This window comes from Brassica napus, chromosome A9, assembly GCF_020379485.1.
Source record: "Brassica napus cultivar Da-Ae chromosome A9, Da-Ae, whole genome shotgun sequence".
NCBI lineage: Eukaryota > Viridiplantae > Streptophyta > Magnoliopsida > Brassicales > Brassicaceae > Brassica > Brassica napus.
Genome location: NC_063442.1, coordinates 33198870 through 33461134, shown reverse-complemented (window position 1 = coordinate 33461134; position 262265 = coordinate 33198870). Strand labels below are relative to the sequence as shown.

Below are 262265 nucleotides of genomic sequence, written 5' to 3'. Positions count from 1 at the left end.
GAGGAGATCAGAGCATCCTATCCTTACCGTGAACAGATTCCAGCTACTTGATGCTGGCGTATGCTAACTTAAGCTTTAGGTTAAGATGTACCCTTGTGCCTCCTCATATATATAAGAGGCTAGCGATGTATTAGGGTTTCTTGAGTTGAATGAAATACCAAAGTTACAGTTTCATCTTCTTCCATTCTTGTGCGTTTCACATGGTATCAGAGCTCAGTTAGTAGATCCATGGCTGAAACTCAAGAATCTCTTTCGACTCTCAGTATTACACAATGTGTTACTCTGAAACTATCTTCTACAAATTATCTCTTGTGGAAAACTCAGTTCGAGTCATTCCTTTGTAGCCAGTCTCTTCTCGGGTTCATTAACGGGTCCTCTCCTCGACCATCACCAACGGTGTCTGTCAGAAACGGTGATGAAGTTACAGAGGAAGCAAACCCTGAGTTTGTCAAATGGCTCCGCAAAGACCAACTGGTTATGGCTTGGCTCTTTGGTTCTCTTACGGAAGAAGCTCTCGGTCTGTTTATGGGCTTCAGTCAGCTCAGGAAGTGTGGTTCAGTCTTGGGAAGAAGTACAATCGGGTGTCTGCTACGCGCAAGCTCGACCTTCAGAGGAAACTCCAAGATGAAGAAAAATCAGAGATCTATGGCAGAGTATCTTGGTGAAGTTAAGCGTGTTTGTGATCAACTAGACTCTATAGGATGTCCTGTCTCAGATCCAGAGAAGATTTATGCTGGGTTAAGTGGTCTTGGTAAAGAATATGAGTCCATTTGTACTGTTATTGAACACTCAATGGACTCAGTTCCTGAAATGTGCTATGAAGATGCAGTTTTTAAGTTGGTGAACTTTGATGAAAAGCTCAAAACTTTCAACCAAGCACCAGAAGTCTCTCCTCATGTGGCATTCAATACATACAGAGGGTACTCTCACAGAGGTCGTGGCTATTACAACAACCGTGGTAACCGTGGGAGAGGCTTCTCACACAACGGTGGTGCTGGATCATACTCTACTCGCGGTCGTGGCTTCCATCAACAGTTTACAGGCACTAGCTCCAACTCACGCCCTCAGTGTCAGATTTGTGGACGTTTTGGTCACACTGCTCCTCGGTGTTACAATCGCTTTGATCAGCACTATCAGTCTCCTGAGACTCTTCATACAGCTCTCACGTCTGTCAAGTTGTCTGATCAACAACAGCAAAGTGGTCAGGAATGGTATCCAGACTCTGGCGCCTCTGCACACATTACAAACAATGGATCACAACTGCAATCTTCGGAGCCTTATCTCGGTGATGATCAGGTGATAGTGGGAAATGGAGACTTCCTCCCAATCACTCATGTTGGTTCTGTGAATCTGCAAACTCCAACAGGTATTTTGCCTCTTCAAAATGTCTTAGTTTGTCCCGGTATAACAAAATCTTTGCTCTCTGTCTCGAAGCTCACTTCAGACTATCCTTGTGAGTTGACTTTTGATAATGAGTCTGTGTTTGTTAAGGACAAACTGACAAAGCAGGTTCTAACACAAGGCCACCGGGATAAGGATCTTTATGTGTTGAAGGATGCTCGGTTTCAAGCTTTCTATTCCAACAGGCAGCAAGCAACAAGTATGGGGATTTGGCATCACAGGCTAGGCCATCCTCATATGGACATTCTTCAACAACTCTCAAGAAATAAAGCCATTGTTTTCAATAAGTCCAGTGTGTCGTCTGTCTGTGAGTCTTGTCAGTTAGGGAAGAGTAGTAAGCTCCCCTTTATGTCTTCAGATTTTGTGTCGTCCGGTCCTCTACAACGAATTCATTGTGATTTGTGGGGACCAAGTCCAGTTGTGTCTACTCAAGGGTTCAAGTACTATGTTATTTTGATTGATAATCATACAAGATTTACTTGGTTCTATCCTCTGCGTCTTAAATCTGAATTCTTCTCAATATTTCAACGCTTTCAACAACTGGTCGAGACACAATTTCAGAGTAAAATCAGAGAGTTTCAGTGTGATGGAGGAGGTGAGTTCATCAGTAACCAGTTTTTGAGTCATCTTGCTGCGTCTGGAATCAAACAACTCATCTCATGTCCCCACACTCCACAGCACAATGGTCTTGCTGAGAGGAAACATCGTCATCTCACAGAGCTCGGCTTAACAATGATGTTTCATGGGAAGGTACCTCAACATCTTTGGGTTGAAGCGTTCTTCTCTGCAACGTTTCTGATAAACCTTCTTCCTTCTTCGGTGCTGCAAAACAACAAAAGCCCATATGAAATGATTCATCAAAAGCCGCCTACCTATACAGCTCTTAGAGTTTTTGGCTGTAAATGTTACCCCTCTCTGCGTCCGTACATGCAAAACAAGTTTGATCCTAAGTCTTTGTCTTGTGTATTTCTTGGGTACAATGAGAAATACAAAGGTTATAGATGTTTATATCCACCTACTGGCAAGATTTTCATCAGCAGACATGTCCTCTTTGATGAAAACTCTTTTCCTTTCGGTGATATATACAGTGATCATCACAAAGAAAGTTCTTCTCCTTTGATCAATGCCTGGAGAGATGCTTCTCTGCATCGTCAGACCTCAGTAACTCCATCCACTCCTCAAGAAGAAGTGATACCACCGAGATGTCGTCCACATACGGAAGTTCAGGATCCAGTTCTTCCGGAACCTGTCGTGCAAAAAGCAGTTATACTACCTCCACCTATTCCTTCCCCTGTTGTATCTGAGAGTGAGTCAGAGGACAATATCATTGACGATGCTCAGCTTCACGATGAGATTCAACAGCCTGTCCATCAGATGACAACACGAGCTCGTGCAGGAATCATAAAACCGAACCCGAAGTATGCTTTGTTTACAGTCAAAGATGTTGATGCTGAGCCGAAGTCTGTCAAATCTGCATTGAAACATCCTGGTTGGACAAAGGCAATGGGTACAGAGGTTGAAAATATGGTGGAGACCGAGACGTTTGAGCTTGTTCCTCCTACAGAAAATCAGAATCCACTTGGTTGTGGTTGGGTTTACAAGAAGAAGATCAATGCTGACGGTACAGTAAGATGTCTTAGAGCTCGTTTGGTCGCAAAAGGCAATCAACAAGAACAAGGGGTTGACTTTCTCGAGACGTTCAGTCCCGTTGTCAGAACAGCTACTATCCGAACAGTTCTTCATAGCCGTCACAAAACGTTGGTCACTGAGGCAACTGGATGTTCAAAATGCCTTCTTACATGGTGATCTTAAAGAGACAGTTTATATGAAGCAGCCACCAGGATTTGAAGATCCGGAACGACCTGATTATGTCTGGCACTTGAAGAAGGCAATTTACGGTCTTAAACAAGCTCCACGTGCTTGGTTTGACAAGTTCAGTGACTTTCTTCTAGCCTTTGGTTTTCAATGCAGCTTCCCTGATCCGTCTTTGTTCATTTACCACAAAGGATCTGATGTCATCTATCTGTTGTTATATGTTGATGACATGATTCTAACGGGTAACAATGAAGACTTACGGAACACTCTTCTGCTTCAACTTGGTAAACAGTTTCGCATGAAAGACATGGGGCCTTTGCATTACTTCCTTGGTATTCAGGTTCATCATTACACAGACGGTATGTTCTTGAACCAAGAGAAATATGCAGCTGATCTTCTAATCACTGCTGGCATGCGTGATTGTGCTCCCATGCCTACACCTTTACCCATGAAGCTTGAGAAAGTTCCTGATCAAGACGTTCTGTTCTCGGACCCGTCACACTTCAGAAGCCTCGCGGGAAAGCTCCAGTATCTTACTCTGACAAGGCCAGACATACAGTTTGCTGTGAACTTCATTTGTCAGAAGATGCACGCACCGAGTCAGTCAGACTTCAGTCTATTAAAACGTATACTGCGCTATGTCAAAGGCACTGTGGACATGGGCATATCTATCAAAGCTAACTCAGACTCTACTCTACTTTGCTACAGCGACAGTGACTGGGCTGGGTGCAAGGACACAAGACGCTCCACTGGAGGTTTCTGTACGTTGCTTGGTACTAACGTCATCTCTTGGTCCGCAAAGCGCCATGACACAGTTTCAAAATCATCTACTGAAGCAGAATATAGGACTATGTCTATTGCTGCATCTGAGATTGTCTGGTTACAGAACCTTCTGCGTATTATGGGGCTTCAACAACAACGAACTCCTCTCCTTCTCTGTGATAACTTATCTGCAGTCTGTCTCACGGCTAATCCTATGTTTCACAAACGTACAAAACATTTTGATATTGATTATCACTACGTGCGTGAGAGGGTTGCAGCTAAATCATTGGAAGTCAAGCACATTCCTGCTTCTCTCCAGCTTGCGGATGTCTTCACGAAATCTCTGAGTCAGGAACCGTTCTTCAAACTCCGCAGCAAACTTGGCGTGTCTTTACCACCCACTCCAAGTTTGAGGGGGTGTATTAGTCTATCTTCCTCAAAGACTCCAGCTGGTACAGAAGGTTTCGCAATGGCTTCTGGGCCGATTGAGAAACATGTTGACAGGCCCGCTAAGCCCACTGAAGTTTCGATACTAGCCGTTGATACAGTTCTGAGTAAAAGGAAGAACTTGAGTTCTTGTCGTCTTGTGTGTACGGAGAAGCCAGCTCAGAGGAGATCAGAGCATCCTATCCTTACCGTGAACAGATTCCAGCTACTTGATGCTGGCGTATGCTAACTTAAGCTTTAGGTTAAGATGTACCCTTGTGCCTCCTCATATATATAAGAGGCTAGCGATGTATTAGGGTTTCTTGAGTTGAATGAAATACCAAAGTTACAGTTTCATCTTCTTCCATTCTTGTGCGTTTCACACTATGTTGGTGTCTGGTTTTCACAAAATGGGAATGGTGAAACAAGTAGAGATACTTATGAAGGACGGTAAGGAACAAAAGATGTGATAATAAACCAATCACTCCTTTGCTGGAAGAGTGGGAAAAAATGGGAATCAAGTGAAGCCTTCACACTTGAGAGACCTTATCAGTTATCAAGAGTCTTTTTTTTTTTTTTTTGTCGTCTATCAAGAGTCTAAGTGACTCAAATTATAAGTTCACTAAAGCACTTGAGGTATCTTCAGGGCTTTGTGAAAAAGAGGTGATCAATCTTTTTTTTGTGATCAATCTTTTTCCAGAAGATATACTGAGAAAGTGTTGGGTTTGAAAGAAGCTGATAAGTTTTTCGAAAGAAACATCCCGGAGAAGATTAAGGGCTATGCTAGCTACACTCTTAAACACCTACACGAGATGTTACCAAAAGATTAACAAAGCAGAGGCTATCTTCGAGAAGATGGGAGAGCTAGGTGTCCTCTCCAAACTTTTCCTATTGAAGTTGATGGGTACGTAATTGATATCAAAACTGCTAACCTAATAAAAACTTTAAAAAATAGATATAAAGTAAAAAATTATCCAAACTGATAATATATCACAAAAGTTTCTAAAATCAGCTAAAATAATACCTGGTTTTAATTCTTTTCTTTCTTAAACCATTTTATTATTTCGCTTTCATTGAGTTTACAACTTTTTTTTATCAAAACGCTACTGACAACTCACAAGAGAAATCCAATTATATGAACTACATTTTGTTAAATTATCAGCAGTTAATATTTTTATCAACACTTTATATTATGTTTCGACACATGCTTTAAAAGATAATACAAACATAACCCTTATAGAAGCTAAACAAAATATGCTTAATGAAGCAAATCTAAAAGTAGGTGTAGTCTACAAATATTTAAAAAACAATTATAGTCATCAATTCTTTTTTTATTATCTAACAAAATTAAATAGTTTTTGATCTATTTTATTATCTAACAAAAATATTTAATATTAGTTATGTTCAGCAAAATAGTATTGTTACAAAAATTTATATCTAAATATTATACTATCACATATATATATTTTTAAAGAATAGCTAAAATTATTTCAAATACATATCTGCACATAATAAATATATAACAATCACACATTCAGTTTAAAACTTTTCTAAATAAAAAGCAAAGTTAATTACTATGCATATAAATTAATCTCTTGTGTCATTCAAATAAAAAATATAGGTAAAATGTACGATAAAAATATTTTACGATAGTATAATTGTGCTTTATATGTATTGAGAAATCTATCTAATAATACTTTTCTTAATAGTATATAATTATATGTAAACACAAATTTTAATATAAATATAAATAGATAGATATTAAATGGTAAACAAGCTAAAGACAATTTTATAGACAAACATAAGTCGAAAAAACAAAAAAAAAACATCATATTTTAAACATTTTCATAAAATAAAGTTTTATAAATTATTATATTTTGTAAATTTAAAATTTAAACTAAAATATTAAAATAGACTCGCTTGTACGAGGAATATAAAATCTAGTCTTCTATATATAATAATATAGGAGAGTTTTCTCTCCAATTAAAGTGTCCACGTCATCAACTTTTTTTTTCTTTTGAATGGGCTTTCAAAATACAAACGAGTTTAATAATTACTTAAGCCCATAAAATTTGTCAAAGCTCAAGGCTCAACAGTCTCTTGCTCCTTCCACCTTTAGATCTACCGTTTTAGTTAGGGAAAATATTCAGTCCACGTATCCAAATGGTGACCAAGGAAATAAGTGGGAATAGCTAATTCCTTAACATTCTTTACAATTTGCACCATTTACAAGGAATATTTGTTACCTATGATTCCTTAACATTCCTTAAGATTTAAAGAATAAAAAACTACAATTATTCCTTGACAAATTAAGAGAGGACTATATTTTCCTTTTATTTTATTTCCTTTTATTCTTTTTTTCCTATTCCTTCTATTCTTTTCATCAATCTCCCTCTCTAGCCCTTTCAGAAATTTCTCAGTCTAATCCTATAAACATATTCCCACATATGGCACAAATCATCACTCCATCTCCACAATTCTCATTCTTAGATTTGACACCTTTTATTTTCATTCATGAGAATCAAGAAAGAGGGAAACGAAAAATAAAATTATTCTAAGTAACTCTCCCTCTAAAAACTCTCTCTCTAAAAACTTCTCGAAAACAAAAGTCCCGATCTTGCCTCCGGCGGCCACTTTCTCTCTTCGCCGTCCGAGGGCTTCTCATCCCTTCTTCTCTTTTTTCCTTGTTTATAAAAGAGAAAATATAAAAAATATTTATAAAAAGGTTCACATTCCGTATTTTGCCCAGGACTATTATATTGGTTAAGATGACACTGCTTCTTCTTCCATAATCCTTTCGTCGAAAGGGCAGCAATACGAAAAGACAACCCCACTATAGTCTAGAGATATGTTTCTGAACTCTCTCTCGGTTTGCGAGTTTATACTTTTATTTTGCGAGTCAACGGGTTAAACATAAGCATATGGACTTTATATTAAAAACAGAACTCACATAGAATTGTACCTTTTCCCCTTTTCAATACTTCTTAAAATAAATAATAATAGTAATTCTTGCCTTTTCCTCTCTTTTAGGAAAATATTTACCAATATCCTTTTTTATTACCAATATCAATCTACTTTTACACACCAACCGTCGAGCAGGCTTCGATCCGAAAATCCGAATATCCGGAGGGGCCGAATCCGGATCTGATATAGGCACAGAAACCACACCTGAACCAAGGGCCAACCGTACAATTCAGCCAACCGAAGGACCAACAAAGATATATGTTCAGTCAAAACGGCGTATCTACGCAACCAGGAGGAGCCTTGAGACACAGATTGAGAGAGTCAATCAGCACCCACGCATTGAGAGAGTCAATCATCATCTATCCATCTTCCATCTTCAAACAACTATTCATCAATCACTCCATCCCTTTATCTTTTCAGTTTCTGTTATTATTTTAATTATTCATAAACTCATTGTTCTTCATTGTTTCCAGGTTAGATTGGACTAAAAGGAACAGCAAGTCAGCCCTCTTCACCATCGTTCCATCCGGTCTTCATCCTTACCGATAAGATCGACCCATCCCCCATCCAATCCATCGACCCAGCTTTCGTGCCTGCAACAGGATCCGAATAATAAAATGGTGGATTCGTCAAAGCCAAATCCGGATCCGGATATTTTAATTTTTAGTCCGGATATCCGGATCCGTAAGTTTTATTAATAACTATTTCAAAAATAATAATATCTATATATAAAAATTAATTTTATTTAATATATTTCATTTTTATAATAGTATATATAAATTTTATGTAAATTTTGTAATATTATACATAGAAATAATTAAAAACATTATATATTTTTTTATTTTAAAATTATTGTTAATATTTTATATATATTAATATTAATTTTTCTTTATTTTAAGGATCCAAATCCGGATCCAGATATCCGCCAGTTATTATAATTTTTAGAAAGATATCCGACACCCGGATATCCGAGAACCCCGGATCCGGATAAGGATAATAAAATTATGGATCCACCGGATAAGGATACGGATCTGGATACCTTAAAATTGTCCGGATATCTGATCCGTCCCAGGCCTATTCACACCTATAGTAAAAATATTCTAACACGGTTCCACTCTTAAAGTTAAGACTTTACACTAGAGGAATTGCCTAAATTTTTAGATGATAGTAGCATATTGTAATTGTAATCTACCTTTCCAGTCCTAGCTCTTCTATAACATTTCTGTAGCACATAAACAAAACTTTGAAATGATAATCCAATTTAAATACTTAATCATTTCTATGTTTTGTTGTTTGTGTTTTTCTTCGTATTTGATTAAAGTCTTGTTTGTAGACATGAAATAAATATCCGAATCTTTTCCTTGCTACTCAAGGCAAATTATTTAAGTTATGTCACTGAAGGTGCCTTAGACGACCTAAGTCATACTACACAATACAAAAAGAACTAACGCTGTGCTCATGAATTCTGGTTCAGCTCACGGTAACACCTAGTTTGTATATTACTATGCTTCCTTTATTCCCTTCTCTGTTTATGGTGGTTTCTTTTTCTTGCAGTGAAAACAATTTACCCTAATGTCAAGACAAATCAGAGTTTAAAGACTTGTCGTTATTATATATCTTTGTCGTGCTCACGTCATGGCAATGTCAAACCTAGACATCATCATCATCCCAAGAAGCCAATCTTTCCTTTCTCTTTGCTGTTTTGTCTCTGTTTTCTCAGCACAGAAAAAGACCAGAAGATAAGCCAGACCAAAAACCCTGAAGTTCATTTTCTATGAAAATTCTACACTTTCAAAAACTATATCCTACTGCAGGATTAATATGGAAATTTATTGATACGGTTTTGGAATAATGCTCAGAGCTTTGATGTCGTGTCGTTTTTTGGCTCTGTTTTAGAATATGAGAGTGAGTCTCCCTTAAGGAGACAATCCACGCTGTTTCCATATGTTCAAAACTGAAACGGTTTTGCGTTCCGACTTATGATGTTGATCTTATTTGGCACAGACAGACATCAGCTCTACCCCTGTAATGATTTTGAGAAGCTTATTGGTAAGGTGTTGGAGCATGATTACAAGGAACCTGCAGGTTCTCTTGGAGATTAAAGAGGTTAGAAACATACCAGATGGACAAAAAAAGAAAGCTCTTGGTTGTGTTTAGTAAAATCCACCCTGATTCTCTTTTCGATGCTGAGCAGATGGCATTGCATAGGTTTTAGGATCGGCTTGTCTGAGGAGCTGGATCAAACTGGAGGAAAATTATGCTCCTTGTCTTTTATCTCTAGAAGCGCTGCAAAGTTTCCACACTGGTAGCAATAGTTTGGTGCACTAAACACGGTCACCACATTCTTTTCCTGTTACCATAAGAAAAAAGTTAGAGAGATCAATGCCTTCGTTAGAGCCTTGAGCAATTGAGATGAACATACACACACCCTTCCACCAGTTAAAACCTTCCATGTGCTCTTTGATAGCATCATCAAGTGCTTCAAGAACAGCTTTTGGCCACAAAGTATTGTACTTTTCATGGTTGGCTTTCCTCTCTTTGCTCTTAATTAACGCAGCGTCTGTTCTAAGAATCCTAGACAATTGTCTCTTGGGATACTTATGGCATATTCAGATGTGTTTAGTTTTTGGAATCTTTATGTTGGTTCTTCTGATGGGAAGACAACCATACTTGGTTGAATATCAAATGGTCTGTCAGATTTAACATGGGGGTGGTCAGATGAGAACGTTTCTTGACCTGGCACTGAGACAAAAAAAAAAAAAACTTTAGGTTCTGAAAGCAGGAAGCATAGTTTCAAGAACCTGCTAGAGATGGTTCTTGCTGAAACTGTTCATCAGGATTAGGCTCAAAGCTGAAACGTCATGAAATGTTTTGTGTTGACCATTCAGACTCCCATGTGCAGAAGAGTGAGTTTTCAAACTTGTTGACTAATAAAAGTTGACTTTCTGAAACATTAATGGCCTCAGATTCAACACTATCTTCACCAGAAGGCAACTTTGACTGCCATTAACATTTTATTGATCTGAAGAAGACCATGAAGTTCTGGAGAAACAAGGGAAAAGAGAGGAGGAAACAATGGTTCTTGGACAACGGAAGCACTTTTCTCAAAGAGCTCATTGCTGGATGCAACGGTAAAACCAATCCTATCCGAAGCTTCTCTTCTGATCAGATCCTCAAGGCCACAAATGGATTTGATCCAAGCCGCTATGTAACGAGTGACCTTTACTACACTTGGTTCACCGGTAGCATTGAAGATAGATCTTACATGATCAAGATGTATCCTGAGGAGAAAGTCAGAGGGGATGGAGATGGAATTGGAGCTGTTTACAACGACATTGTCATATCTGCTCGTGCCAATCACATCAACTTCCTGAAGCTGTTGGGATGCTGTCTCGAGTTCCCTTGTCCAGTTCTGGTGTTTGAACACGCGGAGAATGGAGCTTTAGGACACCAAGGAGGTATAGGTTCCAAGGATACAAAGTTCTTACCTTAGGGATGTAAGACTAAAGGTGGCTAAGGAGATAGCCAGTGCGGTTACTTATCTACACACAGAGTTCCCTAGGATCATTGTACACAGAAACATAACTCCCATGAATGTTTTCTTGGACAAGAACTGGACAGCTAAGCTGTCGGATTTCTCCCTTGCTCTAACTCTCCCGGAGGTCTCAAATGGAAGACAAGTGATGGGATGGCCCGGATATTTAGATCCTTCTTTTTTTTTTTTTTTTTTTATTTAGATCCTTCTTATCTACATACGAGTATTGTTACAGAGTAGGCTGATGTTTATAGCTTTGGAATCTTTATGATGGTTCTTCTGATTGGAAGACATGGTATAGCTCCTCGGTCTGATGTGCGCTTCATCGATATACTATGTAAGAGGGTTGCAAGAGAAAGGAGAGTTTACTGAGACCATATACCGGGTTGGAGTGAGAGACATTGTGGAGGCTGAAAGATTTCAAGTTGACAAAATTGTTGAGCTTGCCTTCAGATGCTGCGAGAGGAGTGTGGAAAAGAGACCGAAGATGATTGATGTCGCCAAGGAGTTTAAACAGATTCAGAGATCACTATGTTGATACAGCAGCTGATCCTAGCTCTCAGGATTCAACATTAATTTATATATACGTATCTTTTTTGCTTGAAATATTCATTGAACTCTTGGGAGGAGACCTCTTGAAGTTGCAGCAATCTTCTTAAAGACATCCAGGAAGAAAGGTGGTTGAAGCATCTTCTTAAAGGAGCTTATGGTAATTGAAACCGTTCTGGCAATCTTAATTTTTCCAAGCATATAGTTTTAAAGAAGACATAGCTGGAGAGGCTTACAGTGGCATTGTCTTGTATGATCTAATGAACACGTTTCTGAAACTATTTTGGATGCTAATTGGAGTTTAGTATTCCTGTTTTAATATTGCATAACATGAAGTTCTGAATGAGAAAGCACCCAAGTTTTTTATACTCTTGTACTATGTTCTACCTTCTAGTTCTCAGTTAAGCTACATGCATGAACTTCTGATGACGTTTCAATGGTCGGACCGGTTCAACGGGGTTTTAAATTTTAATTTAAGTAATTATATATATATATCTATGTATAACTATAAAATTATTTTTATAAAATTTATATCATTGTTAGAATCTAAAAATGATATGAAAGTAAAATGAAAACTTTAGAAATAATATAAAATAAAATGAAAATAATTTAATTAGATAGATATTTAAAAAATAATATGAAATTTTTAAGAATTTTAAAAAAAAATTACAGTTTTTGAATTTTTTTTTTACTTGAGTTTGAGAAAATCAAATTTTAATATCGAACCGCGTCACTGATTTTAGCGAGTTTCACCGGTTTTTGACCGGATTTGCCGGTTTAACTCAAATTTGGTTTTTATTACAATTCGGAACCGGTTAAGACGGTCCGTTGGTCTGGTTTTCAAAACACTAGTGGAATGTAACCAACAACTTAAACAAGAGCGGTAACAAATTGGATCCGTGACTTAAAAGCACCAGTGTAGCACTAACTAAACATGGGGGAGGGGGAAGAAAAATCGTTGGACTTTTTTCTCTGTTGGAAGAAAATAAATCACAATTCATAGGATTTGCATTTTGGCTCTGATACAGTAATAGATTGATGAGAATATAGAATTAGAAAAAGTATTATTGACTCTCTTCATGAATCTCCTAATACAAATCCAGTGTCTCCCACCATCTCAAGTGATTGGAATTACAATTAAGATTATCTTTACATGAGAGATGAAGACAAGATCAGCATATGATTGAAAGTACATTTCACAAATAGGATTAATCATTGAGACATTACAAACCTATGTTTGTCTTTTTTGTAGCTTAGAACAACAAACAAGCGATGACAAAAAAAATGAAAAAAAGAGCAACAAACAAGCTCAACAAACTTAATTGTAGCAATAGCTTTTATAAGACTTATAAAGATCTTTTGTATTTATCAATACAATTTTAAAAGATTAAATAGTATATAATATATTTATATCTTAAGTATATATTTATCTTACACATGAATAATCATAATAATGTAATTTTGAAATATCTATTTAGTTATTAAGATATGTAGTTTTGTAGCTTAAATTTGGATAAAAATATCTTATCAATCTATACTATTATTTGCGAATTGATTTTTCGATTTTCACTTTAAAATCGTTGTTGCCCTTAATAAATAATTATATATTATATAATTAATAGAAATTCATATAATACATCCAAAAATATAATCTATACTATTATTTGCGAAGTGATTTTTCGATTTTCACTTTAAAATCGTTGTTACCCTTAATAAATAATTATATATTATATAATTAATAGAAATTCATATAATACATCCAAAAATATAAACTATATAAATGTTAATTAACATCATTATCTAAGAATATTATGTATTGTGTTATTATCCTAAAAAATATTTTCTATTATAAATCATTTTTTAAAATATATATATTTACTATCCATATAATGATAAATATTTGTAAAACGATTATGTATGCATATGCAGACGAAACACTCAATTACATTGAAGAAGTGTAGTTTTCAAAACAATATATATATACTAGGATTGGGGCGGGATTTTTGTTAAATATGTAACATAATTGTTGATTTTAGTTATTAAATCTAGTTGGTCATATTGGTATGTGAGATATATGTGTATTTTTCAAATTATAAACTATAAATATGATACTTTTCAAATTATCTAGTAAATGTGATATTTTTATTTCATAAAATATGATATTTTTACAAAAGAAAAAATTCCATAATAAATGGAAATAGTACAATTTCCGTTTTTTTTTTGTATAAAGTACATGTCTAATTCCTAGGGTTGACTCACCAAAAAACAGAGCCGACAAACAAAAGAATTGAGAAACAGATCTATCAATAATCAATAAGCTATGGTGGGATTGTCTTTTCGTATAGCTGCCGTGAAAGGTTTGAGGAAGAAGAAGATGAAACGGAATAGAAGAAAACTTTCCAAGCCCGATTCAAAACATGTCGCCGTCGTCATTCCGGAGCTCCCTGTGGATGTGTTGATGCAGATCCTGGCGAGATTGCCGGCGAATTTATTGATGAGGTTCAAGTGCGTCTCAAAGCTCTGGTCTTCCATGATCTCATCTCCTTATTTTGCTAATCTTTTCCGCAAAACTCCATCGCTCCTACGTCAACGGCGTTTGTATCTAGTGGACCAAGATGCCCAAGGCAACTACACATTGTGCTCAACATTGTCTGATAAATATCCTAGTAAAGTCTACCGATTCGACCATGTGACCATACCAGGAATGGGAGGACACGTGACCATACAGGGAATGGGAGGAGGGTGCTTCGTGAACGCTCTTAGGGGATTGATGTGTTCCAGAATAGGGACAAGAGTGCGGATCTGTAACCTCACAACGAAGCAGCAGGTGGAGTTGCCATTAGTTGTATCGAGCATCACAGGAGATGACTCCAGTATGTGGAACCACTTTGGATACGATTCTATTCAGGAGGAATACAAAGTGATTAGCCTAACTTGGGAGATGACACAAGAAAGAGTTGTGAGATCCGACCATCACGTGTTGGTACTTGGCCCTGGAGCTTCTTGGAGGAGAATCACCCAAAGTTTCCCACCTCATCGTCCTTACTCTCAAGGTATCTCTATTGACCGCCATTTGTATTATGGGGCCTGGACGGGTGATAATACATGTGTTGTTGTGAGTTTTGACATGCGGTCCGAGACGTTCAATTTGATTAAATTACCTGTTGAAGCTGGCATCGTCTGGGACACGCGTGCCACTAATCTCATGAATTATAGAGGAAAACTTGCTGTCTTTGACTACTCCTGTCTCGAGAGGCAAGATAGGATGGATCTGTGGGTTTTTGAAGACGATAGTCAATGTTGGACTAAGAAGACTTTTGCTCTGCCTATCTCAAACCTCTATATTGTCTCCGTGGGTGACTTGTTCGTCCAAGGTACCAGCCGTGAGGGTATGATTAGATGCTTCATACAGAATGACGCAGTAGTGTCACAAAATATGATTTACGATCTGGAGGCTGGTAACTTCATTGAAGGGTTTCTATCAGTCATATTACCCAGACGCCCGTCTTTGCCTACCAGTTATTTTTGGGATGATTTTGAGAGCATTATGTATTTGGAAGCCTAAGAGTTACCTCAGTTGGTTAATTTACATACTTTTTTATATAAATAATGATGATCTATAATCTTCATCATTTGCATTATGATATTACAAACCTATGTTTGTAGTTTAGAACAACTAGGTTCAACCAAAAAAGAAAACCAGTTTACTACTGGTTAACAACAACACATGCTGGACCAAAAAGGGGTGGTGGTTGCACACTTATTCCATCTCCATAAACCTGAGATAACTTGGTCGATATTTCTGTGAAGACCCTCATTCTTCCAAAGCCTTGAATGGGCATTGAGATATTTTGAATGAGAAGACCCTCCATCGTCCAAATCCTTGAGTCACTAAGTTCTTTGACTCTTCTTCTTAATTCTTTCACTATCACCCATCAGCTCATCCACAGCCTTTCTCACACTTTCTCTACTCACCATCACTCCTATCCCTTCTTCTTTCCCATATTGCATTGATATTTCTCTACTCCTATCTTTAACGCCCGCTTTGAATATCTCCACAACTAACTTCTCATTGTAAAATTGTTCAGCAAACAAAGGCCATGTCAATAATGGAGCTCCTGCAGTAACTCCTTCTCGAGGTCGAGTTCCATCCACAATGAGTCAAGAATCCTCCTATTGATGCGTGTGAGAGGATGGACACTTGTGGTGCCCAACCATTGATCACAAGTCCAATATCTTTAATCCTTTCTTCCAATCCACTATCTTGAGTCCACTTGGCTAGCTCTCCATATTTTCACCATTCTCTTATAACCCAAACGAAAGGCTTATTAGATTGCTCAAAAGCCTACTCTTACCTCCTTAAGCCGACCCAAGGTAAGATTTCATAGACTACCAAGGCAAACGTACAGCAGTACTGGACCATTTTCTTGCAAGTCAAGCCATTGAAGGCATTGGTATTTGGTATTGACCAATGGACACCTTGTCTCCTCTCTTAACTTTGCAAGTTGTTACACAGAGCAACAGGCCCTACGGACCGTACTTTTCCTCCTCTAGCTTTCTTATATTCTCTTACATATATAATAGACTTCTAACTCTTTGAATCTGTTCACAATAAGAGTCAATATCAGCGTCAATAATCTTGTATGTACCCTCTCGTATCTCCTTCAACAAGCTGCAGCACAGAGATTAATTAATTTGTGGTTTAGCTAGTGAACTCAAATCAAAAGATATCGACCAGGGAGATCATATGGCCTTGAGCCATAAAGGGTATTACGAAGAAGTGAACAAGATCATGAGAACACATTGTTGTGGTAGATATTAAAAGATTTGAAAGAGAAGAAAAACAAATGCTTTTTGGGATTGAAAATCAAGTAATATTTTTTAACAAATGATATATGTTATATAGCTACGATAGAGTTTATACCACCATTTGTTTGTCTTCCCTTAGTATTATCACAATTAATTATCGTCAACATGATACTATAAATGTATCTCTGATATCGATGTTTTCTTTGTTGTTGTTCAATTAATTTGACAAAATAATTTTATGGTTGATTTTCTTTTACTCAGCTATAATAGGATCGAAGCGGCAGTTACTTCTTCTTTTGACCCGTCTAGAGAGGCAACGTAAGCATATTACATTTTACGATTTGTGTTGTTATTCTTGCTAATTGTTCCAATCCAAACGAGAAACTAGTGTAGCATGATTACGATAACTCAAAGAGATTGCCTGCACCATGGATTCAGCGCGGTATAACTACTAAGTACCTTCTTTATAGACATTGTTTGTATCTACCAGATGGCTCTTGACACAGCTACTGAGGGAAACTTCAACACTAAGAATCTAGAAGAAAGTATGAGACTTATTGAAAACTTAGCAATAACAAAAACAACATCAACATGATCTATAAAGTGTTAATGTCAGCCCAGGATGCAGGAATATATAATAAAAAAATTAAGAAGGCCAATTTAAAATTAGATTTACACAATCATCAACAAAATTATTGCATATTTGTGAAGTGAAAACAATACTTCTTAAAACATCTTATTACTCCAAAACAGTAAAAAGGAGATTAGGCGAGCGATGGGGATGGTTACTTCGATCTAGGTCTTCAACGGCTTTGCGACGGTGGGATCCCGAAAATACGTGGGCAAAAAAATTCCGGATCGGCCACATCATATTGAAGGATTAAGATATTTAAGAATGCGGAAATGGATTTTGGTGAAAAGAGATATACTTTTAGTTCTTAAATTTTACTTATTTATTTATTATATCTATATAGAATAAGGATATAAGAGTCTTTTGTCACTTAATAAAGAATATATTTTTGAAAATATCATTTTAGTGATGATAAAAATGAATGATGATACCATGAAAGTGATAAACATGAAATTATCTCTATTTTATTTTAGTTGATGTTTAAAATTTATGCACAACGAGTAAAAATTTGTAATTTTTATATATTTTATCTTGGTTACATAAAAGTTGCATTATATAAAACTAGTTTAACCAACAAAAATAAAATAAAATTGTAATTGATCACAATTTTCAAATGACATTAATTACATATAGAATAATGAGACCATCTCTTATTTTGCAACAAAATATTTTCTTTAAACACCAAATAAATTGGAACAGAAGGATTATATTATTTTCAAAGTCACTTTTTCTAACAAACACTACAAGTCAATGTATTAAAGAGTCATAAAACGTGGAAAAAGATGAATACATAAACATATAAAACGGTAAATGCTTCTACATATCTTCTGTTTGATATAATTTCTTACAATACAAAAGCAAAAGATGATGTCTCCAAATTTTAAAATATATAACTGATTTTTTTCCATCTTAACAAGAATCCTCTTACATAATCTACTTCAAATTCTTCGAAGCTGTTCACAATAACACCATTAGAGTCAATATCAGCCTCAATTATCTTATCTCTACCCTCTTTCATATCTCCTTCAACAGGCTGCAGCACATAGATTAATTAATTTGTGGTTTAGCTAGTGAACTCAAATCAATAGAGTGTTCCTCAAGAAAGGCGGCTCTGGGGGAAGATGATATCGACCAGGGAGATCATATGGCCTTGAGGGTATTACGACGAAGTGAACAAGATCATCAGAACACGTTGTTGTTGGATCTTCTAATATTTGAAAGAGAAGAAAGCAAATGCTTTCGGGATTGAAAATCAAGTAATATGTTCTTAGTTCTTGCAACTAAATGTCCATTTGGATCTTGTGTGTTTAAGGAGAGTTAATATCTAAATTATGGAGTGTTATAGATATAGCTACTTCTTTTCGTTCATTTATTACCTCATTTTTTAAACCTTCTTGACAAACCAAAAGCTGGTCATGATCTGGTTTCTTTTGACGGGAGAAACTCAAAATGGAGAACGATATGATGGAGGTAGATATGAAGCATAAAAATGGAGAATCAGAGGGAAAATAGAAGATGGATAAAGGATCACGAGATACAATAATAAAACAGAAAAAACAATATATTTTTATAAGATATTGTATAGATAATAATATATCTTGTTGAGTTTGTTAATTTACTATTTAATTAATTATGATAACGGAACAATATACTACAACAGCTTTAAATATTCTGATTGGGCAATACAGTAATTTAATATATACATAAGTGTAGTTTTCAAAATATTTAAATGAGGGTATAGTTTAAATAGTTATTATTTATGTTTTAAATAGTTAAATCAAATATCAAAGTATTTATATATGTCAAATATTTTTTTATCAAAATATATACTTACTCTTGTGTTAATCATGCGGATATAAACTTCTTATGAATATTTATTAGTTGATGTTTTATTAATCTAAAACCAACATAATAAGTTATTATTTATGGTTTTAAATAGTTAAATCAAACATCAAAGTATTTATATATGTCAAATATTTTTAGTGCCAAATAAATCCACGTGCATTTTAGTGGAATCATCTAATTCCATCGAAGTATACTCAAACTTTAATTAATTGCCTTGATTCTAATTCAATTCAAATTCTGTATTCAATACCAGCCCCTACTTCAAATACTTTTTAATTCAGATTCGATTGTTCCAAGTTAAAGTTCGGATATTTAGGTTTAGATAAGTGATGTGTAAAGTGTAACACATAATTAAAAATTTATATCTAACCCATTTTTACACATCCATTTTACTTGTAAAAAAAAAACAAATCAAGGGCGATAACACATAGAATTAGCTCCCAAGTATGTGTAAGTGTAACACAGTTAAAAATTATGGATTATATCTAAGTTCTAAGATACAAAGAAAAGGATACACTAGCGAGCTTGAGTGGATTCAAGGTGAAGCAGCAAACTGAAGAAACTTAAAATCAAAACAGCTAGATATAAGCGAACTGTTTGGTTGATTTCATTATCGTGAATAGGAAGAAGTCCCTTGAATAGGCAGTTGCATTAACGCCATCAAAGAGACGATGGACAGAGACGAAGAGTGTAAAGTTTGAAGAACTGCTCTGTTTCTTCGGTGGAAATACTATTTATTAGGTATACAATGTATTAGATATTATATGGTTGAATAAAGTATGCACGTCGTCACGTTATAAGCGTCATAGGATTAATCTTTGTTAATCATATGACCAGTTCCGTCTTCTCCTAAGCCACATTTAAATTTTGGCATGTGATGACCTTTCGGGTTGTTTACGGTAGCCATCTTTCATTCGTTAAAACATTATAACGTTTCTAACTAAATGGTCTTAATATAATTTCTATATTTAAGCAGTTTTTTATATATACCCAAATCTTTGACAAATCTTGAATGTTTAATAAGTCTTTAATGTCATGATGTCACTGCACTTCCAAAAGTTATTATAGTTTAGGTTTGACGATTTTTTGAAATAATGCGTTCATACGCGTGCAGAGAAAACTTAAAGTATTTAACCGTATGTTATAGTTTTAGAGATTAGAGATCTGTTTTGTTTTTGGACATTATTCTTAGATGAGACATAACCCTTATGGGCTATTCTATCATAACCCACATTATTTTTCATGACCCTCTTTGAATGAAATATCTAATTTACCCTTAATGAATTTATTCTTTTTGTTTTATTTTTTTTATCTTTCCAACAATTAATTAAAACAAAATTAAAAGAAAAAAAAGAAATTGGTTCCTTTCAACTTCGCCGACTTCTGTTCATATCTTCTCCGGCAGCACGCGACGTCTCCGGTCATCGACTTTGACGGCAGCATGCAGTGTCTCCAGTGTTCTCTGTGAGTCGCGACCATCTTCTTCTTTTCAAACTTCAATTGCATGATGGTCTATTGCTCCAACCTCCACCAACGTTGTGTTCTATAACACGTAAGCAAGTTCCACCAACTCCACTAAGTCGCCATCATCGCCGTGACCTTAGACCCTCACCGCCGACTCCGCCAAGCTTTGAATTCAGTCAATCATAGATGGCGATGGATTGAGCAGATCTCAATCAACCATGGATGAGCGATTCAATCGAATCTGGTGGGGGAAACCAACTTTTCATTATTTGTGTTTTGGTCCTCAAATGTTTTATTTCTCTTCATTTTAGTCCCAAACTTTCTAATTGACAAGATTTTTTTCTGTTTTCAGATTGAACTTTTCAATTATGCACTTTAAACCATGTTAGCTACAAATGGACAAATAAATACAATATATATACACCTAAATACAATTTAAAATGATTAAAATAAGCTAAAACTAACTGCATAATAAAAAAATCATGAAATTACTAAGGAGTGGGTTATAGAAGATGGTAAACTGGTACAATTCATATAACTAAACATATACTGGTTTAATTAGTACAACTTCATAGTATATACAAGACATGTAATACTAGTAATACTGGTTTAACTTTTTCATTATAGAAATTTTAAATTTTTATTTGATTTTCCATATGAAAAAACAACAATAAACTGACCAAATTGGTGTGTTTATAATGGTATATCCTAACTATTTTAATTTTTTAATATTTTTTGACAATTATTACATTATTTCATAAGTTTCCATTTTTCACCTTATACGTTAAAGGTTTGTTTACTTGTTTGTCCACTATATTTTCTGAAAAACATACAACGAATGTATTTTAACAAAATTAACGATTCGATTATATGTGATATCAGATAGGTAAACATATAGTAGTAGTACAACTAGGGTATATTTACTTTTTATGTGGTACAACTAACTTTTTCAATTTCACTGCCAAAATACAATTATATACAAATTTGTTCAACCCAAAATTTGGTACAACTACGTATATATATTAAAAGAACGTAGTTATACCGGTTAAACCAATCATACATTTGTTATCGTAGTTATACTAGTTGTACTATTTATACTGATCGTATTAATCTACTTTTCTTTTAATTTTGTGTCTTTTAGGCTTTCATTTTCTTCAAGTAAATATATTTCTTTTGATAACATTAAAATATTTTCCAATTGTGTGTAATGCCTATAGAAAATAATATATAAAATCATTGCCACAGTAAAATATTAATAATACTACTAATGTAGTCGAACCAGTTGTACTATTATTGTTGTAATACTACTGCATGTTTCAGTTTTATTAGTTTTATATGGCTTTTCATAGGAAAATAACAATAGACTAGACAAGTTGGGAGGTCTTTGGAATGGTCCATCCTATTTATTTGAAATTTTACCGAATTGTTTTTGCAATTATTACACAATGGTATAAGTTTCCAAGATCTAGCTTATACTTTAAGGGTTTGTTTACTAGTTTGTTCACTATATTTTTTTAAAAACATACACCAAATATATTTTAAGAAAATTAATGATTCAATTGCATGTGCGCATATGTATTTAAGTAAATGAGAGCTGTACAACTGAAGTATATATATTTAATATGTGGCACAACTAAAATTTTCAAATTTTCAACCAAAATACAACTATGTACAAAGTTGTACAACCCAAAATCTGGTACAACTCTATATACGATTGTACAACTAGAATACTCGTACAACTACATGTTATTTCGTTTATCATGTTTTAGTTTGTTTATCATGTTTTAAATGTACTGCACATTCTAAACGTGATGGTTGTACCTTCCTTTGTCAAGTTGTACCAGTTGTACTAGGCAGAGTAATTTGGCCATACCTAACCTGGTTATACTAGTTAGGCTTTGCCAACCTCTTCGGCCTTGTCAAGGCCTCTCCATCCTCCGGTGAATCTTCAACATCTTTATTCACTTCCTCTGTAGCTTCCTTCTTAACCTTCTCGGCATTTGCTGCCATAACTTCAAGCTCGTTCTTACCCTCCTTTGTGGCCTTTTTATTAGTGTCAACCTTTTCCATCTGCTCAGGATCATTCTCGCCATCATTCTCGAGCTCATTCTCGCCTTCTTTTCAGATGTTGAACCAAGGTTTTAAAAATCGCTCTAGGCGGCGCCTAGGCCCCCGCCTAGGCGGCAACTCGGTCCTATCCGAAACGATTTTTTTCAAATCCAATTTTTGATTTATATGATTAAATTGGTTTAAACTGTTTTAAATCGGTTAAAATCGATATAAATTGTCTATATATGTTAAATTAAACAATAATATTATTACAAATCTATAAATTTGTCTACTTTCTTATGTTTGTATATTTTATAATTAAACTTAAAAATTAAAATATGTCACATAAATGTATAAAATATATAAAACAAATCAATAATTTGTTAACGCCTAAGCCCCGAATAATCCGCCTAGTCGCTAGTTCTCTATAAAGCGCCTAGTTACCGCCTAACGATTTTTAGAACATTGTGTTGAACTATGGGAGCTCGTGAAACCACTTCTTTTCAGATGCATCAGAATCTTTAATCAACTTAATGAAATGATGTTGATGACACCTTGAGGAGAGCTTATAGGGCTTCCCGTACTCGACCAGTTGGAAGTAAAACATGTGTGGTTTGATTGCTCCTCCAGCCATCTGCTCACCAAGCACAAAAAAATATAACATTAATATAATTGGAAAACTAAGGAGTTTTACTAGTAATACAAGTTATACTTATTACACAAGTGCTAGTTGTACGAGTAACACAAGTTATATATATGCAAGTTATACTATTAATACGAGTATTACAAGTTCTATTAGAGTTGTAGTTGTACGAGTATTGCAAGTATTATACTAAAATAGGTTATAGTTGTACGAGTTATACAAAAAATACATAGAACAGTTGTGCAAGTTATATTAGTTAGATATGTTCTACTTATAGCTATATATGTTATAGTTGTACGATATACAAGTAATACACAAAAAAGTATACAACTTATAATAATTACATATGTTCTACAAGTTATACATATAACAGTTGTACAATTATTATTAGTTAGATAAATAGTAATTGTACGAGTAAAAGAAGTTTTACAGTTACTAGATTTTTTAACCGCGCTACGCGCGGATAAGATATTATATGTATTTCTCAATTCTAAAAAATAATGTATAATATTGTATTATATTATTTTAAAAATATAAAATATGACTACATAACATAAATATATTTTTTAAATTTTCTTTGTGGAAATCATTATGTTGTTTGATTGTTGTACTTGATTCACATATTTGCATAGATATTTGTGATAGATGAATAACTATATTTTTATTATCAGTAAATAATATATATTTATTATATAATATAAGAAAAATAAAATTATTTACTTTTTAAACAAACTTGTCTCATGTTGGGGACTCGGTTATAGACATATCATATACGAATGAGACATTTTTACAGTTATCAATCTTCTTAACATTGAAAAAACAAATCTACATATCAAAACAATATCTCATACGATCTATTTGTGGAATAATTACTCTGAAGAAATTGAATTTAGGCATCAAAAAGGACTGAAAATGTATGTGCATATATGTTATCTAAGTCTGCTTCACAAAGTACTATTCATAGTTCATATATCATTAATGTCCATCCTATTTTTTGTCCACCATTTCTTAAACATCTTGAAATAACTGATGCTAATTAATAATAAACTTTTTGCTGGAAAAAAAATCAAATTTGTCTAATTATCGCTTAAATATTTTATTAATATGGTCTAAGAAGCTTTTAAGTGATATCATAGTTTAATTTATTAGTTTTTTTGTTAATTTTTAGAGGTTTTTGTATTTAAGATTTTTTTCCATATTAAGCTTCTGTTTCTTTCACAGAATTGATATATATATATCATAAAAATTACCATCAAATCAGTTTTACTTATTTATTATTTTGTTTTAACAAAAATACACTTTTTAAATAATTTAATTTAAAATAAAATAATATATTAATTTGCTGTATTTTAACAATTTCATTGATTTAATTAATTTGCTTTGGTGGATAACTTAAAAAGTTTTCATATGAATCGGGGAAAGTAAATTTATGTTGTTATAATATATTTATTTTGTGTATATATAATCTATATATAATTCTAGTGTAATAAAAAAAGAACATTATTTTTTTGTAACTTCAAAAATATACATTATTACAATTTAAAATGAATCAAAATTGAAGAAAATGGTAATTAAATATTTGTAAATCTAATTGTTTAGTTGGATTCTCATGAAAAAAAAATCGATTGGTTAAACAAATGTTTCAAAATTTGTTGTGGTATTGTTTTGTCTATAAATTATAAAATTTATTGAATTAATATATTTAATTATTGCATCCTTAAATAATATTTTATTAAGACATTAGAAAAATATGTTTTGAGTTGTTTTGTCAAATTGTACAAAAATCTATGCTTTTTCATATTTGTAACTTCAAAAAGATACATTATGATAATTTGAAATTAATCAAAATTGAATAAAATGGTAATTAAATATTTGTAAATCTGATTATTTTTTTATCTTGTTTAGTTGGATTCTCATGAAAAAAAATCGATAGGTTAAACAAATGTTTCAAAATTTGTTCTGTTATTGTTTTGTCTATAAATTACAAAATTTATTGAATTAATATATTTAATTATTGCACCCTTAAATAATATTTTATTAAGACATTAGAGAAGTATGTTATGAGTTGTTTTGTCAAAATTTTACAAAAATCTATGGTTTTTCATATTTGTCACGAAAATTTATATGTTAAACTTACTTTTACAAAATTCTTAACTTTGTCACGAAAACAAAAATCTATGCTTTTTCATACTTGTCAACGTTCTCACACTTTCTAAGAATATATTAGCTTAGTCACTTACTTATTTTTTTTTATAAAATAAAGTATCGGAGTCTTGAAAGTTGAATTCATATTATTGTAAATGTACATAAGAGTTTGTGATTATATACTTAGTGGTTCTTGTATATGTGTCCAAGAAAGTTTCAATGGCTTAGTGGTAACTGTCCTATATATATATCATACTAACCCGGGTTCGATCCTCACCTTCGCATTGTTTTTTTATTTTTTACGAAAAAAAATGAGATGACATGGCAATTTCGGGTTCTCTGATTGGTTGATTTTTCTATCCTATGTGGACACCCTCTCCATGGCTTATATCCCCCTTTTAGTATAGTATAGATAGTTAAATATGTCGTAGTTGTATGAGTAATATAAGTTATACATATAACAGTTGTACAAATAATACTAGTTATCATTTAATTGTACAAATAATACTAGTTGTACAAGTGATACATGTTTTACATATTCCAGTAGTATTAGAAATATGAGTAATACACGATTGACATGTTCTACTTAGAGTTACACTTTAAGTAGTTGTACCAGTTACAAAATTTTATATTTCATAGTTGTATTAGTAAATACTAGTTAAACTTATTTTAGTTGTAGTAGGCACACTTTTCGTAAGTACAACTAAATCTACTAGAATAACTATATACAATATATATCCTAGTTGTATCATATTACAAAAACTGAATTCAAGTTTATTTTTACATGTGTAGCATTATGTTCTTGAGATGTGCGAGCGTCCCCGTGATTCGACCTAGTTTCTTCGTTCCGAAGAAGGTGTCCCCCTCCTAGTGGAAGACCTGGAAAGAGGTGTAACCGGAGGGTCTTGTGTGTTCGCCATTGGAGGTACTTGTGACCCCGCCGCCTCTTCTGACTGTGTTGACTCACTGTCGGACTGAGTAGGAGAAGCAGCCGGAGTAGGGTCCGCCGGAGAAGGGTCCGCCGGATTAGGAGAAGCACCCGGATTGCGTCGCAGACTTTTAGGGTTATGGTTCCGCCACAGCCGCTTACTGGGTTGAGATGTCAAACCACCATCGTCTCCTCCGTGTTCTTCTACCAGAGATGGCCTATCTCACTTCTTCTTTGCTGGTTCGATGTTCTTCTTCGGCGGTGGAGATTCCTTCTTGTTATTAGTTCTTCTGATTGTAGGTGGCATCTTCGTGACAGAGAGATAAATCGAGAAGTCCGATTGAAATAGAGACAGAGTTCTGATCGTGAAGGTGTGGAGAAAATAGGGGAGTTGTCTTTCGTAGATGGAGGCTTTGTCTATTTGGTTAGGTTTTCAGTCGGGGTTGGGTCGGGTTAAGAGTCGGGTAGGATAGTAATGGCGCGGGTCGTAAATAAGTTGATGTCTTTTGGTTTTTTTGTTATTTGTACCTCTTTTGTATTTAAATTTTAATGTAATATTAATAGGAATTATGGTTGGGTCACGAGAGAATTTTTCAAAACCATGTGGGTCACTAGAGCATTTGATCCTTTTGTTTTTGCTAAAACCCGGTTATGGTTCTTATGTACAGAGCCAATACAATTCGTCATTTCGTTGAAAGGATTTGCAATCACTAGTGATCGTGATACCTAACCAAACACAACCAAGAACCTTTAAAGAAAATTTTCAAGAATAAACTCTAGGTGCCCAGTACAATCTTTCAACTGCTGTTGAACTATATTATTTATCTTGATAATTAAACTACCATCCAACACGACGAAGTTTTTCCATAACCGGCATGATAATCTATTTATTTATTTATGAGTTTATTCGACAAAATCAGCAAGACAGATCACATAACCAATACTTAATCTAAAGCATAGTAAAATCAAAAACTTTTGCATTATTTTTGTGCTTTCAACTATTTTTACGTCATTCTCTATTGTTAATGACAATAATAGAATTACTAATTGAGAAACAACACAACATATGTTTTAACATTTAGACCAAAATAAAAAACACAACATATGTATTCAGTAATCACATCATATGATATAAAAAGCCCTATAAAAAGCCACAAGACCAAAAAAAAATTACTCCTTGGCAATCACACATTGTATTTACACAAACAAAATATTTTTACACGTAAAAACCTACCTAAAAGTGAAGAATGGGATAATATTAGGGAAAATATAAACCATGGGAAGATAAGAAAAAAATTCAGAAAAATACACAAAACCCAATGAATAGTTTACATAGTTGGTACTTGGCTCCTTTTGTACAAAAAACTTCAAACAATTGCCGCCATCTTCAATTCCCTATTGAATTTAGCCTTGGAGGAGTGTCTCCGGCGATGCTCTTTGTTATTTCCCGACGGCTCCACCACATCCGCCGCGAATCTCACCTTCTTCTTCATCACAGCATTTTCCGGTAATACTAAAACAAAACGAATTGCCTCCAATTTATAAAACTGTTCATAATCAACTTTACAAAAGAAAATATAGAATAATATATTTAACGTACGGATTTCAAGTTTGAACTTGTCCAAGTAAAAAGGAGACGCTTGTGGAATTGACTCACTACGAACACCACGCTTCCTGAGACGGCAAAAACAGCCATGAAACCTAACGAAGTCTCCATATATTTATATCTCTCTCTACGGTTTATTCTGTTACTAATAAAATCGATCTTAATTCTCTGAGAATAAATAAACAATGATAAGTTTTTTTTTTGTTAAAGAAATAATGATACAAATGATAAGTTTGGTTGCATTAATTAGGGGAAGATGCTAGGAAGGAGAAGGGATCAGGAGACATGATCGGAGAAGATAGACGGAGAAGCAGAGAGGAAGAGAGAAACGGAAGAAGCATTGCGTAAAAAAAATTAACAAGAAGGACAGAGAGGATTGATCGAAGAATGGCGTTGTATAAAAAGAGAGTTTTTATTTTCTCTTTATTTTGGCCAACAAACAAACAACTCGTAATAAAATATGCATAAATCCAATTAATAATAATAAAATTGTGTGCTATTTTTATATTTTTTGTTTATTTGTTATAGTTTCTTCTATGAATTGAAAAAGCTTCACCAGTCACCACCTCTTCATATTTTTTGTGTCTTTCTCAATAGAATAGAACAATTTGAACTCTCTCACTTTTTTTCGTTTCTTGTTCTAAATGATGTCACAAAAATTCCAAAAATATAATACAGAGAATGTCAGGCACTTGATTGTTTCTATAATTTTGTTTTTGTTTTAAAATAGGGATTAGAACTTCCCCATTGCAAGGTTCTAAAGAAAACACTTTAAGAACCTGATGCAACTTTTTGGAGACACATATATCTATTTTTTAATAGTTAATTTTTTTATAGAAATTAAATTTAAATATAGAATCACAATACATTAAAAGATTTACCTTGTATTGCTGATAACCTTAGATAAACATCTTTATAGATTAGTATGCTTTAAGGCGGGGATCCTCAGAGCTAAAGATTTCGTGTATATTATTATTAGTACTATTATGTTTTTTTTTAATAGTTTTTTACAAATCAACTTGCTTTTTTGTCCCATTAGTGAAGTCACCTTTGTTTGCCTGTATGAAAAAAGATTGAAGGATAATAACTGCCAAGTTATCTTAGCAGAAAAAAAAAACTGCCAAGTTCTATATAGAATGATCGTTTTGTCAAATGGGAGAAGGATAGGAGGTTTGCTGTTCACAATAACACCATTAGAGTCAATATCAGCCTCAATTATCTTATCTCTACCCTCTTTCATATCTCCTTCAACAGGCTGCAGCACATAGATTAATTAATTTGCGGTTTAGCTAGTGAACTCAAATCAATAGAGTGTTCCTCAAGAAAGGCGGCCCTGGGGGAAGATGATATCGACCAGGGAGATCATATGGCCTTGAGGGTATTACGACGAAGTGAACAAGATCATCAGAACACATTGTTGTTGGATCTTCTAATATTTGAAAGAGAAGAAAGCAAATGCTTTCGGGATTGAAAATCAAGTAATATTTTTTTTACAAATGATATATATAAATATATAGGTACAACAGAGTTTATGGAGGTGATTGGTTGGAGCTAACTTTAGTTTTAACTTTTACCTACAGTTTTTAAAATTGTCGGTTTTAAAAACTACAAAAAATGAAAAATGGTTGTAAAAGTCTTAAGCAATATTTTCTCTGTTTCTAAAAGAATGTTACTTTAATATTTTTTTTGTTATATAAAAAAAAAACATACATATTAAATTTTACAGTAATTTTATTTACAGTTACAGTTCAACCAATCATTTATATCACCATTTGTTTGTTTATCTTTCTCTTGAATCAAAAACACAATAATTATTTATAAATCGCAGGTCAAATAAAGTCTGCTAAAATATTTTGGAAAAAAATGATTAGTATTATTACAATTAATTATCCTCAACATGATATGATTTCTTTGTTTTTGTTGACAAAAAATAATTGTATGGTTAATTTTCTTTTACTCAGCTATAATAGGATTGAAGCCGCAGTTACTGTCTAGAGAGGCAACGTAAGCATATTGCATTTTACGATTTGTGTTGTTATTCTTGCTAATTGTTCCAATCCAAACGAGAAACTAGTGTAGTCATGATTACGATAACTCAAAACGGCCCATTTATTTGAATTTGTCTTAGGAATGCATGAGAGTTTCATCATCCTCCTCTTGTTTCATTAAACTTATGAATCATAAGTCTTCTCTTTTGTAAGCTAATGTTTGGTTCAATATGAGGCATGTCTCATCATACTTTCTAAAACTTTATGGTTGTTCAACCATAGATTGTAAGTTTTTCATATGTTAGTTTGAAAGTTTTTTTACAAAAGAAAAAAACATTTAATTATAACCATAACAAAGTTGGATAAGTTAATCTGAGAATAGATGATGATATAATCATATAAACATATATAAGATGAGAAAAGCTTGCTTATAAATAATTATAGTGTTTTTGACTCAAGAGAAAGACAAGCAAATGTTTGATCATCTCATCATGTTTAAACAGAAATTAAACAAGCACAAAGCATAGTAGTTTGCTATCAAAGAAGATAGATCTAAACATGAAGAAGCAGAGAGAGAGAGATCAAAGATCAAAGCGGTGATGATTAACAGTAGGGGGAATTCGGATCAAGTTGCTCGCCAAAGTCTTCTTCTCGCCCTCGGTGAGAGGCATGATGAGCGACTTCACAAAGAGACTCACGGACACAGCATCTCCAAGGAGAAATCGATCAGTGACCCATGCCAATTGGAGAGGGGAAGCAGCAGCCAGAGCAGCAACCAGAGCAGCAGCAACTTCCTGTTAACAAAGACTCAGAGATCAACACATATACAAACAAGCCATTATAAGCATGGACAGGTCTCTAAAATGGAAATGGAAACCAAAATATTGGAAACTAAGTATAGGAAGGTCTCTAAATCAAGGCATAAATCCCAAAATATCCAATATTCAATAAGGAAACAAAATCTCAAAAAAAATATGTCAAACATCGGCGAATATGGAAAGAAAGATCGAGGAATAAATCCCAAAGATCTAACTAAATCAACGCATATATAAACAGATATCAGCGGATATGGTAAGAGATAATAAAAGACCTGAGATTCAGGATCCACACCAGATCTGATGAGATCGCATATGAAATTAAAGAAAGATCTGATGAGATCGCATATGGAAATATGGAAAGAGATCGAGAATACCTGAGCATCCATGATCGATGATGATGACAGAACTTGGCAGGGAAGCAAATATGGAAAGTAGGATGAAACGCCGATGAGATCACTGTAAGCAAGGTTTTATAGAGGGTTTAGGTGTGGGCCGAATAAGCCCAATAAAACGGGCTACTAACACTGATAAAGCACTCAAACCAGACTAAAAACCTCACCCATTCCGTTAGTTAATAAACATAAGCGCCGTTTCTTCTGATTGTAAGCTTTTTTTGAAGATTCCCATCCACTTGAAACTGCAAATATTTCTCATCCCTGCAAAAATTGTTTGAATAAGTTAAATGTCGGTTGGATACAGACCTGGCAAACATTTCTTACAGGACAGACGTGGAAGTTGGTTATATAGAAAAAAAAAAAAATAGATTTTAAGGATATGGACCTGATTCCATCACACAAGCAATTGACCCAGCTGCTGGCAAAAAGTCACAACACACCAGTGTTGGTGTTGCTTCCGAGTCCTGTAAACCTACGTGAAGAAAGCAAAACAGCCATTAACTATGGCCAAAAACATAACCAAATAAGAAGCAGGGAAACAGAGCCCAGACATTTTGGAATCAAGTGTCAGCAACGGAGAGAGAGAGAGAGAGAGAGAGAGAGAGAGAGAGCAAGAACATACCTTCAAACATTCAGGACAACAATTTCCCTAGACAAAAGAACCTTCCATAAGCATCACAACAATCTTTGTCTCGTTTCTGACATCTGATAACTAAGGAACCTTGTGTACCTTACACAATACAAATATTCTCATATCAGTCTCTTACAAAAGAGACAATACGTATGAATATAAGCTACAGCAAAAGGTATTTGATTATATAAAGCAGAACAAACCCACAAAGTTCAAAAAAGAAGAAGAGTTTACCTGTATCAAAATAGATATTTGATCCATGATCGTTGACTTACGGATCTAGAGAGCTCCTCCTCTGAATTATAAACTGGTGATATCATCTGTTAATTATCACATCAAACACAATTCAATTAATCTCAGTTCAATTCAATTAAGATCTGATCCGTATGTAATTCAATTATCTTTTACAAGATCTGATCTGAAAACAAGATCGGGTCTGTAAATCTCAAAGAAGAAGAACAGAGCAAAACTGATTCAAACACATATTTGCTCAGACCAAACATAGATTTATACATAACATGATGTCTACATACTTACCCTTGATTGAAAGGTTCAGCCTTTACAGATCCGGGATCGAAATATACATAATTGGCTCTGTTTTGTCTTTCGGAATAACAACTACTCACTCAAATCGAATTTGTAGCTACCACGGCCAAACAAACAAAAGAAAGAGACAGGATTGCCGGAAGATGAGAAATAATTACAGAAAACCATTGGAGAGATCACGAGATCGATGTCCCCGAGAGAGACAGAGATGGAGAAGATAACAATAATGAACAAGTCTTGCGGCGTTTCCGTTTCCAGATCTCCTCTACCCTTTTCTTATCTTTTACCCGACTTTTGAATTACTAATGGGCTTTCCATGGGCCTTTTTTCGTATGCCAGCACCTTATCTTTTTATCAAAACACGTCTATAATATCTATAGGGCCCAAAAGGTCAGTGTCTTAAAAGTTAAAACCCACAAACAATTTCTTTACCATTATATCCCTGTATATTATTGGAACATTTACTTCTTGTTTGACAAAAAAAATATTCAGATATCCGAAATATTTCAGGTTGAAACGGATTTAGTTCTGATTCTTTAGATACCAAAGTTTTGAACATGTTCGGATATTTAACCAATTTTAGTACTGTTTTGGTACTACTTTTTCTGATCGGAACAGATTCGATTCAATTTTTCGGATTCCGAATTTGTCCATAGCCCTAACTAATATAATTGTAAATCATATAGTTTTCTAAAAAACTATAAAGCTTTAATTTATAGAACTAAAAACTATTAAAACATTTCCAAAGTAGTTTATTATGAGTATACGTATCCCACATTTTAGAAATACCATCTTTAAAATTCATGTTTATTTTACGAACATACAAAATTTACATGATTAAATATATCATTATGTTATAAGTATTTTAAACACACATAATACTATACTCGATCAACCTTTATATTGCTTTCGTATGAAATTATTTTGAAAAAATAATCCTGCGCTTTTAAAGCGCGGATCAAAATCTAGTTTACTTCTTAAAACGCTCCTAATTCGTATATCCGTTTAGGTTCGGATCATGTTTTTTAAATTTTTGGGTATTTTGATGTTGGGATCTAAAACCCATTCAGATATCCTTTACATATTGGATCTAACTCAAATACTTTTAGTTCATATTCGATTATTCCAAATTAGGTTCAGATATTTAAGTTCGGATAAGTGATCTGTAAAGCATAACTCATAGTGATATGTAACACATAGTTATAACCGTTTCGGTTCGGATCATGTTTTTTTTTTTAAATTTTGGGTATTTTGATATTGGGATCTAAAACCCATTCGGATATCTTTTACATATTGGATCTAATTCAAATACTTTAGTTCAGATTCGATTATTTCGAATCAGGTTCAGATATTTAAGTTCGGATAAGTGATCTGTAAAATGTAACACATAGTGATATGTAACACATAGTTATATCCGTTTAGGTTCGGAGCATCTTTTTAAAAAAATTTGGGTATTTTGATATTGGGATCTAAAACCCCTTCGGATATCTTTTACATATTGGATCTAATTCAAATACTTTTAGTTCAGATTCGATTATTCCGAATCAGGTTCGGATATTTAAGTTCGGATAGTTCAGATTATGTTTTATATTCTAAGTTTCCAATAAAGAAGTTAGGTGTTTGACAAAAAAAAAAGTTAGGTTTTCCCTTTTCAGTTTTATATTTGTGATTTTTAGGTTTTGATGAAGATTTCATTATGCCACCTAAAGAAAATGAAATGAACGATGGTAGAAAAAACCAAAATTAGTTGATATGATTTGGTGTTAGTTTATTTTCGTTATTGACAATTTATTACAATAATCTTTTACTTTTGGTTTATTTTGAATTTGAAGTTTAATTTATTATTCACATTAGACATTTAAATATTTATATCTTGATTTTTTAAGATGTCATAACTCTTACTTTGTTACACAAAATATTAAATAGTCTAAACTATTTTTTGATATTTTGAATGTCAAATGAAAATAAAAATATAAAAACTAAATTAAGTATTTTCTAAATACTTTTTAAACATAAAATATATACATATTCCTATTATTTTATTTAAAAAAAACATTTAGAAAATATTAAACATTAGTTTTTATATAGTTATTTTCATAGCTAATATATTATTATATAATAAAATTTATTTATTTATTAATCCGCGGTTCACCTGCGGTCGACCCAGTGACCCAGTAAGTCGTCTGGTTCAGTGTCCGGATCGGATTTAAAAACATTGTTTCTAACTGATTGGTCTTAATATAATTTTTACATTTAAGAAGCTTTTTATAATATACCCCAAATCTTTGACAAATCATGATTGGTTGGACTGTAACAGTATAAAATTTACTTTAGAATTTAGTTTGTAGAATTTTTTGATTTAGCTTTAAAATTTTCTACAGCTAAAAAGATGAGGCTTTAGAAAATAAGATTTTTACAACCATTTTTTGTATGTTTTTGCTGTAACTTTAGTTTTTTAGTTGTATCTTTAAAAACTAAGATAAAGCATGATTGGTAATATTTAAGGTTGTAGATGAAAATTAAAGCTAAACTCACTTCCTACAACCCAACCAATCACTCTCTTGAATGTTTAGTAAGTCATTAATGTCATGCTGTCACTACACTTCCAAAAATTATTATAGTTTAGGTTTGACGATTTTCTGAAATATTGCGTTCATACGTTAATGCAGAGATAACTTAAAGTATTTAACCGGATGTTATAGTTGTACTGTTTTAGAGACTGGAGAACTGTTTTTTTTTCTGATAAAAACCAGTTATGGACCTTATGGTACTTATGTACAGAGCCTATAAACCATAACTTAACGTTCAAAACTAGTTCTAATACAATTCGTTGAAAGTATTTGCCATCACTTGACAGTGACAGTGATACATAACCAAACCAACCAAGAACCTTTAAAAGAAAATTACTAAGAATAAAACTATAAGTTTCCAGCACTATTTTTCAACTGTTGTTGAACTATATTATTCATCACCTTCCTTAATAATTAAACTACCATCCAACAACATGATTTTTTCCATAATCGGCATGATAAATAATATATTTGTTTAAGTTTATTTTACAAAATCAACAAGACAGATTATAACCAGTACTTAATCTAAAGCAAAGTAAAATAAAAAAAAAATTGGTTGTGTTTTAAATTATTTTATCACTATTTTTTTGATTATTTGTGTGCTTCTAACTCATTGTTGCTGACAATAATAGAATTAGTAAGAGATATCGCATCATATGTATCAGTATTCATATCATACATAAAAAGGCACACGACAAAAAAAAAGTAATTACTAATTAGCAATAAGCAATCACATTAGTATTTACACGAACAAAATATTAACAGGCAAAACCCCGAAAAGTGAAGAAAATAGGAAAAATATGGAATTTTGCAAAACACATTCAGCAGATAAAGAGAAAAAAAAAATCAGAAACTTAGTAATGAAAATTAAATCTCAAAACCCAATGAATAGTTTACATATTGACTAATTATGTACAAAAAACTTCAAATATTTGCCGCCATCTTCAATTCCCTATTGAGTTTAGCCTTGGAGGAGTGTCTCCGGCGATACTCTTTGTTATTCCCTGAAGGCTCCACCACATCCGCCGCGAATCTCACCTTCTTCTTCATCGCCGCATTCTCTGGTGATCCTAAAACAAAATGAATTGCCTCCAATTTATCAAACTGTTCATGATAAACTTCACAAAAGAAAATATAGAACATGAATTTGTTAACGTACGGATTTCAAGTTCGAACTTGTCCAAGTAATCGGAGAGGAGACGCTTGTGGAATTGACTCGCGACGAACACCACGCTTCCAGAGACGGCGAAAACAGCCATGAAACCTAACGAACTCTCCATATATATCTCTTTCTCTAAGGTTTATTCTGTTACTAATAAAATCGATCTTAATTCTCTGAGAATAAATAAACAATGATAAGTTTGGTTGCATTAATTAGGGGAAGATGCTAGGAAGGAGAAGGGATCAGGAGACATGATCGGAGAAGATAGACGGAGAAGCAGAGAGGAAGAGAGAAACGGAAGAAGCATTGCGTAAAAAAAAATTAACAAGAAGGACAGAGAGGATTGATCGAAGAATGGCGTTGTATAAAAAGAGAGTTTTTATTTTCTCTTTATTTTGGTCAACAAATAAACAACTCATAATAAAATATGCATAAATCCAATTAATAATAATAAAATTGTGTGCTATTTTTATATTTTTTGTTTATTTGTTATAGTTTCTTCTATGAATTGAAAAAGCTTCACCAGTCACCACCTCTTCATATTGTTTGGTGTCTTTCTCAATAGAATAGAACAATTTGAACTCTCTCACTTTTTTTGGTTTCTCGTTCTAAATGATTCACAAAAATTCCAAAAATATAACACAGAGAATGTCAGGCACTTGATTGTTTCTATATTTTTGTTTTTGTTTTAAAATAGGGATTAGAACTTCCCCATTGCAAGGTTCTGAAGAAGATACTTTAAGAACCTGATGCAACTTTTGGAGACACATATATCTATTTTTTATTAATTAATTTTTTATAGAAATTAAATTTAAATATAGAATCACAATACATTAAAAGATTACCTTTTATTGCTGATAACCTTAGATAAACATCTTTATAGATGAGTATGCTTTAAGGCGGGGATCCGCAGAGCTAAAGATTTCGTGTATATTATTATATAGTACTATTATGTTTTTTTTTAGTTTTTTTACAAATCAACTTGCTTTTTTGTCCCGTTAGTGAAGTCACCTTTGTTTGCCTGTATGAAAAAAAATTGAAGGATAATAACTGACAAGTTCTCTTAGCAAAAAAAAAAAACTGCCAAGTTCTATATAGAATGATCGTTTTGTCAAATGGGTGAAGGATAGGAGGTTTACTTTCAATATAATAAAAAATCAAATGATTTTTTCATAGGATAACATAAAAATAAATAGAGGTGATGGCGAGGTCGGGAAATAGATATGGCTCATTTTGAGATGTGGTTCCAACGACCTCTTCAACGGGTGTGGTGACATGTGGTGTTTGATCTGTTTTTTCATACAGTTTTAATTTTTTTTTTTCTTGAAAACTTTTCAGTTTTGGGGAAATGTATAATCCATAGAAAAAACATATATACAAATAATTAGAAGGTAGAATTGTGAATATTTAGATTATTACAAATAGTTTGGGTTGTTGAAAACACTGCCTACAAGAGTCAATTCGTGAACAAGAATGACCTTTGTTCTGCATGTTTCTCACATCGTCCATGGAGATGATGTGGATAGTGGTAAACCCATGCATGCACATTTTCATTTATGAACGCGAGAGAGGTGAGATCGCTCAAAGTATTGAAATAAAGACAAGGTTGAGATGACGTAATGAGAAATTTGGTTGCAGTTAACTTTTTGGGATGACATTGAGAAAATCATATGTTTGGAAACCTAATTATATTAAGTTGTTTGGTAATGCATTGGAAAATCAGTGGAAATATAAAAACACAAGCAAACTTAATTAATTTACAAAATAAATGCACAAGATAAAAAAAAAATAGTACTCCCTCTGTTTCATAAAAAATGTCATTTAGACACATCTCACGCTTAATAATACAATTCAGCGTAAAAAAAGACATATTTCACGCGGATTAAAAATGATTAAATATACTAATGTACTCCTATTTAATGTATAATTATTTAATTGAAAATAATTTAACTAAACATCTATTATTTATTTAAAAGGATAAAAATATATTTATTATGAAAATTCACATTAGAAATGCAGAATGAAACTTTACTGAAACAAGAAAAAATGTTAGAATGATTTTTTTTTATGAAACAAAGAGAATAAGAAATACACATGTTATAAATGTATTGTATCTAAATTAATGTTGGAGTATGGAGCTTCATCCTTCGAAGAGAGAAAAATGCTAAGAGATTGGAGGTAGCCACTCCGTGATTACAATATAATAATGTACTGTGAACTGGAATGGTCCGCATGTAGAAAATTTATTGATGATCATAATATATATTGAAAAGTTTCAATATTGTTAAGAGAATTTGCCATGTTTTAGCATTAACACCAATTGGTAGATTAGATCAAAAATAAATAAAAAGTATATAACGTGCAGCGAAAGACTCTATAATTGTGAGAAACTAAATCATCATAGTTGTTTTGTTTTTATTAATTAACTCTGACATAAGTAGAAATATATATTAACAAACTTACAAAGTGAACAAATTATAAATACCTTTTGCAACTACTTAAATTTAAGTTAGAGTGTCGAGCTTTATCCTGAAGAGAAATATATTATAGCTACAAAGCCAACTCGTGTCATCAAGGCCAATCTCTATAGAGATTTAGAAAAAAAGAAGTAGAAGGGATGAGAAGGTTTAGAAAAAAAGAAGTAGAAAAATAAAACGAAAAAAGGTTGAACGGCGCTTGAGGAGAAAAGCTGAACAAATGAGAATAGAAGATATTAGATCTAGGTTAAATTATAGTTATCGTCAGAAAATTGTAAGAATATGGTCAACAAAAATTGACCACTTTTTGACTATATTTTTGGTTAAAACATTCTAACCATTTTCTCACCACTTTTTTTTTATTTATCACAAAGTAGTTAGAATTTGGTCAGAACTATTTTTGACCATTTTTGATGGTCTGAAATGTGGTCAAAATACGATATATTTTGTGACCACTTTTTGACTATAGGTTTTGGTTAAAATATTCTGATCATTTTCTAACCATCTATCATAACTATCACAAAATGATCAGATTATGGTCACAATTATTTTTGACCATTTTGGCTGGTCATAAATATGGTCAGAATTTGATATGTTTTCTTGTAGTGCTATTTCGTCTCCGTTTACGTCATGCCTGATTTGTTCATATCGAACCTTGACAAGGAGCTTGTTTAGGCCTGGGAGATCGGGTGACCATTCGGGTTCGGTTTGGTTTCAATCGTTTTCGGGTTTATAAACTTTAGCCCTATTCGGATATTAAAAAAGTTCATTTCGGATTTTGTTACATAGATACACACTTCAGAACAGCCATAAGACAATCTTCAGTTGAGAACACAACATATTAAGATAGTCTTCAGTTCAAAACACAACATCTTAAACACACATTTCAAACCCCACATAAGACAATCTACAATACAATGATCAAATCTGAAAAGAAACAAAAGAGTAAGATGACTAATGAAGAAGTAACTTGAACCAGACATAAGACAACTTTTTGTTCACAAAAACACATGATTAAATCCAAACCTCGCAAACTCCAAACTGAAAACCCATTACTTGATTGCATAGAGGAGAACGATGTGTAATGCTCACCTCTGAGTGATTTTCTTGACATCTCTAACAAAGGAGACAATGACTTCCGGTGGTTTTGTATCTCCAGTTTGAGCAATCGCAGTTACTTATATAAATTTCAAATTCGCTGAACAGAAGGGAAGACAAATCGGAGAGGATCATGATTGGGAAAGGATATAGGGATAGCAAGATATTCGGGGAGCTTATATGAGATTTCGCACAACAATCTCAGTGTCAATTGAAATCGTAAAATGGGAAATATGAAATGATAAGAGGAAAAAGTAGCTCAAAGTTTGGATATCCATTTTACTTGATTGATTGGGTGGGTGGTATTTATCCGACCCGAACCGATACACATCATACCAAAATAATGAGACCAATCAGGTATGTCTCAAGATCTGAACCCGAGCTGAACCAATTTTATCGGACTGGGTTTGGTTCGGGTAATTGGGTTTGGATTATTTGCCTTGGCCTAAGCTGGTATGTGTAATAGTTGAATGACATGAAGTGTGACCAACCAATAGAAACTGGAACTTTATGTCAAAGACAAAAGGAGTATTAATCAATGCACTGGAGTTGCAAAACTCGTATGTATGTCAGATGATAAGTCTCATGATTTGATTATCTGAAACTGTATATGTATCTTAATTAGAGGTAAACATCTCACTGTAAGTAAAAGTTTAGAACATGTCTAAACGTAGATAAAGTTGGATAAGAACAATATTGTATTAGTTTGTCCAACAAAAAATTGTTTGTAATATTGAAATCATTCAAAATGAACCAAAAAGATCTTGACTTTGAATATAAAGCTGTATATAATTTACATTCACGAAGGAACCACCATCGAGCATGAAAATCATCACAGTTACTAAAGCTAAAGTTATGGCCTTCTTCAAAATCCATTAAGCTTGTCCATATTGCTAATCTAAGTTGTTTGCAATTTTAGATCAACATGTCTTCTAGTTCCACAATGAGACATTTTTACATGCGATGAAATGAAAATGTTTTTGCAATCACATGGTGCTACAACACCAAAATAATCAAATGTCATAAACTATTAGCATTAAAAAGTAAATGAAAATGGAAAAGATAAATTCAAACATTCTTCTTAATTTTTTAATTCACATTCTCAAAACCAATACTTTACATAATTTCAATATATCACATTCATAGCTATATCCAATTTTTGAAAAACTGATACAGTTTTTCTTCAACTATTGAGTTATAAATTTTTATCGAATTTTCCTTCAACTATTTGTATATAATTATTTATCTTTTCTTCCTAATCAACAAATGGAATCGAAATCGATCACATATGGAAGCGAAATCTCAAATCCAAATTAATGCATATGGAAATAAAAACCCAAATCCAAAATATGTAAATTAATTTAAACGAAATCTCATTGATCTAAATCGACACATATAGAAATGAAATCTCAAATCAAAATCAACACATATAAAAATGAAATATCATGAATCTTAATCATTCCATGCAAACATGAGATCTAAGGCTAAAGAAACAAACGACATATCCATTATAATCAAAATCAACACATATGAAAATGAAATCTCAAATCAAAACTGACGCATATGAAAATGAAATCTTAAATAAAAATCAAAGCATATGAAAATGAAATATCATATATCTAAATTAGTCCAATCAAACACAAGATCTAAGACAAAGGAAACAAAAGACACCATCGTTATAATCAAAATCAATGCATATGGAAATGAAATCTCAAATCGAAATTGAGGCATATGGAAATGATATCTCAAATCAAAATATGGAAATGAAACCTCATAGATCAAAATCGATGCATATGAAACTGAAATCTCCAATCAAAATCGACGCATATGGAAATGAAATCTCATAGATCTAAATTGTTGCATAAGAGTATGAAATCTTAAATCAAAATTGACACATATGTAAATGAAATATCATAAATCTAAATGAAAAATAAGATTCAAAATGTCTAGATTAAAAATAGTATATACAACCACCAGAAGAATCAAATGTTATAAACTATTATCATTAAAGTAATTGAGAATAGAAAAGATAAATTCAAACTTTCTTCTTAATTGTCTAGAAAAATTAATTTAAATTCACATTCTCAAAACTTCTACTTTACTTAATTTCAATATATCACATTCATAGTTTATCCAATTTTCAAAATTTTTGATTCAGTTTTTCTTCAGCTATTCAGTTATAAGTTAGCCAAATCAACAATTTAAACAATAAAACTCCACAAAGATATCACAACAACTAAAATGAGCACTACTTGTACATAATTATTTATCCATTTTCCAATCAACATATGAAAATGAACTCAAATTCAAATTGATGCATGTGAAAATGAAAACTCAAATAAAAATATGAAAACAAGTATATAAATGAAATCTCATAGATCTAAATCAACACATATGAAAATAGAATCTCAAATCAAAATCAACGCATATAAAAATAAAATATCATAAATCTAAACCATTCCAATCAAACATGAAATCTAAGGCTAAAGAAACAAAATTCACATCCATTATAATCAAAATCAATGCATAGGAAAATGATATATGGAATCAAATCGATGCATATATAAATAAATTCTTAAATCAAAATCGACCCATATGGAATTTAAATATCATAGATCTAAATCAGTTCAATCAAACACAAGATATAAGACCAAAGAATCAATAGACACAATCATTATAGACAAAATCAACTTAATGGAATCGGAACATCAAATTAAAATTGATGCATATGGAAAAGAAATTTCAAATTAAAATTTGGAAACCAATATGGAAATGAAACCTCATAGATCTAAGTCGATGCACATGAAGATAAAATCTTCAATTAAAACCGACGCATATGAAAATGAAATATCATAGGTTTAAATCAGTGCAATCAAACATAAGATCTAATACCATGAAAACATAAGACACAACCATTATCATCAAAACAAACGCATATAAAAAGAAAATCTCAAATAAAAATTGATGCACATGGAAATAAAATCTCAAATAAAAATATGGAACCAACTTGGAAAATAAATCACATAGATCTAAATTGATGCATATGAGTATGAAATCTCAAAACAAAATCGATACATATGTAAATAAAATATCATAAATCTAAATCAGTTCAATCAAACACGAGATCTACGACCAATGAAAAAAAAATACATATATTATAATCAAAAGAAACACATATGGAAATGAAATCTCAAATCATTATAGAAATGAAGTTCAACTTAAAAGCGGAAACAATTAAATATTTTCTTAAAATAGATTGGAAAGGTAATAGTTAATTATTATTTTTTGTTTTATAAACCAATTAACAATTGAAGTTTTATTGCATTAAAAAGAAAAATAGTATAATTCTTTCTGATCTTTGTGAGTTCTGATTTTACATAAACAATAATGAAGTTTGAACAATAATGTGAACTCTGACTGTATGTGATCATTTGACAAAAAATATGAAGTTTTAGTAATAAAAGATAAAAAAATTTGTTGCATATCATCCTTAAGAAGTGTGTGTATCAGTTAAACCAATTCGGTGTAAGAAAAGTAAAATCTATGACCATTACATGTATTGAGACCGGTTTGATGATAAAATCTTTCAAATCAAATCTCTCAAACCGAAGACACAACAACAAACCGGTTTGCATACAAGTAATAGTTAGACTTCTTCTCTTAAATAATGTTGACAATTGATTGGTTAACTAATAATAATAACTTGATAGTGATGAGCTAACAGAGAAGACATGTAAAACGACAAAGAAACTTGATAGTGGCGTACATTTGAGAGATCTTTCACTCTTTTTACTCTCAGTAGAACGACAAAAGAAACAACATTATAAAATTGATAACTAAACCAAATGGCAAGGCCGGCTTTATCCATCAGAACCTATTAAAATATCAGGGGTGATAATTGCTAAAATGTTCACTTTAGTTTAGTATCACATGATTTTTTTAATTTGACTTGAAGCCATTATGTTCGAAATCTATTTTCCTTTTCTCTTTTGATAATTATAACGCTCTTTTCTACGGGCTCCCTTCTTACTTAGATGAGGATTTCATATAAATTCTAATATCCCTAGACATTATTAAAATACAATTTATCTTTTTACCAAAAAAAAATTATGTTAACAAGAAATGTAATAACAATTAGCTTGAATTATAAATTGTGCATATTCCAGGGTTCATTGTGATTGATTTTAATATAAATATATGCATCTCCTATTAATTCATTTTCTGTTATTCTACTTCTTTTGCAAGTATTTGTATAAAAATTAGAAGCTTTTGAAATTCAAACAAACATAAAATTTATTATAGGGTTCTAATGCTCCATGAGACTATCAAAACTCGATAAAGTTTTACAAAGTGAAATTGACATTAAAGTGTTTTTATCATAAGTTTTGCATTTTTATATATTGTATATATCTTTGATTTGTACAAAAGACTCAGAAATAAATCAAAATTAGCCAAGTGAAACTGCAAATATAAAAATAAACACATAAAATGAGATAGAAATGATGTTTTAATTTGTTAAGTGCTTTAAGTTTTGTAAAAAGGATAGTTTTGAGTTTTAATAATATTTGGTACTATTTTGATTACATACTTAATATATCGTAAAAACAAAATCTAAGTATGGTTAAGGGGCAAATTTTTTTTGTCTGCTTTAGGTATCATTGAAATCCGGACAGGCACTGCCAAATGGGTTTATCGTCATGTCTCATTGGGTCTCCAATGAAGATCTCAACAGCTGAGTGTACTTATTATTACAAAATCACAGCAAAAGAAAAAAAAAATGAGAAAGAGAAGAGAATGTTTGTTTCCCAGGCCGAAGATACAAGAAGCAAAGATCAGTATCCCCAGTAGTCGTTACGGATTTCATCATCAAACTTCTTTTTGAGTTCTGGGTGCTTCTCAAAGTACTCATCTGCAGTCATAGTGCTGAGCTTTTTCTGATCACGCCAACACATAAAAGACAATGAATCATACATCAGAATCTTGAGTTGACAAAAATACACATCGAATTGAACTTTGTATAAGATAAATGGAGGTGCTTACGCTTATCTCCTGGACATCAACAATTTCTTTCTCCAGCCGTTCAGACTCCTTGAGCGATTTCTGTTCTGCTTCTTTCAGTTCCACCAGCTACATATATATCGAATGAAACAATGGCAGCCAAAAGAAACGACTAAGTTAAGACCCTTGTCAAAAACATTGTAAAACAATGGAGGGAGTTTCTAAGCTATTGCTCACCAAAGCATCGAACTTTGGCTTGTATTCAGGAGTAACAGTGTCCACGAACTTGGGAATCTCAACGCCTGCAGCAAACCAAAAAGAGTAAACAAAAAAAGAAATCAACTTATTCTCCCTCAAAATTTAATTTGATATACATATCCATAGTCCCAACCAACAGAAAAAGAAAAGAAACAACAATCACGAGTAATGAGAATTTCAATTCCAAGTTTTAATATGGAGCAAGTAAAAGTAATAAACTTGATCACTAATTGCACAAACTAGTTGAAACGAATTGGTTAAGTGTATTTGTATCATAACATATACTGTATCTGTAAGCCAGCATTCTGGTTTGAAGATGCGCATGACAAACAGAAGCTGCACTAAGTTTCAAAACCACAAATACGAGCAAAGAAATGCAGAGATAGGTTGTGTTGAAGAATACGATTAGGAGAAGAAACATACTGTCGTAAGCTTCCTTGTACATGTCAACAATGCCAGACCCAATACCCTTTCTGTAGAAATCCCAATCAATGGGTTCAGGCTCCTACAACGAATAAAACAAAAAAAAGACCAATAAGCCCACAAAACAAGAATCAGATAAAAAAATGGTATGATCAAGGTAACAAGATGCAAAAACCAATGATCAGAGCACAAGTAGAACTATAGCCCTATCAATAGAAAAAAAAATGGTCAGCATCAATGCTTTCCTTCACAAAGATTCAACCTTTCAATTGCAAATCAAATCCCAAGTTCTCTGATTAATGCGGAAACAGATCTTAAGCAAATATGCATTTCTCCAACATCTGATCCAGATTACTATTGTACGAATGAATTAGATGAGAAAGGGAATCAATCGGAAGAGCGAACCTGACTGAACTTGGTTTGGAGCTGAGTGTTAACCTCATCGAAAGCACGACGGAGGTTAGAGAACTCTCTTCGAGCCTCATCGGTCACAAGGACCTTCGCCATCCCTTCCCAATCAATCGTCCTCGAAGCTTTGAACGCCACATCCGCTACTTTCTTACCGGCTCCGCTCATTTTTTTGTTCACCCTGACGAAATGCTTGCGATGAGGAGGAGGAGGAGGTGGAAGATGTAAACGTCGTCCGATCCGACCAATGAAGGGGAAAGCCCTAGGATCGGATCACATGTCGTTTCAGTTTTCTTTATTTATAAGTTAATCCCTTATTTATTTATTTCTCATAAAACAACCCCATTAACTTTCAATAAATGCATTTGACTCTAGTCTCTTGGAACAAATTACAAACCTTTAATGGGTACTACTACTGCTACATAGTCTGAATTTGTTTTCTTTTTCTTTCTTTTATTGATGTGTGAAATCAAATTTCTTATGGCTGTAATAATCGTGAAATCATGCTCACAAGGAACTGAGACATTACTTTGACAATCATCATTTTTGCTTATATTTATTTAATTTGTCTTCTTCGTGAATAGAAAGTTACAACAACAACCAAATGTTTACCAAGATATGATTACTGTTTGAGATCAAACTGATCAAGGATAAATACAAGGTGAGTTTTTAAAAAAAAAATTCTCGAGTTTGCAGTTTCAAAATCAATATTGAGTATCTAATATGATGATATAAAATTTCAAGGAAAAGAATTGTGAGAATTGTTAAATGTATTTTGTGGTTGATTTACTAGCCTGTAAAATCATGGGAAATTAGAAAATGTTGAAAAAGAATGATAAATTTGCTACCTTGTGAGAAAATTAAAAGTGGACAAAATCATATCAAAAAGTTATAATGAAATTATATGAGTTGAACACAATGAATTCAACAATGGAATATGTCATTAAGAGTATGTGTATAACTCATAATATATTATGTGAGTTATACTAATAAAATCCATAACCAAACCACAAACTGAAGCATACTATCCAACCGAGGAAAGATTTCAAGTATTTTTTTGACAAACAATAGATATATCATAATTGTTTAGATAATCAAATGGTATACATATTTTAGGTAAAAACTGATTGCACAATTTTTGAGGATTGTTAATATTGTTGAAGCAATACGGATACCTTTGATATTACTATTGCATTAGCTTTGGAGGACCCTAAAACCGTATTACAGTCATAAGAGATCACAATCTAAATGGCAAAAACTAAATTGAACTACATAATTTAACGACGCAGAAAAATAGATATCAAACACATGGAAACAAAATCAACGCAGATCTAAATTTACAAACGAAATATAAGAGCAATCTATCACATACATGTGAACTACATGCCGTTTTTAGAATCAAATTGGCATGTAGTTTTATTATTATTTTCTTCGTTAATTTTGCTTTATATTTGGAGGGGAGAGAGAGTGTGAGGAAATGAAGAAAAAAACCCACACAGAAAAATACTCACACAGAAAAACTCAGACGCGAAAATAGATCTGCTCATTGAAGTTGATTTGCAAGTTCAAAAGGAAATCACAACTGAAGTGGAGCTGATCAAAAAGCGATACACAGTTTGAGATCTGATAATTCACTTTTTGTTTTTTTATCTTTTCAAATTTTTCTTTTGTGGAGATTTGATGTTCTTCAAGAGTTTTATCGACGAGAAATGTCCCTGGATTTCCCAGAGATGTGCTGCAGGCGATGTTGTGTTAGTAAGAGGAGAATCACTTCTTCAATCATCATCATCAAATCTCTTTGGTCTTTTGATTTTGAAATGATTCTTCTTCTCTGCTTGGATGTGCGGGTAAGTAGGATCCTTCGTGATTCATTCATAATGAGTCATGTTTACATTGCTGATCCCGAGGATGAGGACAATGCTTGGAGTCGACGGCGAAGATAAATGGTAAGATGATCGCACTTTTAAAATATATGGATTTTTATAGATATTTTCATGTTTCTTTTTCCTTTTTGGATGTGTGTCTTTTGCTTTAACATTGTTTCCTAATTTGCCTCGAAAGATTTTTAAATTTAAACCTATTTGTTATGATCATTGTTACACTTCTCCATTGTTATCCATTTGTCGATTTTCATTCAATGTGTATCATTCCATATTCAATAGGAGAAACAAAGATATGAGGATTCAACATGAGTTTAAGATACATATGTACATCATCAACCATGTACACACACGACCTTATATCTGAAAGAAGAATATGATTCAAGTCCTTGGCCACATAAGACTTAGTCAACTCAAGTGTTGACTTCCCTTCTTTTATTATTATTTCCCCTTGCATCTCAACAACTTATTCTTCTCGAGCCTGAGCAACCCCACCCGTGTATAGGTTCTAACATCATAATACTAATATTGTAGGACAGTATTTTTTTTCATTTAATTTTAAAATGTTTCAAAATTTGGTCAATCACAAAGAAACATGTGTCGTGATAGTTTCGAAAGGGTCTTTTAAAAGTTCTAAAATGTATACCAAACAAAGAGCACCTCTAATGTAGGTTTTTAAGACAAGTTTCCAAAATTAGAAATAATCAAAAAATGTAAAAAAGTAAGAAAAGTGTCATAACCTTATAAAAACCCACACATCCATGTGCCATTTTATATTAGTTCAAATTTAAAATAGTAAATAAAAATTAATTACTTAAATTAATTGCAATAAAATATTAAGGATTTGCTTTTTTAGATACTTAATGGAGTTCTAACTCTTGTGGATGCTCTTAGAAACTCAATAAGCTAATAATGTGTTATTCAACCCCAGTCTTCCTTTTATCCCTCTTATAGTTAGGAAAATAGCATTCTTTTATTTGAAAGGCATCACGCAAATAGTCCAATTCTTTCTTACCGGCTCCGCTCATTTTTGTTCACCTTGACGAAATGCTTGCGAAGAGGAGGAGGAAGAGGAAGAAGATGAAGTAAACGTCATCCAATCTGACCAATGAAGGGGATGGGATGCCCTAAAATTCCAAAAAGCCTTACAGGTCCTTTCATTTTTCTTTTCTTTATAATTTAGTCCCTTTTTAATTTAATTTTCATAAAAACGACCCAATTAACTTTCAATACATATGCCATTTGGCTCTCTTGGAACAAATTACAAATCTTAATGGTTAACCTTCCAAAAAAAATCTAAACATGAAACTTCCAGTTAATCTTGGTGAGAGAGGGAACACAAAATATATACTCAATCAACACCAAACAAGAAGATGCATTGGTTATTACTTGGATATGGAACCGACCAAAGATGAGGACTCTAAACAACTCCACAAGATTATTCAATCTGGTAAAGGGTTGCAAAGCCATTCAGTTTTTTTTTACTAGTTTGGGTATAATAGCATGATTTGGTTTAATTTATACCTCATGAGAGTATTTAAGTTGACCAAGATCGATTAGTAGCTATACTTGATGTGCATGCAGATATATATCCACAATCCCCAAGAACAGCTTGATTTGGCCTTGGACATCAAAATTCCAGCCAGAGTGCATTTGAAATCCTAACGACACGGAACATAACATCTAGGCTACAGACCAGTCGTCCTACATTGGTTAAGTCGAATAGTATTTGTTGCTTAATGTTTTAAGGAGACCCTTCAACTGATCAAGGTATCTAAAAAACGTTGTGGCAATGAAAAGTAGGAAAAAAATGAAACAAGTGCAAAAGCAGCACCATCTGTAAGAACAGGATGCAAGCACTTTGGTTGTAACCTGCCCTTTGGTCAGCATGTAAATTTCATGTTTGCTGACTTGGATAAACAAACTGTAAACATCACCACCTCCTTCATAAACTAATGCAAAATGAAAACTAATGAGTTTTTCAGAAAAAAACGTTTTAGTTTTGTGCGATAAGCAACTCATGACCTAGACAGCTACTATATATGCGCATATTTGTTCATACAAAATTATATAACCAATTTGAACCATCATTTTGGAGCCTAAGAGGGAATGACCTTGTCGCACCAAACTCTACTTTTAATAAGAGCAAAACGGCAAATGATATAAAAAAAAACAAATTAACTTTTCAGGTTTCCAAATACATAATGCTCTCAGTATCATCCCAAAAATTCGTCCTCAAGTAAGTCCCTATACTAGCTGATAATGGGTTAAACTTAAACCTTGAAGTTATCTTATTCCTCTCGAAATCATAGGTGAGAAAGAATACATGTTTATTAACCACGATCGATGCCTTGGCCAACCTAACCTCACCGCTGCGAGTGGTGGATTGCATCTTCAAGTGATTGTCACTAGCGAAATTCATTAGAGAAACAGGCAAAACTAGTGACTTCTTGTTTGACCAGATACTTTTCCCGCCATCCTCCAATGTCCAGAGGTCCACGGTACCATTAGTTGCAAGAAGCGATACGGAGTATTCAAAAACAGCTATTGTCCCACCGTAGTTCATGAGATTTGGGCTAGAGGTGGCGACGTCAAGGGGTAACTTGATCAAAGCGAACTCCTCTGACCTCAAATCAAAACTCATAACCACAGATGTATTCCTATCAATACAAGCTCCGTAATACAAGACACCGTTGATGGAGATACCTTGTGAGCAAGGACGATGAGGAGGAGGACTTTGAATGCGTCTCCATGAAACTCCAGGACCAAGTACCAGTACATGATGCTCGGATCTAACAACTCTCCCTTCTTCCTTGCTCTCCTCCCAAACTACGTTAAGCGCTTTGTACTCATCGTGAACAGGGTCGTGGCAAAAATAGTCCCACACGTTGTTATCATTAGGTTCAGGCATTATGGTGGGCAACTCCACGAGCTGCTTGGTGGTGAGGTTACAGATAAGCAATCTTCCCTGGACTCTGACACAAAGCAAGCCACGGAGAGCACTCACGAACTCGCCTCCCAGCATCCAGGGCATGTTTAGATCTCGTTTGACTAGAGAGACGTCTGAGTCAGGATTCGGATTCGGCGATGATGAGAGCAACGCAAACTCGGAATGGTTTTCCTTGTTGACAAGATGCATAAACAGACGCCGCTGTCGCCGAGTGTTGAGGAAAAGGTTGGTGAAACAGCGGGAGGAGATGAGGGAACACCAGTGCTTTGAGACGCACTTTAACCTCACCACCGATTTCGCCGGCAATCTCAACAAGATTTCTCTCAATAAATCTTCGGGGATCTGAAGAATCGTGACGGCAGGAGCTCTCCGGCACCTCCTACTGGCTCCTACTTGTAACTTCTTCTTCTTCAGCTCTTTCACGGTGGTTAGACGGAAAGACATCTCCATATTTGTTTCGGACAGATCTACTCTGACACAACCTAACTGAGATAAATATATATATATGTACTTGTCACACGTATCTAGGATCTCAAGGAATCTATTACGATTTATTCTATATAGTATAGTTTCCTATATCTAATCTATTAAAACAGAGTCCTATTTTTTATCTACTTAAAAATGTTGTCATTTAAATTTGGACCTATTCACAACTCATTAGAAATAAATATATATCCCTTATAGTTAGGTAATAACTATAATTAGGTTATACAATATATATCCAGTTTAACAAACCCTTATTCTTAAATTTGAATTTTCGACCGTTGAAACATTAAGACGAGTTGGTAGATATTCACAAACTCTACTCGAAAATCATGTAACAATATGGTTCTATTTCATCAGTTTCTTAACTTTATCTCCACGTCTGAGTCTGTAAAAAAATACATGAAATAATAATTGTGTAAACAAAGAGAATACGAAAAAAGCAAAACAAATTTATAAGAGAAAACAAAGCATTGCCTGACTAATATGTCTCCCGTCGTGCTTAACTCAAGACGTAATGAATTCCAGATGGACTGCAACTCTAAGAAGATTTTGTTGTGGGTTATGAAAGAGATTTCATTATGAATTTCATTCTTTATATGGTTTGCAAATACGTGATGCATATTAGAAAATTATTACATTTTTTTTTAAACTGGCCTAACTTTGAAGTCTTACTTCATACGAAATATACTAATGAGTAAAGGAAATGGAAGATTGATTAATTGTAATATTTCGCTAACAATATTAACAAACACAGCCAAATGATTTCCTAACATTATGCTAACAATATAAAATAAAACAACTAAACATTTTCCTAACAATATAGTATTAATCGTTTATAACAAAACAGAAATAATTCTCTAATCAATACTATTAAAACTGAAGGGCCTTTTTTGAAATCCACTTGGAGTTTTGAAATATTTACAGATCTCTGCCATTGAAATATTTTTAGTCTATGAATTTTTTTTACATATATTCACTACTCCTTTTAATTCAACAGGAACTATTTTTGATCTTTTTCCTTTTATTTTACTCAATTAACATATCTATTTATCTACACCAAAACTATATGACGTTAACAAATTCAACAACTCTAGAATACATATCAAAGTCCTTCCTTCGATCGTAGCCATCAAAAAAGATTAAATAAACTTTTTTGTTAACTTTATATGTTCAGAAAATTGTATATTGAAATTTAATTCATCATGTTCCATCAGCACTGACACTTGAACATTTAAATTCCTGTGTTCTCCTCACGAACTTTGGATTCTGCAGGTTTCAAAATTAAAACTTACAACTTTGGATTCTGCAGGTTTCAAAATTAAAACTTACATTATTCAATACAAATGTTTTATCTATTAATATGTAATTCAATGTTTTAATTACAATCATTAACTTCAACCATACATTTGTATTGCAATCGATAATAAACTTCAAGTATATATAACATTCGTGTTCATAGATTTGGAAGCTTCAATTTTTAGATGTACAGTATGAAGCTACAAACGAACCCCTAAACCCCAAATAATTATTTGTTTATTTTATTAATTAAATTATTAATTTTTACAAAATGTCAGTCATATGTAGGGATAACTATTGGGTTTAAATACCGGTATATTAAAAAAATGAATAATAAATCTCCAAATTTTGAGAATTAAACGGGATTAACAACTGTACAATATATTGTAGTTGCAAATATTTTTTCCAGATCAATAACCAAAAAAGGCGCAACATTTTAAACCAAACCTATATCGAAAATACTAAACTATAGATACCCAACCAATCGTTATAGTTCCATATCTTGAACATATCAATATTGTAGTTGCTAATCTTTTTTTCAAATCTTTAATTTTCCATAACTTGAAAAACCTAGATTCTCAAGCTATGATATTTTCCTAAACTAACGGCCTATATTTTCTAACTAAATTGAATAGGAATATCCTAAACCCTCACCCTTTACGTTTCCTATATATATTGGCCATCTAGCCTCAAAGCAAACACGCTGTTTTCTATTTTTTTCATAATAATGTCTTCCAAGCAAAAAACTGTTTACCTTGATGATATTAAACCATAGAAAACGGTGTGGCTTATCCAAGCGCCAAAATGGTGCATACCTGGAAACCATCCAATCCCAGGTTTGGTGAGACTTCAGAAATAATATTTGTAGACAAAAAGGTAAATACTTAGACATGTTAACATGTTTTTTGATTTTTTCGTGAGATCATGGACTAACATCTGTGGTAAAATAAATATGTTCTTCCAGGGATAAAAATTCAAGCTACATGTAGGAAGAACTATTTCAAGTCTTTGGGTGATGAATGCAATGTTGGCAAATGGAAGACTCTATTTATTTTATGGCATAGATTAATTTATTTTATTAATATATAAATATTAAATTAACTTTTTGATTTATATCAACTATTTAACTATTATACAAAGTAACTGTTAAATAATAAAATCTTGGGATAATTAAGATAAGAAATACTTTTTATCTAGAAAATAAGAATATTTTTTAAAAAAAAATTATTATATTTTACATATTTAATACAATCTATACAAAAAATACGTTTGTAAAGTATTTCTATTAAAACATTAAAACTTATTATTTTTAAATTTAATGGTTAAGATAAAAAACCATGTTATTCTATTTCTAGCAAAAGAACAATAATCATACTGTGTTTCTAAGTTACACTTTAAAACATAAATATTATATGTGTAAGATTATATTTATGCATAGTTTAAAATTCTAAAGGTATAGAAATCATAATTTATTTTGTGTTTTAGTTAACGATATAAAATCTATACTGCTAAACTAGAGATTTATGTTGTCATTAAGAGCATGACTGATTTCCCCGCTACCATCCGCAAACATAACTTTTACGGTTGTTAGCGGTTGTTGGTGTTTTGCAATAATCATTCAAACCGCTCTTAACAGCTTCAAACCGTTCTAAACCTCTTAAATTCAAAAGCTGGTTTCAGCTATCGTTTGCAGGAGTTGCGGGAAGTTAAATTTTTTTTCTTCTTTTCAAAAAATATAAATACAACAATAAAAATAAAAATTTAAAATTGAAATAATAGAAATACTAAAATATATCTATTATATTTTAATTTATATTATAAATTATTAAAATAAAAATCTTTTCTATAATTTTTTAAAAAATAAAAAATATAATTTTATAAATATAATTTTTATATTTATTATAATATTATGATGTTTAATATTTTTATAATTATATAAAATATAAATATTGTTAAAAGCACCAAGTTCTAACCGTAGTACCAATAGTATAATGTTCATGAATATCGCGTAAAACCGCAACCATCCGTCCAACCTCAACCATAACCCGTTGCGGTTACACCAGGCCTTAAGTCAAATATATGAACAGTTTTGTCAACTATGAATCTCGAAACATAATTACACATCTTACAATTTTATTTCCTAATACAATCGAAATAAACATGTTTTGATATGTTAACTTAACAGAAAACAAATCCCGCGCTTTCAAAGCGCGGGTCAAAATCTAGTTCTCTAGTTAAAGTTATGTATAGTTTCCTATTAGTAATAGGGAATCACATACTCTAATATTAATATAATATTTCCTTTTTCCTACCGGTTCACTTTTTGAATTTTCATTCTCAATAAATAATGCAATCTATGTATAAAAAACTGACAAAGAACATACAACTCCATCGTCAGGAACAATAGATACCATCTCCAGCTAGTTTTCTTGGTCAGCTCTTAGTTCATTGAAGGCATGATAATAACCAAACATTTGTCTTTATGATTTTTTTTAAAGGGTTGCAACAACATTCAGATTTTGACTACGTTGGATATATCATGATTGAGTTTATAACGTATGCATGAGAGTATTCAAGTTGAACAAGATCGACTGATAGCTCACACTTGATGTGCATGAAGATAATGTACATCATCAAGCCAGTAGAAAGCACTAATTAACATGAGGAGAAAGCATTAATAAAATTAAGAAATGTGTTCTTTGTATAAATGTTCTGCAATTGTTGTGTATATCAGAAATAAAACAAGCTTCTTGTCTCGTTTGGATTCTACTAATTAATGCTAAAAATAGATTTAGGTTTTGTTATTTGATTTGACTTCTTCCTTCCCTTTGTGACAGACACATTTGACAATAACCAGGACATTATTAAATGATGATAGGGGAAGCTTTCAGGGTTAATGTGAACTATGTTTCCATGATCTCTCTGCATGCATGAAGATGGAAGAGTTTGGGGCAAAGAAGAATGAGAATCAAGCTTTGGAAACAGATTTTGCAGAGAGACCAATGTGGCTGATGAAATGCCCTTCTCTCATCGCTTCTGCTCTCCAATCTCTTCCTTCTACGGACGATTCATACCTTCCCGTCGCCAAAGTCATCCTCTCCTTCGATCCTCTAGCTGCCGTCGACGAAGAAGAAACCAAAGTAATTTCCTGTTTTTTTTCTTGATCTCTCTCTCCCTCTCTAGATCTTCTCAGTCGTCTTCTAGGCTTGCGTTTGCTTTCTTGCGCGTCAAGCATGTGATTCTTTTGACTCGCGCAGTTCGTAATGGAATTAGCTAGGGCCGGATCTGGAAACATTCCAAAACGTTTTGGCTTGGATATGTCTAAGGATTTCATTCCCATGTCTGTTTTCTCTGAGTCTTCTTCACAAGGTAAGGATAACTTCTCCCTGTCCCTATGGCATGAATCTTTGGTAGTTAACACTAGTCAGATATTGACATTCTCTAATGATAGAATTCTCATATCTTTGTTTGTTGTATCGCATTTTTGGATCATTATCGCGTTATGGTTCAGCATTAGTCTGTTTATTTACCATCCAGAGATGAACCTGATTCTGTTTAAAGATCTTCTTTGGAATGTATAGGGAAAATGTCAGTAGAAGGGAAGATTAAAAACAAATTTCACATGAGTCCTCGTACCGAAAACATGGAGAGCTATGGCAAACTTTGCCGTGAAAGGGCTACCAAGTCTATGTGCAAAAACAAACAGATCCAGGTTTCTTTGAAAGAATGGTTTATACTACTGCATCTTTACAGAAATGATCATGTGTTTTATTTTGGACCAGGTCATTGATAACGCCACTGGAATGTATATGTGGCCAACACCGGGAACTGTAGCCCCCACGGGAACCTTTGTACTATCTTTACCCCTCTAACATTACCTAGTATTATTTCTCACTTACACCTAAGAAAATACAACTCATTGTTTTGTATCAGGAAAAGAAGAAAGTGACAACCAAGACAACAGAAATGAAGAGAACAAGAAGGGATCGAAGAGAGATGGAGGAGGTCATGTTTAATCTCTTTGAAAGACAATCTCACTGGACTCTGAGGAACCTCATTCAAGATACAGACCAACCAGAGGTAAACCTAATTAAAGGAAAAACACTTTTGTATAGTGCTTGATTGAGAGATTTCAAAAGAGAACAAATACAAAAAAAAATGAGGTTGTATTGCTTAATGAAATGTGTAACGGTATTGAATGTGCTTTGATGCAGCAATTCTTGAAAGATTTGCTTAGAGACCTTTGCATTTACAACAACAAAGGGAGCAACCAAGGAACATATGAGCTGAAGCCTGAGTACAAGAGATCCACACAAGAATAAGTATTGGTCAAAAGGCTTTGTTCAGGTTTTGGATGGTTAAACTTAACAAATTTAATTTCAAGTAAAGGCACAACCTGATGACTTTCTAAAACATTTCTCATAAATTTGATTTCAACTTTCACAAAATGTAAAAACAAAAAGTTGTGGGTTTACTTGTCCTTTTAAGAAATTTTAATCAACAAAGTAAAAAGATTAAGAAATGGATTCAAGGACTACCAAGAACCAAAACATTTGATATATGATTGAAGTCAAATAGTAAAATAATCAATGAGTTACTTAGGAGATCTTTAGTTGATTTGGTCGGCTGTATTATATTCATGAACTCATATAGTCAAGTCCTGTTTTGGTGGAAGGACTCCTTGCTTATAATACATATATCCCTTGACTATGTAATGTGATGAATCCGAGGTTTCAGGGATCAATGTGAGTTAAGAGGGATGGTGCATCATCTCAGTGCCACCTTTTGTGTGTTTTAACGCCGTCATGTGATTCATTAAATATTATTAAATGCAGTACTATCAGGTAATGCTTAAGATGGAAGCATGTTATCATCTCGTACGTTGACCATTAACTCCTCATAAGTTTTCTTGAAGTTGGGGAAATAGCTGACTTTTCTTAAACAAATAAAAATAATAAGAGAAGGGGGGTGGTGTGGTCGGCGCCGTCCCAAAGCTCTTCCAAGTACATAAAAATAGTATTCAATGGGAGACGATAGTAGTCTATATAAATAGAAAGATAGAGTGAGTTAGAGAAGCAGAAAGCTCAAGAAGAAAAAATGATTTCATTGTTGTTTCCACGGTCTCCTTTGTGCACAGTAGCCATACTATTCTACACATACGTGTGCATTCCTTTAGGGAAGTTGAAGAATCAGTGTGGAGATGTTAGATCGCATGATGATGATGATGAAGGTTACAACCTAACCAGTGTGATGTTTGGGGACAAGGAAAAGAAGGAGGAGGAAGAGATATGCTGCTCAATATGCCTTATGGATTATGAAGATGAGGATGCGGTGACACAACTTCCAAGATGTAATCATCTCTTCCATGTACATTGCATTGAACCTTGGCTTCTCCGTGGCAGTCTCACTTGCCCTCTTTGCAGATCTTTTGTATTCTCTCAAACTACTACTCCTACCCACAACAATGTTATTAATGTTCATTCCTCTTCCACCTTCCATCTCTCTCTTGTTTCTTTCTTCTTCTTGTTGTTTCTCCATCATCTGATTGAATACTTGTTGTAGCCTTCATTCTTTGTTAGCACACTCATTCTTTTATATATACATTTACAGTGTATTGTTTTGTCTTTATTACCAAACACAAAGACATAATCGCGTTGATGTCTCCATATGATGGTCATTTAAGAAATACTAAACAGAGACAACAGCAGCACTAGCTATTAGTTGTACACCACTCTCCTATGTTTCCATCCAGATGAGTTGTTACCTTGCGTGTGAACCAAACATTTTGGATGTGTGTCTAAAGCCCAATCAATGATAGGATTAGTAGAATCACTTTTTTGATGGAAAAAAACGGATCTCAGTCCTTAGTGTTGCTTCAAGCAGGTATTACTGTATGAGCCATATACATATATATAGATGCAGTATAGGACATGAGTTGCTTATGTCATTGCCTAGTAAGATTTTGCTTGCCATCAGTTATCTTTTTGACTGTGAATCTAAGAAATCTTAGAAGCAGATATAGCTTAAACGTGCAGCAAGGTGCAGGGGACCCACTTTATGTTGCGGAAGGACAGCCAAAATGCTTTGATCCAGATATTGTAGATGCTACTCCAACTGAAGATGGGTACAAATGTGCACATTCCAATAGATTTTCCACACTCCCTGTCCCCAAAAATTGAACAATATCGAGCTAACTACTTTGGTATGATGCAATATTGCATTGTATAAAACGATGCAAACTAGTGGTTCTTGTGGAGTATGGGGGTTGTGTACAGGCTGAAAACGTAATCAAGCTGTTCCTGGGAACCGTGGATATCATCTATTCATCTTCATGCATATCAAGTAGTAGAGCTACCAAGCCTGTTGAACACTCGTAAGGTATGATAAAGCCACTCTAGTCAAAATCAGAACTTCTTTGCAAAAGTGTCCAGCTATCTAAATCAGCTGATATTCATCGTGTTACCATCGTGCAGGTTTTAAAAGCAGTGGCGCCATTACCACCAATCCTCCAAAAAAAGGTAAGAGCAAAAACAATATCCTCCTGCAAGTTTAGTTGGATTAGTCTTCCACCAGACAACATTACATGTGATTCTTTAAAGGTTATCCTTCTTGGGAAACATACATAAGAGCTAAGCTAAGCACTCTTTCCATGTTATTATCAGCAACCTTACAAATACAAACATCAGCTAACTTTAAGTTAAAATCAAAAGAAAGAGAAAAAAAAATGCCTATATTGACTGACATTCTAAATTAAGAAGAAAAAAGACAATAAAGTGAGATTATGATACAGATAGGATGACACCAACAAAGAATATGCCAAACCTCCAAAACAAACTAATCATTGACCCTAAGAAAGCTTTTTTGATTCACGTTGCTGCTTCTGCTACACCATTTACCTCTCCTCCTATCTTACCTTTATCCTTACCACTCGAGACCTCTGCTCTATCTTCGATTTGCTTCCCAAAGCTCAGAATCCCACTGACATCCAGCTGAATCTCTTTGGTACTGACAACTTGCTGCTTCTGATGTGTGGTAAGTGCTTCGGGGTAACTTGCAACCAACTTGGCAGACTCTGGCAAAGATGTGAGCCCGGTTTGGATTCTGTTGCCATCCCAGAAACCATAGCTCGTAATAGGAACATTCTGAAGGTGCTGCTGATTAATGTACTGATGTCCTGTCTCATGGTCCCTGCTCAAGGTTGATGATGGCCTGATGCTTCCTCCTGGATTGTGTTTTTGCTTGCTTCCATTCTCATCAGCGGTTAGTACTGTGCCAAACAGCTTCACATCTCCATTCTTATCGAGCCTCTTTGTATCAGACAAACTAAATGAATGGCTCCTGCTGTGACCAGATCTTCCATCTTTTTGGAATACTGTCAGAGGCTTAGTAGCTGAGCTAGTACACTTTTTGAGTGAGAAAGCTTCACCTGTACGTTGAGCCTTCACAATCAAATCAGATTTTGACCTAATTATCCTGCTCGGATCTTGCGTGAATGATATCCACGGAATTTGACAAGATTCCGTACTGGTCGCATGTAATTGACCGTTCTGCTCAGGTTTGACATGGCCCAAAACCTGACTTCTCCTATCAAAATCCAGATTGACCTCAGAAAACTGCCAGCCCATGTTATTTGTTTGGACAACAAGAGGACTTGGCAACTCGGACTCTATATGGCAATTGGAATCTCCTTGTGGTACACTGACGCCTACAAGGTCTTCCTCAATTGGAACATGGTGCAGGCACTCGGGGTACCTGAAACTTGAAGGCGCAGCTTCAGCCTCAAGGCCGGAATTTCTGGTTCTGTTTGCAGCTTGCATCACTCCATCCTGCATCTTTGAACTTTGTTTAGGCACCACAGCACCTTCACATCCTGAGCCCTTCTCCACAATATTAGTGGAAAGAACGATTGACCCACAATACAAGGGGTCAGAAGATACAGCGATGGGTGTTAAGTTACCTTCAGCTATTTCCATTGACAGTTGACCATTGCTCTTAATTTTCTCCGCAGCTACATATGTCAAATTACCTTCATCAATGTCCTTTGAAGGTAGATCATTGCTGTTCATTTGGTCTGCAGCTTGACAGTGGCTCTCAACAGTGTTAATGTCTACCAAATCTCTGCAAGGTTCCGAATTGGTACCATCTTTCAAACGCAATAATGCCAGCCCATTCTCCTGTTCTGATCTACTAAGGCCGGCTTCCACATGTTCAAAGCCTGAATGGTTAGCTCCCTCCTGATTCATGTTAAGAGGTGAGGTAAGCGTATTCAAACCAATCTTGGCACTAACTCCATTATTGCATATGCCAGAGTTACTCTCCGTAGCACAAGGACCCTCCAAGTCGCTTCCACCACCCTCATTGGCATTATCAACACTTGCAGATGCGCTCACATTTCCAGATCCAGACTGTATACATTCCAGCCCAAGGCATTTCCGAACTTTGCTAAAGAAAACCCTACACTGATCCGGAGATCTGGTCCTGACAAACCTCGATAATGAAGCAAAATTCTTGCCAAATAAAGAGAAACCCTGTATAAAGGCAGATCTCTCAACATCGGTCCAATGAATAGGTCCCGTTTCCCCGCAGCTCTCTTCTGAACATGAGTCATCGTCTTCATTACTGTTCTCATTATGTGTAGCATGAGATATCCGAGGTTTTTTTGCAGCAGGAGCAAACTTTAGATGATCGTTACACCCCTCTCTAGACTTCACGGAAGTCCTTAAGCAGGAATTAATCTGCTCTGATGACAAAGGACCAACAGCTACAACATCTGCTCCAAGAGTTCTCTTACGAGGGAAATCGAAACTGTGGGAGTACCCTTCAGAGTAATTGCCATCGTGCTGCAACGAACTAGAACTGCTGCAACCTCTGAGGGTGATCCTTTTGGAAGAAGTCTGCCGGGTTGATGCAACCTTGCCTGCGTTTGCTGCTATAATGGAGACGGCACCTAAAATATCAAGAGAGGCAGCACCCATCTCACGTTTCCACTTTTTTGTTGGCGCCAACATGTAGGTGTGTTTCCCTTCTTTGCCAAAACTACGCTGCTTCTTTATTTTCGCAAAACAATCGGACTTGTGGTTTTTGTAGTAGTAATCGATACAGTCCGCAGTTGTCTTCTGAGTAAGAAATGAAGCAATTTTCTTGAAATCCTTCCCGTGCATTGCTAGCATACTAAGGAAGGTCTCTTTCTCCTCTGGGGTCCAAGGATTAATCATTGTTCTTTCCTTCTCAACGTCGCATGGATCTTCAATCAGCCCATTGCTAGAGATAAACCGCGACCTCACCCTTTCTTTCTCATCCAAAATCATCGCAGGCATTCTCAAAATGTCTCTAAGAGGCTTTAGACGGGTATTCTTTAGTAGCTTTTTCATGTAACTTACGAGCTCTGTCGTGGAGGCTACACTATCCCTTCTTTGAGCTGCACGTGAAGAGTAAACAGCTATTAGATTTCAAAATTCGATGAATCCAAAAAGTTTTACAAAGCAATCTTTTGGACTAGACCTCCTAGCTATACAAGCTAGGTGTTAATGTTAATATTACAGTGGAGACTATTAGAATAAACCCAGAATCTAACAAAAGTTAATCTAGCTTTACCGAATCAAACAAACTCGTTATTGTGGAATGACTTTGAACTTAGCTTCCAGATAAAAAATTATGTCCACTATTTGACAGCTCTGGCGCCCAGACAACGTATTGCACTGACAAAAAAATCCTCAAAGAGTTCTAGATGTTTTCTCTAAAAAACTCATGCTCCTCAAGTTTCTACAACTAAACATATATTTACCTCAGAAAAAGGAAAATCAAAGAGTAAATGATCTAAAGAACAGCATGACAAGACTGGCATCTTACAGTTAAAAGTTAAAAACCGAATTCTATCCAGACAAAGACAAAACCAGTGAAAGCTTAAACTACTAACAAAAAAAAAGCAGAGAGAAAAAGAGTTTAAGTACTTTACCTGAAGAAGAGAGCCTCAGGCGTACAGGTTGGGAAAGCTTCAGATGCCCACCATTTTTTGCATACGGAAATACTTCTGTTTTTTTGTTAGCCTTTGGTTGGTACTTTGCTGAAGTTAGTTGACGCAAATCTTTCTTCCATGCGAGCTGAAACGCTTTAAACTGAAGGAGCAAAATTTTCTCCCTAGCTCTCAAGAGCTCTATCCTATCCGCAATTTTTTCTTTGACATGAGAATCAAACTGCCTTTGACATCTGCCAGGGAATCTTGAGTCATCAAACGAACTGAAATCTCTTGGAAGCAATTTATTAAATACTTGAGATGATTCACTGGCATATATCTTATTGGTAGATAATAACTTAGCACAGAGCAAGTCTTCATCAGACACCATGCTATCATCAGCAGAAGAAAGGTCAATAGTTTCCTGATTGGAATCTGCCTTGGTAGACGGTATGGGCAATATATCTTCATTGCTTCCGACAGTGGCAAGAAACTGGGGTAGAGCACTAACTTCTCGACAACTATCTTCAAAGATTTCAACAGGATCCTTGGCCGAAACAGCCTGATGAACAGGATCTCTCACCAATGTTTCAGCCACAGAGGAAGCTACCGCTTTGAGACCCAATACACAAGAAGCTTCCTGCTGCACATTTTCATCTCCCTCGGAAAGGTCGGAACTGGGTCCAACAACACGGCACTGTCTTGCACTTTCAAGCTTTAGCGCCTTATGTTTGCTTTCAAGCAGATCAATTTCAGATTCAGCCATCTCCACAGCCTTCAAAATATCACCTTTCCAAGCAAGTAATTTCTTCATTGATGTCAACTGGACGGAACTGGAATCCCCTGTACCAGGATCATCAGTACCAAGCAATTCACTGAGCAAACAGCCAACTCGCTCCATTGAGATGTTATCAAGCTCCTCTATATTGATTGGAAGTCGTTCAAGGTGAATACTAGACACGGGGCTAGGTGAACGGCACACGTTACTGACATCACTAGCACCAATAGCAGCCTTCGCAGATGACTTATCTGCACATACAGAAACGAAATTAGGTGGGTATTACAATATCCTTGCAGATGATAAGGAGTGAATGTATAAAAAACATGTGGAAGACATGATAGAAAGAGAAAACGAAAATCATGTTTATAAAATATAAGGGAATATGGCAGAAGAGCTCAAGTAAAATCATAGAGATAACTCCAAGTAGCACACAGAGTGATGTATTATAAAATGTACCGTACCTGGTGATGAATTGCAAGCTACAGATGATGGAGTTGTAGGGGAACCATAATCTGGAGCATTGGCTGCTGTAGGACTTTTATCAGCAGTATTTTTGTTCAAAGAATGTATTTCCTCTGCACTGTTCTCCAACAAGTCTGTTCCATCCTCGGTTGTGTTAACATCAACTTTCTTATTCTCGTATTTCGCCAGGCCCTCACCCCACCCAAGACGTTGTTTCTTTCTAGAACTCATCTCCTCAGACACAGTAGTTTTGGGACATGCTGTAACATCTCCTGAAGAAGATTGAGTCACAGCAACAGTTTTAGGAAGGATTTTATGTTTTCCATCACTGGAATCAACAGCCCCCAAGCTTTTCAAGCTACTTGAGTGACTAAAACCTGAACTCTGAGACGCAAAACTCCCAGAACGGGTCCACACTGGAAGCTTCCCAATTGCTCCCAGAGAATTCTCCTTCCCATTTTCCCTGACACCGTCTAAATCACTAACTTCATGTAACTTAGTATCGTGCATGTCTTTCAGGAGAATCTGATTCCGAGTTCCCTCAATCCCTGCATTGAGGATTGGAGGATCTGATGCATTATCACCAGCTAACCTTCGACCGTGCATCAAACCATTGGATTGCTTTGCTGGAGAACACTCCTTATTTTCATAACTGTTCACCGAAGAAGGCCGATCCAACAAGCCAAGACCTTCAGAATGAGGATCTGAAGGAAGTGATTGCCTTTGATCCAAAAATTTCTGCTCGTTCTTAGATCTAACTGTCCGAGATGGGGTGCACAGCTCAATATCCATCTGCTGAGCGGAGTTGGCTTGTTCCCAAGAGTTCACCACAGTGGTATGAGTATCTGAAGCAGGTGGTGGCCTCTCCTCAACCGACCTCCGACCATTTCTAACACCACATGGCCTATCAAAAGCTCTATAAGATCCGTTGTTCATCTCCCATGTATTGGACCTCCAGTCCTTCTGGCTTAAAGGAACTCTATCATCCCTACAATTCCTGGTGTATCGCCAGTCTCCGCGTGGTGCTGATGGCCTGTAGTAGTCGTTCTCAAACATCCGGGCACTGGACCGAGAAGATGTGTAGCCATGACTAGACTCCTCCACAAACTGGTACCTTCCGCCCTGCTTACCATGAGCTGAAGAAAACATTACAAAGAAGTGAAAATTAGAAACTCCGCAAGAGCTATTCATCCACATATATAATACAAGTTTGAACTTTTACTGCTGAACAAAAGACATCAGAACCCATCATAGCACAGCAAGTGATAAAACTCTAGGAAACAAAACAGATTCCATTAAAACAAAACAAATCTACCAGGAAAAAAACCATAGATGTAATAAACCCACAAAAATAAGACCTTAGTGCTATACAAATCTATAACATGTCAAGCTAAAAAACAAACAACAATCCACGATTCTGGAAGCATCTACTGGTGGAAACACACGTCTTCTATGATAATGAGTCAGGAACAAAGTTATATCCTTGTCTCCTCTTTTCAGATTCCAAAGCAGACAATACCAATTCAATTGTAATAACAAAATCATCGTCCTACCAAATCTAAATCTAAAAAAATAAACAAAAACAAAAAACGAAGCAGGTGGATTATAAGCCCTAATAAGCGAGAAGATAAGGCTAGGAATCTTACAAGAAGGCCTGCGGAAGTCAGCAGATCCTCCCCACCGCGAAAACTCGCGGTGAGAAGAAGAAGAGGAAGAAGGAGAATCCCTCCACCTGAAAGGAGGAGGATCGAAAGGCGGCTCGGAGGGTCTCTCGTGCTTCCTCTGCCTCAGAAGATCCTTCCGATCCCAAGATGAGTGATCCTGCGGCGGCATCAAATTACCCACAACAATCGCATAGGACTTAACCTGTAACCCACTCCAGACCCCGTCACCAAACGAGATAAGATGGGAGCTTGAAATCAATCAATCAATGAAGGCCGCTTCAACTGGAAAGGGAAAAAAAAAAGCAAATCGGAGAAGCCGCAGTTAGAAATTAGGGTTTCGTCAAAGTTGAGAAGAGCGGAAAGAGAAACCTGGAAGGAGGCCGAGCTGTAATCACTAACTGAGAGAGATTCCACCGTGATGAGGAAGGAAAAAAGAAGAAGCTAAAGATAGAAAAAAAGCTTGCTTGAATTTCGGGTCGTAAGAGTAATTGGGGATTTTGTCAGGAGATTGATTGATTCTCTCTTCCAATTAGCTCCAGCAAGAAGATGAGATAGACAATTGAAGGGAGAGAGAGAAAGAATGAAAGAGAAAAATCCCCTTGTAACCTAAAGACGCTTACAAAACTCTATTTCATAATAATTTTTGGCGTCCGCAATTATGTTATTTTTAAAAAAAATGGAAAGTAAATCATGTGAGAAAGAAAATAAATATTATTTTTACTTAATTATATTCTTCTACCATCGTGTATCCCCAAAGACCAGTCTCTCGATTCAAACAAGTATTAAGTTCGCTATTCAAACAAATATTTGGTGGATATCCGTAATTTCATAAATACAAATATTTTATAAATATATATATTATATTTTAAACAAATTTAACCATTTTCTTTTTGAAAATTTTAAAATATTTTATGTCTTCTTATTTAATATATATATTAGTTATTTTATTGTTTAAAATAAAAATTAAACTATCAAAATATTTAATCAAATTTTGCATCAACAACTATAATAAATTTAATCATGTATATATTTCATCTTATATATGATTAAAATTCATTGATTAGAATGCAAATAGATTATCTGACATATTATCATAATATAGTTACTAGATTTTGATCCGCGCTTACAAAGCGCGAGTTTATTTTTTGAATTTAATAATTTTTAATAGAAATTTTTATATAAGATAGTTTATTTATAAGTTTGGCTATATTATTCGGAACCGAATAATCAACATGTATCAAATTGAAAAAATGAAACCAAACTTGAACCAAAATTTATAAATAACCGAACATATCATATATATCTACAACCAAAATAAATAGATACTTTAATTTTTAAAATACAAATTATATACCTACAAATGTTAATTATATGTAATTTCTAAATAACCAAATATCTTAAATATACTATTTATAAGCTGAATTATCCAATAAAAACAAATTACTCAAACATTTTTTTCAAATATTAAAAAAATATCTTAATAAATCCTCAACATTCAGCCTAATTTTCCACTAAAAGAAACCAAAACACCAATAAGTGGTATCCACAATCAAACCAGTAAACACAGTCACCATATAATCTAGTTTCAATTTAATAAAAATTCATTATTTAAAATCTTTTAAAATCTAAAACCAATATTAACTCGTGAATCTATACCAGATGACATGAAAAAAGTCTAAAATAACATGATAATATTTTTCAAAATTTGATTAAATTTCTCGTATAAATTTTACTAAGATATAAAATTGAATAAACTACATTTTTTATGTTATACATTCTAGTTTATAGGTTTTATAATGACTATATTAAGATTAAATTTTTGAGTTTTAGAAATAAAATTATTATTAAGTTGAGTATAGTTGAGTTACCTATAAATGTTAAAAATAAATAATGTATTTTATTTAAACATAAAAAACATTCTAATAATGCTATAATTTCCTGAGAAAATATTTATACAAAACTCTTTCTCCTAATAAACCCAGTTATAAAAGATTTTCATCACAAAAATAACCTAGGAAGGTTTTCAAAGAAAAAGTTATAGTTTTGAAATATAATTAAGCTTGTTGTTGTACTGTGAAGTATTTTTCTAATCATAATTGGAAGTTAATATGTTTTGACCGTCGAATGGTATCATGTTTTTAACTTTCTATTAACCGTACTTGCATCATGTTTTTATGTTAGTTTTGGTCATAAAACATTTAATATGAATTAAAAGTATGGTATTGTTCAGAATTTAATTACCAATAAATCCAAATGTTTTTATAGTAACTGTTTTTGTTGAAGAAAAATGATCGTGGATTGTATGATTATTAAATCAGTTATAAAATAATCTACTTTTTTAATAGGTTTAATGGCACAAAAGTAATATTTCAAGGAAAAACAGGGATAAAATATATCAATGATTCTGAATTAATAATATTGATGTATAAATCTTTGGTGTATTATAGTAAGTTGAGTATTAAATAAAAGCATTGGTTATTTTATAGTTAGAGAAATATAAGGTTGATTAGTGTATAATTATAGAAATATAAGGTGAGACCAAAAAAATAGTTAAGTTTAGTAAATAGGTCCAACAACTTTTTCTAAGTAGATTTTTTGGGACTCCTTCTCTTTTAATAGTATAGATTTAACCTGAAGATGTTCTGGATCTATGGAATGACTCAGACTAATCTTTAAGAAAATGTGTAGTTCACGGATAGACTTTCTTTTCGAATATACAAATGAACTCTAAAGTATGGATCTATATCTGTATGGTGTCTAAAGACATTATGAGGTAGTTCCTTCCAACATGATTCGAACTCGTAGCCTGAATGCAGAAAAAAGTCCGTCCTAACCATTGAAGTCATAATGTTCTAGACAATCATAATATAGTTAAGACCATAGAAATAGTATCTACCCACGGATACAGTTTTACACTGAACCTCCAGTTCATACTGCAATTTAAAATGATTTGTGTATTGTTAAGGGTTCTTACGGCGATATTGACATATATATGTATGTGTATGTAATAGTGATTTTTAGAGTTGTTGTCTGTGATACGAAGAATGCAATAACCATTGTAGTTAGTGGAAGAAAGACAACAAAGATGAAGATAGAAATGGAGGAGGCGGAAAGCTTAATTAAAATTGAACCAATTAAAATCGAACCGAAATTAAAATTGAACCAATTAAAATCGAACCGAAATAGGGAAAGTGGTTTGGACTTGGTAATACCAAATATACCGAATGGATGTCATTTTTGAAAACCGCGGTATATGGATATGGTTTGGTATATAAACCGATCAAACCGAATTAACCGATAATTTAAAATATAGTAGTATAATTATATGTAAAGTTTATAATATAATTAAGAATATATACATAATTTATTTTATTAATTTGATTTTTATATTGAAACGTTGTTTTTAGTAACTTAATATTTTGTTTTAAGTCAAAATTTATGTTTTATTTTTATCAAATATGAGTGTTTAGATTTAGTTATTTATAATATTATGGATTACTAATTTCTATTATGTAAAAACTATTATAATTATTAACTTAATATGTTTACTAAATATTTTAAATAGTAAAAACCAAAATATCTTCATGTTATATAAAAATTAATATCTAATAATATAAATAAAATCAATAAAATACTTTTTTTAAACAATTTTATGGTATTTTGATATAAAATCGAATAAACCGAAAACGACAGTATATAAACCAAACAAAAACCAAAGTAAATATGGTTTTAATATGGTAGCTATTTTTCATAAACCAAATATTGAAAAACCAAAATAATCGAACCGAAACCGAACCGATATCCGGATTGAACACTCCAAGACGGACCGGTTCATTTTTTATTAAAATGGTGAAACTAAACTATGATTAATATATTATGGATTGATCAGATTAGACATTAAACAAATTATGACACAAAAACTTTATTTTTTTCCACCGAACACATTTTTGAAAAAATTGAACAGTATTGTTTCCACAGTTAAATTATTTTAATATTTATCTTCCATATGGTTTTGAAAAGTTTCAGATCAACCATCGAATTGATACGTGTTATTTTAATGCTTTTAGTTGTTTGGTTAAGAAAAACTTACATTTTTGTAATTTAAAGTCGTTTTAAAAAATTCAAAATGTAACATATAAGAAAAAATCTAACATATAAATATATATATATAAGGTTTGATTATTTTTGTAATTTAAAGTCATTTAATTTTTTTTTAAATATAACGTATAAAGTTTCCTCGTTTATGTAATTTCAAAGTCATTTTAAAAAAATCAAAATATAACATATAAGAAAAATAAATCTAATTTTTTTATTGTATTGTTAATGTGATTGTTTAATCTTTTAAATAATATAAAATTAAACAAAAATGAAGAAGGATGAAAAAATTGTTATCAAATCTTTATTATTCATAGTCATTAATTGTTATATATATGTTAATAATATTAGGTATTTCTGTAATTTTCATCTAAGGAAAGAATCGACATTTCTTATACTTTGGGTTATATAATGTTGTTAGTATATTTTTAAACTATACTTTATATTAAATGCTTTAGAATTCTTTGAAATGAAATTTAGAAGGCATTTAGAAGTGTCACCTAGGATTGAAGTTTTTTAATTAATACAAAATTAAGGTTTTAATTTTTTTAATGCTTCTCAATTAATATATAGAGGATGTCACAAATCAAAACTCTTGTCTGATAAGTTTCAAAATAGCAAAATTGGATTTTAAAGCACAAATCCATCACTATAATTTTTACAATTAAAAAATACAAAGTGAAGTCTATGTTTTTTGTTTAATGAAAACATAAAAAAATTCATTAAATATAAAATATATGTTAATTGATTTTGTTAAATCGAGTTTATATTATTTAATTATATAGTATAATATTCTAAACACGTAGATAAAGATTATTTCCTCTGTAAAAAAATTTAAACTTTTTTTTACTCTACAGATTTTCAAAAGATTTTTTTTATTAGTGAATGCTAATGAATCGTATACTTTAAAAAAACATTAACTGAAAAATATTTAAACATATAAAATTTTATTGTTGATTTTTTTCAACAAATTTTATTGTTGATTATTATTGGAAACTACATAGAAAATAAATATTGTAGTTATTATAATATTTTTTATATTTTTATTATGCATAAAACTCTAGAAAAGCTTATTTTTAAACAGAATATTAATAATATATTACTTTGTCTAGATATTCTGTAAGACTTTTTTTAAGACTTATTTAATCATAAATTAGCTATCATCATCTTTATTAATTAATTTATCATTTAGAGCCAATGAGAACATAGAAACATACTTAAACAGGTAGAAATTAAAACCTTTCATTGTTGACTACTCAAGTTAATTTATTAGAGAGAGAGAAAGAGAGACGGCTTCTCACCGCAGGCTCTACGCAGCATAAAGTTATTGCAGACAAGTCTTCGAGATCGAAACTATAACAGAACTTTGGATCTTCTTCTTTTTGGTGATGGCTCATCAGGACAAGTTGGATCATCATCGGTAATACTTGTTCTCTTCTGTCCGTTTTTCCAAATTCAATCGTCTCTGTTTTGGTTCTTTACTTACAAGTTTGTCAACGACCATATTGACTTGAATCTTCTGCAATCGAATCACATTTTAAGAAACCTGGTTGATCCGCACCTCATTTGATCAGGTGTAATGATTCAGACGCACAAGATCCTACTTCAATGACCATTGAGTTTCTCCGTGCGCGTTTACTTGCTGAAAGAGCTGTTTCCAAGAGCGCAAGAGCTAAGCTTGATGGCCTCGCTGATAAAGTATATCTCTTTTCGCTATTTTTCATCATTCCTAGCCTTAATGTCATCCTCATGTTTTGATCTTTAGGTGGCAGAGCTGGAGGAACAGCTAAAGATTGTGTCTTTACAGAGAAAGAAGGCAGAACAAGCGACTGCTGATGTCCTCGCCATCCTTGCAGAAAATGGGTTTAATGATGTCTCTGACGGTTATGATTCAACCTCTGATCAAGAAAGCTACTCTCAGACGAGTTCAGGTAAGCGTTTTTTTTTTCTCAGTGTGAGTATAAAGTTTCTGAATTTGAGATGTAATTGTATAATTTATGTACGTTCTAGTGTCTGGCAAAAGTCTGTCATGGAAAGGGCGCAGGAGAGAAGCGGCAGCTTCTTCCGACAAGGCCAAGGAACCGCGTAATAGGAGACAGAGAGGTTTCGAGTCTGCTTATATTTGGCGTCCAAGACACCGCCAAGGAAGGTCTTGTCGACAAATAAAACGCAGCGAATCAAGGTCTGATGAATCTCTATTGTAAAAACTTGCTTTTTATATGTTGTGTGTTAAAGCAACAAACATTTCTTTAACCTTCCAGAACTGTATCTGAAGATCACAAGGGAGATGGAAATGCAATTGTTGATACTGAAGTGGTTCCCAACGCGAGTGAAGAGGCATCCAAAACTGTGGATGATGTTGCTGTTACGAAGGGGGACCAAATCTTTCAGAATGTTTTAGAGAAGAAAGACAGCATGGATATCAACTTGGAGAGAGCGTTGGCGAAACGTGCACAAGTTATAGGTTCTTTTGAAGATATGGAAGAGACTCAAAAGCAGTGGGAGAAAAACTTCACAGATAATAAATCATCTGCCCTGGTATATACCTTGCGTCTCAGAGCTTAGGCTGTGAACTTTACAAGATCTTGATATCTTATCTCTTCTCTAATCTCTTGCAGGATTCATGTGACGTAGGAAACCATTCAGATGTAACAGATGAAAGTAATGGAGAAAAAACACAAACTCAGCTTCAAGGTTCCACACTAGTAGCCAATGAAGCTGACCAAGGTTCGCCTGATCATTCAGTAACATCATCATCTGATAAGTGCTGCAAAAGTTGCGGAACCAAAGCTTTGGAACAAGATGCATTTCCTTCAGGAGACAAAGGAAAACAAATACCTGAGAGTCCTAAAAGTGAGTCTTCTCATTCACAGAGCTCTCAAGGTATCTCCCAGCACTCTTCATCAACTATTCAGCCAAACTCGAGAGGTAGCTCCTTTCGTAGTAATGCCACTACCTTCCAGAAAGTAGATTACCCTTTAGTTCCAGCGTCAAAGGAGAAGTCTGATAATTGTGAGACAGTGCTCACTGCGCTGCAGCAAGCTAAGCTGTCTCTGCAAGAGAAAGTCAATAGCCTACATACCAGAAAACCTGAGTATCAATCTGAAAGCTCATATCCTTCAACACCAGGTTCATACGCATTATCCATAGAGGCAGCACCTGGTTCCAAATCATCTCTCCCTGCTTCCAACACCGGGTCCATGGTAGAGTTTCCTGTTGGATGTGCTGGACTTTTCCGAGTACCCACTGATGTTTCACCTGATGCATCAACGAGGAACAGCATTCTAGCTTCTGCGAGTACTCAGAAAGCTCTGATTAGCCATACACCTGACACGAGTCCTCCTTTGTCAATGGATGAGCGTCCTTTGACTACCCCATACATTGGTGGACTAAAACTATATGCAGGCTTCAGGGAAGATACTCAAGAATCTAGACATTATAAAGCCAGACCAAGTGTTTCAGGCAGTGTCATCTCTGGTTTTGGAGGTAACCAACTATCATCCTCAACTAGCCTCAACTTAGATAGACAAGTGAGTACGTATACTCACATGACACCTACTCGAAGCTTGTATCCTGATTCAGTTCTGCGTAGTAGAGAGATGTATTCGACTCCTTATTACACACGTGCGGTTGGGTTTCCTCCTAGTGGTGGTTCAGGACCGGGTGACGGCTTGTTCAGGCGAGTATGATTCTGTTGTGTGTTTTGTGATCGAAGCTGCAATATCATATGTTGTACGTTAGTGTGTTGTATACAATGTGTGTAGAAACCAAACCAGCTTTGTGTTAAATTTGTTAGAAACAAAAGTCAAAACAAAATACTGTAAAGAATATGCAAAAGGTGTATGTATGTGAGTGATTCATAGCGTTATAAGTACACGACATTGATTGTTATTTTTAACTTCTGTTTTTTGTACTAGTTCTTCTCTTCTAATCATATCCTGAGTTGGTTTCGCTTATTACACTTATATCAAGCCTTAAATTGAGTGGACAAATCTAGCGGTTCAGACCAGGATGACCCAAACAACATCCTGAACGTGTTACCATCGAAAGTGTGGCATCTAGTAGAAGAATATAAGACAAGAAGATGACGTTTTATCAGTGGAAAAGAAAAAAAAAAAACTGCATTGGGAGAGGGGAAGTGTAGTGTCATTACAGAAGTAGAAGGAACTCAAGAAAGTCTTGAGTAGAGATACAATGGGAATATAAGAAAATCTGAAAGGGAGTTTTTGCTATACAGAACCAAAATGGGGTAGCAGATTCATTGTCTTCGTGCAAATATGACTAGCAGCCTTCATCATCAATCATCTTCGGGATGAGGAGCTTGATCATCATCATCCTCCTCCTCCTCCTTTTTGTCACTTGTGGCGTTCCTCTCATTCCATCTCGCCCAGGCCCACTTCAGGACCAGAAACCCTCCAAGTGCATATACCTGAAAATATAATTTAGAAGCAACCAAGTACTCAACTTTTTTTGCAGGCTATGAACAAAATCAGAACACAGATCAATGCATAAAACGAAGAAGACAAAAACAAGTGAGCACAAGTAGTCCGTAACTCATACAAGTGATGCAAACGTCGCTGTAATGCATGCTATAGATACATGATCAAAACAGAAACTGTATCATCTTCAACATTCAATGTAACACCACTGCCACTCAATGAAACCAATAAAAACGTTGGCAACAAGTGTCTGTCACTTGGGCAAATCGAGAAATCAACTGCTTTTACTTTTCAGACAAGAAGACAAGCAGACAGAAGTGCCTAAAGAGAGATTTTTGAAGGACTTTAATTTAACAATAGAAACAAACAAACATAGATAAATTAACAATTATCAACATCTGCAATAAACAGACCTGGTCCTACCATGGACTACACTTGCAATAAAACAGCACTTCCATGATTGTTCATCTAATAAATCCTTAAGAGTACAGCCATGTACAAAGCTCAAGTCTTCCATGATTGTTCATCTAAGAAAATCTCAAAATACCTGCCAAATGACGAGGGAGTTGGAAGTGCTTCCGGAACTAGGCTCGGCTTCAACCTTGAGTGGCTCTGCGCTCTTGGGAGGATTGTAAGGGAAAGAGACCGTCGAGTTCTGAGTCTCCTTGTCCTTGGAGACTCCTCCCGCGGGTTTAGGAGCACCATCGGCGCCGTTAACAGAAGCAGGAGACTTGGGTTGGAGAAAGGGGAACAAGTTAACGACGAAAGAAGGTAACTTCAGCTGAGGAGGAGAAGAATCGGAGCTACGCTGCTGCTGCTGTGGTTGTTCAGCCATAGTTGTTGAGGATCCACCGCTTAGGGTTCTGAATCGACGGATTTTTAAGGATACGAATCTTCTGGTGGTCACTTCTCCTCTTTCTTTTCTACGACGACGACACGTGCCGCACGTGTCCTTTCCAGTTTTGTTTTTATTATAAACTTAAATGGGCCTAAAGCCTGATCTTTAGTCGGAGACGAGTTGGCCCATTAGTAATACTTCGAGAATCATCGGTGTTTTCAGATTCAGACAAATCAATCAATCGGACCGTCCTCAATTTTTATGGGTTTTTAGTTTTTTAATATATATAAAAAAAAGAGAACTTTGTGATAAATTTTCAAAACCTGAGAAGCTCGATTCGAATCCGAGATTCACCAAAGTTGAGGCTTTTGGAATTGCCGAGTCCCTGAAACATCTTTGAACCCGGGAAAGTTTGCAGCTTTTCATGTATCATCCGACGAGAGGCGGTGTTCGCGGTGGTCGAGATCGTAAGTTTCCCTTTTTTTATCTTTGTTTCGGATCTTTGCTTCTCTTCTTACACGAGATTTTAGGGTTTTCGTGTATCTTCGAACTCAATTTCGTTCATCTTCTCTGCTGTTCTTTCTTGTGATATTCGTTTTGAGAACGATCTAGGGTTTGAAGATGTAAATTGGGTATAATCAAATTTCACATGAATTTGATTAGAAGCGTTGTCATAGTTCTAGTGAATTGGTTAGTTGTCGAACATGAGCTGCTTATGATGATGAATCAGTTAATTGTGAATGATGAAGACTTGTGTTACTAAGAGGTTACGTTTGTTTATGAAATGTGCAGAGTTTAGTTGGGATGAAGTGAAGGCTGATAAACATAGGGAGAACTATTTGGGTCACAGCGTCAAGGCCCCTGTTGGAAGATGGCAAAAAGGTTCGTCTTTTTCTCTTATTCCCTCCTTTTCTTGTTTCTTTGATTTTAACTTGTCATTTTGATCCTCTTGTTTGGCTTACGGAATACTAGTCTTGTCAACTGAAATCGTAATGGATAACTTGTTTGCTAGTTTCTGGTATCAGTGTTCTTATTGGTAGATATAGAACCATATGTATATGCAAGAAAGCCTTGTCGTAGCTCTTAACAGATTTGAAAGCCTTGAGTTGGTTATTATCATCTTATTAGCTCTTTCTGTGCCTTCTCTAGTTCTGTAAACTTAGCTGCCAATTAATATGTGGTGGAATCTAAAGCATCTCAACACTTCATGAGTTCAGAGGCGTATGTATATATGTATATGGTGGCTAAGATACATGGGGTTGTCTGCATGCAGCTCTTGTAGTCATGATTGAGCCAAACCGTTTTCTCTGCTTTTGTGTCTTTTTGTCACTTTGCATTCAGAAAGAATGTGGTGTTCTCCCTACAGTTTCATCGTAAAACTATTACTTTATTTTTTCTTTTGATAAAATTCAATGCCTTCTACCTTCTCTGTGAAGTATTTGTGCATATTTATTCATGGTTTCTTGTCCTTTCTAGCTAATAGTTTTTTGCATCTTCAATGTATAACTTTAAACTGACATTCCAATTCTCTGCGGACTGAACAGGTAAAGATCTTAACTGGTATGCTAGAGATAAGAAACAAGGGGGTTCCAACACGGATGCTATGAAAGAGGAGATTCAAAGAGTTAAGGAACAAGAGGAACAAGCCATGAGGGAGGCTCTGGGTTTAGCACCAAAGTCCTCTACAAGACCACAAGGCAATCGCCTTGACAAGCAAGAGTATACTGAACTTATCAAAAGGGGTTCAACAGCCGAGGACCTGGGTGCAGGGAAGGCTGATGCAGTTTGGGTTCACGGCATTGGCTATGCAAAGTTAGTTCCTCTTTGATCTTTTTGGTGTGTTTATGCTTTACTAGTAGTTTCCTCATCTCACATTTCTTTCTGCAACTCTTTACAGAGCACCACGTCCTTGGGAAGATCCTAGCACCCTTGCACCCTCTCAGACAGAAGACAAAGGGCCAGCACCTCTGCCAGCAGATGCACCAGTGATCAAAACTGTTGAAGATGTACCAAAAGATACTGAGAGGAGTCAAGAGAAGGATAAGCACGAGGAAAGGAAACCTGCGAAGAGAGATAGGGAAGAGAGACATGAAAGGCGTGATAAACATGAAAAGCGCGAGAAACGTGAGAGGCATGAAAAGCGACACAGTCGTGATTCAGATGACAGGAAGAAGCACAAGAAAGAGAAGAAGGATAGGAAGAGGAGGCATGACTCTGACTCCGATTGAGTTAAACTGTGCCGCTGTGTCTCTTGTTCTCTTACAGGGGAGAAGCTGTCTCTTCTGCAAGATTTAAAGATCTTTATCTCATTTCGTGTTCAAATGATGGAGTAAAGAACGAAACCTATCAATATGTTTGTCTGTTGAATATTGAACGAATTAATTTTTTTTTTTTAAATAAAAAAACTGATCTAATGTTTGTTAAATGACATGGATAAAGTGAGATCTGATCCTGTAACAAGCCCCAAACACATGTTTTTATCTCATTTGCGTGACTAATAATGATACACAACTTTGACAATACCACACTTCATACAATGTACTAGTAACCCAGTCTTCAAAGGAGAGATGCATCAAATAGCCTCGGAGAAACGTAAATCAGCAGGGCCAGGTCCCAATATTCCCTTTTGCTCGCTAATCTTCCCAAGTCCTTGGGATGAATCTTCTGAAGGTGCCCTTGTGTCAGTGACCATCGGAAATTCTCTCTGTAAATGGACCAAATACAATGAGGAGGGAGGGAGCTTAAGACTAAAGCAACTCTTGTGTCACAAACTAAATATGGATTTCTAAATATAACGTCTATACTAAAGCCAATACCCATACTCTTTTCTCAAGTGGAAGGGAAGGGAAGTTCAAATAAGTTGTATACTGTAAGTGAGATAAAGACACGAAAAAAGACGCTTGCCTCATCGTTATCATTAGAACTCTCAAAAGGTATTGGGGTCGATAGAGGAGGTTCAAGGTCTGGGTCAGGCTTCTGAAATATGAATGTTGCATAGAGCCCTGCGCCAAAAAAAAAAAGGGTAGATAAGTAGTAGCAGAGTATACAAAGTGGAGACTAGATAAGATAAGAAGATGAAAAGGTTACCTAACAAATCAAATGCCCGTGGAAGCAGTTTTCCCCTAGGGTCAACAAAGTTCGGGCCAGCATTCATCAGCAAGCTTGCAAATTGAGCTCTGACAGTAAGAGTTGAACAGCATCAGCAATGTAAATATGCCTTAGAAAGAAACAACTCAGTGATATGACTGAGAATATATAAGCATTGTCAGACTTTCAAACCTGTTATCATCATAAAAATCTGTTAAACTTTGAATCTCCACATATTCAAGACCAGCTTCCCTAGCTAACCTGAATAACAAATACAAAGAAAAAATTAGAAGACCGAGAATTGAAATATATATACAGATAGACGTCATTTGTAGATCAACTCGAAGCAATATGGCAAGTAGGATTGCAATGGAAATCTATTTTAACTAAAGAGTTAACAAGTACACAGTGTTGATATGGTAGTACCATATCATCCAACTGGTGTTACGTTTTGTTGAACAAAAAAGGTGAGATCATGGCGCTATGAGAACCCACCTGATTAAGCTTGGGAAGTGAACCAAGCAATGGTCTTCAGGAGGGTTGTCACCAGAAAATTTCAGCTGATACCTCTTTCCAAACAACGGAAACCTGAGTAGAAAAATACCAAACAGTCTCTAATTGCAAGAAAAGAAACTCTATGGCAAAATAATTCTATTTTTCTCAGAAAAAAATAGCTCACTTTTCTTCCTCTACTTCGAAAGTGATCATGTAACTTTCTGACCGAATGTAGTTAGGAAAGACATTAGGCTTTGTCCCTCCGCTCCTATTGTGGTATGCTTCCACATTCTTCTGGTACTTTGCCCTGTTTTACCAGAATGTTAAGAAGCTCAGTCCAACTGAACAAAACAATACATATGCAGTCCAATGTTGAAACTGACGAACTGAAAATTTTAATCTCAATTATCAGGATACATTAGGACAATCAAAAACTACATATTGGAGTGATCTAAAACAGTCTCATCCAACTCAGGCACTCAAAAAAACCTGGCAGTAAATAGAGATGCTTTCTCATGTAACTTATCATTCTAAACATCATTTGATATTACACACAACATACATCAGTAGAGAGAATTACAGGAGCTCAGCACCAGAACATGGGAAACTAGATGTTAATTAAAAATAAATCAGAACTCAAATGTAACAATAATTTTCATACCATATGGTAGAAGAGTCAGGAGTGATTCCAAAAAAGTAACCACCCGGTTTCAGTAAGCTTGCAACATTGGTTAGTAGTCTTCTCGCATTCTCCTCAGTTTCAAAGCATAACTAAATCAACAACATTTGTTAGACCATCACGTTCTTGCTAATGCTACATGTCCATAAGTTTTAAAAGCAAAACCTGAAGATGACGCCAACAGGAAACTAAATCAACCTCCCCAACTATCTTCTCTACCTTGATTTCAAGATCTTCCTGTTACACCACATGAAAGCAAAACAAAAAAAAAAAAACTAAGAAGTGTGCTCCATATTAGTATAAGATTTGTCAAATCCTCACCTTGGAAGGATCAGCTTCGAAGAACTCAACATTGTAACTCTTCCGATGACTCTCCCAAGCTTCTCGTACGCAAGATATCCCAGAAGACGATGTATCTAATCGTTAAAAAGTTGCAAAGCCCATTAGTACTCTTTGAGGAAGCTGTAAGTGATAATATATATATATAAGTACCGATTCCGATGTAGTGACCGATTAAGGCAGCTTCCCATTTCTCGGTGTCGGGAGCTTCGCCGCAGTACAGCTCGCAAACCTAGACAACGCAGAGAGAGAGAGAGAGAGAGACATAAAGGATGAGACTTTGTGAAAGGGATTGTGGTTAAAGAGTGGAGAAAGGATTCGTTTTTGTTACAGTGGTGTAAGGATGTGCGAAGATTTTGATTATGGCCGTCTTGGCGAAATCGAAGAGGCGGTGGTGACTCTGCTCCGGTTTCGAACCCGGGATGATGATGCCGCTCATTTCTTTCTTCTCCGGCCGAAATTTTGAAAAATTATGTATTTGGCAACTCATTTTTAGTTTCTTCGTTTTGCTTTATATACATTTTTCTTTTAACTGATTTACTTTTTTTTTTTATAACATCGATCTATATTAATTATGAAAAGATGATTCATTGGAGTATGTTTGATAAAAAGGATGGAACATAGAAATTATATATAAATGTATCGTGAGCTTTGATGTTTTTGCTTTGCCAATTTGTCTGCAGCCTTGTTTCCATCTCTTTGAAACTTCACAACTTTTGTGTCCATCTTATTTCTCTTATCCAATTGTAAGCTGAGAGATGCAATGATTTGTTATTGAGGATCCATAACCTTCTTATTATCACCTTCTATTATCATCTTTCGATGATCTTGTGTTGATCTTGTGTTCAACAGTGTTGCAATGCCAATAACATTCCTTGTAATTCGTTTTCTATCACACTTTGAACTTGTCTCCCAATTGCTTGCGCTGCTTCTCTATAAACTCCTTGATCATCACGCACTATCTAACCAGCTGTACTTGGAATATTGTGATTGACAAAAGACCCATCTACATTGCGTTTCACCCAATCAGGAGGTGGCCTTTTCCAGTTCGCTATTGCTTTTCTTCTGTATCTTGCATTTGATCATTTCGACATGTAAAAATTTTAGTTTCAACACTCTTACATTCTGCTGCATCTTGTTTCGCATTTGTAATCACCATTCTCCAAGCTATCTGTTTTCTCCGAAAAATCAGAATATTCCTACTCTTCCACAATCTCCATAATATCCATAAAGGTAAGTCTGTAAGTGTGTCAACTGTGAAGACAGACAGATTCTTAAGCATTTTTCAATCTTTTGTTCCAAAGAGGATTGCATACTATTTATTATTGCATTAGCTATCCCTGAAGCCCTCCATATTCCTTTTGCATACTCACACTCAAAGAAGAGATGTTCTGTTTCAATCTCTTGTCCACTTCTAGCGCATAATGCATCACGTATAACTAGACCCTGCCCTGTGAATGTCTAAACCAATTTAGGCTGCAAGCAAAAAAAATTTGTGGGCCTGTAAAAAAAATAAAAGGGTTAAATAGGGGGTATAAATGTTTGAACTTGTTGCCTTTAGCTTGACCTCACAAGCTTTAACCGACTGAGGTGCTGAAGATATCCCCTATATATTATTTGAGAAGCATTGCAACATTTGTTTGTAGACACGTGTCATCACTAGAATGATTCTTAGAATCCTTAAAAAAATAGGTTGGTCTATCTAAATATATAATAAGTTTTCTATTTTTTTTTTTTACAACAAAAGACTATGAAACTAAGAAGATTCCTGGTCTGAGAGCCACCTCGGGGGAATTGAATCAACATAAACCATAGCAGATGGCGAAGTCCTAGCACCTCGTGCCAACTTAATAAGTTTTCTATTAAACCACAATAAATACATTATTAATGTGCTTCATTATTTACTTAAATAAAATTACGGAATTGCCTAATGTGACTAAAGTATATATGACAATTAATGATTTTGAATAATACAGATTTGATAAAAATAAGTGTGTATTATAATTATATTTGTTTAATTTTAAGCAATTAAAATAAATTAAACAATCTTAGTAACCATATAATAAAAATTAAAAAAATTATTTATATATTATACTTTGAATTTTTAAAAATGAGTATAAGTTACTAAAACTGTTAAAAGTTTCACATTCAAATTTTGTGATCTATGATTTAAAACTTTTGTTATGATATGATACAAATAATTAAAAATAAAATAAGTTAAAAGTCTCATTTAATAAGTATCAAAAATAAAAGATATATAAATATATGTATCATTTTAAATTAAACTATATATCATATAAAAATACATAAATGTCTTAATTTTGAAATTTACTTTGAACATTTTTTTGATAAAAATTTTGAAAAAATGTTGACAACTTAATTTTTTAAAATATTATAAATTACTTAAACTATTAATCCAACAGTGAAAATTTTGTTATCACTAATTTAGACTTTTTTCTATAACAGATACAAATAATTAAAAAAAAACATTTGTAATGACTTTTTAATTATTCAATATATATTTATTATTTCATAATATGTTATAAACATATAATATATAAAATAATTTATATATATAATGTTTATTCCGTGCAAGGCGCGGGTCTTAACCTAGTTAGATATTGTTGGCCGAAATTATATATAACTTTTACAAGGCCGGAAGCATATGCTTCCATGATTTTTAACCCAAAATTTTAATTTTAATACATGTTAAACTTATACGTTAAAGCCGGCGATCAAATTGTGTTTATTTTAGTAAGAACAAAAATAAATGTGTTTATTTTAGTAAGAAAGTAAATGTGTTTATTTTAGTAAGGAAAAAAAATTCCACACTAGTTTTACTATAAATTATGACACGCACAACTGACAATTCGACTTGATAATGAAATTCTAGTCTAATAATTCTACATTCAGTTTGTCCCAAAAAATGTTATATATATTTCTACATCCAGTATATTTTTATGAAAACTCATGTCAAACGGTTTTTATGTAAAACTTTCGCTATTAATTTTTTTTCTTTTTTTTTTGGTAAGATTTAAGGTTTTGGGATCCATGGTAGTTTTCGCTATGAATTTCTACAATTTATTATCACATTTTTACAAATTCCGTAAACTTCTTATTATAGACATGATATACATTTACGCATATTTGTTTTGTTTTGTTTCTAACATGATTCACCATATATACAACTATGCATCACATTATATTTAGAATACTGAATGGTATATTTTACCTGTTTTGGTAGTGGTATGTGACTTGATTCGTAAATGTATATCTTATAAATCAAACTCAATGCATAAATGATATATGTATCAAGTTAGATATGAATCACATTAACGTTATATTCCAGTATACCACTCATGTTATGAGTGGTAGTAGACCTGGTCATCCCACCAGTTGAGTTCTTGACAGCTGGTAAAGAAATTATTTATTTTTCAGAGGACTGGCAAACAAAAATACCTCAGGATTCAAGAAAATACAAATCTATGAGAAGAATTGTAAACCAAAACCAATTTTTTTTGTTAGTTGTTAGTTAATTTTTTTCGCAATATTACCATGACTCTGCAAAAAATCCCAACAGAAATAAAAGAATCACTTCTCACAAGGAGGCCAAAAATATTCTACAAGACAGAAGTCCCATTTCCTAACCATTGTAGGAGACAAGGCTGGCATTGTAAGAACCGTCTGTGGTGTGGATCCTACAACATAAAGACAAATAAAATTAACGGAAGAATCTTGTATGACCGATTACATCTTCTGTCGCTATATTTAATTAAATGTAAGACGGAAGCACAAACATCAAAGGAAAGAGTGTTAAATGCAGTTCTGCATAGATCATATAACAATCTATGGATACCTGTTGATGAGAAGTTTTGAAAGCCAAATCGGAGCTAGAAGAAAATGAAAACAAAGTATGTGACAAACAGGAATAAATGGAAACAAGAAGATAAAAAAAGTTAACGAAGTGTAAAGTTTACAATGGACTTTGGAGGACTATTACTCATAGTTGTAATCATGTCTATCGAGGCAGACCTAATGTAAAACAGACAAAATCAGAGAAGAATAAACATTTATTCCCCCAATATTTTACAAAACATGGAAATAGAATTGGCAAGGATCACAAGTGGAAAAGAGGAACACCGAAACTTGGAGAGAAGACGAATGGAAGAGAATAAAGCGTACCGAGTGTGGAAGCCGGAGGCAGGAGTGAGAAGACGAGCTCTGAGAAGTGAAGAAGTGCGTGCGATCGCAGCGCGCCGGAGGAGCAGAAGCACCATGGCAGCACTTCGAGAGAGGATAGAGGCGACGGAATAGTAGAACTTTAATTTTGGTCAGATCGTTAGCGACGGCACGAATGATCGATCCTTCGTCACGCAAAAGAAGTAAAGGCTGTTCGTTTGGTTGCCGCAGGTATCGGCGGCAGCGGCAGCGTCAACATTCTGCGTCAACTCTTGTTCGTTTCGTTGACGCAGGAACCGGCGGCAGCGGCAGCGTCCGAACGCTGCGTCCTGCGGCTGACGCCGATAAAACCTGCGGTCGCGATATGATATGCGGCAGCGTCAGCGTCTGCGAAACGAACAACAACTGTCCTCATTGACGCTGTCGCCGCCGCTGACGCTGCCGCTGCCGCTGACGCCAAAACCTGCGACAACCAAACGAACAGGGCTGTATTCAGAATTCAGATACTGTCCGGATACAAAAAAAATCAATAACCGTTAACTAAACCGGAAAACCACATACAATCGTATTTTAAATGTTTGGTTTGAGTGGTGAACCGAAGATTGGAAACTTGGAAAACCTGATTTCGATTTTTCTTTTTTTTTTAAAACACGGTTGCGATCCATAAATTAATCACAGAACGAAAATATCTTCAGTGATCTGTCGTCGTAATTATCAACTTGATGATAAAAAAATCAAAATTTCGTTACTAATCAAATACTGTATTTATAAAATCAGACTCAGATCAAAACCTTATTGGGCCTTGTGCCTAACTCAAATATAAATACGATCCGCCCAAGCCCAACCAGATGGGCATTGGTTTGCAACTTTGCATAGTTATCTTAACGTTGAATATTAATGGCAACTGGCTATAAAGATCACGGAAGCACGACGATTGTGACACCTGAGTTGGTAATTAATTAAAATTAATTTGGCATCCGAAAAAAGGATCAAAAGGTATATCCTTTTTTTCCTACACCATCATCATCTGATCTGACTTTGTGTAATTATCTCAAAGCTAATTGCACGATTTTTAGTTCAAATCTCCGTCTCTCCTTCTTTATTTTTGTCAAATTTTGAGACTTTTTCATTCACACTATTAAAAAAACCAACAAAATCTGTCTGTCCAATTTGCAAAGTCAACTTCTGTTTTGTTTTTCTTCTTCTCGTGAAAAGGAGAGAAAAAAAAAAACAAATTTGTAAACTATATAATAAGGATCCCAATTGTCGTGGAAGAGAGATAGATAGATACCAATTAAATTTGGAAGAAAAGAAGAAGAAAGAGGAGATAATCAATCGAAGCGAATAGAATGGAGAAAGAAGAAGCGAGACAGGGTGAAAGTGGGCATGTGGTGTGCGGATCATGGATTCGTCGCCCCAAGAAAGTCAACTGGGCCATCATCGCCAGGGCTTCCAAACGCCGCGGCTCCTCCTCTCCTGCTCTCCTCAACATCTTCTCTTTCGATCCCATCACCACTTCCCTCTCCTCCTCCCCCTTGGTATATATATATTCATTCTCCTTTTACCACCGTTGTCAGTCTTTTGAAACAATTAGTCAAAGAGCTTCTTCCAAGTTTTGTCGTGGTTTGGGTGAGAATCTAGGTTGGTGTTCCTTTAGGGTCTTTAGAAATATAGGGTATGTAAGATGTTTGCTTCTGATTCTGAGAAAGCAATAGCCTTTTCGGTTTTGGTATTATTGACTAATGAAATCTAAACCCTTTTGCCTCTTTATTTGATCAAAGGCAATACATGAGCTTAAGGAGAGTGATGGTGATCCTGTGGCAATCTCGGTGCATCCTGGTGGTGATTATTTTGTTTGCTCTACCTCCAAAGGTGGTTGCAAGTACGTTTCTTTCTTGGCCCCTTCACCTCCACTAACTAACTGTTTGATCTATAAAAGATATTCTAGTGCCTCCCTCTCTTAATATTTAATGTTTCTAATTTATCCGCGCTGGTATTGTCAAACCTTAGGATAGCTTCTCCATCTTTGTCTTGAGGACTGATCGAACAACTAAAAATTATTACACGATGCTTGTAATACTATTCAGATGTCTCTGTAGTGATGCCTTAAATTTATTGAATCTTCACACCTTTTATAATTAATGGTTATTTTTCTACTTTCTAGACTTGCCTTTCTTGCATCCATCTTTTTCAACTGTATTCTTCCATCTTATTTCATCCATACTAGAGCTTGGGAATTCACTTCACCTCATTGTCTATACAAATTTATTGAATTTTAAATGGTTTTCAGGTTGTTTGAGATCGTTGGAGGAGCAATGTGTGTTACCATCTTAGCCAAAGAACTCCCTCCTCTTCAAAATGCTGGACTGCAGAAATGTATGGCCTTCAGCTTTGACGGGTCTAAATTAGCTACTGGAGGAGTGGTAAGGAGTGACCAATAATTGCTTTATCAGATCTTTTTTTCTCGCTGTTGCCACATGTTTCTGTAGTTTACTAGAAGCTGTTTTTTTTCCAGGATGGGTGTCTCAGAATCATGGAGTGGCCAAACCTAACTGTGATTTTGGATGAGCCAAAGGCACACAAATCCATCCGTGATATGGACTTTAGGTAATGACCGGAATCTTCTCTCTTATTATCCCTCCTTTTATATTCTTTTCAATTCAAAGCATAGTTGAACTAGTTATGCATGAAAATGGAGACTGTGAAACGAAGCCTGTTTTGTGCATCTCCCTCTCTCATTTATGCGTGTCTTTTGTTGTAGTCTGGACTCAGAGTTCTTAGCTACAACATCAACCGATGGATCAGCTAGAATTTGGAAAGCGGAAGATGGTTTTCCTTTGTCAACTTTGGAGCGTAGTGGGGTATGTGATGATGGGAGTTAGTGTTTGCATTTTGGTAATTCATATATGTATATATCCTGATTATGGTACTGTCATGTGTTGCAGGATGAAAACATTGAACTGTGCCGGTTCTCTAAAGATGGGACGAAACCTTTTCTGTTCTGTGCTGCTCAAAGAGGTATATTATATATCGACTCTTATGTAAACTATTAAAGCATTACTAGTGTTCTAAAGGTCAGAACAAGATAGTGAAAGTTTTGAACAATTGGAATCAGGTGATGTTCCTGTGGTCAATGTTTATGACATTAGTACATGGAAGAAGCTTGGGTTCAAGAAGCTGTCAAGGAAGAGTGCATCGACAATGGCAGTGAGCTTGGATGGAAAATATATTGCTTTGTGAGTGTTTTCTTCATCCCGGGTCTAGTTATTGCTTTTTCAGGCTTTTGATTGTTGTACAAAGGTTCATAATTTGCACCTTATATTTTTTTGTAGGGGTGGCAAAGATGGAGATATATCTGTCGCTGAAGTTAAAACAATGGAGATCTACCACTACAGTAAGAGGTTACATCTTGGTCAAGCCATTGCTTCACTTGAGTTCTGCCCTAGTGAAAGGTATGCATAGTGATATATATATATACCCTTAAAAGTCTCATCATTGGGGTTGAGACTAGCATTGTTTCTAATGTTTTTTATCTATCGACTCGGTGCTTAGGGTAATGCTGACAACATCGAGTGAATGGGGTGAGATGGTGACCAAACTCACTGTACCAAAGGAGTGGAAAGGTTTGCTTGCTCATCTCTCTCTCTCTCTGCAATACATATACCTTCTTGGTACATCTCTCTAAGACTCGTATCTTAATCTGTTGGATGTTGCAGAGTGGCAGATATATGCGCTGTTGTTTTGCTTGTTCATGGCGTCAGTGGTACTTGCGTACGTGTTCTTCGAGAATTCAGATTCGTTTTGGAAGTTGCCAATGGGGAAAGATCAAAGAAGACCAAAGATAAGTCTTTTTGGAGATTCATCCACTACGCCTGCTGAGGATCATAATAAGTGGAACTTGGACCTATAGATTGAAAGAGATTTATGTAACTCCACACGAGACGTTTCCTGTCTTTTTTTTTTTTTAAACTTCACTGCATGTTTTTAATCTTCTTCCTTTCCACAGCTCTAATGATTCTGATTTTTTCCTGACAGTAACTCTTTTATTTTATGCAATGAAAATTTCGTTTTGATGTGTTTTGCGTCTTGAATTGACTTTAGATTCAATGTTTAAATTGACTTATGTTGCTGATCACATTTGTAACAAGTGAAAAAACATTAAAGAAAAGAGTTGCAGTCTTTGCTCAAAAAAAAAAAAAAGAGTTGCAGTCCAGAAAATATCTGTTTGCACGTGACCCACATATAGGTCGGTAGCAATAAGAGACATGAGGACGTCATGTGAATGGTCCCTACTAGCAAGCTGTCCCTTTAAGCTTTTAGAGGCGATAAAATTAAAAATATCAAAAACAGTGATACATTCATTAGTTAGAAATATCTAAGAAAATATTCAGTGAGAATCATCCTCCAAGATCCTACAAAACAAAACTTAAAGGTAAGCTGGTGTGAAAGGTTGTGGACCCGGAACGACTTAAAGCCGTAAACATAAAATCTCAATCTAGAAACAAAATAAAGTACAGTTTAGCTGAAGTGTCCGTTTCTTTGCGGTCAGAAGTGTTACGGGTTAAAGAGGGTGTTTTCTTTGTTTTATGATTTAAAAGTAAAAAAAAGTTTGAGCTTCTTTGATGTTATTGTCCACCCCTTTACGTACGAAACAAAACAAAAAAGCGATTAGCTTTCCCCGAGCGTGGTGGGTCCTATATATCCTTTGTCTTGATCCCCTAAGTCACAAGCACTCACACTCGCAACGATTTTGGACCTGGAATTGAAATTAGACTCTTACCATCACAGATCTTTATCGACACTGAGTGAGTGAGCAAGCTTCACTTATCTGATACATTCTCTAAAAGATGAATTGCCTTCAGAATCTTCCTAGGTAATGTATTCACTCATTCTTCTTCTTGCTTTCCAGAAATTGTATATTTCCTGTTGTTCTTTTTGAGTTATTTGATTCGACTTTGTGTTGATGATCGTTACTGTTTTCAGATCTTTAGTCTCACCTTTGTTGGGCTTTGGGGGCAATCAGAGAGATCCTTCTTCGTCTTCTTTGAAGATGCTGGTACCACACTACTTCATCTATTGACTCGTTTGATTAATAAAGATTCATTCATTCTTCCTTTATTTTTAACTTTCTTGAAACTTGTTTTGCAGCTTCCCATCAGAGCCAATGATCCTAAATTGCGACTTGTTTTACAGGTAATTTACTGGCCACAGAATGTTTTGACATATTGTTTATTTACATGTGTTGATTGCTATGTTTGAAACTAGTGTAAACATATTCTGTTTTGTGTGTAGGCGGTATCAGATTCGAAATCGAGCACAGATATGAGTGGTGGTGTTTCCAAGGAGGAGGAAGAGAAATCTGATGAATATAGCCAAGACATGACTCAAAAAATGGGTGCTGGTATGCTTTTTACATTCTACTTTTATATATATATATGTATATGTATGTTCACCATGGAAACTCTAATGATTAGATTGTATTATGGTGTTATCATCTAGACTAGTTCTTCAAAGTGACCTTTCTTGTTCCTCTTAATCATGCACTTCAGTCACTGATTGGTTGCTATGCCTTTTCATCTCAGTATTAACCTACAGGCACGAGTTAGGAATGAACTACAACTTTCTTCGTCCAGATTTAATCTGTGGATCTTGCTTACAGGTTTCAATTTTTCATCCTTCCTTGTGTTAACTATTGAAATTTTGTGTTACTACTATCTTTACTATCTGCTCTGATCCGCTTTGTTTGCTTATAGACTCCTGAAGATGTTGACAAGCTCCGTAAGATCGGAGTTAAAACCATATTCTGCTTGCAACAAGATCCTGACTTGGAGTATCCTTCCAAATCCCCCTCTTTTTTATGTTCATTCTTATGTTTTTTTCAAATTTCGAGGAATAATATGTAGTGTGCCTTGACCAATGATACTTGCAGATATTTTGGAGTAGATATAAGGAGCATTCAAGCATATGCTAAGACATTTACTGACATTGAGCATATTCGCTGCGAGATAAGGTATAGCCTTTGGTAATGCAACTAGAGTATATGGGGAACTAAAGTTAGTCATCACTATTTGTCTCTACTGCTAAAACCTGGAAACCATTGTCATCCCATTACCATATGCATAAAACAATTCACACCATGAACACACTCAATCTTGACTTTGATGTAAATCTTTGGTGTAACAGAGACTTTGATGCATTTGATTTGAGAATGCGTCTTCCTGCTGTGCTTAGTACACTGTACAAAGCTGTTAAACGAAATGGAGGAGTTACATACGTTCACTGCACTGCTGGAATGGGAAGGGCTCCTGCTGTTGCGGTATGTTGCTGAAACCGCCACTTTGCTCTTATCTTTTTCCTCCCTTTTTCTCTGTAGCACAATGTTCATGGTGCTGTTGAATCTTCCAATGAAACAATGTTTTAGGACTGTTGCAGATAGTTGTTGTCGTAGTTATTGTGCTTCTTTGGTTGGATGATGAAGGAATGAACATGTGTTTACTTTTTGCTGACTAATACTGAGAAGTGGTATTGATTTCAATTACAGTTGACATACATGTTTTGGGTGCAAGGCTATAAACTTATGGAAGCTCATAAAATACTTATGGTAAGATGCTTATGGGTACTTCTGGTTTCTGTTTCCTACACATGATTTTTCCTGGTACCTTTATTGATTAGCCCAACATATTGAACTAGTGTTATTGACTGTGTTATATTATGTGCTCTAAACAAGTTGAGGCACATTTTGTAGTAATATCTACTTAGAAAATAGCACTCAAGACTACATATTGGGCTAGTTGATTAAATAGTATAGTATCACTAGACATCTTATTATTCAAAGAGGCACACCTAACACTGGTCTAAGCAAACTATCTCTGACAATTCATGGCAGAGCAAACGAACATGCTTTCCAAAGCTGGATGCTATCAGAAATGCAACAATTGACATTGTAAGTCAACAGTTCTTTATATGTCAGAATGCTTGCACATATGTTTGTAGCTTCTCAGTTTCATTTTCTAGCATAAGTTACAACACATATTGATTAGTTCATTGATTCCTGACTACTGTTTCCCGGGACATAAAAGCTTACAGGACTCAAGAAGAAGACTGTCACTTTGACACTGAAAGACAAGGGTTTCTCCACAGTAGAGATATCTGGCCTTGACATCGGATGGGGACAGGTGAATATAGCTCTTATTATAAGTCGAATCAAATATTTTCTTGATTCATTGATTTTAGAAGTATGGTAGATGATTGAAATCTAGCATATGCACATTTCTCATTTCTATGCTAAGAAAAGCCTATGATTGTTCAAACTACTTGAGAGAATGTATATAATGCATTCACCATCTGTGCAGAGGATACCTCTGACACTGGACAAGGGAACAGGATTCTGGAGCCTAAAGAGGGAATTGCCTGTGAGTTTTTTCTTAATGACCTAGAAAGCTTATTAGTGTCTACCTTTTTTGTATTAGCATTTTCTAACCATGGCTATAATTCTGAAATGCAGGAAGGACAGTTTGAATATAAATATATCATAGATGGGGAATGGACACACAATGAGCAAGAGCCGTTTACAGGACCTAACAAAGATGGTCATACCAATAACTACGCAAAAGTAAAATGTCTCTTTTCTCTTAACAAAGAGTTGAACAAGTTTTGATGATTGAGTTGATGCTGTGACGTTGCTGTTATAATGAAACAGGTAGTGTATGATCCGACTAGCGTGGATGGAGCAACTAGAGAGAGGTTGACGAGGGAAGACCCTGAGCTTCTTGAGGACGAACGCTTGAAACTAGTCCAGTTCTTGGAGACTTGTTCTGAGGCAGAGGTTTGAGTGTTGAGAGCATCCTTGTAACTCTGTGAATGTACCCCTTACTAGTAACAAATAAAATGCTTTATGTTGTTCATACATAAAGTTATGTTTATAGCAAAAGAAAAACATGAAGTTAGTTGTACCATGTTCAAGTATAATGTACTACATTTAAGACTTTAAATGTTTGTTTTTTTCAACTATATTCTTTCACCATGTGAAGCTTAGGGTAGTCCTTTTCAGAAATACATTTCTTAATCAGCACTGTTTAACATTTTGAGAATGTATTAAGACAGAAGTCTATGGATGATCATACTCTTAATTTGTAGAGATGAGCAAGATTGTGTAACACCAATGCTAAAGTCAATCTGTAGCACATAATGGCCGTATTGAGAGCAGCCTATCCTGTGTATCTATGATGCGTATAAATGATCAGAATGAAATGCTTTCATTTTTTCATCTTAGAAAGGATACAAAGATACAAAGATGATGATACTAAGCTCTACATGTTTGCATTACAAAAAGAGATTCTTTTCACGTTCTTGTGAGGGCGCAAGGACTCCTCTTCTTTCTCACACTATGCCTTATTCACCCGAATCTTCTGTCCTTCCAACAACTGAAAGTTCAAAACATTCAAAAAATAGATTCTACACACTACTCTGTGTTTATATAGGTGAAAAGATGAAGTAAACTTACAGAGTTGTTTAGAGCCAAAATGGCAGCTTCAACATCCTCTTGTGTAGAAAATGTCACAAACCCAAACCCAGAGGATTTGGAAGTGCCAGGCACTCTTGAAACCTTGGCACTGACTACTTTCCCTTTCTCAGAAAACAAATTCTCAAGCATCTGTTTAGTAACAGTCTTTGCCAGATTCCCTACATACACTTTATAAGGACTATCTACAAACGCCGAATCCTCAGACTGAAGCAATGACAAATCAGGAGACGATGATGACGCTATAGGTTTCTCCGTGATGTTAACCTTCACCTCACGCCCTTCAATGGTCTGACAAAAAGAACAAACCTTTCGTCATTTTTATTACAGAAGATGGTGAAAGAAGAGAAGAAGAAAGCTCACAGTGCCATTTAACTTGTCAATCACAGCATTGGCATCTTCAACTGATTTCATTGTAGCGAATCCAAACCTACGGCTTCTTCCTGAATACTTATCATACATCACCTGATGAGACAAATCAAAAGCATCAATCTTTAATGATAAAAACTATGAAAGAAACTGATGCAGCGACAAGAACCTGAACATTTTCAGCGGCGCCGTGTTCTTCGACGAGTTTTGAGAGCTGTTCGTTATCCACAGTTCTGGGTATGTTTCCGATGTAGACACGCCTTGAGGACTCTGCGTTAGGGTCTGAAGCGGGTTTTTCTTCAGTCTCCACCGCGTGGGGAATGAATCTCACCCTGGAGCTCTGTGCTCCCGCGGGAGAAGGAAACGGTTTGAGTGAGAGTACATTGGTTTGTCTGTGTGGAGAGGTGACGGATTGGGACGGGAATGAAAAGACTGTAGGTTTGATTGAAACAAGAGGTGTGAGGAACGTAGCCATTGTGTCGGAAGGAGAAGCAAGAACAAGAGAAGTGTTGTGCTTTCAGACCTTATCCTCTCTCTCAAGAACAAGAGAAGTAATGACTCAATTTAAACCTAATTAAAATTTGACAAATAAACAAAATTACCTAAAATCATGGAAATCATAACAAATAAGCTAAATATTTTTCCATGATTTTAGGATAAATCATTAGTTTAATTAATATTATTATTAATTTTTTTATTTTGATATCTATATATTTATCATGATATTTAAAATAATTAATAAACCCGAACCTATTTTACGTATATGTATACTAATAATTTTTAAAAGTACATTTTAATATATAATTATCATGATATTTAGGACATTTAATTAATAAATCAATGACAAATAAGCAAAACTGACTAAAATCATGGAAAACATGACAAATAAGCAAGATCAAAATAATTATATATCTACGTATTTTATAGTTATATTATCTAAATTAATAAATTATGGACTCAAATTAAATTATTAATAAAGTAATGACTCAATTTAAACCTAATTAAAATTTGACAAATAAGCAAAATTACCTAAAATCATGGAAATCATGACAAATAAGCTAAATCACTTCATAAATAATAGTATAGATATCGAAATTATCCAGAAAACTATAACCAAATTGGAAGCTTTGATTTGGGCAATGGAATGTACGAAGAACTTACGACAGTTTCAGGTTACGTTTGTAACGGATTGTTCTCAATTAGTGAAGATGGTTTCGGAACCAGCAGAATGGCCAGCTTTTGAAAGTTATTTGGAAGATATCAAGCTTCTTCGGAAAAGTTTCCTCAACTCATATATTGTTCATGTACCTCGGACGGAGAATCAACGGGCGGACAGCTTAGCACGTAGTGCTAGAAAGCAACCGTCTTTCGTCGTTCACATGGATGCATAGTTACCCAATTGGTTTACAGAGTCAATATGAGTCGGTAAATGTCTTGCTGTCAAAAAAAAAAAAAAAAACTATAACCAAATTGGATTTGAAATTTTCTTGGATATATAAACAGGTTCCTATATGTTATCCGAATTAAGTGGAAAACTAAAATAATTAACCAAATTTTACAGATATCCCAATATTATTCGTACTAGAGATTTGACCGCGCTACGCGCGGTTTATTTGTCTATAAATTTTAAATTTTTAATATTAAATATAACATAAAATATCAATTTATAAATAATTAATTTTACTTTTATGTTATATTATATCATTTATTTGTTTTGATATAATATTTGATAAATTCAGAAGAATTTTTTGTTTTAATATCATTAGTTTATATTTAATATATATTTTAGATAAGTCTCTATTAATCTATTAGTAACTGTGTCTAAATATTTATTAAAAGTTTAAATATTCTATATTAAATATTTTTTAAAAAAATTCTGTTATTTTATATATCATATATTTGTTTATATATATATCACCTGATTCAATTATTAAATTATTATTTGAAGAATAGGTAAATAACCTTAATTTCATATGTATATGGTCATTAAAATAATGTTCATAAAATATGTATCACTTTGAATATATAAATATATAAATTATTACTATAAATTGATTCAATAAATATATGAAATTTTGAAACAATAATATATTTTTAATATTATTTTTTGGCATTTATTATTATGTAAATAAGTATATTGTATAGTTGTAAAATTAATGATTTCATGTCTAGGTATAAATAAAAGTACTTGGATAGATTATGTGCACTACCCAAATGCAATTATTTTACTGGTATCGTGTAGAAAATATATAACCTTATCATATTGTTTGTATGTTAGAGTAGAAACATACTTACATTATTATTTTAGTCTATTAAATTAACTATTAAACAGCTTGAGATGGTGTTTTAATAGCAAGAAGAAAATTAGAAATGTTCTAAAAAATTGTAATGCCTTCTAAAATGCATGGATTGGTGATGCTCTAACCTAAATTTATCTTTAAACAAACTAATTTGGTATACCATTAGAAGTAAATGATGGAAAAATCTATGGTAAATATATGATGGACTGGAGGTAACAATTAAAAAGAAAATTTAGTTGTATTGTGATTTACTGAGCATGATTAAAAACCATAAACATATCTTAAACTGTATTTAGTTTAATACTAATGTACATGATGATTTGTTTCAGTGGTATATGCCACAAGCCACAAAGTTCCATTATCTATTTAGTTTCTTTAGTAAATACAAAAAAAACTCTGTTTTGGAAATCTTTCGGACATAATTTATGTTAATTTATTTTGATAAAAAAATTTAAAAACATTTAGAGTAGACATCAAAATAAGTTTTGAGATATTTTTAGTTCATTTTCTTTATTCATAAATATGATTCTTTAAAAAGTTAAACAGATTTAAGACAATGTTTTTCATTTAGGTAGTTAAACATTTTACCTTTTTATCTGAAAAATTATCATCTGAAATACACTCTAAGAATAGCTATGTTTGTTTCATCACTGCTGGTTCCAGCGGCAGCATTAAAAAAAATACGGCAATGGAGAAAAAAAAACAGAATTGAAAGTTAAAACAACGCCGATTGAATGCTAAAGAAATTATATTTATGAATGCTGAAATTTTTCGTCTCCCTTTCGTTTGTTGTTAGCTGCCACATCGACTGGAAAAAAATTCTATAATGCTTCACCAGCGTTGTATGTTGCCGTGAGGAAAGACTTAATTATCGGACGCTACCGCTGGACGCACTGGTGATGAAACGAACATGGCTTATATTGAAATAGGCTTAAGTTGTAGAAATTTTTACGCGCTACAGCTAACATATATATTTTAAAAACAATTGTGTATGTTTTTAGTATGTTTTGTTTTATATTTTATTGTTTTCTTTTTTATTTATCTCTTTTCTGTAAAATTAACTTAATAAGTTAATATTATCGTAAGCGTTTTTGCATCTAAATGTTAATTATTTTATTAATATTGAGATGGTAATGTTACTGCATGTAGGCATTTTTATAAACAATATGTATTATATTTGAGTCTGACTACAAAAGAAGAATAGTGCAACAAATATAGCGAATGAGAGGAATATATCTCTAGTTCGATTTATGTTTTATATTTTTAAGATGTTGATAATGATGTGCATTTAGTTATCATGTATGGTCGGGTCGGTCGTGTAATATTTTGTTTGGGCTTCTGATTTTTTTCAATTTTATGATTTTTAATAATATCTATGGATTTATCAAAACTGATTCATATATATATATATATATATGTAAATGTTTTTCTCTCTGTTTTTAAATTTTTTTTCTCTGTGTTTAAAAAAAAAGATATATAAGTAAATATTTTTAAAATATTTTCTCTCTCTATGATATATAAGTAAATGTTTTTTAAAAATATATATAAGTATATTTTCTCTCTTTAAGATATATAAGTAATTAAAAAAACATATATAAGTAAATGTTTTTAATAATCTTTTTCTCTCTGTTAGGAAGAAATGTTTTTTAGATTGTGTTGTCTCCTTTGTTTCGATCTTATTACAAATCCCACATTTACTTATATATCTTTTCCAATTTATTTATAAAGTGAATTGTTTAAAGATTTGTAGATTGCAAGTTGAACAGCAGCCTGTTGAACAAATGCATACTGAACTTCTGTAAAAAAAAAGGGTAAACTCTACGCAACGTAAAACGAAACACAATTGTAATGTAGTGATGCAGATGTGCATGGGCCCTCAAGTGCCAATGTTCAGTGAGGGACCCTTTTAAGTGCTGGCGTAGGGGTGGTTGGCCTTGTTTTCTTCATCACAACTCATCGCTGGGTTGGATGACTTACCATTACCCCCATTAGCCTAAAAGTTTTAACCACAAAGTGAGAGAGTTGTCGGTCCCGAGAGTTGTGTAGTTTTTAAGAAATTTAATTACCTCCCCGTAGTTGTCCATCAGCTCAGAAACTTCTCGCCCCATAGTTGTCCATCAGCTCAGAAACTTCTCGCCCAATAGTTGTGTTGTCCCCATTACCGTATACAAATATTTCCACTCTGTATCTGTGAATAAAGTTAGAGACGACATAGAGCTTAACGTTAACATACATGTGGAGATAGTATTAATACAAAAGTAAACCAAGGATACGTACGTTTAGATTATAACAATCGATCAGCTTCATATGGCCTACCACATCTTCAAATTTGAAAATAAACTAATATGAGTGACCTCTAAATAGGCTGGCAAAAGAAAACGACTGTGGAAAATCTTACTTAACTAATGGAATGTTGGAGTTACCGTATAAATCACCACTCATGTCGCAGTGAGCTTCAAAAACTTCAACTGAATATGGAACATGAACATCTGTGACTCTTTCAAGAGCTGACTCCCAATGCTTAAATAATTGTTATACTCAATGTAAATATTGATTTGAATTTGAGATGTTAAAATAGTTTACCTTGTAAATACTTGGTACATGAATAGAAAGTTGAGGCTATTGATATCCACAAAGCATTGTCGTCCCATGCTTCTTACTTTAACTTAGACCCTCAAATTTTCATAATAAATTTACTTCAAAATTAAGTGGATAAGTTCGTTTTAGACAAATAAGAACTTGACATGCGCTGTCCAAGAACAAAGTATGGCTTTATTAGTGCTGGGGAGATGAAATTATATATATTCTATAATGTATATTGATAAAATGACCAAGCAAATCACCTTTATCACAATAGACGTTTAGCTCTTTTCTGGTTATCATCTGAATCAATATATCTGGAAAAACTGTAGGAAAAGTAATCACATAGAGTTAAAATCAAACTAATTGATGAAACACATATATTACGAAAACATGATATCTTTGTAGGAGCGCGTTTCAAATTGCGCCAAAAATCGCATGGGATAAACGAAGCAGAAATAACAAAGTAACAACGAACCAGATCAGCCACGACGATGTCATCTCAGCAAACTTAAAATGCTTAGATTTGGGATTAAAAAGGTGAGGGATTTTTGCGATTTACCATTAGCTGGAGCTGTCGCAAATGATTTTCCCATTGTTGTTAGCCATGGATGCGCTGAGTTTTGATTGACGGCTTTGTGGAGTGGAAGAGCAGAGACGAAGATATGGCATCAATTTATATATAAGAAAAAACAGAGGGAGGTAAAACGAAACAATAAAGAAAAGATTAAATAGCTTCATTGATTAATCAAGAGGACCAAGCGGAAACGGAGCTACAGAGCAACCAGTGAAGATGAAGGGGAAGAGTCGAGAAAAGATCAGTTCTATGCTTCAGAAGAAATTAGGTTTATACGAAAATGGGCTTGAACTGGGATATTTTAAAATGTATAGACAGCCCAAAGGCATTAGACGGAAGTAGTAATGACGTGTTAAAACACTTGTCCCTGATTGGTTGATTTATTATGAGGACGTGGCATGCCTCTCCATTGAGTATATTAGCCTTTTAGTATAGTATAGATATCTCTTCTTCTTTTTTTTTTTGAACAAACATATAGTATAGATATCTCTAGAACTTAAAAACTAAAGACCAAAAAATTCAAAACGAAATGCCAAGGCCTTACAGTTCGGTCCGTTTTAAAAACGGCTTCGACGTTCGTGCTTTCAGTTCGCCCCTCATCGACCGTGGTTAATCAAACTTTATATAGTAGACTTATGAAACAGGAAGTCAAAATGTTGTTAAATCAAAAGCTTAAATCGTGAGCTTATTCTCTAGACGAACTAGAACTTCTGTGGGATAAGATTACATCCACATAAAAGTGAGGGTAAAATAATTTTTTTTAAAAAGAGACCAGACATAGCTGGAAGGGGGAGTTGCCCAAACCGTTGAAACATATAATGAAGAACAGAACAAATGTTTTGTGGTACACAAACAAGTCTTCTCCTCCTGCAATGGACTGACCAAGTGAATGACAAAACCAAACTCCACTACTTAGAATCGAGCACCGTTTCATTTCAAAGCTACTAAATTTTACTTTTTGGCTTTTTGCTTCTTCTTATCCAATGATGCTAAGCCAGCTCCCAACCCTGCAGGAGCCGCCACGTTCGTTGTTTTCCCGTTTCCAGAGGTTTCTTTCTTCTCTTCTACCTTTTTGGCCTCCCCATTTTCGCCACTTTTCTTAGAAGAAGCTGCAGTTCCTGGATTGATCAGTTGAGATAGCTGTTGCACTGGAACACCACTCTGGGGACGAACCAGTAGCCCCTTAGCAGAGACTGTCACTCTGACACTGAGAGACAAGGGGTTCTCCACGGTAGAAATATCTGGCCTTGACATCGGATGGGGACAGGTGAGTATGGCTCTTATTATAAGTCGAATCAAATATCTTCTTGATTCATTTAATTTTAAAAGTATAGTATATGATTGAAATCTAGCATATGCACATTTCTCATTTCTATGCAAACGAAAAGTCTGACTGTACAAACTCTACTTGAGAGAATGTATATAATGCATTCACCATCTGTGCAGAGGATACCTCTGACACTGGACAAGGGAACAGGATTCTGGAGCCTAAAGAGAGAATTGCCTGTGAGTTTTTTTCTTAATGAGCTAGAAAGCTCTTATTAGTGTCTACTTTTTTTGTATTAGCATTTTCTAACCATGGCTATAATTCTGAAATGCAGGAAGGACAGTTTGAATATAAATATATCATAGATGGGGAATGGACACACAATGAGCAAGAGCCGTTTACAGGACCTAACAAAGATGGTCATACCAATAACTACGCAAAAGTAAAATGTCTCTTTTCTCTTAACATAGACTTGAACAAGTTTTGATGATGGAGTTGATGCTGTGACATTGCTGTTATAATGAAACAGGTAGTGTATGATCCGACTAGCGTGGATGGAGCAACTAGAGAGAGGTTGACGAGGGAAGACCCTGAGCTTCTTGAGGACGAACGCTTGAAACTAGTCCAGTTCTTGGAGACTTGTTCTGAGGCAGAGGTTTGAGTGTTGAGAGCATCCTTGTAACTCTGTGAATGTACCCCTTACTAGTAACAAATAAAATGCTTTATGTTGTTCATACATAAAGTTATGTTTATAGCAAAAGAAAAACATGAAGTTAGTTGTACCATGTTCAAGTATAATGTATTACATTAAGACTTTAAATGTTTGTTTTTTTCAACTATATTCTTTCACAATGTGAAGCTTAAGGTAGTCCTTTTCAGAAACATCTTTGTTAATCAGCACTCTTAACATTTTGAGAATGTATTAAGACAGAAGTCTATGGATGATCATACTCATAAGTTGTAGAGATGAGCAAGATTGTGTAACACCAATGCTAAAGTCAATCTGTAGCACATAGTGGCCGTATTGATAGCAGCCTATCCTGTGTATCTATGATGCGTATAAATGATCAGAAAGAAATGCTTTCATTTTTTCATCTTAGAAAGGATACAAAGATACAAAGATGATGATACTAAGCTCTACATGTTTGCATTACAAAAAGAGATTCTTTTCACGTTCTTGTGATGGCACAAGGACTCCTCTTCTTTCTCACACTATGCCTTATTCACCCGAATCTTCTGTCCTTCCAACAACTGAAAGTTTAAAACATTCAAAAAATAGATTCTACACACTACTCTGTGTTTATATAGGTGAAAAGATGAAGTAAACTTACAGAGTTGTTTAGAGCCAAAATGGCAGCTTCAACATCCTCTTCTGTAGAAAATGTCACAAACCCAAACCCAGAGGATTTGGAAGTTCCAGGCACTCTTGAAACCTTGGCACTGACTACTTTCCCTTTCTCAGAAAACAAATTCTCAAGCATCTGTTTAGTAACAGTCTTTGCCAGATTCCCTACATACACTTTATAAGGACTATCTACAAACGCCGAATCCTCAGACTGAAGCAATGACAAATCAGGAGACGATGATGACGCTATAGGTTTCTCCGTGATGTTAACCTTCACCTCACGCCCTTCAATGGTCTGACAAAAAGAACAAACCTTTCGTCATTTTTATTACAGAAGATGGTGAAAGAAGAGAAGAAGAAAGCTCACAGTGCCATTTAACTTGTCAATCACAGCATTGGCATCTTCAACTGATTTCATTGTAGCGAATCCAAACCTACGGCTTCTTCCTGAATACTTATCATACATCACCTGATGAGACAAATCAAAAGCATCAATCTTTAATGATAAAAACTATGAAAGAAACTGATGCAGCGACAAGAACCTGAACATTTTCAGCGGCGCCGTGTTCTTCGACGAGTTTTGAGAGCTGTTCGTTATCCACAGTTCTGGGTATGTTTCCGATGTAGACACGCCTTGAGGACTCTGCGTTAGGGTCTGAAGCGGGTTTTTCTTCAGTCTCCACCGCGTGGGGAATGAATCTCACCCTGGAGCTCTGTGCTCCCGCGGGAGAAGGAAACGGTTTGAGTGAGAGTACATTGGTTTGTCTGTGTGGAGAGGTGACGGATTGGGACGGGAATGAAAAGACTGTAGGTTTGATTGAAACAAGAGGTGTGAGGAACGTAGCCATTGTGTCGGAAGGAGAAGCAAGAACAAGAGAAGTGTTGTGCTTTCAGACCTTATCCTCTCTCTCTCACTTCTTTCATCTCCTAAATCAATTGGGCCGAACCAAGCCTTCACATTGTGGGCCTACTAAACTAGCAAAATATACAGATCAAGATGATTTAATGGGCCTAAGTAGGCTTAGACACATTTATCCGAACTAAGATTAATCGGAAAAAAAACGAACTGAATTAGTGAATTTCATATATACTAGGTTAAGATCCGCGCCTTGCGCGGAATGAATATTATATATATAAATTATTTTATATATTATATGTTTATAACATATTATGAAATATAAATATATATTGAATAAAAAGTCATTATCTACTACTTATATAATTAAATTGATGCGAACATATAAATAAATTTTATAAATTGAAAAAATATTTTTTCTATTTGATATGATATATAATTAAATTTAAATGATAGTAATATATATGATATATTTTAATATTAATATTTATCAGATGATGCTTTTTGCTCATATTTTTTTTTTATCATTTGTATTTGTTATGGCAAAAAGTCTAAATTAGTGATAACAGAATTTGCACTGTGGAATTAATGGTTTAAGTAATTTATAATATTTAGAAAAATTAAGTTGTCAATATTTTTTCAAATTTTTTATCAAAAAAATTTTCAAAGTAAATTTCAAAATTAAGATATTTATGTATTTTTATATGGCATATAGTTTAATTTAAAATGATACATATATTTATATATCTTTTATTTTTGATACTTATTAAATGAGACTTTTTAACTTATATTATTTTTTAATTATTTGTATCATATCATAACAAAAGTTTTAAATCATAGATCACAAAATTTGAATCTGAAACTTTTAACAGTTTTAGTAATTTATACTCGTTTTTAAAAATTCAAAATATAATATATAAATATTTTTTTAAATTTTTATTATATGGTTACTACGATTGTTTAATTTATTTTAATAGCTTAAAATTAAACAAATATAATTATAATACACACTTATTTTTATCAAATCTTTATTATTCAAAATCATTAATTATCATATATACTTTAGTCACATTAGGCAATTATGTAATGTTATTTAAAGAAATAATGAAACACATTAATAATGTATTTATTGTGGTTTAATAAAAAGCTTATTATATATTTAGATGGACCAACCTATTTCTCTAAGGATTCTAAGAATCATTCTAGTGATGACATGTGGCTACAAAAAAATATTGCAATGCTTCTCAAATAATATATAGGGGATATATCTAAACAAATTCTATATCTATGAAACTCAAAGCATCAAAACCAATCTGAGAATTGAATAGACACCAAAATACAGTTTATATACCTAAAAGTATTAAATTTTATATAACCATATTCATAAATTGATTATCAAATGTTTTATTTTATTTAAAATATTTTAATTATCTTAATTACCTGTTATTTTATCCAAAAATTCGAATAACTCAAATTTTCTCTATAAAATCAGAACTATTAAAAAAATATACTAGGTGTTTTACCCGCACATGCGGGCATAATCATCTTACGAATAGTTATTATTTTATATCTTATTAATCCAAAAATTGGCATAATAAAACTCTAGATGGTGAACATTTTGAAGGAAAAATATTATGGTGAATTCTTTGTTTCTCAAAATTTATATCAGTTATGTTAAAATTTTAGTCAAATTATTGAAAGGTAGATCCCACTTTTTTCTTCTAAATTCCCCATGGAGGAATAAATTTATAAGAAAAAATTTTCCTATGCAATTTTGATAAGGAACAAATTGAACAAAAATTCATATTTTTTTCATTGCTTCAATTCTTCAAAAGAAATTTTATTTTGTTCATTTTTCTTCATTTTTCTAATGGTCACCAATTGAAGCTATAATGTTTTTGAAACTGTTTTTTAAATTTTTATTTTTAATTTTTTAGTATTCATTTTTTATTTTATAAAATTTTAAACCCTAATTCAAAAACCCCACCCCTTAACTCTAAACCCTAAGGTTTGGATTAATTAACCCAAGAGGTATAAGTGTATATTTACCTCTTTAATGAAACATAATTTTGTGCTTGAGCCTTGAGTGCTAGTTTGGGAACATAAACTTGGTTTGGTGCTAGCCTAGTCTTTTTCTCATTTTATTATTGATTTTATAATTAATTATTAATATAACATATAAATTTAATATTATTAAAATAAAATTCGTGTTTTATTATATATAAAATTCATTACGAGTTTTGTGAAAATTAATAAATACTCTGTTAAAAACTAATAATAAATCAATGAGCTATATAAAAGCTTAAAACCTAATAAATATGACAAATAAAAAAATAAGAATTTTAATACAACATATAGATTTAAATATTATTAAATAAAAATTCGTTTTTAATTATATCTTAAACCCATTATAGATATCAATACTATTATTTATGAAGTGATTTGGGTTATTTGTCATCTTATCCATGTTTTTAGCTAATTTGCTTACTTGTCATTTTTTCATGATTTTAGGATAAATCATTTGTTTAATTAATAATATTATTAATTTTTTTATTTTCATATCTATATATTTATCATGATATTTAAAATAATTAATAAACCCGAACCTATTTTACGGATATGTATACTAATATTTTTTAAAATTACATTTTAATATATAATTATCATGATATTTAGGACATTTAATTAATAAATCAATGACTAAGCTAACACATAATAAAAACATGACAAATAATCAAAACTGACTAAAATCATGGAAAACATGACAAATAAGCATTTTTCCATGATTTTAGGATAAATCATTAGTTTAATTAATATTATTTTTATTTTATTTTGATATCTATATATTTATCATGATATTTAAAATAATTAATAAACCCGAACCTATTTTACGGATATGTATACTAATATTTTTTAAAAGTACATTTTAATATATAATTATCATGATATTTAGGACATTTAATTAATAAATCAATGACTAAGCTAACACATAATAAAAACATGACAAATAAGCAAAACTGACTAAAATCATGGAAAACATGACAAATAAGCAAAATCAAAATAATTATATATCTACATATTTTATAGTTATATTATCTAAATTAATAAATTATGGACTCAACTTAAATTATTAATAAATTAATGACTCAATTTAAACTTAAATAAAACTTGACAAATAAGCAAAATTATCTAAAATCATGGAAATCATGACAAATAAGCTAAATCACTTCATAAATAAAGTGATTTGGGTTATTTGTCATCTTATCCATGTTTTTAGCTAATTTGCTTACTTGTCATTTTTTCCATGATTTTAGGATAAATCATTAGTTTAATTAATATTATTATTAATTTTTTTATTTTGATATCTATATATTTATCATGATATTTAAAATAATTAATAAACCCGAACCTATTTTACGGATATGTATACTAATATTTTTTAAAAGTACATTTTAATATATAATTATCATGATATTTAGGACATTTAATTAATAAATCAATGACTAAGTTAACACATAATAAAAACATGACAAATAAGCAAAACTGACTAAAATCATGGAAAACATGACAAATAAGCATTTTTCCATGATTTTAGGATAAATCATTAGTTTAATTAATATTACTATTATTTTTTTATTTTGATATCTATATATTTATCATGATATTTAAAATAATTAATAAACCCGAACCTACTTTACGGATATGTATACTAATTTTTTTTAAAGTACATTTTAATATATAATTATCATGATATTTATGACATTGAATTAATAAATCAATGACTAAGCTAACACATAATAAAAACATGACAAATAAGCAAAACTGACTAAAATCATGGAAAACATGACAAATAAGCAAAATCAAAATAATTATATATCTACATATTTTATAGTTATATTATCTAAATTAATAAATTATGGACTCAACTTAAATTATTAATAAAGTAATGACTCAATTTAAACCTAATTAAAACTTGACAAATAAGCAAAATTATCTAAAATCATGGAAATCATGACAAATAAACTAAATCACTTCATAAATAAAGTGATTTGGGTTATTTGTCATCTTATCCATGTTTTTAGCTAATTTGATTACTTGTCATTTTTCCATGATTTTAGGATAAATCATTAGTTTAATTAATATTTTTTTTTCATATCTATGTATTTATCATGATATTTAAAATAATTAATAAACCGAACCTATTTTACGGATATGTATACTAATATTTTTTAAAAGTACATTTTAATATATAATTATCATGATATTTAGGACATTTAATTAATAAATCAATGACTAAGCTAACACATAATAAAAACATGACAAATAAGCAAAACTGACTAAAATCATGGAAAACATGATAAATAAGCATTTTTCCATGATTTTAGGATAAATCATTAGTTTAATTAATATTATTATTAATTTTTTTATTTTGATATCTATATATTTATCATGATATTTTAAATAATTAATAAACCCGAACCTATTTTACGGATATGTATACTAATATTTTTTTAAAGTACATTTTAATATATAATTATCATGATATTTAGGACATTTAATTAATAAATCAATGACTAAGCTAACACATAATAAAAACATGACAAATAAGCAAAACTGACAAAAATTATGGAAAACATGACAAATAAGCAAAATCAAAATAATTATATATCTACATATTTTATAGTTATATTATCTAAATTAATAAATTATAGACTCAACTTAAATTATTAATAAAGTAATGACTCAATTTAAACCTAAATAAAACTTGACAAATAAGCAAAATTACCTAAAATCATAAAAATCATGACAAATAAGCTAAATCACTTCATAAATAATAGTATAGATATCGAAATTATCCGGAAAACTATAACCAAATTGGAAGCTTTGATTTGGGCAATGGAATGTATGAAGAATTTACGACAGTTTCAGGTTACGTTTGTAACGGATTGTTCTCAATTGGTGAAGATGGTTTCGGAACCAGCAGAATAGCCAGCTTTTGAAAGTTATCTGGAAGATATCAAGCTTCTTCAGAGAAGTTTCCTCAACTCAGATATTGTTCATGTACCTCGGACGGAGAATCAACGGACGGACAGCTTAGCACGTAGTGCTAGAAAGCAACCGTCTTTCGTCGTTCACATGGATGCAGAGTTACCCAATTGGTTTACAGAGTCAATATGAGTCTGTAAATGTCCTGCTGTCAAAAAAAAAAAAAACTATAACCAAATTGGATTTGAAATTTTCTTGGATATATAAACAGGTTCCTATATGTTATCCGAATTAAGTGGAAAACTAAAATAATTAACCAAATTTTAACTTAGGATACAAGTTAACTTAGGATACAAGTTATCTTTATCCTAGTTAAAGATAAACATATATAGAATAAAAGTGTTTTTCTAATGAGTTTAGGAACTAAGTCTCTTTATAAGAAGATGGTGAGTTGTGCCATGAACTTGTGAGTTTAGAGATTATTTGTGAGAGCTTAAGTTTTGAGTGATTTTCTTAAGCTAATAAAGTGAGAGTTCTATAATCTTTGAGTTCATCAGTTACTTGTGAGATCATACACAAACACATTACGCTAATAATTGGTATCAGAGCAAAAATTCTGAAACCGAAATCGAGAGATGGGAGATCTTTCAATCGTGACTACCAAAACAAAAGATGGATCTTCATCGATCAAGTGTCCAATGTTAAGTGCTGCAAATTACACAGTATGGACCATTCGTATGAAAATTCTTCTTAAAGTTCATAAGGTCTGGGAGATTGTGGAGACAGAGACATCCGATGATGAGAAGAATGATATGGCCATAGCTCTTATTTTTCAATCTATCCCGGAAGCATTGATATTACAAGTGGGAGAACTAGATACCGCGAAGAAGGTCTGGGATGCTATAAAAGCTCGTCACCTTGGAGCAGATAGAGTCAGGGAAGCCCGCCTGCAAACTCTCAAAGCAAAATTTGATCGCTTGAAGATGAAGGAAACCGAGTCTATCGATGACTTTGTCGGCAAGCTATCCGAAATATCATCTAAGTCTGCAGCGTTGGGGGAAAACCTTGATGAACCAAAGTTGGTTAAGAAATTCCTCTCGAGTTTGCCGCGGAAAAATACATACATATTGTGGCCTCGTTAGAGCAAGTTCTTGATCTCAATATAAACACTTTTGAGGATATAGTTGGACGTCTGAAAGCATACGAGGAACGGATTGCTGAAGATGAGACAGATGGTCAAGAGGATAAAAACAAACTAATGTTTGCAAATTCAGATAATCAACAATCAAATCGTGACTACGGCAGCAATGAGTACCGAAACAGAGGAGGTCGAGGAGGAAGATCGTTTGGTAGAGGTAGAGGTCGTGGTAGATACTATCGTGAGTTCGATATTTCTAAAATTGCATGCTTCAGGTGTGATAAGACCGGACACTTCGCCTCCAGCTGTCCCGACAGACTGCTGAAACTTCAAGAAGCGTATGAGAACAAAACGGATGAGACGCAAGAAGCTGACGGTCTACTTATGCATGAAGTTGTGTTCTTGAATGAAAAGAATGTGAAACCTATGGATTTTGAAGTTGGTTCTGATAGGATATGGTATTTAGACAATGGTGCTAGCAACCATATGACGGGAAAACGTGAATACTTTTAGACTATTGATGAAACAGTGACAGGGAAAGTGAGATTTGGAGATGATTCCCGAATAGACATCAAAGGGAAAGGCTCAATACTCTTCATAAGTCAAAACGGAGCAAAGAAAGTCCTCGCTGATGTCTACTATATACCAGATCTTAAGAGCAACATCATTAGTCTTGGGCAAGCAACTGCATCTGGCTGTGAAGTTAAGATGAGAGGAGGATATCTTACTCTCCATGATAAAGAAGGAAAGCTCATTGTGCAAGCTCAACGATCAGCAAATCGCCTTTACAAGGTGTTAATGGATATTGTCGACACAAAGTGCCTTAAATTAAGTACTCAAGAGGAGTCAAGCAGATGGCATGCCCGGTTGGGACATATTGGAGCAAGCGCAATGAAACTAATGATGAAGGAGCAACTTGTAGTAGGATTACCAAAGCTTTCTTTCGAGAGTGAGACATGTGAGTCATGTTTGCTTGGCAAACAAGCAAGGCACTCATTCCCAAAGTCAACAACATTTCGAGCCGAGAAGGCGTTGGAACTCGTACATGGAGACTATATGTGGTCAATACTCTTAAAGGAGAAAAGTGAAGCTTTCGAGAAGTTGAAGATGTTTAAAACCATGGTGGAAGGAGAGACAAAAGAAAGAATCAAAACGTTGAGAACCGACAGAGGAGGTGAATTCACATCAAACGAATTCAAAATCTACTGTGAAGCTTCAGTAATCAATCGACATCTTACAGCTCCATACTCTCCGCAGCAAAACGGTGTGGTAGAACGTCGTAACCGGACCTTAATGGAAATGACCAGAAGCATTCTTAAGGGGATGAAGGTTCCTAACTATCTGTGGGGAGAGGGGGTTAGACACTCGACCTATCTCATAAATAGAGTTGCAACCAAGGTGCTAAAGACTTCAACACCGTTTGAAGCTCTTAAGAAACGAAAGCCAAACATCGAACACTTGAAGATTTTCGGATGTATTGCATATGCCAAGGCTGAAACGCCACACCTGCGGAAGCTAGATAACAGGAGCAGAGCTCTAGTACACTTAGGCACGGAACCAGGGTCTAAGGCATACCGTCTATTTGATCCAGATAGCCGAAAGCTCGTGGTAAGCAGAGATATTGTCTTCGACGAGAGCAAAGGATGGGATTGGACTAGACCCACGAAAGATGCTTCAAGCGAACCTGGAAGCTTTAAGATATCGTTTGGAGAATATGGCAATAATGGTATGAGAGAAGATGATCACTCTGAAAGTACTCATGAGAATGAGACAGTCGATGAAGATGAGGAAGAAGGGGAAGAAGAGTCACAAGTGCCGATCGGAGAGGAAACAGAGAACGCTCAAACAGAGGTTAGACGATCAACACGCATCAGCAAGAGACCAGCCTATCTTGATGACTATATATATCTAGCAGAGATTGAAGGAGAAAAGCTGCTACTTCTTTTGAACGAAGAGCCATACGAGTTTGAAGATGCAATAGAAGAGAAAGTATGGAAGGATGTGTGTGATGATGAGATCTCATCTATAGAAAGAAACAGAACATGGGATTTAGTAGACCTTCCCGCAGGAGCCAAAGCCATAGGCTTGATGTGGATTTTTAAGGTGAAACGCAACTCAGATGGCACCATCAACAAACACAAGTCGAGACTGGTCGCAAAAGGTTACATACAGCGACATGGAATAGACTACGAAGAGGTTTTCGCACCAGTCGCTCGAATAGAGACAGTTCGATTCATCATTGCTTTGGCGGCTTCTAACAATTGGCAGGTGCATCACCTCGACGTAAAGACCGCGTTCTTACACGGAGATTTGAAAGAGAATGTATACGTAAGCCAAGCTAAGGGTTACATAGTTGAGGGAAGCGAAGAGAAGGTGTATAAACTAAAGAAGGCACTCTACGGGTTGAAGCAAGCTCCGCGAGCGTGGAACGAAAAGCTGAACAGAGTCCTTGAAGATCTTAAGTTCATCAAGTGTTCTACAGAACCGTCGCTGTATCGAATGAGGAAGGATGGACACTTGCTACTCGTGGCTGTTTATGTCGACGATCTACTCATAACCGGTTCAAAGTTTGAATTGATAGAAGGTTTTAAACAGAATATGGCGGCAAAGTTTGAGATGACAGACCTAGGTCTACTAACCTACTACCTTGGTATCGAGGTTCTGCAGTACGAGGGTGGTATCACAATAAAACAGGAAGCTTATGCAAAGAAAATCTTGGAAGAGACAAGTATGATTGAAGCAAATGCGACGCAAATTCCCATGGATGCAGGCCTGAAGCTGTCTAAAGCTCAAGACGAGTCTAGCGTGGATGAGAAGGACTTTCGTCGAGTCATAGGGTGCTTACGCTATCTAATACACACCCGACCAGATTTGGCATTCGCAGTAGGAGTGTTAAGCAGATATATGCACGAGCCAAAGGAGTCACACTTTGCAGCCTTAAAGCAGATATTACGGTATGTTAAGGGAACATACGCTTTTGGTCTAGACTTCAAACGCTCGAGCAACTCAACATTGATAGGCTATAGTGACAGTAGTCATAATGTGGATGCTGATGATGGACGGAGTACTACGGGTCACCTGTTTTATTTGAATGATTGTCCTATAACATGGTGCTCACAAAAGCAAGAAACAGTCGCCTTATCCTCCTGCGAAGCTGAATTCATGGCTGGAACTGAAGCAGCTAAACAAGCCATCTGGCTGCAGGAGTTACTTGCTGAAGTAATAGAGAAACCGATTGAGAGGGTGATGATTCGCATAGATAATAAATCTGCAATAGCCTTGACCAAGAATCCTGTGTTCCATGGGCGAAGTAAACACATTCATAAGCGATACCATTTCATTAGAGAGTGTATTGACAACAATCAGGTCGAAGTAGAGCACGTCGCCGGAAACCTCCAGAAAGCTGATATATTAACCAAAGCCTTGGAAAGATTAAAGTTTGCAGAGATGAGAGAGCTAGTGGGAGTGAAAGAGTTGAAAGATGGTGACTTCAAGTTTAAGAGGGTGAATGTTGGAGATAAACTTGAAGTTAACTTAGGATACAAGTTATCCTTATCCTAGTTAAAGATAAACATATATAGAATAAAAGTGTTTTCCTAATGAGTTTAGGAACTAAGTCTCAATATAAGAAGATGGTGAGTTGTGCCATGAACTTGTGAGTTTAGAGATTATTTGTGAGAGCTTAAGTTTTGAGTGATTTTCTTAAGCTAATAAAGTTAGAGTTCTATAATCTTTGAGTTCATCAGTTACTTGTGAGATCATACACAAACACATTACGCTAATATTCTCCACGGTAGAAATATCTGGCCTTTACATCGGATGGGGACAGGTGAGTATGGCTCCTATTTTAAGTCGAATCAAATATCTTCTTGATTCATTTGATTTTAAAAGTATAGTATATGGTTGAAATCTAGCATATGCACATTTCTCATTTCTATGCAAACGAAAAGTCTGACTGTACAAACTCTACTTGAGAGAATGTATATAATGCATTCACCATCTATGCAGAGGATACCTCTGACACTGGACAAGGGAACAGGATTCTGGAGCCTGAAGAGAGAATTGCCTGTTGTGGGAACCGAAATTCGCACTGTCGATTTCCGTTTAAATAAGGAAACTAGGAAAACCCTAATTTCCCAGAGGTCCCGGATCTCTGCGAGAGCCAACGACAAGTGATCGAATATATGCGGAAATCATGAAAAGATAACAAACGAGTTTATAGAAAACAGTAGATCTTATTTCGAGTCCGCGTAAGAGCGTTGCGATCATTACAAGAGAATACAAAGGCTTTGGCCGCAGGGGCCGTCAGCGAGTTACCTAGTTCTAGCAACATAAAACCCTAATCCTAGTTGAGTCGCAGCTCGATAACAAAGGACGAAAAAGATATCTAAAAGGCTTAGATTGATTTCGGACTGAACCTTGTTAAAGGCTGCCTACGTACCCCTTTCGAGGATCAAGCCGAACGTAGTTCAATTGATAGAGCTGGACAAGAGATCGAACTGCCTGGGCGAGTTCGTCTAGTAATTGAGTGCCAGTCATAGAAACCGAACTTGTCGAGAATAAGCCTGAAGTTTCTAAGTGCAGAGAATTCCGAATCTAAAAAGTTCTCCCTTCTGCTCCTCGCCTAGGACTCCTTATATACTAGCTCCAAGGTCGGTTTACGCTTTTACTCTTCTGCCCTTAAGCCTGAAACTAGTCCAGTTCTTGGAGACTTGTTCTGAGGCAGAGGTTTGAGTGTTGAGAGCATCCTTGTAACTCTGTGAATGTACCCCTTACTAGTAACAAATAAAATGCTTTATGTTGTTCATACATAAAGTTATGTTTATAGCAAAAGAAAAACATGAAGTTAGTTGTACCATGTTCAAGTATAATGTATTACATTAAGACTTTAAATGTTTGTTTTTTTCAACTATATTCTTTCACAATGTGAAGCTTAAGGTAGTCCTTTTCAGAAACATCTTTGTTAATCAGCACTCTTAACATTTTGAGAATGTATTAAGACAGAAGTCTATGGATGATCATACTCATAAGTTGTAGAGATGAGCAAGATTGTGTAACACCAATGCTAAAGTCAATCTGTAGCACATAGTGGCCGTATTGATAGCAGCCTATCCTGTGTATCTATGATGCGTATAAATGATCAGAAAGAAATGCTTTCATTTTTTCATCTTAGAAAGGATACAAAGATACAAAGATGATGATACTAAGCTCTACATGTTTGCATTACAAAAAGAGATTCTTTTCACGTTCTTGTGATGGCACAAGGACTCCTCTTCTTTCTCACACTATGCCTTATTCACCCGAATCTTCTGTCCTTCCAACAACTGAAAGTTTAAAACATTCAAAAAATAGATTCTACACACTACTCTGTGTTTATATAGGTGAAAAGATGAAGTAAACTTACAGAGTTGTTTAGAGCCAAAATGGCAGCTTCAACATCCTCTTCTGTAGAAAATGTCACAAACCCAAACCCAGAGGATTTGGAAGTTCCAGGCACTCTTGAAACCTTGGCACTGACTACTTTCCCTTTCTCAGAAAACAAATTCTCAAGCATCTGTTTAGTAACAGTCTTTGCCAGATTCCCTACATACACTTTATAAGGACTATCTACAAACGCCGAATCCTCAGACTGAAGCAATGACAAATCAGGAGACGATGATGACGCTATAGGTTTCTCCGTGATGTTAACCTTCACCTCACGCCCTTCAATGGTCTGACAAAAAGAACAAACCTTTCGTCATTTTTATTACAGAAGATGGTGAAAGAAGAGAAGAAGAAAGCTCACAGTGCCATTTAACTTGTCAATCACAGCATTGGCATCTTCAACTGATTTCATTGTAGCGAATCCAAACCTACGGCTTCTTCCTGAATACTTATCATACATCACCTGATGAGACAAATCAAAAGCATCAATCTTTAATGATAAAAACTATGAAAGAAACTGATGCAGCGACAAGAACCTGAACATTTTCAGCGGCGCCGTGTTCTTCGACGAGTTTTGAGAGCTGTTCGTTATCCACAGTTCTGGGTATGTTTCCGATGTAGACACGCCTTGAGGACTCTGCGTTAGGGTCTGAAGCGGGTTTTTCTTCAGTCTCCACCGCGTGGGGAATGAATCTCACCCTGGAGCTCTGTGCTCCCGCGGGAGAAGGAAACGGTTTGAGTGAGAGTACATTGGTTTGTCTGTGTGGAGAGGTGACGGATTGGGACGGGAATGAAAAGACTGTAGGTTTGATTGAAACAAGAGGTGTGAGGAACGTAGCCATTGTGTCGGAAGGAGAAGCAAGAACAAGAGAAGTGTTGTGCTTTCAGACCTTATCCTCTCTCTCAAGAACAAGAGAAGTAATGACTCAATTTAAACCTAATTAAAATTTGACAAATAAACAAAATTACCTAAAATCATGGAAATCATAACAAATAAGCTAAATATTTTTCCATGATTTTAGGATAAATCATTAGTTTAATTAATATTATTATTAATTTTTTTATTTTGATATCTATATATTTATCATGATATTTAAAATAATTAATAAACCCGAACCTATTTTACGTATATGTATACTAATAATTTTTAAAAGTACATTTTAATATATAATTATCATGATATTTAGGACATTTAATTAATAAATCAATGACAAATAAGCAAAACTGACTAAAATCATTTAATGGGCCTAAGTAGGCTTAGACACATTTATCCGAACTAAGATTAATCGGAAAAAAAACGAACTGAATTAGTGAATTTCATATATATATCTGAACAAATTATATATCTATGAAACCAAACTGAGAATTGTATAGACACCAAAATACAGTTTATATACCTAAAAGTATTAAATTTTATATGACCATATTCATAAATTGATTACCAAATGTTTTATTTTATTTAAAATATTTTAATTATCTTAATTACCTGTTATTTTATCCAAAAATTCGAATTACTCAAATTTTCTCTATAAAATCAGAACTATTATAAAAATATACTAGGTGTTTCGCCCGCACATGCGGACATAATCATCTTACGAATAGTTATTATTTTATATCTTATTAATCCAAAAATTGGCATAATAAAACTCTAGCTGGTGAACATGTTGAATGAAAAATATTATGGTGAATTCTTTGTTTCTCAAAATTTATATCAGTTATGTTGAAATTTTAGTCAAATTATTGAAAGGTAGATCCCACTTTTTTCTTCTAAATTCCCAGGGAGGAATAAATTTATAAGAAAAAATTTTCCTATGCAATTTTGATAAGGAACAAATTGAGCAAAAATTCATATTTTTTTTATTGTTTCAATTCTTCAAAAGAAATTTTATTTTTTTATTTTGTTTATTTTTCTTCATTTTTCTAGTGGTCACCAATTGAAGCTATAATGTTTCACGGATTAAACTTAAACTTGTTTAAAGTAAAATCAAGAAAATTTGTTTTGAACTCAGTCACAAGTTAAGCTATTATTTATGATTTTAAATAGTTAAATCAAACATGAAATTAGTTATATATGTCAAAAAAATGTTCATCAAACTATGTACTTATTATTGTGTTAAGAGTTTTAAAACACTCACTAGATTTTTACCCACGCTTGGAAAGCGCAGATTTGTTTACGAAATTAAATAATTTCGTTTAATTAAATTTCTGTATAAGTTTGTGTATAGGTTCGGGCACATTTATCCGAAACCGCGACCTGGATCGTACAAAAAAGAAAAAAAAAGTAAAGTAAAATAGAACTGAATATTATAAATAACCAAGCATATCATATATATCTGAAACCGAAATTTTAACACCGAACCGAGAATCAAATGGGTACCTGAATTTAAAAATTATCCAAATTATTAAATATTTTAATTTGTACACCCTTTTTAAACCCCAAATTATCATATAAAAATTATAAAATAAGTTAAATCTATTATTTACCGAAAATCTTGGTAAAAAATATAAGTATAATTGTTTTGATATTTTGGTTGATAGAAATAAGGAAAATGATGTATTAATGTCGTAATAAATAAACTTGTAGACTATAATTATATTCTGTTTATTGTTTTGATAATCGTATCTCTAGTATATTATTAACAAAAAAAAATCTTAGAATATATCTACTTAGCATATTCACAATATATTTGTCTTTTGTTAACATATTGTTACGATTTTAAAGTTTTAATTTTTAATTTTTAATTATCAACCAATCTTATGGTTTAAATAATATGTAACTGTTTCAATAATATGTATATGTGATGTAATGTTTTGATGTATTTGAATGTCAAAGTATGATTGTATAACAAACAATGTAATGAAGAATGTGTTATGATTGTGTCAAAACTATGGTGGTCTAGATATTTAACAAAGTCATGTTTTATTTTTGAATAAGTGACATTTGAATAAGAGTTTTGACATCTTGTATTTTTGCTTCAGGAAGAGAAGACATGTAATGTCAACATGAGACATCCAAGGAGCTTTTTCATTTAAAAAAAAAAAACAGTCCGATCAATGGCAAAATGGAGTGTAATGTTTCATAGTTCATAGGTCAGTAGAATGATATAATTTTTGTATATTAGGATAGATCAGTCACGTTATAATCTTAATGGGACATGTTTAGAAGTCGTTGGTGGCCAATAGGATTGATATAGTTTTGGTATAATGTTTTAGTAATCTGTAAATATATGGTGTAATGTTATTAATTTTTTTGTTAGAGTAAAAACGGGTATAGATATGTTATAATGTAGTTGATGTAATGTTACAAAAATATATGGTAAGACCAAAAAATTAAATCTAATAAAAGGGTGCAACACCTTTGCATAAGTAGGTTTTTTTTAAGAATGTTTTCCTTTTAATAGTATAGATATATTAGAAATAGTTTAGAAAATATTTTTATATAAATATTTTTGTTTGACTAATATTTAATTATAAATTATTTTATATCTTAAATTTTTAACTTGATAATAAAAAAATATTGTTTCAGATAGCAACACAATATATATAAGAATTCTCTTAACTTTTAAATATATTTTCACAATTTTATTTGGGCAATTATCAATAATAGCACTTTTTGAGTTTTTGTCTCACAAATAGCACTAGAAGGAGAAAGTCACAAAAATAACACTCATTAAAAATATCTCTAATACCATTGGTTTAAAATTAATAAACAAACAAAAATAAATAAAAACAAATAAAATAAAGAAAAAATGAAAAAATGAATTTTTTTTATAGTTTCAGATTATATGTTTTCAGATTCGAACTGTTTTGTAATTTTTCTTTTGAAACTTATTTTTTTCGAATTTGTTTTTTCAAATTTTCTTTTTATAATTCAAAAATACTTTTTGAAACTGTTTTTTAAATTTTTATTTTTAATTTTTTAGTATTCATTTTTTTATTTTATAAAATTTTAAACTCTAATTCCAAAACCCCACCCCTTAACTCTAAACCCTAAGGTTTGGATTAATTAACTTAAGAGGTATAAGTGTATATTTACCTCTTTAATGAAACATATTTTTTTGCTTGAGCCGTGAGTGCTAGTTTGGGAACACAAACTTGGTTTGGTGCTAGCCTAGTCTTTTTCTCATTTTATTATTGAGTTTATAATTAATTATTTAATATAACATATAAATTTAATATTATTAAAATAAAATTCGTGTTTTATTATATATAAAATTCATTACGAGTTTTGTGAAAATTAATAAATACTCTGTTAAAAACTAATAATAAATCAATGAGCTATATAAAAGTTTAAAACCTAATAAATATGACAAATAAGAAAATAAGAATTTTAATACAACATATAGATTTAAATATTATTAAATAAAAATTCGTTTTTAATTATATCTAAAATTCGTTACATATATCAATACTATTATTTATGAAGTGATTTGGGTTATTTGTCATCTTATCCATGTTTTTAGCTAATTTGCTTACTTGTCATTTTTTCCATGATTTTAGGATAAATCATTAGTTTAATTAATATTATTATTAATTTTTTTTTATTTTGATATCTATATATTTATCATGATATTTAAAATAATTAATAAACCCGAACCTATTTTACGGATATGTATACTAATATTTTTTTAAAGTACATTTTAATATATAATTATCATGATATTTAGGACATTTAATTAATAAATCAATGACTAAGCTAACACATAATAAAAACATGACAAATAAGCAAAACTGACTAAAATCATGGAAAACATGACAAATAAGCAAAATCAAAATAATTATATATCTACATATTTTATAGTTATATTATCTAAATTAATAAATTATGGACTCAACTTAAATTATTAATAAAGTAATGACTCAATTTAAACCTAATTAAAACTTGACAAATAAGAAAAATTACCTAAAATCATGGAAATCACGACAAATAAGTTAAATCACTTCATAAATAATAGTATAGATGTCGAAATTATCCAGAAAACTATAACCAAATTGGAAGCTTTGATTTGGGCAATGGAATGTACGAAAAACTTACGACAGTTTCAGGTTACGTTTGTAACGGATTGTTCTCAATTGGTGAAGATGGTTTCGGAACCAGCAGAATGGCCAGCTTTTGAAAGTTATCTGGAAGATATCAAGCTTCTTCGGAGAAGTTTCCTCAACTCAGATATTGTTCATGTACCTCGGACGGAGAATCAACGGGCGGACAGCTTAGCACGTAGTGCTAGAAAGCAACCGTCTTTCGTCGTTTCCATGGATGCAGAGTTACCCAATTGGTTTACAGAGTCAATATGAGTCTGTAAATGTCTTGCTGTAAAAAAAAAAAAAAAAATCTATAACCAAATTGGATTTGAATTTTCTTGGATATATAAACAGGTTCCTATATGTTATCCGAATTAAGTGGAAAACTAAAATAATTAACCAAATTTTACAGATATCCCAATATTATTCGTATATCTCTAGAACTTAAAAACTAAAGACCAAAAAATTCAAAACGAAATGCCAAGGCCTTACAGTTCGGTCTGTTTTAAAAACGGCTTTGACGTTCGTGCTTTCAGTTCGCCCCTCATCGACCGTGGTTAATCAAACTTTATATAGTAGACTTATGAAACAGGAAGTCAAAATGTTGTTAAATCAAAGCTTAAATCGTGAGCTTATTCTCTAGACGAACTAGAACTTCTGTGGGATAAGATTACATCCACATAAAAGTGAGGCTAAAATAATTTTTTTTAAAAAGAGACCAGACATAGCTGGAAGGGGGAGTTGCCCAAACCGTTGAAACATAAAATGAAGAACAGAACAAAAGTTTTGTGGTACACAAACAAGTCTTCTCCTCCTGCAATGGACTGACCAAGTGAATGACAAAACCAAACTCCACTACTTAGAATCGAGCACCGTTTCATTTCAAAGCTACTAAATTTTACTTTTTGGCTTTTTGCTTCTTCTTATCCAATGATGCTAAGCCAGCTCCCAACCCTGCAGGAGCCGCCACGTTCGTTGTTTTCCCGTTTCCAGAGGTTTCTTTCTTCTCTTCGACCTTTTTGGCCTCCCCATTTTCGCCACTTTTCTTAGAAGAAGCTGCAGTTCCTGGATTGATCAGTTGAGATAGCTGTTGCACTGGAACACCACTCTGGGGACGAACCAGTAGCCCCTTAGCAGCTGCCTTCTTCCTAACTTCAGCTGCAGCACGAGCCGCTCTTTCATCAAAACCTCTGCCCCGAGGTTGAGCCTCGTTCAGAGCATTAGCCCTCTCTGCCGCTGCTGCGTTTTGGAACGCCTGTATCAGGTCTGGACGTGACTGTTGCACCCCCGATCAGGAAAACGATTACATTACTATAAACAATTTTGTGATTTCCACCAAAAACACTCCAGAAACTTAAAGCTCCAAGTAAGATACCTTCAAGAGATCGATAGCCTTTTTCGTGTTGGCCGCATCGACTGCCTGTCCTTTCTGCTTTTGTGCAGTCTTCTGAACCTCACGCATCTCAAAAGTCTTCATCCAGTTTTGAGAGTCTTTTGTTCTGGAATCATTCTCTCCCAATTGTTTGACAAGTATATCATAGGTTTTCTTCTCATGCTGACCAAAACAAAAACAGTTTCTTAAGAAGATGAGACCAAAAAAAAAGAGAATTCAAAGCCTTAAAGAAGCTGTAATACCTGTTGTGAGAGCTTGAATAAACCCATGCTGTTGCACGCAATGGCAAGAGCGTGGTAGCATACTGCAGTCTGAATGTGTTCCGGACCAAGAAGCCTCTCGTTTTTCTTCAAAGCGTCTTGAAGATAGCGTAGAGCTGTGTCCATCTTGCCCATATCTTGATACATCATGGCAACATTTATAAATGTGGCTGCAACATCTGGATGATCAGGGCCAGATGAAAGGCCAAGTAAAAGCAAGGCACGGCCCATGTTCTGTAGAGCGAGCTCTGTCTGATTCAGCCCATGATAGAATAGAGCCATATTGCCATAGCTGCAGTTCAGATACCCCAAGTAAGTAAACATATATATCAAACCAGAGAAAAGAACTGCAAGTCCTAACTTTGAAATGTCAGTATACTTCTAATGAATTGTGAGGGAGAGAAACTATATTCAGTAACAGGCTTGTTCAAAACGTCTTTAGGATACTAAATATGGCTCGTCCAGAATATTTGACGCAGCAAATGCTGAAAGTCTTGTCATTTTTCAACTCGGTACAAGTTACAGTAATAAAATAAAAGGAAAATGGTTGTTACCTGTGAGCAGTATCAGGATGGTCCAAACCAAGGCAACGCTCATTTATGATTAGTTCCTTGTGTTGCTGCATTATGGCACCAGCCATATCTCCAGCATGGTACAAAACCATGGCAAGGTACCTGGAAAGCATAGAAAGACAAAAACCGTAAGGCAAAGATAACAAAAAACCGTAGATACTAGTCTAAATAAAAAAACAAATAGATGATCAGTGGACATCAGGCAGTAGAAGGATTACCTGCAGCAGTTTGCAACTTCCCTGTGCATTGGACCAGTCACCTGGAAATAAGATTAACTTGATCAGCAGTTTTAGAGTTAAAATATGTGGACAGTCTATAAGATGTATGGCCACTTTACCTGTTGAAGTATCGAAAACGCCTCTGAGAAAAACGTGTAGGACTCGCTAAGCATGCCCTACAAGAGATTAATCACTTTAGTAAGAGAAAAGCCCTTCATGATGTAACAGGATGAAACAGGATAAAACAATTAATTTGAAAAAGCATAACTATAACTACCTCAGCGAGTTGGACCTTCCCCATCTCAACGAGAGTTTTAGCCTCAGAGCATACAGGGACAGAATGCTTAACAACAGCACGAAGATCCAACACATCTGACGCATCAAAAGGCGAGGTAGAACCAAAGTCGTATTTACGAGCGGCAACACTGATGCCAACCTGTTAACCAAAATAAATAACGATTAATAACAATAATTAATTGACATTAGTAACAAAATTCTGAAGGAGCAAGTTATGTGTTTCTCTACTTACCTTCTGGCAAAGGTTACGGAGTACAGGTACATTTTTAGCTGTAGTTCTCGCCTGCTCGGGCAACTCAAACTGAAAATAAGCTCACATTAGCTTCAGGTGGTTATAGTAAGTAAGAAGTACAAGTAACTTGCTCAGAAGGGTGACAACACTTCAAATAGACAGTCGATAAAACAAGTTTAAACTGATAATGATTATTATACCTCAAACTTGGCTTTGGCAAACTCTTGAATGTCAGACCATAGAATGTTGGAATCAACCATCATATAAGATGCGAGACTTTTCTTTGCAGAAGCTTTTCCTTTCCCTCTTCCTTGACCCTGTCCAAATTTCAAAGGTCAGTATAGTACCTTATACCAATCAGAAACAATAAGTATGCTTTGTTAAATGAAACTGTATAGACTGCTCCAAAGAACGAAATAGCATAATTCAAGAAGAACAAACAAGGAACTATATAGATACACAGACTTTGATAGTGCACACGAACCTTCTTTTGATTTTTAGCATTCACGTTGTTGGTGCTAGCTTTTCCTCCAGTAACATTTCCGAAGAGACAATTTAAGAAATGTGAGACTGCTGCACCAATATCGTGATCCTCTATATCTCTTAGAATGTCCTGCAGAAGCATGTAACAACGTTAGCTAACGAGCTTGTCTCTTGTTCAACCATGTTTGTTTGTAGTGTCAATTTTACAGACTTTATAAACTACCTTGAGAATGTGCTTGGCAGATCTTACGGTAATTTCATTCAAACAAAGATCCCACAAATGAGGTAAATGCTTCACTCCATTAGCAATCTGATCATGTACAGCCATTGCTAATAACGTCAGCCATGGAGATAAATTTTACAAAACAACACTGGAGATGAACTTACCCTTCCAATGTAACGAACATTGACACCATGAGAATGGAGTGCTTCAGTCAAAGTTTGACCATCCATTGGGGAAACTTCAAGAGCGCAAAGATCTGCTATGAATTTTGGAAGCACCACATCCACAAGGTATGAACTAACTTTCTTCACATTTTCTTCATCAGCAGCTATCTCCTGGTTAACCCAAAAATAATAATTAATATTAAATCAGTTAAACAAATACAAGGAAAGATCTTGCCGCAGCACCTATAGCAACATAACATACCTCTTGCGTGCCACCTAATTTGAAGTCAGTGAAAACATTAGGGTTAAATGTTATTTCATCACATAGTTTGGAACTTTCAGATGATCTGGCTGCAGAATCGGCAGTGGTATCTTGCTTTTCTGCAACAGTTTTCTGTAGATAAAAACAAAGATATCAGCAATTACAGTGTCTTGTAAACTCAGTTACAGCTGTTCTCTGACATTTCTATTCACCGAGTTCAATTGTATTAGCAATGTATTCAGTATTGTCTACTACTACAAATGAAAATAGTTATTTTCATCATTGTTACAGAAGCCAATCCTACTTGGTATTTTGACTGTGTGCTTTCATTTCACAAACAGATGTAAGCCCATACCTCAGAAGTTGACGCTCCGTTTTCCTCTCCATGGCTCAATTCATCATCCGTCTTAGAAGTATCAACACTAACATCAGAAGGATCAGGAACAATATCCGTCCCTTCATCAGTCTTGGTTTTACGTTTTGATTGAGATTCAGCCTTCATCATGACATATGTACTGATCAATACCTCTAATAGTAAAATGAATGAAATATGTTTATAAGGAATGAAGAATATGTACCTGGCAAAATGAAGTGATAAGTTCTGGTCTTAGTACACAAAAGCGTGACTCTGGACCCGTGTAATTAGCATCCCGAGGCGTCACTCTCATTAAGTCCAGAAGATAATGTCTGTTGTCACTCCCAACAATCCCCTTGCACTCCACTGGTGCAGCTAACTTGAAGACATTCTCGGAAGCATCAATAACATCATGTTCCTTTATGTGAAGAAGTTTTGCAGCCTCAAGCACCTGCAGAAGGAATAATTCAGGAAAAAGAGTTATGTTAGAACAAAAGTGGTCGTATACTAAAGATGTGTAACAATATTGTACATATAGATAAATACTAGTCTAGAACTATCACACTAATGACTACAACATCCAACAACAAGATTACCTTAGCATGAAAATCTTCATTCCAGCATATTTTCTTGCCATTATCGACTGAACCATACAAAAGCGCATCTGATTTATCCCCTTGAAGGATACCTGGTAGAACACTCTAAAACACAGATATGAAAACACATTGCAAGCTGTTAAAATATACGGAAGCAAGATGAAGTAAAAAAGAATTGGCAGTTACAGCATTGGTACGTACCTGAGCAACAACCCGATGACCTCTGTAGTCAATAATGGCCATAGCCAGATTATATAACCCTGGTACATCTGCTTCTTGATACAACTTTGTGCCTTTCAAGTCGTTGTTTGCTGAGGCATAGGTTGCCTGCTCATTCTCTACAAGAGGAGCCTCACTACAGCAGTTAAGCTCTGCATTGTGTTCTCCATCGCATGTTCCTTCTTTGCAGGGAACCTTATCAGATGAGGGTATTTTCTCAGCCATATTACTTGAGGGACGTTTCTTGGATAGCTGTTCAATGTCCGCATCAACAGCAAAGCTGAAAAAGATATTGTTGTGCACATACCTACAACAAATGCAACATTGAGACGCTGATGCAAAATACATTGATGTAAACATCTAAACGATTCAAGTCATATTTCCATATTTTAGACAAAAGATAATCATTCAACTGACAAGATTGCATAGCAACAATGAGCTCAAACCATAAAGATACGGGTGACAATAGCGATCAGCGATAAAGACCAAAGGATGAACACTAACATGTGCAGACACTCTGGATCAGTTGGATTAATGGGTGGTATACATCGGCTGATTACACCAATTGCCCCGTTAAGAGCCGCATCGACAAAGTCAGAAGAAACCTTGTAAAGAGCTCTGTCACGTAAGATCCTGAAACGAAGGAATTAATCAATAAGAAGCAAACTACAAAAGGAACAGAGTGACATGTACCTCTCCTGAGGAGTAGCGTGAGGGAACTCCCTGCAGGATTGCAACTCTTCGTTCCAATCTCTTTGCATACCAATCAGCTCACTACCATAGGAAATGGTCAGTGCTTCTTCTGCTCTGGCAGCATCGCGCTTGTGATCTGAGCCAGATGCAAGAGCTTACGTCAGATATAACATTACCGAATCTTATTTCAACCGTATCTTTGTAAAAATGGGAAGAAAAGTCCATTGTGTTTTGAAATTCTAAATAAAAAGAACTTATCTTCTCATATATTAATAGTTGTAAAGCGCATGGTCTATATATAAAACAGAATGAGCATGCAGACAATAAACAACCAACAATTTGGACAACAAACTAAATATAACCAGTACCTTAGGATGCAGTAACAGATACAGAAAAGAAAGAGACTTCTAGGATCTATTGCATATAAGGAAACTAAGATCAAGGCAAAGCTTTCATTTAAATCCTAATCATTGCTGGCGTGCCATGTTAATATCTCAGAACCATAATCAGTGCATATATCAGGATATGTGGTGGAGAAACCGTCCTCTAAAAGAACCAGTCCAGCTGGCCTCAAAAAGACAGAGCCAAGCTACTTAACCAAATTACTATGCAGCACGAAAAAAATATACTGTAATATTCAAGTTCCGTATGTGCAAAGTTGATACGGACTAAGACAGCTTATAAATTCAAACTCACCGGGAACAGGATACGGTCTTAGCCATGAGTGTGGCGGCAAAAGCGATTGAACATTTTCAAAGGGATGTGCAGAGGCTTTCTTTTCCATGACCTCACGGAAAGCTTTGTAGTCAAAAGGAAAAAAAAAAGTACTTAGCAAACTGAATGATAAATATCAAGTCATAAAACGGGTAGTAAATAAACTAAGAAGAATTACATATATACTTATTCCCACCTTTTTTAAACTTAGAGCTAAGTTTTTGCAATAAACCAATGAGTGTAGCTGTTTCGAACCCAGATTTACTCGGCCTTGGGTCGAGAATATTGCCGCCGCTAGAATTAACGTAAAAGGCCTTTGTTGTGCCCGTGATACAGTATTTGTTACCTTCAAGCGTCACAACATCCAAATAGATTAAGTCTCCTACAAGCCTGTCATAAAACAAATTATTATTAGATACTTACAGCCTCTACATAAGTTAAAAGCAGAAGGTGCATACCTTCTGTGGCTTGGAGGAGGGTTGAAGGACGAGAAGACAATGCTCTCCACACATTTGATATCTTCCGTTGGAGAACTGATCAACTTCCTGAGCGAGGCAGGTACATCGTCCATGAAACCGAGGCAATCAAGCTCTGGGACGTTGGGTTTGTCTGATTCAGAAAAGAACCGTTCAGCGTGCATGAACAGCAAAATTATTAAGTCAAAACACTAAAAAGAAAAAGATTCAAATCAGAAACCTCCAGGATTCTGGGCTTTGTTCAGTGCTGCGTCATACTTCAAGGCAAGCGTAGTTGACAGGGAGTGGAGCGAAGAAAGCGAAAGGAGGTCTCTAGCTCGGTGAACGTGAGCCCTGATAGATCTATCATCGTACAACGCTGCGGAAAGAAACAAACAAATACAGTCAATTGTCAAGCAACTAGTTTTCAACTTAAAAGAAATACAAATTCTTAAAACATACCAGCAATCATTTCCAAGGAACAACCACCGGTTGTGATGTCAGCAACTTCAGAGATCTCATTGTAATCTTCAAGATGGTGAGTTTCATTCTCCTTGTTGCGGAGCAACAACTCGTAGCAAGTGAAGTAACATGTCTCCGGGGCATCAAGAAGGAACTGCCTTATATCCATCACTGAGTCTCCAGGGTTCAACTGAAAAAAAAAACAGATTAGACATATTCAGTAACTCACGCCAATATTATAAACAGAACAATAATAGTAAGTAAGGTAAAAAGAGAGAAACTTTGAACTCACTTGTAGCTCCATTTTACCGCCACTCTGTGTTTTGACAGAAACAGGATAAAGACGAAGTTCACCTGTGAAAGCAAAAGCATATTAAAAAAAAACTGAATGCAATTGAGAGATAAAATCAAACCAATGCTACCTAGAAAACGCAAAAAGAGCTAACCTTGTTTAGGTTGATCATCGTTACTTGCTGCTACTGCTTGTGAATCGCTATCGTCAGCGTTAGGAACCGGAGGAGGAACTTCATTGGCTTCAGGGACGGTAGCTTCAACAGCATTATCAACGGTTCCATTATCAGGAACAGGAGCAGGAGCAGCAGGAACATCGGATTGAGGAGCAGAGTCAGTGGGATTAGCAGCAGAGCTCTGAGCCGCAGCTCTCTTGGCCTTTGACTTGTTCGACTTCCCAGCCATTTCACCTAAAGAGAGAGATATCAATTATCTAGTGAATTAGCATAAGCACAAAGCAAAGGGTTGAATAAACATGCATATAAGAAGCAATAACGATTGAATTTGAGAATCTCATTCATTTTTACGGAAACAGAGATAAAGGAGCATCAGAATCGATAAAGGGTAAAAAAAGTCGCGGGTGCGAAATCAAAAAGGAGATATAGCAAAAAGGGTAACTAAAGGGGGTTTTAGTAGAGGATCTAAAGGAGTTAACTTGAGGGGGCAAAGAGAAATGGGATGACGGCGGCGGCGGAGACGACGGAGGAGAGATGAGGTTTAAGGAGGGTTGAAAGTGATAGAAGAGGCAGGCGGCTGATGATTTTTGCTGACTCTTTATTAGAAGCTTGAGTTGAGTTAGCTAGAGAGAGGAACCAGTGAGTCACTCTTTTTGGGCTTTTGCTTTTTGTTGGGCCTTCTATGGGCTTTTCTTTTAAACAGGGGAATGATGATTGCGTAGTTTATTGCTAATCATCTGTAATTAAGAACGTAAGTTAAGATTCCTCATTAACTACAGACGACAATAGCATATGGGTTTGATTTGATGGTACGAGGAACCGGTGGTCTCTCAGTTAGTACCGATACGGTTTCGATTTTTTGTTTCTTGGGTTGTGGTGGGCCAGCTGACTTAAGTATGTGGTAATGATGTCTTAATCCTTTCTGCTGTACAACTACTGGTTTTGTCACGTGTCTGTTACAGTCTGTAAAGGACTGCTTTTTACAGATAAAAAAGTCTACTTTCCACGTTTATGAATACTAAACTAACCTTTGGAACTTACATGCATCAATGCTTTATAAATAATAAAAGACATAGCACACTAGCCACATTATATTTATATCTCAGTATATCGTTCATCAATGACACAATAATTCATATTCCCACGTTGTGCTAACAAAAGTACAGCTTTCAGTTTTTATTCTACCCAAAGTTAACTATACTACCACCAGTGAATGTTGGTAAATGGATGTTGTAAAGCTTGACCGAAGATTAAAACTCTAAAGAGTGAGACACACACGCCGTAACCGTGAGGCTTATTTGGGTTGTGGGGTAGGAGAGAGGTGCTACACAGCATGATATGACACCCCTTCATAGTATAAAGAAGCATCATCAGCTCGTTGCATCATGCATCATCCCATTACACTATTATTGTTTACGTGATGAAAGCCATGAGACTTGGGTTAGCTATGGCACTGCTCATGACCATAACGGTTCTTACCATAGTCACTGCACAGCTCGAGGACCAGCAACCACCTCCACCGATGTTACCCGAGGAAGAAGTGGGAGGATGCAGCAGAACATTCTTCTCAGCACTGGTTCAGCTGATACCGTGTAGAGCAGCAGTGGCTCCTTTCAGTCCAATCCCACCGACCCAGTCATGTTGCTCTGCTGTTGTCACACTTGGTCGCCCTTGTCTTTGCCTCCTCGCCAATGGACCTCCACTCTCAGGCATTGACCGCTCCATGGCTCTTCAGCTTCCTCAGAGATGCTCTGCTAATTTCCCTCCTTGCGATATCATTAACTAGAAGTCTAGGACCAACCTATCATCTTTTCTTTCTTTTTTCTCTCATTTACCTTTCACTCTAATAAATACGCTGTTGAGAGTATTATTGTCCCAGACTTTAAAAAACATTAAAAAAAGATATACGAATAGAGATTTCAGTCAACTCCAATCCCAACTGATGGAGATCTTTTTGCAAACAAATCCAGTCCAAACAAACACTTCAATTTATCAGAGTAATATAAGAACTTGGAACATTATATTTTAATATAATAAGCAAATAACAGCTGGGGCTTGGTGGGGTGAGAGATAGCTCATGAGCTCATGATTGTCTGCAGCATATTGAATGGTTCTTAATAATAAGCTTTCCTCGGATTTCCCTGCAGAACAATTGAGATAAAAGGTGAGTAAAGTGCTATAACAAAAAAAAAAGAACTGAGCTAAAAGATAGGTGAAAGTACCAGTGGATTGGGTCTGTGTTTGTAACCCAGCATCATTCGCTTCTTGTACTGCTCGTATATATCATCCTCAGGGTTAACTTCTCCTGGAGCAGAAGCCCCAACTCCCAAGTTGTTAGTCTTTACATCGCCTGCCATTATCGGGTCTGCCATACCCTTTCTAGAGCTTCCTATACCTTCACCTGTAACCCACTCCTCCAATTTTTTTAACCTCCTTGTCTCCATAAGGGAACAAGATACAGAAAGAAACTAGGTCACAAGTTTACAGATAGAGCGAGGCAAGTAAGCACCTTCTTTCCAACCCATTTTTGACAAGAGCTTATGTCCGACATTATCTGCTTGGATCTTTGCCTTCTCAGCAGCCTCCTTTGTGGCTTTCAATGCAGCTACATCGTCACACTTTGCAAGGAATTTATCTAGCTCCTCCGGTGGGATATAATCACCCATGTGATGACCTCTCTTCCCGGAGTCCGTGGAGGGAATTGCTGAAATAAAACATGGTTGAGCGATAAGGCATTACAGCTGCCTCAAAATAAAAGAAACAGAAATTGGATTCATTCTCACCAGATGAGCCTTGAAGAGAAGCTGGCGGGGGCATTTCATCTTTTGACTGCCTAGGACGTCTCATCTTCTCTTCTTGAGCAGCCTTCTTCATGTAAAACTCCATCATTGAAATAGGGTCTGCAGCTTTCGGCGCACTAAAAGAGTCGCCTGCGATGTAGACAAAATTCAACCCACAGTTAAAGCTAGATGTTCAATAAAAAGAGATAACCTAGGCAGACAAAAAGGCTAAGTGACATACTGTTGTTAGGTCTTGTAACTGATGCCTGAGCAGATCTAGAGGAAGCTCCGGATTCTACAGAAGCATCATAGAGAGCGGAAGCAGGGATCTGATAGCCTCTTTGTTGCTGAGCTGGCTTTTGAGAAGTGATTGGTGTTGTGGACATCCGAGGGCCTGCATCACCTGGAAAGATAATATGAAGGAATCCAGCGTTAAGAATATACCAAGATGTGTTAGCCGAACAAGCAGCCTCACATTATACACATACTACAGAGCATACATAATTCTCATTATAAAATACTCTATACGTTGTTTGAAAAAAAAACAAGAGATGAGGCATATTTTCCATGCACATGCTTAGCTAAACATATTCTGAAACAGTTAAATAACATAAAAAAAAACAGTTGCATAAATAAACACAGGTGTGGTGTAATAATTACCACTGTGAAGTCCACCAGATTCCTTGGACTGTGAAATAGATTTTTCCTCTTCAGACAGCCTGAATGCATAGTACTTGTAATCCGCACAGCTCTCATCAAAAAGGAATCTGGTTGGGAAACAAGATAAAAGATGCATAAGTCAAACAAACCCACACGAAAACCCCTAGTACCAACTTAGTATGTGTATAAAAGATAAAATAACGAAACACTAAGCAATGAATTTTTCACATACTTAAATAGTGTATCCCCAGGATTCTTTTGGCGTGTGACATCCTCAAATGCCCTTCCATTCTTAGCAACAAAGCTTGCTAGTTTATCAGCAGCATTCTTCACAGTAGGATCACTGGGCGCAGGAGGAGGTGCTGCACATCACTTATAAAACTGATTAATACCGAGTCCATGAACAAGGAATGCAAACCACTCTTGTAGCAGTCGTGGCAGATATTCCAAATCTTTCCAGCAATTGGATTGTTGGTTAAGGAAGACACTGCACAAAGACATCATATATTTACTATATGTAAACAGCCATTACCAACAACATCTGACACTTTGGCTGACTTGGCGGGTGCGTCTCTTCCCTGCTCTAGCTTCGGACGCTTAGCAGATCCATGATCAATTTTCACATCCCCTTCATCCTCGTCCTCTTCTTCACCAAGCTTTACAGGAGGTGCAAGAAGCTTAGACTTCTGCTTCAAGCTGAAAGCAAGCTTGCCACCTTTCTTCTGTGCATCATTGGTCTTAAACCCAATGGAAACTTTAGTAGCAGAAGAAGGCCTAGATATAATCTTCACAGGCTTGGACTCCTCTACAACATGAGGAACCTTATCCTTGGCGTCATCCTTCTCCTGTTGAAGCTGTCTGAATCTTTCCATGAAGGACCCATCATTCACAAAGATGCTAGGAGGTGGTCCCTTATCCATTGCCAACGATTTAGAAGCTCTCACTGCTCTACAGATAAGCTCTCAAACGATTTAGAAAAACAAAGTAAACGTATTCTTCTGATTTCAATAAAAGATAATACTTTTCGTCATGGATTCAATTGAATTAGCAAAATCATATCAATCGAACGCCTAAGATATCAAGTGGTGAAAAAACAATCTAGAAATCTCATCGGAATCAAATAACAGAGACCCAGAATCAACTAAGATCGAGGAAAGGATAAATTGCAGGAGAGCAGGAAAACCCTAGGTAACAACAATCAATCGACACAGAAGCAGATGAGCTCAATTAAGATCCAGAGACTATTGATTCAGAGAAACAAATCGAAAACACGAAAAAAAAGCGATCTTATCACCTGCGGCGGTTTCCGGTCAAAAGTCTTCGGGCAAAACGCAAACGAACGGGAAGGATAAGAATCGGAATCAGAAACTCGATTTTGTGTCGTGCGTTTTCGTTGCGTCTGAACAAAATATATAGGAGGCCTTTTTATTTGTGTTTTTCTTTCAATTAGACACCTAAGGTTTCATATAATTATAGTAAGACCCCAAATGTTTTATCTCCGATCCATTGTTCAGAGTTGAAGGCTAAGATGGATCAACCAGAGATTAGGCTTTCTCTACTGCAACATGACGGCCCAGTTTAATTCTTCTGGGCTGATACGGCCCATTAAATGATAAAGGATGAAGAGAGAGAGAGAGATGTGAAATAAATAAAGCTGCAACGGTAACAAGAGAAAGCCACGTGCACCAGGATCCGCTTAACTGGCCCTTGTAACGTTAACTCTAACGGTTACATACTTCCTTTTTCTCCCCACCCCAACCCAACCAACAACACCAGACTCGCTCTCCGTGAATTCTAAACAATGGAGCCTGCTCAGATCGACTGGAAGCGAATCGATTCTCGTTTTGTGGAAGACGTCTTCTACGAACACCTCCGAGCTCCCAAATATTTCGATTTCTTGGCACCAAATCACTTAGACACCGTTGACGACGACGCTTGGTTCTGCAAGCCTGGTACCAGTCTCTCTATCTTGTCTCATCTCTTCATCTCTTTGATGCTCGTTACTGATCTTGTCTCCCTTTCGTTTCAAGATTGTAATCATCCCAAGAGACCTGAGGATTTCTTCCAAACGCCTACTTCTTCCAAGGTTCTTGATTTTCTTCTTTTTTTTTCATCACAAACACTTCCAAGTTTTCTCATTTCGTGTTTCTCTCTTGAAGCATCCAAGTCTGAGAGATAAGAATCAGACACCAGGATCTAGTACAGAGCAGAAGCAGAGGTACTGCTTCTTGAAAATCTCCGCCTTTGAATGATTTTTGTTTCATACTTATCATCCATTGACTTTGTTGTAGGAGGAGGGGACATGAAGAGAGTGAAAACCGGAATCCAAACTTATCCACGCCTCCAAGATCATGGCGAGCAGCACTTAAGTCATCCTCCGCCAAGAAGATGAATAAGGAAACACCGAAGCTAAAGAGCACGCAGTCAGCTAGGAATCTATTCTCAGGAAGAGATATATTTGGACATATCTCAGAGTTCTGCTACGAGTTGAAGAGATTAGCCACAAGGGTTACCGAGAGAGAAGATACTACTGGGAAGATTGAAGTGAAGGAGACTCGTCATCATCAGCCTTACACTGTTCACGAGTTGGATTTGAAGAAGGAGAGAAAGCCGTTGCTGGAAGTGAGCAAAGAGAAGGTCCATGAATCCAACAACACCTTTAAAGAGAACCGTAGAAGAAAGAAGTAAGTGTTGATTCTTTGTGAATGTTTTGTTTTATTTATGTAAAGTTACTAACTTTGGAGTTGCAGGAGAGTGGATGATGCGGAGAATATTCCTGTCTGTCTTAATGTGGAGACTGTAGTAAAGATGAAAGGAGAGGAGTGTAGAAGAATTAAGTAAGTTTTGTTACTTTCTCATAAGGCTTTGATGAGTTTAGTACTAAAAAACTTGGGATTTTTCAGGAGAGTGGATGATGCAGAGAACATCCTTACACCTCTAAAGCTTGGGAATGTAAAGAACAAAGGACATGAGCGGTTACTGCAGCAAATAAGAACAAACCCACCATCTCCTCAGTGCTTCTCAGATAACAGAACAGCTTCATTGAAGGCCTTGGGGACCAAACCTACGGTATGTAAATCTCAAACTCCTCTTCATGTTCCTGCTAGAAACAGACACATAACGAGGAAATGGATGGGATTTTCTTTTGTGTGGACATCAGGAAAATGCAATGGTTGAAGAAGTGGTGAAGAGAAAGGAGGAAGAAGAGCAGAGCAGAGACAGTAACAACAAAGAAGGGAGAGGCTTGGACGTTCTCTGGTTCTTAAAGCCTTGCTCTATGGCCAACTAATTTTTCTTTTTTCTTTTAAACTTCCACCAAGTTCATTCATTCTTCTATATTTGATTCATTTTTTTTTGTTTTTAAGTTCATTTCAGATGATCATGCTCAGATTCAAAGAACATGTAATATTCTGAGCAATTTGTATTCATCAATCTTACCTTACCTTACATATACAATAAATAAAATATGTTTAAATAAAGAGAGATTGGTATATAACAAGAAGAGGAGTATGATCCATCTCTGTTTATTAAGAAGATCAAGTACAAGAACAAAACCCTAAGTCTCTCTATCATCATCTTGATTCTTGAAATATCCCAAATCAAAAACATATACGTGATCAAAACACAACGAAACTGAGAGTAAACATGATGAGATAGATATATATGTACAGGGAAAGAGACAAGAAAACATATGAGTTAAGGACGGCGAGGAGAAGAGGAGAAGAAGCAATCGAGAAGCCTAGACCAAGCTATTCTGGCGCGAGCGAAGACTCTCCCTCTATAAAGCCTGCCTTCAATTTCCATCTCCTCCATCGTTTGAGCGAACGCCGTCAAGCATCTGATGGGTGGTATGTACAGCGTTAACGGCGCCGCCGAGAACGCTATCGTGAATAACAGCTGTAACATTCTCTCGCTTCTTTTTCTTTTTGGCTTCAGGGAAAGCTGATCTTAACCTGGTTATGATGATGACTTTATGACTAGTGAGTAGTACCTAACACAGTGAAATAAAAGTAAGATGGTTGATTAGAAAGTAAGATAAAGAAGATTGCTGCTTCATCACATGTTTACCCTCTTGTCTTACAACTCCCACCCTCTCCAATTCTAACTTTTTAATCTTAATATTATCCTATGGTTCATGTCATTTCTAGTAGCTACTCCTAGATTGTAGTTGACCGACAGTTTAATAATTGGGAGTTAATTGTTTATTTTATTACCATATCATGTCATTTCATTATGGTCCATGGGAATACATTATGTCTGTTACTGTTACACTTGGCAATGTCCAAATACATCTTTGTGTTTGGTTGACTTTGGTGTTCCACTAGCTCCACCACCTTCTCTAATACAGTCCATACCAAAGTTTCAACGGGATAGATTTCCAAAAGTAAGTAGCTACAAGTTTTGATAAATTCTAATATTCAAGTTCTCAAAATCTCTTTATTTCATTCAGCTGTTAATCCTTTCTTCGAATTTTTCAAAAGCTAAATTTGTTTCACAATGTCTATATGATACATACAACATCTAAAGGAATCGATGATAAAGAAGCTAGTACTGCTTCACCTACCAACTCCTCCTGCAAGGTCTTTTGCTCATCTTGTTCCAAATGTTGGACGATGCTCAAAGCCTCTCACGTTCTCGTCCTCTTCTGCTTCTGAGCAACAAATCTAACCCCTTGCTTTCCAAGCTCCACCGTCTTCACTTTTCCATTCTCAAGCGTCACCATCAACTTCGACGTCCCTCCTCCTCCTACTTCACTTACCACCCCTTTCTCCCTGTTTTTACTCAATTGTTAGAACAACTTATAATAGATGAAACATCTAAAGATAAAAAACACGCTCACAGGTTAAAAAAAAAAAAAGAGTCTCATGTACCATGTATTATCTGCGGCCTCGTGTATTTGAACCTTTTTGCCTTTTGCATCCTTCCCCAACTTCTTCAGAATCCAACTAGCATCAAGCATTTCGTCTAACAAACTGTCATCACGAGACAGTGACACATCTTCATCTTCATTGAACGCTGATTTTTCAGCTGGAGGTGATGCTCTCTTTCTTTTGGACCTATGTCCTTTCCCAGACTTGCTTCTTTCATACACAATTCTAGGGGCTTCACGTTCTTGGCTCTCCGGATTATGCGTTTTTATTTTCAGTTTCAGCAATCTTCTTGAATCTTTCTGCAATTCTTGTTGGCCACCATTTGAATCTCCTCCGCCTTCCCCCTTTGAAGTGCCTACCTCACTTTGAGACCCTCTCTTTTCTTCACTACTCTTTCTCAATATGCTCCTTTCCTGCTCTTCTTGGGAAGCGGTTTCTTCTGATTGTAATTTCCCATGCTTTCCTGAAATTACCAGAGCTTCTTTAATTATATCGTCTCTGTCGTATATCGACTACATAACATTTATAGTATAGTCGTAGAGTGTATTATCACTCAAAACACACACATACCGTTGGTTTTGGAGGCAAACTTTAATGTATCGCAGCTCATCGGGTTTGTAACTCCTGCTTTTCTAGGTCCTATACTTATCACCAATTTTTTCGCCTTCACAGGGCTCTGCTCTTTAGAGTGTTTTCCCAGTTTCTCACTATCTGAATCTTGAGGCCTGCTACTTTTTATCCTGAGAACTCTCAGTGGCTTCTCTTCTTCTCCACTGACCATAACCTTTTCAGCAACTTTTCTTTCGGAAGAACCAGGCTGATTGATAACAGGGACGCCACCAGGTTTCCCTACGACTCGTGCACTAGCTCTTAGGCTAGCAATTAGCTCTTTGTCCTCGATATCTTTACGTTTCCAAATTTCCTGTACAGCATCCTCAAGATCCTTGACCTAGCATCAAAACCACAAATCAGAGAGAAAAAAAGAATGGGATCACCAAATTGTCAATCACAGCATTCTACTAGCATGGGGAGAGATATAAGACAACAAACACATATAAAAGATTAACAGACACATGCAACACACCTGGTAGCTTTCTCCGCGACAAGTAGAACATTTGTACTGAAGATTCCCATCCACTTGAAACTGCATATATTTCTCATCGCTGCAACATTTGTTTGCAAAGTTAATGTTAGTTGGATACATACATAAGGACAGACGTGAAATTTGGTTATATGAAATAGATTTAATGGATACGGACCTGATTCCATCACACAAGCAATGGACCCAGCGCTGGCAATAGTCACAACACACCATTGGTGTTGCTTCCGAGTCCCTGTAAACCTACGTGAAGAAAGCAAAACAAGTTGGCCAATTCGTTTCAAAGCGAGACAAAGAATACCCAAAAGTGTTGCATTTAAACTGCCTTTGCATACAGATATCTGATAGTATACGGTAACAACTGTAAAATACAAAAACCTCAAAGTCAACTATGGCCAAACATAACCAAATATGAAGCAGGGAAACCGTGCAGACATTTCACTATCAAGTATCAACAACGAAGAGAGTGCAAGAACATACCTTCAAACATACAGGACAATAATTTCCCTTGCCAAACAGCCTTCCACAAGCATCACAACAAGTATGCCCCAAAAACCACCTGCAAGGTTAAAAGGATCGATAAGAGATCTAGTGCACTTTAAATGAACAAATACTAGAATACATTACAAAGGAAAAGATAAGAATACCGTAAGCTCTGGCCATTGCCAGGGACTTTAGACCCACAGCTGTAACATTTGGTGTGTTTAGGACACAGATAGGGTCCAGAACTAACAGTCTGTAACATCCAGGGAAAAAATTAAATCAATTTGCAGAGGACAAGATAAGAACTTTGCTAAGTAACAACAAATATATACCTTGTGTCGAGGCTGTTGGCAATCACAATGATAGGCATCATCACATCTTTTGCAGAACATCAACTTCTTTGGATCCCCTGATGTTCCACAGGCCTAAAGGAAACATAATCAATGACAACATTTCAAGATATATCAGTCATCCGATGCTTTTTAAGGAAAATTCATAGCAGCCCCACATGCAAAAGCGCAGGACTAGTCATTGAGAAGGTTATGTCCAAACTAACCTCACAGGTTCGGCAAGAGGGGCAAGCCCAGGAGCTCCAGTTAAACAAATCTGCAAGCAAAATAACCGCTATAAGAAAATAAGCAGGACAAGTATAAGCATTAAGCATAACGTTGCCATGAAACGATACCTCTATGTTGAGCCCAAGACTTCAAGCAGTTTCTATGATACTTCTTGCCACAACACTTGCAAGAAATCATCTTTGCTCTCTCACTCTTCCCAACTTCAACCATAAAGCACATGGGACACGTAACACTTGCACTGTCAGTGTCATGATCTACTTCATTGAGCTCATTGACCGCCATCTGCATAGAGAAACAGACTATTAACATTGCTGAATACACAGATACGTCAACACCCAAACGACGCAGCAAAATACAGCTTCAATGCATCATCAACTAGAAAAGCTACAATATAACTAGCAAGTCTAGCCTACATTTCCTCAAATTAATCGTTGAATTCAAATTGAGACACAAACAAACAAGTTCGGTGGAGAAGCACGAATCGAACCTCAAAGTCGTCAGAAGCAGAACGTGCAGCACGATTCTCAACAGCCTTCTTCAGCACCACCGTGTGTCTGCCTAGCCTCGAAACCGAAGATGCAGCAACCTCCTTTACCGAATCATCCACACCAGTATCGGAGGGAGGGAGCTTAGGGACGTGGATCTGAACGGTGCCTTCCTTTGAGACTCGAGAATCCCACGGGTCAGGCAACAAGTGCTGGAGAGAATGAATCTCGTTGAGGAACAAATCCTTGGCTTCCTTTCCATGGAGACTCCGAGGATACCCCAACAAGCAGTCGCAAATTTTACGGCTGCGAAGGAAGAAAGAAAGAAATAACCAAAGCCGTTAGGGTTAGAGGACGACGCACTCTCGCGAGGCGCTAAAACAAACAAACAAACAAACAAAAAAAAGAGAGTTAAGAGAAAAGAGATAGGATACCATGTAATTGGACAAGCTACGTGAAAGGCCATAGTCGGTTTATGCGTCCGGGTTCGATTTTTAGGGATCTGATGACTTACTTCTCTCTTTTCTTTTCTTTTTTTTTTCTTCTGATATAATTTGATTTTTTTTTTTTGTTAGGTCTTTATCCCCAATTAAATCACACCAGATCTTTTCTGTAAATAGCCTAAATTATTAAGGACCTAAGAGGAAATATTTTAAGAGTTATCAGCCCGATCCGAGCCAGAAGATTTGAACCAATAAGAAAAGAACACGTGGATATACGTTAAATAGACCAAACGACGCCGTTGTTTTCTTCTTTGGTTTAATTCATTGTTCGTCAGAAGATTAACCTGTGAGACTGTCTCTGCGGCCGAAGCGAGAATCTCCGATCAGCGATGAATGCCCCCGACCGATACGAACGATTCGTCGTCCCTGAAGGCACCAAAAAGTATTGCACTTCAAAAGCTTACTCTAATCTTCATGTTTTTGTAATGTGCTGAAACCCTCTCTGGATGTTAATCTAGGGTTTCGTATGAGAGGGACACGAAGATCATCAACGCTGCTTCCTTCACGATTGAGAGGGAAGACCATACCATTGGCAACATCGTCCGCATGTACGATACGTTTCATTGTCTCTATTTAACTTTTTTTTTGTAACAGAAGAAAATCTCTAATTTCTCTCTCTGGGGGTTTGATTAGGCAACTTCACCGCGACGAGAATGTGTTGTTTGCTGGATACCAACTTCCTCATCCTCTCAAGTACAAGATCATAGTCAGGGTAAGTTGAATGTTTCTCTCTACTGGAATTGCTTTGAACTTGATGCAGTTTAGGAACGAACATATAAGCAGTGTCTGTTTTGATTTGTGTTAGGGTTCCAGATTAATGGTTGATTTAGAAATGTTTTGGATGATCTTGTTTTAAGTGTGAAACTGATTTTGTTTTTTTTGGCAGATTCACACCACAAGCCAGTCTTCTCCAATGCAAGCATACAATCAGGCTATCAATGACCTTGACAAGGAGCTTGACTTTCTCAAGAGCCAATTTGAGGTATTGCCAACCCAAGTCTCTCTCTCTCTCTTTGTTTTGAGTCTTGTTCATAAATGTTGTTGTGAGTTAGCTTGAAGAATTGTTAACTACTATTGAATTCCATTTTATACACTTCCCTTGTGCGCTTTCAGGCAGAGGTTGCCAGGTTCTCGAATCCGTACTAACAACCAGGCATAAGGAGCTCAGAGTTCTCCATTGGCACTTGGAGAAACGTATCACATTTTCCTTATCTAAGCACCAACCAGGAGACTTATAATGAGCTGCTTGTTTTGCTTGTATAAATTATAAACAAATCTTCCTGTGTTTTGGATATTATTTCCGGCCGCTAGTAGTAGTAGTATTTGGATTACCTTCTCTCTCTCTCTACCAAAGAAAAAAACGTTAAAATAGTTTGAACTATTGTACACTCCTTAATGCCTGTCACCCTGAAGGTACTACTCTTCCAAACTACTAAGATTGTGCATTTGAACAAATGATGGTGAAATCATCATGAAGCCCTTCTAGCTGACCTCTGCTGCTGAATGATTGATGTGTTGTGGGGGAAATCGCCTATGGGAACCAAGCTCTGGACATTGCTGCCAGTGACTAGCTCTTCCAACAATCACCAGCCCATACTCTCCATCCAGCGATTTAACTGCTGTGAACGTCTCCCAAGAATTTGTGAAATGCTTCCTCCTCCCCCAGCTATATATCTTTCGTAGAACTCTGCAAACACTCGTCATCAAGCTTCATTTCCTCCTCTTCCTCTACCGCAAACGATCTGTTTCACGATGCTGCTGCGTTTTGTGCGTTCGGAGAGCTCTTGTCTTCCAAGAAACGTGTTTCACGTTTAACTTCACATCAGGGTGTTGAGCCACTTGTGCAGCAAAAGCTAGTGCCTCTCGCTCGTCCCTGCTACCTATGAATACAATAGCAATGTCCAAGGACGCTCTTGGTCTCCATGCCTCTTCTCTTTGCCCTAACGACCTGTCTGTTATCGTCACTGAATCATTACTCTGACCTGCTCCTCCACCCCTTTATCAGTGTGGCGCCAATCTCATCTGCCAGCTCCACCATTTCAGTAGCGTAGAATATGGAACCTGCCTCACGTCCTCCATGGCTGATAGCCTGTGGAAGCAATGTTATAGGGATCATGGACTTGAAGCTCAGTTGCTGGAACAGCCACTGAAGAAAGTGCCATGATGCTTTTGGCGCTTTTAATAATGTCCATGACCACGAATGGTGAGTAGACAATGACGAACATGACAATTGCAATAATTTAACAACGGATCAGTGACGAATAATAGGAAACTAATTAGTGCCCAACCCATAAGCTGCAATACAGCATGATAAATTTTTTTTTCTTTCTAAGAAGGGGTTTGTTTTGACTAAAGTGAAAAGTTGAAGGTCAAATACAGAATTGGCTTTCGAAAAGGGTTTGTTTTAGGTAAAGTGAAAAGTTGAAGGTCTTCTTTATTGACATTTTTCTTCAACCAAAAATTAAAAAAACCATCCGTCTCTAGAGGGATCTCTTCAGTTAGATCTTTCTGGATCGAGTCTTCTTCGTGAGTGACTTGGTCAACGAATCACACTTGTCCTTCCGCTTTCTGTATAATCCCCTACTCCTGTAAGTTCACTTTGTTCTCCTCCAACACTTGCTCTGTTTTGAATGAGATGCTTTCCAACATGTTTTTTTTATGTCTCGATGCTGCAAAACTCTTTATTTTCTCATTATTGCTGCAAAATGAGCTTTTGTTCCAAGTCAAATACCATTTCACCTATCTCTAGTTCAATTCCGAGGAATATTTCTGGAATCTCTAAGTAGTTTAGTTATAACTCTTTTAATTCTTTAATTCTTGATGACTTGCCATCATTATAACTCTTTTCCTTTACTGCAGGATCGAAACTTGGATTGTAAATAATGGATGAATCTCTGGAGACTCAAAGTCAAACTCTTGGTAAATCATTTCTCTCTTAAAAAAATTGGAATTTTTTTTCTGTCCCCACAGTCAACAAATGCTTTGTTTAGAGGGATAAACGGATTTATCATACTGTGATCTGCTGGAGAACAATCTTATTTTTGTTTTGTTTGTTCAAGTATTGATAATGACTACTGAATATATTCATACTTCACATTTGGTTTTCAGACCAAGAGAACGAAATAGTTACTGAAGGTAGCGCGGTTGTGCATGGTGAGCCTTCTCAAGACGGTAGTGTTCCCCCTAATGTTGATACTGAAGTCCAAGTCCTGGATGAGAAAGTCAGTAAGCAGATCATAAAGGAAGGCCACGGTTCCAAACCATCCAAGTACTCCACTTGCTTCTGTAAGTACTAAGTACCCTTTGCTTTCCCTTTCGGGCTTACTTATTTTCTACTGCACTTACTCTTCGCTTTGTGGTTAAGTCTCTTGACTGAGTTCAGAAATTTTGTTAGTTTTCATTGATATGAAATTCGAATTAAGAGTTTATTCATGTAGAAGAAATGTGGTATAATTTTGGTAAATTGGCAAGAAATTACTTTGAAAGGATTCCTCTGAGTACAAGGTTAGCCATTTTGTTCGAGTGGTTCTACCTATCTGACCAATTTCGTCTTGGGTCATAGTGCACTACAGGGCATGGACCAAACACACGCAGCACAAATTTGAGGATACATGGCAAGAGCAGCAACCTATTGAATTGGTTCTAGGAAAAGGTATGTTGCTATCCATTATCTACTCTACCTTCCTTCTCGTTCGATGATGCATCTGAGTCAGCTTGCGTTTCATGTGAATACAGAGAAAATGATTATTTGGTTGGAAAGAAATTGAATTTCCACTGTTTTTGCTTCATAGCCATGTTAACGTTACTATACATTTTTTTAACGAGACTGGCTGTGTACTAAGGAGTGAAATGTTGTCTGTGAAACAGAGAAAAAAGAAATGGCGGGTTTGGCCATCGGTGTTTCTAGCATGAAGTCTGGTGAGCGTGCGCTCTTGCATATTGGTTGGGAACTGGGATATGGGAAAGATGGGAACTTTTCTTTTCCCAATGTTCCTCCTATGGCGGACTTGTTATATGAGGTTGAAGTTATTGGATTTGATGAAACAAAGGAGGCAAGTTCTTATCTTTAATATTACGAGTAGTTTCTTCTTTTCTTTATGCTGACAACTCCACAACCAAGTTTTATCCCAAGCTCCCTGCTTACAGCTGACGCTTAAGTGGATGGATTGTACAGGGAAAGGCTCGCAGTGATATGACTGTGGAGGAAAGGATTGGTGCAGCAGACAGAAGGAAAATGGATGGGAATAATCTGTTTAAGGAGGATAAACTGGAGGAGGCCATGCAACAGTATGAAATGGTTATGGATCTTTTCTCTTTCTTTCGAACAATTACTGAGCGATTTTTGACAAAAATATCGTCTCTTCTTTCGGATTTTGATCATGGTTTTTGCTGTCTCAGGCCATTGCATACATGGGGGATGATTTTATGTTTCAGCTGTATGGGAAGTACCAGGATATGGCTTTGGCGGTTAAGAACCCATGCCACCTTAACATGGCAGCTTGCTTGATCAAGCTTAAACGATACGATGAAGCAATTGGTCACTGCAACATTGTAAGACTCATCATAGCATATTCATCGAAAGAACTTATCATTATTTTTTTCTCTAATCAAAGATGTAAAACATGTCAGGTGTTGACAGAAGAAGAGAAAAACCCAAAAGCGCTGTTCAGAAGAGGGAAGGCTAAGGCAGAGCTAGGACAGATGGATTCAGCTCGTGAAGATTTTCGAAAAGCTCAAAAGTATGCTCCTGACGACAATGCAATTAGAAGAGAGCTACGAGGCATTGCAGAGCAAGAGAAAGCTGTGTACCAAAAGCAAAAAGAGATGTACAAAGGAATGTTTGTTGGGAGAGAAGAAAGTGGTGGCAAGGGAAAGAGCCGTAACTGGTCGATAATGCTGTGGCAATGGTTGGTGTCCCTCTTCAGCCGGATCTTCGGACGTCACAGAGTTAAAGCAGATTAATAATGTAATGAAAGCTTAAACAAATTCAACTATAAATGGTAAACTGTTCATTCTTCTATGTTGCAATGAATTTGAGAGACATGTAGCTTCTTGATCTTATTTATGATGTGGTAGATTTACAATAATTCAATATCTTAAGCTAAACTACCATGAGGGATTGGGGAGGGTGACATGAGCCCAGGCGAAGTAAGCACAGACCATTAGTTGAGATATATAAACATAAACTGCAAAAGAAAGACTCATAAGCATCAGATCCTTCATGTCTCCTTTCTTCTCTGGCTTCAGATTCTTCCCCATCTTCTCAGCCGCTGAGATCATCTTTGAAACTGTTCTCTGGATCACTCCTTCGCTCTCTTCCGGTGATTTCTGCTTCCGACAAGACATCACAGTCAGAGATCTGACGCTGTGTCTGCTTGGGGCTTGTCTTATTGTACGCTGGTTGTGGGGTGAGCAGAGTGGGTGGTAGAAGGTGGTCAGAGCTGCCATGAGAATGAATAGAATAATAATTGAAGAAAAAATTTTGTTTTGGGAATCAAAAAGTGAGGAGGAAAAATATCTGAATCTGTGGTAGGATGAGGACAAAAATGACTGAAATAAAACAAGGTGTGGATAGACCTAATCTAACACACATATCAGGGCTGCGAGTTCAAAGGTTTGTTGGGTTTGGTTGGTTAATCTAGTTTTCGATTAGTTTTGATTACACAAAATTTTGGCAGGTTGAACTGAACGAATAATTTGTTGGTTTTCGGTTAGTTTGCTTTAAATTTTTATCGAACTGAATACAAAGTTCAGTATTCAGTTAGTTTTGTCGTTTAATTTGACTTAATTACGTAGTTTTGATTAAAATTGAATATTTTCGGTTAAATTTGATTAAAAAAATTTTATTTAACTAAAAAAAATAAAATTCTACCGATTCATTCAAAACCTTTTTTTAAAACTGATTTATTATGACATTACATTTATAAGAAATATTATATAGACAATTTGCTTTTAAATATTAACCAGTAGGTTAAAGTGTTTTCACGTCCATTCAAAACCTATAACCAAACATGAATGAAAAAAATCAAAAGATGTGGTTCGAATTAGCAAATTGGAGTCCGCAATTTTGGCAGGCCTAAAGAGAGTCACACAGCATGTGAGTCTAGAATCTATCCAACTCATTTCTCTATTCACACATTATGGCGACTTGTGAGATCAATAATGAATCAAGTGGATAACAAAGTAAAAAGTCAAATCTTCTCGAAAGAAGGTTCTTTTCCTTCTTACATGTGTTCCTGTCTCCATCCCCTATTATTAGATCAATAATAATAAATCGAGATATGTTTAAAAAAATCTGGTTGCTGAAAAAACCGTATCAACTCTTTACATATTTAAACAGGCCCACGCAACAAGATTAGCAATAACTGTGTCGATTTGTCCTCTAATAATTTCCCAAAATATTTTAAAACATCCACGTGTCCCTACTTGCTGACGTCACATTTCCCTTTTTTTATTTTAAAAATCAATCATCTCCTTCATTCATTCAATCATCCATCATCTCCTTCCTCGAAAATTTCTAATTGTGTTTGTTGCAGAGAGATGTTCTCTTCCTCCACTCTCGTCTATTCTCTTTCCCTCTTCCTCTCCCTCTCACTCCTCTCCTTCCTCTTCTTCCTCTCTTCCTCCCGCCGCGACATCCTCTCCCCCGCCGATGAACTCGACGATCTAAAACTCTTCCACCGCGCCGCCGTCTCCTCCAATAACCGCCGCCTCATCTCCGTCTCACACACTCCTCCTCCGAAAATCGCATTCCTCTTCCTCACCAACTCCGATCTAACCTTCCTCCCTCTCTGGGAACGCTTCTTCCAAGGACACGAGCATCTCTACAACGCTTACATCCACGCAGATCCATCCTCGCGAATCTCCACCCTCCTCTCCTCCACAATCAACGCCAAATTCATCCCGGCCAAGAAAACCGCACGCGCTTCCCCTTCCCTAATCTCCGCGGAACGGCGGTTGATAGCACGCGCCATCCTCGACGATCCTAACAACCTCTACTTCGCTCTCGTCTCGCAGCACTGCGTCCCTCTCCACTCCTTCGCTTACATCCACAACCACCTCTTCTCCGCTCGCTCCTCACCACAATCTCATCACCAAAGCTTCGTTGAGATCCTCTCCGACGAGCCTTTCCTCCCGAAACGTTACGCCGCGCGTGGACTCGACGCGATGATGCCGGAGATTTCGTACCGGGACTTCCGCGTGGGGTCGCAGTTCTTCGTTATGGCGAGGCGTCACGCGTTGATGGTGATCAGGGAGAGGAAGCTGTGGAGGAAGTTTAGGTTGCCTTGCGTGGACGATGGATCTTGTTACCCCGAAGAGCATTATTTTCCGACGTTGTTGTCTCTTGAGGATCCTGAAGGGTGTAGTCGTTTTACTCTCACACGTGTTAATTGGACTGGGAGTGTTGGTGGTCATCCTCACACGTACGGGGCGAACGAGGTGTCGCCTCGGCTGATTCGCTCGCTGAGGAGATCGAATTCGAGTTTGGATTACTTCTTCGCGAGGAAGTTCTCGCCGGAGTCGTTGCGAGGGCTGATGGAGATAGCAGATGATGTCATCTTCAGGGATTGAACTGATTGAAAGTGAATTAGGTAAGCACTGAACCACCTTTAAAAGGTCGAATCTTAAGAGTCTTAGAAGACGTTTGTGTTTGATCTTCTTCTTGTGTTTTTGTGTTTCAGGTTTGAGGTTTTAGAAGAAGTTTGTTGTAGGCGCTCCTCGAAGAAGAGTGGCAAATAAAGGTGAAACTCTTGTGTGCGTGTGTGTGTGTTTTTACACTTTGTCTTAGGGAAATTAGATGGTTGAATTGGGTGTAAAGGGAAAATGTAAATAGCCCTCAAGGGCAGGTGAAAGCGCTCATCAAGTTGGCCAAATCGGCTGTCTTTTTTTTTTTTTTTTTTCACCTCCTTTCCTCTGGAGACAGAGAGAGTGTGTGAATGGCAAAAGGGCCTTCCCCTCTCTTTTGTTTCAAAAAAAAATTGTGTAACAAATCTTTGTTATATGAATACCAAAGTATAGTTTTTTTTAAATTCGTCTAGCTTCATAATAGTTTGATGGTTCATTGGCTACTTTTGAATGGTCTTCTTTTTACTTTGAGGAATACAATGTTGGAGTGGTAATACAATCATGCTTTACGTTTGAGATACCTTTTGAGGAATACAATTTTGCTTCCATGCCATAGCAGAGCATCAACTTCAACTATTCTCTCGCTAGTTTTCAATAAAAGCATGACGCTTTACAAAAGTATTGTTCATTCAACAAGTGTCTACCCTTTGCGCGAGAGCCCTCTAAGCCTTGAGCTTTCTTATATTCTATGTACCCCCATCCAACAAAAGATGCATAATATCAGATATCATGACTCAACACTTTTTTGCATCAAGGCTCTCCCACAACTGTAAAGTTTTTCTCATGACTGGATCAGCTGAAAATCCTTCTGCGTATGCACCTATAGCGACCAACAAGCTCCTCCATTTCTCCCCATTGTCCTGTACACATCACCAAACCAATTTCCTCTCTTACTTATCGCTCTTATTATTGTGTTGTAGTAGATGATGTGATGATACTGCTATAAACAAGAGATCAGACTAACCTCTGGTTTCTTAAAAGCAAGATCTCTTGTTTCAAACGGTACTATGTAATCCGGGAGATCAGTCCGTAACAGTGCCTGCCATTTAGACAAAAAAGGAAAAAGTCACCATCTCTGCATAATGAAACTCAAATAGCTGAAACGAATGAGAGAGGACAAATAACATAAAAACCTACCAACTTCTTGCTTAGCATGGCTTGATCCGCGTGAGCTATTATGCTCTGTTGCAAAGAAAAGGTAAGAGAGAAAAATTAGGCATTGCATGTTGAAGAAGTACTACCTTGCCTATGGAAGAGCCATCTCACTCACCTCTTTTAGTTTTCCTTCCTTTATTTCATCAATAGACTGCAACAGATTCTCCAATGTCCCTGATGATACAATAGAAAAATATGATTAACAGGTAGCCGAGGATGCAAATCAATGAAATCAAAGTATATAGTATGTGTATCAACGACTTACCAAATCTAGATAACAGTTCCACTGCATGCACGTTCCCAATTCCATCAATTCCTGCACGTAAACACAAACATGATTGGATCTCACTTTTAGCCAGTCTCTGAGTACATTTTTTGCTAATTTTTTGTATTCAACCATATTTACAAATGCAGCTATGGAATGAATATTTACACAAAGAATATCAGAAACAAACTTGTAAGGGGGTAGAGGATGTGGGTGTTACCTGGAATATTATCAGACTTGTCTCCAGCAAGGGCTATGATATCAACAAACTGGGCTGGCTTCAAATTTCCAAACTTTTTAGCAAACTCTTCTACTCCAAAAGAGACCATCCTGGCCATAAGAGACGGTAGCATTGACACCAATGAGTGATAATATGTAATTATAAAGAGCCAACAGTTGTCGAACGTGAGTTTCTCACTCTGATCCACGTGGTGCTATTCGAAGAAGACGCAGTGAGGGAGAAAGAATCTGAAAGAAATCTTTGTCTGGAGACACAACTCGAACCTGTAATGGGGCGACAAACAAATGATCAGTCTACAACTGGACCTGAGTATTAAATTAGCAGAGAACATTTTTTGAATAGTTGGTAATGATTACTTTATAACCGGCACCAATGCTTCGCATAGCCAGTGTTCCAATAACATCATCAGCTTCTACACCTGGCACCTGTCTTCATAGAATTTCTGCCAATTGGTGAGTAATCATCACAATAAAAGGAAATATGACATTCATGTGTATGATTTACCTCTATAACCTTTACAGACATTGCCTTGATGGAGGCTTTGAGATATTGAAGTCCTTGTACTATGGTATCAGGTGTGGGAGGACGATTGCTTTTATAGGCAGGGTAGAGAGTATGACGGAAGTTCATGCCTGTAAAAGTTAAAGCACGGAATAAAGATACTGAGGAGATTACATTATTATTCATCCTTCACACTCTTAACACAAACGAAAGAGAGAAGAATCATGTCGGGATTGCAAAAAAAGTCTAAAAAGTATAACAATGAAAAGACAAGCGTTCCCATCACTCCGAAGGAGAAAGAGTAGTGGATACACATATCTGTGTTCAGCATGTACAAGACGGTAATAACAAAAGACAGCAGCAGACTGCGCATTGGAGCTAAATACTGCCCAACATATATATTTTCAGAAATCAAAATACCCTATTCTCTACACCAAAGTTATGACTGCCAAAAAGCGACAACCAAACAGCCCAAAATGTCGCCCTTGACAAGTAACCCATAATATTTGGACTAAATTCTCTGAGGCGCACAAAAGAAAATCAGTTCAAACAGAAAGTAAATATCTATAGAAGCAATGTATTTAAGGATTATGTATTAAGTTGATATTATTAGTAAATGATATTGCTTTCACAACCATCGAGTCAGCACACTAACTTAACTCTCAAGAAAAACTCCCCATTTGTTAGAATACCAACTGAACCAACCAACATCATTAACTTAAGTTTGACTTAAGACACGGAGCTTACCTTTTGAAGAATGATAACCAATTGACGAATTAGAAGTACTGCCATAAGCAACTCCTGAAAAAGACTCTATATTGTCAAAAGGAGTAAACTAGAAAAAGTACAGATCCACAAACCATTTAATCATCTTGACCCACGTAATCTTGCCTATAAGATGATATATTTGTCAGATTACCACTATCATATATAATTAGAAACCCCTCTCTTGATAACTTAGTAGAAAATCCAATCAATGATGCACTAATGATTATCAACATCAAGTAATATTTCACTACATAGGTGGTTGAGAACGTCAACACTGAATTTAAACAACTGAGGAAGCCGATACTTCAACAAAAATAAAGTAACTTTTTTGGGAAAGTTTAGTAGACAACACTCAACAAGCTGTGCACAATCGTTGCTATACGAGAGGACAAATAGTGAATAGCATATCTATAGATGACTTGTGGAGCAATTAGCATCAACTGATAAGAGGCATGCATTCACAGAGTCAAGTACAAAAATCAGGAAATTCAGAGGCCATAACTATAGAACTAGAGCTAAACCGTCCTACAATACCACATAAAATAGCTAGACGTCGATGAACTCAACAAACTGTGGCAGACCCAATGTCTACTAAAGTTAGGACTCACCATCATGGTCGAACACCACCTGCATGTACACAGTGAACTAAGTCAGCAGGATATATCCAAGAATTAGCAGTAAGGAAATGTGAGAAAGAGAACTACAATGACTTCATCTTAAAAATCACAGAGATGAAGAAGTGAGAGACAAAATGGAAATGGAACATACCGCCACATGGGATGGGAGAAATTTCAAAACATCAATGATCTGCAAGTTATAACACAACGCAGAAAAAGTAAGAAGCGGAATCCTAAAGTTAGAAGAGAACACAAGAAAGAGATACTTAAAAGCCTTGAGTTGAGAAACACAATTCAAAAGGCAACCATGATTACTTGAACCTCCACGCTTAATGCTAAAAGAAGCTTTTACAATCAATAGAGTTAATTACAGTATGAAAGATATTCACTTACAAGAGAAAGAGCTGAGAATATGGTCAAAACCCAGTCGGCGTTTCCATCAGCGTGAGTCAGATGACCATGATTCAACCTTGCTGCACTTTCCCAAATCATATGCAAGTAACCGTGAGACCAGAGGAAGAAAAAGTTAGATTCTTTCTATGTAGTAACATATGGAGAGTAGACAATATACCTAAAAGCTTATAGTAAGCCCTGTAAATAATGGAAGTCCCATCGATAAGCATCACTCTGCCATTCGAAGAAGCAGCAGCTCTAATTGCTGCGTTAGCTTCTGATGCAGGCGCAAGATGTTGACTTTTAGAGAATTGAGAAACCGATGCGTCCAAATTACATGTTGAACTGCAAAAACACTGAACTCCCCACCACATATATATATATAAGTGGTATCAACATTAGTATCTATCTACCTCCTCAACATCAATGATGAATTTACTAAAATCTTGCGTGAATCAGTGTAAACATATAACGAGAGTAAGAAAGTGACACAGCTCTAATGACTCAGGAGACTTTGAAAGAGATAGTATATGTATATATAAGTAAGTAATATATATCTCACCTTGGTGGTGCGTGAAAGTGAAGGAGAGAGGAGAGAGTAGTTCCTCCTACTGCATAAACTTCCGATTCTCCTGGGGAAACAGAGATTTCTCCACAGAAAACGGGAGTGATGAGAGAGATGCAACGTCGTCATTAGGTCACTGACAAGAACGAAGGAGCGTTTAACCTGAACTGAAAACACTTTCACAAAATCAACAGACGAAGCAGAAAAGACAACGAGAGCAAACGAAGAAAGGAAGCTCGCAGATATGGAGGAGACGAGAGGGATGATTTTACCGCTTTAGGCGTCTCCGTGTCTTCCTCGGCTCAACCAAATCTTCTTTCTTCCACTTTAGCACGACTCCAATAGACACAGACCTGCGGGTTCTGGTTAGTCGAGTCGGTTCGTTCGGTTTGTTTTGGTTAATTTGATATTTGAAAAAATTACTAAATTGAACCAAAATAATTTACGGTTTGGTTCGGTTTCTTTGGATTTCAATTAATTGATTCTTCAGTTTTTCTATTAAAAAAATTGAACTGGACCAAATTTTTAATTTTTTTTTTGGGTTAAATTTAGTTAAATTCTGTTATTTTTGCATAACTTAAGTTTGTTCAATTAATTCGATTCAAAATATTAATTTAATTCAGTTTTTGTTTTAAACTAAACAAAATGGAGCTAACCGATCGTCGAATCGACCCTGTAACCAAATTATTTTTTTAATGGGCTAATCGGGCTTTATATCAATATAAGCCTCTAAAGCCCATTGTATAGGCCTTGAGTGTGCTGTTTTTAACTACATCAAAACCCTCGAGTACAGAGAGTCTGTCGAAAACCCTAGAGACGACGAAAAGTTTAGATCAAAGAAGAAGATGACGCAGAAGAGCAATCAGTTCAAGGGCCAACAGAAGAAGAAGACTGTTGCTCCAAATCGCCATGGGAAAGCCATTCAAAATCGCAAAGGTATTCACTTGAATCGCTCAGGGTTTCTGTTTCTCAGATTCTCATCGTCTTCTTGTGTTGTTCTTACAGGAAGGAGATATATGAAACCATCAAAGACGACGAAAGAGTTAGACACTGACCGGGTATCTTCTATCTGTTCCTTCTTACATCTCCGTTAATTTTGAGTCGGAACTGTTATCATTTTTTAATTAAGTTTGGTTTTTGTTGATTGGAGCAGGAGCTTACGAAATTCATAAACCATTGCAATGAAGTGAAAGCTGCCAACGCTGCTTGCAAAGAAGGTGGTCAACTCAATATCCTCAAAGCTGAATCTCACGCGGAGCCATCCAAGAAGTCCGCCAAGTAGACGAATCATGTTTTTTTTTCTTTCGAATTGTTAAACTTCTGTGTTTCTTACAACAGTTTTGTCAGAAATTAAAGTAACAAAGGTTATGTCAAAGCACACTTTCTACGAGTGGTTGATTCTCCATACGCTTATGAATTTAGTATTACCATTAATTATGATCTGTTACTACCTTCTTCGTTCCCACTGCTACTGATTTGAGAATTGCCTTTGATGTTATGCGTTTCAATGTTCTCGAGATGCTCTTTTTCCTTTACTTTTCTCAACCACCTACACCGCGTTAGGGAGCTAAACAGGCCTTGTCGTTTTTCCCACAGCTCTCATTTTCTTATGATGAAACTTTGTTACTACGACAACTTAAATTAGAATTTGCATCTTTGAAACAAACCTATCTGTTTCTAATTAACATACTTGAGGTCCCAGCATAAAACCTATCCAGAAGTTATGAAGGCGAGATTGGATCGTCGGCTAAAACTGATGGTCTGTATACATGTGAAAGAGTCAAAGAGGGGTTGGTGTTCTCACTGCAGATGTGTAAACTGAAATGGAGTTTGAGTTTACCTCCTGCAGTAACCGTGGATTCAAGAGTAGCCACTGGTTGATCCAACAAAGGGTCAGATACTGCTACTCTCCCTGAGTGAAGACCCCCTAAGAAATAGTTTATTCTCGCTCAAAGATAAGCACATTATTCGCGCACTGTTCATCCTGCCATTAGATAGTTATACATTACCGAATCTATCAGGAAATTTGTGGTTTAGGTTCTCATATGTAACTGCAAACAATATTCATAACGACATCCAATATTTTTTTTTTTTTTTTTTTTATTTTTTAGTTTCACTTTCGGAGTTCCACGAGGCAAAAGACGCAGAATGTGTGTCATACCTAACCAGGGGCGGAAGCAGTGAAAGAGGTGTGGGGTCAGCTGACCCCACTACTTTTTTAAAAAATATTTTTTTTATTTAAGAAAATTTGTATTGACCCCATTAAAAATAAAAATTTGACCCTACTAAAAATATAATTTCACAAATATAATCACAAAACATTAAAGATTGAAGATAATTTAAAATTATATAAATGATATGTTTATTTTATTTGTTAAACATTTGATTTATATTAATTTTAGCTTAAATTTCAATAAACATGTTTTTATAATAAGTGTTAGTTACATATTTTAATAACTCCCAAATTGTATTAGGTCCAATAATGAGCGAATTTGAAAAAAAAGGATTTGTACTTCTTTTCTAGACAACGCAAAGAGGAAGAACTCTCATGTTCCCCAAGCAATTTTTAGATAATTTTTTTTTGATCGAATAATTTTTAAATAAGTTTTCTATTTTTTTTGTTATACACTCTCTTCTTTATTTTAGCAAACTAAAAATGATTATGATTCAATGATTATGTAAATTTATCAGTTAACTAATGGATCAGTTTCTGAATCGGCAAAAAAATATCAGCCAATGAAAATCATCAAAAAATAATATTACAATATCGCATCAGTAATGAGTTTCTAAAACTTTTATGATTTGTTTTATCAAAATTATTTTAAATTGTAGTAAATAATTATGATAAACAAGTTTTAAGATATGAATGATCATATAGTATATTTATAGTTTTTCTGTGGTTATAAATTATGTATTTAGAAATAAAAAAAATTTGACCCCGGTACAAAAACTTTATGGCTCCGCCACTGTACCTAACGATCTGTGAACATGTTTTACTCTACATATCTAGCACACAAGCTGTTCCATCCTCGCATTCAATGTAACTGCTTGACAAAGAAAACAAAAGTCTTCACTATCTTCTTTTTTTTTAGACAAAAAAAAGTCTTCACTATCATGGATAGAGAAACCAGTCCTACAGGGTATACAGGATGGAGCTCAAGTTAGGAGAAAGAAACAAGAAGGTTCTCAAGTCAACAACTCAATATTCCAAGAGAATGTTTTGGAAAATCCCCAACAACACTTCTTGTACAACATTTTCTTGCCTTAATATTCGGGATAAGGATAAACGCATTGACTTTGGACCAATACATAATACGTAACATTAAGAGGTGATCCATCATTATACCATGACACAGCACGATGTTACGTGATTAAAATCTTTATTATATACAATAATACTTTGCTGAATGAAATAATTTGACCAACCCAAAAAAGAAACAAATGGCTTCAAAGCGAAGCACTTGATTAAAACGTTAACAAAACTCAAAATAAAATAAAAAAGGATCATTCCACGGGCCTGCCCACCGTCTCAACCATCATACACGGGTTCCCAATGCCCAACTCATCCCACCTCCTCGACCTAACCGACTGCGTCAACCCCGTGAGCCACCCAACCACCTCCTCCATCCCCGGCCTCTTCTCTCTACACGTCCTCACACACTTGGCCGCCACCAACCCCAGATGGTTCCTCACGCTCACATCCACCGGCGGCCCGATCATCGGATCATAAATCCCGCCGATCTTCCCTCTCTTTATCATCGGAATGGCCCAGTCCACTATAAACGACGGCGAGTATCTAACGTCTATGGCCTTCCTCCCGCTGATTATCTCTAACAACAAGATCCCGAAGCTGAACACGTCGGTCTTAGTGCTTAACCTATCAGCAGTGACGTAGTCCGGGTCGAGGTACCCCATGGTGCCAGCTGGCGGAGTCGACTTAACTCTCTGATCCTCCACATTGCATCTGATCGCTAAACCGAAGTCTCCAAGCTTCGCGTTGAGGTTCTTATCCATCAACACGTTAGCTGATTTGATGTCTCTGTGTATGATCGGCGGGGTTTGAGAGTGGAGGAGGTGCACAGCCTTGGCTATCTGGAGAGCGATTTTGATTCGCTTGCTCCAGCTCGATATCGCGATTGGAATGGGAGGGGAATCGGAGTGGATGACGTCGTATAAGCTCCCGTTGAGCATGAACTCGACGACGAGGAGAGGGTCCTTGGCGTTGTCGGCGCTGTAGCCGAGGAGGTTGACGAACCGAGGGCTGCGGATCTTGGAGAGGATCTCGAACTCGTTGTGGAACTCGCGGCTGATTTCGCGGGATTTCGAGGGGCGCTTGACGGCGACGAGACGGGAGCCGATGGCGGCTTTGTAGACGCTGCCGTGGCTTCCGCGTCCGAGGAGGTTGTCGGCGGAGAATCCGCCTGTCGCGGCTTCGAGGTCGCGGTGGAGGAAGCGGCGTAGTTTGGGACGGTCTTCTGGGGGAGATTCGGGAGGAGGAGGAGGTGGTTTGGTGGAGGCGGATTTGGAGGAGGAGACGGCGACTGCGACGGCGGACCCGGCTTTGCACGAGAGATAACCCATTGGGGTGAGAGAATGTAGGAGGAGGTGTTGATGAGTCTGGTGGCGTGAGAAGTCATTTTGGTAATAAAGGGACATTTGATTAGATACAACTCAAGGAAGTGGAGAAGTCATGATTCTTTCTTTTTTTTTCTGTTTCTGTCTTTTTCTCTAATTATCACAGGGTCGCCCCTCTAATTTGCCATAACTCTCTTTCGTGCCCAATAAATAATAAATGTTATCAATTTACTCCCCATTTTTGACCCAAAGTCGCCACTCTAATTTATCACCACTCCGTTTTTCACCCACTAAATAATAATATTATTATTTACTCCCAGTCTCCCAGTCAACGCTAATGTATTAGGCCAACTCTGGATTAAGCCAACAAGACGATTAGCCGTTTAGGTAGCCTTTTTGGATCCAAGTTAGATTTTTGGGAATTTCAATACCTTTTTAGGTTTTATTCGGATTTTTTTTTCAAAATTTTGGATCAAATTCAGTTTATCACTTCTTTTTTGAAAAAAAATGCAGTGTTGTACCTTAATATCTGAAATCACCGAAAATTACCAAAAAATAACCTAAATTATTTAAAATACCTAATTTTTATTTTAAAAAATATGGCAAACTAAGTATTGAAATTTTTTCAATCAACCAAAAAATCGCTCCTCTAATTTATCACCACTTCGTATAGTACCCAATAAAGATGATTTCGTATGAATTTACACCCCCCAGTCAAACTAATGTATTATTATGCTCAGCCTGATAAAGACGGGTTTGCTTGCATCTTTATCTAGATCCAAATTAGTTAACCAGAGGCTTATTTATGCATCATTACCACTCACACAACCATTCCATTACCGCCACGTGGAGACAGTGGGTGACGACCGACGAGATGACGTGTAATAAACTTATTGGTCGAACACGTTGTAAGGAGTAGTTTTAGTTCCGTAATATAAAACATCTGAAACCTCCAGAAAATTACTCAGTAGCTAAACCTTAAGCCTTTCTTCACCGAACTAATCTTCCCCCGGAGAAAACAACAAGATAACGGCGACGATGAACTTCTTCCGATGTCTGACACTATTGGTTGTGATGGCACTAGTGAGTGGTACAATAGCTGAGAAAGCTAACTCTTCCGGAGGAATGGTTTGGTCCTCTGCGAGAGACGAGGCGGAGCTGGTAGAAGATTCCGGTTTGGTTATCGGGGAACAGGATCAAATCGACGGTGGATTCTCCTCCCTTGATGGGATGTTACACTGGGCTATAGGTAAAATCATCTCCCCCTCCCACTGCTCTTCTTCTTCTTTAATCTTTCTTCTAGATCTGACTCTACTATCTCCGGGTAGGTCACTCGGATCCTGCGACGTTGAAGGAAGCAGCTAAAGATGCGCAGAAGATGTCTATGGATGAGTTGCAAAAGCGTCAAGTGGAGTTAAAGGTGCGAACTTTTTGTGACTTATTATGACTCTGTTTCTATGGAATCTCATCTGAGAGTATTGTTGAATAGGAGCTGGTGGAGAAGCTGAACATGCCATCAGACGGGAAGTTGATGAAGATAGCTGTGTCTGACTTGAACAATGCTTCCTTGTCTCTTGAAGATCGTCACCGTGCTTTGCACGAGCTCTTGATCCTCGTTGAACCTATCGATAATGCAAATGGTAACTAGAATCTATTGATACGGTTATGTTGTTTGTGTCTTCCCTGACTATACATGAGTATGTACAGATTTGAGCAAATCAGGAGGGCTTAAAGTTGTGGCAGGAGAGCTGAATCATTCTGACTCAGAGGTAAGGAAGCTAGCTGCGTGGGTGATAGGGAAGGCCAGCCAAAACAACCCTTTTGTTCAAGCGCAGGTTTGTTTCCTCCTTTGAACTTGCAGAGCAGGACTGTGTATAGAAGCCATCTGAAACTTTCTTGTTTCGTGAATTTGGTAACAGGTTCTTGAACTTGGTGCTTTGACAACATTGATTAAGATGGTGAACTCCAGCTCTACTGAAGAAGCTGTGAAAGCACTCTTTGCTGTCTCTGCCTTGGTACGGAACAACGTAGCTGGTCAGGACATGTTTTATGCATCACGTGGATACATTATGCTTCAGGTGAGCTCACCAGAAAGACATCATTACACTGTCAGCTTTTGGAAAAACCATTCATCACATTATGCTTCGTTCTGCAGGATGTAATGAGCAATGGGAGCTTGGATATTAAACTGAGACGGAAAGCTGTATTCTTAGTGGGTGATTTGGCTGAGTTTCAGTTACAGAACACAGATCGGAAAGCTGAACTCCCTATATTCAGTGATCGTTTGTTTCTAAAATCCGTGGTGGATTTGATTGTTGTCCTTGATCTTGATCTCCAGGAGAAGGTGAAACTCTTAACAGGACACAATGACCTTACTATATTCTTCCTTTTAACTTATGCTACTCTGTGTAAATATGTTTCAGGCGCTTACAGCAATCAATACTCTTCTTCAACTCAAATCCATAGAGCCTTTGATCCTCAGAGACTTCTGCGGGTTGGAAGGAGCATTACAAAGAATGAAGCTGCAGCTGAAGGAGTCAATGGAGGATGAAGACAAGAGAGACTATGCTGCAGATGTGGAAACCCTTCGTGGTGAAGTGGAACTTATCTTCCGTAAAAAGCTTGGACTCTTATAAACCATGATCAGTAAGAAAGCAACTCCCTGTGCGTCTGATTTATTAATGGGAAAAAGCTTTAGTCATAGGAGTTGTCTACAAATGTAGCTGCCTTAGGTAGATTTAAGATGTGTAACCTAGACAGATCTTGCTGAGCCATTTTGCATGCTATTGTCTCTACTTGTTTTCAATTTTTAATGTATAGTTTTATAAACTTCCCACTATTTTCTTGATTCATGTTTTCATCCAAGTGAAGAGAGTTGCAGAAACTTTAGAACTGTTGTATCTGCATAAGACAAATAAAAAAGTCGCATGCGATGTGATCATGATTCTTGATATGTTTTGTAGCAATATGAAACTCAAGATTTGTTTTAATGTAAGTATTAGAATAGAGATGTGATGATGCTCTTGAACTCGGCTGCAAGCGCGCCTGCATATGCATACTCTTCAAGAGCCCTCTCAAATATACTCCCTCGATTAAACACCGGCAAGAACAGCCACAAACCCGTCACCATGACAAACCCGAACGTCAAAACACGACTGACTCCTGTCGGAAGCCTCCACCTCCCGTTGACTTTCTTCTTGACGGCGATCTCCACAGTAGTGCAGAGCCCGTGTACAAGAAAGAACCACATTACTTTCCAGTCCGGCATCAACCCTCCCATGTAGAAGAAGATGAGCTCGTGCATCAACCCTGAGACAACAAACGTGGCGAGAACAGCAAGAACACGTGACCAGTTCGGGCCCAAGACAGAGAAGAGCTGAATCATCGGCTCGTACACGGTAGGCCTTAGGATTCCAGTGACCGCTAAGTTCCATCGTCTCCCCCAGAAATCTTGAAGAGATGTCGCCAGGTACGGTTTGTTGAACTGTGGCTCTAGCTCAAGACCTGACATGGCTCGAACCATGGTGGCCGTGGCGGCTAGGATGAGCTCGAGGAGGAGATAGATATGAATCGCGTAGAGAGTCAATACCGCTTTGTTCGGGAGTTTGCTGTTATACTTATAGACTTTTGTCATAAGAACCAAAAGAGAAGCCATGATGGTATAATACAAGAGACCCTCTCTAGATGATCCTCCATGGGAGTAAGATTTAGGGCTCAGATGAATCTTGACGGGCAAGCAAGAGACGGCTAAGAAAATAGGGAGAGGTAAGATTTTGGTGTCTGAAGCAAGAGGACCTCGTCCTAAAGCAAAGAGAAAGAGCTTGAAGTTAGCGAGCCAGGAGATGAAGAAAGCCGTGATGCCGACAGCATGAATGTTGGACAATGATAAAGGAACTATGAAGAAATAGAGGAAGACAGGTATGAACAGTATCATCCTTCTCATCCCATTAGGAACCAATCTGGCAACGACATATGTGTAACACAATGAGATGATCACTAAACACCACGCGCTAATGAAACTCACCATCTCCTGTGTGTTTTCTTTTGGTTCTGACTTCTGAAATATTCAAGTCTCCGGTAAGGATGAAAGAAGATGATGGTGACGAACAATGATCAACAAAACTGACATAAGATCTTAAAAACGTGCCATGCATCGATGTAAACCATGAGGAACGTCTTTTTTATATTTTCTATTCATTAACAAGTTGACAATCAATACTATTAAAACATAAAACATAAATACAATTTTAGACCCAAATATTAAAAAATAATATAATAACATAATTGTGCCTATAACATTAACATTAATAAATAAACACCATAAAATGCTTAAATATGAGAAGATTTTTTTAAAAATAATTTTGTTAAGATTACTTCCCACAAAAATAACAATTAGAAATTAGTGAAAACCATCGAATTGGCCCTTTTTAAAAAAAACTCCATAGAATTTTTTTATTATGTACAAAAGAAAAAATTATAATATTTATTAATGCAATCAATTATTTAGATTTGCATCTAAGATATGATAGATTTTGGTTGTTAAACAATTGCCATAATAACTGAATTTATTATATATAGTAATATATTTTATGGATTCTAATATATTTTAACCTAGATTTTTATATAGTAATATATTTTATTCTTCGCGCTTTAGAAAAAAACATGGGTTCTATTATGAATAGTCTCAGATCAGATTTTCTCAGCTTTCTCGACTAAAATCTCATGTATTTAACATATATTCAAGGATGTCCTCAGCTCTTTTGTGTAATGGTTGGAGATGACAAAAAGAATTTGGCACCAAAACAATAAATTTAGTATAATTTCAGCATTAAATTTGGTGTCATGGTTAGAGATGCCCTCAGTTCTCTTGCTATGTTATCCTTACAAGCACATGACTGCATTTAGAAAAAAGGTTAAGATTGTATTCAAATTGTTCCATCAACTAGGTGTGACTGTTGAATTGGCAAAATCACCCTTTCAGATTACAGATGAAACTTTAGTTGAAATTAGAAAAAAAAAAGAAACAATTCTCTCTCTTTCTCTCTTTTTCTCGTTGGAATATTTTAATTGCGTAAAGACACAGTAAATGGCTTATGTCTCTTCCAGTAAAGGTTTTATTCCCTCGTAATCTCAAGGTAAACCTCATCAGCTCTGTTCTCCTTGCGGTTTGTGTTCCATTGACCTCAAAATCAAGAATCTTATCTTTCTTTGAATTTGGATCTTCCAACTTTGAAATATAGCTTTTGTTGGCTCAACGATTTAAGAGGAATCCAATAAGTTTCTAGCTTTGGTTCTCTGTCAAGAGGAATTCATTATCAGGAACATATTCTTGAGCACTATCATCCTTTTAATAATGAAACCCTAAATATCCCCACTTCTTCATATTCCAATTTTGATCAGATAACAATCAAAGTAAAGATGGATGAAGAAGTGGAGGTTTGGGATCGGGGACCAAGAGAATGTAGTAGTTGCAACCCTCCAGGCCCAGAGAGAAGAAAACGACTGCATACCTTGAAGACGAAGTCAAGAGACTGCAATCTCTAATTGAGCACTTGCTTAGAAAGCTTCAGAGCCAAGCAATGGTGGAAACTGAAATCATCAAACTCCGAGCTCTTCTGGTAGAGATGCAGGGGAAGATTGATAATGAGCTCGGTAGTTTCTCGTTTGAGAAGCAAATGCAACGGTTCTGGTTTTGCAATGTTTAAATTATAGTTTTATAAACTTCCACTATTTGCTTAAATCATGCATGGTTTATGCAGCAACTTTGGAATTTTTTTATAGCAATAGAAAACAAAGAAAGAGTTATTGCAATAAAAAATACTCAAGATTTGTTTTAAATCTTTTTAAGTGTTTAAAATTAGAGAAGCGATGATGGTCTTGAGCTCTGCTACAACCGCGCCTGCATATGCGTACTCTTCAAGAATCCTCTCAAATATGTTTCCCCCCTTAAACACTGGCAAGAACAGCCACAAACCAGTCACCATGACAAACCCGAACGTTAAAACACGGCTGATTCCTGTCGGAATAAACCTCCACCTTCCGTTGACTTTTTTCTTGACGGCTATCTCCACAGTAGTGCATAGCCCGTGTACAAGAAAGAACCACATTACTTTCCAATCCGGCATCAACCCTCCCAGGTAGAAGAAGATGAGCTCATGCATCAAACCTGAGACAACAAACGTGGCGAAAACAGCTGGGGCCTGCGACCAGTTCGGGCCCAAGACAGAGAACAGCTGAACCATCGGTTCGTAGACAGTAGGCCTTAGAATTCCGCTGACAGCCAGGTTCCATCGTCTGCCCCAAAACTCTTGAAGTGATGTAGCCAGGTAGGGTTTGTTGAACTGTGGCTCTAGCTCAAGACTTGACATAGCTCGAACCATGGTGGCTGTGGCAGATAGGATGAGCTCGAGGGAGAGATAGATGTGAATCGCGTAGAGTGTCAATACGGCTTTGTCAGGGAGTTTGTTGTTATACGCGTAGACTTTTGTCATAAGAACCAAAAGAGTAACCATGATGGTATAATACAAGAGACCCTCTCTAGATGAGTAAGATGTGGTAGGTTTAGGGCTCAGAGGAGTCTTGATGGGCAAGCAAGAGACAGCTAAGAAAATAGGGAGAGATAGTAAGGGTTTAGTGTCTGAAGCAAGAGGACCTCGTCCTAAAGCAAAGAGAAAGAGCTTGAAGTTAGCGAGCCAGGAGATGAAGAAAGCCGTGATGCCTATTGAATGTATGGTGGACAGTGATAAAGGAACTACGAAGAAATAGAGGAAGACTGGTATGAATAGTATCATCCTTCTCATCCCTTTTGAAACCAATCGGGCAACGACATGAGTGTAACACAATGAGATGATCACTAAACACCACGCGCTGATGAAACTCACCATCTCTGTCAGGTCTCCGGAAGAATGAAGAAGATGATGAACAATGATCGACAAAACTGATATAGGATCTTAGAAGACGTGACATGCATCGATGTAAAACCATGTGGAAAGTCTCCGTTGTATTTTCTATTCATTAACAAGTTGACTATTGACATTAAAGAACCATATCTATCTCTTCCTTTAGGAATATTTAATTGCTTTGAGACACATGTCTTATGTCTCTTCCAGTAAGGCTTGGTCATCGAGACCATCTCTAGGTAAACCATCATCAGCCCTGTTGTCCTAGCAATTTTTTTTTTCCTGTGACCTCAAAATCAAGAACCATATCTATCTTTGAATTTGGATCTTTATAAACTTTGAAATATAGCTTTGTTGTTGCAACTATTTAAGAGGAAGCCAAAAAGTTTCTAGTTTTGATTCTTTGTAAGCGTTGACTACGGTTATATTCATCCACTATGTTGATCAAGAACTTATTCTTCAGCACTATCATCCCTTTAATAAAGAAACCCTCCAATTTTGATCAGAGCAGGTTCTTTCCTTGAAAGTCTAAAGTACTGTAGAATCATATTCAAGATGGAAGAGATAGCCACACTCATAGTTGCAACCCTCCAGGGCCAGATGATGCTTCTCACTCACACACATGCTTCCACACTCACACTCATCTCATCATCCCAGTATTAGACATATCTTCTTTTCTTTTTATACGATATGTATGGTTGTCTGATTATGTGATTATTTATTGTGTAACAGGAACCACAAGAGAATGATAATTCTGACATAAGCGGTCATGTGGGAACAGAGAGACAGTGAGGAAATACAGGGAGAAGAAGAAGGCTCGCACCGCATACCTTGAAGACGAAGTCAAGAGACTGCAATCTCTGAATGAGTACTTGCTTAGAAAGCTTCAGAGCCAAGCAATGGTGGAAACTGAAATCATCAAACTCCGAGCTCTTCTGGTAGAAATGCAAGTGAAGATTGATGATGAATTTGGTGGTTTCTCGTTTCAGAAGCAATGCGACGGTTCTGGTTTTGTGTTTAAAGAAGGGGATGTCTCCCTTCTGTGTTGGCTATATATATGACATTGGTGATAAATGAATCATGGGACAGAGAAATAAAAAATAACGAAAAAACTTGAGCCTAAAGTGTTGAAAGACTAGTTTTTTGTAGGTTAGTTATTTTTCACTTTTTGAAATTATATTTTTAGCATATGCATCAAATATAAAGATCTCATTTTTTAATAAACTGAGTTTTATTTGATCTAGGCCTGATGGATTCTAACACAATCTCAATCTCTTGTAATCACACAGATGAATGCAACATAGCAATAAGGAATGTAAAGTGTGAAGTGGCAAGAGTAGACTGTGAGGAGAGCAAAGCACTTGGTGAACCTATTCACTCTATTGTTCTCCATTCACCACTATTCTCACATTAAGCTTTTCACATGCTGTGGTATTGTGTATATATACACATGTACGGGTTTAGTTAGGGGATAGAGGTAGGGTTGCAAAATAGTTAACTTATACATAAATTGTAGTTTACTCCACATGTGTCTATTTTGGTGGTACCAAAACATATTTGATTTGATGTAATTTGATTTGGAATGAGTAGGACGAGGAGGATTGTAGTTGTATGTATGATTATGATTGTGGGCTTGAAAGATCTTTGGGGGTCCATTTATAGATTCTCTACATGTGGGCATGGTGAAAACCCAATCACAAAAGGATAAGGTATACATCATACATACATGTGTCTTTGAAAATCCATTGGTGTGGACTTGCACCAATCATTGAAATTTTAATTCAATTTGCCTCAAACATTTGCACATAATCATCATTCTCCCATGTAGTGGAATCAAATATTTGTGGATGGGTCAATCATAAGACCGCAATTTTAAAATTTTGGGGGTAATTATTTATAGCACATAGTAATAAGATTGAAGCACATAATCATAGAGTGAGGTGTTATGTTAGGTGTCTCGGCTCCTGTGACTAGACTAGACCACTGCTTTTTTTTTTTTTTCCAACTGAATTTTATTAGAAGAAGGCCAAAGCCCAAAGAACTTACAAACTTAGAAAAAGCTCAAACACACAGCCCAGAAATGCAAATATCCAAACCGCTTAGGCCCAAGCCAGTTAAACATCCAAACCAAAATCGCAGACAAGCGATTCGCCCTACCACGAGGAGCGACACCGCGAACGTCGCCACCACCAGGAGAACCTACGTCGGAGCACGGACGCGTCTCACCGGCCACTACAGGAACATGACTCACCGTGACAAACCGGAGCCCATGACCTCCACTCACTCTTCACTACCGCCGTCTTTTACTCTTGTGTAATCTTTACCGGAGAGATCAATCGCCAGAGCGAGATCGTCACCGCCACCGTTCGAGCACACACCAGAGTACCATAATCGGCTCAACAACACATCACCATCTTGGTACGGACACCTCTCTCTACCTCCAGCGAGAGAACAACCTCGGATCTCCACCGCTAGGCCTGTTCAATATGGTAATACCGAACCGAACCGAACCGAACCGAACCGAAATAGACAATATGGTTTCGTTTTGGTATATACCATTTAAACCGAATGGATATGATTTTATAAAAACCGTAGGATTTGGATATGGTTAGGTTTATAACCGAATAAACCGAATAAACCGAATAAAACCGATTAAAATAAGAACATATAAATATATACATTATATAACGCCAGGGTACATAATACGTGTAACTGATATGTTAATATGTTATATAAGTTAATTTTCTTGTTAATAAATAATACCATATACTTTTATATTAAAGAAGCCCTAATTTGAAAATACTTAAACAATAATTTAAAAAACTCACAGCAGCCGTAGGTGGAATAGTCTTTCTTCTTTTAACTTTTTGCTTCTTAGTTCCTACTGCCATTGAATCATTGACTGAGTGAAGGTATCTCTTAATAATTTTCTCTTTTTGATTTTTCATGCTTTGAGAAATTGTAAAATTAGATGGTAACAAGAAATTTCTTTGAAAAAACAGAGGAGAACAAGAAGAGCTGTAATAAACAAAAGAGCATCGAACAGATGTTGGATGAATATGAATTCATGGACTCTCTAGTAGAAGGTAATTCATATTTTAATTTGTAAGCATTGATTTATTATATTTACGAGCAGTGGAGTTATTCACAATTTTTTTTATTTGTAAACTAACAGAATTTCACGTTCAGTCAGAGGAGGCATGACTGATGAACAATGTCACCAATTATGGGAGAGTGGGAAAACGTTTTTTCATGCATATGTTTTGTTTTTATTATTTATTTTTCACAACTTTGAGCTATGGTTTTGGTTTTTGATTTGATTATTTTATTTGCTTATTTTGTTACTCTTTGACATTGATTATTTATAAGATGAACGTTTTGATAAATGATAGCTTTAACAACATGACTCTTTAAAATTCATATAATATATAACCAAACTAAATAATAATGTTTTCTTTGGTATAAAACCGAATAAACCGAAAACCGGTAGTATAAAAACCGAACCAAACCAAATTAGATATGGTTCTAATATGGTATCTAATTTTTATAAACCGAAAAACCGAAAAACCGAAAAAACCGAACCGAAACCGTACCGAAACCCGGATTGGACAGGCCTATCCACCGCCAACGCCAGATAAAAGCAAAAAAAACACAAAAGCCCTAAAACTAATCTAAAGATTAAGCAGAAGAAGAAACAGAAGCCGACGAGGCAAGGTAAAGGACGCCTTCACCCCTCGGAGCACGAACCGACGACGTAGAGCTGAGAGAGCCTCCACCTCCCGGAGACTTTGCCGGCGACGCAGAGCTGAAGAAGCCTCCACCCCCCGAAAACTTAATCGGCAACGGCGGAGCTATCAGAGCCTCCGCCTCCCGGAATAAACCCTAACTTCAAACTAAAACTGTCGCGACGAACCACGCCCTTCTTCCTCACCACGAATCTAGAGAAAGGTAAGTTACCGCCGTTTGAAAACCGCCATCAGCAGAGCTCTTCCGACGGTAAAAAACCCTCGCCCAGATCCGAAAATATATCGGAGAGGACAGCAGATCGACGCTCACAGAGGGAGACCTAGACTGGATCGACAAGGGAGGAGCCACCGGCGCCGGCACGCGTGTAGACGCGCAGCCAGACGGCGGGGCTTCCCTCACACGCGTTTCTCTCTCTCTCTCTAAACGAAACAAAAAAAATATATGACTAGACCACTGCTTTTGACACTCACAAAAAAAATAAACTATTATAAATTATCATTGCTTTCCATTGTGGGTCATTCTTCTTTTGCAAAAAGGTCCTTTCAAAATTTTAAAATTTGAAAAATACTAATTCCTTTTACCTTACATTATTTGAGAACAATGATGTCTTGTCATCTTTAACCCTACCCTCTCATGTATTCAACAATATAATAGTTTGAATATTTCAATTAAAGTTTTGATATGCGGAAAGTACATGCCCGATATTTTATATAGTCCATATCATACAGCAAAATTATACATGCCGGTTTACATTGCATCATAGAACTGGTCAAAACATCTTACAATTTATATATGCCACTATATTTTTTATTTAAGAGAAATTGGTCATGATAATTTTTTTTTAGTTCAGTCAAACATGCCAAAAATGATTGAATCAGATATTAAGCAGTTCTGCAAAAGTATTGACTAAGAATTAAAGTGTCTTACCAGACATTAGCTGGATAAGTGTCAATATGGATGGCATGTTTTATGTTTCCTAAATTCCTAATGACTCAGCTTATCATAAATACAAATGTAATTACAAATAGAATAAAACAATTTAGAAAGAAGTTTTGGGGGGTTTTATTTCCTTTAATTAACAAAAAGATTTAAGCTAACTTAAATGTGTCAACCGGGGCATCTAGCTCTGGTGGTAAAGGGCTCACAGCTGTGAGTACCGCCACCTGGTTTCGATTCCCGGCCACTGCGAAATTTAACATTCGGGCCGCAGCGACACAGATTAGTCCCTTGGGCCTGGGAAGCCTTTGGGGAAACTGTGTATAATTCAAAAAAAAAAAAAAAAAAAAAAATGTGTCCCTACAAAATATAATGATGAAAATGAGAAAAGGACAGTAGGAGAGAGTGGAGGCCCCAGCGTTACAGCTGGTCTGCATATCAATCAACTGCGCGTGAAGAACACACCTCAACGTAAGGCGCGTGCATAATATGTCTTCAACATAAGGAGCGTGAGTAGTATGTCTTAACGTAAGGCGCGTGGAGTTCAGTGTCCAAACGAAATGAAAAAGGGCTAGTGTCAGAGAACGTGCAATGCAACCATCTTTTGTTTTTTTTAGGCTTTAAAACTGTTCACAATCTCTCTCTTCTCCTCTTCTTCAACTCGTGAAAAGACCATAGAGTTTTCTCCTGATCCCAAATCCGGAAGAAGCTTCCTCATGGCGCAGATCTATTCTCTCAACATACACAACTAAAGTACGTACACCTTCTCTCTCTCCCTCTCTCTCTAGAGAGATTAAACTTGTGCAAGTTCTGATGATAGAATCTTACATGATGTCACATGTTTCTTTCATCTATTCCCTAAAGGAGCAGTAAACGTCAGTCACCTGCAGAAGTTTTCACTCTTGTTGTACTGATAAGATAATGTTCTCCACAGAGAATCTCAAGAGTTGATCATTTTGACTTTTTCAGGTAAAATTATATTTTACTTTTTCTTCCTCAGTAGAAAAATATCGTTTTTGTTTCCATGTAAAGATTCTCAGCATGCAAAAAAAAAAACTTCCTTTCTTCTTTATTTTTTCAACCTTTCCCTTTTTTTTCTCCAACTATTTTTCTTAAAGGGTTGTTTTTTTTTGTTTCTTCTTCTCATAAGCACGCGAGAAGAAAAGCCTTTTCTACTGTTTATCCTTTTTAAAGTTTGATTTTTTTTTGTTATTTACTGGTTGTCTCGCAGGAAACAGTAGGTGAAGGTAAAGTATTATAAAAAGATAGGTTTTAAAGAAATTGTAGTTTATACAAAACTTGTTAGGAGAGAGAAAGGAGATCTAAGAGAGAAAGGAGAGAGAAAGGAGATCTAAGAGTTTTCTCCGGCGTACGGCCGGCGCGTGAGCGTCCGTGCCGTCGCCGGAAACCTTATTCTTTTTCAAAGAGGTTTCTTTTCGCCTCTTCTTCGTCGCGTCTCACCGATCGCTTTGTCGGAGCTCTGGATTGGAACCATCCTTCAACGGTGGTTTCCTTGCGTGGAGGGAAGACGCGGTCGCGTGGAGGCTCACGGCGTGAGAAGAGAGGCTTGCATGTGTCAGTGGTCTGGGAGATGGAGGCTATCACAGATCCGTCGACGTCGGTTTGTTCTCCGGGAGGTGGAGGCTTCCTTAGCTTCGCCGCCGCCGGTTCTAGTTCCCGGAAAGGGGAGGCTTTCTTTGCTCCGTTTTTGCCGGTTTTGGCTCCGGAGGGTAGGGGCTCACATAGCTCTACGCTGTCGGTTTAGGTCCCCGTTCTCTTTTGGGGTTTTTTTCTTGGTCTTGTTTTGTTTGGATTGGGTGAAATTTGCGGTGTGGTTCTTGTCGTTAGGATGGTTGTTCGGATTTGAAGGGATGAGCTATCGGTAGCCGATGAAGCTCTCCATCGATGGAGACGACGACAGGAGAAGGAAAGCAGTGTGTTTGAGACTCGGGCTTGATATGCCCAGTAGGCGAGTTGTGATTGGGATGATATCGCGGTTAGTCCGCTGATGCTCTCCGTGACAAGCGCGACGGATGAGAGCCGTTCGACGGTAACCGCCGGGATGAGATGAGGCGTGATTAGGTTAAGCCGACAAGAGTTCCTAGGTTAGGGCAGTGTCGGGGTTTGGGTTTATGGGCCTGTGGGCCGGTTTCTCTAGGGTTTGGCAGGTTGTGGTAATTGGGCCGTGAGCCTTTTATCTTGTAATTTTCTTGGGCTGAGCCCTTTCTATTTTAATGAAATATTGACGGAAAAAAAAAAAAGAAATTGTAGTTTAGAAAAGAAAAACTAAACTCCAACACAAGAAACCAGAGAGACCTATTAACGACAACAACCTCTCGATACACAAGACAACAAACACTCACTCTCTCTCTCTATCTCTACAAAAAGAATCACTCTTTCCCTTATTCTTCTCTCTACTCTAACTCAAAAGAGAGAGAGAGAAAAAAAGCCATGGATGGGTATGAAGCAACTAGGATTGTGCTCTCTCGTATCCAAGCGTTAGACCCAGATAACGCATCAAAGATCATGGGTCTTCTCCTTCTCCAAGACCACGGCGAGAAAGAGATGATAAGACTAGCTTTTGGTCCAGAGAATCTTGTTCATTCTGTGATAGTGAAAGCCAAGAAAGAGTTAGGTCTCATGAGCTGTTCAAGGCCTCTTTGGAGCCAAGAGGAGTTAATAAGCCCTAAGAACAACACTCGTGGCTCTTCTCTCAACCCTGCTTCTCTGCCCTTCTACGCTAACGGAGGAGGAAGATCTTTTAAGGATATGACCAACGAGTTCGAGTTCATGGATGATGTGAACTTGGGCTCTGTGCATGCCAGAAGCGGTAGCTGCGGTTTTGACGGTTTAGGGTTTGGTGAATCTGATTTAGGGTTTGGTGGCGTGCCCTGTTCTTATTTCGCTAGAGGCTTCTGCAAAAACGGGAGTAGCTGTAGATTCGTTCACAGTGATGGAGGAGGTGAGCTCGTTGGCTCTCCGAGTAGAATGGAGCTTCTTAGGTCTAACTCGGTACCTCCAAGACTCGCTCACCAGTTCATGACTCGCTCTTCTTTCTCTCCTAAAGGTGTTAACTTGCAGAACAGTGATGCTCAAAGGTTTGACCTTTCTTCATTTTTTTCTCTTTTGAGATATTCAAAGTTTTTTTTTTTTTAACTTGTGTAAATATTTGGACAGAGCTGCTGCTGCTGCTTTGATGATGGGAGATGAATTTCAGAAGGTTGGAAGATGGAGGCCTGAGAGGATTGATCTCTCAGCTATGGCTTGTCCTGCTTCGAGACAGATCTATCTGACATTTCCTGCCGACAGTAGGTTCAGGGAGGAAGATGTGTCCAATTATTTCAGGTAATGCTTACAAACACAATCAATCATACCTTCCCTTTTAGTCAGAGTATATGTTGTGGGTGACTTAAAGATGTTGTTATGGGTGGTTTAGTACTTTTGGACCAGTTCAAGATGTGAGGATACCATATCAGCAAAAGAGGATGTTTGGGTTTGTGACATTCTTGTACCCTGAGACTGTCAAGAGCATTTTAGCCAAAGGGAACCCTCACTTTGTGTGTGATTCAAGGGTTCTTGTTAAGCCTTACAAGGAGAAAGGCAAAGTCCCTGACAAATACAGGTACTTAACTACTAGTAGTGGTTTTGGGCCTGATTGTTCCTTGCACTTACCACACTTTTATCCTTTTTGTGTAGAACTAACCAAACAACAGAGCTAGAATTGTCCCCAACAGGGCTTGATTCTAGCCCCAGGGATGTTTTAGGTAAACAAACTACTAAAGCTCTTTCTCATGTAGAGTTTAGTTGAAGAACCTTTTACTTATGGCCATAGTGATTTGATTGTGACGCAGGAGGGAGAGGGTTCTATAACAACGCCCAAGATGTTATGTGGAGGAGTAAATTTGAAGAAGAGATTCTTGAGCTTCAAAGCAGAAGGCTAATGAATATGCAGCTTCTTGACGTCAAGAATCATTTCCAGCTCAATTCTTCCTCTACACACATTCATTCTCCAAATCCTTTTAGCCAGACACTTGTGTCTCCACGCCCGGGGGCGGTTAAAGCAGGAGGAGAGATAGGGAAAGGAAGTTCCAAAGAAGGATCTGATGATGATACAATAAATCTACAAGAGAAGTAGGTTTACTCATGAATAAAGGAACTTTTTATGTTTTTTTTAAGCTATATGAGGTTAAATAGCAAATTCTTTTTTTTTGATTGTTACAGGTTGGAGGAATGCTTGCCAGATAGTCCATTTGCATCTTCCACTAATCATTTGTTTCTGTTTGCTGATTCTGTGGACAATAATGGATCAGATCTGTGGTCGCCTTCTTCTGATAATGATGATAATTCAACTCCTTCTACACTCTCTGACTCCTTCAACTCTTTCAACTGCCAAATGCCTAGGTCTCAAGATGCCACCACGGTTTATGTTTCTAATATCACGTAAATGGTAACCTAACAGTGGTTTTATGAATCAGGTCACCTGCATTTGGGATGTTACCCGGTAGGGGAGGACCAGCATGTCGTGTTGGGATATAAACAGGTAGAAAGAGTAGTAGATTAATGGATGGTGTCATGGTGACACAAAACACCTATCTTGTAACTTGTTAGGCTAATCATTTATTTGTCTTTGTTGTTGTTGCAGGAAGAGAGGTGAGAAAGAAAGAAAGAAAGAAACTGAGGTAAGTTAAAAACTAATAATATAGACTCTTAATAACAAAAGATGCAGAGGTATAAAAGTAAAGCAGGAACATTTGATGTAAGAGGTAGAGAAGTGAAGAGAAGAAAAAAAAGATTGTTGTACCATTTCTCTAGTTTTAATGTGTAATGTTGATGGACCTCAGAAGATGATGTAATATGATATAACATAAATATATAGGACAAGAAGTGTAATCTCTCTAAAGATTTACAAAAGAAAGAGATTACAATATGGGTTTGAAAGTGTTAGCAACTCTCTTCTTGTCCTTACCAGTAGCTACTCTCTCACTCTAACCACTCTCCAACTTGAAAAAATCCAAAGACATCCACTTTTGGTTATTTTTTTCTACAACTACAAATCTTTAGGTTTGATTTTTATGAAGTAGGTTTTGTGTCATCGTTATTAAATGTAACATCTATGAGGTGGAAAGTATGTGAAAGGGAGTAGGTGATACATCCATGGCTATTACCGTGATTTTTAAAAAGATGAAGAATGTTAGTATATTGCATGTAAAGACGAAAGGTATAAGAGGTATTCACATTAAATGAAATGTGTGATATTATGTGTATCATTAATGATTTTAGAAAAGACACGGACAGTGGCGTGTGGTGGGGCACGCGCGAGAGAACTGAGTGCCAAAAATTTAAATCACAACATTACAAAAGTGGTACGTAACTTCTGGTCTACTTTCAAACTATATATGTCGCTTCTATTATGTGAAATGTGGAAAGAAGGTGCGTCAATTCATCATATCCCTCTATGATCAAACGAATCTGACCTTCTGAAGGCCATATTCTTTTGAGTTAGGGTTAATGATACACATGTTATGCAGGAACAAACTGTCTGCTTGGACATAGCCTAGTTTAACAAAGTATACACATAAGCTTTCAAAATTGATAAAAAATAATTTCTCAATTATTTAAAAATGTCTATAGTTCTTATAATTAATCTCAGGGTCATCCATGATTATGATGATGTGTTATGTGCGTATACAACGATTTTCAAGCATTTCGCCATGGTGTTTCAGATTTTTCAGTTGAGCCAACTCGTCATGGGTAAGATGTGGAACTTTTTCTAAATATAATATTCAATAAAATCAGCTCGAACCGGGAATCTAGTATCAGTTACAATTTTGAATCTGACAAAATAGCTAATTAGCTACTTTAAACCCATGTTTGGAATTTCGCTAGGCGCAACGCGTGCGGCTGACCCAGGCCTAGCGCCGAATCAATTAAACGGGGAGAAGGCGGGGATTAATCGGCGCCTAGTTTTACGCATATTAATCTATAATGTAGTGATATGACAATATATATCGTGTGGTGTGGTGGTTCGGAGCTTTTTATAGGAACGTGGAGGTCACGGGTTCGACTAGCAGCTGATGTTTTTATTATATTTTTCTCGATTTAAACTTAAATGAGGGGTAAAATAGACATTTCACTCTTTCATCTTCTCCAACTCAAAATCTGCAACCCTAATCTTCGCCGTTAGCCATTTTTAGAACATTTCTACAGCACGTTTTTACACTTTCTTTTATCTTTTACACTTGAACACGATAAACAGAACAAGGTCTCTAAGTTCCAACACATCACATTAGATTTTAGTCGAATACTGAGCAAAATTTTTTTTTTTTTCGTATTCCGATTTTTGGACCGATTCTGTTCTAATCGCGGCGGTGTCGTCCCGCCGACCGCTTTTCCGGCGCGTATACAGTGTCCGCGGCCGCGTTTTAGAACCTGGGATAATACTAATAGAAAGCCAAATTATTTATATACTTAAGTTACCAGTTATTTCATTGAACATATTGTCACGAACACTTCTCCATAAATTTGTATAAAACAAAGAGAATAAAACAACTTCGAAATAGAAAAACAGGAAGAAAATAATGAGATCCCACGAGGCAACACAAAGGCCATGTGGTGTGGGGAGATATATGCCAGAAGTTGTGTTTTGTGGAGACATCTCCACAAATATTCGCCAAATATTGCAAATTATATCATATGTGAGATGTCAATTCATGTCCTTTGCCATGTAATCAACAAGCGCATACTATTACATTTTTCTGTTGAGAAAACTCATAATGTATGGCACCTAGTCAGAAACTGTTGAACCGAGCAAGACCAAAATTCCAGAATTTGGTTAGTTAGGAACGTGTAACGTCCTTAAGCTGCGAAATTGCATGATAAATAAATCGTTTTTATGTATAATAAATATATGCTTTTATATTAGAAAAGTATAGTGGATGCAGGTTGTCCAAAATTGATTATTATAAAATATGTAAGTAAAATATACAGTTGGAGGTGAGCTTTGTTTTTCTTCACAAATCTACTGTATATTAAAATCGGTTTAAGGTTTTAATTCAACATTTTGCCATTTCGTAGAAAAGAATAAATCTTCACCAATTTAGAAAACGAAAAAAGTTTTTGCATACTTCAACTCTTGCAAAACCTTATAAATAAGGGTTGAGATTGTTTAAGGAAAAAAAAACAAATATATTACATAAGACTTAATGTCACATAAAGTAAAAGTTTTTGCGCGTTTTAACGATTTTAAACATTTATAATTACAGCGCTTAAGTTTTCATAAAGAAATAAAATTTGATCAGTGAATTCTTACAAACTTTAGAAATTAGTATGCTGTAAATATGTACAATATGTATCTTTTTCTAAGCGTCAACATTTACAATTTGAACCATATATAAATAGATTAGCAGGATTCATGTGCAAGAGTAACACGCTGGAATCGATCAATGGTCTAATCTTTTTAGACTACAAATCTTGATCCGACCAAAGTAAATTTTACAAATCTGAATAGTTTGAGCATTTGCTTGTTTCATACTTTTAGCCGGTAACGTTTATTAGAAACAACATAAATTTCCAAAAGAGACCAAATACCATTCCAAAAGGGAAAAAAGACACTCTAGTATCATTCACGTCACTAACAATAGTTAGTGGCAATTAATGCGAGGAGAGTGAGAGTGGGGAGTGATGAAATAAATAAAGATCGATGGTAGTAGCATCGTTAACCGTTGGTATCGGTTTCAAAGAACGAGGCATACACTGATTTTTATATATTTATGATATCAATAAAATCGAAACCTACCCAATCCAACCGGACGACAATTAAATGAAACGAAGAACTCAATTATTAATGCCTTTTTTGAATCAATAAACAATCATCGGCGCGTGAGTCATTCACATGCCATTGGCTGCGCGTGAATGTTTTAGAGAGTGGGAGCAATGGAGAGTAGCGAGTGAGAGAAAGTTAAAACTAAAATGATGTTGTCAGAGGGTTGAATGCTACACAACGTGCAATTACATTTTCTTGTCTTAAAATCAGGCCCACTTTTTCTCTTTTATTTTTTGTTTTCTTTTCAGATTATAGCATTTTCTACAAAAGTAGAGAAGAAAGATTTGTCTGAGATAATATAGCAAATATTAAGAGCGAGTCGAATGTGGAACGCGACGTCATGCTACTGATTGGTGTGGAGCAATTGAATGATGATTGTTCGTATTCACCTAATGATTCAACAAGCGTATGTTTCAGTAGTTATGGTGTGTGTATCTACGCAAATACATGCGTACGTTTGTTTATTTTTGTATTGTTTCAGTAATTATGGTCAAGCGTTTAAACGTAGATGCATGCATATTTAGTTTTCAGTACTAGCTAGTTCGACGGGCAATAGTTTATTTTCGGGACAAATATAGACAATATTTTAGTCAAATTTCGTTTGAGATTAATATAAACATATTTATTTTCTATGTTTTTAATTTATAACGTACAAAACAAACAACAACGTTGGCATGCAACAATATACAGAAATTAAAGATATGCATAAACTTTTTTAAAACAATACTCCATCCGTTTCGTAAGGAGTGTCATTTATACACTTTTCACACATATTAAAATGATTAAAATACATTTATATTTTATTAATTACATATGTTTAGCTAATAGTATTTGAATAAATAAATTTATTTATTATATCAATGTATTTTACAATTATTATTCAGATAACAATAAATATAAAATGCAGTGTAATTTAAAATATATTTTTTTGTGTAAAAATAAAAAAATGGTAAAATAACTTTCTTTGGGAAACATATGAATTACTTGTTACCATGGCCATTTTACTCACTAGTGTAGACAACTATTACTTTTGTTTCTGAATAAGTGTTACAACGACATTTTTCACATAGATTAAGAAAGTTGTTGAAATATAAGTTGTTATTAATTACACTTCTTTGACCAATAGTATTTGAAATAAATAAAATTATTTATAAAATCAATGCAGTTTGCAATTAATTTTTAGCTGAAAGTAAGTCTAATTTGCAGTAAAATTATAAAGTGACACTTTTTGTGTAATAAAAAAAATTAGAATGACATTTATTATGAGACAGAAGGAGTACTTGAATGTACCCTAGAAATTTTGTTTGGACATTGGAAAAGAGAGTTCCAAAGTTTGATGTTGTTGGTGATACAAGTTCCTATGAAGAGGAGGGACATGATTAGAATCACTTGCATAGTGGATGCTCGTTTCGAAGCATTTGATTTTGAAGAAAAACATTGATTACTTAATTAATTTTACTGACTGGTAATTAAGTTTGCAGGTGAGTCTTATACCTACGGAAACTTGTGCAAGAAATACACAAACACTACGTAGCAACGGAATGAGTGACTTTGAGATTACAACACGAGGACAAAGAACACCAGTGATGATGTTGTGATAATCTTCTTGATATTTTCGGTAATTTCGGTTCTTTTCACTTTAGATATATGGCGTGAATGGCGTCATCTGTTAGTAGATTTTTCTTTTGGTAAATAGGGCAGATCTTGCGCTAGTTGTTCGAGCTATGGAACAAAAATTTGGGTTTAAATGGTCCAAAAGAGTATCGGCCCTTTTGAATTGTGAACCGTAATAATGACGCTTTGTGGGGCACGGTTATACAATTATGCATTGTGGTGTAATAAGTTGATTAGGTCTAAACAAATAAAATAACAGACCCATTAGAACCCATAAATTGCAAGATTTCCATTCTGATTTTGTCATCGCCAAATCTGATTCACTCTTAGGGTGTGATTGTATTGTACTAGTAGCTAAAAATTTTTAGTGGAAAAATGTTTTAGTCTAGGTTATGCTGATAATTTGTCAGTCAGGTGGAAACAAATTTCATCATGTTTACGCTGATCATAGTGTTTAATTAAAGATAAATATACCACTATATATGTTATCTCAGTGAGAATACAACATAAGGCAGATTTTCTTCATTTTATTTATTTATTACTTCCACTTTCACCATTTAATTTACTCTCAATTCCTTTCGGTTAAAAGAAAATACGACCTAGACACCTAGTCAGAAAGTAACAAACCTGTCCATTTAGATATATGTCCTTTTCTTTTTGTAAGATGTTTTCTCAATCAATCGTTATGGGGATCCACATATGTATGCACAAAGGTTTCTAGTCTGGAAGCAGATGCAAAGGTTCTCATCTTTGTCTTCACAATGGAATCAACTTGGAGTTATGGCTTTCATTTTCGATGGAGATTCTCAGGGTTTGATTAATACTAATATTCATAAACATAATTCTTCATAATCTTCTATGCAAGTATTTGGTTTTGGGAATAAATTTTATTACAAGATGTGTTTGTTAGAAAAATCGGTAATAATGGTATTTATTTGTTAGCAAAAAGAGGACCACTTAATGTACACTTTATTAATTAATGTTAATAGCCACTTTAATATAGATTAACCCAATTTTGTATTTTGACTGTATTCAGTCAAGTTAATAAAATTATAAATTTACCGTTAAAAATATTAAATACGCAAATAAAATATAGTAAAGCGCTCTTGTTCAGGTTTTAAGGACATCTCTAACTCTATTTCATTTTCTAGTTCAAACATCATTTTAGAGTAAAATTTTCTTCAATTCCATTCAATTTTTAACTCCAACATGGAGTAATGGCTAGGGTTACTCCATAAACTTATTACTCTATTTTGGAGTTGAACATTTTTTATTTATAAAATGATCTTTTGAATCTTTAATGTTTTTATTTCTTACTTAAATAATATTTAAAAATGATGCAATAACATGAAAAATAAGATATTTCACAAATGATTATAAATTTACATAAAGATGCCTAATTTTTTTTTTTTTGAAAAACAAAACAAGCATATGTAATTAAGTGACATAATAATCTGGCAAACTTTCCGGATAGCTAAGATCGATGAAATATGGCCCAAATGAAAAAGACTGAGAAAAAGCTTGTTGATATTGTGATTCAGCATTTCTCTTTGATATTATTTGTACTTGCTGAGCTTGAATATACGCACAGAAATTTAGATCTTGTTTGGAACTCAAATCACAAAACAAAACTTTGTTTACTTTTTTGAGTGCATGATTTTGTTTTTGAATCTCCATATGGTGCATCTTTTCTGCATTTGTCTTCTTTAACTGTTTCAAGATTTAAATGCAAAATAGTTCATACGATAGAACAAATTATTTTTATGGTATTGTTATTAAGTATGTACGTGCATAAATGACTTTAATATTGTGTGTTTGAACCAGTGCCGATCTTGAGTTTTAAAATACTGGAAGTGAAGGAAAAAAATGGGATGCTTTTTCATATTAAAAAAAGGAAAAATTGTCAAAACGGAACAAAAATTCAGTATAGTTGTCCTTTTGGTATAAAATATTTTTTGTCTATTTTTTCTATCTTTTACCTTTTCTAATTCTAAAAGCTAATGAAATAGATAGTTTTATGAATCAAAAAAATTGTAAAAAATATTAACAATTGATAAAACACCCATATACACAAACTTGTATTTTATTGGTTGAAAATTTGATAAATTAAATTTTAAAATTATGTTCTACTAAAAGTAGAATTCATCTTTTACAAACATATATATATATATATATATATATTCAACGTTTTCTGATATTTTTACAAACATATATCGACTAAAAGTTATATATGTATATTTATTTTTATTAATATATTTATTTATATAATTATTTGAAGGTAAATTGTGTATATGATGGGGAATATATAAATGTTATTGTCCATGCTATGCATGAGAATATTTTATTTTTAATTAACATTATATTTTAAAAGTAATAATTGAATTTAAGTATATAAGTTTCGTAAAAATATAAGTATATAAGTGTTACTCATTATAACAGTTTAAAGTATACAATTATTTATCAAATATGATTAAACAAATGTTTAATAAAAGTTTAAGATATTTAAACAGTCATAAAAGTTATAAATTTTTTGTCACCATTTTCGTTGTCTTTAGCGTTTTGCAACTGTGTCAAGACAGACATGTTATTGCTCTTTGAGGGATTTTAGAACTTCACTATGTCATCGTCGTAACTCTTCAAAACCGAGAGCAGCAATGCATTCTCATCGGAAATACAATTCAAGTGAGATGATGTTTTTTTTTTTTTGGTGTAACAAGTGAGATGATGTTGATGCATAGTAACATAGTTTGTTATTGTTTCTCTACAATGTTATTGTTTCTCTACAATCTGATAAAAACAAAACAATTAAATAAACTTAAAGAACTCTTTATCAATTGAAAGATTCAGAAAAATAAAAAATAAACTTAAGAAATATCGTTCGAGGAGTTAATTTATCACTGAATCACTTTAAAGATCCCAATCTTCTGTATTGAAAGTTAATCAACATAACATGGACGTTAAGTCTAACAAGTGGTAGTATCAATCAATCATAGTTTTCCTTTGTTTCCTCTAGAGCACAACCACTTTTCCTCTACCGGATGTTCCGTTAATAATATTCCAAGTTATCGATGAAACACAATATATGAACAGATCTCTTTGCAAACGCTTTGGAATCATTCGTGTTCGAAATTGATTACATTTGACCAAGGAAAAATGCAGAAAGACATAAATAAATTGATCAATGATGATGCGTAAAATTAAAAGTGAGTTGTAAAATGGAAATATTTTAATTGGCTTTCATATTTTTTTTCAGTTAATAACATGTCACTCTTTCGTGTTCTTAAAAATCTAATGTGTCATTCCTTAGTGAGAGTCTTGTGCTATTATAGTGTTGATTTGTATCTTGTTATAGTAAAAAAATTAAAACATTGAGCACAAATTTTTAATATGAAATTTTTAAATTTTTTATTAATTTATAATCGTTTTAAAATATTCAAAATATAACATTTACAAAAAAATCTAAATGGTAAATGTGATTTTTTAATTTATTTTAATAATATAAAATTAAATAAAAATGTGAAGGATACACAAATTGTTATCAAATATTTATTATTAAAATAATTAAGTTTTATTTACATATATTTATATTTATATTAGTCATATTAGGTAATTTTGTAACTTTTCTTTAAAGATAAAATAAAAATAAAAAGTATATATTATTAAATAATTTTATGATTAGTTTAATGAAAAGTATTTCCTCCGTTCCAGTTTAATTGTCGTTGTAGAGTAAAATTTTTGTTTTAAAATAAGTGTCGTTTTAAGATTTCAACACAAAATTTATTAACAATATTCTACAATTTATTTTTCTAAATATGGTTAGGTATATGGGTAATAAAGTTTTTATTTTCATAATATATAAAATTAAATATTATTTTAATCTGTATGCCTAAACTTAAGACGATAACTAAAATGAAACACATAGAACATAATATATGTTTAGATGGACTAACATATTTATCTAGAGATTTTAAGAAACATTGTAATGATGACACGTGTCATGATATCATGACTAAAATTATTCCTCAGCGCGCCACATCAGCGTTTTGTAGGCTCTACTTTTAAAAAGTGTAAAAAGTGTCAACCTCATGGCTCGAACTCTGGTTATTGACATATATACACCAACATTTATACAACTAAGCTAAATGATACTTTGCCCATTGATGCCTAAACCTAATATATATTTATGAAGGTCGGAAGCTATTGCTTCTTTGGCTTCCTCTGAGGGTCGGGCCTACAAGTGTATTATGGGTTTCATTTTTAAATGTGATTCATCACGTTATACGAAAAAACCCAAGTTTGCAATAATTATAGTTTTCTCGTATTGTAAACTGTTGTCGTTTAACATGAGTTTGGGTTCTTTTCATCATTGTTTCAAACATATCTGAGTTACAGAGTTGCGTTGTGTGTTTGTTCGTAATCTATTTTTTCACCGGTGAACTCTTCATGTCCTCATCTTAAATCGCTTAATCATAAATGTTCCTGATTTGTAGCCTCTCTGTAAACCCTATATACAGTATAACATCTTTAAATTAATACTCTATAAATTAATATACACTAAAAATCTCTATAAAATAGTATAATTTTATATTCCATAATTGAGTTTTTGGTAATATCTCTATAAATTGATTAAAAAAATTATATTTTTGGTGTAGTCCCAATATTATTAATTTATAGAGGTTTTACTGTATATGATTCTCATCTTTGATGAACCCAATCTGCATCTCCACAAAACTCATTGATTCCACTTAGCTTTAACCATTTTCTAGAAAATGTTTCTCTAGGCCTCTCCAGTTCCTCAAACCGGCGTCCCGGCGTCCCGGCGTCCGTCACTCAACCTTCGAGTCTCTCCGTCTTGGTCGTAGTAGTCAGAGCATAGCCTCTGGCTTCCTCCGCTTCTGGGATTCCCTGAACTTCAAAAAAGATAGGGAGTTTGTCGGAATCACGGTTCTCTTCCTTGATGAAAATGTAAGTTAATCTTCGATCTATCAGACTTTATTTAACATAATTATTTTAATTGATTTCCTGATTCTTTGTTGAATAATATTATTTGGAGATTCTGTGATTCATGGGTTTGCTCCCGTTAGACGTGCAAATCACTACAAGCCATCTTTGAAAGCATGTTCCATTGTGAAAGTCGATTGTTTTGAGGTTGCTAAGTGCTCAAGCATGTACAAGATAACTGATCATCCATTCCTCATTCATTTCATTTCACTAACCGTTATTGATGAAGTCATCACGGGTGCTCCTAAGATCAATCTCCAGTCAAGATTAGACTGTTCGACAATCTCCAAGTGATTGCGAACACAAACTTAGAACTCCAAGGTATATTATCATATTTCATTTGGGTTTATATTATGTTATCATAACTGATATTTAAACTCGCAGATATGGTTGGGAAAATCCATTCGTTCCAGGGCTCTGACCTCACCAAAGAAACAACTCGTGTCGTTATCCGTCTCCTTATTGATCCGTAAGAAATAATCAACACATAATTCACTTTATATTACTGTATATATTGTGCTAACATCAATAATCAAAAATATTTCCTACCCAAAATTTGTTATCGTCTATTTATCTGCCTTACCTATCAATCTAATTTCACACAAATTTTTATTTTACAACTTAAAATAACCACAATAACTCAAACAATCAGAACACCAAAAATTAGAATCCTAAAAAAGGCGAATCATTAATGATCACTTCTCCTTTTGTCTAATCTTACAAATAAACTTCAAAACAAATATATATCAAACCAATCAACTCAACTAAAACTCAACGATACATATATTGAGCCATCTAAACAAATACAAACTACACGACCAGCTATTTAACAATTTACACGAAGACGACAACCAAGATCAGTGAAATTACCTAAACAAAAAAGCAGAGTAAGTTACAAACTCTAATAAATACAATTAACAATGATTTTTGTTTACATATTACCCGTCAAATAAAAGAGAAACAAACACATTCACACGAGGAGATACAAGAGACATTCCCAACAAACACAAATGCGGCAACAACATCTCCACCTGCTCACTCTTTTTGTCTTATGAAAATAGCTTACATGTTCAATGTCAACAGGTCAATGCTATTGTCTTCTTATGAGAAATACATATATTCGTTTAAAACCCATTAAGGTCCAAATACTAATTGTCACTCATTTTATAGTTATTTATACATTTGTTTTAAAGATCTACTAAAAGCAACAAGTTTAAAAATAAAAAAATACATATAACCAACATAATAAGAATAAAAAAAATTACTTAATACACACAACTTACACAATTAAAATGGAGAAAAAAATATCCAGAGACAAAATATACTCTTAACAACTTTAATATAATTTATGTAATCTTAACAATACAAGTAACAAATTAAAAAGACAAACAAATAATAAGTAAGTTTCAGTGACACAACAAGCAACACCAGGAACTATATCAATCATATTACTAACACAGTTTAGTCATTCATGAGTGGAGAACAATGCATACACATTTCATTATCACAACTCTAATCCTATAACAATAAAAAAACTTGAAAAACAATGATCAACCCAAAACGTAAAATTCACATCTACAATAACCGTAACATATATTGAGTTGAAACAAGAACTCTGTCCATAACTCCGCGCTTGCGCAGAGGCAATGCCTCTAGTGCATCTCAAATAACACAGTTAACGAGCTGGGTTGATACACCGCATTTCACTATTACTCGAGGGCAAAAAAACTCGATCTCCAGCATTGATCCTCCAATTTTCCCCATACATCACCGTCTACGCATCCGACTAATAAACGCTGACGTTTTCGAACACGGCCCAAAATATATAGAAGCCGCCTCAGACTTTGGTGCGGTGTGTGGGTTCACGTGGCTGGTTCAATACTCCTATCAGCCCAATTATATATTTTTATAAGCCCATAATGCCTACTCTTTTAGGCCCATTAATAACCCAAACGTAATGAACTCAAGCCGTTAAAGAACCAGAAGTTGAATAGAGACGCCACCGAACGACTTCACTTCTGCAGTTTCCAATTCGCTCCGTCGTCAGCTCCTCCCAAATTTCCCCCGCCGCAAGACGATCTCAACCATTCTTTTGCTCTCGAAACATCAATCGTCATCCCTTTGAGGCTTCTCGATGGGAAAGTGGAACAATCGGTCCAGATTCAACCGTCGCAGATCTCCTTCGCGATGGTATAGCGAAAGACCTTCTTCTTCTTCTTCTTCTTCTGGTATTCTCCTCTCCGTTTCATGTTTTACATTCATCTCATCTTAATTAAGATTGTATAGAGATTATCTGTGTGTTTTTGTTTGTCTAAGGTTATGGTGAAGACGATGGGATTCCAGTATGGGAGAAGAGATTCTGCGAAGTGATTGGATCAGTGCCATGGCGAAAAGTTGTTGAAGCTACGAACTTCAAGAGCTGGTACACAGGTAACGTTATCACTTGGGATGATTCCGCTTGCCAAGAGACTTTCCACAACGAGAAGAAACGGTTTTGGTCTCAAGTTAATGGAGTTCACTGTGATATATCTCTTCCTGATCCGGATCTTTACGTTAGTGATGTGGATTGGGACACTACGGTTGACCCTGAACTGATTAGTGATCTAGAAGGGGCTTACTTTGCGCCTCCTGATGATGAGGTTAAGTCTGGTTTGAAACGAGGGCGGAGAGACAGGAGTTGGAGTGGTTGTAGTAACCTTGTCCCTATTGAAGAGGCTCGGATGTTGAAGATTCCGTGGGAGGGTAGTGAGGAAGTTCGTGATGTTGATGGTTTTGTGAAGAAAGGGAATGGCTGGAACGTAGCAGAGAGTAGTAGTGATCATCCAAATGATGGGACAAGGCCGTGGGAAGCTAAGCCTAGTTTTGGTAACGAGAAAGCAAATGATACAATGTCTGGGGATTGCTTATGGAAGGAGACTGAGTGGAAAACTGAAGATAGGGGTAATGACAGATGGGGTCAGGGAAACGATGGATGGGAACAGTCAGGACAACAAAACAAGAAGGCGAAAGGTTCTGAAAGTGTGCCAGCCAGAGAGGATGAAATGCTCGACAATCCTTGGGAAGCCAAGCTTAGCTGTAGAAAGGAGACAGCGGAAGATACGGCTTGGGGAGGTTGGTCTGGTAAGGGTTGGGATGATAGAGGTTGTGGCAGTGGTGGATGGGAAAAGCGAGATTTGGAGATGAATGAGTGGCGTCGTACGAGATGTAGTCAGGATTATAGGGAGCCAAGGAGTTATAGTCCATGGAAAGCTGGCTTTGGGCCTGACAATACAGCTCGGAGAGAGTATGGGGCTAATGCAGGCGGTTGGCAAACACGTAGAGTGAGTGAGACGAATCGAAGAGAATGGGATGTGAAACGATCGAGTGATGGTTGGGGTAGGCGAAACAGAGAAAGAGATGAATCATATGGATACAACAGTAACTACAGAAACTCAAGGCCTATAAGAGATGATTATCAGAGTAGGAAGGTCAATTTCTCATCTAAGTAGGTAATGTAATCCATAGTTCTCGGGGATGTGTTGATGTTATATTAGTTTAAGTTGTGAGTCATTAAGATGCCTATAGAAATTCAAAGGTAGGGTTTATGTTTCTCCTTCATAGGTCAACTCCTTTAGTGGATATACCCTTTTTGTTGGTGATGTTTCATACTAAACTATTCAAAGTTTTTGCCTTTGGTACTGGAATATGATAATGTATCTTCCTAGGGTGGTTTTAATCACATTTCACCTAATCTCTTCCAACTTCATAAAGAAAAGGCATATACACACATGTTAGCACTTCTGCTTTTGGCTACATGCATCCCTTCAAAGCTTTCTCATCTCACTTTTATATTTAAAACTGAGGAACTCTGCTTTTTCTTGATTAAACAATGGCTTTATGCTTCACTTTCAAAACACCAGGTTGGTCCATTATGATGGGTGCACCTGCTTAAATAATACAAAAAAGACATTAATTGGAACATGGTTAAAGCATGATAATGATTGAGGAGTTGCATAACTCTTGTTTTGATAAATGGACGGTGATCAATGCTCAAAAAGTAGGCTGAACACAATAGTTTGTCCAACGCAGAAGTCATCATCCCATTGTTACAGTTTCAATACAAAGCAAAGGCAACCCCAAAGCATATGTGACTTTATCATTAGGACCAAAACAGTAAGACACAAAGGTTTCTGCTGATTGCAGGAGGACACAAGTCTATCAAAACGAATTAATATCATTTATATCTTGGAAAAAAAACTTTACAAATTGAATAACAAATTACAAATATAAACCAAAACGTATATGAAAACCCACAAAAAAAGGAACACCAAATATTAACATCTTTCTACTCATCCCTGTTGCATCAACAATGTCCTAAAACTTGTTTTCTTCTTCTCTTCTTCTACACAGTCTTGTTTTGAAACCCACCAAACCCTTATGCTCTTATCAAGACTTCCACTGTAAAGCATGAATCCAGCACCAACATTATTGGGAGAAGCTTGCAAGCATTTGACAGGACCTTCATGCCCTTGAATGACCCCAAATTTACAGAGCCTGCCACTCTCTTCTCTCTTCCACAGCCCAATGCTCTTATCAGCCGATCCACTACACACCATTTCCCCAACCACACACATACACAGAACTGCCATCTTATGTCCTCTCATCTCAAACCCTAATCTCCATTCCTCAAAGTCTCCTCCTTTCTCACTCCTCTCCCACCCCATCACAAACCCATCTGACCCTCCTCCGTATACCCACCTCCCCTCGCCGGAAACCACCACCGAGTTCACCGAAACCTCCGCATGACCCTCCAGTGTCGCCTTCAGAACATGTGACCACGAATCAGCTTTCTTCCTCTTCTCTTTCCCCCAAATCTTGATCTTCCCGTCCGCAGAAGCAGAGTATACTCTGCCTTCTCCGGCAACAAGACCGTTAATAGCATCGTCATGTGCCTTGATCGACTCAAGACACTTAAGATCCGACAATCTCCACACTTTAAGAGTCTTATCCCACGACCCTGAGTAGATTATCCCTGCGTGTACCGCAAGGCACGAGATGCTATCGGCGTGTTCGATCCAGAGCCTCTTATGGTTCCTCCTCGTCTGAACGTAGTTGCTCTGTTTCATAAACTTCCCCAAGTAATCTTTCGTCGTGGGAAGCGAGTCGACGAGCCTGAAAGCGTTCTCGGAGCTTCTCCGTGACACTTTCCAGACTCTGATCCTGCTGTCTTGATGCGCCGTGAACACTTTGCTTCCCACGCTGACCAAAGCCTTCACGGACCCGTCTCCTTGTCCGAATTTGGTAAAGATCTTGAGATCTGGCTGTTGCCAGACGATGATGTCTTTCCCCTGAGACGCGCTCAGCAAGAACTCGCCGCAGAGAGCTAAAGACGAAACGGAGCCGACGTGAGCGGAGAGGACGGCGAGTGGCTTGTACGCGCCGGTGATGGGGGGAGGGAGAGTGGTGAGGACGAAGCTTTTGGAAGAGGCGGAGGAGGGGCTGAGAGAATCGTCGGAGTCGGTTCCGTTGTTGCTTGTGGTTGTGGTTGTGGAGGAAGAGGATGAAGACATCATCAAGACTCCTCCTTCTTGGATTGATCTCACCATCGCATCAAGAAAATTAAAGACTTCAATATTGGAGCGTATGAGGAAATGTTATGACTTGAGTATTTAAAACGGAGAGGAAGGTGCAACGGCTACATATAACAGATGGCATGCCCTCTCTTTTTTTGTCTTTTTAATGATCATTTTCTCCTTTTTGTTTTATTTTTCTTTACAAAATTGAGAATGATTTTTTTTCATTTTCAATTCGTATTATTGGCTCTCATGGAATCTTTATAATATATATATATGTAAACCATCGAGACCTCTTGAACTTAACGCGAGTCATATAATAACGATTGGTCGTTGGTCTGTGTTGTTTGACCAGTGATAGTAGTAGCTGATAATGTCGATAGTGTACCAATAAGGATTATGTTAATTATGATAAAAAATATTGCTAACAAAAGATTAGTTAAGACTAACTGCTAATAAATACTATTAAGATCAATCCACTAATTGTCAACTGATTTTAAGTTGGAAGCCCACAATAAACTCGAATCTAACATGGTATCAGAGTCCATATCCTAATATACATTAAACTCTTAATTAAAATAACTCTTCTCAACCGGGTATAAAGGTAGTAATTAACTCGCTCGACCGAGTATAACTGTCTTAAAGTTCAGGGATTTCTGGTCGAAAAGAGTCATCATCTCGAGAAGAGGTATCATAGATAAAGTAATATCACATTGGAAATTCAATGGGACATTAACTAATATATAAAAGGTTAGGATCAATCCACTAATTGACAATTGGTTTTAAGTTGGAAGCCCATAATAAACCCGAATCTAACAAATACTTCGTATTTATTTAATTGTTACCTTTGTAACCTAAAATAAATGAGGTTTTAATTCTCAACTAATATTCCTAATACTATTTAGAATGAGCATAATTGTGTTTATTAATTGATATGGATGTATCATATCGATTTGATGCTTGTCCTTTTTTGTTTGTATTCTGCATTTTATATGTAACATGAATGGTGTTTCCGTGGGAGAAGACAAATAAATTGTAAGGGAGATCTGCCATTTATACTATATGAATGGTGTTATTATTTATGCCTCACCTTAAGGGAGATCTATCTATTGAGGCTAGTCCTGCAGGTATTTATACTATATAGTGAGAACAAAATGATAGAAAACGTAATACGGGGTAAGTCAGTGGATCAGCTTGCTCGGGTGATAGATAAAACAATGCGAAATAGGATCTTGTCCACAACGTACCATGTGAAGCCAAAGTTTTGGGGACTGATGCAGAGATGGTTTAGTGCTCATGAATAGTTTAAACATTTTGTAGTAGAGTTACATTAGTTTACCTTTACAAACTCATTTTTTGTGTACATATGATTTTTCCACATGATAATCAATAAATTTAACATTTCATAGAAAAAGGAGATCTGCCATCTAATACAGAAATCAAGATATCAGCTGCGAAATTAAACATGTACTAGTGTGATCAAATGGAACATTTAGATAACATTAATAAATAAAAAAGCTGAAGAGTAATTCTAATGTAACGACGTGGGGAAGTAAATGAGAAGTTCACGTGAGTCAGATTATTAATAATCCCCTATATATTAATCATAAAGCATTAACATATATATGAGAATTAATGATTATAAATAATACATATTTGATAACAATTTTTGTATCATCTCTTCTTTTTGTTTAATTTTATATTACTAAAATAAATTAAACAATCACATTAAGCATATAAAAAATTAGATTTTTTCTTATATGTTATATTTTAAATTTTTTAAGACGACTAAAAATCTCACATTGAAAATTTTGTGATCAATGGTTTAACTTTTGTTTGTTCAATCAAGAATATTGATTCAAGATACAAATGATCATAAATCGTATGGATATGAAGTCTCATTAATAAATATTCATATTATATATATATTAATATCATTTAAATTAAATTATTTACTATATAAAATATTATAATTTTAAAAAATTGCATTGAAAAATTATTGCGATCTTAATATTTTAATTTTGAAATTTGTATTAAAAAATTCACATTAAAAGTTTTGTGATTAACGGTTTAAAGTTTTGTTACAGCAAATATACAAATATTAATAAAATTATATGAGTAGAAAGTGTCAATAATAAATATTTGTATTAAAATATACTATATATATATATGTGTCAATATCACTAAATTTTAATTATATACCATATAAAATAAATAAAATGAGTGTTTTGATTTATTTATCAAAAACATGATTGTAAATAAAAAAGGTATTGGTTTTGATTTATGTGCTTACTTTAATGTATATATACTTTTATGTATACAAAATATTTTTTAAGTATGTGTTTCTAATATGTTATTTGATCTTGACAATCCAAGAAATACACTTCTTCAAATCAAATTGATTTTTAATATTGAAATACTATATATATATATATATATATATATATATATTATTTCATTCATTTTAAATAATTTAGTCTTTATTTTTATTCCTTAAAAGCTTTTTAATGAAATATCATGACAAAATTCTAATCACCTCCTTTTGAAGAGAGAATCATTCGACTAATATTTGTTTCTCCCTAATACCCTATCTAACTATTATAATTGTAAGAATGAGATATTTGAGCTAGTTACTATAAGTTTTCTCATTTATCATTTAATAAATCAAACAGTTCTTAATTTATACATAGTTTAGATATCCTAGAATGGTAAAATATTATATATATTCTTTATTGGTATACTCTTAAGTAACTAAACCTCAAAAGCATAGGTTAATAAAATAAGTAATTTGTTTTGTTGCTCTAGAAGTAGAAGATTTTTAGACCAAACTGGTAAATATATACTAGATATACACTTTTATTTCGAGTCTACACTTATACTCTATAACAACTTGATATATTAGATTTGAATATTAACCTGTAAATAAGTTTACCGGTGATTTTCTTCAATATTTTGATTCTTAGATATGTATCTCGAGTGGAACTAGTTCTTACAGATGTTCATCTTCTTAAATTGACACTTATGTAATTCACTGAATTCACAGAAGAAATTAAAAAAAGAAACAAAACTCATATCAGTGAAACAAAAACAAGAACGACAACACAATTTATAGAAGTAGAAAATTAAATCGCTTATGGAGAATCAATAGTAAACAAATCTAGAGCAGAAAACCTAATTTTCTTTCGTCATTTTACAATCGATGTTGCATATCTGGTTTTGGTGATTTGTGTCAGTGGCGAAACTTAATTTATTTTTATGCTTATGAAGTTTTAAAAATAATTAAAATGAGTTGTAAATTTGTAATATGTTAACTCTTCAACAACAATGATACTTTTAAGAGACCAACATTTGTATTCGTCATTTTACAACCGATAAAAAATTGTAATGTTGCAATATGTTATAAAAATTTAATGAACAAATATCATTATTAAAAACTCATCTGCGCATGTGCGTGTGTTATCATCTAGTATCTTATATAACCAGATCAAACATTTCCTTGTTATTTTTTTGATTTGTTGAGTTTGTCCGTATTTGGTATGGATCTAAATCAATGCATAGATCTAGATACGGAAATGGCAGATGTCAGACTCACATCCATTTACGAGTATACTACACCGCATTGATCTTAAACTTTCTCTATAGTCAACTTACCACCAAAGTAGTGATTAGTGAGAGGAACATCTAGGGGTTATTTGATAATTACCTAGTCACATATCTGTGACCACAATGGCCGGACATATATATATATATATATATTCAAACGCTTTTTGGGAAACAAGTATGGAGAATAATGCAAAATCAAAATTGCTTGATGGCTAGAGTTCTAAGAGCACGTTATTTTCTGGATGGTGATATCTTAAATGCCACATTTAAGAAGAAATTATCATATGCTTGGAAATCAATTCTCTATGGTAAGGAGTTGATAGTCAAAGGAACAAGATACATAATTGGTAATGGGAAGTCAACAAAGATGTGGACAGATTCATGGTTCAGTATACATCCTCGAAGACCTCCACGGCCAAAGAGAGAGGCCAATCTCAACAAGAAGTTTAGTGATTATTTCAAATATTCAATGTAACAAGGGATGTCATATGTAAGAGATGCTGGATGGAAGAAGAAACAGAGGAACATCTCTTTTTTACTTGTCCTTATGCTAAGAAGATTTGGAGGGCTTCAGGGATAGATAATACTATCATAGATAGTTTAACGACAAGTCTTGAAGAGAAGTTAGAGGCATGTCTACAAGTCTCTAATGTGGCAACTCTGAATCATCATCATGACCTTCCTATTTGGATTTTTCTTTTTGGAGAATTTGGAAGAGAAGAAATATTTTATTATATCAGCATCGACAGTTCAATTGGAAGAATGTTTTGACTAATGCTAAGAGTGATGCTCGAGAATGAAAAAATGCTGAGAATCAAGAAAGAGACACATTACAAGACAATAGAGCATCTTATAGAGTAAGACATAAATATACATGGAGAATACCACCAGAACATTGGTTGAAATGCAATGTAGATGCATCTTTTGTCAATACGATGGAACCGGCTACAGCAGGATGGGTTGTTCGTGATGCTAGTGGAACTTATCAAGGAGCAGTACAAGCACAAGGCCATAAAGTAGGTTCACCTCTGGAGAGCGAGCTACAAGTTATCCTTATGGCAATACGATACTGTTGGAGAAGAGGATACAGAAAGATTAACATAGAATCTGACAGTAAACAAGCCATCGAAATTTTAAGTGATAAGGCGCTACACTTTGCTTCTTACAGTTGGAAAAGAGAGATACGGTGGTGGGCGGAGAAGATTCAAGACATTTCCTTTCAATGGATAAATAGAGAAGCTAATAAAGTGGCGGATGCATTAGCTCGATCACTAAATTCTTCTATGCCTACCTATTGTTTTCATAATGATGTACCTGTAATGATAACAAATCTTCTACATGAAAATTATGTACAAGTTCGAAATTATTAATAAAGTAAGGATTTTTAACGTTAAAACCCCTCAACTAAGTTTGTTTTGGGTAAAAACTCTCAAACTAAGTATGTAACGAAAAATAACCCCAAACTAACTTTATTTAATGAATTAAACCCTACCAGGTCATAATTACCAATACTACCGATAAATCTTTAGTTTAGGAGTTTTGACATTAAGTACACATAGTTGAGAGGTTTTACCATTGAAAATAAAAAAAAATCAAAATTTTATAATATTATCTAAAAATTAGTAAATTAAATTTTCAAAATTAACATTTTTAATTTTTTTTTATAAATTATGAGTTTTATGTGTTCTTAACATCAACATTATATATGTATAAATTAAAAATGTAAACACCCAGAAAATAGAATAAAAATAAAGATTTATTATTACATTTTTATTAAATAAGATATAATTTTTATTATATTTTCTTGTTTTTTACATTTTTAATCTTGTAGTAATTTTATTACATGTAAAAATAAAATACAGTAACATGTTTTTAATTATTATATTTTTCTAAAAACAATATTTTATGAATTATACAATATTAAAAATTTGAAACTATTTAGAAAATTTCCTTATATAATTTATAAAAGTTTCAACTTGAATGGCTGTATTTTTCCTTACATAAATTATTATTATTCAGTGTGCTTGTTAGTTATTAAATCTTGATTGGATGAAAATGAGCTTTGAAAAAAACCTAAATGAATAATTATTACAATATGCAAATATATATAATTTTTACAATTAAATTGTTTCAAAATTTATCATATTTGACAAATTACTTATTTTATGAAAAAAATTTATTTATTAATAATAATAAAAATATTTATAAAATAAAAATATATTTACTTTAGAACATATACAGTTATTCAATGTTGATACATTTCATATTAATATTAACAAAAAGATACGAAAAATATATATTCCTTCCGTTCCACAATATAAGATATTTTAGAGAAGTTTTGATGTTTCAAAATATAAGATATTTTGATATTTTAAAGGTACTTTAATTTTATTGAAAATTGGTTAACCAATAACTTTTTACTACATTATTTATGATTGGTGAATTAATGTTTAATATATATTATTTAATAATTTTATCTTTTAAAAAGTAAGTTCTTAATCCTTGTGCATTCAAGTAAAAAATCTTATATCATGGAACAGAGAGAGTATAAAAAGTTACGTTACTCTACCAAAACTAAAAAAACATTGATTCTAGATTTTCACTTAAAATATATCATGTAAAAACTAGTTTCCATAGTTTATAGGAAAACTATTTTGCTAGAATTTTGATTGGCTATAGAAAGTGTTTTTTTTTCCATAATTTTAGGGAATCAATTTTTTAGAAATCTTGATTGACTAATAAAATTGTTTTTGAAAATGAATTTATTTTAACCGAGTTTTAGATGGTTATAGACTTTAGCTGATTTTTGATATTTTTACTAATTGTTTTGTCAAACAACCTTTTCAACAATATTTTTTTTTTTAAATTGACTAATAATTATATAATAATAATAATAAATTTATAAATAACAACGTTGAATTTAAATATTTTATACAAGTAAAATTTTAATAACAAGTAATTCTTGTTTTAATTTAAATGATCCAAAATGTCATTGTCATTTTAGTTGGAGATTTTTCTATCAGTGCTTACCATGTATTGATTAAATAAACTAGGCATGTTTCAATAATAGTTAGTCTGCACTGGAAACTCCAAAAGCTAATAGCGTTGTTCGAAAGATCCAATAGTATCATAAAAACGGATGGTTTGAGTCTTATCTTTTTTTTTTTTAATATTTGGGTAATAATTACATCATCGTATAATCTTTAACTCTATTACATATGATGATTAATTTCCTATAATTTTGATGAACAACTCTACGGAAAATGATTCCACGATGAAGCTCTCCTCAAAACACTTAGATCGACATATGGTTCTACATGTACGACACATTCGATGGACATGCCCGCTCCACATCAGACAACCACAACGAACAACTGTATCTGCAGTACTCTGGAACCTTCGACAAATTTTACATCATATCATCTGCAAGAAATTGTGTTATATGGGTTTCAAACCTCATCCTAGGTGTAGAAATCTTTAAACTTTGACCACTAAGCTAGGTGCTTCCATGAGTCTTATCTCGCTTTAGATTTTTCAGATTGGCTTTATGATTGGATTCAGAGAACTATATTAATTAATAAAGTTGGGACTGAAATTTTATTAATTTATAGAGTTATTAATTTACAAAAGTTTTTTTTGGAATTTCTATTTTAAAGTATATCTTTTATATGAAATATAACTTTACTGTATATACATTAATTAATTTTAACTCGACTTTCATATTATTATTTTTATATTGTTTGGTGTATATGAAATATATATTTTTGAATTTAAATGTGGTTTTAGATATACTTTTACTAAGTATTATAAAAAAATATTGAATTCTTAAGGAAAAAATAAAGATAATGCCATTATGAATATAAAAACAATAGAATGGTTGGTTTGTACATATATAAAATATATATCTATAAAAATTATTAATTTATACTTTCATAGAGTTTTCTAAAAAATATTATCTTATTATTTTATCGATTTGTGTCATATTTTGAACTGTCCCAACTTGAAAAACAGAAAAGTTTATTAATTTATAGTGTCTATTAATTTATAGAGTTTCTACTGTAAGTAGCATCAAATATTCCTCCTTTATTAGGAATTTTCATGTTGTTTTATTTTTTAAACTCGATTTGTTATGGAATATCTGTTTTTAGATATTCCCAAATGAATAATAACAACAGAACTGAAAGACAATAAAAATAACATCAGATCAATTTTAAAATATATTTTTGTGACAACAAACTATATTTTCAATTTCAATAACTGAATCATAAAATTTATTATTTTCTATAATAAAACAATTAAATTTAGAAAAATATAGACTAACAACATATTGTCAATCATATTAGCATAAAAACTCTCCTCTCTTATCTCCTTTGTATTGGTAAGTGAATTTTATTGGTAAGACTGGTAGTGTATTGCCGACAAAGAAATTTCTTATATCAATAGCAGCCGACCAGCCGTGTTGTCTTTAGTTTGGATGACAAGGAGGCTTAATGTAACAATCGCAGTTGTGATAGTCTTTCCTTTGAACAATAATATTATCACATTCGCAACGCTCAAAATTATGTGGTGACTTTACCTCGTTATGACACCTTCTAGGGCCACATTTTCCAGGATACCTACCATGCCATCTACACATGTCTAGGACATTCGCTTTTACTATTTTCCGGCAACCAACATAGAGAAACAAATTAATAATAATAATAATAATAATAATAATAATAATAATAATAATAATCTCCTATATATTAACTGATGATCATTTAAAAAATTGTAAGCTTAAGTTTGTACTAATTAAAAAGAGATCATGCTTATGTATCACTTAATTAGAATGTCAATTTAGCTTACGTGGCAGCTTAAGAATCAATTGAAAAAAATGTTGGTCCAAATCCAATTACTAGTGAACATTATATTAATCCAAATTACAAGAATCATGTATTTTTTCTTAAATAAAAGCTATGGCATAACCTAATATGGTTGACATATATATGACAATTAATAACTATGAATAATAAAGATTTGATAACAACTTTTGCATTTTTCTTCATTTTTATTTAATTTTATATTGTTAAAAAAATTAAACAATCACATTAACCTTATAATAAAAGCCTTAGATTTTTTTTCTTATATGTTATATTTTGAATTTTTTTAAATGACTATAAATTATAAAAATGAGGATTTCTTAAATGTTATATTTTAATTTTTTTTAAACGACTTTAATTTACAAAAATGAGAAAACTTTATATATTATATAATAAATTATATAATAACAACAAAAAATATTATATATGTATAAATAAACTTATCAAATATAAAACAAAATTATCTATAATATATACAATTAAATTTACCATGCACAAGGTGCAGGTTTTATCCGAGTAATAATAAATTTGCTAAACAATGATTGACACGATATATCTATTACATTTTGCTCTCTTTTATATTTATCGCCAGTTTTGTTTGCAAGAATAATCAGAATTTTAACAATCATGATCAGATTTGAAACAAGACCAATAAAACATTGATCTTGGCTCCTAACTTTTTTTTAAACATTTTATATAGATTTAGATCCGTAAATTACAAAATGGTTTTATAATGGTTTTTAAAAACTGTTTAATATTGTCCCAAATTTGGAGATCCAGTTCTTTTCACAATAATTTTTACAGATTATTTAAAAGAAATGAGCCAAAAAATATTTCTGCTTCAGGGCCAATATATCTCAGGCACGGCCCTGCCTTTCACAATATTCGAAACTTGGAACATGAGAACGCATAAAACAACAACCGATATAGCACACTTCATGATTTCAGAAATGGATAAAAGGTTGTTTCTATTAAATGTAAAACCTTTTTGTTTTTCTTTATCAGTCTCGTGAAAAGATATGATGTTTTCTTGTCCATACACATTATAAATATACTCAACACAAACTAAAAATAGATCTTAATTTTAGCTTAAGAAATAAAACCCAAACAGATTCAAAACATATTGTATGGCCAATTCAACGAAGTCAGTGAAATCGGTAGGTTATTCTTAGAAAGAAAAAAAAAATGCTTTTTCTTTATTTATTTGTTAGGGATTGAGGATACTTAGATTTTCAAGTTGACATCATAGTATTAAGTGAAAATATCAATCCTATTAAAAGGGAAGGAGTCTAAAAAAATCTACCTATAAAAGTTGTTTGGATCCTTTCATTTTTTTTTTTTTGGTCAAAAAGATCCTTTCATTTAACTCATTATTTTTTGGTCTTACCTTAAATTTATACTAACAATATGTTACCATATATTTCTCTAACAATAAATTTAGTCAATTCTTTTATTTATTTAAATCTCATTCCTAAATCTTAATCATTACTATTACTATATTTATCATTTTGATTTTTAATTGTAAAAGCATTGAAACTAATGTTTTATATTATCACTTTTCTCATATAATATATGATTTAAAGCAAAATAAATTACAAGACATATATATGTACATTCTAACTTCCTCTTTCGTTTATAATAAAGTAATCATATCATATATAAACTTTTCTACTAAAATCTCATATCATATACTAAACTTTCAACTGTCTATAGTTTGATAATATTTTCATATTTAAAAATGATTTTTCTGAATATTCATGTTACCTTCACAAAAATGAAAAAAATTCATTGGTTCTATTAAAGCTAACCCGACTTCACGATATCAGTATTTATTATTCAAGATTTTGAAAATTATTTGTTTAGATATTATACTTTTATATACTTTTCACTTAAAATGAATCAATACTATTAAAATGGAAAGAGTTTTAAAAAATCTAATATAAAAAAGTTGTTGGAGTTATGTATAACTATTTATTATTTTTCTGATAATACATTAATCATTCTAAACATACAATATTTTAAATATTTTTAACAGATCTTAATATTATTTTTTATGATATCTTTACTCAGAAAAATATTTCATCAAATATGTTTTTGTACAATAACGTTAAAAATCTATATCAAAAGGTTGTTGGACCTGATATGGACGTAATGGGTCCACATCTGTTCGGATATTTAAGATCCAAAAAGAATTCGAAATATATAAATAATCTGAAAAATATCCGAAACACGAAAAGTATTTGAAACTCCAAACAAATACCAAAAAAATTCAAATACCTAAAAATTTAAAATCTTATTCAAAATCTGACACGATGAACTGAAAAATACCCAAAATTTTATCCAAATACCCAAAAAGAATTTTAATTTGAAAAATTTACCTGAAATCAAAACTCTAATTGTAAACCAAAAACTTAAAAATAATATCCATAATACCGGAAACATATTCGAAATATTCAAATATACCTAATAAACACATATTTATGATCGGGTCTAGGGTAGGATCCGGACTCAAACAAAGACCTGCAGGTCAAAAAACACAATAGGTTATCTTCTCTGGACCTAAACTAAACCTATAATTTTGGGTAGGTTCGGTTTATTTTTTTGATCCGGATATAATTCTCATGTCGAAAATAAACTTACGTAAAAGTGTACATATAAAATCTCAAATAAACTAATTTGTAGATTATATAGCTGTTAAAAATTATGTTTTTCGTTATAATAAAACTTTGTATTATAATATAATCCAACAACCCCGCGCTTTCCAAGCACGGGTTAAAATCTAGTTACAATTTGATTAGTCCTAAAATGTAATTTTGCTAAGATGACGTATACTAACATGTGATTTAATGTCACCTAGAATTAGATTTTGTGATTAAAGTAATGATTAGACAAAAGTCTTGTTTAAATAAAATGAAAACATTTCTGTTTAGTTATCGAGGCGTCTTGAACTTAACGCTAGTCTTATACAGTAATAACCGATTGGTCGTTGGTCTGTGTTTTTTGACCAGTGATAGTAGTAGTTGATAATGTCGATAGTGTACCAATAAGGATTACGTTAACTATGATAAAATATTGCTAACAAAAGATTAGTTAAGACTAACTGATAATAAGTTGGTTGTAATTAGAAGACCTCGTATTTATTTAGTTATTAGCTTTGTAACATAAAATACATGAGGTGTGTTGATTCTCAACTAATATTCCCAATACTATTCCCAATACAAATAACTTTTAAAGGAGCTCTGCTATCTTAGTGCAGAAAGCCGTAAAATTAAACATTAACTAGTGTGATGAAATAGAAGATTTAGGTGATTGAATTTTTCTTTTGGCAACATGACATCTTTATAACTTTTCAAACTTTCTGACTAGCAATCACTACTACCACTTGTACGTTTTCGAAATGGTAAAATTCATAAATTGACATAAGTTGATATGATTACTAAAATTATCCTGGAGTTTGATGTTCTGTGTGTGCCTAAATAATCATTTTATAGCCCCCAAACTAAATTGACAGAAGCCAATGTTTCTTGTTTCTTGATTTACTTCTTTCTGAACTCAACATTTTTTTTCAAAAAGACTCAATATTTTTAAAATATGTATTCATGTCTAAATAATTATCTTGGATATGCATTATTAAAGAGACCAGAAAACTAAATTCAACTTTTCGTATAAGGCGACTTCTCAAACCCCATCAATACTTCAAGATCTTAACTTAATGATGATCAACGGTTTTAAATAGAAACTAGATATTTTCATGTACCATGTACAGAAATAAAAATTAAATTTAATTTAATATTTTGTTAATTTTAAATTTATTATTTTCTTACAAAATTTAATTTTAATTTTAATTAATTATATGTTAAAATTAAGATAAAATAATTATTTTCATTTAAATTTTTATTTAATAATATATATATAAAATTAAGATAAAATAAATAATATTTATTTAAATTTATATCTGCTAATATATATGTATATATTTAAAATTATAATCTTGGAAATATTTTTTATCTATTTCTTTTGGTTAACATATATATTATCTATTTATTTTGGTTAAAATATATTGAATCAAATTCTATAAAATTAAGAGAAAATTATGTTAGGTATATAACTATCAAAACATATAACAAATAATCTTTCTAAAATTTATAGATATTAAAAAGAAACTAATGGTATTGGGATTATAATTTTTTTATAATGCATAAAATTTTGAAGAATTGTTTTAATAAGAAAATTTATATAATTATGAAAATTAGAATTAAATAATATTCTGAAAATTACAAAATATTATTATATTATATTTTATCGTTTTATCATTATATTATTTATTATTATATTCCTCTTGTATGGAGTGAATTATATGAACAAGCATCGTTGGTATTGCAAGGATCTTCCTCCTATTGAATGCTCTTCTCTGTGTATGGTGCAGTGTGTGTGGTCCTACATGTTACACTAGATGCAATCTTTCAAGAAGTTTATGACGCCATTGTAATACGATATCACATGGTTTTTTTTTTCTGATCTGTATGGCCATTCTATCTTTTATATTATCGTTGTTGTTGTTATTGTTGTTTGTTTGGCTCTCAGCAGCCTCTTTGTATCCTCTTTTGATGGAGTTTAAACATATTTAAGATCAATGCAAGTATGGTTTGACCAAAAAGAAACTATAAAAATACATTTCAGAAAACTAGTTTCAGCTATGGTTTATGTGGACTCAGTTCCACTGTCTTGGCTAACGAGTTTGGATCTTCTTAGTCTAGTATAGCCTTTTGTTGAAAAAATGAATTGTAGATATGTTTAACTTTATAAAAGTTCATTTAAATAAGACTAAAATTTGACCCGCACATCCGTGCGAGTATTATTTTCATTTTTGCATAGATGTCGAATATTAATTGTACAATCTCATCTTTTCTGGTTTGTCCTCCTCTTGTTAACTCAAAAACAAAACTTTGATGTTTATTGAGTTTCTCCCTTTAAGATATATATGCTTTTATCTCTTATTGAGACTACCATTTCTAAATTTACTTCCAAATTATTCTGCCATGTTTATATATTTAAACTACTCAGTTAAAGAAAACTTTTTTAAATAAAATATCATAAATATCAAACCATAGAAGAAAGATGTATCATAATGTTGTTTTTAAATATTTGTTCGTATTTGTCATGTCTCCACTTTATTTCTTCTCCAAATTCCATATGATTTGAAAATAAAGGAATTAAAAGAAAATTTTGAAAGTTGTTAATAACTTAATAATGACACGTCTGTGTATTAATTGGTGAATGAAAAAATTAGAGACACACTTCTAAATATTTTGATAAATGTTTAACATTTTTAATTCTTTTTCGAATCAATATTTTGAAAAACATACATTTCAAACCGACTCATGGTAAAAATCAGATAAAAAATCACCCACAATTAAACTAAGTACTATTGACCAAAAAATCAATATCTTGAAAAACATATCCTACAACATAACTTTGTCACAGATTTTTGCTTTGATGTTTTATATTTGTTTAGGAAAAATCTATTATATTTGCTAAATATTAGGTAATCTGGTGTAGCACATACGATTTTATAAGGACACAATATTTATTATGTATTTTGTAATTTCATTTATTAAAATTATTTATGGTTAAGAGTAAAAAAGGAATGGCATTCACTTGTAATTATATAGTAAAAGCTATGGTTATTTCAAATTTATACTCATGTTTTAATAGTTTAGATGATATAAACAAACATAACAAAACAAACATTTTATCCTACATTGTGTTAGATTTTTTTTTTTGAACTACAGAAGAAAAAAACATCTAACGCACTATAAGTGTGTGTTACCCTTTTCTTTTAGTTGTTTGTCAAATTAAGTGTGTTATACTGTTCTTTTTTTTTGTAAAACGTTTTCAACTAAAAAGTGTTATCACATGTTACCGTAGTCAAAATTTTTGTTTTTTTTTTACACTGATTATATTAAAAAATAAAAACACATCAAACTCTCCCCAACAAAGGAAGAGTTGCAGTAGCAGTACAAAGAGCTGATTTTGCTAGTTGATCAGTAGTGGAATTCAAAAGTTTTGCAACATATTTAAACGATACAGAGCAGAATTTAAAGATAGATTTCGATGTCCTGGATGATTCCATAGAGATCAGCCATAGGATCCTTCGAGGTGATTGCTACCAAGAGAGATTGACAGTCTGTGTTGAAACAGAGTTTTGAAAAGCCCTTAGCATGGGCTGTGAAGATGGTCCAGCGTAGAGCTAAAGCTTCTGCTGCAAGTGAGGATGTATTCCTTGATGTAAGGTATCTCCTTCCTTGTCCTTGAAGGTACACCCAAAGCCTGCCATGTTGTCCTCCTTTTTCAAGCTGCATCTGAAAAGCAAAGTATTGTGTCATCCTGATCGGTATGACCAATAGCTTGATGTGGTGTTGGGTAGATGTAGGAAGTATTGGTTGTGCCATGTTCCATTACCTAGCGTTCCATACAGCTTTGGAGATTAAATCCTCTGGTGTAAAGTTTCTCTCTTCAAAGATTAGATAGTTTCTTGCGATCCATATCTCCCAGAGAACCCACGGTAAAATGTCAGATACGACCCTTATAGGCGGGAGACAAATTGCCTTTTTCCCCAGCTTTAGAACTTCTGTGAAGTCATTACAGCTCCTAGAGTCTAAGGGTTCGCTGAGTAATGGGGAGGACCAAACCTGTTTGGCAATGATATGTTGTGTAAATCAGAGGCATATCCAGGATTATCTATTATTGGGTTCAATATACTGTGTTAAATAAAGATAATAATGTCAGGTGGTGTCAAGAAGGGGTCGAACATGGGTTTATGTGGGTTCATAGGAGAGAAATTTACCATCTAAGCTACTGATATCATATTCTTCATATGCTAAAATAATTTTTATAACATTTCTGTGATGTCAGATGACACCACTTCTTTCTTAATGTGTCCGCCTCTGTGTATAATGATGTGATGTGGACGGAATTCAAACTAAAAAGTGTTATCATATGTTCCGAGAACAAACAAAACTAACAAAAAAAATACACTAGTGTTGTGTAATGATTTGTTGTTGGACCTACAAAACGCATTGAATATGAACATATTAATATAATTTACTATTAACCTCAGTTATTTTTGAGAAATTAACCTGAGGTTTTTACTACATTGATCATGTACAATGATGTCAATATCCATTTCATTTTTAACACATTTATTTTTCATTTTTAAAATTCCACATCATCTTTTCTATCTTTCACATAATTCATTCAACACCCACTTCATTTTTAACCTTTACAATGGTTTGTTTAAAAAAATTTCAACACACTACCTTACTATTTTAATTCATATATTTATCATTTATAATATAATAATTACAAAATAATAATTTTATTGTAATAACTTAGAAATTAAAATAAAATAACTTTTAATAATTTTTATTTTATTTATATAACTATCTTATTTAAAAAAACTAATACTAAAATCAATATTATTTAAAACAATTAAAATAGTTGATTATAATGAAAATACATTTTTCCAGTATCCAAATAAAATGAGAGTAGTTTCTATTTATAGATCATAAAAAATCATAAATTTTGATATAATTTTTATTTTTGGAAAAATAATTCTATTATAAAATAAATTAGTTTGAATTATTGGATGAATACTAAAATTAAAAATATGTCTAACAATTTATTTCAATCCAATCGCGCCATGTGACGAAGCTGACCCATAAAAAAAAAGTTTAAGCTGTTGAAAGTTTACAACGCAGTTGATACCATATAGATTTATTCTAAAGTTTCAATACCCTCATTGGAAAAGGTTCAACAGTTGAATTTTGGATTCAATACCCCATTGTAGGTGGTCAAACTGATTAATTAATTCAAATCACTTGTTAAAATGGTGACACTTATAAAGTAAGGGAAACTGATAAATAATGATTATAATCCATTCGGACCTGACATTTGCGATCCATGTGTATAGTTTTGCTTTAACGAGCCACCTGCTCTATCTCCCTTCCGAATATGCAATGCATACTGAGACCACACGACTGCTTTCTTTTCCTTTCCAAATATTTGATCCGAATAGAACACACAAGACCAAAAGCTCAATATATTATCATATCATTCAAACCATTAACAACAAAAACGTTTTAACCAAAAAAAATTAAAACCAAAGCGTTACTATATAAATCTTTAACTTTGCCGAAAACTACCAACCACGTTACAACAAAAAATTGTAAACCTAAATAACAAAAACCATATTGTTACTATATAAATCTTTAACTTTGCAGCTAACTACCCAACCATATAACCTTTAGTAGAAGTTAGTGGGTCCAATGCCTCAATCCATGTATGGGGAATCTCTTTTTAGGTTAAAGTAGATGGGTAGGGAAGAAGACTTGCCTACTTTTAAAATCATGGGGATCACAATCGAAACTTTTAATCATTGTATAACCCATGATCTCGATTTTCCCATTCTTTTTTCTTTTTAACCAAGAGAAATTCATGTTCGTCCACTCATTTCCGCAGTTAACTAAGGATCGAATCTACTTTTCCACAACAAAATTATGGATTCAACCGGTTGAAGTCAAACGATTGAGTATTTTATCTATATATATAATATAAGTAATCAGGGCTTAGAATTTCACTATTTTCTATGTATATCAAAATATACATTGGTTAGTTCTCAGTACTAGTGCACAACTGCACATGCATATACGTAGTATACTAGGTTAAAAGCGTCTCGCGTGGAATGAACATTATATATATAAATTATTATATATATTATATGTTTATAACATATTATGAAATAATAAATAGATATTGAATAATTAAAAAGTCATTATCTACTACTTATATAATTAAATTAGTGCGAACATATAAATAAATTTTATAAATCGAAAAAATATTTTTTCTATTTGATATGATATATAATTAAATTTAAATGATAGTAACATATATATGGTATATTTTAATATTAATATTTATTAGATGATGTTTTTTGCTCATATTTTTTTTATCATTTGTATATGTTATAGCAAAAATTCTAAATTAGTGATAACAAAATTTTCACTTTGGGATTAATTGTTTAAGTAATTTATAATATTTTAAAAAATTAAGTTGTCAATATTTTTTCAAATTTTTTATCAAAAAAATGTTCAAAGTAAATTTCAAAATTACGATATTTATGTATTTTTATATGGCATATAATTTAATTTAAAATGATACATATATTTATATATCTTTTATTTTTGATACTTATTAAATGAGACTTTCAACTTACATTATTTTTTAATTATTTGTATCATGTCATAACAAAAGTTTTAAATCATAGATCACAAAATTTGAATGTGAAACTTTTAAGAGTTTTAGTAATTTATACTTGTTTTAAAAAATTCAAAATATAATATATAAACAATTTTTTAATTTTATATGGTTACGATGATTGTTTAATTTATATTAATAGCTTAAAATTAAACAAATTTAATTATAATACACACTTATTTTTATCAAATCTTTATTATTCAAAATCATCAATTGTCATATATACTTTAGCCACATTCGGAAATTCTGTAATCTTATTTATGGAAATAATGAAGCACATTAATAATGTATTTATTGTGGTTTAGTAAAAAGCTTATTATATATTTAGATGGACCAACTTATTTCTCTAAGGATTCTAAGAATCATTATAGTGATGATACGTGGCTACAAAAAAATGTTGCAATGCTTCTTAAATAATATATAGGGGATATATCCATATAGTTGGTATTTGTTTCGAAAATCAACTTAATTATATTGTTTCTTGTTTTTTTTTGGTAAAAAGCCTTTTTTTTAAAAGGTGGTTTCACCTCTTTGTCGGGAACCCAATCATTGTAAATAGTCTCTCCCACCGTGAATTGAATCCAGGTGGCGGTAGTTACAAGTAGGCCAACTCAACGTTGGTTACTGTTTCTTATTTGTTAATGGATGAATCATAAACCAAAGGGCAGCATAATCAATCTTTGTACGTAACTTGTGAAAATAGGTTTACTTGCATACAAGCGCCACAACTTATTTAACAATTTCATGACTGTGTAGATTGATGTATTTAGGGAAAATAGCCGTTTTAAAGATCATGACAACTCAATTTCAGCTAGTGCTCAATTAAAGAAAACCAACGCATGCATTTTGAGTAGATTCTATTGATATTGTTCTATCCACATCGTTTATATGCGTTGTTACCACATGAATTTGCTTTATAATATATACCTATCCAGCTTACTTTTTCAGACATACGCATATTTGTATAGTTCTGATGGCAGCAAGTGCTCCATTTATGTCCGCACAATACGAGTGACTTACAAATCATGCACCCCAGAAACAGTGGATGCAAATCACTTAAACATGCACGTTGGCATACAGATGTGTAGGAGACTGTAGATCTGCAAAAGGCCAATGTCATCGTACACATTTTTTTGGTGTGATATGAGAACCCATTTACGTTGTCTGCCAGGATACCACACTTCACATTTCAGATCATTCGTTACTTCACTTTACATTTGTACACGTATAGTCAACGAGTTATATATATACAAAATTTTCGAGTTACTAACTTTAAATATAAGCTATATACGAATATATCTAGACATATGCATGTGGTCTAATTAAAGGTGTGTAAATGTAACCACTTGATTTTTTTTTTGAATGAATGTGAAAATTATATTCAAAAAAAAAATTGTATTATTTACTCCTAGTACCTAGTGCTTCTACTTTTTTTTTTTTGAGAAATGTTTCTAAAGTTTAAATAATGAAGAACAAATTAAAGAATGTTCTAACTATTTATCCTCTTTTTTTTTTAATTTATCCTTGAACCAAACCATGTGGCGAGTCCCTCTTCGTATGCTCTATTTCTTTGAAAGCAAATTGTGCCAAGTCTGTTTCTTATTGTCATGTCGATGAGGTGCTTGGTGGTGAAGAATCTGCTCCATATCTCAATTCTGTTTTCTATTTTTGATGATTGTCTCAAATATTTTTATCATGTTACGATCAATTTCTTAATTATTATTGATTCTCTTTAGACAGATTGATTGTTTTAAAATATATAAATTATAGATTTGATTAATATATTGCATACTTTATTTTTTTAATTTAAAATTATATAGATAAAAACATAATTATCTCAAATGAACATAAAATTGGCTTTTTCACCAGAAAAACATCCAAAGAGGAAAATGATTAAAAGAGACTTCATTAAAGACTTAAAAGATCATTCTACCATTACTTTATAGTTATTTGCATAACTAATAAATTTTATTATTATTATTTTGAATAATTCGGTTTTAAAGTCGAACTTTTTTATTTTTATTTTTTACTTCTTCAATTTTTTTCAAAATTTTATTTTGAAATCCAAAATTTCTTGTTGAAACTATTTAAAATATATATATATATATATATATATATATATATATATTAAAGTTTTTGTATTTACTTCCTTATTTTTTAAAATCCTAAACCACAAAACCCTTCCCAAAACTCCACCCCCATCAAATCTAAACCCTAAAAGTATAATTGTATATTTACCTATTTAATGAAATATTTTGATCATTTTTATTCTTAACGGCTATATTTGTGCTAAAAACTTTATAAGGATCATCCTAGAAAATTTATCTCGATAAAACTGAAACTTTATTTAATATGTGAATATAAATGAAAACCTACACTTTTTATAGAAATGAAACAAATTTTGAATGTTACGTGATAGTCCATCCTTTTTTGATATTAACGTTTTTATAGAGATTTTTTGTTCCAAATTAAATGATGTTTAAATTTTTAATATATTTTTAATCTCTTGATATAATAATTTGTATTATGTAGTTTTTTATATTAGCATAATTTTGGTTAGGTTAATTTTGTTTCAAATGTAAAAAAATGCTTAGTTAATATATTTAAACAATCTTATAACCTCATCTAATAAAATATATTATTAAATGAAACTAATACTAAATTTACGAAAAATATATGTAGCTAAAATGTATTATCAATAATTTATTAATTATAAACATCGATCTAAAATCAGTTCCGACTTCTAAAACTATTTGGGATGACTCAATACATCAGCGACCAATTTCTGAATAATTATTTAATTTGAATAAATAAAATATAATTAATTAGATCATGGCTGTGTTAAAAACAAATGGAACTATGAAATTATGTTATACAATCATAGTACACAAACACAAGTCTAATATGTCTTTTCCTTAACAACTATTTTTATTTTTTAATAAAAAGTATATACAATAATCAGAAATATATTGAAAAACATAATTAATCTGAAAGAACAAAAACATACAGAAAATAAAAAATGATGTTACTTCTCTAGAAAAGGCCTTATAACTTCAAACATATTAACCTTGTCATTTTGCTTCTGCATATTCACCGTTGATCCCATATGATTTCCATGTCCGACTATCATCCATAAGAAGAAACTCCGAACTTTGTATCGTAACATAATCACTGCAAATACCAAATCTTTTTGTTGTATAATATTGGTCAGCTCCAAATTTAGATCTATAAATATCTTTTCACAAGAACTCAATGTATTGGTTCTATTGAAAAGAATAAAAATGAAGCTGCCAATTCTCGACGACTATATGAACATTGCTATACAACAAAAAAGGATATCTTCATTTTCAAACCGTTGTCTCGTCATCTTCAAATCATCATAGAATTTCTCTGATGGATTATCTTCCGTCAATAAAATGAAGATGAAAGCACTATTAAAATAGCGTCTCAAAAGTTTTGAATAGATTTTTCCAAAATCTAATTCAAAAACCATTGAGATTGACCATCGATCATGGTTATAAAGACCACGTCGGAGATAGAAGATGCGTAGTAGATGCGACCCGTGCAACATGTCACCCGTATCAAAGATTTAGCGTTTTCGATAGAAGATCAGAATAGATCTAGAATTATCCATTTACAAAACGGATCAAAAGACATTTCCAGAATCATCAATGGTGTGAGAATCAACCAAAGAAGCAATGATGTATTCTTCATTGAACAATTTCAGTGAAGAAACAAAACGTAATAAGAAAAAATGTTTCGTAAAGTGTTATTGGTGCAGAGTCCCTCGCCCTTTATCTTCTTCCTCATCACTTTAGACTAAGCATTATGACACAAATGATAGAAAGCAATGATTTTTTTTTTTTGTCATCAATAGAAAATAATGATAAAATCATGAATTGGGGTAGAATAATGTCATCCCATTTCCGATCGCAGAGAGAACAAACCGGTTTTTGTAGAATAATTGATTGTTTGTAGTTTTTAAAATGGTTTTTGGTTTTTGTTTTTGAAAAACTAATTTATTTGGCAATCAAGATTTTGCTAAAAATGATTCCCTAAAAACTAAGGAAACTACTTTTTCAAATAACTACCTAATTTTACACAAAAACTAAAATCTGTGTGTTTTTCAGATTTTGCTAAGTTCAACGATGATTTTTTTTTTTATGATTTTTTAATTTTCTTTTTAATGACCTTCTTTTCATTTTTTTTGTAACTGGTCTTTCTTTTCACCATCACATCATCAAATAAAAATTTTGTACTTTATTAATATAAAAATAAGTGAATATACATAAAAATAACCATAGAAATATATGTGTAAAAATTATTTTACAACAAAAATAATCAAATGTATGATATAATTTTTTTTATAATCCTTAACTACTTGTATAATAGCATTCGAGTCAAATATAAAAAGCATTCGAGATCAAATTAATGTATATTTATATGGAATTTACAATAATTTTATTTTGTATTTACATTTTGTTTTAAAATATTTTTCGTAAATAAATTTATGTGTATTTTAAAGACTGTGTTATTTTCTTATTTTCAGAATAATATTTTACCATTAATAATAGTTTTTATTTTATTATATTTAAAAGTAAAAACCAAAAAATAAAAACTAGAATCTAAAACAACCATTCATGTTTTTCAAAAAATCAAAATCTACAGCAAAATCAAAAACTAAAATTTAAAAACCAAAATCCAAAAACCAAAAACTAGAATCTAAAAACTAGGAAAACAATCATCACCTTACAAGTCAAAAATGTCTATTATTAAAAGCATACAACTTTTGTTTTTCCACTTAACATTAAGACCTTAAAAATAAATCTGTTTCTCCATTGTGAGTTCCAGAAACTAATGACTGTTTTCCCTTTTCCGGTTAAAGTTAGAATTTTATTATTCAGCATGCGATGCCAATTTTTTTTTTTTTTTTTTTTGCTAAAAATGCCAAAATGTTGTTTATGCGAGAAATGTTAATTTAGATCGTGTAAAATAGTAACAGCCATTGAAAATCTGAAACGACAAAAATGTTGAATCCATTTTGCAACTGGTTTATACGTTCGAAGTTAAATCGTTGGATCTGTGATAGAATTTGCTTATGTAATCAGGTTCCTATTTTTATCCCATTAAAAGGTACTGTATTGTGCCAGTGGTTATTGAATCTGTCCCGATTGTGTGATTGATGCGATGTTTAGTCAATTTTATTGTTCACAGTACAGTAATATGTGGTGGCTTTCGATTAATGTGATGCCATTGTCATGATAACACGGGCCACATTAAATGTCCTTGTAGGCAACATTTTATAACTATGATTGTGTTTTTCACCAAATTAGATAGCTTCATTATTTATCAAAAGATCACATCATACATTTCAAACCTTTGTTTTTCACTTCTTATTCGTTAGTTAAGTAATTTTTTTATTAGTTATCTTTCAAGTGTATAAAAGAGAACATTATAATTGTATGTGTAGGATACATTTTCAGGATCTATTAAACAAATCTAACACACGGCAAGCATATTCTACTTAAAGGAAACACCAAGAAAGACTTCATCAAAGAACTTGTGGGAATCCTTCACGACATCTATGAATTATCTTGTTGTTTTTTCATATATCTCCTTTAACTACATTTCTCGTAAGGACAACTATTTAGCAGACTCTCTTGCAAAGAAGGCACTTCATACTTTCTCTTCAAGATGATTGTAATATTTACCTAGATAATATGTTTTGAAGTGTAATTACTGAAGTAATTAAATAGTTTTTTTTTCTTGAGAAATGTAATTAAATACTTTATTAGCAAAATTTAGGCACAGCGTATGTCTTATTCAGTTTCGCGGTTGTACATGAGATTTCTCATATACAAGTTTAAGCGTGAAACAGAGGCCACGGTAAGTGGAGGATAAGATGAGTTGAGATGATCCATCGTTTTCAGTGAGAATAAACACTATCTTTTACGTACATATATAGTGGGGGAAAAACAGTAAACAAAAATAAGAGTACGCCAGATGTCAAGATCTTTGTGGTGGGAATAACTTCCATTTCAGGCAGATGCACCTGTGGCTGCGATTCGAGTCGCGTCAAATATCGCATGTTTATGTTCCGGGTCAATAACCGTTACTCCTTAATTTGACCAGAGTCTTTTTGGCTGGTTATTCTAAGAACTAAATCTATGGTCTTTATCTAGGCGGTAATTAGTTTAAACATGTTTGTATTTTATAATAACAGATTTAGTTATTTCACGTGTTTAATCTTCAAGCATACGTACATATTAAATTAAATTGCCTAATATACAAATAAAATTTGGTACAGACAAGTCAGATACAAATATGGAGCTAGGAATATTCGGTAGGTACAAGTTATACAAAACTTATTCAATAAATAAACAACTAAAATAAATTATCGTTTACCACGTGTCCATCCAAATGTGATATTGCATAATTCATCTTCTGACTAAGGGCATTTACATCTCTACTCCATAATTTACGCTAAAAATGAAGTGGAAAATGAAGTATGAACAAAAATTTCATTTCTCACTTCATAAATAGAGTAAATTATGGAGTAGGAATGAGGATGGTCTTAAAAGCATTACTACTTTCGGTCAATTAAGCAAAGCTTTTTGATCAACGGTAAATCTAGTATATGTGTTACTATGTTATGACACACATTGGGTGTAGATTAGTATTAGGGGTTTAGTATCGCCAAATCAAGTATGAAGCAGAAGCTTTTGTTCTGGTCAACTTTTGATTAATTTATATTTGGAACGGTTATTCCAAAGAGATTGCTGAAGCAACGCGGAGTTTCATGTGTTTACAACCGTTACTAAAACTTACCAGTTACATAAGAAGTAAAGTACGACCAAACAATAAAATTAATGACAGTGTAAAACGATAACTAAGCATAATATCTAACACCGACTAAAGTATTGTGACCATTTGTTGTTGATAAACCGTCATCCTCAACTCCTAACGTTAGGCACGTTTACGATAGCTTTTGAAAAATATCCCACAACGCAAAACCTTACGAGAAAGCATCTTATATGAACATTTGGAAATATATAGTTTTAAAATTAGGAAAAAGGTAACATTGGCTATGTGAAGAAACTAATGGCCATGTGTCGGGAGAGCCATAGATTATAAAGTAGTTATAAATGATGAGGGAACGATGATGATCTCATCAATAGTCGTTGAGTTGGGGGTAGAATGGGAATTCAAGAAAAAAATGATTGAAAGTGGATTGGAAACGTAAGCATTCTGGCTTTTGCATCTTCTCTGTGTCGGGACAAGGCATGCATCAGAGTCATGCATCTTCTCTGTGATTTATCCATCTTCCAACTCTCTCTTTTTTTTTGTAACATATCCATCTTCCAACTCATATTTTTGTTTTCACGACTTGTACAGTTTTACTCGGTTGATGTTTAACGTCAGATATTTATATCATGAATGATATATTTGTAGTAGCTCCTACACATTCTCTAGATTAGTTATTATAAGCTAGATGTAGCATACCATGTTACATGTGGCCTCATTAATTAAGAAAAATCATAAGTTAGTAACCTAGTTTCACTTAAATATTTACCTCCCCCCAACCTTGTTTCACTGAATGATCTATTCCTATATATAGTAAATTCAATGCTTTTGCATTATTTTTGTATATTAATTTATTTACTAATGCCCACTATGCTCAAACTCCTATAAAAAGGAGAAACCACCTTGGCCATTATCCTCATTCCTCACTTTCAGCGCCAAACAGAAAATCAAAAACTTCTACAAAAAACTTCCTAAACCAAACCAACCTGAGAGCTCTTCAGATGGGAACGGAGGACAACACATTCCCTCAAGGAGCAGAGGAGCCACACCGCCGCCACCATGCGGTGGAGGCTCCTGAGCCTCAGCCGTTCTTGAAGTCACTTCAGTATTCAGTGAAGGAAACTCTGTTTCCAGACGATCCTTTCAGACAGTTCAAGAACCAGACGACATCAAGACAAGTTGTACTAGGCCTCAAATACTTCTTGCCAATATTGGAATGGGCTCCACGCTACAATTTCAAGCTCTTTAAATCAGATCTCATCGCTGGAATCACCATCGCTAGCCTCGCCATCCCTCAGGGCATCAGTTACGCTAAACTCGCTAACTTGCCTCCCATTCTTGGCCTTTGTAAGCGTTACATCCTTTTTGTAGAGAACAATACGGTAGTGACAATACAACCTCACTTCCAGATATTTTTAATTTTGTCGCCAACTCAAATATATTAATCAAGAGGGAAAATGTTCCAACATCTAAACATATCAAACTATTGTCTAGAGAACTAAATAATTATACAATGAAACTCTTTATTTTATTTTTTTGATTAAAGTCAAAGGTCTAATTATTATTGTTGTTGTTGTCTGTTTTTGTTGCGGTTAGACTCGAGTTTTGTTCCACCATTGGTGTACGCTGTGCTGGGGAGTTCAAAGGATTTGGCGGTGGGAACGGTGGCGGTTGGATCTTTGTTGACAGGTGCCATGCTGAGCAAAGAAGTTGACGCTGAGAAAGATCCTAAGCTCTACCTTCATCTTGCTTTCACTGCCACGTTTTTCGCAGGCGTTCTCGAAGCCTCTCTCGGCATTTTCAGGTTCATATTTTAATGTTTTTATGGATGTAATTAGTAAGAGCTGTGATTTCTTTTTTTGCTGTAGAAAATATTGTTCTGACTTTTTTGCCTTTAACTCTAGATTTTTATTTTTTAATAGTCTTTAAATTTGTGAATTTGTTTCTGCAAATTATAAAGACATAAAATTTAAAAAAAGTGCTGTGGACTTAAAAAAAAAGTGTAAACTTTAGAAAAATATAAATCAAAATTGGTGTGATTTAGATCTGTGGGTATAATTGTTGTTGTGGATAACAACTACTGCAATTGCAATAGGCAATCACACCCTATATATGGTTTTACAAGAAACTAGCTTACCTGAATTTAGAATTGTGAGTTATACTCTGGATCCAAGCATGTGGACCTAAGATTCCGGCATTAAAAAATATCATACCAGATAGTAAACTTTTTTTTTAATCAACCAGATAGTAAATTTTTTTTTTACCAATTAGCTTTTACTCTTCTTTTGTTTACTTTTTTGAAAGTAAACAATAGAATATAATAAATAATATAGAAAGCACTAGGCTACGAGTGATTTTTTTTCACTACGAGTTATGTCACGTGAACTTGACATACTCCACAGGCAGTGGAATGATCTGTTTGATATATTATATATGTATATTGGTAGGTAGAATCTGTTGTTGATTCTCGACAAAAAGAAAATCTTAAAGCTGGGTAGAAAGATTTAGAGGGCACTAAATGAAGCTGGCGAATTTGGTGATAATGATTTAATCATGTTAAAAGTCATTAATAATACACATTTAAGGAAAAATAAACTTAAATGGATTTTACAGGTTAGGGTTTATAGTGGATTTTCTATCGCATGCAACGATAGTGGGATTCATGGGAGGAGCAGCGACGGTGGTGAGTCTGCAACAGCTTAAGGGTATTTTTGGACTTAAACATTTCACAGAAGCCACTGACGTTATTTCTGTCATGCGTTCAGTCTTCTCTCAAACTCATCAGGTGTGTCTCTTTTCCGTTATTCCTTCTATTAAATTATTCACTAATACAACCAAAATATCATTCCCAATGACGATGATTATTCTCCTAGTTAAATTAATAAGTGTATTTAGACAATAAACATGTGTGTTCTGTTTGTTTATTTGTTGTGTAGTGGAGATGGGAGAGTGGTGTTCTCGGCTGTTGTTTCCTTTTCTTCCTTCTTTCCACCAGATATTTCGTAAGAATATTTACTTTCGCATAATCTTTTTTCTTTCACAGAATATAGTAAGACACATTAAAATGATAAAGTGTAATTAATTACACAATAGAAACGTAATTAGTTAATGAGTTTTCTAATTTCCCTTTTCTTTCTGACACCACTCAATTAGCTAGCTAATGTGTTTAAATGACGTATTGATGATATACAGAGCACGAAGAAACCAAAATTCTTTTGGGTAGCTGCGATGGCTCCTTTGACCTCAGTGATTCTTGGAAGCCTCTTGGTGTACTTCACTCACGCGGAGAGACATGGTGTTCAAGTGGTATTTTTCAATTCTCTCTATCTCTCAATAAAAAAAAATAAATTCAACTAAAACCAAGTGTGTATACATTTCACTGAAAATCTACAAAGTTAATTAGTATACATGCATTTCACCAAATCTAAAAAGGGAAATGTTAGGTAGAATATTGTGGTTAGAAAAGATACAACAAGCAAGAAGTTACAAGTTTATAAATGATTGTGGGGAAAGAAGTGGGCTCATGGGAATTTTTAATATATTTTTTTTGTCCTAAATGGAGAGAATGATAGAGTAAAATAAGATGTATGATTGTGCAGATAGGGGACCTGAAGAAAGGGTTGAACCCGCTCTCTGTGTCTGATCTTGTCTTCACTTCGCCTTACATGTCAACAGCTCTCAAAACTGGCCTCATCACTGGGATCATTGCTCTTGCAGTAAGTCACACTCCCAGTTACACCCTTTTATTCTCATTTTCCAAACTGGGAAATACCGAATATACAGATTATTTATGGAACTAGAGACTAACGTTACAACAAATCCGAGAAACCTATGTACAACTCATAGTGAGCAATTTTGAGACTGAATAATGAAAAATAAATATCAAAAAAGTATTAAGTAAAATTCATGTCTAAATGTAGGAAGGGATAGCTGTGGGACGGAGCTTTGCCATGTTCAAGAACTACAACATAGACGGTAACAAAGAAATGATAGCGTTTGGAATGATGAACATCGTTGGTTCCTTCACATCTTGTTACCTCACAACTGGTACGTACACACACTCACATATATATGGCTTCTATTTCTATATTATCTCATTAACTTTGTCTAATATGAAAACTAATTTTCTTTACTATCTATGACGTACCACACTAGGACCGTTTTCAAGATCGGCCGTGAACTTCAATGCGGGTTGCAAGACTGCCGTGTCCAACATAGTGATGGCCATTGCGGTTATGTTTACATTGCTCTTCCTCACGCCTTTTTTCTACTACACGCCCCTCGTCGTCCTCTCCTCCATCATCATGGTCGCAATGCTCGGACTCATCGACTATCAAGCTGCCATTCATCTTTGGAAGGTTGACAAATTCGATTTCCTCGTCTGCATGAGCGCTTACTTTGGGGTCGTGTTTGGTAGTGTCGAGATCGGACTTGTTGTCGCAGTAAGTGCCTACACTTCAGATTTTTTTTTTTGTATATATTTTTATAAGAAAATGATTTGTGTATGCATTTTAAAATGTGATTTTTTTGGTGATGAAGGTGGTAATATCGATAGCAAGGTTGTTGCTGTTCGTGTCGAGGCCGAGGACTGCGGTGAAAGGAAACATACCAAACACCATGATATATAGGAACACTGACCAGTATCCTTACTCAAGAATTGTTCCTGGTCTTCTCATCCTGGAGATTGATGCTCCCATCTACTTTGCCAACGCTGGTTACTTGCGCGAGAGGTAACTTAAACCCTAATTCGCATGTATATATGTCAAAGATGGAGGATTGGTTATAAATTATGTCTTACCATTTATATACAATTTAACGGTAACAGAATCACAAGGTGGATCGATGAAGAGGAAGATAGGATCAAAGCATCAGGAGGAAATAGTTTACAATATGTTATACTCGATATGTCTGGTAATTATTTTTCTTGACATTATATTGTGATGTCTTCCATGAAAGCTTACTTTCTGTGTGTGTTGAATAAAACAGCTGTTGGTAATATCGACACTAGTGGTATAAGCATGATGGAGGAAATTAAGAAAATTATGGACAGAAGAGAGTTAAAGGTAACGTAGTACGTCGTCCTATTTATAATACTTCTTTAGAACAGTTGATTATTTTACGTTATTATTCTTTCTTATTCTCAGTTAGTATTGGCAAATCCAAAAGGAGAGGTCGTGAAGAAACTGACAAGATCCAAATTCATCGACGACAATTTGGGAAAAGAGTGGATGTTCTTAACAGTTGGAGAAGCCGTGGAAGCTTGTAGTTTCATGCTTCACACGTCAAAAACCGAACCGGCCTCCAAAGAAGAGCCTTGGAACAACGTTTAGCCGCTTATGTTTTTCATTCGTTTGAGACTGCTCGTGATCAAATAATAGTATAGTGTAACCGCAAATAATAACATTGTTGTTGATAGTATGATTTCGATTTGTATTAGTTTGTTGAATTGGCCCATCTTAGATTTTAACTTTTGTCAACAACTGGCCCATCTCAATTAGCTTCCAAAAATATGTCCAAAACCAACTCTTGAATAAAGTCTCGGCCCATATTAGAGCTGCGCACGTGACCTGTGTCGCATCCTTATCGTATCAAATTGATCCCATCATCCTTTTGGCGGCAACCGTTTCATCGCAACCGTTCAAATCAACAGCTTTCCTTCACTACTCTCATCTTACCGGCTATAGCAGGTAAACGCACCTGGGATGATTTAGTTGGACTCTTCCTTTTTATTAACGGGGGAAAAGCCAATCCTAGGTGGAACAGGTAACCGGTAATAAGCATCGCTTTGCTCTCTCCCATCGTCTTTACCTCTTTGATTCTTCCTCCAGCTTTCTCTCAGACAAACAGATCTTACATTCGTCCCAAAGGTACTGGCTTTTCTCTATAGTTAGATTGATTCTTCTGACAAAGTTTGATTCTTTTCTCAGTTTCATGTTGAGTTTTTTTGCGAAGAAATTGATTTGAGTTCATCATTGGTTCAACAGTTTCCTTTCAGAGATGAAGACAGGAAAGGGGAAAGGTAAAGCTAAGACCACTAAGGAAGCCTTGAAGCCATTTGATGACAGGTCCATCCATTACCTCTCTATCTCTCTCTCTCTCTCTGAAACATGTTCAGTAATAATAATAACTGATTATGGGAGCTGATAAATGGATTGTCTTTAGTATCTTTGGTTAGCTTTAGCCGTGTTTAAAGAGTAAAGAGATACATCATGATCGGTGATGTTGTTGACTTTAGCATTGATCTCAAGTATAAAACTAAAAAAGCTTTGGATTTTGTTTTTGATTTTTCAGAAGGGTGGGAAAGAGGAAGGCACCGGCTGAGAAGCCTCAGCCTAGCAAGCGGGAGAAGAAGGCCAAGAAGGACCCTAACAAACCCAAAAGAGCTCCTAGTGCCTTCTTTGTCTTCCTGTTAAGTATATCCTTGGATGTTAAACTGGTTTTTGTTGTTGTTTCTGTTCTTACTTAACTGGGTTGTTTTCTTTGTTTCAGGGAAGATTTTAGGCAAACGTTTAAGAAAGAGAATCCAGATGTGAAGGCTGTCTCTGCTGTAAGTACATCATTATTTGGATGAAGACGTCATAGTCTTATTACCTTGACTTTTCATTGTGAAGGTTGGGAAAGCTGGAGGGCAGAAATGGAAGTCAATGTCTCAGGCCGTAAGTCTTCTTCTTCAACTTTGAATTGCTTCTTGAACCAAAAAAGGGACATTGACCATTAGTTTCACATCTTCTTTGCTTTTTGGAAGGAAAAAGCTCCATATGAAGAGAAAGCTGCAAAGAGGAAAGCTGAATACGAAAAGCAAATGGATGCATACAACAAAAGCTTGGTAAAAAGCCCTAAGCATTATCTCACATATATAATATTCAAAGGCTTATTGTGACTTACACTCTTGCAATGGGTGGGGATGCAGGAGGAAGGGAGTGATGAATCTGAAAATTCTCTATCCGAAGTGAATGATGAAGATGAAGCTAGTGAGGAGGTAACAATTCCTATTAAAAAAAATATGCAGAGTTTGTTCATGACCTTCTGTTGTTTTGTTGTGAGGTTTGTAGGTTTCTGAAGAATATGTTTTGGTTTATGTTTCTCTGCAGGAAGAGAAGGTGGAGAAGGGAAAGGCAGGTGAGGACGAAGATGATGATGACGATGATGAAGAAGATGAGGAAGATGACGAGGAAGAAGACTAAACTGGAGATAGAGATCAGAGTTTGGATCTCGAGCGTAACTGCAGGTCCAAAAGCAGAAGTAAGTATTTTGTAATTTGTGTGTGTTGACAACTATAGATCGAAATGGTGTGTTGTGCTTCTTTTTTTTTTTTTCCCTAAGAAAGCCAAACAGTTCTTAGCGGTTCATGTAAGTTTATTTCAGCTTTCTATCCACGACGTACAGTTTACCAAGACATGACTACAATGCATCTGAAGTCCGAATAATTTTGTCAAAACTTTGCTGAATGTACAAATCGTTTCCCGAACATGAACTAGTAAAGTGAATAAAAATGAGATCAAATATGAAAATAGAACCATGATTCATCAACTAACAAAAACTGAATTCCTTAACTTTATGAGAGAACCAGCTTCTCTTTTATAGCTTTTATCAGAAATTCATATCAAAACACATAATATATACAAGACGAAACATGAAATGCAAACAAAGAAAGCTAAAGAAACTAGACTTCTTTAAAAGATCAAAGAAACCAGTCTTCATCAAGCTACCTCCCTCATTCACTCGAGCTTATGGGTTCTCTCTGACAGTCTCTCTGGCTGACCAATCAATCAAATCACACTGTCTTTTTTTTTCATGTCATTTTAAGCAGAGGAAAATCCTCCTCCGGCATCCTTGCTTGAATCCCTACGTCCCTACCATCTGGATGTTCTGTTGATCATTATTACGTATTTGTTTCATCATTGTAATCTTACAGTTACTACTTACTCTGAGGAATCTGGTCAACGAAGAAACATGCAGCGATGATGACATAGCACAACAATAGATTAATGAGAAGTTCCATCCTAATAAGTAATAACCAAGCCCGATAAAAAACAAAACGATGATTTTACTAAACAGTTTTGTGGTTTCTTTGTTTTCTATAAGATGAGTGATTCATCTCAGTAAAGGTTTTGTGATACGATGATTGAACTTTTTGACTGCCTTGCAGGTCAATAATGTAGGGGGTTGCTGGTGATGTTTATGCCCTAACAAACAGGACCAAGGAAAGTAGGTACTAGGTAGCTTTTTTGTTGAATTTGAAAACAGCCTCATGATTCATCGATGATCTCTGTCATTTTCTTAACGTTGACACTTGCTTTTAGGTTATGAAACAAGTTTAAACTCATAATCCAAAACACTAATTATGGGTTTTAAGCAACTTATGTCAAGCAAAACATACTTAGGAGTGATTCATATTAAAACATCATTTACCCGAAAGGTCGTTTTTTCTTCTTCTACACATCAAACATTGATTCTCATGTCTTTAACCTTTCTACCACAACTCAGCCCACAAACCAATAAAGGACACAGATAGCATGAATCACCACAAATAAAGAAACAGATTAAAAAACGAAAGATTTACAAAAAGAAAGACTGAATTCCGAGTCCCAAGATGTTTGACTTATCTTGGCTTTAATGCTTGATGTGGAGGACATGACGTGAGAGAGAGAGAGAGAGAGAGAGAGAGAGAGAGAGAGAGAGACAAACTCTAAAATAATCTAATGCGGCTGGCTTACTCACTTTGTTCACTATTCGTTGCCTAGGTTCAAAGATCCGTCCTTCATTAGTTTGATGCTTAGGCTATTGAATCTCCCTCTCGAGTAATGACGAGATGCCTTTCTCCAATCCGTTCCTGTTTTCATCATTGCCGCAAACTCTTCGTAGCTTATTCTCCCATCCTAATGTCAATAATCCATGTCAGCCATAACCAGAAGAAACATCATTTCTTAACACTAACTAGAGCTCTAAAGGTGTTCTATTTAACGACATGATAAGTGAACTCTCTACCCAAAAGCATTTCCACACCATTCAACATATCATTCATTTTTGCTTTAGCTTATGGGGACCGCTTACACAACAGACAAAAGGCCAGGAAGAAAAGTGACTAAAGCTAAAACATGTTTTGTCCTCGCCGGCTTTAAGAACCTTTTGTAAAGCAAGTTCCCATTACCTATTTGCAAGTCTGTAAATTCAAATTGTTTGATATCAAACAAATAGCGCAAAACTAGATTTAAAAAGTCAAAAGTTTCCATCAAAACTTTGACTTCCTGATAGGCTTGCAAAGATCTTTTGAAAATGAGATGATGGCATGCATAGAAGATTCGAACTTACCTTGTCCGTGTCAACTTCTTGGAATATATCATTGGCGACATCCACACAGTCATCCCCTCCATCTTCCTTTAAGGCCTCACAAAGCTCCTCGGGTAAAATGTATCCATTTCCATCTTTGTCAAAGTAGGAGAATGCTTTCCGGAGATGCTCATCATTTGCTACCTTTTGCAGGTGGAGCGAGACTGCAACAAATTCTCCATAGTCTAGTGTTCCTTTCCCTTTAGTATCCACCTATTTCATACAAGTTTGAAATTCGAATACCATATTTTAATGAACTTGGATAAGTTATAAATGGAGATATTGAAGGGAAAAATATGTGCACCGCTTCAATAAGCATCTGAACTTCTGATTCAGCTAGCTGTGTACCAAAATCTCGAAGTCCAGCTTTCAACTCCTCGATGGTAACAATACCATCTTTATCAGTATCCATCTTGTTGAACATCTCTTTGATGTCTTCTACTTCTTGGGAAGATAAGAATTCGGCAATAACCTAGTTTGAATAAGGTAAGTAAGTAAGATAATTTTGTTCTAAGAAGCGACTCATGCAAATAACTAAAAGTGGGAGTTTTTTCTGATTAACAAACCCTCAGAGCTTTTCTCTTGAATCTGTTCATCACTGAAAATTGCTTTAATCTGGACTTGACAACATCTCCAAGAGGGACATTTGGAGCTTTCTTGGCGTTTTGAATCCACGGGTGCTCTAAAAAATGAGAAATAATATCAGAATTAGGAACAAGAATCAACAATCTTTTGGACTATCTCCAGGTCACTGAAGCTAGTAACAGGATGAAGAGAGTAACAGCATAGGCAAAGGTTGATTCTGTGTACCAAGCACTTGCTTTGCAGTCAGGCGGCGCTTTGGATCAGGCTCTAACATTTGTCTGACAAGACTCTTAGCAGTCTCCGAAATGTTTGGCCACGGTTCTCTCTTAAAATCAATTATCCCACGTAAAATAGCCTGAGCAACTCCCTGTTCCGACTCTGTAGTTGAAATAAACAAACATTAGCTGAGACTAGGAATAAACTAGCTTGCTAGTACTATAAGAATCAATAAGCAGTAGTTACTTTCTCATAAAATAAGCAAATGATCAGGAGAGGAAGATGTGAACAGACCTGCCCAGAATGGAGGAACTCCACAGAGCAGGATATAAAGAATGACTCCAGCACTCCAAATATCTATTTCGGGTCCATAGCTCCGCTTTAGCACCTCAGGTGCCATGTAATATGGACTCCCAACTATCTCCGAGAACTTCTCACCTGAAAATATGTAAGCATAAAGCATTACAAACCAAGAATCTGTTATAACAAATACGAGAAAGACACTGCAGAAAACAAATAAATAAACATTAGAAAATTAAACCAATTTGACCAGGTCCACGAGCAAAGAAAGGCGATTCAGATCAGAGTGTACAAGAACCCTAGCCGCTGATGAACTCGCATGCAACCCATACAGGAGTGATTCTAATGCTAGTGCTACCGAGTCGTTCAAAGGCATATCAACAGGACTATTACACTAGACAAGTTGCATCTAAGGTAACTAACATTCAAGAACCACTAAAAAAAAGAAGAAGCTCCCTCTATAACTCCGTATACAACTCTACTACCACTGATAATCAGTTCAAACTCGTAGCTTGAAGGATAAAAGAATCTAAACTCCACACCTGGCTTGAAGAAAATCGACAATCCAAAGTCAATAGCCTTAAGCGGCGAGTTCTCCTTCTTATTAGCAAACAAAAAATTATCCGGCTTCAAATCTCTATGAATCACCCCATGCTTATGACACAACTGCACAACCTCAACGATCGTCTTCGTAACCCCCGCGGCAGCGCGCTCCGTGTAATGGCCCCTCGCCACAATCCGATCAAAGAGCTCACCACCTTCACAAAGCTCCATCACCAAATGCACAGCGCTATCGTCCTCACAAGCCTCCTTGAGAGTAACGATGCTCGAGCTCTTAGGCAGATGCTTCATAATCGCCACTTCTCTCTTCACGTCCTCGATATCCACGGCGGTCCTGAGCTTCCTCTTCGAGATCGACTTGCACGCGAGGAGGTCGCGCGTGGCTCTCTCGATGCAGAGGTAGGTGACGCCGAACTCGCCGCGTCCGAGCTCTCGGTCGAGCAAGTACCGGTCCTCGATGTTCTCCTTGGGGACGTCCGTGAGGACTCGAATCGGAGCTGATTTTTTGCCGTTGGTGGAGTCTTTGCGGGGGTGATCGTGGCCGGAGTAGTTTGATTTCACGTCTTCTCGAGCTACAGCTGCGGGAGATCTGCAACAGTTCCCCATGAGGTTCCAAGATCTCAGGGAAGGTTTTAACTAGATTTGGGGTAATCTAGGGTTCCCACATTTGCATTTGGAGAGGAGGATCGTAACAATGGAGCTATAGCTAGCTGGAGAGAAAGCGATAGAGAGAGTATAGATCAAAGTGAGAGAGAGAGAGGTTTCTATGCTTTTGATATTTTTTCTAATTTTTTTTTTTTCAAGTCATATTTTTCTCTGTTTGTAAAACTCAATCATGATGAAGTCTGCTTGCTTTCTTTTGCTTTTTGAAAAACTGTCTTCGCTTGTTTGGTAAATCAACACTTTTATATGGATTTAAATTTTTACAATAAAACGAAATTAGGGATTATTTAACATCTAAATTCCCATTTATTATTCGATATTAATTTATTGAGATATGTTAACGCAATTTTATTCTTATTGGACATAAAAATTTCATTGTTATCCTTTCTTTGATCGATAGATCCTTTGTACCTAATAATTAAATATGAGACTTTGAAAATTTATTAACTTTACAAAAATGATATTTTTTTTTGGACAAAAAATAAAAAAAAATTCTTCAAATTTAGAAGTCTTGTAAGGCTTTATGTTCTGCACACACACGACATATATACGGATGGTTTTACAGAAACGATTAGTATAACGCATGCATGTTCTGTTTTGATTAGATAACACATACGCGGCTTAGCTAGGTAGGACGACATACTCTACTCTAGCACTAGACCAATAAACAGATGTCCCATTTCACGATTCAAAGTCCTTAGGTTAGCATGAATTAAATCTGTACCAAAGACAATAAGACATACACAACTTTTCATCATCTCCAACCCTAGCTAAACCATAGTCCATAGACCCTTAAAGTTTCATGTGGAAATCGAAATGGTTGCCTTCGAGAGCTAACCAATGTCTATGTATCATATTTGGAAACCCACCAAGATGCGTAGAGCTTTTTGCAACGACAACACATCTTATTATTTGGATGGATCACTAAAACATTGTGAAAACGTGACAAACGTGTTTTTACTACATCTGAAGCGCCGATGATGCCGTTCACATTTGACCCAATGCTAACAAACTAAATCTCGAGATGTAGAGGTGCATTCACGCCTAACTACCACAGCATAGCTACTTACCTTTGGCTAAACTGAAATGCGCTCACACATAGCACCTGCAGGTACCTACAACATGCATTAAAGAGAAGATCTACGAGATTAATTTCAAACGGCCATCTTTTTTTTTTTCTCTTTACGTCCAAAAAAGATCACATTCAACAACCTATCCGTTCATTGATTTGTATATAAGAAATTAATTAAGAGTTCTTCTATTCGTTTCAATTTTTGCAAAGAAATTAAATTTGATAATCTTGATATGAAATAAGGAATGTTTTCAACTTGTTCTCGGGTCTTAGCAAAAAAAAAAAAACTTGTTATCGAGTATGTTGACGAATCTCTTGAACAACGTGCAACTTTTGAGATTATCAGCTCATCACTTTTGTGGTGTCACAGTAGCGAATCCTCATAAATCCACTCATATTCATTGCTTCACCACGTCCGTAAGCTATTAGCTATCTACCCAGTACCGGTCCGGACTAATATGGTACCTAAAGCGTACTAAAAAAATAATACCCCTAATTATAACAAATTTTTTATATAGTTAAAATTTTAAAATACTATTAAAATTATATTATTTTCAAATAAATAAAATACAAAACATCAAAATATTATTTTTGAAAAAAAACAATTCTAGCATTTTCTAAAAAAATAATTTCCTAATTTCAATAGTTAAGTGTTTTAATTATGTCGTTTATCATCTATCCTAAATAATCCTTTATAAATTATATGAGAATTTTTTTTATACATAAGCAACTAAAATTATAATTGAAGATAAAAAAATTCTTGTGTTTAGAAAAAAATCACATTTTTAGTAATTTCAGCATATCAGCCGTTTTTGTAATTGCATTTGGTAACATTTCTAATTATAATCCTTTTTAAGTAGTATTTTTACAACTCCAAAAGTGATTAACTATATAGTAGAAAAAAACATATGATAAAATCATATATATATGATCAATTCCACCTTGTTTAATTTTTGAAATTCAAAAGTTTATAAAATATGACAAGAACTTATCAAAAAAAAAGATAAGGATAACAAAGATGAATCACAATAAAATGTGTAATATGAGAAAATAATAATTAGATAAATTTTTTTTAAGAAAGATTGCTATGGTTGAGGAATTAGAGTTAAATTTGGTAACATCATTTTTTAACAAATATGGAGGCATAAAAAATAGAAAAAATAGTTTTTTGTCAAAGTTTGTGAAAAGATAATTAGAAAGAAATAAATAAATGAAAGGGCTAATAAATGATGTTACCAAAATCCTGGGTGAAGGAAAATATATTTATAATTAGAAAAGGAAAAAATGTTATCAAATAAGGAGGAAATGGGGTCTGATATTCGAACCCATGTTCTTGAAGACAAGAGATTAAGAACACAAACCACTAGACTAAAACAAACTTTAAGAAAACTTTGGCGCCCCTAATATTAGTATATTTTCTGGCGTCCAAAGTCCATGCTTTACAGGCTTTATTCCAGGGCCGGGCCTGTATCTACCTCAAGCTTTACATAATATTTTTTGTTAATTTAAGAAGATACATACACAGCTGGTCAATGATAATTATCACAACTCTAAAAGAGTTTGGTAGTCAAAGAACTAAAAAGGCAAGATTTATAGGGGCACACATGGTAGATATGGATGTATGAATCAATGATTTTTTTAGAAAACATATACATACCTTTTTCTGTATTATCAATATAAAAAAGTAGAGTTTGATGAGTTTTGTTAAAGTAATTTGTATTGGACTCATCGTTTCCTTGTCAGTGAAGTCTATGGTATAAGGGAAAGAGAAAGCGTAGCATGATGGGCCATATGTATATATAAACTCAAGTATGCTACAAAAAGGGTTTCAATGCACTCATATGTCCTATAGCATTTCTAATCTTATTATTTTAATGTGCCCCAATCAACTTGGCAATAAAGTTGAATTTGTGTATTTTTGTAACAAGGCTTTAATATTTAATGCATGGAAAGAAAAAAAATTACAGTGTTAAATTTGTTAAAAAAGAATCTAAGTTAACAATTTTTTTTTTTTGATCAAAAGTTAACAATTTATTTAACAAAATGATTTCATATCAAACACCTAACAAGTTGAATATATTTATGTAATGGCAAAAAAAAAACAGTTTGCCCAACAAAAAATGACTGTCTGCATAAATCCAAAGAACAATACTTCCTTCAAGAACAAACAAAAAACAAAAATAAAAATATGATTATGTTTAGGGCTTATTTGCTAAATAGCCAAAAAAAAAGGGAAAATAGATTTTTAGAGAGAGAGAGTAGAGATAGATAAGAAGAGAAAGTAAGAGAGAGGGGGTGTTTTTCGTTAGTTAGTAAATTTTGTTTTTTTTTTGTGGTTACTGGGTGCAATTTTTCTTATGTTTATTGTGTTGTGTTTTTTTTTTATCGAAAAAATGGTTAAATATGGATCTATTAAAGACACAGATTTATACTCCGAGTGGAAGGTGCAACCCACATATAAACTTTCTTTCGGGTATTCAAATGGACGAAATGCAATAGCCTATATCCGTGTAAGTGACCAGGAAAATGTAATTTAGTTTTGCATGACAAGTGGATCAAATCTGAAATGTGGTGACATCCCAAGCCCTTTCCCTTATCACTTGGCCACAAGCTCTCGGTATATTGTGTTGTGTTTTAGTGACTTATAAGAGAGTTGTATATATACATAAGAGTTAGACTTACCTAAACTAGAAATAGAACCTATCTAAATCTTATGATATACGACATATTTCCACTCTAGAACTATCATATAGTAATAAATGTACACAATCTTTCAAGCTCGTCCTAATTGCACACCATTTAAGTATAACAACCTATTTCTACACAAGATAAAAGTTTGAAACCCGTTTTCCCCTAAACTTTAAAGGGCGAACTAATACCGACAAATATCGGTTTAAGGTTGGTTAGTGTTCCCTAAACCCTAAATTTAACCAATGAATAATTTAACTAAACCAAAAATGATCCGATTACGACCTGATTAGAGAATATAAACCAGATTAAATAATCCAATACAATTGGATCAAATAAACCACCCAAGACCTGAGTTAAGAAATTAAATCCTCTCTTGCGAAGAAAAACGTCGTTAAACAATGGAGTCATAGATTGATGTGAATGTTGAATGAAACAGAAATCTAAGAGGAAGAAGATGAAGGTGTTAATGCGGACTGAACATAAGAAGAACCATGTTGGGACCCTTACGATCGGACCTTCAATCAAAGTTTGGGCAATTCACCTTCATTTCTATTCGCCTATGGATCCATGGATGTTACCATTTACCAAGTATTAATGCGGATCCATGGATCCATGGATGTTACTATTTACCAGGTATCTCTCGACAGTCTCTATTATGCTTCTCTTTAGTTTTGTGAATTTTAGTGTATATATTATTATTTGAAGAATAAACACAAGAATCAAACGTAGTCTATTGGTTTGTGCTCCTGTAATCGCTTAACCTTGTGAGTTTGAATCCAGGTTAGACCCTTTTTATTTTAGTTTCCCTTCTGTTTTTTAATTAATGTAAAATGACACAAAGTACTCATCTTCTTCCTCGCAGCATTACAAGGAATCCCTAACCTCTCCTTCAGATTTTTTTTCTTTTCACGATTCTTGACCAAATCTACTTCTTTTTGTTATATATTTACTCAATTATGTTAAGTCAAATCTATGATTTTGAACCAACAAATTAACACATTCATACAAACTAAACTTTGTGGATTTTTAGATTTTAGGGTTCTAAAGGACTGTAATCGATTTTGGGGGTTTTAAAATGGTTTTGGGTCGAGTTTAAATCGATCCCTAGTCGAATCTTTGTTTGGGTTGGGTTGTACCAATATCAACCGATATGAACTGGTTTACTATCGGTTCATGTCATAAACCATTAAAACCAAGCTAAATTTTGGTTTGTGTGGAAATGGGTTTCGAACTTTTATCGTATGTGGAACTAGGTTGTTATATTTAAATGGTGTGCAATTAGGACGAGATTGAAAGATTGTATACATTTGTTACTATATGATAGTTCTGGTGTGGAAATAGGGTGTCTTCCCATATTTAAATCATTAATTTATGTCACAATACAATCACCTATATATTATTTGAGAAGCATTACAACTTTTTTTTGTAGCCATGTGTCATCACTAGAATTATTTTTAGAACTACTAGAGAAATATGTTGGTCCATCTAATTATAGTAAGTTTTTTATTAAACTAACCATAAATTTATTATTAATGTTCTTTATAATTTCCTTAAATAAAAATTACGGAATTGTCTAATGCGGCTAAAGTATATATGACAATTAATGATTTTGAATAATAAAGATTTGATACAAACTAGTGTATCTTCTATCATATTTGTTTAATTTAAAATATTAAAATAAATTAAACAACTACAATAATCATATAATAAAAATTTAGATTTTTTTTGTATATGTTATATTTTGAATTTTTAAAAATGAATATAAATTACTCAAACTGTTAAAAATCTCACATTCAAATTTTGTGATCCATGGTTTAATTATATATGTAATAGTTAATGACTTTAATTATTCAATATATATTTATTATTTCAGAACATAGAACATGTAATAACATATAATATATAATGTTCATTCTTCGCAAGGCTCGGGTCTTAACCTAATTTATATAATATTCTTTGGTTTGATTTTTATAGACTTCGGAACTTCACTTCTTCGAATTTCAACGATGTGTAACAGTTGGTTTGTAAGATACAAATTTTGCTGCTCAATATAGTTTTAATAGATATAACTCCAGTCGGTAAACCATATGTGCCGCCTCATTGATAGAACAAAATTTCATTCAAACTGTATCATATCAAGATTCCCCTTATGTATATGAGCTCCATAATCGACTGACGCGAACCCTTCAGTTAAATGTCGAAGTGATAAAGCTTACTATTTTTTTTTTTATCTTTGATTCTCTTACAGACTAGTTTGAAAGCTTCCGTAATCAGTCTCTTCATGCGATAACGACAAACGAATTGCAACAACGTGTTCATTGATGTTGAAATAAACAATGAAACGTGAACGACACATCTTGTCGAGCTTTTGATATCGTTTTGCGGCTAAAACTTTCAAGCATTTCAGTATATTGTTTATAAATAGTTAAATACTAGGGCTTATTAGCGAAATAGCTATATTTGAGAGACAAATTAAGGAACTAACATTGATTTTGACATAATTTAATGTCACACTTTTTGGTCTCAATCAAACCGGTTCTACCCCTTTACTTAACAGGTTGCCAGTTTCACTTCCAAATATAAGAGACGTGGTTTTTTTAGGAACACTTAATTATTTGAAGCATATATGACAGCTGTATGCAACACACATGATGGAAAAGAAAATGTTCTATTTCATCTCACCAACATAGTAGAGTACTATAAACACAATTAGAATCATAACCAACCTCTAACCCCAACCAACCTCTAACCCTGAAATACTAGACCCTAAACCAACCCACCTCTAAATCATAAATACTAACCCCTAAACCCGAATTCATAAACCCAAACCCAATGTAAAATATCTTTTATAAATTAAAATACAAAATATTATATAATTAACTATTCTATTTCATCTCACCAACGTAGTATAATACTAAAACCATCAGAATCACAACCAACCTCCAACACTGAAATACTAAACCCTAAACTAACCCACCTTAAAGCCATAAATACTAAACCCTAAACCCGAATTCATAAACCCAAACCCAAATATAAAATATATTTAATAAATTAAAATACAAAAATAGTAAAATTTAACTGTTCTATTTCATCTCACCAACATAGTATAGTACTATAACCATAATCAGAATCACAACCAACCTCCAACCTTAACCAACCTCCGACCCTGAAATACTAGACCCTGAACAAACCCACCTGGAAGCCCTAAATACTAAACCCAAAACCTAAATTCATAAACCCAAACTCAAATGTAAAAATAACTTAAATAAATCAAAATACGGAAATAGTATATAATTAATTGTTCTATTTCATCTAACCAACGTTATATAATACATATTGCTCACATTTTGAAGTGTTTATGATTGCAGTGAAGGAGATAATGCTTACACCAAATTCAAATTGACGCATATGGAATGTGATTTCATTCTTCCAGTGTAAGCAACAAAAAGGAAGAAGATACATAGAGTTGGAGTCATTACATAAAACATTACTACAACACGGAGGTAGTTTAGATGGTAGTATCTAAAAACAAGAAGCAAAGCTAGAACATTAAAACTATGCTTAGAAACCATAAACCCATGTCTACACGTCCTGGGTGAGTGCTCCGGATTGACACAGTGCCAGTGTTTCAAGCAAGTAGTTCTCCGCAGCTACACAAACATTTTCTTCAGTGAAAGCCACACACTTCAATTCCATCCCAACAGCGTGCATTTATAACATAATAAGTGTCATTACAGCGGAGCAACCTATACAAAGCCAAAGTCGCTTAGTTCTATAAAAACATTTATTCTAAACCAAATGTATTTGTCTTGGAATCACAAAGAGAATATGACATGAGCGAAATACAGTCGATACATAGCACAAGATAAACATTTCTATTTATATGGAATAGTAAATCTATATATGACATGGTACACATGGTTACATAGAATGGAATTGTTATACATTTCCATTTGCGAGGAGTGAACTACACTCGATACATAAAACAAGATAATTATTTCTATTTGATATATTATTGTATATATACGTATAACTTGGAACACAAAAGTACATTGAATGGAATATAAATTCTAAATACCTTATGATTGTTTCTACATCATAAAGAAGTGCAAAACGGAAGGGTACGTGAATGATTAACAATTTAAGCTATTCCATGTCACATAGCATAGACCGATCAAATAGCTCTACATATACTATCTTTGTTTCGATTCCAAACAAAATTACCATAGATTTCAATGTAAACAGATGAGTAAGACAAATCGGTAAAAGTTCAGCCCTAAATCGATTCGGTGACCTTTGTCTAAGATCCGACATGCAACCCAAACAGGGAAAAAGAGCATCGCAAGAATAGAATCTAAAACACATACCCTAGAACTTACAGTATTGCAATAGATCTGAGACAAAGCGCCGATGTGAATGGAAAAATGGTCAGTGTGCTCCTTCTCCCCGATTGGACTGTCACGACGTCTTCTCGCAATAGATTCTCAAAGTGGAGACGATTCCCTTTGCAACACAATTAGAGAAAGAAATAAACTCAGAGAACACAGACGGTGGCGATGGGGAGGAGGGAAACGTGGTTGGAAGAGGTGGAGAAAATCATGGATCAATTTCTGAAAAATTACCAAATAAAGGTAAAAGGAAAGATGTGAATATGATTACGCCACGAGTAATTTGAAACAGCTAATAACTACGATTTTTTATTTTTATTTTCTTCAGGTTTCACCGGTAGAATGAAAGGGTATTTTGGCAATATTATAGGAAAAACAGATGGTGTATCGATATATTAGGGAAATTGGTTAGAAGGTGAATTATGATTTTTTTCAGCGTCATACAGCCAAATTTCCCTAAATACTATTGTCATTGGGGACCGTTGTCATTGTCACAAAAAAAGAGTCGATGCTTGTACGTAACTATGTTTTTTTTTTTAAGAATCTATTTTCTTGAAAAGATTCATGTAATCAAACAAATAGTTTATAATCAATATAATTTCCATGTTTTACTTCATCAAAATACAGAAACGTCTATTTATCGATTTGTTTGTATTAAATATTAATGTAAGATACTTTTTGCTTTTTAAAATATAATATTGTTAAGAGCGTTATTCTTTCTAAAATGTTAATATTCTACATTAATTTTAATTTATTGGAAACTGCTAGTTTTATTATATATTTTTTTATAAATGATTGAGTTATTTTTAAGGGCAAATCTCCAAAATAGCACAATTCTAAGTTTATATCACAAAAATAACACTCAAAAACTAAAATGACCAAAATAGCATTTTATCTTTTGAAAAATTTAAATTTTTTTATTTTTAAAAATTTGAAATCTTATCCCCAAAACCTCACTTCTCAACTCTAAACCCTAAAACCTAAACTCTAAACCCTAAACCCTAAACCCTAAATTCTAAACCCTAAACCCCACCTCTTGAGTGCTATTTTTGTGACTTTTAGCCTTAAGTGCTAGTTTGGGAACAAAAACTTGATTTAGTGCTATTTTGGTCTTTTTCTCTATTTTTAATTTATATGTGTATGATACTTTCATAAAATACTATATGTTTTATTTTTCTGTTCTATTCACTTAAAAATTATGAAGAAAAAGATTGTATTGGGGGTAGATTATGTTAATTTTCTTTGAAAAACGTATTTTGAAAAAAACTTGTGTGTTTATAGAAATAAATAAATCTAAAACAAGTAACATGATAAGGCGATAACTTCTATGAAAAATCATACTCCCTCCGTTTTTTAATATAAGTCGTTTTAGAGAAAAAATTTTGTTCTAAATTATATGTCGTTTTCGGTTTTCTATGTAAAATTTATTAATAATTAATGTTGTATAACCAATGGTAATATATCTTCTATTTTTCTATTGGTTGAATTGTGGTTAGGTAAATAATTAATGATGTTTTTGTTTAGAAAATATAAGAAATTAATGGTTTTCTTAATCTACGTGCATAGTTGTAAAACGACTTATATTAAAAAACGGAGGGAGTAAAATATATTATCTCGATAAAGTTTCTAAATACAGTAAGCTCCACGTAACCGGGTCTGATCCTGGATCAAAACTCCTGATTGTTATTATATTAATTCCATTATCTACGTTTCGTTCCTATCACGAACCCAAAGAAAAGTTGTCCATCGCAACCGTCGCCACCATGACTGTGCTATCATCTACAGATCGAGGTTCGTTTATCGTCTCTTTTCTCTAACGTTTCGTTCTCCTGATTCAGCTATTCTTTTGCTTGCTGCTTTGATCTTTTGTCGATCACCGAATTTGTGTGTTTTGATTCCGAGAATTTCGCGATTTCGAATTATTTGTAGATCATGCAAAGGGACTCATGGTTGCGTAGACTTATGGAATCACAAGTGTATAGGAAATAAAATCTTATTTGAGTTTTTTGAATTGAATTGGTAGATGAGGCTGAGAAGAAGGTGAAGAGTTCGTATTTTGATTTGCCGGCTATGGACGTATCTGTGGCATTTCCTCAAGCAACTCCAGCTTCTAAGTTCCCACCGTGCAGTAAGTACTTTTATTTCAGAGATTATATATGTTTTGTTGTGCTTTTGCTTCAATCTGTGTGTTTTCTATACTTGATTACAGCTTCAGACTATTATCATTTCAATGAACTGTTGACTCCGGAGGAGCAGGCTGTGCGGAAGAGAGTGAGGGAGTTCATGGAGAAAGAAGTTGCTCCGATTATGACAGAGGTGTGTCTATCTTCTTCATGTTTGCTAACTTTGATAGTATTATTGCGTGACATCATCCTTCTTTCTTTGATATTTTTACTCGTCATCAGTACTGGGAGAAGGCAGAGTTTCCATTCCATATCATTCCAAAGCTTGGAGCTTTAGGTGTTGTTGGTGGCTCTATTAAGGTAAGTTGAAATCCTTTGTTTCTGTTTTTTTTTTATATGTGGATGGAAGATTCGTTTAAAAAAAAAAAAATTGGTCTGGCTTCTTAGGGTTATGGCTGTCCTGGCCTCTCCATCACAGCCAACGCCATTGCAACAGCAGAGATATCTAGAGTTGATGCAAGCTGTGGGACTTTTAATTTGGTGCATACCTCTTTGGGCATGCTCACTATTGGTAAAGATGTCCTTAGCTTGTTTAATATCCAATTGTTCTGATAAACAGCTTGGTGTGATTGCTATGAGCTTATTTTCTTATGAATTTTGTTAAGAACAGCACTTTGTGGATCAGAAGAACAGAAGCACAAGTATTTGCCTTCTTTGGCTCAGCTGAAAACTGTGACTTGTTGGGTGAGTGCGTGGTTCTTAGACGTAGACACGATTTGCATCTCTTGAATAAGTTTTGCGTTATGTTAACTTGATGCTGATACCATTACATATATTTGGACATGTATAAAGGCTTTGACAGAACCTGACAATGGAAGTGATGCAAGTGCTCTACAAACAACTGCCACAAAGGTGTTTTACTGTTTCCTTTGCTTGTATCCTCTTCTGCGGTTACCAGAATGTTTCGTTGTTTTGACTTGTTTCAATTGTTTATTTCATCAGGTCGAAGGAGGTTGGGTACTTACGGGGCAAAAGCGTTGGATCGGTAACAGCACCTTTGCAGATCTGTTGATCATCCTTGCTAGGAATACGACAACGAACCAAGTGAATGGGTATGTCAGATTCTTGGTTTCTTTGTTATCTCAAATTTTATATCTTAGGTGTGGAGGTCGTTTACAAAAACTGAAGTCAATAAGGTGGCTCTACATTAAGTTGCTCTATGGCTGGATGTCTTAGAGAATAAAATTTTATATGGACAGTAATCAGTAACATCCTGGACCAATGTGCTGATACATGTCTCCTCAACACATTTCAGATAGACTTTATATTCTTCTTTGTAACATTATCAGCTACCGTCTTGCAGATTCATAGTCAAGAAAGATGCGCCTGGTTTAACAGTTACTAAGATCCCGAATAAAATAGGATTACGTATTGTTCAAAATGGAGATATTCTACTACAGAATGTCTTTGTTCCTGATGAGGAGCGGTTACCTGGGCTAAATTCTTTTCAAGACACAAGCAAGGTACTGTTGTGCTGATTATACATGATCCAGAAATGGTCTTCAATATTTTATCACCAGCAAAACGTCACAGCTTCCTCTTGTCTTCGTGATATTTAATTGTTTTTCTATACTTTACTTGAACAGGTCCTGGCTGTGTCACGTGTAATGGTGGCTTGGCAACCAATTGGTGTATCAATGGGAGTCTACGATATGTGTCACAGGTATAACCAGAGAAACAGCCATATCTCAGTAACCATAGTATGAGCATTCATCTACTTAAAAAAAGTTCTCATCGACTGTGTATTGTTTAAAAGGTATCTTAAGGAGAGGAAACAGTTTGGAGCACCGTTGGCTGCATTCCAGATAAACCAACAGAAGCTTGTGAAGATGCTGGGTAATGTTCAAGCGATGTTTCTGATGGGTTGGCGCCTCTGCAAGCTATATGAGTCGGGTCAGATGACTCCTGGTCAAGCCAGTTTAGGAAAGGTATAACAACAAATCCCTTTTTTGCTTACAGATCATTCAGTTTCCACTCACTGAGCTATTCTATCAGCTTGAGTAAGTGGAGGAATCAAACATAGCTCAGTAGTAAACATTGACTGGTGATCATTCATATAACCAATTATGTGGTTCCACTAGGCATGGATTTCATCGAAGGCAAGGGAAACTGCTTCGTTAGGCCGAGAATTACTCGGTGGGAATGGAATCGTAGGTGATTTTCTGGTGGCAAAGGTGAGCTAATAATCTGCATATTTGTTGATGAAAAATGAACAGGGTGAGTTTTAGGCTCTAAAACGTGAAAAAATCTTGCAGGCTTTCTGTGACCTGGAACCGATTTATACATACGAAGGGACGTACGATATAAACACCTTAGTGACGGCGAGGGAAGTAACGGGGATCGCGAGTTTCAAACCTGCTGCTTCACGGAGCCGTAGCCGTCTTTAAGGTTGTGCAGTGTTTGTTGTTGTCTGTGAGTTTACGTGGAGAACAAAGTGCGTCAAATAAACTCGACCTCTAAAGGGACATGTGCAAACCATAACTGCAGTTTGGATTCGTGATGTATTTGTCATGTAGTTTCTTCACATTAAATTAACTCAAGGAATAATACTAAATTATGTTCTTAAATGTCCATTGAATTGGTTTGACGACGTACTTATCAGGAAACTCAAATCCACTTGAAGATAAAATATCCAAATTTTTTTTTTTGATCAACCTATAAAATATCCAAATTAAAACAAAAAATTGAGAACTACCACGCGTCCTCGTCCGTACTAATGGGCTTCTCACACTACATGGGCCTAAAATATCTATTATATGTCCGTTTTAATTCAACACAACTACCCAATAAAATCTCACCACGTGGCTGTAAGGCAAACGAGGCCGCCAAAACCTGTGACGTAGACTCTTATCGCCGGTAAGCTACAACCACTGATTTCCCCGAAACAGCAAAGCGTCCAAAAACTCATACTACTCCTTCTCCGGCTTACTACCACCGTAGACGATTCTCTCCGCCCCCGCTTCTATGACTTCCATTCTCCACTCCGTCTCCTCCATCCTCCCCTCCCGAGTTAACTCCGCCGAACGTCTGGGGGTTCTCTCCCTCCGGAATCCCGTCGAGTTCACTCGTCGACGCCACGGTAGGTCTACGCCAGACTTCGAAACTTCTGGTACATTCCGTTTCCTTAGTTGGATGCTGAGCTTGTTCCTGCGATTTATAACTGATTTTGTTACATAGGGCGGAGATTGGTTGTGCGTGCTGCGGAGACTGATACTGATAAAGGTTTTGTAGCTCTTTTGAATTTTCATTTTCTTTGAAATTTTTCGTTAAGTTTAATGAGTTTGAATCTCCACGGCAGTTAAATCTCAGGTACCGGACAAGGCACCAGCCGGTGGTGGTGGTTCGAGCATTAACCAGCTTCTTGGTATCAAAGGAGCCGCTCAAGAGACTGTGAGTTTCTCAAATTTTTTTGTAAATCTATTTTTCTCCAATGCGTATGAAATTAAGTTTGGATGTAATTAACAATTAAATGGAAATGAGAACAAAATCATCATAGTTGTACATAGAGTGATGTTGACTTGCATAGTGTTAGGTGGTAACCACCAAAAACATCACGTTTTAGGTGGAAATTATGTGAGAATGCTGCTGCATGTTAAGTTATCTTTTCACTTATATATGTGTTCAGAATAAATGGAAGATTCGTCTACAACTTACAAAGCCAGTCACTTGGCCTCCATTAGTTTGGGGAGTGGTCTGTGGTGCTGCTGCTTCAGGTATCATATGAACATCTTTTAAGATGAATAAAACACTGTCATCTTATGTTTTTTTTTACAATCTTTTGACGTCTTCACCACATTATTTCTTCCTTCATTATTTTTTTCTTCCGGTAGGGAACTTCCACTGGACTCCAGAGGATGTTGCTAAGTCGATTCTTTGCATGTTGATGTCTGGCCCGTGTCTAACTGGCTATACACAGGTCTGGTTTTGGTAGAACAAAATCTGAGTTGTTCTTATGCTAATGCAAACTAACAAGTGTCGTTTTCTAGACAATCAACGACTGGTATGATCGAGATATTGATGCAATTAACGAGCCGTATCGTCCAATTCCATCTGGAGCAATATCAGAGCAAGAGGTATTGATACAGAACATTTTCAGGTTTTTAAAACATTAGTTTGTTTGATAATCATTTCTCCTTCTTGTTTGCAACTCAGGTTATTACACAAGTCTGGGTGCTGTTACTGGGAGGTCTTGGGATTGCTGGAACTTTAGATGTGTGGGTAAGTTGGTGGTTTTTATGCATGTAGTAGTGCAGTTAAAAGTGCACATCAGAATTTACTAAACCTTTCCTTTTCAGGCCGGGCATACAACTCCCACTTTGTTCTATCTTGCTTTGGGAGGATCCTTGCTCTCTTATATATACTCTGCTCCACCTTTGAAGGTATTTTCTACACCTAAGTTCAATTGTTGTAGTGTCAAGACATTCTGTGTCTGTATTTGGAATTTAGAACTTATCAATACATGAACGGATCTCATTGCAGCTAAAACAAAATGGATGGGTTGGAAACTTTGCACTGGGAGCAAGCTACATCAGTTTACCATGGTAAGATACATCGCACATCGATGTATACAGTGTTCTCATCTAATTGATTCGTTGTTGTGTTCACTTGATTGATAGGTGGGCTGGACAAGCATTGTTTGGCACTCTTACACCAGACGTTGTCGTTCTAACACTCTTGTACAGCATAGCTGGGGTACTCTTCTTGGGACCTTTTTATGATGCTTTTGTGCTATCTTTAACAGCCTGATTTTGCTTTCATGTAACTGTGTAATACTGCAGTTGGGAATAGCCATTGTTAATGACTTCAAAAGTGTTGAAGGAGACAGAGCAATGGGCCTTCAGTCTCTCCCTGTAGCTTTTGGCACTGAAGCTGCAAAATGGATTTGCGTTGGTGCGATAGACGTTACTCAGCTCTCTGTTGCCGGTATGTAGAATTTCGTTCAGCTGTGGCTTCTATATACTTGATCTTATCAACTAGATATTATATACCGGTTAAAACACAAACCAATGAAGCTGAAGGATTATCCTTGGTTTCTGGGGATCTTAGATAAATGAGCTAATAATTGTGTATCTGGTTGCAGGATACCTATTAGCATCTGGCAAACCTTATTATGCGTTGGCGTTGCTTGCTTTGATCATTCCACAGATTGTGTTCCAGGTAAAGACATATTACAGTGTCATATCCAAACTCAGCTACATTCTTGTCACTCGTTTGATTATTACTTACTCTTCTTCAAACTTCAGTTTAAATACTTTCTCAAGGACCCTGTCAAATACGACGTCAAGTACCAGGTAAGTCATCTAATGCGCATAGTAATGAAACTAGGAATGGCGATATGTAGAGTTTTTTTTATTTTGAAACATCTAAAGAACTTGGAAGCAGATAGGTCTTTTGATGATAATACACTGCTTGATTACAGGCTAGCGCACAGCCGTTCTTGGTGCTTGGCATATTCGTTACGGCATTAGCATCAAGTCACTGAATGAGCGTTTATTATGATGGAGTTTTGGCCACAAAGTAAATGCGCGCTAATTTGCGGAACCATAAATTTGGTTAAAGTGGTGGCATCGACTAGTCTTTTAAGACATTGCAAAATATAATGTATGTACCAACCATCACTAGAAACAACTCCTTGTTGTATCAAGCTAGCCGAATCGCGTGAAACTGAGATCGCTATGTAAGTGCTTCCGCGGAAATGAGTTTCTTATATACGCTTAGTCTTGTTACTTCCATCTCTGCTAATCATGACTGGTCATGAGCTATTAGTTCACGAAGCGCTAGTTTTAGGTGCCAAAATTTATATATAAATTTTATCAGTAAGTAGCAATGATTGAAACCAGATCTCACACACAGCTTCATATCATTCGACACCAGAACCTCAAAACTTCCAAGCGGTGCCACTCTGCCGTTAGTAACAAGCCTGAAGTTATATTACAGACGAAGTAAACTAGCTAGTCGCGTTACATTAGCACTTAACATTCACCTTTAGTGGACCCATTTACGTACATGTTAAATGGCCAGAACCCTTTTATTTGGCCCGCATTAGAGTCAAAAGACTACCACGCGTATAAACAAAAAGAGGGACTTATTACATCTAAAACGGCGTCGTCATGAAGAGATGAAACAACAAGTGCAACCCTAGTGCTGCTATTTGAGCCACCACCACCTTCATTGCGCTTCTCACCAATTTCATTTTACACAAACCACACCTCTCTCTTTAAACCCTAACGTTTTCCTTCCTGTGTCAATCCTCGAGAGCCGCTAAAGATGAGTTCAGACGATGAGAGAGACGAGAAGGAGCTGGATCTCACCTCCCCTGAAGTCGTCACCAAGTACAAGAGCGCCGCTGAGATTGTCAACAGTAAGAACGCATACTCTCTTTGTCCCTAAGGTTTTCGATTTTAAAATGATTTTTATTTGGAAATTGCAGAGGCGTTACAGGTGGTCTTAGCTGAATGCAAGCCAAAAGCAAAGATTGTCGATATCTGCGAGAAAGGAGACGCCTTTATCAAAGAGTTAGTATTTATTTTCATCTTCATAAAGATGTCATGACTCTCATATTATGTGTGTGTGTTAAAAAAAAAAGGCAAGCAGGGAGCATGTACAAGAATGCCAAGAAGAAGATTGATCGAGGCGTCGCGTTTCCCACATGTGTTTCCGTTAACAACACTGTTGGTCATTTCTCTCCCCTCGCCAGCGACGAGACTTTGTTGGAAGAGGGCGATATGGTCAAAATGTAAGCAGCAATATCTTTCTGTGTTTTGTCTGTATTGAGTACACTCTTGTCTGAAAACCGTTTTTTATTATCTAATTTGTTGTTTTACGTTTCTCCATTTCAGTGATATGGGATGCCATATTGATGGGTTCATTGCACTTGTTGCACACACACATGTTATCCAAGAAGGACCTGTTACTGGACGCAAAGCTGATGTTATTGCAGCTGCTAATACTGCCGCTGAAGTTGCCTTGAGGCTCGTACGTCCTGGGAAGAAGGTAACCAGTTATTTACATTAAAGTTGGAACTATAAGCTGGTTGTTTTTTGAATGATTGATAACGTTTTGCAAACCCCAGATGATGAAACACTTATTTTTTGGCTATGGATTATCATCCATATGATGCTTTTATGTCATAGTTACTCTGATGGGAACCTTTTTTTAATTCTAATTTTTTAGTAGGTTTAGTGATAGCAACTTTGCTCAATAGATCTTACTGTTTTTGTTTTCTTTTTCACTCTTGTGTTTCTGGAAGAAAATATTGGTTTTGCTGAGTCTGGATAGTTTTCTCATTTACATTTCCCCAAGGATGAATATTTACTAAGAATGCTATGGATTCACATCCACATGAGGCTCTTATGTCATAGTTACTCTGATATTGGGATTAGTAAAAAGTTACTGCCTTTGAGTTTGGTTGTTTCTTATTCATTCCTACAACGAGCTGCAAGCAAGACAATTGAATATATATTTTTTATTCTTGTGGCAGAACCATGCTGTCACTGAAGCTATTCAGAAGGTGGCTGAAGCTTATGACTGCAAAATTGTGGAAGGGGTTATTTCCCACCAGATGAAACAAAACGTGATAGATGCAAGCAAGAGTTTCCTAAGTGTATCCACTCCAGAAACGAGGGTTGACGATGCTGAGTTTGAGGAGAATGAAGTCTATGCAATAGATATTGTGGCAAGCACTGGTGATGGCAAGGTAAATTGCTCTTTGTTGATTTCATCTTGATGACCAATTTGCAAAGCTTCTTCAGTTGCCATTGTTCTCATACTCTTTTGAATTTGCAGCCAAAGCTTATAGACGAGAAGCAAACAACTGTTTACAAGAAGGATGCGGCTGTTAACTATCAGTTGAAGATGAAGGCCTCCAGATTCATAATCAGCGAGATTAAAGAGAAGTTCCCCCATATGCCATTCACTGCAAGGTGTCTTTTGTACTTGTTAAGCTGTTTATATCTTTTTAATATTGTATGCACCTATTAATGTTGCTTGGGAATACGATAAATGTAGATCACTTGAGGAGAAGAGGGCACGTCTTGGACTTGTGGAGTGTGTGAACCATGGTCATCTACAGCCATATCCTGTTCTTTACGAGAAGCCTGGTAAGGATGATAAAAAGTTCTTCGCTCCATTAAACCCATTATAGATAAATTTGGACAACGTGACTCATGGTGTATTTTGTTTCTTCAACAGGTGATTTTGTTGCCCAGATTAAATTCACAGTTTTACTGATGCCAAATGGATCAGACAGGATCACTTCACATGCACTTCAAGAGCTTCAACCTACGAAAACCGTCGATGACCCTGAGATCAAAGGGTGGTTAGCCTTGGGTATCAAGAAGAAGAAGGGTGGTGGAAAGAAGAAGAAAGGTATGAAACTAAGAACATAAATTTGCAGACTCAATTTAATCAACATTACTTGATGTTTGAGATAAAAAAAAAGATTTATGATGGCTTATGATTGTGTGTTTTGCAGCAGCGAAGAAGGCAGGAGAGGCCTCAACTGAGGCTGAGCCAATGGAAGCAAGTAGCACTGCTCAAGAATGAAGGAGATCTATTTCTCTTTTGTCTTTCGTAAGAATTTTTGGACCTTTCAGGTCTTTGTAATGTTTGAGTTTCAGAGTGTTTCTTCGTAGAGTTAAAAAAAAAAAAACAGAGCAGGAAAATACTTGATCAATTTGTGTCTTTTTGCACAAAAACACTTGTCTGAATGTTCATCATCATTGTTATGATCGACTTAGGTCTTGACCGTGCCATTCTCAGTCTTGAGTCAAAGAGTCGTAGGGCCTTCAGTTATAGTTTTTCGTAGCCAACAAAGTAGATCTAATTCATTTCTGTCTAATTTGGCAACAAGTCACCCAGCTTTAAATTAATATTGAACTGATTGTACCTGATGCTTCTTATTTTGCAAGTTTGCCTGTAACTAACAGTATTTCCTGCGGCCGTATATTGATTCGGTTCGGTGATCGGTTGTTCATTTAAAAAGAAAATCTAACTAAATCATACCAATTTATACCAAATCAAACCAAAATTATGTATGAATTCGGAAAAGAACTAACTGAACTAACGGAAAACTAAATTTAACAAAGATTATCTGAATTTTGAACAAAAAATTAAATCATAATCTAACTGAAACTAAAACTAATCAAAAATTTAATTACTTGAACCAAAGAACCGTTCGAACCGAACCGGCCTGTGCTTATGTTAACCAAATATTGGTCAAAATAAGTCGATACAGGCAACCCTCTAAACCATGCAGAGGTTTCGTGACGTGGTCCATAGTCAGTGGGCGGCTTGTGGCCATTTTCTCCATAAACCTCTCGCACTTTCTCGGAATCTGATTCCCACACGAGAACATGGCGGCTAGATTCTTGCTCCGTCGGAGTTCTCAGATCCTCCGATCTATCCCAAAGCATCCTCAAATCTTCGAATCTCCTAAACCAATACTCCACTCGTTGACCACCGCCTCACCAGATCTCTCGCGAATCTCTTCCCCCACCCTCCTCCGATCTCTCTCCACCCTCCGCCGCGGCCCAACCCGGCCCAAGAAGATCGACATAGGAGCCAAGGCCCGTCAGATGCAGAACCGCCGCCTCTGGACCTACGCGCTAACCTTCAGCTGCATCGCGGGCTTCGTGGTGATCGTCCTCAACCAGTTCCAAGACCAGCTCGTCTTCTACCTAACCCCCTCCGACGCCATGGAGAAATTCGCGGCGAATCCGACGAAGAACAAGTTCAGGCTCGGAGGCCTCGTCCTCGAAGGCAGCGTCGCGCAGCCCGCGGCGTCTCAGGAGATGGAGTTCGTGATCACGGATCTGATCACGGATATTCTGGTGAGGTACAAAGGCTCGTTGCCTGATCTGTTCAGGGAAGGCCACTCTGTTGTGGTGGAAGGTTTTATCAAGCCGTTTAGTGATGAGGTGAGGAAGGAGGTGTCGACGAAGCCTGTCTCCGGGAAGGCGAGGGGGCTTGATTGTTTCTTCTCGGCCACGGAGGTTTTGGCTAAGCATGATGAGAAGTATATGCCTCAGGAGGTTGCGGCGGCGATTGAGAAGAATAAGAAGATTATTGAAGCTAATCACGCGAGTGAAGAAGCTGCTAAGGTTGCTTCTTAGATGGGTATTGTTCATGTTATGAAATATAATTGATTGTTATAGATTCCGGAGTATCAGGGATGTTTTTGTTTCTGGAAAACATTGATTTGATTTTGAGTATTTTTGAGAAATAGGAGGAGGAAGGAGATTACACTAAACTAGAGCTTTGTTTGATTCCACAAGGCTTGAGCTAATCTGTTTTCTTGTTATATTTGATCAAATAAAGTAAACACTTTCATGAGGGAGTGCTTGGCTCCTCGTGTTGTTTTTGGATGTGTTGTTGTTTCGCACATAGATTAGATTTACCTAGTGAAGCTTAGTATCAGAAACTTATTACCAAAGTAGGCGTCTGTGTGACCTTTCAGAGTTTTCTGTTATGGTGGAGCTTGTTGTTAAACATTCATTCTCTTATTTTCCAGCTAGGAATTCTTAGCTCTGAAGAATTCAAAGTTTGTACTTTTGAAAAGTTTATTGCCTCTAGAATTGCATATTAAATCTGTTAGCCTTAGTATTATAAGGTATTGGCCACTTTTTCTTGGCACTGACCCCTTTGGGCGTGGTACTTGATCACCAGTTGTAGTATCAATTGTTACTCAAATTTGCATCTCATGGCCTGGGATGGTCTTTCAAATTTCAATGCAATGAAAAAAATGATTGTGGATGGTTTATGATTCGAGTCATCAAAAACAAGACAATATGGAATGGGATTGAAACCACTTCGGTTTTGTCGCTGCTTTTCCCAACTTCCATTAGCTCCATTGCGTTTCCCTGAGTGATACTGTGTGCTTGATCCATCTTAAAATATGGGACAACCCACCCATTACACTACCTGCTACTCTGTTTCAGACAGTGAACCCTGTTCGGTTACAGGACAAGTCCTTCCTGGTAACTCAGTTCCGGTTCAATCAGTCCCTTTCAGCTGATAGTATTTGACAAATACTATTTGTAGTCATGATTTTTTCCAATATCTTTGCTCTCTTTTTTGCTCATGATGATTCTTCTTTTTCTTGAACACTCCACGTGTTGTGGCGGTTATGCCGCCCCATCACAGTCCTGTCTAGGAGCCATTCCTTTTGCTTCAATTCCAAATCAACCAACAATCAGTTAACGTGTACGACCAATATACCGACCGTCCCGTTCCTTCTGGTCCGGTTTACTAAATTTAGAACCGGGTTTTGGTTTGTGGTCCAAAGTTGAGCAAAAAGTTGAAAAACCCCCCGTAGATGTGGAGAATTCGCATGACATTGAGAAGAAGGAAGAGGTGAAAACCCTAATCTCGACCTCGAAAAGGGGGGTTTAATCCCATTTCTACTTGCTCCGACGACGATGATGAATAACTCAACCGACGATTCGGAGTGGGAAGTCAGACCTGGTGGTATGCTCGTCCAACGAAGAGACGACTCTCCCTCCTCCTCCGACCCTCAACATCCCGCCGTTTTCGTTCAGACCATCAAGATCAACGTCTCCCATGGCTCCTCGCACCACGATCTTCCCGTTTCTGCTAACGCCACTTTCGGTAAAAACCTCAAATGAACAAACGAAAACTCCTTATTTGGGTTTGTGTTAATAAAATTTAAAGTTGTGATCTTTAGACTCTGGATGTGGTTTAAACAGGGGATGTGAAGAAAGCCCTTGTCCAGAAAACTGGATTAGAGGCTGCTGATCTGAAGATCTTGTTCAGGGGAGTTGAGAAAGATGATGCTGAGCAACTGCAAGCTTCTGGTGTTAAGGATGGGTCTAAGGTTGTCCTTGTGGAGGAACCTAATAAGAGAGTTGAACAGCCTCCAGTGATGACTGAAGAGATGGCTAAGTCTGTTGCTGCAGTTAAAGCTGTCTCTGGAGAGATCGATAAGCTCTCGGATAAAGTGAGTGTTTTAGAGATGCAATCTTTTTTGGTTTTGTTACTTGTAGGAAAAGTGGGAATGAAGGATTGTGGTTTGAAAAAAAATTAGGTTGTTGCTTTGGAAGTTTCTGTTAATGGAGGGACGAAAGTTGCGGTGGAGGAGTTTGACATGACTGCTGAGCTTCTCATGAGGCAGTTGCTTAAATTGGATGGTATAGAGGCAGAAGGAGAAGCTAGAGTATTGCGAAAGGCAGAGGTTAGCTTTACATTTCGTACAGTTTTCACCTGTCTGTATCATAAACTATATTTTATCTCAGTACTTGTGAGCTATGTGGCTTTGGGATGAGTTGCAATGATCTAAATGTAGACTTTAGTAGATGTACACTTGGATTTCTTTTATAGTTGTTTCTCAGTTAGTGGTAAAATGTAGAGACTTTGGTTATGTTATGATACAGTCTCTTCTTTCTATATTTAGTTGTTAACCGAGCAGGGATATAGATTTGATTGGGGGCGGGGGTTTGTGTTGCAGGTTCGTAGAGTGCAAAAGTTGCAGGAAGCTGTGGATACGTTGAAGGGGAGATGTTCAAACCCATTTGTGGATCAGAGCAAAGCTGCAGCCGTAAGCACTGAGTGGGAAACATTCGGAAACGGTGTTGGAAGTTTGAACCCTCCTCCTCCAGCTTCTCCTTCTGCTAATGTAACTCAAGACTGGGAGAAATTTGACTGACCATTTTATTATTGTTACGTATCCAAAAATAAATAAAAAAATTATCTTGTTCCTTTTTATTACTGTTGTTAAATGAGAAAATGTTTAAGAAAAATTATTGGTTTTATGATCCTTGGAATGTTATTATAAATCTCTCAGTGTCTGAGTCTGAATACATGTTTTTGTACGCCTGAGGTTTGTATGAAGTTCAGTTCAAGTTTCGATTTTAGATTTTCGGATTGTCTTCCCATATGCTCTAACTTTCACTGTAAAATTCAATTACATATGATCAAATCGGGAAAATACACATCTTGGTGTTAAGGTTGTGTCAGAAATGAAAACGAGTATTGACTATTGAGTGATTGGGTTAATCCATTTTAATTTTATTCGGTTAGGTTCAATAGACTTTCTTCAAATCCAATTAAACCGAATCCGCCCGCAGGCCTACCTTAAATTATAGAAGGTGGGGGCATAGGGAAATAGACAAGTGATTTTGGTGGTGGTAATGTACAAAACTGTGTAAATAGTACGATCCGTGCTTCTGGATGAAAAGTTTCCTCTTTAACTAAAACGACATTCTGAGCTGTCTCACCCACATGACCTTATGTGTTTTCTTCATTCTCATCTCATCTCAATTATAGATGTTCCAAGGAATTATATTTATGTATATAATAATAATTCTTATGCCAAATCAAACCAGCAATATCAGACTTAATCATAGCGTCTTATTATGCAGATTTCAATAAGCTTACTTCCTTAATCATAAACTAAACAGTAAAACGTGTTGACATGACTTCGCCGCTCGCTCAATGTTGGTTGGCATAATCTATTTGCCGGCTATCAAACAGCACATATAATAATTCATTTTTATTTATATGTTCTGTCAGGAAAATTATTTTATTTAAAAATCCTCGATGATAGTAAATAATATGGTTGGCTTTGAGAATTTTTTTTTTTACAGTAAATCATTGGGTCTTGTTTTATGGACACCCACACCAGTATGTGGTAGCGTCAAACAAATGAATACTGGGGGATAAATGACTAGATTATGTGTTCATATGATAACAACGAATCTCTGCGGATAAATTGTTATATGGAAGATACTGACAGATTTATGATGGCTCTTTTTCAGAATTTAATACAGGTATGGCCAACTAGTAGACAAACTACAAGGATTACGTGGTTGAAGAATGAAAAACTATACAACGGATTATAACTGATAACTGATTTATAGATTTGTTTGTTGTATTTATTGGACAATCAAAACAGTTCCTGGCTTTTTCTACAATTTTAATTTGTTGGTAAAAATAATAAAATATCCTGCAAATAAACTAATCAAAGTAAATATTTTAGTAATTAATATTTTACAACTTTTGGAAAAGTAAAAAAAAAGCGCCGCGAAATCTAGGAAAGAAATAAAGAAAAACGGCAGTAGATAAGGTCTATATATAACCTAAGATTAAAATTGAAGAAATGGAAATAAACTAGCAAGAGGACAAAAGTAAAAGAGTAAAAAAGGTGCCACAAATTAATTTTAGAACGCATCTCTGAAACGAAGGGTAAAAAAAAACAATAAAGAAAAAAGACCAAACAGAGAGAGAAGAAGAAGAGAGCTAAGGATCGAACGGAGGAGGAAGATTCTTCCTCCAATTACACATCTCTATTTTTACGGAATTTTTCGTAATTTTAGTGTCAACAAACCCCAAAAAAAAAACGAAACTTGCACTGCAAAAAAAAAAAAAAACACCATCTCCGAGAAGAAGAAGGAGAAGGAGAGCTCCGTTAAGTTTCCGTCTTTCGTGAAAATTAGTGAATACAAATTAATTTTTCTTTACTTCCTTTTTTTTTTCTCGATTAGAGGTTTCACGGACTCCGTGATCCAATCTTGGCGTAATTGTAAATCTTTGATTTCTATTGTTTTGATCGAATCCTCAGATCTTCAAAAATTAAGCGGTTATGAAATCGAATTTATGTTCATTTCGATCTGAGTTTACGCTTGATTGAAGGATGCAGCATCAGCATAATCTATTCACCACAATGCGAAGTTTAAATCTTGCAGAAGGTTGCAAAGGCGCACAAGTCTATGCACCCCCTCCTCCTCCACAACCTAATAACAACGCGACCGGAGGAGTCGGTGACAAGTTCCTCCAACACCTCCAAGACCACCTCCGCGTCAACTCAATCCGATCCAAATCAAGCCGAACCTACCCTCAAGCAAACGTCGTCGTTTCACCTGAATCCCTCCTCCCTTTCGGCCTCCCTTTAACAGATCTCCTCGAGCCTCGGATCGATCCTTCCTTGAAGTTCCCCGACTTGGTCGACAAGATGGCTCAGGTCTACCGTCGGATCGACAACTGCGATCAATCGGAGAGATCCGGAGCTTACTTGGAGCAGTGCGCCGTCTTCAAAGGCTTATCGGATCCGAAGCTTTTCCGGCGGAGTCTCCGATCGTCTCGGCAGCACGCGATTGACGTTCACGCGAAGGTCGTGTTGTCTTCCTGGCTTCGATTCGAGAGGAGGGAGGATGAGCTCATCGGAACGACCTCTATGGATTGCTGCGGGAGAATCTTGGAGTGCCCTAAGGCGACTCTTGTCACCGGGTATGATCCGGAAACGGTTTACGATCCGTGTCTCTGCTCCGGAGGAGCTTCCGATGAGGTTCAAGAATGCTCCACTTCTGAGGAAGCGTTGGACTACGACATGTCCTTTTGTATAGGCGACGAGGAGGTTCGTTGCGTGAGGTACAAGATTGCTTCTTTGTCAAGACCGTTCAAGGCGATGTTGTACGGAGGGTTTAACGAAATGAAGCGAGGGACGATCAACTTCACGCACAATGGAATCTCCGTGGAAGGGATGAGAGCTGCTGAGATCTTCAGCAGGACCAAGAGGTTGGATGACTTCCCTCCTCATGTAGTCTTGGAGCTCCTCAAGCTCGCGAATAGGTTCTGCTGTGATGAGATGAAGTCATCTTGCGATGAGCATCTGGCGCATCTCGTTGGGACGCTTGACGAGGCGATGCTGTTGATTGAGTATGGGTTAGAAGAGTCTGCGTACCTTCTTGTGGCGGCTTGTCTCCAGGTTTTTCTGAGAGAGTTGCCGAGCTCGATGCATAATCCGAATGTTATAAAGATCTTTTGCAGCGTTGAGGGAAGGGAGAGGTTGGCGTCTCTTGGACACGCTTCTTTTAAGTTGTATTTCTTTTTGAGCCAGATTGCTATGGAGGATGATATGAAGTCTAACACCACTGTGATGATTCTGGAGCGTTTGGTTGAATGCGCGGTGGAGAGTTGGGAGAAGCAGCTCGCGTGTCACCAGTTAGGGGTGGTGATGCTGGAGAGGAAAGAGTATAAAGATGCTCAGAGATGGTTTAACACGGCGGTCGAGGCTGGTCATCTTTACTCGCTGGTGGGAGTTGCTAGGTCTAAGTTCAAGCGTGATCATAGATACTCGGCTTATAAGATCATCAACTCGCTCATCTCGGATCACGTACCTACTGGGTGGATGCATCAGGAGAGGTCTTTGTATTGCAGCGGGAAAGAAAAGCTGCTTGATTTGGATACAGCGACCGAGTTAGACCCGACTTTGACGTTCCCTTACAAGTTCAGGGCGGTGGCTTTGGTGGAGGAGAATCAGTTTGGTGCTGCCATCTCGGAGTTGAACAAGATTCTTGGATTCAAGGCCTCTCCTGACTGTCTGGAGATGAGGGCGTGGATATCTATAGGTAAGGAGGATTACGAGGGGGCTTTGAAAGATATTCGAGCGCTTTTGACATTGGAGCCGAACTTTATGATGTTTAACGGGAAAATCCATGCTGATCATATGGTGGAGCTGCTACGCCCGCTGGCTCAGCAGCGGAGCCAGGCTGATTGCTGGATGCAGCTGTTTGATCATTGGTCTACTGTTGATGATATTGGATCTCTAGCAGTTGTTCATGATATGCTTGCAAATGATCCAGGGAATAGTCTTTTGCGTTTCAGACAGTCTCTTCTTCTGCTACGGTATTATAATCCTCTCTCATTGCTAATGATCTAGCAGTTGTCTTAGAGACCGTTATTGATTTTAACAAATGCTTGTACAGGCTAAATTGTCAAAAGGCAGCAATGCGTTGTCTAAGGCTGGCTCGAAACCATTCGAAGCTTAAGCATGAGAGACTTGTGTATGAAGGATGGATATTGTATGATACAGGCCACCGCGAGGAAGCTCTGGCCAAGGCTGAGGAGTCTATTTCCACGCAAAGATCTTTCGAAGCGTTTTTCCTCAAAGCTTATGCTCTTGCTGACTCTACGCTCGACCCAAAGTCCGCAGAGTACGTTATCCAGCTCCTTGAAGAAGCACTTCGTTGCCCCTCAGATGCTCTTCGTAAGGGACAAGTAAGTATAAAAAAGCTCATCCAACTAAGTCTTATGGTATATGAATGGTTTAGTATCATGAACTTTTGTTTGTTTTGCAGGCTTTGAACAATCTGGGGAGCGTGTATGTGGATTGTGAGAAGCTCGATCTTGCAGGTGATTGCTATACGAACGCGCTCAACATCAAGCACACACGAGCACACCAAGGTCTTGCACGTGTTTATCATCTGAAAAACCAGCGTAAAGCTGCTTATGACGAGATGACAAAGCTAATAGAGAAAGCTCAGAACAATGCGTCGGCATATGAGAAGCGGTCTGAATATTGTGACCGTGAGATGGCACAGAGCGACCTTAGCCTAGCAACACAACTAGACCCTCTCCGTACCTATCCTTATAGATACAGAGCTGCAGGTATGCTAATAACAAATCTCAGTGCCGGAACTGATACTTCTACGGTTTATCTGGTGGTTTTAGTTTAATGTGTGAACTCTTGGTTGCAGTTCTTATGGATGACCACAAAGAAAATGAAGCCATAGAGGAGCTTTCGAGGGCGATATCATTTAAACCAGATCTGCAGCTGTTACATTTACGGGCAGCGTTCTATGATTCAATGGGAGAAGGAGCATCTGCCATCAAAGACTGTGAAGCAGCGTTGTGTATTGATCCAGGTCATACAGATACACTCGAGCTCTACCACAAAGCTCGTGAAGCAAATACTACCGACCAAAAGTAGAACAAAACTATTGTTTTGTTTGGTGGGCAAATCTCTTCTTTATTTCCCTCCTGGTATGCTTCTACACTGTTTCATTTCCTACTGCAAACTGAGCAATCAACAAAGGTTTGGTTTGAGTGAACAGAGAACAAACATAAAAAAGCAAAGCATAGCCATGTAAATAGAAACTTTTATACTGTTTTTTTTTTTACTTTAATTTTTGGTTATTGGGGGTGGTGAGGATACTATAGTAGTGCAGAGAGTGTTTCTTGCTGCTACAGGTAAAACGTTTTCTGGCCAAAGAGGAAACCATGAAGAAGAGAACTTACCTCTGGTGAAATTGGACTTCTTCTTCTGTCCTGTTTCTGAGATGTGTTTATTGGTTCTTTCTTTGATTTTTATTTTTATTTTTACTGGGATTATGTAATTGTATCTGTAACTTTCTCAACTTTTTCTTTTACATATTTCTTGTACTGATTCTCTAAGCATCCAGGGATGTGTTTTTTATCCTCTTGAAACAAGAAAACAGAGAGACTATTCATTCAATATACATTCTGCAAGATCATTTCCTTGGTTCTAATCCTAAGTTTTAGTTTTAGTTTTAGCTTTTTGTGTGTGTAAAAGCTAATGTTTAGTTTCATGGTAGATTAGATAACCACATGGTTGGAGTACCAGACTTAACTTTCTCAACCTCTGAGCTTTCTCGCTTGTGAGCACAATAAAGAGGCCACAAATATCGGTTTTGAACACACGAGAAAGCTTCAAAACTTATAACAACTTCACATTAAATCTCAACTTTCAGCTAACAAAATAAAAGGATAAGTGTGCAAGACAGCTTTGTCTTTTGTCTTCTGGGATTTGCAAACAAGAAACATCATTGCCCAACTCCAGATGATATTGTTTCTTACTATTGAAGAAATGATGGATATGAACCGATCTCGGAGGCTAAACTTCAATGCTCCCTTCTTGTCGACCAAACGCCATGATGTCAACCAAGAGAAGGTACCAGGGCAGTGTCCTGAAGCCTCTGTTCCTTTCTGTTGGGAAACTACTCCTGGAATGCCCAAGAACATGTCTCACTTGAAACATGACCCTGAATCCGAGACACCACGTCTCAAACTTCCTCCAGGAAGATTGAAGGTTTGTTACTCTCTTGACTATATAAACTTTTCATGTTTAATCATCTTAATCAACTCTATCTCAAATGGTTTTAGATGCACGTTGATGGTGAAGACAACGACTTTGATGGTGCCAGTGAAGGCCTAACACCAGCTAGATTGTTGCGTTTGACGAAACGCGACAATCATGAACATTTTCATCATAGGGACCGAGACATGGTCGATGTCTTGTCACTCACGCAAGCTATAGACATGGTCGAACAACCAAAAGATAGCGTTACGGAATCGGATGATGGAACCAGCGGAGGAGGTGACTCGAACGGCTACTTAACTATGGAGAGCACAGAGAGAAGCGAAGACATGTCACCAAGCTACATAATAGAGCGGTTTCTGCCTGATGCAGCGGCTCTAGCGGCCGTGACATCAGCGGCAAGCCAGAGGAGGAAGAATAGACTCTCTTATTTGAGTACAACAGTGAGGCAATCTTGTTTTTCACCAAAGGCTTGTGGGTTGCATGTGTTGCTGCCTTGGAGCACTAAGCATAGGATTTGTGGCGTCAAAGACACATTTTCTCCCTCTTCCCACATTAACTTGCAAACCAAGTTTATTACAAAAGATAACTAGTTGAAGTTGTTGTTAGACTATATTGTTGTGACAGTGTGATGGTTATTAACACTAAACAAAAAAACATTATGTACAAAAATAAGGCTTTGAAGCCAAAATTGATGCATCTACATTTAGAAAAATTATGTATTACTATTTATAAATAATCAAAGCTATACTTTAAAGTTCTTTAGAAAAAAAAAGAATCATATATTGAAATAGGCTTACAGATCGGTTCAGTTTTGATTGATTGGTTCTTTCTGTTTGTTTTGTTTTGTTCATGTTCATTGATTCGGTAAGACGTGCACCTATCCAAATATATCTAATACTAAACAAGTAGCTTTGCATTCTATTTTAATTTCATAGGTCTCATACATGAATTTTATCTTAGATCCACTAAAACGTTTAACAATTTAAGAGACATAGTCGTTGTAGCTTGTAAAAATAATATGGTGATTTCTACCCCCGAGAGATTTGAGTATTGGCTAAGGATTCACTCAACTAATAAAAAACATGTTAACTAATTTTTTTTTTAATAAAAAAGCTACATAGAGATGTGATAAAATATAACCGTCTACTTAAAATAAATAGACATATTTAAATTTTGACGTAACATAATATATAATATGCGAGTATATATATATATATATATATATATATATTATATATAATATGAGAGCTTATTATGTAAACATTTTTCTATATGTCAAGCTTCAATGATAAATGAAATCTTATCTACAAACAATATATATATATATATATATATATATGCATGTATATGTTTCTTTATATATATTATTGAAGTTAAAATGATTGTTATACTTTATGTTTCTAGTTTCTATATCGTCTAATACCATTTTGCATTGTTTTCTTTATTTTTGTTTTCCATTTCCATATATTATATTTCATTTTTTGTATTATTCCTAATATACATGCATGCACTAAATGAGAATACACCTATTTGTCTCATATTATTTAGAGAAATTCTTTAAGATATCACTTAATTTTTTTATCATAAATATTGTATACAAAAGTTAAAATAACCAAAATATTTCATTAAAAAGGTAATATACATATAAAATTAGTTAATATATACTTATTGTATAGATCTGAGAGGTTGAACTTTGAAGGTGTAGTTTAAGATTTTCTTAAAATTAATATTTATGATTTAAATAAATGATTTTAAATAGTTTCAAAAAGAACTTTCAGATTTCAAAACTAAATTCTGAAGATTTTTTTTTTAAATTGCTTTTCGAAAAAAAAAATTGAATTGAAAAATTTATTATTGAAAAATAATAATTTTTATTAATTATTTATTTAAATAATTATTATATTTATATATCTATGAAGTAATGGTAAAATAATCTTTAACTTTTTAATAAAACTTATTTTGGTCATTTTTATTCTTTTGTGTTTTTTTGTTGAAAAAACCTTATTCGAGTGGCGGAGCTAGATATAAATTTTATGGAGATCAAAATTAATTTATTAGAGAAAAAAGAGACATGCATGAGACTTGAACTCAAGTCATAGAGGTCAATAAGAGATATTTCAACCATTTCATCAAAAGAATAATATTAATAACAAGCCTAAACTTAAAATTTTATAGATTTCATAGGGGTCAACTGACCCTCCTCCAACCAACGGTCTTTATTCTAATGTTTTTGATAGATTTATCCTAGATAAAAAATATATAATAATTATTAATTTATGGTTTAGCGAGACTATATGTTTATTTAAGAATTTTGAATCAGTTATTTTATTATTTTATCAAAGAAACTTAGAATTTGGTAAAATTTATTATTATACTGAATATTAATTTTATAAAGTTACTACTGCGAAATGAGCTCTGATAAAATTATTGTAGAAAGTTCGTGGAAACCTTAGAGCAGCATTATTGGGATTTTTAAAAGGGAGTTTCTTTAAAAAAAACAATGTGTGAACTCCACTAAACCATAAAAACCAGTTCCCAAAGTCATGAATTAAGGACCGATTGTGGTGGTTTTTTGTACTGTTTGCGGGTCCACCGACATGTGGCAGCCAGCGATTGGTGCGCTATTTAATTTTTTTTTAATCAGACAAAAATTTTTTTAAGAAACCCTTAAGTGGGTTTCAGGGATAATGATGCTCTTAGAAAAAAAAACTTTTGCTTGAAAAGTCAGTCAACGGTTGACCCGTAGACTTACTCACCACCAATGGCTTGACTCCAATTATATACTCTTATCTTCGTCTCCGTCAATCCTTCAATAATTCAACTCCAATGTCACGTCAAGCTTTCCTAATTCTCTCCATTCTACTCTCCGTCGCCGTCGTCGGAGAAGGAGCAACGGCGGCGTACGATCCCACGGATCTATTTCTCTTCAACTGCGGCGCCACCTCCGATAACACAGACAACACTGGCCGCAAATGGACGGCGGAGAATCGTCAAACTCTGTCGTCGAACGCAGTCAACGCCTCTTTCTCTTCAGATGCATCTTTCCAAGAATCTGGTGTTCCTCAAGTGCCGTACATGAAAGCTCGGATTTTCCGATCGGACTTCACTTACAGTTTTCCAGTCTCCCCCGGCTGGAAATATCTCCGGCTGTACTTTTACCCGACCCGGTACGAATCGGGCTTCGACGCCGTCGCTTCCTTCTTCTCCGTCACCGTCAACGGTTTCACTCTTTTGAAAAACTTCAGCGCTAGCTTAACGGTAACTGCTTCCAAACATGTTTTGATCAAAGAGTTTATCGTTCCTGTTCACCAGACGTTAAATCTCACGTTCACGCCGTCTGCTAACTCGCCAGCTTTCGTTAACGGAATCGAGATTGTCTCCATGCCTGATGGGTTTTACTCCAAGGGAGGATTTGACGATAGAGTAATCAACGTCGGCAGCGACGTTGAATACCAAATCGACAACACGACGTCGTTCGAGACCGTTTACCGCTTAAACGTAGCCGGACAAGACGTGGGCGACACGGGGATGTTCCGAAGATGGCTCTCCGATGACGGTTTCTTCCTCAGTGAGAATGCAGGAATCAGACCGGTGGTAGAAGATGTGAAGATAAACTACACAGACAAAACTCCCGCGTACGTCGCGCCCGAAGACGTGTACGAGACGTATCGTACGATGGGGAACGTCGACAACCCTTTACTCAACCTGAATTTCAACTTGACGTGGCTCTTCACGGTCGATGCCGGGTTTACCTACCTCGTTAGGCTTCATTTCTGTGAGACTCTACCTGAAGTAACCGAACCGGGACAACGTGTCTTCTCCATCTTCTTGAGAAAGCAGATGGCGAAGATAGAGATGGATGTGATTCAGCTGAGCGGCGGTTCTCGGGTTCCGATGTATCTAGACTTCGTTCTAGTACACGTGGGCTCCGAAAATGAGCTTAGAACTGATTTACAAATTGACTTGCATCCTTTCAGCGCCATTGTTCCTAAATATCTCGACGCTATTCTGAACGGTTTAGAGATTCTCAAGCTTAGTGATTCTGACGGTAATCTCGCTGGACCTAATCCGAATTCAAGTCGTACACCAGACTCGGTCACGCAGGATATACAAAAAGGAAAAAAGAAGTCGCATAGTTTGGTTATAATAACATTGGCAGTCGTTGGTTCTGCGATTTTGCTAGCAATGTTTGTTGTTGCTATCATCATCATAAAGAAGAATAAGAAGAAGAAAATAGAGCTTAGTGTAGATAACACGAGCAAGCCTACGGACTCGTCGTGGACTCATCTCCCACTTGTCACTGGGTCCTCGCATACCAGATCGGCTACATCTCTCCCATCTGATCTCTGCCGTAGATTCTCAATCCAGGAAATCAAATCCGCCACAAACAATTTCGAGAAAGAGCTAATCGTCGGAGTGGGCGGGTTTGGTCCGGTCTACAAAGGAAGAATCGACGGTGGAGCCACGCTTGTGGCTGTTAAAAGGTTAGAAATCTCATCGAACCAAGGCGCTAAAGAGTTCGACACCGAGCTCGAGATGCTCACGATGCTCCGCCACATACATCTCGTCTCCTTAATCGGATATTGCGACGATGAGGAAGAGATGGTTCTTGTCTACGAGTATATGCCACATGGCACACTCAGAGACCATCTCTACAAGAGAAACAAGGTTGCTGATGGCCCGTTGTCGTGGAAACGGAGGTTAGAGATATGCATTGGAGCTGCTCGAGGACTACAGTATCTCCATACAGGCGCGAAGCACATGATCATACATAGAGACATCAAAACGACCAACATACTTCTTGATGAGAACTACGTAGCTAAAGTCTCCGACTTTGGGTTGTCTAAAGTGGGTCCTACTAGTGCCTCTCAAACGCACGTCTCGACCGTCGTTAAAGGTTCGTTTGGTTACTTGGACCCTGAGTATTACCGCCGTCAAGTATTGACGGAAAAATCTGACGTGTACTCATTTGGAGTAGTTCTGTTCGAAGTTGTGTGTTGTAGACCGGTCAAACTCGAAAATGTCCCACGGGAAGAAACAGATTTGGTACGATGGGTGAAGTCAAATTACAAAAAAGGAACCGTCGATCAGATCGTTGACGCAGATCTGACGGCTGATATCACTCTTGTATCGCTGGAGAAGTTCTGTGAGATTGCAGTGAGATGTGTTCAAGATCGTGGTATCGAACGGCCATCGATGAACGACGTCGTGTGGGCGCTTGAGTTTGCGCTTCAACTTCACGAGACAGCTACGAATAAGAACGGCGTGGAGTCTCTGGACCTACCGACACGTGACGAGGTAGGTGCGACGACTGAAGGAGAAGATGATTTGTTTAGTAAGACTACAGGACGTGTGTCGACGACCGACGATGATTCTGCTCGTCTTGCTGGTGATGAGAAGAGCGGATCCAGTTGGGGAGTGTTTTCAGAGATCAAAGAACCCAAAGCACGGTAGATTGTTGACTATGTAATATCTACGTTATTTTTGAATATGTAATATGTCTTTCAAAAGTCAATAAGGTAATGTGAAGAAATGAAAATGGAACCCATGCCATTCATATTTACAGTAAAATTTGTCAATTCATTCGCCTATATAAATAATTGTATTTTGGTGTTCAGTTTTACACACTACATAATAATAACTCCCTCTCGTTTTATTCTTCCTTCTTCTTTTTTCCTTCAATTGAATTATATTATACCACCAATTAGGGCCGTTCAATATGGTAAAACCGAACCGAACCGAACCGAACCGAACCGAAATAGATAATATGGTTTGGTTTTGGTATATACCATATAAACCGAATGGATATAATTATATAAAAACCGTAGGATTTGGATATGGTTTGGTATATAACCGATTAAACCGAATAAACCGAACAAAACCGATTAAAAGTAAAAACATGTAAATATGTATCTATTTTATAATAATACATGAAAATCTATTTGTTATATAAGTTAAATTTGTGTTAATAACTATTACCATAATGTTATAATAATAAAGAACCTTATATAATTTGTAAAACACTTGAACTATAATTAAATAACAATACATCGCAATTCAGACATCTTATTTTCTAAGTCTTTTTTTTTAATCTTTTTGTTTTATTTTAGTATTCACTAAATTAATATAAAGATGATAAATTTGATAGAAAATAATTAATGGAAAATTTTCACAACTTTATTCTTATTTATAAACAAACAAAGTTTCGTGTTCAATCGAAAAAGCATGACTTTAATGAACACTAAATATGGAAGAGTGGAAAAAGTTTTCTTTCATGTTTCTGTTTTGTTTCATATTTTTATTTTCAAAATTTCAGGCTCTGATTTTAATTATAGATTTGATGATTTTATTTGATGGTAGAAACATTTTTACGTTTTTGTTCATTTATTTGAACATCTAATATATTTTTAATAAATGGTTGTGTTGACAATATGACTCTAACCCGGTCATATATAATCATATAATATAAATACTATGTGACTCACCCCCGTCTTTCGCAGGCATGAATATGATGTATAATTTTTTGAGTATTTTTTATGTTTGGCCATAATATTTATGTTTCTAATTTTACTGTGATTTAAATTTGGTATAGTAATTATTTTTAGTTTATGTTACTATTTATGTTTGTAATATCATTTGACTATTTGTTTAATAAATTTTATTTCTCTGATTTTATTTAAACCTACTAATCATTTAATAGTTTATAAAGTAAATAAATTCTATAAGTGAGAATATTTTTCCACGTTTAATTGTTGGTGGAAATTTGCATAACACAAAGCGCCACATAAAAACAAAATATTTAAACTGGGTTTTCATCGATATAGACTACACTCAAAGAAACAAATTAATCTTACGTCTTTTAGAAGTTGGAGGTTGTCGGCAGATATTTTTTTTTATTGATGAATTTCGACCCTTTATTATGATCTTTATTAGAAACCATAGAAGTTATTTATCTACGCAGAAAAGACATGGTTTTTATGAATGAAAAATGATTTTCTAATGATGGACGATAGTATGATAATTTTGATTTGTACATGTGATAGATTGATAGTTTAGATTTAGGAACAATGTTTTTTATTTATATAGATTTGAGGGTATTCAAATAGTATAAGGATTAAGAAATTATATTAAAAAAAAAAATTGCATAAAATGTTAGGATATTTTTTAGAAATCGTACATTGTATATACTTATCAAAAGTTACAATATTCTTAAATTTTGTAGGATTTTGCCTTTCTAACGTAAGATTGGATTCTAGCAATTATCAAAAAATTATAAATACGAAAAAAGGGAAAATACTTTAAAATAAGGAAATTGCATGTAAATTTCATTAAGGTGACCCACATATGTATTGGTTATAATAGTTCATTTTTATAATAATGGTAATTATAATAATTTATTCAGTTTATGAAAGGACAAGTAGAAAACTGATTTCTTAAATAATATTATCTAACTATTTTTACTATTTTATTTTTAAGAAGTACATGATTGTTAAAAATATTATTTAATAAAATAATTTATTTGTACTTATTTATACAATAAAATATTTTTAAACAAAAAAAGCTAATAATTTTTTATATCATATATTAATTTTCACTTATTTACTTTCTTGCGTTCCAGCACATAGATTAGGGCCTACATTTGATAATTCAACCATTAAGTTCATATTAAATATGGACCAACCAAAGTTTTCAGTCTATCATTATATCTATCTTCCCTATCCCTTCTCACACCAAAGATAAAAAAAAAGCCAGACAAATAGTTGGACAAATGAAGTCAATAGCTTTTTCCGTCCTTCTGCTCCTTGCCGTCGCAACCTCAGGGAATATGCTAAATGGCTGGCAAAATCTCACGGGTGTTCATGAAGATGGTGAAGAAGTAATTTGGGTCTCCCTTGTGCTGGATCAGAAGAACTATATAACCTATCCCGCCTTGAACCGTCCGCCGGTATGTAAGTCTTCAATGAATCATCTCTGCACCCCAATCTATAGTCAGCAGAACAGCCAATGTACCATCTACAACCGATGCAAACATGGGTCTACGGGCAGCTCATAAGTCATAACAGACATGAAATATATGTTTATGTCAGCTTTAAAAAATAATATGTCGCTTATAAGTGTTTGGGAAGGGAATCTTGTAATAAAGGTCTGTTTGTAATCGGTTTAGCGTGTTTTTTTCCTTCTTTTTTAGGATTAGCCTGTTATTCCTTACTAGTTCTCTTTGATGTTAGGAAGTCATATTCAAATAATGGCTATTTTCCGCGGCTCGTCCTTGTCTCCTCCAGCCTTCTTTCATGTGATCTATTGTGCTATGCGTGACAGGCTCTTGTCTTTCCCCTCAGCGACTGTGTCTTCTCTGTCTCTGCTTCAGCTATATTTTTGGTTCATCTCTCCTTATAGTTAATTGTGTCTTTCTTCTTGTTCTCTCTTGTAATAAGTGGTTTGCCAAAAACCATGTAAAATTCAAAAAATGGGTATGAATCTTAACATTTACATCCAAAAAAATGATGGCTATCTAGATTGTTGACTTTTTTTTAACGATATTTATTATGATCTTACAATTATGATATGAGAAAGACAATGAATGGTAGCTAAGGTTTTTGACCAAGAAAAAAAAACTCAGACAACAAAAATTAAGAAAATTATTTTTAAATTAATTAACTAAATTTTTATTTCTGTTAATCTACATTGCAACTATACACAAAATGTATAATAACATTTTTTTGAAAAATTAGTATTATATATAATTAGTTTACCGATTCTTATTCTTCTCAGAATTTCTCAGTGCAAATCTCTTATCAAAATTCTCTAACCGGGATGGACCATTAAGCGTGGTGCATTTAAAATAGAAAATTTGCTATGTATTATTTTTGGTAAAACAATTGGTAGGCACGAGCGTTTGAGTGTCCAACCAGTTCAGTTCAGAGTTAATTCGGATTCAGATTTTTTGGGAGCACAAATTTAGTTTTATTAGGATATTATAAAAGTTTGGTTCGGGTTTATTCTGTGTGGTTCGGATATATATTAACATATTATAACCCGGTTGAACCCGTTTTAAATTCGATTTTGGTTATAATTTGGGTTTTAATTATCCATATACTTATTATGACTCGAAAATACATATTTAAGTTTTCATCAATTTCAACAATCTAACAATACTAAAAGTTAAATAACTAAAGCAGAGAGAGTGTCCACGTAATCAAATTAAATCGACCAATAGGAAACCGTTATGTAGCCACGTCAATAATTTCCAAGACCGAAGACAGTTATTTCCCAGTTCTCTGATTCAACGTGACCCACTTTCATAAAAACCCATCACTTGGCCCAACTGCTACGATAGGGATCACCGACTCTTCTCTTCACCTTCTTCAATTCTGTAGTCTCTGCAAATTGCCATTAAGTTGAAATTAAGTCGACCCACTCTTTCACATTTAATAAGTTTCATTACTCCTTACAAAGTCAGAGATGTTAGCGTTCCCACTCTCATTGTTCTTTGTTTATATAAACTATACTTCTCTGAATCTCATCTACTGTGTATTCAAAACCCTTTCCTCTTCCTCTCAGCTGAAATCTATTCAATCGCTCACACGCACACACCTTTAGGGTTTCAATTTCGATTAAAGTACAAACGGAAACCCATCCTTTGATTCGTCTTCGGAATGCTCTGAGATTGTCGTCCAAGTTGTAGATCTCAAGCCTATCAGCAATCGATATACGTAAGTTTCGAACTTTTGACTATACATCAGTGTTCATCCTCCACTGACACCATCTCTGAGTTCACTAATTTCATCAATAAATTGGATTGTAGTTTCACAATCGTCTATGATTCCATGGTATCGATCTGCGTTTACATGTTTTCTTGTGGTTTACATGTTTAGTGCGAATGATGGAAAGACGAAAGTGAAAGCTATGTTTACAGCTTCACTAACGCATTAAATCATTCCTGGGAAGATCCAGAATCTAAGTCTGATTCATCTCCTCAGTTTCACTGTTAATGACATCTCAAGCAAATCGACAACGTAAGGATCGTCTCTGCTGATTTAACACATTTTCCTCAGATTATTGAAAACTAACTGTTGTTAACGTCTGTGTGATTTCCCTGCAGATATTCGATGTCTGCTTTGTTGTTTTCTTCACTTATTGGTTGTAGCTCAGATAAGAAGATATGGGATTATTGCATTGATTTTTTATAAGAGGTGGCTATATTAGAATAGGTTGGCTTATTTTTAAATGTTATCATCATTATGATTTTTGTCTCTGATATATATGTTTTTATTTTGATATATCAGCCACTAACCTACAACACAATGCAAAAGCTGTGGAATCTACGAGGAGAGACCACTTTTATATATGATTCATTTGACGAATGAGAGTTTTGTCCCTCTGATTTCACAGCTGAGAGTAAATACGTACACGTCAAGGACAACAAATTCAATGCTACTTTTCTCTGCCATGGATGCCACACAAGTTGGGGATGGTGAGTTTCCGCAAACAGTAAATCTTGAGCTTTAGGATCTTTCATTTCAATGAAATACTATCTCATCCTACTAGAATGGAACTTCCCTCCCATATGTCTCTATGTTCCTTCTACTTATAGTTGATTTATGTTCTCGGGTGAATGTGATTAAGGCCATTTTTTTTTATAGATGAAGCATCCATCCATGAAGTTTTCCTGGACAGTTTGTCTTGAAGTTTTCGTTGCCACACTGAAGACTCTCCAACTATTGAGAGAGATCTTTCTGAAGGCTCTATCGGTCCCCATGGACTGCAACATTTTCCAGGCTAATCAAACATGTAGGCACAGCTGAACGTGCAAACTCTAGCACGGCTCTATTGTTGTTGTTTCTCTCTTCTACTTCAGAGCAAAATGTATACTCCTTTGGCGAGGGGGCTTTCGTTTCGGCAAGATTGCTCAACTTTCTTCTTAGTAAAAATGGTACACAGTAGGTAGATTTGTTCACTTTCCTCTCTTTCTGAATCTTGAATAAATCTGTCTTAAATACTAAACTCAGTTGTTGCATAGTTTGAGAGTGAGCTAAGTTTACTTCTGGCTAATATACATGTTAATGTTTGAATCTCATATTCAATGTTCATCACTTCCTCTCATATAAATATGGAAACTTGGAGTATCTAAACATGGCCATGGGATTTCCACCAGTATTTTAAATGGTCTTATTTGCTATACCTTGGCTGGATACTTATCACATTGGAAAGAGTGGTTGGATGACCCTGACACCAATACCATGATATGACAATAGGTTAATTTATTACCAAGAAAAACTCACATTCTTACGGAGAAATATGTTTGTTTAGAGCAGTTTGAAATTTAGATGGCTCAAGGATATGAATTTTACATGCATGCATGTGTACATTAGTGTGAAAGAGGGACATGGTGATGAACCAAAAATGCCTTCATTCTTGACTTTGATACCACTCTAAAGTAAGCACGCACTAATGTACTTTAAAGATTTCAATAAGCAAATATGTTTTTGACACGATCCAACTTCTTAGGTGGTTACGCCCTTTCTGAGCCTTAACTCTATTTTCACTGGAATGTGTTTATCTTTCTTTTTTGTGCATGGAATGTGTTTATCATATAAAATGATTTATGTTTATATTAGTTTCTGTCCCAATGACAAAGTGTATTCCAACTACGTTAGTAAACATAAGAGTCACTGACTTGATATAGATAC

The 262265-nt window shown here is 34.9% G+C and overlaps 47 protein-coding genes, 6 long non-coding RNA genes and 2 pseudogenes across 67 annotated transcripts; 30 read left to right on the top strand and 25 right to left on the bottom strand.

The window, feature by feature from the left end:
• Positions 1-9456: 9456 nt before the first annotated feature.
• LOC106364877 (serine/threonine-protein kinase ZRK1) lies at positions 9457-11818 on the top strand. The gene has a single exon (XM_013804361.3). The coding sequence runs from the start codon at positions 10403-10405 to the stop codon at positions 10859-10861; it is 459 nt and encodes a 152-aa protein (XP_013659815.2). The 5' UTR covers positions 9457-10402; the 3' UTR covers positions 10862-11818.
• A 1874-nt stretch (positions 11819-13692) lies between these two features.
• Positions 13693-15084, top strand: LOC106424915 (putative F-box protein At3g52320). The gene has a single exon (XM_048741085.1). The coding sequence runs from the start codon at positions 13773-13775 to the stop codon at positions 15015-15017; it is 1245 nt and encodes a 414-aa protein (XP_048597042.1). The 5' UTR covers positions 13693-13772; the 3' UTR covers positions 15018-15084.
• Positions 15085-19994: 4910 nt separating this feature from the next.
• LOC125578430 lies at positions 19995-26706 on the bottom strand. The gene is made up of 2 exons (XR_007316529.1): positions 25823-26706; positions 19995-22884 (listed from the first exon to the last, which is right to left on the bottom strand). It is a non-coding gene; the product is annotated as an uncharacterized LOC125578430 (long non-coding RNA).
• A 437-nt stretch (positions 26707-27143) lies between these two features.
• Positions 27144-28525, bottom strand: LOC125578429 (annotated as a pseudogene).
• Positions 28526-35378: 6853 nt separating this feature from the next.
• LOC106424926 lies at positions 35379-36052 on the bottom strand. Its single transcript, XM_013865676.3, has 2 exons — positions 35680-36052; positions 35379-35590 (listed from the first exon to the last, which is right to left on the bottom strand). Exons 1-2 carry the CDS (start codon positions 35798-35800, stop codon positions 35445-35447), a joined length of 267 nt encoding a protein of 88 aa, XP_013721130.2. The 5' UTR covers positions 35801-36052; the 3' UTR covers positions 35379-35444.
• Positions 36053-43873: 7821 nt separating this feature from the next.
• Positions 43874-45609, bottom strand: LOC106402498 (ATP synthase subunit d, mitochondrial-like). Its single transcript, XM_022705550.2, has 5 exons — positions 45342-45609; positions 44937-45018; positions 44493-44557; positions 44298-44384; positions 43874-44191 (listed from the first exon to the last, which is right to left on the bottom strand). The coding sequence occupies exons 1-5, from the start codon at positions 45510-45512 to the stop codon at positions 44090-44092; spliced, it is 507 nt and encodes a 168-aa protein (XP_022561271.1). The 5' UTR covers positions 45513-45609; the 3' UTR covers positions 43874-44089.
• Positions 45610-49382: 3773 nt separating this feature from the next.
• On the bottom strand, positions 49383-50667 carry LOC106424935 (putative F-box protein At3g52320). Its single transcript, XM_013865684.3, has one exon. The coding sequence runs from the start codon at positions 50622-50624 to the stop codon at positions 49410-49412; it is 1215 nt and encodes a 404-aa protein (XP_013721138.3). The 5' UTR covers positions 50625-50667; the 3' UTR covers positions 49383-49409.
• A 1095-nt stretch (positions 50668-51762) lies between these two features.
• LOC111216207 lies at positions 51763-52844 on the bottom strand. The gene is made up of 2 exons (XR_007316528.1): positions 52711-52844; positions 51763-51926 (listed from the first exon to the last, which is right to left on the bottom strand). It is a non-coding gene; the product is annotated as an uncharacterized LOC111216207 (long non-coding RNA).
• Positions 52845-54834: 1990 nt separating this feature from the next.
• LOC106424947 (transcription initiation factor IIF subunit beta) lies at positions 54835-56446 on the top strand. The gene is made up of 6 exons (XM_013865694.3): positions 54835-55096; positions 55214-55325; positions 55538-55668; positions 55739-55807; positions 55890-56036; positions 56171-56446. The coding sequence occupies exons 1-6, from the start codon at positions 54887-54889 to the stop codon at positions 56276-56278; spliced, it is 777 nt and encodes a 258-aa protein (XP_013721148.1). The 5' UTR covers positions 54835-54886; the 3' UTR covers positions 56279-56446.
• A 272-nt stretch (positions 56447-56718) lies between these two features.
• LOC106424958 (RING-H2 finger protein ATL18-like) lies at positions 56719-57580 on the top strand. The gene has a single exon (XM_013865702.3). It carries the CDS (start codon positions 57054-57056, stop codon positions 57516-57518), a length of 465 nt encoding a protein of 154 aa, XP_013721156.2. The 5' UTR covers positions 56719-57053; the 3' UTR covers positions 57519-57580.
• Positions 57581-58586: 1006 nt separating this feature from the next.
• On the bottom strand, positions 58587-65433 carry LOC106414560. The gene is made up of 5 exons (XM_013855198.3): positions 65185-65433; positions 64798-65097; positions 63151-64287; positions 61912-62937; positions 58587-61374 (listed from the first exon to the last, which is right to left on the bottom strand). Exons 2-5 carry the CDS (start codon positions 64982-64984, stop codon positions 58823-58825), a joined length of 4902 nt encoding a protein of 1633 aa, XP_013710652.2. The 5' UTR covers positions 64985-65097; positions 65185-65433; the 3' UTR covers positions 58587-58822.
• A 4714-nt stretch (positions 65434-70147) lies between these two features.
• Positions 70148-72808, top strand: LOC106402508. Its single transcript, XM_013843262.3, has 6 exons — positions 70148-70330; positions 70485-70608; positions 70676-70841; positions 70921-71092; positions 71172-71448; positions 71529-72808. Exons 1-6 carry the CDS (start codon positions 70299-70301, stop codon positions 72597-72599), a joined length of 1842 nt encoding a protein of 613 aa, XP_013698716.2. The 5' UTR covers positions 70148-70298; the 3' UTR covers positions 72600-72808.
• A 208-nt stretch (positions 72809-73016) lies between these two features.
• LOC106402550 lies at positions 73017-74216 on the bottom strand. Its single transcript, XM_048741083.1, has 2 exons — positions 73897-74216; positions 73017-73339 (listed from the first exon to the last, which is right to left on the bottom strand). The coding sequence occupies exons 1-2, from the start codon at positions 74182-74184 to the stop codon at positions 73208-73210; spliced, it is 420 nt and encodes a 139-aa protein (XP_048597040.1). The 5' UTR covers positions 74185-74216; the 3' UTR covers positions 73017-73207.
• Positions 74217-74412: 196 nt separating this feature from the next.
• On the top strand, positions 74413-76612 carry LOC106402526 (multiple myeloma tumor-associated protein 2 homolog). Its single transcript, XM_013843285.3, has 4 exons — positions 74413-74654; positions 74980-75069; positions 75732-75999; positions 76085-76612. The coding sequence occupies exons 1-4, from the start codon at positions 74612-74614 to the stop codon at positions 76413-76415; spliced, it is 732 nt and encodes a 243-aa protein (XP_013698739.1). The 5' UTR covers positions 74413-74611; the 3' UTR covers positions 76416-76612.
• LOC106402517 (mRNA cap guanine-N7 methyltransferase 2) lies at positions 76557-79347 on the bottom strand. Its single transcript, XM_013843274.3, has 11 exons — positions 79119-79347; positions 78941-79019; positions 78770-78864; positions 78614-78685; positions 78431-78540; positions 77954-78076; positions 77770-77862; positions 77467-77535; positions 77275-77363; positions 77092-77189; positions 76557-76891 (listed from the first exon to the last, which is right to left on the bottom strand). The coding sequence occupies exons 1-11, from the start codon at positions 79275-79277 to the stop codon at positions 76760-76762; spliced, it is 1119 nt and encodes a 372-aa protein (XP_013698728.2). The 5' UTR covers positions 79278-79347; the 3' UTR covers positions 76557-76759.
• Positions 79348-81397: 2050 nt separating this feature from the next.
• On the bottom strand, positions 81398-83428 carry LOC106402541. Its single transcript, XR_007316527.1, has 4 exons — positions 82765-83428; positions 82644-82677; positions 82436-82485; positions 81398-82348 (listed from the first exon to the last, which is right to left on the bottom strand). It is a non-coding gene; the product is annotated as an uncharacterized LOC106402541 (long non-coding RNA).
• Positions 83429-83916: 488 nt separating this feature from the next.
• Positions 83917-87041, top strand: LOC106402557 (SEC12-like protein 1). The gene is made up of 10 exons (XM_013843328.3): positions 83917-84504; positions 84748-84848; positions 85257-85389; positions 85482-85573; positions 85728-85827; positions 85912-85984; positions 86082-86202; positions 86299-86418; positions 86519-86589; positions 86683-87041. The coding sequence occupies exons 1-10, from the start codon at positions 84316-84318 to the stop codon at positions 86874-86876; spliced, it is 1194 nt and encodes a 397-aa protein (XP_013698782.2). The 5' UTR covers positions 83917-84315; the 3' UTR covers positions 86877-87041.
• A 544-nt stretch (positions 87042-87585) lies between these two features.
• On the top strand, positions 87586-111836 carry LOC106402566 (phosphoglucan phosphatase DSP4, chloroplastic). 3 transcript variants are annotated; one of them, XM_048741078.1, is made up of 15 exons: positions 87586-87839; positions 87950-88022; positions 88115-88159; positions 88259-88367; positions 88549-88625; positions 88720-88796; positions 88896-88976; positions 89150-89282; positions 89508-89567; positions 89853-89909; positions 90046-90141; positions 90319-90378; positions 90471-90578; positions 90666-90764; positions 111607-111836. In XM_048741078.1, exons 1-15 carry the CDS (start codon positions 87814-87816, stop codon positions 111637-111639), a joined length of 1134 nt encoding a protein of 377 aa, XP_048597035.1. In that variant the 5' UTR covers positions 87586-87813; the 3' UTR covers positions 111640-111836. The 3 variants fall into 3 exon arrangements, with proteins under 3 accessions (XP_048597035.1, XP_048597036.1, XP_048597034.1); XM_048741079.1 differs by lacking the exons at positions 90319-90378; positions 90471-90578; positions 90666-90764; positions 111607-111836 and adding exons at positions 98760-98819; positions 98915-99022; positions 99110-99419; XM_048741077.1 differs by lacking the exon at positions 111607-111836 and having other exon boundaries at positions 90666-90976.
• LOC106402581 (30S ribosomal protein 2, chloroplastic) lies at positions 91203-92412 on the bottom strand. Its single transcript, XM_013843355.3, has 4 exons — positions 92026-92412; positions 91851-91952; positions 91470-91778; positions 91203-91389 (listed from the first exon to the last, which is right to left on the bottom strand). Exons 1-4 carry the CDS (start codon positions 92329-92331, stop codon positions 91351-91353), a joined length of 756 nt encoding a protein of 251 aa, XP_013698809.2. The 5' UTR covers positions 92332-92412; the 3' UTR covers positions 91203-91350.
• LOC125578427 lies at positions 95720-97743 on the bottom strand. 4 transcript variants are annotated; one of them, XR_007316526.1, is made up of 6 exons: positions 97299-97743; positions 97000-97062; positions 96580-96905; positions 96434-96477; positions 96223-96344; positions 95720-96149 (listed from the first exon to the last, which is right to left on the bottom strand). It is a non-coding gene; the product is annotated as an uncharacterized LOC125578427 (long non-coding RNA). The 4 variants fall into 4 exon arrangements; XR_007316524.1 differs by having other exon boundaries at positions 96580-96663; positions 96740-97743; XR_007316525.1 differs by having other exon boundaries at positions 97000-97743.
• Positions 99645-100858, bottom strand: LOC106402595 (30S ribosomal protein 2, chloroplastic-like). Its single transcript, XM_013843365.3, has 4 exons — positions 100468-100858; positions 100293-100394; positions 99912-100220; positions 99645-99831 (listed from the first exon to the last, which is right to left on the bottom strand). Exons 1-4 carry the CDS (start codon positions 100771-100773, stop codon positions 99793-99795), a joined length of 756 nt encoding a protein of 251 aa, XP_013698819.2. The 5' UTR covers positions 100774-100858; the 3' UTR covers positions 99645-99792.
• Positions 111837-112042: 206 nt separating the features above from the next.
• Positions 112043-113252, bottom strand: LOC125578426 (30S ribosomal protein 2, chloroplastic-like). The gene is made up of 4 exons (XM_048741082.1): positions 112866-113252; positions 112691-112792; positions 112310-112618; positions 112043-112229 (listed from the first exon to the last, which is right to left on the bottom strand). The coding sequence occupies exons 1-4, from the start codon at positions 113169-113171 to the stop codon at positions 112191-112193; spliced, it is 756 nt and encodes a 251-aa protein (XP_048597039.1). The 5' UTR covers positions 113172-113252; the 3' UTR covers positions 112043-112190.
• A 4701-nt stretch (positions 113253-117953) lies between these two features.
• Positions 117954-126362, bottom strand: LOC106402603 (clustered mitochondria protein). Its single transcript, XM_048741073.1, has 27 exons — positions 125896-126362; positions 125396-125650; positions 125242-125303; positions 124950-125139; positions 124729-124866; positions 124491-124641; positions 124229-124422; positions 124015-124116; positions 123319-123454; positions 123130-123258; positions 122608-122932; positions 122407-122511; positions 122034-122261; positions 121811-121951; positions 121456-121587; positions 121194-121364; positions 121030-121116; positions 120808-120936; positions 120524-120640; positions 120324-120392; positions 120072-120230; positions 119914-119970; positions 119795-119835; positions 119559-119678; positions 118987-119296; positions 118727-118906; positions 117954-118627 (listed from the first exon to the last, which is right to left on the bottom strand). Exons 2-27 carry the CDS (start codon positions 125643-125645, stop codon positions 118250-118252), a joined length of 4101 nt encoding a protein of 1366 aa, XP_048597030.1. The 5' UTR covers positions 125646-125650; positions 125896-126362; the 3' UTR covers positions 117954-118249.
• A 362-nt stretch (positions 126363-126724) lies between these two features.
• On the top strand, positions 126725-127286 carry LOC106402620 (putative lipid-transfer protein DIR1). The gene has a single exon (XM_013843400.3). The coding sequence runs from the start codon at positions 126837-126839 to the stop codon at positions 127200-127202; it is 366 nt and encodes a 121-aa protein (XP_013698854.2). The 5' UTR covers positions 126725-126836; the 3' UTR covers positions 127203-127286.
• A 47-nt stretch (positions 127287-127333) lies between these two features.
• Positions 127334-130296, bottom strand: LOC106402613 (SURP and G-patch domain-containing protein 1-like protein). Of its 2 annotated transcripts, none has more exons than XM_048741074.1 (9): positions 130151-130296; positions 129389-129804; positions 129089-129218; positions 128857-128963; positions 128438-128599; positions 128200-128346; positions 127926-128120; positions 127639-127817; positions 127334-127557 (listed from the first exon to the last, which is right to left on the bottom strand). In XM_048741074.1, the coding sequence occupies exons 2-9, from the start codon at positions 129774-129776 to the stop codon at positions 127531-127533; spliced, it is 1335 nt and encodes a 444-aa protein (XP_048597031.1). In that variant the 5' UTR covers positions 129777-129804; positions 130151-130296; the 3' UTR covers positions 127334-127530. The 2 variants fall into 2 exon arrangements, with proteins under 2 accessions (XP_048597031.1, XP_013698845.2); XM_013843391.3 differs by having other exon boundaries at positions 129389-129799; positions 130151-130290.
• A 255-nt stretch (positions 130297-130551) lies between these two features.
• LOC106402627 lies at positions 130552-132274 on the top strand. The gene is made up of 7 exons (XM_013843406.3): positions 130552-130808; positions 130887-130942; positions 131016-131074; positions 131148-131540; positions 131607-131693; positions 131760-131925; positions 132017-132274. The coding sequence occupies exons 1-7, from the start codon at positions 130658-130660 to the stop codon at positions 132143-132145; spliced, it is 1041 nt and encodes a 346-aa protein (XP_013698860.2). The 5' UTR covers positions 130552-130657; the 3' UTR covers positions 132146-132274.
• Positions 132275-132325: 51 nt separating this feature from the next.
• On the bottom strand, positions 132326-132762 carry BNAA09G32560D. Its single transcript, XM_013843415.3, has one exon. The coding sequence runs from the start codon at positions 132760-132762 to the stop codon at positions 132553-132555; it is 210 nt and encodes a 69-aa protein (XP_013698869.1). The 3' UTR covers positions 132326-132552.
• Positions 132326-136944, bottom strand: LOC106402649 (histone-lysine N-methyltransferase 2C). The gene is made up of 13 exons (XM_013843427.3): positions 136807-136944; positions 136375-136678; positions 135995-136169; positions 135866-135915; positions 135642-135734; positions 135474-135562; positions 135307-135385; positions 134987-135069; positions 134812-134890; positions 134298-134676; positions 133728-134190; positions 132925-133628; positions 132326-132847 (listed from the first exon to the last, which is right to left on the bottom strand). Exons 1-12 carry the CDS (start codon positions 136836-136838, stop codon positions 133484-133486), a joined length of 1971 nt encoding a protein of 656 aa, XP_013698881.2. The 5' UTR covers positions 136839-136944; the 3' UTR covers positions 132326-132847; positions 132925-133483.
• A 155-nt stretch (positions 136945-137099) lies between these two features.
• Positions 137100-138208, top strand: LOC106424969 (DNA-directed RNA polymerases II, IV and V subunit 11). Its single transcript, XM_013865712.3, has 5 exons — positions 137100-137257; positions 137334-137423; positions 137509-137587; positions 137762-137857; positions 137989-138208. Exons 1-5 carry the CDS (start codon positions 137205-137207, stop codon positions 138019-138021), a joined length of 351 nt encoding a protein of 116 aa, XP_013721166.1. The 5' UTR covers positions 137100-137204; the 3' UTR covers positions 138022-138208.
• Positions 138209-139279: 1071 nt separating this feature from the next.
• Positions 139280-141962, top strand: LOC106402658 (peptidyl-prolyl cis-trans isomerase FKBP42). 2 transcript variants are annotated; one of them, XM_013843439.3, is made up of 8 exons: positions 139280-139463; positions 139735-139794; positions 139984-140160; positions 140438-140527; positions 140743-140927; positions 141050-141172; positions 141274-141426; positions 141505-141962. In XM_013843439.3, exons 2-8 carry the CDS (start codon positions 139758-139760, stop codon positions 141835-141837), a joined length of 1098 nt encoding a protein of 365 aa, XP_013698893.2. In that variant the 5' UTR covers positions 139280-139463; positions 139735-139757; the 3' UTR covers positions 141838-141962. The 2 variants fall into 2 exon arrangements, with proteins under 2 accessions (XP_013698893.2, XP_048597037.1); XM_048741080.1 differs by lacking the exon at positions 139280-139463 and adding an exon at positions 139639-139657.
• Positions 141908-142323, bottom strand: LOC106402667. The gene has a single exon (XM_013843451.3). The coding sequence runs from the start codon at positions 142321-142323 to the stop codon at positions 141982-141984; it is 342 nt and encodes a 113-aa protein (XP_013698905.2). The 3' UTR covers positions 141908-141981.
• A 940-nt stretch (positions 142324-143263) lies between these two features.
• LOC106402697 (glycosyltransferase BC10-like) lies at positions 143264-144905 on the top strand. Its single transcript, XM_048741081.1, has 2 exons — positions 143264-144467; positions 144558-144905. The coding sequence occupies exon 1, from the start codon at positions 143416-143418 to the stop codon at positions 144445-144447; it is 1032 nt and encodes a 343-aa protein (XP_048597038.1). The 5' UTR covers positions 143264-143415; the 3' UTR covers positions 144448-144467; positions 144558-144905.
• Positions 144906-144942: 37 nt separating this feature from the next.
• LOC106402677 (DNA polymerase I) lies at positions 144943-149398 on the bottom strand. Of its 3 annotated transcripts, none has more exons than XM_013843462.3 (16): positions 149279-149398; positions 149004-149173; positions 148620-148797; positions 148442-148521; positions 148200-148238; positions 148040-148058; positions 147411-147464; positions 146667-146794; positions 146519-146587; positions 146340-146425; positions 146142-146251; positions 145922-145972; positions 145772-145830; positions 145639-145683; positions 145466-145540; positions 144943-145361 (listed from the first exon to the last, which is right to left on the bottom strand). In XM_013843462.3, the coding sequence occupies exons 2-16, from the start codon at positions 149133-149135 to the stop codon at positions 145236-145238; spliced, it is 1251 nt and encodes a 416-aa protein (XP_013698916.2). In that variant the 5' UTR covers positions 149136-149173; positions 149279-149398; the 3' UTR covers positions 144943-145235. The 3 variants fall into 3 exon arrangements, with proteins under 3 accessions (XP_013698916.2, XP_013698924.2, XP_048597033.1); XM_013843470.3 differs by having other exon boundaries at positions 149004-149168; positions 149279-149393; XM_048741076.1 differs by lacking the exon at positions 147411-147464 and having other exon boundaries at positions 149004-149168; positions 149279-149393.
• A 364-nt stretch (positions 149399-149762) lies between these two features.
• On the top strand, positions 149763-150448 carry BNAA09G32480D. The gene is made up of 3 exons (XM_013865723.3): positions 149763-149942; positions 150012-150064; positions 150160-150448. The coding sequence occupies exons 1-3, from the start codon at positions 149852-149854 to the stop codon at positions 150286-150288; spliced, it is 273 nt and encodes a 90-aa protein (XP_013721177.1). The 5' UTR covers positions 149763-149851; the 3' UTR covers positions 150289-150448.
• A 1919-nt stretch (positions 150449-152367) lies between these two features.
• On the bottom strand, positions 152368-153677 carry LOC106402704 (serine/threonine-protein kinase-like protein At3g51990). Its single transcript, XM_013843493.3, has one exon. The coding sequence runs from the start codon at positions 153660-153662 to the stop codon at positions 152511-152513; it is 1152 nt and encodes a 383-aa protein (XP_013698947.2). The 5' UTR covers positions 153663-153677; the 3' UTR covers positions 152368-152510.
• Positions 153678-154536: 859 nt separating this feature from the next.
• Positions 154537-156446, top strand: LOC106402714 (nucleotide exchange factor SIL1-like). Its single transcript, XM_013843502.3, has 7 exons — positions 154537-154830; positions 154910-155001; positions 155071-155221; positions 155289-155416; positions 155501-155659; positions 155737-155925; positions 156005-156446. Exons 1-7 carry the CDS (start codon positions 154620-154622, stop codon positions 156215-156217), a joined length of 1143 nt encoding a protein of 380 aa, XP_013698956.2. The 5' UTR covers positions 154537-154619; the 3' UTR covers positions 156218-156446.
• A 56-nt stretch (positions 156447-156502) lies between these two features.
• On the bottom strand, positions 156503-157842 carry LOC106402723 (acyl-CoA--sterol O-acyltransferase 1-like). Its single transcript, XM_013843510.3, has one exon. The coding sequence runs from the start codon at positions 157606-157608 to the stop codon at positions 156580-156582; it is 1029 nt and encodes a 342-aa protein (XP_013698964.2). The 5' UTR covers positions 157609-157842; the 3' UTR covers positions 156503-156579.
• Positions 157843-158232: 390 nt separating this feature from the next.
• Positions 158233-161037, bottom strand: LOC106402732 (acyl-CoA--sterol O-acyltransferase 1-like). Its single transcript, XM_013843520.3, has one exon. It carries the CDS (start codon positions 160463-160465, stop codon positions 159425-159427), a length of 1041 nt encoding a protein of 346 aa, XP_013698974.2. The 5' UTR covers positions 160466-161037; the 3' UTR covers positions 158233-159424.
• LOC106414570 lies at positions 160671-161723 on the top strand (annotated as a pseudogene).
• Positions 161724-163080: 1357 nt separating this feature from the next.
• LOC125578425 lies at positions 163081-163866 on the top strand. The gene is made up of 2 exons (XR_007316522.1): positions 163081-163566; positions 163656-163866. It is a non-coding gene; the product is annotated as an uncharacterized LOC125578425 (long non-coding RNA).
• A 1820-nt stretch (positions 163867-165686) lies between these two features.
• Positions 165687-170090, top strand: LOC106402740 (zinc finger CCCH domain-containing protein 46). 2 transcript variants are annotated; one of them, XM_013843531.3, is made up of 10 exons: positions 165687-165916; positions 166028-166132; positions 166395-168261; positions 168341-168508; positions 168600-168785; positions 168860-168927; positions 169015-169294; positions 169385-169564; positions 169639-169703; positions 169806-170090. In XM_013843531.3, exons 3-9 carry the CDS (start codon positions 167615-167617, stop codon positions 169697-169699), a joined length of 1590 nt encoding a protein of 529 aa, XP_013698985.2. In that variant the 5' UTR covers positions 165687-165916; positions 166028-166132; positions 166395-167614; the 3' UTR covers positions 169700-169703; positions 169806-170090. The 2 variants fall into 2 exon arrangements, with proteins under 2 accessions (XP_013698985.2, XP_013698989.2); XM_013843535.3 differs by having other exon boundaries at positions 165721-165916; positions 166034-166132.
• Positions 170091-181581: 11491 nt separating this feature from the next.
• Positions 181582-183330, top strand: LOC106402757. Its single transcript, XM_013843546.3, has 2 exons — positions 181582-181828; positions 181917-183330. Exons 1-2 carry the CDS (start codon positions 181735-181737, stop codon positions 183086-183088), a joined length of 1266 nt encoding a protein of 421 aa, XP_013699000.2. The 5' UTR covers positions 181582-181734; the 3' UTR covers positions 183089-183330.
• Positions 183331-183793: 463 nt separating this feature from the next.
• LOC106424988 (protein JINGUBANG-like) lies at positions 183794-186145 on the bottom strand. Its single transcript, XM_013865733.3, has one exon. The coding sequence runs from the start codon at positions 185183-185185 to the stop codon at positions 183929-183931; it is 1257 nt and encodes a 418-aa protein (XP_013721187.2). The 5' UTR covers positions 185186-186145; the 3' UTR covers positions 183794-183928.
• A 24492-nt stretch (positions 186146-210637) lies between these two features.
• On the top strand, positions 210638-215179 carry LOC106402765 (sulfate transporter 3.1-like). Its single transcript, XM_048741071.1, has 12 exons — positions 210638-211080; positions 211330-211537; positions 212347-212518; positions 212670-212735; positions 212926-213039; positions 213333-213449; positions 213654-213780; positions 213889-214175; positions 214273-214463; positions 214559-214644; positions 214720-214796; positions 214878-215179. The coding sequence occupies exons 1-12, from the start codon at positions 210735-210737 to the stop codon at positions 215061-215063; spliced, it is 1977 nt and encodes a 658-aa protein (XP_048597028.1). The 5' UTR covers positions 210638-210734; the 3' UTR covers positions 215064-215179.
• Positions 215180-215374: 195 nt separating this feature from the next.
• Positions 215375-217127, top strand: LOC106402901 (high mobility group B protein 1). The gene is made up of 8 exons (XM_013843727.3): positions 215375-215600; positions 215718-215798; positions 216025-216141; positions 216223-216280; positions 216345-216389; positions 216479-216559; positions 216644-216712; positions 216825-217127. The coding sequence occupies exons 2-8, from the start codon at positions 215731-215733 to the stop codon at positions 216915-216917; spliced, it is 531 nt and encodes a 176-aa protein (XP_013699181.2). The 5' UTR covers positions 215375-215600; positions 215718-215730; the 3' UTR covers positions 216918-217127.
• A 1335-nt stretch (positions 217128-218462) lies between these two features.
• LOC106402782 (calcium-dependent protein kinase 13-like) lies at positions 218463-221331 on the bottom strand. The gene is given in 7 exon segments (NM_001316230.1): positions 218463-218612; positions 219046-219276; positions 219368-219535; positions 219630-219745; positions 219874-220026; positions 220159-220302; positions 220707-221331. Coding segments are annotated over 7 exon segments (1587 nt in total).
• Positions 221332-231134: 9803 nt separating this feature from the next.
• LOC106367680 (acyl-coenzyme A oxidase 4, peroxisomal) lies at positions 231135-234289 on the top strand. The gene is made up of 13 exons (XM_013807509.3): positions 231135-231330; positions 231563-231667; positions 231749-231855; positions 231945-232022; positions 232110-232233; positions 232333-232406; positions 232515-232574; positions 232665-232774; positions 233026-233185; positions 233309-233385; positions 233479-233650; positions 233804-233896; positions 233978-234289. Exons 1-13 carry the CDS (start codon positions 231303-231305, stop codon positions 234107-234109), a joined length of 1320 nt encoding a protein of 439 aa, XP_013662963.2. The 5' UTR covers positions 231135-231302; the 3' UTR covers positions 234110-234289.
• A 243-nt stretch (positions 234290-234532) lies between these two features.
• LOC106367679 (chlorophyll synthase, chloroplastic-like) lies at positions 234533-237439 on the top strand. Of its 4 annotated transcripts, none has more exons than XM_013807507.3 (14): positions 234537-234831; positions 234900-234944; positions 235021-235112; positions 235348-235435; positions 235553-235638; positions 235709-235795; positions 235875-235940; positions 236018-236101; positions 236202-236263; positions 236339-236414; positions 236501-236645; positions 236803-236879; positions 236966-237013; positions 237142-237439. In XM_013807507.3, the coding sequence occupies exons 1-14, from the start codon at positions 234687-234689 to the stop codon at positions 237202-237204; spliced, it is 1164 nt and encodes a 387-aa protein (XP_013662961.2). In that variant the 5' UTR covers positions 234537-234686; the 3' UTR covers positions 237205-237439. The 4 variants fall into 4 exon arrangements, with proteins under 4 accessions (XP_048597024.1, XP_048597025.1, XP_013662961.2 ...); XM_013807508.3 differs by having other exon boundaries at positions 234540-234801; XM_048741067.1 differs by having other exon boundaries at positions 234533-234831; positions 236803-237013.
• A 384-nt stretch (positions 237440-237823) lies between these two features.
• Positions 237824-240475, top strand: LOC106367678 (ERBB-3 BINDING PROTEIN 1). Of its 2 annotated transcripts, none has more exons than XM_013807506.3 (9): positions 237824-238083; positions 238153-238237; positions 238309-238458; positions 238562-238715; positions 239203-239418; positions 239508-239644; positions 239730-239821; positions 239913-240089; positions 240199-240475. In XM_013807506.3, exons 1-9 carry the CDS (start codon positions 237990-237992, stop codon positions 240264-240266), a joined length of 1173 nt encoding a protein of 390 aa, XP_013662960.2. In that variant the 5' UTR covers positions 237824-237989; the 3' UTR covers positions 240267-240475. The 2 variants fall into 2 exon arrangements, with proteins under 2 accessions (XP_013662960.2, XP_013662959.2); XM_013807505.3 differs by having other exon boundaries at positions 240196-240475.
• Positions 240476-240972: 497 nt separating this feature from the next.
• On the top strand, positions 240973-242080 carry LOC106367677 (cytochrome c-type biogenesis protein CcmE homolog, mitochondrial). Its single transcript, XM_013807504.3, has one exon. It carries the CDS (start codon positions 241076-241078, stop codon positions 241832-241834), a length of 759 nt encoding a protein of 252 aa, XP_013662958.1. The 5' UTR covers positions 240973-241075; the 3' UTR covers positions 241835-242080.
• A 953-nt stretch (positions 242081-243033) lies between these two features.
• LOC106402867 (BAG family molecular chaperone regulator 4) lies at positions 243034-244591 on the top strand. The gene is made up of 4 exons (XM_013843683.3): positions 243034-243329; positions 243428-243678; positions 243766-243912; positions 244186-244591. Exons 1-4 carry the CDS (start codon positions 243140-243142, stop codon positions 244381-244383), a joined length of 786 nt encoding a protein of 261 aa, XP_013699137.2. The 5' UTR covers positions 243034-243139; the 3' UTR covers positions 244384-244591.
• Positions 244592-245929: 1338 nt separating this feature from the next.
• Positions 245930-249988, top strand: LOC106367675 (ethylene-overproduction protein 1). The gene is made up of 4 exons (XM_048741066.1): positions 245930-248360; positions 248441-248732; positions 248813-249122; positions 249212-249988. Exons 1-4 carry the CDS (start codon positions 246370-246372, stop codon positions 249442-249444), a joined length of 2826 nt encoding a protein of 941 aa, XP_048597023.1. The 5' UTR covers positions 245930-246369; the 3' UTR covers positions 249445-249988.
• Positions 249989-250198: 210 nt separating this feature from the next.
• Positions 250199-251332, top strand: LOC106364821. The gene is made up of 2 exons (XM_048741069.1): positions 250199-250563; positions 250638-251332. The coding sequence occupies exons 1-2, from the start codon at positions 250315-250317 to the stop codon at positions 251163-251165; spliced, it is 777 nt and encodes a 258-aa protein (XP_048597026.1). The 5' UTR covers positions 250199-250314; the 3' UTR covers positions 251166-251332.
• Positions 251333-253128: 1796 nt separating this feature from the next.
• LOC106367674 (putative receptor-like protein kinase At5g39000) lies at positions 253129-256231 on the top strand. The gene has a single exon (XM_013807501.3). The coding sequence runs from the start codon at positions 253402-253404 to the stop codon at positions 256027-256029; it is 2628 nt and encodes an 875-aa protein (XP_013662955.2). The 5' UTR covers positions 253129-253401; the 3' UTR covers positions 256030-256231.
• A 1998-nt stretch (positions 256232-258229) lies between these two features.
• On the top strand, positions 258230-261665 carry LOC125578424. Its single transcript, XR_007316521.1, has 3 exons — positions 258230-260591; positions 260678-261049; positions 261219-261665. It is a non-coding gene; the product is annotated as an uncharacterized LOC125578424 (long non-coding RNA).
• Positions 261666-262265: the final 600 nt, after the last annotated feature.

Excerpts from the sequence above, each read along its gene's own strand:
- LOC106402649 (XM_013843427.3), bottom strand. The coding sequence starts at position 136,838 with ATGGCCTTTCACGTAGCTTGTCCAATTACATG. Across the intron at positions 136,170-136,374 it reads CTGCTTCTGACGACTTTGAG|ATGGCGGTCAATGAGCTCAA; the intron begins GTTCGATTCGTG and ends TTCTCTATGCAG. Across the intron at positions 134,191-134,297 it reads GTTTGCCTCCAAAACCAACG|GAAAGCATGGGAAATTACAA; the intron begins GTATGTGTGTGT and ends TGGTAATTTCAG.
- LOC106402714 (XM_013843502.3), top strand. The coding sequence starts at position 154,620 with ATGAACTTCTTCCGATGTCTGACACTATTGGTTGTGATGGCACTAGTG. Across the intron at positions 154,831-154,909 it reads GATGTTACACTGGGCTATAG|GTCACTCGGATCCTGCGACG; the intron begins GTAAAATCATCT and ends ATCTCCGGGTAG. Across the intron at positions 155,660-155,736 it reads GTGGATACATTATGCTTCAG|GATGTAATGAGCAATGGGAG; the intron begins GTGAGCTCACCA and ends TTCGTTCTGCAG.
- LOC106402595 (XM_013843365.3), bottom strand. The coding sequence starts at position 100,773 with ATGGCTACGTTCCTCACACCTCTTGTTTCAATCAAACCTACAGTCTTT. Across the intron at positions 100,221-100,292 it reads TTGACAAGTTAAATGGCACT|ACCATTGAAGGGCGTGAGGT; the intron begins GTGAGCTTTCTT and ends TCTTTTTGTCAG. Across the intron at positions 99,832-99,911 it reads TTTTGGCTCTAAACAACTCT|TTGTTGGAAGGACAGAAGAT; the intron begins GTAAGTTTACTT and ends TTAAACTTTCAG.
- LOC106424947 (XM_013865694.3), top strand. The coding sequence starts at position 54,887 with ATGAAGATGGAAGAGTTTGGGGCAAAGAAGAATGAGAATCAAGCTTTG. Across the intron at positions 55,097-55,213 it reads TCGACGAAGAAGAAACCAAA|TTCGTAATGGAATTAGCTAG; the intron begins GTAATTTCCTGT and ends TGACTCGCGCAG. Across the intron at positions 56,037-56,170 it reads AAGATACAGACCAACCAGAG|CAATTCTTGAAAGATTTGCT; the intron begins GTAAACCTAATT and ends GCTTTGATGCAG.
- LOC106424915 (XM_048741085.1), top strand. The coding sequence starts at position 13,773 with ATGGTGGGATTGTCTTTTCGTATAGCTGCCGTGAAAGGTTTGAGGAAG.
- LOC106402517 (XM_013843274.3), bottom strand. The coding sequence starts at position 79,277 with ATGAGTTGCCAAATACATAATTTTTCAAAATTTCGGCCGGAGAAGAAA. Across the intron at positions 79,020-79,118 it reads TCGCACATCCTTACACCACT|GTTTGCGAGCTGTACTGCGG; the intron begins GTAACAAAAACG and ends TGCGTTGTCTAG. Across the intron at positions 76,892-77,091 it reads GTTCTAATGATAACGATGAG|AGAGAATTTCCGATGGTCAC; the intron begins GCAAGCGTCTTT and ends GTCCATTTACAG.
- LOC106402566 (XM_048741078.1), top strand. The coding sequence starts at position 87,814 with ATGAATTGCCTTCAGAATCTTCCTAG. Across the intron at positions 88,797-88,895 it reads CAACAAGATCCTGACTTGGA|ATATTTTGGAGTAGATATAA; the intron begins GTATCCTTCCAA and ends TGATACTTGCAG. Across the intron at positions 90,765-111,606 it reads AACGCTTGAAACTAGTCCAG|TTCTTGGAGACTTGTTCTGA; the intron begins TTCTTGGAGACT and ends AAACTAGTCCAG.
- LOC106402498 (XM_022705550.2), bottom strand. The coding sequence starts at position 45,512 with ATGAGCGGAGCCGGTAAGAAAGTAGCGGATGTGGCGTTCAAAGCTTCG. Across the intron at positions 45,019-45,341 it reads TCCAAACCAAGTTCAGTCAG|GAGCCTGAACCCATTGATTG; the intron begins GTTCGCTCTTCC and ends TATTCGTTGTAG. Across the intron at positions 44,192-44,297 it reads TTGATGTCCAGGAGATAAGC|AAAAAGCTCAGCACTATGAC; the intron begins GTAAGCACCTCC and ends TGGCGTGATCAG.
- LOC106402603 (XM_048741073.1), bottom strand. The coding sequence starts at position 125,645 with ATGGCTGGGAAGTCGAACAAGTCAAAGGCCAAGAGAGCTGCGGCTCAG. Across the intron at positions 124,867-124,949 it reads TTCCTTGGAAATGATTGCTG|CGTTGTACGATGATAGATCT; the intron begins GTATGTTTTAAG and ends TTCTTTCCGCAG. Across the intron at positions 118,628-118,726 it reads AGGCTATCGATCTCTTGAAG|TCACGTCCAGACCTGATACA; the intron begins GTATCTTACTTG and ends GGGGTGCAACAG.
- LOC106402550 (XM_048741083.1), bottom strand. The coding sequence starts at position 74,184 with ATGGCTGAACAACCACAGCAGCAGCAGCGTAGCTCCGATTCTTCTCCT. Across the intron at positions 73,340-73,896 it reads ACTCCCTCGTCATTTGGCAG|GTATATGCACTTGGAGGGTT; the intron begins GTATTTTGAGAT and ends TTATATTTTCAG.
- LOC106367680 (XM_013807509.3), top strand. The coding sequence starts at position 231,303 with ATGACTGTGCTATCATCTACAGATCGAG. Across the intron at positions 231,668-231,748 it reads TTCTAAGTTCCCACCGTGCA|CTTCAGACTATTATCATTTC; the intron begins GTAAGTACTTTT and ends ACTTGATTACAG. Across the intron at positions 232,234-232,332 it reads TTTGGGCATGCTCACTATTG|CACTTTGTGGATCAGAAGAA; the intron begins GTAAAGATGTCC and ends TGTTAAGAACAG.
- LOC106424969 (XM_013865712.3), top strand. The coding sequence starts at position 137,205 with ATGAATGCCCCCGACCGATACGAACGATTCGTCGTCCCTGAAGGCACC. Across the intron at positions 137,258-137,333 it reads GTCCCTGAAGGCACCAAAAA|GGTTTCGTATGAGAGGGACA; the intron begins GTATTGCACTTC and ends ATGTTAATCTAG. Across the intron at positions 137,424-137,508 it reads ATTGGCAACATCGTCCGCAT|GCAACTTCACCGCGACGAGA; the intron begins GTACGATACGTT and ends GGGTTTGATTAG.
- LOC106367674 (XM_013807501.3), top strand. The coding sequence starts at position 253,402 with ATGTCACGTCAAGCTTTCCTAATTCTCTCCATTCTACTCTCCGTCGCC.
- BNAA09G32560D (XM_013843415.3), bottom strand. The coding sequence starts at position 132,762 with ATGTTACAGCTGTTATTCACGATAGCGTTCTCGGCGGCGCCGTTAACG.
- LOC106414560 (XM_013855198.3), bottom strand. The coding sequence starts at position 64,984 with ATGCCGCCGCAGGATCACTCATCTTGGGATCGGAAGGATCTTCTGAGG. Across the intron at positions 62,938-63,150 it reads AGCTTGCAATTCATCACCAG|ATAAGTCATCTGCGAAGGCT; the intron begins GTACGGTACATT and ends CTGTATGTGCAG. Across the intron at positions 61,375-61,911 it reads CCTGAGGCTCTCTTCTTCAG|CTCAAAGAAGGGATAGTGTA; the intron begins GTAAAGTACTTA and ends CTTCACGTGCAG.
- LOC106424926 (XM_013865676.3), bottom strand. The coding sequence starts at position 35,800 with ATGGAGAGTTCGTTAGGTTTCATGGCTGTTTTCGCCGTCTCTGGAAGC. Across the intron at positions 35,591-35,679 it reads CAAGTTCGAACTTGAAATCC|GATCACCAGAGAATGCGGCG; the intron begins GTACGTTAACAA and ends ATTTTGTTTTAG.
- LOC106367679 (XM_048741067.1), top strand. The coding sequence starts at position 234,687 with ATGACTTCCATTCTCCACTCCGTCTCCTCCATCCTCCCCTCCCGAGTT. Across the intron at positions 236,264-236,338 it reads AGCTACATCAGTTTACCATG|GTGGGCTGGACAAGCATTGT; the intron begins GTAAGATACATC and ends CTTGATTGATAG. Across the intron at positions 236,646-236,802 it reads TACTCAGCTCTCTGTTGCCG|GATACCTATTAGCATCTGGC; the intron begins GTATGTAGAATT and ends ATCTGGTTGCAG.
- LOC106402526 (XM_013843285.3), top strand. The coding sequence starts at position 74,612 with ATGTATCATCCGACGAGAGGCGGTGTTCGCGGTGGTCGAGATC. Across the intron at positions 74,655-74,979 it reads TGTTCGCGGTGGTCGAGATC|AGTTTAGTTGGGATGAAGTG; the intron begins GTAAGTTTCCCT and ends TGAAATGTGCAG. Across the intron at positions 76,000-76,084 it reads CACGGCATTGGCTATGCAAA|AGCACCACGTCCTTGGGAAG; the intron begins GTTAGTTCCTCT and ends AACTCTTTACAG.
- LOC106402677 (XM_013843462.3), bottom strand. The coding sequence starts at position 149,135 with ATGACGACGTTGCATCTCTCTCATCACTCCCGTTTTCTGTGGAGAAAT. Across the intron at positions 146,426-146,518 it reads GCATTGGTGCCGGTTATAAA|GTTCGAGTTGTGTCTCCAGA; the intron begins GTAATCATTACC and ends GCCCCATTACAG. Across the intron at positions 146,252-146,339 it reads ATAGCACCACGTGGATCAGA|GATGGTCTCTTTTGGAGTAG; the intron begins GTGAGAAACTCA and ends TCTTATGGCCAG.
- LOC106402627 (XM_013843406.3), top strand. The coding sequence starts at position 130,658 with ATGGAGCCTGCTCAGATCGACTGGAAGCGAATCGATTCTCGTTTTGTG. Across the intron at positions 130,943-131,015 it reads AAACGCCTACTTCTTCCAAG|CATCCAAGTCTGAGAGATAA; the intron begins GTTCTTGATTTT and ends TCTCTCTTGAAG. Across the intron at positions 131,541-131,606 it reads GAGAACCGTAGAAGAAAGAA|GAGAGTGGATGATGCGGAGA; the intron begins GTAAGTGTTGAT and ends TTGGAGTTGCAG.
- LOC106402667 (XM_013843451.3), bottom strand. The coding sequence starts at position 142,323 with ATGGCAGCTCTGACCACCTTCTACCACCCACTCTGCTCACCCCACAAC.
- LOC106402901 (XM_013843727.3), top strand. The coding sequence starts at position 215,731 with ATGAAGACAGGAAAGGGGAAAGGTAAAGCTAAGACCACTAAGGAAGCC. Across the intron at positions 216,560-216,643 it reads ATGCATACAACAAAAGCTTG|GAGGAAGGGAGTGATGAATC; the intron begins GTAAAAAGCCCT and ends GTGGGGATGCAG. Across the intron at positions 216,713-216,824 it reads AAGATGAAGCTAGTGAGGAG|GAAGAGAAGGTGGAGAAGGG; the intron begins GTAACAATTCCT and ends GTTTCTCTGCAG.
- LOC106402557 (XM_013843328.3), top strand. The coding sequence starts at position 84,316 with ATGGAGAAAGAAGAAGCGAGACAGGGTGAAAGTGGGCATGTGGTGTGC. Across the intron at positions 84,849-85,256 it reads ACCTCCAAAGGTGGTTGCAA|GTTGTTTGAGATCGTTGGAG; the intron begins GTACGTTTCTTT and ends AATGGTTTTCAG. Across the intron at positions 86,590-86,682 it reads TGTACCAAAGGAGTGGAAAG|AGTGGCAGATATATGCGCTG; the intron begins GTTTGCTTGCTC and ends TGGATGTTGCAG.
- LOC106402613 (XM_048741074.1), bottom strand. The coding sequence starts at position 129,776 with ATGGATAAGGGACCACCTCCTAGCATCTTTGTGAATGATGGGTCCTTC. Across the intron at positions 128,600-128,856 it reads ATCTGGTGGACTTCACAGTG|GTGATGCAGGCCCTCGGATG; the intron begins GTAATTATTACA and ends TTATCTTTCCAG. Across the intron at positions 128,347-128,437 it reads AGTTACAAGACCTAACAACA|GCGACTCTTTTAGTGCGCCG; the intron begins GTATGTCACTTA and ends TCTACATCGCAG.
- LOC106402697 (XM_048741081.1), top strand. The coding sequence starts at position 143,416 with ATGTTCTCTTCCTCCACTCTCGTCTATTCTCTTTCCCTCTTCCTCTCC.
- LOC106424935 (XM_013865684.3), bottom strand. The coding sequence starts at position 50,624 with ATGGAGATGTCTTTCCGTCTAACCACCGTGAAAGAGCTGAAGAAGAAG.
- LOC106424958 (XM_013865702.3), top strand. The coding sequence starts at position 57,054 with ATGATTTCATTGTTGTTTCCACGGTCTCCTTTGTGCACAGTAGCCATA.
- LOC106367677 (XM_013807504.3), top strand. The coding sequence starts at position 241,076 with ATGGCGGCTAGATTCTTGCTCCGTCGGAGTTCTCAGATCCTCCGATCT.
- LOC106402508 (XM_013843262.3), top strand. The coding sequence starts at position 70,299 with ATGGCTCATCAGGACAAGTTGGATCATCATCG. Across the intron at positions 70,331-70,484 it reads GACAAGTTGGATCATCATCG|GTGTAATGATTCAGACGCAC; the intron begins GTAATACTTGTT and ends TCATTTGATCAG. Across the intron at positions 71,449-71,528 it reads ATAATAAATCATCTGCCCTG|GATTCATGTGACGTAGGAAA; the intron begins GTATATACCTTG and ends AATCTCTTGCAG.
- LOC106402867 (XM_013843683.3), top strand. The coding sequence starts at position 243,140 with ATGATGAATAACTCAACCGACGATTCGGAGTGGGAAGTCAGACCTGGT. Across the intron at positions 243,330-243,427 it reads TTCTGCTAACGCCACTTTCG|GGGATGTGAAGAAAGCCCTT; the intron begins GTAAAAACCTCA and ends TGGTTTAAACAG. Across the intron at positions 243,679-243,765 it reads TCGATAAGCTCTCGGATAAA|GTTGTTGCTTTGGAAGTTTC; the intron begins GTGAGTGTTTTA and ends AAAAAAAATTAG.
- LOC106402740 (XM_013843531.3), top strand. The coding sequence starts at position 167,615 with ATGGATGGGTATGAAGCAACTAGGATTGTGCTCTCTCGTATCCAAGCG. Across the intron at positions 168,786-168,859 it reads AAAGTCCCTGACAAATACAG|AACTAACCAAACAACAGAGC; the intron begins GTACTTAACTAC and ends CTTTTTGTGTAG. Across the intron at positions 168,928-169,014 it reads TAGCCCCAGGGATGTTTTAG|GAGGGAGAGGGTTCTATAAC; the intron begins GTAAACAAACTA and ends ATTGTGACGCAG.
- LOC106402757 (XM_013843546.3), top strand. The coding sequence starts at position 181,735 with ATGGGAAAGTGGAACAATCGGTCCAGATTCAACCGTCGCAGATCTCCT. Across the intron at positions 181,829-181,916 it reads TTCTTCTTCTTCTTCTTCTG|GTTATGGTGAAGACGATGGG; the intron begins GTATTCTCCTCT and ends TGTTTGTCTAAG.
- LOC106367678 (XM_013807505.3), top strand. The coding sequence starts at position 237,990 with ATGAGTTCAGACGATGAGAGAGACGAGAAGGAGCTGGATCTCACCTCC. Across the intron at positions 238,716-239,202 it reads TCGTACGTCCTGGGAAGAAG|AACCATGCTGTCACTGAAGC; the intron begins GTAACCAGTTAT and ends TTCTTGTGGCAG. Across the intron at positions 239,645-239,729 it reads CATATGCCATTCACTGCAAG|ATCACTTGAGGAGAAGAGGG; the intron begins GTGTCTTTTGTA and ends CGATAAATGTAG.
- LOC106402658 (XM_013843439.3), top strand. The coding sequence starts at position 139,758 with ATGGATGAATCTCTGGAGACTCAAAGTCAAACTCTTG. Across the intron at positions 140,528-140,742 it reads TGAATTGGTTCTAGGAAAAG|AGAAAAAAGAAATGGCGGGT; the intron begins GTATGTTGCTAT and ends TCTGTGAAACAG. Across the intron at positions 140,928-141,049 it reads GATTTGATGAAACAAAGGAG|GGAAAGGCTCGCAGTGATAT; the intron begins GCAAGTTCTTAT and ends TGGATTGTACAG.
- LOC125578426 (XM_048741082.1), bottom strand. The coding sequence starts at position 113,171 with ATGGCTACGTTCCTCACACCTCTTGTTTCAATCAAACCTACAGTCTTT. Across the intron at positions 112,793-112,865 it reads GCGCCGCTGAAAATGTTCAG|GTGATGTATGATAAGTATTC; the intron begins GTTCTTGTCGCT and ends TTGTCTCATCAG. Across the intron at positions 112,619-112,690 it reads TTGACAAGTTAAATGGCACT|ACCATTGAAGGGCGTGAGGT; the intron begins GTGAGCTTTCTT and ends TCTTTTTGTCAG.
- LOC106367675 (XM_048741066.1), top strand. The coding sequence starts at position 246,370 with ATGCAGCATCAGCATAATCTATTCACCACAATGCGAAGTTTAAATCTT. Across the intron at positions 248,361-248,440 it reads CAGTCTCTTCTTCTGCTACG|GCTAAATTGTCAAAAGGCAG; the intron begins GTATTATAATCC and ends ATGCTTGTACAG. Across the intron at positions 248,733-248,812 it reads ATGCTCTTCGTAAGGGACAA|GCTTTGAACAATCTGGGGAG; the intron begins GTAAGTATAAAA and ends TTTGTTTTGCAG.
- LOC106402581 (XM_013843355.3), bottom strand. The coding sequence starts at position 92,331 with ATGGCTACGTTCCTCACACCTCTTGTTTCAATCAAACCTACAGTCTTT. Across the intron at positions 91,779-91,850 it reads TTGACAAGTTAAATGGCACT|ACCATTGAAGGGCGTGAGGT; the intron begins GTGAGCTTTCTT and ends TCTTTTTGTCAG. Across the intron at positions 91,390-91,469 it reads TTTTGGCTCTAAACAACTCT|TTGTTGGAAGGACAGAAGAT; the intron begins GTAAGTTTACTT and ends TTGAACTTTCAG.
- LOC106364877 (XM_013804361.3), top strand. The coding sequence starts at position 10,403 with ATGAAGTTCTGGAGAAACAAGGGAAAAGAGAGGAGGAAACAATGGTTC.
- LOC106402765 (XM_048741071.1), top strand. The coding sequence starts at position 210,735 with ATGGGAACGGAGGACAACACATTCCCTCAAGGAGCAGAGGAGCCACAC. Across the intron at positions 213,040-213,332 it reads AGAGACATGGTGTTCAAGTG|ATAGGGGACCTGAAGAAAGG; the intron begins GTATTTTTCAAT and ends ATGATTGTGCAG. Across the intron at positions 214,176-214,272 it reads AGATCGGACTTGTTGTCGCA|GTGGTAATATCGATAGCAAG; the intron begins GTAAGTGCCTAC and ends TTGGTGATGAAG.
- LOC106424988 (XM_013865733.3), bottom strand. The coding sequence starts at position 185,185 with ATGGTGAGATCAATCCAAGAAGGAGGAGTCTTGATGATGTCTTCATCC.
- LOC106402732 (XM_013843520.3), bottom strand. The coding sequence starts at position 160,465 with ATGGTGAGTTTCATCAGCGCGTGGTGTTTAGTGATCATCTCATTGTGT.
- LOC106402620 (XM_013843400.3), top strand. The coding sequence starts at position 126,837 with ATGAAAGCCATGAGACTTGGGTTAGCTATGGCACTGCTCATGACCATA.
- LOC106364821 (XM_048741069.1), top strand. The coding sequence starts at position 250,315 with ATGATATTGTTTCTTACTATTGAAGAAATGATGGATATGAACCGATCT. Across the intron at positions 250,564-250,637 it reads TTCCTCCAGGAAGATTGAAG|ATGCACGTTGATGGTGAAGA; the intron begins GTTTGTTACTCT and ends AAATGGTTTTAG.
- LOC106402704 (XM_013843493.3), bottom strand. The coding sequence starts at position 153,662 with ATGTCCCTTTATTACCAAAATGACTTCTCACGCCACCAGACTCATCAA.
- LOC106402723 (XM_013843510.3), bottom strand. The coding sequence starts at position 157,608 with ATGGTGAGTTTCATTAGCGCGTGGTGTTTAGTGATCATCTCATTGTGT.
- BNAA09G32480D (XM_013865723.3), top strand. The coding sequence starts at position 149,852 with ATGACGCAGAAGAGCAATCAGTTCAAGGGCCAACAGAAGAAGAAGACT. Across the intron at positions 149,943-150,011 it reads AGCCATTCAAAATCGCAAAG|GAAGGAGATATATGAAACCA; the intron begins GTATTCACTTGA and ends TTGTTCTTACAG. Across the intron at positions 150,065-150,159 it reads AAGAGTTAGACACTGACCGG|GAGCTTACGAAATTCATAAA; the intron begins GTATCTTCTATC and ends TGATTGGAGCAG.